Below are 288,358 nucleotides of genomic sequence, written 5' to 3'. Positions count from 1 at the left end.
GCAAAGGTGTACTGGCGTCATTTTTGTGACGGATATGGCGCAGTGGAATATTGGTGTATTCCGGCATAAAACACTTTCGTGTTAAAATTTAAAACCCGAAAACCAACAACCCTAAGTATAACCAGAGTCCTTCAATGCTATGAAGGACTTTGGTATAACGTACTTTTTAGTACTAAAGGTTGCTTCCCTGCAACAATTCCCTGTGTGCAGGGGTGCACCCATTACAGGCTGCTTGCTTTGTCGTACTGCCATCACTTCTGTGACGGATATGACGTCATTGAAATCTTTGTGTACCCCGGAATAAAGCACTTTCGTGTTCAAATGTTTTTGTGGCGTCCGGGCCACCGCTTCTTTCGTACGTTTAGATGCTTGGGAATACTTATGTGAACTCATCAAAGAAACCTGTGTGTTCGTTTGTAACGCTTGATGGGGCACATTTTTTTCGCATTAAAAAAGCCCTACAAGGCCTTGATATTTTCATATACGACCGCTTATTTTCATATACGACCGCGGAAAGAAATGCCTTCTGAGCAATGCATATCTACCAAGTAGTGAAGCCGCCCTAAAGGGGAGCGCTGTTGAGGGCTTTGAACGAATACATAAGGTCTTACGGAGACATTTAATAAAAGGTGCTAGAAACGCCCTACTTAGAAATAAAACAGCTTTTACTTAGCCTGAAAATATTTATTTCTAGCAATGCATTTGTGTTTGATGGCGAAGCCGAGTTTAGGGAGGATTTTTGCGTAGTGCTAATATCTATTACAAAAATCTGGTTACAGATAAGGGCCAGCTCAAGCCCCAGATAGAATTCTGGGTTTCGCAGTTCGCTGCAGTTGGCTACACATCTTAGGAAGTAGCAATAGAGAAATATAAGTAGAAACAATCTTACGTTGATTGCAGTGAATAGAAAAAGGGGAGAAGGATTAAAGAAAAGAATATAAAAATACGAGAAAAAAAAATACATTTCAAAGCGTACATGTCAACCGCGTCGTTCGAATGCATAGGCTCTAATTTGTGCCCGGCCACTAACTGAAGGTAGTTCAGAGGGTAAATAGAGAATAGAAGGGACATAAGAAAAGTGCAACCCCTCACAGTATTTAGTTCGAGCCCTCGGTATCACACAACGACCTCGCAAACGAAGGTCGTGTTGAGGTGTGTAAAGTTAGTCATGTTTATGATACTACATGCATTTTTACTGTTTAAACAATATAGAAAAATCGGGCGTACACATGAATTGAAAAACATGCAGAGTAGGGATACATGGCACCTTTTGGTGTGTTTAATAAAATGGTGTAGGGCCTTCACACTTCGACATCAGACCCCATACTATAATACCTCGTATAATGCCTTCCAAGCAAAGCAGTTGTGTACCACGGGGAAGCCGACTTTCACGAGAGTTGAGAGGTCAGTGTGCGTATGAGCTTCCTGGAGACACGTCGGGCACCATTCCGGTAATGCAGACCCTAGGACCTTCATACTTTCACATCAGACTGCTTACATTCTCCCTGAAGCACTGCATTCCAACAGTTTTGGAACCGCCTTTGGAGGAGTTAGGTTGATAGCGCAGCGGTTTGCGCATTTATCCGACAATTGCCTCTTAAGTACTTCCGGAATTTTCTTCACCAAAAATATAGTCGCCCACTTCCCACAGCTAGCCACTTGCCGCTCAGGTCATTTCTTTTTGTAACCAGTACGTCAGGCCAGGGGCGTAGCCAGTGGGGGTGTTCCTGTCCAGACCCCCCTCCCCCCCCCCCCCCCCCCCCCCAAATTTCTTGAGCGCCGCATTCCCCCTCCCCCTTCCTTTCGCGATGTTTTTCGCCTATGCTATAATGTAAAAATAGAAATAAGAAAGGTGTCGGTTTGTTAAGGCCGAAAAATGAGTAAAGGTTTTTTGAGGGCGAAGGATCTATTTCTTTTTATTATTAACTTTTACCAGCGGCCTATAGCAACCCCCTTTAAATATTTCTGGCTATGCCACTGCGTAAGGTAGTAGGACGTTCCGTTTATTTATGCATAACTGACTCTTAGGCGTCCCGTTGCGATGTGTTCAGTTGCCCCAGGACCTTTTCCGCAACATGCACATGTCTCGAGCTGCTACAAGTAATCCTGTAGGTTCTTTTTGTTACGTAGCCAATCATGGTTTCAAAAAGAAAAACACCGGGGGATGTGTTATCGCAAAAGTTGCCTTTCCTGATTTTTCGCTGGCTGGCTGTGTATGCCTCCGTTGAGCTATTCGTGTGCGTCCTTTGAGCCCACTTATAACGGTCCTTGTTGCTCTCAGTTTTTTCTTGATGTCTCCTTCATTTTAACCTTCAGTTCTGTAGGTAGTTCATTGCCCGTTTTTTAGCCCGTTGAGTGTTCGAGTTTTAAAACACATACATGACCCCTCCCGCCATCAATTTCTTCTCATTCTTGATTCTATAGGCTCTCATCTCAACGTATTTTAGTAAAACATTGCGCTTCCCTGACTCCAAAAGCGGAGAAACACACGTACAGACTGATTCGTTCAGCCTCACTCGTAGGCTTACCATGAACGCCACATTCTAACCGCCTTCAAGTTAATTTAAGGGTTTGACGGGATCCGTAATAATAACCATAATAATCACGGCGCGGTATTAAAAAATATGAGCGCCAGTACCGTTGCCGTTTCTGAATACCCCGTATTTCCCCGACTTTTTTTTAGTGGAGGCACTCTTTGCCGAGCACCTGAGCCACGAAAAATATAATTCCGTCAATAAACACAAAATTTCCTAAGATCTGATCGTTATAGTCGTGTATATGTAGGTTATTTGTTACAAGAAAAGGAAACAACAAATTCAGAACTAAGAACAAAACATGAACTAACGAAATCACAAATGTCTATCTAATATTCTACCGCCCTCACGCTATTAAGAAATAATATAAATAACAGTAAAAACAAAGAGAAACCCACAAAAATACGTAGAAAGCACACGCCGTCTAAGTATCTGTCCAAAAATGCCGATTTGACAAAGCTAACACCCTTAATTGTTATTTTAGTGGGACCCTTCATTATTAGTCGAAGGAAAAGAGAAAAACATACAAGAACTAAATAATGAATTAACGAAACCGCAAAAGTATCTAATTCATTTTCCTCTCATAATTAAGACAAAAATAAAAGCCCAGGAACAAACAACCCCGAACAAACTTGCAAAAAACGCCCCAGCCCTGTAACGCCTCGCATCTTCACAGAAGTTCTCAATTGGCGAAGTAAGCTTATTTTCGCACTGTACATTGCGATTAAGTTAGCACACCTAATCGTTATACTAGTGTAAATTTAGATAATTTGTAAAAACAAAGACGACAAAACAAGAAATATAACCGAAGGAAATGAAAAGTCACTCCCATTCAGCTATTCATAGCGAGATCTAGCTATAAAGAATAAAAAAAAAACGACCAAAAGTAACCCAATTTGACTATTCATAGCTAAATCCGGTTATAAAAAACGGAAAATTAAGTAAGAAATCATACATATCTAACTAATCAAGCTCTTATCACGCGATGTACTTGAAAACAAAAAGAATAAAAATTAACAACCAAGATGCCCCGAGAAAACCAGAGGTTTGTGAAATTGAAAAGCGGAATAAGAATATACACGCGTAAGTAGACAATTTTTAAAATTCCTTCAAAATTCGTTTCGCATTTTTGTGTGTATTTCCAGTGCTGTAACTTTCGTTATAGCCTCATCCCGCTTTCCTTTCACTCCAAGGCAGTGGTTTTCAAATGGAGGTCGGCAAGGGCATTCCAGGTCTCCGCGAAGCCCTCCCCGAAACAAGTGAAACCATCTAACCTCGGGTTTTAACTTCCTTTAATTTAAAAAAAAAAAAGAGTTTCCACTCATGTGCTTCACCAATACAAATCGACCAACCACCATTCGTGAATCATGCAATGATTTAACCTTAGCAAAGAATAGCTCTTTGAAGTAATAAGGGTGTGGTTAAGTACATTTAACTTGCCTCTGGTTTAATGTTTTCTAGAGCCACTTGTGTGAATTAAAGTGACGTCGCAGTGGTATTCATTTTGGGTGTCATTTACAGCGCTTTCCAACCAACTTCACAGGGTGGATTGGCGTGCTTTTTTTTTTCTTTAATTCAACTATGATACCTTCACTCTAGTTTGTTTTCTGATTTAGGTGGCTGGTTTCCTGTCCCTAAGTGTTACTCCTAACATTATTCGTTCCATGGCCCGTTCAGCCGAAGATACAATTCAAAAATTGGGATTACAGTGAAATAATAATGATAAAACTCATTACACAACTAATAGCACAATTCAAAGTGGCATGACAGTGCGAAATATAAAAAAAACAACTGTTACATAACTAATACACCGACATGACGACGGATATGGTTTTCAAATGTGTTTCGAGTAATGTTTTTAAATTTAGAGGATTGCACTCATTTTATATTGCATTTGGAAGACGATTCCAATCCTCAATCGTTAAAGGAAGTAATGATTTGTTGACAGCTTTAGTTGAATCTTGTAAATTTTGAACACTGAAGAAATTGAAAAAAATTCCCCGCATTTCCCCGAGGGGAAGAATGTGAAAGTGCGAATGCACGAGTTGAATTTGCGCGGTTCGGTAATGTTCGCGAAAGAGAGATCACACACACACACACAACTACAAAGAAAGAAAGATGCATTTATTCACAGACACCTATTTGTGTTGTCGTTGTACTTGATTGCTAGAGCGGATCTCAGCTTTGAAATTTCGTGTCAGTACTCCTTTAAGCGGGTGCATTAGCCCTTCTCACGCCCGATTCCTGGCCAATCCCCCACGTGGGTATGTGCCATGTCAGCGGCCAGGCAGTGCGCGCCCATCTCCCCCCGTTGCCAAGGAAGACGAGGAGATTCCTGGCCAATCCCCCACGTGGGTATGTGATGCGGACATCGCCGGTGGACGCAGGTTCAGGGTCGCTTAAGAAGTGCATTGCACTTAAAACGGCGCGAAGTTCGAACTGGGGTAAGAAGAAGGGAGCCATGTAAGTAAGCAAAATTAAAATACAATTTGTGAAACAAGCTGAGGCATACTGTTTTTGGTTTGAGATCTATGGAGTTGAGGAACAGTGATAATTTTATAGTGGTAGTAACAATTGTGCAGAAATTGTACTTGGAAGTTAGGAAGGAAGCCGCGCGATACTGAACGGCTTCATGGGCGTCGATTAAGTATCATTGGTGTGGATTCCAAATTGGAGCAGCATATTAGAGTTTACTACGGACGTAATTTTCGAAGGTAAGTTTACGAACTGAGGCCGCGGAGCAGCAGAGAGACCTTCTGATAAAACCTAATGTTTTGGAGGCATCGGCCGTAAGCCGAGTGATATGACTAGTCCATGTAAGCTTGCTATTGATGAGGACACCCAGGTATCGGTACGATTTGGCTAGGGTGAGATCTGTAGGCTACCGGGAATAAGTATAATTTATGCTGGAACGCTACGGGAAAATTGCATTAATTTACATTTAGAAATATTGAGTTGAATCATGCATGTAGAACACCAATTTTAGATTACGTTTAAATCATTTTGGAGGGCAAGTTGATCAGACCTTGCACGTATACCGTTGTAAACGACACCATCGTCTGCAAAAAGACGCAGAAAAGATGTAACACCCAAGGGAAGGTCGTTAATAAAAATTAAAAAAGGGAGAGGGCCAAGGACAGAACTTTGAGGTACGCCAGAAATTACATTTGTAGTCGAGGAACGGCGACCTCCGATGACTGTGTTTTAGGATCGATTGGTCAGAAAGACTAGTATCCATGACAGTACGAACGGGTGGAGGATAAGAGAGGGAAGTTTAAACAGAAGTCGTTGATGAGGAACGCGATCAAACACCTTAGAAAAATCGAGGAGGGTGACATCGGTTTTAAATGAAGAGTCGAGGTTTAAGCGAAGGTACCCAGCAAACTCGAAAAGTTGTGATTGACAGGAGAAACCTGGGCGAAAGCCATGCTGAAAAAAAAAGGAGTGGTTTTCAAGATGGGCTGCCACGCTCGAATATATTTTACAAGGAATAGAAGTTAAAGAAACAATTTGTTATTTTTCTTCCACTCTAGCAACTCAAAAATGCTTCTCCCTTTTCGCAAAGGTATTACTGACCACTACTTCCAGGCAAAACAATGTTCTCGACAGTATGTTATCGTCGCAATTCCGTATGCCAGTCAGAATTTCGTTTGTGCGACCAAAGAACTGTCAGGGACAAGTATAGTACGACTAAAGCACCGTTTTGCTACGGGGTTTTGTTTGGGACCTTTCACAGGGCAAATAAGACATACCATTAGATAAATTGTACAAATTTCGATATTATTGGCTCACCCCCACCGATCAGTTGCGCATGCGCGCGACAAAATGGTCTCCCTCTGAAACGCCTATTTTTTCCAGTGCACTGATCACCAATAGATTTCTAATTGCAAAAAAATTGTAACGTTCCATCAGCTCTCATTCGCGCACGTATGAAATTTCAAAGCTACAGAGGCTTTGATACGTTCGTGCGACGCTTTCAATGGGAATCTATGGGGCTAGATAATCTACGTCAATCAATCAATCAATCAATCAATCAATCAATCAATCAATCAATCAATCAATCAATCAATCAATCAATCAATCAATCAATCAATCAATCAATCAATCAATCAATCAATCAATCGAATAACTATTAATTAATAGTTGAATTGTTTATATATAATTATTCGCAATTAATTTATCAATTAATCAATTTGCTCTTGAATAGGGTACGCGGCTCCTGAGAGCAATATCTTTGCATTGCACTTTTCAGTAATAAACAACGCACACTTTCAACGGTGGTGTGGGGCTAATTGCCGTTATTAAAATACTTGGCCTCACGGTCGCCAGTAGTAATTTCCTTAAGGCGTAAACCGTGCATGAGGTATGGGGTGAGGCGTGGAAGACCGAAACTACGCTCTCTGAAGAATCAATTCGAGCAATACAGCAATAAGCATCCACAATTGAATTATTCAGAGCCTGCATATCAGGTCTAAAGGGGAACCACACGCCCCCCCGCCCCCTCCTCCTCCATCTCACTCCCTGTGAGTATTAGACAGAACGGGGCAGGGGGAGAGCCCATTCCGCGTTTGAATTTCCCAGAACCTCTGTGGCGCGCTATGAGGCTGTTGCACTACTGCCATCTGCCCACGGCGAGCGAAATCACCCTACCCGTCATCGATCGTGGTCCGATCTGGAAGATCAGCTTCGTTTCTTTCCCTACTTAGTCTCTCCTTTTTGGGTTGTACATGCACATAGAACGAACCATGCTCAATGATGGGCCAGCAATGCAGTTCAGTGGATTTATTCTTTTTTATCATCATTCAGGTACAGAGTTTTCTAATTGGAGGTATGAATTACAGCTAAAATGTCCGGAGCATATACAACACCCAATCTTTAAATGTGGCTGTATATTCCTCATATACTCAAAACACCATATGTATCTCCGAGGGCACGTAAACTTCTATAGGAGCGACGATAAAAAAATAAAATGGAGTCGGAAGGGCATTTTAAGCGGGAGCTACAATCCTACAGTTTAACTGACCGCCGACAGATGGCGACAGATCCGCTGTCCTCATTCAGCGGGGAAACTAAAAGGAGGGGCGGGGCATTTTCACTGCTAGTTTCTTTTGCTCCCAGAGGATTTGCTCGGCGTCTGCGTCTCTCTCTCCCTGAACTTTGGCAGCGTTGTTTTGTCAACTAGGGGATATTCTTGCAACCTTTCGCCGATGTTCCTGCCCGTTCACGACTTTGCTTTATTGCTCAAAAAAAAAAAAAAACGGGAAAAGGAAAAACGCCCAATTTACTTAATTTAGCACTATTTACTGAAGTAGTAGTTGTAATAATAATAATAATAATAAATTTTATTCCGAGGATATTGACACTAAAAAACTGAGCACGCATCTGGATCCTTAGCCCACTACCACGAGCAGGAAATACTTTGATTTAGTCTGTGCCGCTCAAAGTCATCAAAGCGGCATATAAAGGCATTTGATAGCGAATATGATAACATTGTGAAGAATTTAGTGATCCTAGATGCTGATACATAGCATAAATATAAATTGATATAAACCCTTTGGGACGGAGCCCTGAAAATCAAAGGTATTAGTATGGTGAGAGGTACACGGTTTTGAACGAATGTGTTTATTTTTTATTCCTCAAGCACTGAGCTGATGAAGCACTGAAATATCTGCGCTCTGATGCATGCGCGCGCACTCTAAATCTAAAGCCTAGCCGATTGTTACATACCAACAGAACAGGGCATACGTGCACAGGTGTCCCAGCCGAAAAAAACCACTGGAGGAGGGAAGGGATGCCTTTAATCATAAAGAAAACAACCACCGAAGTCTGTTAGACGAATTAGAAGTGAAACGAAATATTGGAAGCGCAGTTGCACCAATTAGAATCTAGCAGCGCCAGTCAGACCTGCAATACGACCCAATGGCTAATGATCAACTTGGAAAGTCTAATTGTTTCGTTGTTTCTAGTGCGTCAAATTTAAAATTAAGTTGCCCCATATGGACCTGTAATACGACCCATCAGGTCGTATGCGCTGACCCAAATGCAAAGTCCAATTGGTTGTTTTCAATTTATCGAAACAAATTGTTGATGCTGCAGTGTCATTATTTAATTAAGCATATCACCAAGTAGGGAAGACAGGAGAGAGGTCCCTGTAGAAATGTACGTTATTGGAGTGAACTTGTGCTCCGAAAAAAAAACACCCCAAGGAAACATAAATGGCGAGGAAGCAGTCAACGAAGTGACATGCTAAGACGAACATCGGTGAATCGAGCGTCGCGGCGTTTCCTCTGGATGCATTTATCTACAGTGCTGTCGTTATTAGAAACATAGATTTACATCGAGAACATTTTAAAATTAAAGAAAAACAGTCTAGAAAAGCTCCCACAACGCAACACCGGAAGCCAATGGGTGCCTAATACACTACTGGACAATTCAAATAGGAATTGTAATTGGAGCCTAATAGTTTTTTTTTTTTTTGCTGGAGTATTAACGAACGCTTCGTAAAACTGTCAACCAAATCAATCATTTCAATGGGTGAACAAGTTCAGTAAATTAATCACGCAATCAAGAAATCAGTCGTTTACTCAATGAATTAGTACGTAACAACTCGGCGGGTCCAACATAGGAAATGTGTGGGAGTACTCCGAAGCCTGCTCTGAAGCATAGCACAGTGCTACATACCCCCCATGGAGCAGCCCATGCACGAAGGGATTTACTGAACAACGCTTTGTAAGCAGGAATTGACGCCGAGTCCAATGCACACACTTGAAAGGGAGCAACCAAGGTCCATTTCTGTAGCTGCTTAATGGCGCAAATGCACCACAGGCCTCCTTGCGCTCTTGCATGAGACCGGTTTGTCGTGATTTTCTTCGGGGTAGCCCGAATCTTTGCGAAGCACTTGTTATCAGGAGGTACGGTATGGGCTCTCAAAGAAAATGAAGGCTACGCGTGATTACGTCTGACAGGCCACCGACCGAGCCCCTTCGAACCGACGAGGGCCGCATAAGGGCTGCCACAAACTTCAGCTTCGACGGCGCCACGTGGGCTCGGGAGCAAAGAATGTAGCCAATCGGTCTCCGTTCTTGCTACAAGCTACCAACTGACCTCTCGCAGTTCCCCATTGCCTTTTTATACTTACAGTCGCAAGGAGATTTGCCTGTACAGCTTGGCTATATATATGCACCGGTGCAGCTGCTTCATCGGTGCATAGCAAACTTAGTTCGGCTCAACGGACCATGGGATGAATAATGATCGGAGCAACACTTGGAGATAGGAAACGAGCTGCCTGGAAGATATCATAGTTCAAGTAAAGAAAAAGAAATGGGCTTGGACTGGCCACGTAATTTGGCAAAGTGACAATCGGTGGACTACCAGGGTGACAGATCTGTGGGCACCGAGAGACGGCTCTAGAAAAAAAAAAGGAAGGACAATTACTCGACGGAGGGACGAAATAAAACATTTCGGAGGCAAAGAAGGGACTTGAGCAGCGGCGCGGGACGGGAGCGGTTGGAGGTCGATGGGAGGGCCTTCGTCCTACAGTGGACCTGGTGGGCTGCTGCTGCTGCTGATGATGATGATGATGATGCAACAGCCGGGTCTCCGACCAAGGGAGAGGGGCCGCCAGCTCTGCTGTTTCTCAAGCCTTGCATCATTAGTGCAAGCTGCGTCAAATTTTAGGGCGCAGCCCTTTGTGGCCCGTCTCTGGGCTGAATCGCGTCGCCGTCGTCATGACCGAGCGAACGATGGGAAGACCGATGAGTGAGAGAAAGCTAAGAAGGAAAGTGTCGCGAAATTGGGAGGGGAGGGCGGTTCGCCGGGGCGGCGTGAGCCAGCGCTCTCAGGAAGTGTGCGGTGGAGGAGGAGAGGGGGCAGTATGCTGTGCCCGCACGAGGTGCTCGACGGCGCGACGCTTGGCGAAAACGTGAGGGGGGCGTGCGCCTGTCTATGATGTGCGTTCGCTTAAGATGCAGTTCGCGCTCCCTTCCTGAGGCGCACTTTGCGCCGCCGACTGCCGTCGAGAGAACCCACGAGTGAGTGCTGCTTCAGTGCACTGCTGCTGCACCCCAATATTTCATTAGGGAGTATCGTAATCGCCAGCCATTTTTTTTTATTTTCTCTTTGCAACCGTCTAACTGCGTAAAAGCTACGGACATATTTAAAATAAAATTGACAGACAGTCATCAGCAGTTCGATTACAAGTGTCTTGTAGATATGTATTTGTAAACCGAGTTCATTTTACTCCCCTTCTCCCATCTCCATTTCCCTCCACACACTCGGTCATCCTGTTAGAGGCTTCATACAGCTAAAAGAAACAATGACGCCTCTTTCTTTTTCCCCCAAACGACACCTCAACGGTATCGCATTAAAACACAGTGAGTGGTTTTACGAGCAACGCGTAGTACGGACACGGGTGAGTGAATGGGCTCGCTTCGAATGTGCCATCTTGCTTTTATTTTAATTTACAATACAGGTAACCCCAATGGAAGAGGTTGTGTAGGAGTGTTTTTTACAGTGCAAACAGGCGATGTGTAGAAATTCCAAATAGTAAATATCAGATAATACAATTTCTAAGTGGAGATTTAACAGTAGTTTTTACACAACACGAGCAACATGAATTGAAACACACGATTTCAGTTGTTCATAAATGCAGATAGGCACGGACATCAATAAACAAAAACAAAAAGAAGACAACCCCGATACGCGTTAACAAAAGCAATGACAAATTTACCAATTTCGTGTTCCGCAACCTTGTGGGCTTTTAGATCATTCCAATATATTATGGTGTGAAGAATATACGAGTATTTAAATACGTTGTTTTGGTTCTTAAACTACTGTAAGCTTGTCGTTGCACTGTTCCGTACCCCGAGTCACGACTCTTCATACAACTCTTGAGCCACGACTTTACCATTCAGGTGGAAACACGTCTGCTGTTCAACCAATTTTCATGTTATGCGGGATGAAAAGACGCGACGACCTCACTTCTACTCCTCCCTTGCAGTGCACATATAATGCAGCATTCGTGCCCCGATTTTACATGTATCAGAAGACACTCCCTTACTGCTACGTACCCGCGCAGACGACCGCCCGACTCCTAATGCCACCGCTTGCCTACGTATACAGACCGTGCAATCTGCGGGGCCTACAAGCAGGTTTCCAATGAATACCACCAAGGACATACTTGCAGAGCTATAGGTGTTCCAAACATTACGGTGGAGCTCGTCGAATCCCACCTCACGAACCAAGTTCCGTCGACTCCCGCCCACACAGCCGGCAAACAACCCTCTCTGAACTCGTCTACAACGTACCAACGGACAGTGTCAGCGCCATGGTCTAACTTCCCACGGTCACCCCAAAATACGTGCATGTTGCCCCGTCCAACGAGACACGGACCTCAATTTCACGATACCAGACGCGTGGCGCGAGCGTAGTACTTAGAAAGATCCACAACTCGGAGACAGTCTGAACGGACGCCGCTGATTATGACAGTATAGACAGCAAGGCACTTCGTTAGCACAACTCTCACGAACATCACCAACTCCCCAAGAGGAGAGGAGGGCCCTGTCGCCCTGGTTGTCGCACGCGCATCTGCAGGCACAGTGCTGACGGACTCCCAGGATGCCGTCGAAACCATCGCAACAGAAGGTTCTCTATCACTCATCATCACCACCACTACCACCACCACTACCACCACCACCACCATCATCATCGTCGTCGTCATCATCGTCATCATCATCATCATCATCATCATCCTACTTAGGTCCAATGCACGACGAAGGCCTCTCCCATTGACCTCTCACCGCTCCTTTCCTGCGCTGCTCAAGTCCACAGTTTACACCCCAATTTCTTTGTTTCACCCTTCCATCGTAATAATGGTCTTCCCCTTCTTATAGACTCATCTCTTGATTGATTGATTGATTGTAGGGCTAACGCGCCGACGCAACGCAGGCGATGAGGCGCGCCGTAGTGGAGGGCTCCGGATTAATTTTGACCACCTGGGGATCTTTAACGTGCGCCGAAATCTCGTACACACGGGCGTTTTTGCTTTTCGCCTCCATCAGAAAAGCGGCCGCCGCGGCCGGGAATCGAACCCGCGAACTCGTGCTCAGCAGCGCAACGCCTTAGCCACTGAGCCACCGCGGCGGGTGGACTCATCTCTTGGTATCCACTCTGTTACCCTAACTGTCCGCCGGTTCTCGGTTCGTCTCACTACATGGCCAGCCCAAGTCCATTTCTTTTTCTTTATTTGAACTACGATATCTTCTACTCTAGTTTCTTCGCGGATCAGGTAGCTCGTTTTCTGTACCTGAGTGTTACTCCTAACATTACTCGTTTCATGGCCCGTTGAGCCGACCTAAGTTTGCTTTCTTGCTTATTAAGGCGCCAAGTTTCACCTCCATATGTCATAACCGGCAGTATACACTGGTTGTGGATTTCTCTTTTGAGTGACACAGGTAGCTTACTTTTCATTATTTGGGAGTGCTTGCCGAGTGCTCCCCAGCCCATACCTATTCTGCGTAGAATTTCTATTTTGTGGTGGGGGTCAGAACTAACCACCTGTACAAAATAGTTACTATATTCTTTTACTTCTTCCAGCGTTTTGTTTCCTAAGCTGTAGAGACGTTTTTGCATGATTATTCCTCATTACTTCAGATTTCAGGATCGTTCTGCTACCTGTATTGCCTCTTCCAAGTTGTGCGTAATGTTACCCTGCTTGTCTCTGAGTGCGTACATCGTGTCATTGCCGATGGCTAGCTTACTCTTTCCCCCTATTTGCAGCCTTTCCTCGAACACTGCCATGTTGTATGCGCGAATGTCGTTTGTTTTACTTCTGTTAATTAGTTTTGAGAGCTCTGATAATCCAATCTATCTCCCGTACTTGACACTTTCCTATTCTCACGTTTGGCAATTATTTCATTCGTTTCCTTAGTTAGTTGTTTCAGTTTGTTACCTACATGTTGCTTCTCCCGCACCGACCGCATATTCACTCATTGGTGATATTAGGCTGTCATTTAGCTTGTCTACACTGACCTCGTACTGCTTGTCTAGAAGCGCGATTTTTTTAAAACTGCGATCTGGCCCTGAATGACTCCATGCAGGATTTCTTTATGTGCACGAGTTTCCTCCTTTCACTTTGGGATTCAGTCTTAGCTTGCATCTAACCATCCTATGATCGCTTCTCCAAAGCATATTTAGCACCTCTAAGTCGTGCACAATGCCTGGGTTGTCACTTACGATAAAGTCAATTTCGTTTTTTTTTTTTTTTATGTCGTGTCCAGCAAGGCCATTCGACCGTGTAGGAATCGACCTTTATGGACCTCTTCCTTGCGCTGCAGATGGCAACCGATGGGTAGTTGTTGCTGTCGACTACTTGACCCGGTACGCCGAGACTGCCACCCTGCCTGCTGCTACCGCACGCGAAGTAGCCTCCTTCCTACTTCGGCACTTCATTTTACAGCATGGGGCGCCCCGTGAACTCCTCAGCGATCGAGGAGGGGTTTTTTTTGTCTGAAGTTATAGAGGCCCTTCTTAAATCCTGTCGCACGATCCATCGCACCACCACGGCGTATCACCCTCAGACCAATGGACTCACCGAACGTTTCAACCACACTCTGAGTGACATGCTTGCTATGTACGTCGCGGCGGACCATTCCGACTGGGACGCAGTACTACCATTCGTGACCTACGCATACAACACCGCCACGCAGGCGACGACCGGCTTCTTTCCGTTTTTTCTTCTGTATGGCCGTGAGCCTTCATGCACACTGGACACCATACTTCACTATCGGCCCGATGAGTCGGAGTGCACGCCCATCTCCGACGTTGCCAAGCACGCCGAAGAGTGTCGTCAGTTGGCCCGATTGTTAACTACGGAAGATCAGCAGCGTCAGAAGTCGCACCACGACGAAACGACTCCCCCTCCTACCTACTCACCAGGGTCGCTTGTCTGGCTGTGGGTTCCAGTGTCTTCGCCAGGCTTGAGCAGTCAACTGCTTTCGCGCTACCAGGGTCCCTACCGCATCGTCAAGCGGACGTCTCCAGTAAATTATGTGGTTGAGCCTCTCACTCCTTCACCCGATCAGCGTTGCCGCGGTAAAGATATAGTCCATGTTCAGCGCCTCAAGCCTTACATTGACCCCGTCGTAGTTTCATCTCCCTGAGTCGCCAGGATGGCTCTTTCGTTCCCGGGGGCAATTGTAAGGAAGACCGTCGCCATACTCGTTTAAATAATGTAGGAGCGTGGACAGCACTGGTCATTCGCAACGAGTGGGTATGTGACACAGAAGCCACACAGGGAAGAGGCACCAACTCGGGGATGTCGCATCGCCATCGCTGGGACGAAGAAGAAGTCTCGTCTCGTTGGCTCTCCGTCTCGACTTGCAGACAGCGCGACTTGGTGCTTCGGTGCTACTGCTGCTGCTGGTACGGCTGAAGAATAAAGCCTGAAAACCCTCTTATAGTACCATCGGGACTTTCCATGTCCATTTTCCATTATTTCGTTTGTAAAAGAAGGTGTTCATCAACCTCAGGTTATTTCTCTCTGCAAATCCCACCAGCGTATCTCCTCTACTGGTGCTGTTGTCTATACCGAAGTTTCCCACTGTCATTTCTCCCGTTTGCTTCTTACCAACGTTTGCGTTAAAGTCTCCCATCACAATCGTGAGCTGTGCTGTTGCCTTCTTCATTGCTGATTCTACGTCCTCGTAGAAGCTGTCTACGGATTCATCATCATAGCAGGTTGTTGGCGCATATGCCTGTACTATCTTTAACCTGTATCGCTTGTTTAGCTTAATCACAACAGCCACAACTCTCTCGCTAATGGTGAAAGACTCCACATTTCCTTCTATTTCTTTGTGGATTAAAAATACCACCCCCGTGTTCTTTCTTTTCTTGGGGTCCACTGTAGCACAGAATATTCCCGCTAATGAGTTCCATGAATCCTTCTTCTGACCTTCTAACTTCGCTTAACCCTATAATATCCCACTTATTGCCCGTTAGCTCCTCTAGTAGTACAGCTAAGCTTCCCTCGTTAGACAGGGTGCGTGCGTGATTCTCGTGGCACTTGACCCTCGTTATACAGGGTGCGTACCACAAGGCGGCTAACCCTTAGTAATGTACCCATCCAACCAGGCGGCACCCCAGCTTACCCGTCACTCACGAAGGACCAGGAACACCAACTCTGGTTACTTCCGACAAACCTAACTCAACGCAGCCTCAGGCACCCTGCACGACCTGGTTTATTTGCATCCGGGAGAGGCCGGTGCACCCTTTACCACATGGCATGGGCCTGCAGAGGTGTGGGTCATTTACGTCGCGTTCGTTAAGGTGGCGGGCCCGGGATCCTCTGCAGCTCTTGCTGCACGTAGGAAGCATGTGATTGGGAATCGGAGAAAGTCTAAAGCAACTGTGGATGCTATGGGTGAGGAGCATTGCGCTGGCTGGGAGGCGGTCGGCCGACGCGGGCGATGTGCATCTCACCGATGGCATGGTTGGTCGCGGCGTTGGGCGCCAGTTGTGTGGGCTTCTTCGCGAACCCGACGCCTCGTGAGACCTTCCTGCCTCCTAGGGTGAGGGGAAGCGTCGGAGGTGAGAGGTGCATCTTTCTTCGGTGTGTTCACACAGAGAGAGGGTGATGAAGTACTAGTCTTTCGTTGGCGCTATGCGCGGGTAGGAAAAGGGCTGCCTTGTACAGTCGTCCACAGTCTTAGCTGGAGCAACGCTCAGCGCACTTACCGTCTTCTCCTTTCGTAGCGTACGGTAATTTAGTAACTCAAGTCCTCTGGCTTGAACCGTTTTACTTCATGATGTTTCAGCTATGCCACGTCATGATGTTCCAGCTAAGCCTGTGGTCGACTGTGTAATCTGTGCACATGGGTGGGTGCCTCAAGCCTTGCATGTTCGCTTCGCTTGAGAGCAACAGAGAGGCTTTCGTATACGTTATTGTGCTGGGCACTCAGCACGGCGTGGACAAGTTTTCCCGTGTCGTATTTGAAGCCGTGCTTCGAAGGCACAATAATTGAGTGGAGTATATTATTAGAAGTCAAAACATTTCCTATGGGCACGAACCATGCACGATCGACCCTACCCTGTTCGGTACCTGGGTTATCACTATTCTCTTCAATAGCTATTATATTACCATTTTATGCTTATTTATGTTTTATTACTCTTCCGACAATAAATGTCACAAGTGTCAGTATGATGCACTTTCATTCAATTTCTACAGTAGGGAAACTGGGCGTATCAGGGTAGGCACGCATGACACGAAAATTAGGCCAGGCTTTCAAAACCTCACCAGCGTTTTCTGGAACCATACCTGGCGGGGCGGTAGGACTATGTCCATAGGCTGCAGTTGTAGTATTTACAATGCGTCAGTTCTGTATTTCAAACCGTTCTGCGCCGCAAATCTCCACACTCGCATGTGACGGGGCGCGAGATTTTCAGGATGATATCTACCAGAGCGAGAATTCATGTCTAATACTTTGTTCCTGACGCCGCCACGTCCAACATTTTAAAAAATTCCGTCAAGGACATTCCACGCCCAAATTCAGATAAGGGTTTAATAAGAGCGCGCAACGCAGAATGATTGATTGATTGTTTGCAGGGTTTAACGCGCCGACGCAACGCAGGCGATGAGGCGCGCCGTAGTGGAGGGCTTCGGATTAATTTTGGACACCTGGGGATCTTTAACGTGCGCCGAAATCTCGTACACACGGGCGTTTTTGCTTTTCGCCTCCATCAGAACAGCGGCCGCCTCGGCCTGGAATCGAACCCGCGACGTCATGCTCAGCAGCACAACGCCTTAGCCACTGAGCCGCCGCGCCGGGTGCAACGCAGAATGACAAGGGGTCGAAGCTGTTGCGTAATGAACAGCAGCATTATTCGCCGTGGTGTCAAGGAGTAGACCTTACACGCTTACCTTCGGACTGCTACTTCCCACTGGGGCAAGCGAGGGTGCGGGGGAGGCAACGATAAACAAAACGGACGGATATAGGCTTGAAGACGACAATGAGAGCAAGTGAGGATGCATATACGCTCAAGGCACGTCCGTACACGTGTAACCGGGCACAAAAACCGACTGCCACAGTTCAGTTCTCACCCAGAGGGTGGCATTTATACTCAACAAATGAAATATGGGAAATATTCCAGGATACATGTAGGCCTGCGATCCAGAGCCTGCAATCAAGACAGTTTCCGCTAACAGGGACTAGTAGGGCTTCTACGGCACAGTTTTGTTTGCCAGTCCTCAACCGACGTGCCAGAAATCTAGTGTACAAACGTGGAGTGTAACAAGTTTATCTTTCCTGTAAAGGTCCCAAACGCACAGGGAATATATTCTTACTGAAGTATGACGAAAGTCGTCCATCATTTATTTCTGGCAAGTAATTCTGCCAAGTAGTGCGTAAGCTTTCTTACCTAGACGGTGTTGACCAGGTCTTCTTGAGCGCGACCACATTATCAGTGAGTGTTGTTGGATCGGAGCTTAGATGTGAGGCGTCTCGCAAAGCCCCGAGTCTTCATACTCCAGCTACGCAAGCAGCGGCTGAAGCTGCCGGTTTGCCTCCCCTTTTGGCACGGGTGTACTGCGGTGAAGTCGGTCGCAGGTTGCCGGCGTCTTTGGCGAGGTTGTAATAGCTCGATGTTCGATATAGCTGCCGCTTGCTCCGTTGCAAAGGAGACATTTTGTACCTGCATTGAGCGGAGAAGCTTTGTTAGTTAACATCGGTGGTAAATACGTATATTTCAATTCGGTAAACCAAGGCTTCTCGGAGGGTCATCGAGTGTTTATTTGTATTTTCAAACTTGGGAATACTTCGAAAAGCAACATTAAAGGTTTTCGAATACTGCTATTCGATTCGATCTCGAATCAAATATAGTGTTATTCGCTGTGAAATACCAAAGTTTTATAATTACAGTCCCTGCACCTTCCACCGCCCCCTAGTTTGTTACATTTGGTACCTCATAATTCGCGAATGCAATCGCTTCCTTTCTGTAACGCCTACATACCGCTAATACACCGCTACACGAGGAAGAAAAAGATTTAGGGATATACACTTAAGACTGCTATCATGTGGCCATGCGAGTGGGATTTAATTACAAGCACTGGGATCCTCTGTGTCTGTCTAATGGTAGGTCTGCGATGAAACAGACATCATCTGCTCCGCCAAATGATACAAACCATTCCTTTCTTGAACAGTTAACCGAATACGCCCTAGCTCGTGTCTATACAAACTAGTGTAATGATCCAAACCGACTTGCCTCATGATTGCTGGTGTTATTCTGAGGTATTTCACCTTCCCCTACACCCCTCACTCTCCCCTCCCCCAGCCCCACCCAGGAAGCCTGTGGCCCTTTTAGATTAATAAAGTTATTATGTTGCACCAATGTCTTCGACAGCAGAGCGCCATATGTGCGGTGCGTCCTGGCGTCACAGTGGTTCCGGTAGTGCTGTCAGTGGTGGTTTTAGCTGCAGCGAGCGCCTGCTTCCTTTTTGTTTTTTGTGTTCCCTTGCATATTTTTCTGAGGCGTACTTCCGCTGTCGCCCACGTTTGACAGCTACCGCTGAGGTAGACGCTTCAGAGTCCATCACAGTCACGACACCTCCAGTGGTGCGATATGTCCTCCGACTACCGTAGAGTTTCTCACGAGCTAATATTGAGAAACTCTATGCCGACTACCACCTTCATGATTAATTTCCCTTTGAGCCATTTTCTTATCTCATGATCTTTTTTTTTAGCTCTTGCACACGTTGTTAACGTAGTCGCGCTTTGCTACTTCTGCAATAATCATGCTCAAAACTACTCCGCGGTAGGCCCCAGTACATGTTTCTTACACATTTCTGTAGGCCGAAACGCATATAATATGACCAACTCTAGTAAACTATAGAGCAAAGTATCCGTCGTGGTGGTGTAGGGGACGCGTGATCAACCCGCATTATGTAGGCACCGGGTTCCATTCTCGGACCCAAAGCGACCTAATTTTCTTTTCCGCTAGTGTTAAATTTTTGCTTTCACGTTGAAAATAGCGTCGGCAATCGGCTCGCCATTTGGAGAGAATGGTTTCAAGATCGCCAGAAAGAAAATGCTTAATTGAACCGAAGGACTGGAATGCTTCAACGGGACATTGGCTTTAGGCGAAAGGAAATCACGTTTCACGAAACGTCAAAAGTGACCTCCGTTGTCAGCACGAGTGCTACCAAAGCGGCACACCGCAGGCGCAAGGCGTTCTGATTCTAAGGAAGAGCCCGCACCGGGAAAACGAAACATGCAACGGGGCCGTAGGAGGTTATACAGTTGAACCTCGTTATAACGAACACTGATATAGCGAACTATCGGCTACAGCGAACTAAATACGAACTTTGGTTGGTCACGCTTTGTTTCAATGACGTTTATTCTTTTATAACGAAACTGTAACCGTGAGAGCCGCGAGCGATATCGAATATAACGAGGAAACATTTGACCAGGAGTCCAAGAAGATTACTAAAAAAAAAAAGAAGAAAAACGTCGTCCGAAACTGCAGAAGTAGGAAAGGCCCATTCGTTCGTATACACTGTGGAAAACTCCATCCTGCTCAGTGCTGTGAGTAACCACCAGACGAAGATTACATCCTTCTTTAAATAAATAAGGACACGGGCCTGTTTTGTCAAGTGAACTTTGTTCTGTTGTAATTTCACGTACTCATGTTCCGCTTCATTGAGGTTGAAATGCAACAAGGAGAAAGGTAAGGGGTACCTTGTTTATAGTGGATCCGAAGCCCCCCAAAAAAATTCCCTCGCACTTCCCCGAGGGGGAGAGTGTGTAAGTGCGAATGCCCTCCCGCTCTCCCGCCCGAAGTGGAGAGGAGGCGCCCAACACCCGCAGTCACTGAACGGAGAGAGGAGGAGGAGAGTAGCGCCCGCCGTTACGGCGAGGGCTACACGAGCGCCCTCACGCGTCGGAATGCGGAGCGCCCGCTACGCGAGCGAGAGCTCTCCCGCCCGAAGTGGAGAGGAGGCGCCCAACACCCGCAGTCACTGAGCGGAGAGAGGAGGAGGAGAGTAGCGCGCGCCCATCTCCCCCCGTTGCTAGGGAAGACGAGGAGCACGCGCACCCGCAGCTGTTGCTATGCGGACGACGGCGGCGGACGATTCAGGCTCGCTTAAGAAGTGCATTCGCACTTCATACATTTTGGGGTCAAGTATTTTTGCGCGAGCTAGATTTTCGATTTGTTAGAGCCAATTTTTACCTGTACTGTTACGATGAATATCGGACACAACGAACTAATTTTCTGTCCCGATACTACTTCACTATAACAAGGCTCAACTGTAGGACGATGACGCGATACGAGATGCCTTGAGAGGTGAACGCACCGGCGGGGGCGAACAGGAGGCTCCTGGCGATGGCGAGCGAGAGGAACAAGCTTCGGAGAGTGCTTTCCAGGGTGTGGTCGAGTTATGACTGCCACGGCCTCAAAGTTTAACGGGCTTAACTTGAACGCAGCAGCCTTCAAGACCGAAAGTACAACACTTTCATCATCATCAGCAGCAGCCTGTCTGCGCCCACTGCAGGGACAAGGCCTCTCCCATAGATCTGAAATTTTCCCGGTCCTGTGCTAACTGCGACCAATTTATCCCGCAAACTTCTTGATCTCATCTGCCCACCTAGCTTTATGCCGCCCCCTGCCACGGTTGCCTTCTGTAGAGATCCACTCTGTTGCCCTTAATGATCAATGGTTATCTTGCCTTCGCATTACATGCCGGGCCCACGTACATTTCTTCTTAATTTCTATTCATGTGTCCTTAACACGTGTTTCTTTCCTGACCCACTCCGCTCTCTTCTTGTCCCTTAGCGTTGCACCTATCATCTTCCGTTCCATTGCTTGCTGAATCGTCCTCAATTTAGGTTGAACCCTCTTAGTGAGCCTCCAAGTTTCTGCCCCGTAGGTGAGTACCGGTAAGATGCAGCTGTCATACACTTTCCTCTTCAGGGACAATGGTAAGCCGCCATTCATTATCTGATAATGCCTGCCGAATGCACTCCACCCCATTCTTATCCTTCTAATTATCTCTGCCTCACGGTTGGGATCCGGGGTCACTACTTGGCCTAAGTAGAAATACTCGCTTACCACTTCCACTGCCTCGCCACCTATCTCAAACCGCTGTGCTCTCACGAGGCTACTGAGCATTACTTTAGTTTTACGCATATTAATTAACATATTAACAGCACCGTGCTGCTAGCTAATTTAAGAGGTAAGGTGTTACGGCTTTCTTTTTTCTCAAGATCTTAGCAAGCAGTAACTTAGTGATTCGTCTGGTGAAGTACTCATAGTCACGCTGCACAGATCGCTCTGCACTCACCAGAATCTTACCACTCGCCTGCAGGACTGATCACCTGGGCCCGTTTGCCCGTATGCATAAGTTCCCGATTAAGTTCCCGCTTATACGGATAAGACGCCAATAAGTCGAAGTCTGCCACAGCAAATAAGCCGATTGCCAGAAAACCCGACGGAAACGCTACCTTAACCGAGCGTTTGTATCAGCTTCGGGCAAACGACTTATTACCTAGACAGCGTTAAAGTCGTAGTTGAGAACTTAATCCCGCATTTATCGCGTTCGGGCAAACGGGCCCTGGTTCTCAAAAACGGGAGCGGTGCCATCATCGCTACGACTCCGAGGATGTATATATGCATAAGTGATCAGTCTGATGCGGCTTTGGTTTCCTTAGCGATGCTTCGGTTCTACGTGCACGCCGGGACCGGAAGCCATGCCAATTTCTAGATGTTGCGCAATACCATGCCTCAAAATTGCATAGGTTGTTGTTCCACAGGCATATGTTTCCATATGAAGCTTGCTAGAGCAATTTTTCTCGCGGAATATACAGTTTGCCTACTACGAAAACTCCGTTGTTTCCATATCGACAGTCAAGCCGTCGCAAGCATGTGCCAAGGTATGAATGCGCCAAGGTATGAATGCGGATGACCCGCCTGTAGGGCGAGCCACGCGCCTATAAGTTGGGTGCGGCCTGCGCTTCGGGAAATGTTACAACTTAACGCCGCTGGAAGAGCCGCGGCAAAAGCGGTGCTCTATGCAGACCAACTTAAGTCAGAGGGGAATCCAGAGCAGAGGAGCGGAAAGCTCTTGGAAATCTTGGCCCTAAAAAGCTAACGGTGTAGAATAAGAACTTTCCCAACTAGACCACGACTTAAGGGCTGGGGTAGAGGTCCCAAAATTTTGACCTCACTCACTTGGCGGGTTACAGCCATTGGTCTCACCTCAACCACACCTCACGTGGGGAGGCTGGGGTCTGTTTGAGGTTGAGTTGGACTTGATGAGGTGAAAGCCCGAGAAGGCAGCCCATCTCTAATCCAGAACGGCCTCTTGAGGCGAAAGGCTTAAGTACCCTATTTTGCAAAAAAAAGCGCCGTTGTTTTTGTTGTTGTCCGGTCAAAAAAAAAAAAAAAAAAACGACAGCCGCTGTAAGGAATAAATTAAAAAAAAAAAAAGCCCGATAGAATTCGACCAGGGTCTGCGCAGTAGCATCCCAGTAGTCTACCAACTCCCCTATCTCCGTACGCTGCCAGCGCAGAACAAAAATTGTTGTTTCTTTTTTCGTGGCACATACACACTTTGGGTATTGGTGAGGAATTGGAAGGAGGAGGGGAGGAGGAAACTTTATTTAACAGTGAGATCGAGCTGGCAAGTGTGCGGTGTCCTCAGTCCGGAACTCCGTTGGTGAGGCCTGCCGTTTACGCCCGTTCAGCGAGCAAAAGGAGCTTGCTTAGGTCCGAGCGGGCAAGTTCACTCTCCCACTGCTCGTATGTGGGACTGGGAATTGGTGCAAGGTCCGGGTGTGAAGGGCATGCCCAAACCACATGTAAGAGCGGTGCTGGGCTGTCGCAGTGCCTGCACAGGGGGTAGTATAATGTGGGGTGAATGGCGTGTAGCTGTGTGGGATATGGAAATGTGTTTGTTTGAAGTTGTCGGAGGGTGACTTGTTGTTCTTTTGTTAACTTTTCTGCCGGTGGCGGGAAGGTGCGTCGTGTGAGCATGTAGTGGCTTTGAAAGGTAATGTGCCCGATTCACAAAAATCCCAGAACTATGTATTTGAAATGTAAAATTTGTAGAATAATGCGTGCCGCGTGACACATGAACGTGATGGCACGTGAGTACAACAAGTGAACACGGTCCTCGCAGAAACCTGGTTGCAGGGAAGCTGTGGCGTGTGCTGACGTAATTCGTGCCGTAAGACGGAGATGCGAAAGCAGTGAAAGAGACGCATACATGGTGCCGCAGAAAAGAAACCGGTTGAATTCATTCGCCCCCAAAATGCGAAGAAACGCAAGCGAAGAAACAGACGCAAATACAAAGTAGCAATAAACAACTTGTTAATGAGTATCGCCAGGCTTTCGGCTTCAAAGCACGTAAGCAGACTTAAGAGGACGAGGAATTTTTTTACTTGGAAACTGCTAGTGATGGCGAAGCGAACACTTCATTTTGCCGCGCGTCTGCATTTCTTAGTGACCTGTCTGGATAGACCCAAATAACCCTCGACGCCCGCGCAGCGTGTACGCGCGCCGTCTTAAAACCGGCTGCGTCACACGCTTCACTCGCATCATTTCGTCCCCCTGTCGGAGTAGTTTCAAAATTTGGCCACTCACGTCGACGAGTGGATATCCATATCAATACAACGAAACACTCATGTCGTCTTTGTGACGGCCTAACGCGCTCATCTCGTACATGTTCCTGCGCCCCCACTTATCTGAGTTATATGTTGTACATCGCATTACGCCATGCGCATTGCGAAAGGATGACGAGCCTATAATTTTGGAGGCCACCCAGCGGCATGCAATCCAATTGGCCGAATAGTCAAGTTTCCCTGGCAAGGTCCCTCGGACGCTCTCCATGGCGAACGTGCCGGCAGGCACGCACTCGGCGACGGCGAACTTGGCGAGACATGCTAGCGCGCCAAGCCGTAGCTAAGCGGACAGGCTCGATACGTGGAGGGAAGAAGAAACAAAAATACTAGCGCTTTTGAACGCCAAGGTCTCCTCAGGTGTATAAGTATGCACGCAACAGGCTGCGCAGGATACCCTCGGCTCTTTTTTTCTTCTTAACCCAGTCCTCCCTTCTTGCTGCTGAGACGATTTTTGGGTGAGCAATCTACCTGGTCGCGGGAAGACTGGTTGTGAACACTAAGTGAGAAAAAAAAGGGCAGTGGGAAGCCTGTCGTGGTCATGGCTCGCAGTAACGTCGGGAACACCGGTGTTCGCCCAGGTGAGCGGAGGGAGAGAGGTGAAGGTATTAAAATTCAGGCGATGCTGATTAACGAAAAGCCAGCCGAATTGCACGAGCCTCGAGTGCGCAATATCGGTGGCGTTTCCTCGACCCTCAGGAAGGTGAGATGGCCTGATTGGCCAGCCACAGCCGGAGGGGGCGGTGCCCCCAATGACGGCTAGGAGTTGGGAGGGGCAGTTGGGAGAGGAGGAGGAGAGGTTGTTTGCAAAGATATGGGAGCCTCCAGGAGAGGACGGAGCATTTTCTGCCAGGACACATTTGGAACATCGCCCGCCAACGAAGGACGCAGCTGATGAGCGCGTTGATCGAACGAACCACCAGGCGTGGTGGCGCGGAGGTAATCGCTCCGGAAATAAGCCGTCACGCCGGGCCAGACGGAGCGCGAACAAGGGCAACGGCAACGCGCCCGCTCCCCGTATCAATCAGGCGGGACGGTGCTTACTTGTAAGGGGGCCCCGACGAGACGAGCGGTCGCCAGGACTTTCACGCGGGGCCTTACGTGTGAGACCCTCAGACTGCTGAAACAAAAACTAGCTATTACTTCCTGAGAGAACAGGTGGCCACAGATATGACCAGGCTGTGAGACAGTGAACGATCTCCTCCAGACGGGACTGAGATCGGTGAACCTGTACCGCCCCCTCCGTGTGACTGCGCCTCGAGTGCATGGCTTAAAGTATCGGATTCGCACATGAGTGATCACTACCGAGTAAAACGAACAAAAAAAAAAACGAGTAAAACGAACGGTCATGTATGATCCAGTCAACGTGTCGTGTTTCGTAGAACCACTGAATCAGTTCGCGATAAGAACAAGGTAACTCGAGAGACAGGCGAGTGCACAAACGCGGGCCCGACGTGTTTACTAGAGTAGACCTATTTTATTGTACCCCCAATATTTGGAAGGGAAGATGAGCTACGGCTGTGTGTGGCACGCTGTCTTTATTTGAATTACTTCGAGAAGGTTGAAACGGTGTTTGTGAGTAAAATGCCTGAACACTCCCAATTGCAGGATCAAGCAAAAATATGGGAGATCATTGACAAATAAGTCAGTTTACCGGCCTGGTAGACCCGGACGTGAAATGAGATGGGACAGAGCAACTTCTGTGTCCAGGATGGCGTCAAGGGACCCGAGAGATGGCGTCCCCTCTTCACCCCACCTCTTCTCAGGAGGCGGCCCGAAGTCGTGGAACTTTGACGGCGTGTTCGGCCATCCGGACCACTCGAACTTGGACGTCCGGGCCTGTGACGAGCAGTGCGAGTTCCAAATGCTCCGAATTAGGGATGTCTAGCGAAGAAGAATGACCATGGACGCTCTTTTCAAATAGGGGGTTCTGATTACCCTTGTGGGGACACGACCATATCATGTGCTGAAGGCCTGCCCAGTTTACGCAAGCATTACAATATATCCGGGGCATACACGGGGTAACAGCGACCGTACGCCACCGGATTGGGAAACCTGCTGGTCTGTTGTAACAGTCGCCAAACTATCCAATCGCCACTTGTCCAAAGTCTTGTGAGCCGCGGGGTATTTCGCCCTCCCCAGCCAGTAGCGGTCCCTGAACGACACCATGCGACCCCGACTCAATAAGTTGCTCCGATGTTTCTTCGTCCGCTCGGTCTTGGTTAGCCAGCCTTGGAGTCTTTTTCCTGAGCGTTCTCGTTGCCCATGCATACAATGTGCATACACGTATTCGGATGGGGATAAAAGTGTCTTTGCGCTGGTTTTATTTTTTGTTTATCAAGGCGAGAAAATTTGCGGTGCGAGGAAGGGAAATAGACGTACAGTCTTTGCCAAGATTTCATGCAGGCCACGCCAAAATTATCCCGGTCACAACGACTTCAATGCAAGAGCTTAATGTTCAGGTGTGGCAGACTCATTTTATGGCAGTGAGAAACAGCAATGCTTTCTCTTGCTTTCAGGCATAAAACATTTTATTCTCACTAAATAAGTAAAACTTGTATTTTGAATTTTTCGCGCCCAATTAACATTACGAATGGCCTAGTAACTTCTGTGATTGATTTGATTGATTGTGAGATTTAACTCGTCGACGCTACACAGGCGATGAGGCGCGCCGTAGGGGAGGGCTTCTATGGATTCATTTTGACCACCTGGGGATCTTTAACGTGCGCCGAAATTTCGGATGCACGGGCGTCTTCGATTTTCGCCACCACGAGAAAAGCGGCCGCCGCGGCCGGGCGCCGAACCCGCGACCTTGGGCTCAGAAACCCCACTCCTTAGCCACTGAGCCACCGCGGTGGGTTAGTAACTTTAGTCGAAGATTATACATCATCTGCATAGGCAGTCAGATGCCAAACGGCCCTCGCCATTCTATAGATCTAAGCATTTACACTATGCAGAAACTTCGACAGAAGACAAAAAATAAGGAAAATTGCGTGCATGAAAGTTTGGTATAGCTGATCTCCTTGCTTCTTTCAATACAGGCTGGTTTTAATCTGAGGCAGGGATATTTTAAGTCGCCGATGCTACGGAAGCTGGTTATATATCTTGGTCAATTTAGTTTGGTGAAGTTGCCGGATCGACAAGGGATATACTTAGTAAAATGGTCAACGTAATTTTTAACATTTGCTGTGAAGAGCTTTGTAATGAAATACAAAGAGAATCTGATAGATGACCAGTTTTGACATTGCGCGTTTTAGTGCCACATAGATTTACGGCATTTACATGGATTTACATAGATGTACGCGAAGCCTTCATCCTGCAGTGGAGAGCGACAAGCAAGCTGATTTGAATACTAACTGTATCTTTTAACTAAGACTTGAGGCTTTTGCGATAGGCACCGTAAACCGAGATAGTGGACAGGTTTAGCTTACCGTGTGTACCGGGATCCGACTGCGCCTGCGCGCGCGGGCACGGCGAACCGGGGGCCGCCATCAGCTGAACTAAGCCACCATGCATACAGGTACGAATGCGGAAATGCCCAGTCGGGTTCCAGTACGCATGGCACACGCGGTACGCACAGTACACATGGTGAGCTAAAACTAGAGAGTTATAAGAGAGTGGAGAACCGGTCTCGGCACAGTACCCCGTAGGCAACTGGCGCCGTTACCAGCTGGGTGAATGCGCAGGTGCACCGACCGTGTACCGGGCGCTGTACCGGGGCCGGTTCTCCACTCTGCTATCCCTCTACTATATCATCTCTAGTACGGTGACGCTCACAGAGGCGCGAAAGATTGGGCGAGAGGAAGGAGCAGCTCACATGTCTCGCTGCCGTCACGCGGTTGGTGGCGCTCGCTACTCCTAGCCGCCGCCAAGTCCGATAGACGACATATAGCGGTCATATAGAAGATGCTCTGCGTAGCATGTGTTTGCTTAGCCTAGTGAGATGGGCTGGCCCAGCCTTACGCCGGAGCCAGTGGCCGCTTTGTCGCGATCGCGTAATTATAACCGTCTCTTCGCTGTCTTTTCACATCCCGCCGCATGGTCGTCTTTGGTTTATTTTTGAGTGTCATCACTAACTACGCCGATAGAGAGCCTCGCATCAACAGAGCCGTCCGTGTATATGTGCAAGCTGTCGACGTTTCTCGGGAAGTTCTCAGGATGTTCATGTTGGCTTACTGTGCGGTCTCCTGTGCGAACATTTAAAATGAAGCCCGGGCTTGAAGGATCGACGTTGCGGACTATGCAATTGTGTAATTAAATTCGCAGAACCGGAAACTGATCAAGTAAGAAAATCGCAAGGCGTCTGACGCGTACTTGAGCATGGGTCCGGCCGTTATTAGAGCGCAAGCAACCACTCAACGTTCAACGGCCCCTGCCCTCTTTCCCCGCTGAAGGGTTCATTGCGCACGACGCAACGAGGCAATATAGATTACCCTATTCTCCATGGGTAATTATACGCCGCACATGATTCATGGTCACCACGGCAGGCGCGGATATAATGACACAGCTTAGGTAGGTGTTGATCTTCTCGGGTCCGATCGGCGCACATCTGCTGCGTGACATCTGGTCTGCCTCGCGGCGCTGGGCTTTCAGTGGACACGGGGGCAAAGTGGACAGCCGTCGCTCCGAGACGGTCCGACAGTAACACGGAGGAACATCCTCGCACCAGAATGAGGGGAAGTGGGGGCATTGCTTATTTTCGAATACCCACACTCATTCATGTAGCTTACGTCTCTTCGGGCGCATCTCAACGCCATCAAATTACACGACATTTCACTGATCGCATGTGGACAAACCGATAGACCACTGACGACCCTGTCAATGAATGCACGGATGCTCGAAGGTGTCTTCATTCGGCATTGAACCCAATGCTTACGATATTTTCGCTTCAGAACTCTGATAAAGAACCATCGTGACTATACTGCGTAAGGCTATAGGCGGAATGCCGGATACCACGAAAAAGGGGGCATTGAATGATATGAAGTGGTAACGAGTGGTCCCTGGTTGGGCCAGCCCATTGCCTTCTTCTAGAGCACGCCGAAGTCGTCAGCACGAGGTATACATTTTGTCCAGAACGTCGATAGAGTGGCGGGGAGATTGAACTTCTTGTCCACCTTATAACCTATGTGCAAGAGATCATCCACCACTTTGTGTGTGTGTGCGCGTGTGTGAGCATGTGATATATATATATATATATATATATATATATATATATATATATATATGTGTGTGTGTGTGTGTGTGTGTGTGTGTGTGTGTGTGTGTGTGTGTGTGTGTGTGTGTGTGTGTGTGTGTGTGTGTATGACAGAGAGAGAGGGGGAGAGAGAGGGAGAGAGGCGGGTTGGGTAGGGGGAAGGGGATAGCTCTATGACCTCCGGTGACGCTGCACCGTCTCTTGAAGGGCTCTGCAACATCGTGATAGCTTTTAAAAAAAACTTCCCCCACACCTCCCCGAGGGGGATTGTGAGGATGCAGAAATGCGAACGTCGAACGCAACGTCCTCGGGTACCATGCGAGGAAGGCACCGCACAACCTTCGATACGTCGATGGGCACGTTCACCGCCTGTCCCTTTGCCTGTCGAGGCAACTGCCCGTTGCCTCGAGTCAGCCGCCTGATGCTCATGAAGGGGAGTCGAGGCGCGATGAGCCGCTCTTCGACCGGGTTCAGATCGGGAAGATGCGCCGGCCGAGGAGGATAACGGTAGCCGAAACTCACGCAGCCCTCCTCTTCGCAGCTTTGTCTTCTTCTCCTTCTTCTTCTTCAGCGGTTCCCCTACGGGAAGATGACGATGGTGGTTGAACGCGAAGCTATCTCGTGATGGATTGTTTGGTTGGCCAATCCCTAGGGGCATCATGCCACAATCATCATCAGACGCGCTGCGGACGCCGGCCAAGGGACGCACGACAACCCCCGACTATAATGCATTTCTGCATAATTAAAAAAAATCTCGCCAAGCGTTGCCAACCTTGCGGACTCCCCGAACACGCAAAGGTGATGGGGTCAGCGGTGTCGTCCCCAATCTTGATTATGGCTTTCCGGCTGGGCAGGAGGCCCACGATATTGTCACGCGCTGAAAAAGGAAGCAAGGTTCTAAAAATGAACGTTCAGGAACTTGTAGTCCAAAATAAACTTAAAGAAAACACAAGCGACGAAGAAGCCGTCAACAAAGATGAACTTCGCCCAAATGAATGTCACGGCGTTTCCTCTGAATGCATTTACCTACAGTGCTCGTTACTAGAAAGATCGATTTAGATCGCGAACATTTTTAGCTGAACAAGAACAGTCTAAGACACTGATCGCACAACAACTCTTTTCTTGTCAAAACAAAATTGCTGGAGTGGCATACAAAAGAAGTAAATACGCCCTTCACTTAGAACCCAAGAAAAGACAACCGGGCGCGGCCAGGCGTAACAAAACATAAATAAACTAGTCAAAAGGAACGATTCCCGGAAATATAGTCGTATGTGCTATTCCCACGTTTCATATTGTCCCAGTCCGCGAGGATTGCTAGTGGCCTACGCGGTCAAAGGCACCCTTCAGACCAAGTGCGAGAATGACTGTCGAACAGAGTCCTGGGCAAGAAACGGATTGACGCCACCTTCCATGTGCGGCCTGTAATCTCTCCGTCATTCACAAATTTTCTGAAGTTTGGTGGGAAAGGTTCTAGAGCTAGCTCTTCTAAGTTGGCAAGAAGTTTGTGGGTAATCTGCTGTGATCCTGGTATGATGACCCTTCTTCTTTCGGCGATGACTGCCTTAAATTCATGGAGCTGTATCTGCATTTCGAGTTCGGCGTTGGTTGTTCACTGAACGCCACCTATCCCCTGCACAGGCGAAATGTTACGTTCTGTCTGCAGCTACTTGTGTTCCAAATCTTGCGTGAGGTGGTCTGCAGTGTCCTGGTATGCCTTGATTGTACGGGTCAGGACAAGGTCTGAGCGATCGCCGTGCTCGGCTAAGAGGCGCGGCAGGTCGTATTCGTGAATAGAGGGACCTGCAATCCGCCACAGATCTTCGGCCATCTTTCATTGAATAAGGTGGTTGCGTATTCCGCCGCCTGTTTCGTTACCAAGACTATTTTCTTGCGGTGCTTTCAGTTGTATCTGTTTTTTCGCCTATTGGTAAGATTCAGACGGGACACCGAGAGGAAGTTACAAGACTTCTGCGCAGACGGGAGTCTTGCATGACGTGGCGTATACCGAAGTCACCGATGACTTGGGTACGCGTCTTCACGTCTGAGAGGATCTCCCGTGTCAAGTCCCCATTCAAAAAATGAGGCACCCCGGCGTCAGACGACGACCACGATTGAACGCGAAGCTTTCTCGTGACGGATCATCGTTGTCTTTACACGCAGGATTTGTCGGTCTAATTTTTCTCGTCCAGCACCCCTCTCCAAATCCAAACCGTTTCGACCATGTCGAAATGGAGCAGTCGGATAGACGGCGGCTTCACAATGCGAGGGAGGTTCGATTCTGGCTATGGGAAGCGTTTTTTTTTATTCCATTCCCCGTCTCTGCGTTACAGACGCCATTAGCGAGAACACTAAAGCTTCGCTTTGAAAGTTCTGAGTTCCCTCCGGAGACATTCAGGCCTTGCGTGATCGGTCTTAGTTTCTGCCTTTAACTAGAACGTTTGTATACGTTCGAGCCAAGGTTTATGAAGATTCGTCCACGAAATGCCGAGCAATCTTAAGACCGACCACGGGTGTAGACTCGGGTCTTTCGACGTACCGGTGCCAAGTCTGGTTTTCTCTGGCTCTTTAGGAGAAGGAGGTCGTTTTGGTTTAGGACATTGATTAACATTTGTCCCTTTTTGGTGTTCTTCTTGCACGCCACATCTGGCGTGGCGCATTAAAGCCGGCCAGTATAAGCGTGGGGTTGTTCCGTGCTAACGATAGAGTTTCCCGAATGGTTCCCTGCACTCCTGATTGGCTGTTCCATCTGCGGATGTTTCATCTCGCATTCCTTTTGCGGCGTAAGTTGCACTATTGCGTGGATGTTGCTTCTCTGATGGACCCACGTATGTCATGTATCCGGCAATGTAGTGTTTTCATTTGCATCTTGGTGGGCCATTATCTCTTGTTGGGGGCCTAAAGACAACGCGTATTACTGAGGTGTGCCAATCTTGTCAGTGATACGAGTAACTGGATAATATTTGAGTTACTCGAGATTTGATAATGGCATCGTCTTGTAAAGGGAGTCCGGGGAAGACATGCAAAGACAGCTTTAGGAACTTAACTTACAAGAAAACTTAGTCCCAGCGTCAAAGATATGTTTTTACGTGGAGTCTGAAAAGGACACGGAGAGCTCACTGTTTATCGGTTTTTAACGACGTGGATGAAACTCAAAGTTGAGTGCCTGTGCAAGAGGAAGACGAAGCTTGGTGCGGCGTGAGCTCTGCTGAATGCTAGCAGTGGCTTAATTTCTTCGTTGTGAACACGGCTAATAAGTTTTTCTACCGCATCTCCGCTTTTTTACAATGTAAAATCAAAAGCAATGTTAAGCAGATATGCAGAGAGCCTTCACCCATGAATAAAACAGTCTCACCCGTTCAGTCCTGATCGAGACCATGCGCAAAATAATCAGGCGTATGATTAGAGTGGGCGAGGGTAATCGGCAAAGGTTTTCGAATTAACAGTGTATATATAGGTTCCCTATATCGCAAAAGGAGTGGCATGCAGCATATGTGTACATCCGGTGATGGTCTAGGAATGCACAAACTTGGGGACTTACTAAACATCTTGAAAGAAAACCTCAGGTCGACCAAATGAGCCATGAAAAGAAGGGAAGGATGATAGTAGCAGCGTTCACCAATGCGAAACTATAGAAGCCATGAATTAGGGAAGAACTCGTGTGGAAGACACAGATAAAGTCAAGAGGAACAAGTGAAGTCGGGACGCGAATGTAATACAGAGGAGTGACAGCAGGCGAACCTTTTGCAGGGCAGGGTTGCTACCAAGTGACGAGATAACTGAAAGGCGGATAACTGGATGGAGGGATGCGATAAGAAATTGGGGGGGGGGGGGGGGGGGGGGGGGCAGAGATTGGATGCGGAGAACGCAGGATAGGATAGGTTGGAAGAATACAGGAGAGACCTCCATCCTGCACTGTATATAAATAGGCTGATTATGATGATGATAATTACGATGATGCACCTGTGATCACGCAAAGGCCGGTCAAAGTCTCTCTTCTGCGCGCGTGGAAAAAATGAAGGCGCGTGACATCAGCAACGACTGCCCGTTGGTTAATTAAACCAGGCACGGATCGCCACGCCAGAAACTTTGGCGCTTTTTTTTCGCAGTCTGTAACGAGAATCACGCGACGCAGCCTCACTCCTTTCCTGCAGCCCTTGCGCGTGAGAAGTGCACCGAAGATCGGCCACCCGTCCATGAGAGGCTCCCAGCTGGCGGGAGATTGGAAGGGCTGACCAACCCAGTGTAGCGAGAGGAGTTCGCAGCACGCGGGAGTCGGACGTGCTGCCTCGCTTGCGTGATTTTGCTCGACGTCTGTGGGATCGGTTGCACGTGTTCTGTGAAGACTCGAGGTGGGACGAGTTGTGCTGCAGCACACAAGTTAAATCAGAGCAAATGGTGCGTTTTCCACCGTCAGTAACGTGGTGAGGTTTGAGACGACTGTTAGTGTACGCAAAGTTCGTAAACTCATCAAATGTAGTTTGACACAGCAGCGAATACATCATCGTTATGTCTGATACACAAACGCTGCACTTCTTAACGACACTTCAACGACGTCACTATATCCCCACCAGCTTCGCAGTGGGTGACCAGTGCATATGTGTCTCTGTAGGAGTATGTGCGACCGGCTATGGTGATGTCGCAGCCAATGGGTATTGATGAATCGACCGTCAGCCTCTGACGGCAGCTGTAATCGCCAGCAACAGCAAACAGAGCAAATGGGTCCTAGCGGAGCATTAATTACGCCGCCACCATTAAGTGATGGGTTGCTGTCACATGCTTTTAAATATGCCTCCACTAATCTTGTGTTTGACTGCTTAGACTTTTTTTAACCGTAAAGATCCTCGGGAAGGTATCAATTCATAGCCGTCCTCTAACGTACATTACAGCCACGGTGTTGCTTCGGCGCGTAAAATCCCAGTCTAGTAAAAGCGTTTTTTATATATATATATATATATATATATATATATATATATATATATATATATATATATATATATATATATATATATATATATATATATATATATATATATATATATATATATATATATATACCCAGTAGAAGTTCAGGGGAAGACACGTGATGGCCTACAGAAGATGGCGAGGTCCTGGATAAAGCGGTCTTATACGGCAGGAGTCGCACACGTGGTAGACTAAAATGGCGGTTAAGGTGTTCACGGCAACTTCACACGTGGTTTCATATTCCGGAAACGAGGCCTAAGATGTTGGGCAGCGCCACATGCATACGGTCGTTCGACATGCGTTCCCAGCGGGTCGGCTGCCGTCTCGCCCACGGAGCGCGCGTGCTTGCGTGCTATACGGCCCCTCTGGTTACGGCGGCGGAGCCATTCGTGGCCTTTATCAGTGCGCCGCGGGACGGTTGCTGCCCCCAGCGGATGCCAGGAAAGGAAACTTGGTTCGCCACTCAGACGATGAAAAAAGAAGACCACTGGTTGCAGTCCTCTGTTCAAACGGGCCAATGCAAATGCTCCGAGCTCGTGACGTAACACTCAAGGGTCGGGTTTGCTTGCGGACGAGCCCGCCGCGCGGCCGCCGAGGAAAGTGAGATCGAGGAACAGGGTCGAGCTGCGTTGTCTGCCCAGAATTTTGCTTTTTTTTCCCCCGACGATGATCGGACAGCCTTTCTGGCGCTGTTGTTCTCTCTCCTCCGTTTTCTTTCTTCTTTTCTGCCTTCCGGGTTGTTCCGATAATTTCTTTCTCTCTTTAATTTGGTTCCCGCCTCCATTTTCTGTCTCTCCTCGGAGCTTGTCTGGCCGCGAGTCCTCGCTTCTTTTTTCCTCGCCGTCTCCGGTGGCGCAGTCGTATGCTACTACGGAGAGCGCAACATGGAGAGAGGGCTCTCGCGCGACCCGTGGAGGGCATTCCGCGCCTGCTGAGTCAGACATGGGTAGACGGGGCCTAGACGATCCTTCCCCACCATGTTTTTCCTCCGCGCGCAGCATCATCGCGGCCAGTAAGTGAGAGAGCGACGGCGGAGACGGCGACGGCGCGAGGATATGGAGATTAAGGAGCGCCCGGTCGCGGGCTTCTTTCGATTTTTCTGCGCGCAAGAGGCCGTTCGCGGCCGTACACTCGCACACCAATAGCCGGCGCGATATGCAGGAGAACACGTTGCCTCAACTCTTACGTGTCTGCTTTGTCCCGAGCTTTGTGAATTCGGTGTAGAGCACACTCAAAGCGTTCTTCCTCAGTTACAATTGAAAAATCCCGAGATTTCAAGGCTGCCAGGCTTCCATGATTCTGACTTAAGCTTTACTAAGAAATCACAGAAAATAATTCTTTGTTCTTATTAGAGGGGCATAGATTTGGACTCCAGGATGCAACTGCAGTCGTGAAATATTTTTATTCGTTCAGTTCGGCTGAGTGAGATGAATCATAGAAATTTGGACTGCATATTCACCAGCATGTGGCTGATTTCAGATGAGATCGAACAAAGTGTGGCTGGTCAACTTTGTCATTTCGCTTGAAAATTTTTGTATCATTCCCTGATTATTCCAATGTCGAGATTCAGCAATATTTTCCCCGGGAAAAATTTTGCCTGACTGTAAACAATTCTGGGACGCGACAAAGTGTACTCCCACCGCTACATGCCCGTGCGTCTCGGCTAACTTTACCGACGTCTAGCGACAAAAACGTTTAGGAGGGGCAATCCGCAAATTTTATGATCAATTTAGGCAGGTTTACATTTCTTTAAAAAGGTTTTGCTGCTGTCAAGATCACAAATTTTTCGCAACGAAATGCCAAATTTGGCTCAGAGCGCAATTTTGTTTGAACTATTACAAAAAGTACTTAAGTTACAACATTCAAATTTTACTCTCGTGTGCTCCTTGCACTTCTAAACAAACACACGGAATAATATAATTATACACTGCGTGGTTAAGAAGCAACGGGTACACAAGTTTGAAGAAAAAAACGTAAAACACAAATTTCAGGAGCTAGTATAAAGCAACACATCTTCGATATTTATCAAATTCTCCCCAGATGTAGGCCTTTATATGTGCTTGCATTAACACCAAAAACAATATTGCATCATTTTGTTCCTGGAGCGCGTACAGCGCGAGAGAGGAGCCCTATCTACCCGGCTCTCCATGACGTATTGAAGGGATAGCGACTTTCCTCAGATTTGTATAAATTATGTATCTTTTGTATAAAAGGCAAGTGATCCCTTTCCAGATACAATAAGTGAGAATGTGACAGCAAAAACAGCATTTTAGTGCCCACGTTGGCACCATACCAACGAAGCTGCGCCCAATTTCAAGTCTATGGGTTGGGGGGAAAAACGGCAAAACTGTTAGGTTCAGCCCCATATTTTGAAACAGCGCTCTCTCAATTTTTGTGAAACTCTGCCAACATGTTGACCGCTAAATTTACTTGTGTTAGAAGTAGAAACACTTTGCATCATATCGATAATGCGGTGTGTACAGTGACCCATTGCTATTAAGGCAGCACCGCTGAAAGCACTCTGGAAATGCACGCAGTTGTTAACAAAAGGGGAACATTTTCTTCAGGTTAAGTTTTTAGAGATTCCTCTGGATTTTTAAGGCGCTGAAACTCTTCCTTTTGATACACTATTTTTCCTTACCGAGCTAATTCATATCGTCAACACTCTGGATCCGTGTACAGCGCAATTCTATATGCGCTGTATTCGCTCTATAAAATAGAATACTTCACCATAGAAGTTGCACATATTCTTGTTTTTTAGTTTGCCCTGAATAACGTGTGTTTGCCTTAACGCAGCGACACCTATTTTGCTTGGTCGCACGCAGGCGCACTCGTGAGGCACTAAGAGTAATTGGGGACTGCAAGTCGGGCAAATACTTCACAATTGATGAGCTGGAGTTCTCATCGCAAAGTCAGACAAAACGTCTTCTGGGTTGTGCGCGGTGACGAAGAAACTTGTGCAGAAACGCTTGAAGACAAAGTCAATTCGGTGGGGATTCCGCATGTACAAGCAAAGCTATCTTTACTACAGCACTGGGCTAACCAAGTTTCATGTCTTACTCCTTGCAGCCTGGATGGGTCAAATGTAATCGACAGCAAGAAATGTGCTCCTGCGTGTACTGTGCCAGCTAGCACGTTTATATTACATGCGCGGAAAATAACAGAAATCTAACTGTAGATGCCAGTGAATTGAACTGTGCATTCATTTTCAGCGCGCCATTAAATCAATGCTATTCGAAAGTGTGGTGGTGGGGGGAGGAGGGGGGGGGGTTGAGAAATACACAAAAGGCGAGTCTCTCACGCTCAAAAGACTGAATGTTACTGTTTTAGGTAAGGTAGGATGGAGGGGGGATTCTGGTTGTCATGGGGAAGCCTGGCGACTTTTTATAGAAGACGCTTGAACCTTGGAAGAATCCGAATTGCATTTACAAAGACTGTATGCGGCGTCTTTCAGCACCAGGCTACAATTTGCGACATGAGGAAGATTTTAAGAATTGGAATTTATACTTCCAGAAACGTCGAAACTGTTATCTAAGAAAGTCAAGTGCGCACACTTCCCGTACGAGGGGCGAAATGACGTTTGCAACTACAGTGGCTGAAAAAAAAGGAGTAGTGTTGACCAATGCATGCGTTCCCCGGCATTCAGTCCTGACGCATATGACGTAAAGTTTAAGTTATAAGCAGCAGGTACATGTGATATACATGCAGTATGGCCTGTGTGTACCCTTTAAGGAAACTCTCAATACCTATATGGCTACCAACTTTAGCTAGACCGGTGCTATAAGCAGTGTATAATTCGATAGGGTGACGATTGCTTATGGCGTCAGGCACTAACTTTGAAACTGCCATTTTTCTATTGTATTCTATATCATACCAGCTGTGACATTTTGTCTTTTGTACAAAAGAATGAGATATATGCTTTATGGACGTAGCCATAGCTCTATTTACTGTCTGAGCCCCCCGCGAGAAGCATGGCTGGCAGGGCTCCATTCTTGTGCTGTGCACACTCCAGTTTCGACATGATGCAAAGTGTTTCTACCTCTAACCAAAGTAAATTTAGCGGTCAAAATGTCGGGAGAGTTTCACAAAAAATTGAAATTACATTTGGAACTTTCGCGAAATCTGCATTATTGTGGAAATGCAGGGTGTTACACGGTTCGCCATTTTCCGTAATATCTTTATATTTCCTTACTTTTTTAGTGTTTCAAAATTTCTTTCGACAAATTATCTCATTTACGCTAATATAACGATTAAGTGTGGAACTTCCGAAAAATCTGCATTATTGTGAAAATTCAGGGCGTTATACGGTTTGCCATTTTCATATTTTTTTTTTATTTTTGTTATTTTATTATTTTTTCAAACTTTCGTTCGAACCATTATCTTCGTTTACGCTATTTTAACGATTGCAGGTGGAACTTTCCCAAAATCTGCCTTATTGTGGAAATGCTTGGCGTTACACGGTTCGCCGTTTTCTGTCATTTTTTAATATTTGTCTTATTTTTTCATTTTCAATATTTCATTCAACAAATGAACTCAATTTACTATTATAACGATTACAGGTGAAACTTCCGTGATATATGCGTTCTTGTGGAAATTCAGGTCGCTACACGGTCCTGGCTGGGGGGGGGGGGGGGGGGTACTCTGCAGGAAACGCTACGCATTAAAACTGAGAGTGCTTTTTTTTAATATGGGTCCAAACCTAAGGGATTGATTGATTGCAGGGTTTAACGAGTCGACGCAACGCAGGCGATGAGGTGCTCCGTAGTGAAGGGCTCCGGATTCATTTTGACCACCTGGGGATCTTTAACATGCGCCGAAATCTCGTGCACACGGGCGTTTTTGCTTTTCGCCTTCATCGGAAAAGTGGCCGCCGCGGTCTGGAATCGAACCCGCGACCTCGTGCTCAGCAGCGCAACGCCTTAGCCACTGAGCCACCGCGGCAGGTGGCTGAACCGAAGTGTTTTGTCGTTCTATCCGCCAATGCCCAGACTTCAAATTGGGCACAGCTTGGTTGTTATGGTGCCAACGTGGACACTAAAATGCCGTTTTTGCTGTCACATTCTCACTTATTGTATCCGAAAAGGGATCATTTGCCTTTTATCCAAGCGATGCATCATTTATACAAATCTAAGGGAAGCCGCTGTCACTACAGTACGTGGTGGAGAGCCGGGCGGATAGGCCTCCTCTCTCGCGCTGTACGGACTCGAGGAGCAAAATGACGCAACATGTTTTTGGTAATACTGCAGGTACATGTAAAGGCCTACATCAGACGAGAATTTGAAGCACATCGAAGGTGTATTTATTTTATGTTAGCGTCTGAGAATTGCGTTTTAACCGTGCAGTATACTAATATAATATTTGATGCGTTTGTTTAGAACTGTAAAGGGCACACGTGAGTAAAATTCGAATATTGTAACGTAAGTACTTCTTGTGATATTTAGGCTCCAAGTTAGAAGAAAATTTCGCTTTGAGCAGAATTCAACATTTTATTTCGAAAAATTTATGTTCTTGACAGCAGCGAAACTTTTTAAGAGAAAGGTACACCAGGCGCAAATTGAGCATAAAATTTACGAATTGCCTCTCGTAAATATTTTCGTAGCTAGACATCGGCAAATTTGGCCTATACGCATGGGCTTGAACTGGCGGGGGTGCACCATGTCGCGTTCTAAATTTTTAACAGGCAGGCAAATTTTTTTCCCGGGAAAATATTGCTTAATCTCGACATGTACGCATGTATTTATTGAACTATAGAAGAAAAGGAAAGTCCACCAGCAGACGTAAATTGTCTCGTCTCGGAGCGGACACCGGAACGCCTGCTGGTGTAGGTGAGGTGGGATAGGGAGGAAAGGGTACATAGGAATAGGTGGATAGGGTAGAGGGCTTACATGAATCATACATGAATCATGAATCATATAAACATTTTCAAGCAAATTGAAGAGGTCGACCAGCCACCCTTCGTTCGATTATATTTGAAATCACCGATGTACGATTTTCTTTCAAGTCAACAAATATGATTTGAATTGATTTGTTTGGATTTCATTAAGTAACGCCTAAATTTGGTAATCATGGGAATCAACACGTAGCGCTCATATGTTATGAATACAAGAAATACAAGCAACGCATATCATTTGAAATGCTTGTTAAAGCGAACCTTTCTGTGTCTCACTGGTGCCGTCCATCGTTGCGCTAGAACGCGCTGCAAGAAAGTCAACTCACACAATGAGCGCCTCAAATAATAAAAAAAGGGTTCCCGTGCACGGTCGGAGTCGATATATACCGCGCTCAACTGAAAGGGCATCTGTCGCTAGGAGCATAGGTAACACGAAGTAATCATAATTAAAGGCATCTATGATTGTGCGCGGTTGTGCAAATTTTAGACATTTGTAACACTGGGCGCTGCTACACCATATTGAGCTTTTTGCGGTCTCATTCACGCCCGCGATATTTCCAACCGAAAGGAACATCGTCACTTGCAGGGTACATTATAAATTGCACGTGCCCGGCAGCGTATACGCTGCAGTTTGTATTCTGCATCCACTGAAATCGATGCGGAGAAAAGCCCACTGACAGTCCAAGACGCCACGCCTATTTACCAAGCGGACAACAGCCGCGCACAATGAGACGGCGCAGGCAAGGTGTCATTTCCTGCCTTGATATTCAATTGCGCGCAAGCTGAAGCCATCTGCTGTGGCTTCGGAACGGCTGGAAAGCCTTACTCGCACCGGCGCTTTAAAAAAAAATGCTCCGCATCCAAACAAACTACCGGCCCATGCACGCGAATGCGGTTCATCTTCAACCCATCCATCAAATTAGCGCACCCTTACATCTCGGGGGCTTCTCACGGGTTTTCTTTTATCCCCTGTGCTGTTCCTGGGAACGAAGCTTCCCCACGATGGCGGTGCTATAGGTCAGTGCCACTTGAGGAAGGAAGAGCAACGCTCAATACCGATGTCAAAACAAAGGGGTTTCGGAACAGGGCAGGGTGAAAGACGGCGTTATTTTGTCCCGTCTCTGTTTATGTCGCGGTTCTTCTTAATAGCGGCAAATACTTTACCATGCTATAAAGTTCAACACACACCTAACGAAGATGCGTACGCAGAGTGCAGGGTAAGCTGTCGGCGATTAGCCTGAAAGCAACTAAGTTCTGCTTTCCCATAATCCTTGCTGAGGTGCGCTCTAAAATCACAAATGAGAGCCCACGATGTAAACCACTTAATTTCCGAGACAACCTGATTTTCACGCATTTCGCGAATGGTCTTCACTTCGCGAATTACGTCACCAAATTATGTTCTCTTTTGTAACGTTAATATTGGTAGACTTTTCACTCCTTCAGCACGTGAAAATGAAGAATTTGCGTTACGAGCTTACAACGTGATTTCTATGCATGTTTGGAAACAATGCCGAAATACAGAAGAAAAAAAAAAACACGCACAGATGCCGATAATCGCCCTTCTATACCGCTGACAATTGATCCTTACTGTCAGAGTATTCTTCCACCTGCGTATTGCATCTTTAGATATAATGAGGCGTCTGTATACAGTTCAGTACCGGCACGGTGGCTCGTTTTCTTGTGCACATGCAGGCAAAACAAAACACTATACACACGTCGGATTCCCTGTTTTCTTTCCTGCACTTGCCTTCAGTTTAGCCTGTTATTTTTCGTTGCTTGCTCATCCTTCCTTTAAAGCGGTGCATTTCGGCTCCTGAGTCTACTGCCTGGCCGGGAATGCTTCCAAAGGAAACGCTCGTCGACGGCCGAAATTCTGCGGCTGAGTAGCGTTCGCTTTCCAGGAAACTGGGGTTTTTCCCGCATTCAGGGACAACTCCAATATCGGGTTTTCCAGTTTTGCACTGATGCCTAGAAAACCTCCCAGGTGGTTACTTTTAGGTGTTTATCGGAACGTACAGGAAACGAAATCCCAGCAATAAAGTATCTTGTATAGACTCTTCTGACCTGCAAAGAAAGACACAATGAAATATCCCTAGCGTGGTCGAAGCTCTACAGATGTCTATGGAAGCAACTCTACTCTAGAAAACGTCTCGTTTTTTAAGCATTCTGTGTAGGAAATATAAGTAACTTTACATTTGGTTGGATTTGCGAAATACTAGTGAGCTCGCAAATAAACAGTTTTTTACGGAACACCTCGATGGTATGGAAGCGAACAGCTACAACGGTGTGGCAAGCAAAGCGCGACGTTATATCTGCACAACTTCGCGCACAGGCAAAAAGGCAACAGCCATCATTCCACGCGTCCTATCACGCACCGCTACAAAAGTAGCGAGTGTATGCGCGCACGTGCGTGCGCCTGCATGAACGCGTGCGTCAAACGAACACCAGTACCAACTTAATTGCGACCCACAGGACCAGTGACCCGCTTGAGACCCGGTTTTCTCGGGTAGAGAAGTGGTTCACCTGTCAGCTAGCCATGACCCACAAAATACTAGTAACCGACCCATACATGGGTGGATACCCATATGTTACCCTTGGGTCACCTGACTCCGCGTGGATCATCCATTGGTACCGACATGTTACTAGTGACCCACCGCAGGGCCACTGATGAAGGCCGCATCGAGGTAAGAGAGTCGGCCACAACGGATTTTCATGGGGGCGTTGTAGCGCTGCCACACGGGTGGCCGCTGGGAATTCTCTTATAGTCACCGATATACGAAACCCAAAACCAGATGAAGGAACGGGGGCGTTACTTGGAAGGGACGGCCGAAACGCTATCGTCTTCCGACGTCATTTGCTATAAGCGTGCAAATACACGGCCAATTTCTTTCGCCCTTTTTTACCGGTGAACCAGTTCCATCCCATTTTTTTATAGTATAGTCGCGTCAGCTTCCCACCCCCCTATGATAGTCGCTCGCTTCAAGGAACGGTCTGTCTGTCTGTCTGTCTGTCTGTCTGTCTGTCTGTCTGTCTGTCTGTCTGTCTGTCTGTCTGTCTGTCTGTCTGTCTGTCTGTCCGGCGCGTTCTGCAGGAGCCAAAGGGAGAAGACACCACGTGGCCAGCCGCAGCAGGACCCAGGTGTGCGCGCAGTGAGCTCTTCGTCGGCCGCCGCGCACCCACCTGGCCTCGCCCCGAGGCGATGTGGGAACGGGCCGGAGGATCGCCCTGGCCGCGCACTTTGGCTGCGCAGATGCGTGTCCCGCCACGTGCGTAAGAAAGCGGCTCTTGAACTCCGGCTGCCGTGTGAGAACGGGTTCGACGACAGCTCGCTTCACGGCGCCCATTTCCGTTGGCTAGAGGTTGGCGACGCTGCCGATGGGCTGCGAACGCCGGCTGCCTAAATTGGTGGGCGCGCACAATCGCCATTAATATAAATGAACTCGCGGTGTATATCATTGGGAGAATTTGTTATACCGATGGGGGTGGGCCACTATAATAGAATCTCAGGGCAACATTGAAGTAAAGAATTGACCACAAAAGGGAGTTAAACAGCGACGGTGCCACGAATATTACTAAGGTAAATAAGGAATCCTGAAGTGACCCCGCCCGAGCGCTTTTCCAAAGACGCGAAGGCTGCATGAGCTGGGAGAGAGAGAAAGAGAGAGAAACTTTGATCAGAGCTGAAGTGAGCATATTTGTGGTCAAGGTCTTCAGTCCAAGACTCCGCTGGTACGGCCGGCTGTCTTCGCCCTCTCTGCTAGCAAAAGCTGCGTTTCAGGACAGGAGCTGACCAGCATACTCTCCCACTGCTCGCGTGAGGGGAAGATCTGGGTTCAGTTGACATTCCCAGACATTATGGTATAGTGTGTGCATGATGCTTGGCAATGAATACATAGGGGATCGTAAAGAGCAAGATCGAAGGCGTGTAGTCGTGTTGGATGTAAGTAGGTATTTATCTCAGGATGACCTCCTGTTCTTTCGTGGCCTGATCGGTGACTGGTGGATACAGTTACCTCGCTAGTCAGTAATGGTGAGTTATGTCGGCGTATGTGAGAAGTGGTTGCCAGGTCCGCATTTTTCTTGCCGTGCCCGGTAGGCGACTTCAATCGCGCAATTATTTACCGTGGGGACAATAAATTTAATATGTGCCGGTAATGCTAAATTTTTAGCGACCATTCCTACTAAGTCTGCCTCCATCGTGTGCTCCCTATCTTCTGCCGAATGCAACTTCTGTTTATAGCCTGGCACTCTTCCTCATATCATATTAGACTGCAAGCACAACCCCAACCTCCCCCCTCCTCCATCCCCCCTTCCCACTCCTGAGCTGTGGGAGAACCTGGTGACCAGCAGCGAACTGGATGTCCAGACACTTTTGGCCTCCATAGCGAAGGCTGCCCGCTCATCTCATGGCTTCCTGGATTAGGAAACCAGTGCTTCTTCAAGGGCGCAATAAAACGTTTTTACTACTACTACTAAATATCCGCGGCACTCACTGGTGCCACTGCTCTCTATGAACATGTGCACGCGAATGTCGCTGAGAACCATATGCGCAGGTTCCATCCCAACGTCGGCGGCCGTTTTTCTCGTGGAGGCGAAAGCCCTGAACGCCCTTATGTCGATATTTCGGCGCATGTGCAAGGTCCCTGGCTGGCTTAAATTAATCCGTGCCGCTCCGCTGCGGGATGCCTCATCAGGAGCTTGGACTCGTGCAGCTTCCCAAATTTGAGCTTTGAAAACGCACACAGAACATCCGTGAAGAGGAGAGAATTCTGTAATGAGGAAGGAGAAGCGTCCCTGCAGAATGATGGCTCGCTACTTCAGGTGGCTGGTGAATATGTAGTGGAAATAAATGCATAAAAAACCCAAAAAAAACGTACAAACACATGCACGCACACGCATGCAGACGAAGCAAGTAGAGTGAGAGAATACGCATACTGGTCTCTAACCAGGAGGCTTTCCGGAAGCCCACGAGAGCTCTGAGAACCCGCACTGCAGTGCTGTCACTGTGATTTCCAGCACCTTAAACGGTCTATTATGAATGGATTTCTCACCCGCAGTAAGAGAACGTCGGTGTTCGCTAAAAATAGGTAACGTCGTGTTCAAACTTCGACGTAGCGCATTAACATCACAGTAGGGCTAATAAACGCTTGCATGCCTTGCCATGTGTTCCCATACCTTAGCACCGGAAAAAGGGATTTTTGTGTTCGATTCGTCGGTTTTCGATCGAAAAAGGTGTATGCCGTTTACTAACGCGAAGCTTTCTATGCCTCACTGATGGCGCCATTCGTCCGAGTAAATCGCACTGCAGGAAAGCCGAACTTTGCGCAACGTGTTTCACAAAACCATGATGATGATAAGCAAAGGTACATCAAGCGCCTCAAGTAAAAAAAAAATAAATCCCGGGCCATCTCCAGTAACGTGAAACCTGCGGAGGGGTGAAGAGCTCAGTGTATAAGTGTATTCTAAGCGCCTTGGCGTTTTTGCCCACGGAGATGAAACCGTAACGTGAAACCTGAGGAGGTGCAAATCATGAACTGTATACGTGCATTCTTGGCACCTTGGCGTTTTTTTCCCGCCGAGATAAAACCGTTGGGGGGTAGAGGTACACATCTACCCCCCCCCCCTCCCCCATTGGCAAAACCCGAAACTTACAGTAAATCTGTAAGTTTCGTGCCTTTGAAGCACGAAGCGTTCGAGCGCGAGTAAAACGAGTGTCCTGGTGTGTTCTTTTAGTTCGCGTTGCGTTATAGAGCGAGGCATTGGAAAACGAGTGTCCCGGTGTTTTAGTACCGTGACAACATGAGACAACGACTACAGGAGACGCCGACAGCCCTAGCCCCTAAGGGCCTTCGCCCCCGAAACGCTTCTCGTGGTCGGAATCGAAACCTGGGTCTCTCGCGCTGTGAAGACGACCTCTATCGAAGTGCACCATTCCGACATGGTCGGAGCAGTTTGGATTTTGGACTTTGACACAGGTTGCATTAAAGCAAGCCTCGCGTTTTAACCATCTTTCTCTTAAAAAAGGGCTTTGATTTTCTACGTGAGAGTGCTTGTTAAATTCACCCCCAGCCGATACCAATTCTTCATCACATTTCTTTCTCGTGGTTTAAGTCACCATTTACAACAAGATAGGTATTTTAACCTACTTTTCCTGGTATTTTAGTATTTCTTTGCATAGGCTCAGAGGTATACGCTCTCTGCCTGCCTACTAACATCAGATTTGGTTTTTTCGCATTGATTTTTAGCCCGACGATTCGAACTCACTGAGCGAACGAGTTGATCCTGAAATTTTGGATGGCTCCATTATTCTCAATTTATTCGTATCACCGACCTCTCCCAACAGAGCCTTGACAATACTCTCTCTACACAACTTGTCAACAGTTTTGTTGAAATGGTGTCTCCTTGTCTCCACGTCATCACCTCGATACCTCTGAATCCGCCTGATGACATTTGTCATTTCCCTCTTAGATTCTAATGTTTCGTTGTCTTTTACTACTTTTAATTTTAGCTCTGCTATTAGTGGCAGGCTCTGATGGTTAATTCGTCCTGCAGCAGGTGGCAGCTTTTTTGCGCTACAATATCCTCTCTGCTTTCCCTCCACAAGCATTCCAATCTTACTTTAGTCATCATTGCAGCCTTCTTTGGTTTACTTTCTCTGTGCTACATTTAAGCCATGGTGCTCCGGAAAGGCGGACGCTTCCATGACGTGAATTTTAATGGATACATGCACATCCCAACAAAATCTGTCGAATCGTTTGTTTCCTTTCCGCCTACCACACGTATATTTCCCAGCAGAGAACTTTGTTCTCACGCAGTCTGCTATAGCCTCATAAAGCAAAGCACGGCCTTTAAAATCATCGTAGAAATTTTCCTTTCTCACATCCAATTCCTCTGCCCTGAATATCTTCAACGACGTTGCCGACTTCATTTCTTACGTCCATTTATTCATTCGTGTCTGCGTTGCCTCGTTTTTGGCTGTCTTGGCTTTTTTTTTTTTTTTTTTGCTCGAGTAGAATGCAAGGGTACAGCCTCAGCTCGGTGCCAACGTTTCGACAAGGAACTTGTCTTCGTCGGGCCAGTGATTCGGAGCCTTTAGAAATCCAGTGTTGTAACTTTGAAGCACTGGCCACAGCCTGGGGTCCTCGCCTCGCTCCTCCAGGTGCGTGTGTTCAAGCGCAATCTCTCCGAGACATCGAGCTCATTCGAGAGTCTCGTGGAGGGGCTGCAGTGGACAGACGGCGAGTTCCGGGGTCGGCGGCGTAAGCCTGTCGACTCGGCTTGGCTGGATCCGACAGGACGGAACCTTGCTCAGCGCCACAGGCTTATCGCGCTCTCCCGGCGGGGTTTTGCTCTTGCTTCCGCTCGGCGCGTGTCTGGACAGGCAGCGGCGTCTCGCGAAGGCGGGGCCTCGCCTGCCTGCCGAGACGGCCTCCGCAGACGGTGGACGACCTTGGCGGATGACCTTCGGGCCTTTTATTTCTTGTCCGCTAATAACGGCCGCGCATCCTGCGACTCCCTCCGGATCGACCGGATGGCCCAAGTGTTGCCCCCTTGCATGATCATTACGTGGATTAGGCAGTTGAGCACCTAAATACGGGGAGCATGCAGTTTTGAAATTGATATCTGGCAGAACAGCAGCACCGCTTACAACTCTTGCGAAGCAAAGTATTCAGCGCAAGAGTAGATGGTGCGGTGTGGCGGGCTGTGGCATAAGTAAATAACAAACAAGAAAGCAATTGTCAGTACAGCGGGCATTAGTGTGACGAGTTCATTACACCGTACAAATGAGGCAACATATTGCTGCGCAACAGTTCACGTTTTAGGGCGAAAAACAAGCTGCTTTGTCATCATTCATCTCGCCCCGTCGGTGGGCTCTTTTTCGATTTTAAAATCGTGTGCCAACCGACCTGTTTCCTCCCTGTTTCCTGTTGAACAGACGATATAAATAACGTAGTCTTAAAAATTAGGTTGGGGGAAACAGCCACTACAAAATCAAATGAGGAATTGAAATAAATCTCGCGCTACATTGTGAGACGAGGAGCAGAGGGAAAGAAAAGAAAATGAAATTGTGTTGCGAAATCTTCCAACTCCGCAAAGTGTAGGCTGTATTTTCCTTTGCCCCGCAACGATTTGTGGTTTGTCTGTTCCCCCTGCAGCGATTCCGTCTACTTTGGAATAAGCAGAAGCAGTAATCAAAAATTAATCAGTCGTCTTGCCTCAACTATATATCTGCTAACCCCTCTCCAACGTGAAGGAGACCTATTCAGTATTTAGGCATAACGATCCGCTGACTGGAGAGGCCGTCACATCGGGATGTCACCTTCAACTCCACATTGCATGACGCACGGTTCCTGTTTTGATCATCCACATGATGCTAGAATTCTTCGTCAAGTACATGCTGAAAATACGCTGCAGGAAGCCTGTACTGGCCATTTTGCAGCCAGCGGAGCTGTATTAGGATACCATAACATCGATTTTCCATGTCCTTGCCCCAAAACTCGCAGCGCCCAAAATAGAAATAAAAAAGAAAAACAGACGTTTGGGTTCGTGTGGCAACGCAACCGAGGTCCCTAGATCAGGCGCCGGATGTTTTGCCAAGGCGTTGTCCCGGCACTTTTTTTTTCTTTATTACATGGTAATCGTATACGAATTTTATGCACTTAAAAGATGCAGTCTACAAGCAGTCTAAATATTCACAGTTTAAGAAGGGGAGCAAGTCAAAAGTTCTAACTGAAATTCCAGAAGGCACATACACGAATCAAGACGGTAGAGTCATTATGGGGGCTCACCTTGGGCAGCATATACGCTTCGTACCCACGAAAATTGCTCCCGGAAGAGCTATTTGGTCAAACGAGGAGGGTCCGCATGACGATCGATCATGCGGAACTTCCACAAACTGAGCAGCCCCATAAGTAGGAAGAGAGTATATGGAACTGCACTTTCTCTGTCCATCGGAAAATATCGGATAACACGCGAGGTGATGCCCATGTCCTTCTTCAGTGTCCGTTGCAGGATGTCCCTAAAGAACACTGCGCCCCTGCTCACCGCAAAACAATGGTCCACAGCTTCATGTTGATTACACAACAGACAGATTGCAGACCATGGTGCGAAAAAACCCTTAGGATTTAGCCACGTTTTAAACGAAAGGGTTGACGTATGCAATTTATAGAATAATATTTTCCCAACCTGAATATTTTCCCAACGCGTGATGAAATAGTGTCATCCCTAACATTCAAGTGTGGCAGGCGTATACATAGGCACAGGGAACAAGTTTTATTAGTAATACACGCGCTATCTGCTCCCTGGAGAGCTCAAACAGTATTCCAGCGAGAAACGTAATTACAAGAAAATTGAAGCAGTTCCACTCAACGTGAAAGCTGTCGAAGTGCGGAGCAGTGATTCGCCAGAGAGGCGGTGGCGCCATCATCCGCTCATTGCTACCACCGCCCACGCTCTTCCCCTCTCCGTATTACTCCTGTGTTGATGGCATAAACAGGCGTTTGTCCAACGCAATTCAAATTTCGCGCTTTCGAAGTGCTAGGGCAGCACGAGCGGGAGGGCTGTTCTTTTTGTTCTTGCTTTCATCTCCCACGTGCCGCAGCCTTAGTGCGCAGTTTTGAACGCGAGCCTTCCGCGGCCAGTTTTTTCGCTTGCTAAACCAACCCAACGAGCGTTCTTAACCAAATGAACGCGGGTACAGGCGGTCAGTTACGTATATTTTGCCTCAAATGTTACCTGCAGCTTTCTTTGCGCTAAATAACGGGCAGATGTATGACAAGTACCAGTGGTTCAGGGATTTCGAACGGTTATGACTATATAAACCGCTTGTTTTTCAAAGCTTCCGGGTTACGCCGTTACGCCATGGGGCCGTTATGTGTTTGGATTCGTTATTTCGCTACTTCGCCTGATTTCGGCGGTGGCTAGGCATCGTGACAGCGAACGAGCTTCGACGCCAAGGCAGGACACTATAGTGTTCTGCAGTTAAAAATTTAATGGCTTCCCTACTTCTCTCCCGCAACGTTGCCAGTGGTGGAACGAGATTTACCCTAGTGCGTGCAGCGTGGCAAGGGAACGTGACGGCGCGCGAGTAGAACAAACTCAGGTCAGTCACAGGGAGGTCTGATTTTGGGAGAAAATGTCACTTGAAGTGTGGCCGGTCGACCTGTCGAAGTTGATTCGCACCAAAAGACGAACAAACGAAAGTGAAAACAGACGCGCAACACGATGCAGCAGGGAAGAAGTCTTTCTCGCTAGGCTTTTGCCTCCAAAATCACATGAGTCTTAAGTGCCCGAGGAGTTTTTGTGTCCGTTTTTAAAATTCCCAGCGCCCTCTCCGACGAGGCAAAGCAAACCTGCTTTGCGAAGAGGATATAGACGCTTGGTGGTGGTCTTTGCTCTCAGCGTGCGCGCTTGCAGCAGACGATTTTAACCTGATGAACTACCGGATTGTTGTTACGGTGGCCGGGCCGTACGTATCGGGGAATGAAACGTTTATTTTGCACTGCCTCTCACAAGTCTTCTCTGTGTATTTGTACAACTCCGCTGGTGTCCCACCTTCAGGAAGTGGAATGGCCGAAATTCTTTTTGATGTGTTTCAGCCTGCTTGACTACTAAACACGCATATTTTATGGCTAAGCATGTTAATTGTTAAGCCTGCATATTTGGTTTAAACGTGCTATTTATAGTGAACTGCTCAGGGTACCGAGCCACAGTCAGGCATTGCATCCATTCAGCTCCTGGCCGCATAGAGCTTCATACTAATACCTACTAGAGAGAAATCTGGCGCTGCGATAGCGGGCCGCCGTGGGCGCCGCCATTGCAGCTAGCGACGCTCCTTGCCTACTTAGCTTGGCTGTCCACACGGCTTCTTTTTCGTCTCGAAGCCAAAATCAACAAAAAAAGTATGACATCTTTTTCTTGTTCTTCCTGCTTGAAGCTTCCAAATAATCCCTGACAAACAAATCTTTTTCCAGCTTAAATTTTATAATAATTCAAAATAGATTAATCTTCTACAGTAATATTTTGCTTTTTTGCAGCCAGAGGTTTCTTTCCAGCCTGTTCATGAGCCATGCCAAGGACAAGTGGAAGGGGCCTGCCCGGTAGTGGTACACGACGGAACGCTCGCTGAAGCGCGACTCGCCTAGAAAGTGGAGCCGGATTTCCCTCTAGTATATATTAGAATAAAACTCTATGCCTGGCCGTACACAGCAGGCATTGTAGCAATAATCGTCATCGTCAATAGCAACGACACCAGGTCCACGCATGACAAAGGCCTTTCCCATCTTCCTCCAACCGCTTCTGTCCCGCGCCGCTCGAGTGTATTCTTTGCCTCCGAAATTCCTTATTTCGTCCCTACATCGAGTAACTGACCTTCCCCGTCTTAGACCCGTCTCCCGGTATCCACTCTCTGGTAGTCCATCAGTTGTCATGTCGCCTAATTAAGTGGCCAGCCCTAGTCAATTTCTTTTTCTTGATGTGAACATATGATATCTCCTTCTCCAGTTTGTTCTTTGATCCAGGAACCTCGTTTCCTCTCCATTAAAGGGACACTGAAGCGATATGTAAACATTGCGGGATTACTAGCGCAAATTGTAGTCCGGAGTCCCCAGGCCATGTTTCGACCACTCTCGGCGCGTTTACGCGATTTTATTTAGTAGAAAAACTAATTCGAAAATGCTGTCCTCCTCTCTTTACGCTCGCCCATTTTCTGTGGCGTTTTCGTGTGACGTCAGGAGGGGATGAGGTGGCAATTGGCTGGCTGCGCTACTGCACGGCTCCCCGGCCTTCAGACAGAGTCAGTCGGCCGAGCGTTTCATCCGCCGGCCGCCGGCAGGTCGTCGCAATCAAGGAGGTTAAAAAAAATTGCTTGGTCGCAATTCGTTCGCTTAGTTGAAACGAAGCCAGGACACGTTTGTGAATGGAAGAATGTGCCTTTCTTTACTTGGTTTGTTTGTACACTGTATCTAGCTCCAAGTCAAGGTCGCTTCACACAGGCGCTGCACAAGCGCACATGCGACGCTTCGCTGACTGGTACGCCAGTAGGAAAATATAAGGCCTCTTGAAGGCGGGAGAAGAGTCAGCGAAGTTAATATAGGTACTAAATAAATAAAATCAACTGATATTTTTACCGTACAGCGTAAAACTAGGGCGCGGGAAGCACTTTTTTGCGCTGGGCGAACAAGAACAGCGGTCAGCAGCACGACAACGCATCTGCGAACGCTTTTCCGTCTACGAAATGCAATTGCTAGACGTGAGCTACTGTGGAAACTCGGGCGACGCTTACTGCACGAGCGCAGTAGAACAAATAGTCACCTGAGCTGCTTGAAATGCCAAAACTAAATAAAAGTGTAAACCGGTTGTGCAATATATACCTTATATTAAGACGGCCTGCGGATCCGGCTTCGTGGCCGAGTGGGCTGGGGCGTTAGGTAGTTCACCGCAAATGTTTGGCAAGTCACGAGTTCGAATCCCCGCGGGTACGTGCTTTTTTTTTTGTAAGTTAACTTTTAAGTTTTCCGCCGATGTTTTCTATATTGAGCTCACCTTTTTTTGGGCCGCAACGTTCATGTCTACACGAACTAGTTCACAAAACACGCGCAGGCTGGCACTGGCGCGCTAGCGACTTCTCGTTGGCGTGCTCTTGCCATAAGCACCGACTGCTTGCAGGCAGTGGGCACAGGCCAGAATGAACAGACCCTTGGCCTGGTGCGAACACGCTTTTTACGATACAGGCATGAGGGAGGCAAGCTCCAAATATGGGGGAAAAGCGCATGACATTTGGGCGTCTGCGGGTACGCGGAGGGCGTTCATGCACTGCGTAGGTCTCGGCTAGTGAATGCTACGACTACAAGCCGTCCTGGGAGGCTTATCTTGTGCATTTTACAGCCGCCAACATGGCAGAAGCGCGGTACGATGATTACTGAGATATTGAGAATGCCCATCCAACAACGCCATTGGTTATGTTTTACAGAACCGAAACCGAAACTTGTTTGACTGCTAACCTTGGGCATCGTCCAATCACGGCGCCCCTCCTCTCAACGTCACAGCCTTAGTTGGTGCGGCCGCCGCAAACCGCGCATGGTAGTTTTTCTTCTTTCGCGCTTTGTAAAAAAATTACCGATTTGTCAACCGGATAAACGATGAAAAGTGTGCTAATTTGAGCCAGTCTACGCAGTGCAAGCAAAAATGGAAGCTTGACAAATTCACTTCAGTGTCCCTTTAACGTTACTCCTATTATCCTTCTTTCCACGGCCCGCTGAGCCGACAGAAGTTTGCTTTCTAGTGGCTTAGTAAGGCATAAAGTTTCTGCTGCATGTGTTATCACCCACAGGACGCATTGGTACTACGTTATCCTTTTCAGTGATAGAGGTACACCTTACTTTTCATGATGTTTGCCGAGTACACCCCAGCCCTTACCTATTCTGCGCCGGATTTCTTTCTCGTGGTTGCGGGATCAGCACAGACGACCTGGCCGAGGTGGTTATAATCTTCTCATTGTTCTAGCGCTTTGTTACATAAGCTGAACGGGGCGCTTTCAGCATGTTTATTCGTCATTACTTTAGATTTATTCGTGTTTTTTTTATCCCCTCGGCCTTGGTTTCTGAATTTCGTTCCTAAAGCATTTTTTCAGGTATTCTGCAGACTCGCTTAGCAAGACCATGTCTTCTGCAATCCTCAAATAGCTCGAGCATTCTCCATTTATTGGTAATTCTGTGTTTTGCTAGTAAAGCTTCCAGAATACCCCCTACAGACAAGCTTTGAACAGTTTTGGCGAGATCGTATCACCCTTTCGTGCGAACTGACGGATAGGGAATTTTTCGCTTGGCTTGTGAAGGATAATCCTGCCCGTACATCCTTTATTTGTGTCGTCTAAAAGTTTTATGTAGGTCTCCTCTACCCCCTGGTCTTTCAATGCTTCCAGCACTGTTGCGGGGCTCACTGAATTAAACGCTTTTTCGTAGTGTATAAATGACATGTAAAGCGGTATATTATACTCCGCGAATTTTTTTATCACTTGATTGACGACGTGGATGTGATCCATGGTTGAGTACCTTTTCCTAAACCCAAACTGCTCTCTGGTTTAATGGTATCTAGGCCGTTATTCGGTGAACTATTACTTTGGCAAACAGCTCGTATGCAACCGAGACTAGGCTGATCGGTCTGTAAGTCTTATGGTCTATGGTGTCCCCCCTCTTATGAATCAGAATTATGTGAGAATTTTTCCGGGCTATGGACACTTTTACAGTTTTAAAGCATTCTGAAAATAGTGCTTCAAGCTTTTCCAGTACAATACCTCCTCCCTCGTTTAAAAGATTCACGGTTATGCCATCGTCACCTGCAGCTTTTCCTCTTTCCATGCCCGAGAGCCTTTTCGACTTGGTCTTTGGTTATTAGTGGGGTTGCTCGGTAATCCTGTACGCTTAGTAGTTCACCTGCATGGTCTGACGTCACAGGCGTATAGCCTGGTGCGCACTCGTTTCGCTACTTGGATTCTCGTCCATGTGGTTTGTTATGATGCCCTGCTCGTCTCTGACAGCTCCTCTCTGAATTAGCCGAGCTGCCGAAATTGAGTCACAGAAGTAAAATGAATCTCATTCGTACGTACAACACGGAAATGATCGAAGAAACACTGGAAATAGGAGGAAGCGTATGAGCAACTAAAAGAACTAGGTATAGGAAAATACAGTCTGAAGGTTTACTTACTGACAGTAAGTAGAGTACATTACTGGCACTAAGTAAACAACTCTCAATTTAGTCTACTTACTGACAGTAAGTAAATAACCTTCCAACACGCTTGGAAGCAATCGTTGAACCCAGAGATTATCTCTCACCGGAATCGTGCGCATCTGTGCTCATAACGATTACTACTGGAAAAAAGTTCACAGTGAAACGGGAGAAGGAGTTAAAGCTTATTTATGGCCACTTTTTGACCGCTGTTGACCCCGCCGAGGGTGTTCTGGGCGACAACGAAGGGGGGATCGGCAGCCGCGGCGCCAAGGACGTGTAGTGCCGCCGTGCACTGGCCGTCTCGCCTGGTGCCGCCCTTCGAGACGCCAACTGTGCTGCCATGCGCAGCCGCCTGTGTCGGTCACTCGGCGGACACCGTGCAGGGATATGTATATGTATATGTATATACACACACACCACGTGCTGTCGTTAGCAGCGAGGCATTAAAATGAGGCGGAGACCTGAGTTATTATCCTTACAATTATATATGAGCCGCCTCCTCCACTATCCGTCTTTTTCAACGCTTCCTCTAACGAGTTTATACCACGAGCAACTCCTACATCCTACAGGTTCGCGTGTGAAGTACGCAATTTACGGCCTCCACGCAAGGCGTCGTTTATTGTTCACATCTGCGATTTCGGTTGCGTGCTCCCGCATGTTGACTCTTGTCGTCGAAAGTGGGCCGTAATAAAGTGACCGTTTCTCCACGCATGGCTACCCTTCGTGACTGTTGCATTATTTTCCTCGGCCCACCTCCTGAGGACTTGTCCCGGGCGCTTGTAGCGGGGTTGGACACGGCTGCGTGGAAAGTACGAGGGCTGCTGTAACGACGTACGTACGTTGATTACGACGGCCATGGTGGTGACAACGCCGTGACGTAGGTTCGGAGAAATTGGGCTTTGACCCTATAACCACGTCCTATTTCCTGATAACACGGCAAAAATAGCAGCGATCTCAAAAAATTGGTTCTTGCGGTATACCAACATGTAAAAGCCAGTCTCCTATAGGGCATGCTTCACAAATACCCGCCCACTGTTCTCTAGCTTTGCAGTGCTCCGAGTGTACGGCTCACTTCATAGACCTCAATCTCGCAGAAAGTCAACATTCAGTGCATTTGAGCGTCACAGGAGCCAAAATTTCCAATATTCCTCAGATTTGATATAATGTTGTTCCCAGAGGGCATCAAATCTACCCGCGAGATTCCCGTAATCGGCAAAAAAAAAAAAAAGAAACATATGTCGTTTGCAGTCTTCTGTCGTGTCAATACAGGTATAGAAATAAAATTCCTCAGGGGACCCAAAGGGACAGACAGCCTATTTTTTTCGAGTATATTTTGTCTAGCACAAATGAAAGGCCATCACTAAAAATCCCTTAACCCGAAAAAGATTTGCTGATAGCGCCCTATAACTTCTGAAATCGGAATTTTTAGATCTACTAGCCACACGTGGCCCGCGAAAAGAAATGCTGCCACCCATGACAGTGAGCTGTGCTGCAACGTACCTTTAAATGCGCGTGAGATGAAAAGAGGCTTTTAAAATTTTCTGCTGAAATTCAGAGAATTATCTGCTGCTGCGTAGCATTTTTATGCCGCTTGTCTTCATTGTGAGTTTTTTTTCAGCCAAATTTTTTGGTTTTTTTTTTAAATCCTGTCCGACCAATTATCGCCATTTACGCTATCATAACGATTAGAAGTGGAACTTTCGCGAAATCTGCAATTGTGAAATTGCAGGGCTTTACACCGTTCGCCATCTTCCGTAATTTCTTTTATATTTTTCTAAATTTTTTTTTTTTTTTCAAAATTTTGTGCCACCAGTTATCTCCATTTTTGCCATCATAGCGATCACAGGGAGAACTTCCGCGATATCTGCAATTTTGTGGAAATGCAGGGCGTTACACGGTCCTGGCTAGCGTGGGGATACTCGGCAAAGGATGCTATGCATTAAAACTTTTCCCCGGCTAAAACAACAATAATGTGCAACGTTTCGTATTCCTTTATGCGGTTTTCGAACCGCGCGTTGAAACCGGCGGAGTTGTTTGGGCACGTACGGTAGTGCCGCGTTTAGACACTTCATGGAGCCACCTTTCCGACTTAAGGAATATTAGTACAGGCTTAAGATTATTTCCGCCCGTTTATCGAGAAATTCCTTGCAGCTACCCTAGTATATGAAACTCTTGCTTTCATATACGCACGAGGACATGCACTCCACAACAATCGGTTGTCAGTCCCTAGAGTAGGCTTACGCAGTTTCAGGGTGAAAGCCTGGCGATACTTTAAAACGACTTCTGAACTGCTACATTGCAGTTGCGCCTCTGCTTATTCGCTTTTGTTTCTTCGTCTTTTGGCGCCGTGAAGTTAATTCTACGGACTATTTTACTGCAGCATCGTGTTTGCGTTTCTTTCTTCGCATTCGTTTCTTTTTCTTTTTGCGCGAGTCACTTCACCAAGCAGGCTGGCACACGCCACAGCGTCCCCAATGATCAGAGTTCTGCGTAGACTGTGCGCACCTGTTCTACTCACGGGCCATCCAGTTCATGTGTCACGCCGCACACAGTATTTTCTGACTTTTACGATTTCAGTTCAGAGTTCCGTGAAGCTTCAATCATCAAAGCTCCCCATTTCTTGTCCGTCCCACAAATGGCTGTGTGCCAAGAAAGGAACAACAGAGCGAGAGAGAGAGAATGACTGTATTGAGGTAAGGAGTGCCAGATGCCCTGGGGGCAGAGAGGTAAAAAGGTAGGGAGTAGAAAGGTAGGGGAAAAAGCAGTTCAGCAGATGTTCACTTTTAGCATAAGTTACGGTTCTCTACATGTTCATGCAAAGGCTCGCTGTTCATATGGGGCTCACTGTTCACTCATTGTTTTTTTTTTTTTTTTCACACAAAGTTAAAAGTGGGAGATGGAGCGTGCGTGGCGCACTCTAGGGGAGTCGGACAAACGGCTACGCCAGTTTGAAGAGACCGCTTGCGCGTCCGGTAATCATTTCGAGGGTTGGTGGATCTTCCTGCGCACGACGCATGCGTTCGGATTCGAACGTAGGTGCCGCGCCAGTGGCTAAAAGCTGCGCACGGGGGCAGAGCCATATTAGATGAAATAAATTTGGTGTGGCATCGCAACTATAGTGTGGGCACCGGTGGAACTCGGACCCTGCGGGGGCTGTCCATTTTGTATATATCGCGAGGGGTGTAGGCCGCACTAGCGTAGACTTTGTTCGCGAATATTTCCCCCGACCGCGAAATAAGCCTTAGAAGATCGGGGACTCCGTCCGGGGTCGCATCTTGCATACGTTATCTGCTTAGTCTCTTCAGATGCCGAAGCCGAAGTTGCCAATCCGACTGGTGAGAGGGGGTAAGGCATTTGGGAATCTCGGGAGGTTCCTGAAGTCGCTCCCTATAGCAGCAGCGTGTGCCAGATGGTGCAACCATGGTGTGCCCCGAATACAGGCGATGCGAATCCTGAAGCCTTTTGCTTGTAGGTCGCGTACCGAAGTCAGAGTGCGGGTCGCCGTGCTATTGCCGTGCTATTGCCGTGCGGTCGCCGTGCGGGCCGCTCCCACGTAGGAATGGGCGGCGGAAAGTTCGTTTGGCTAAAATCACTTTTTAGTTGATCCCATTCGGTGAGCACTCGTCCCTGAGGAGAATGATCCACGTGATGCTGGAATCGCAGCTTGGTTTCCTCTATAAGGGTATGAAGGGGCGGAAGGGGGACCTCTTGATGCAGAATATCAACTCGCGTGAAGTTAGGGAGGCCACTAATTGCACGGAGAAGGTGGCGATTCACCTTGTGAAGGGCATTAGCATGGGACGGACGTAGATCATACACCAAGAATGCCGTAGCTTAGGCACCCATGTACCACTGCACGAGCGAGCATGGTACAAGCGTGTTAATGTGCTCTGCCATACCGGGTGACCAGGTGTAAAGTAGGAAGCCAGGTCTTCCTAAAGTGGGCTAACCATTGTTTCGGGCTATTGCAACTGCTGACGGGAAGACACAGCAGACGAATAGTGCCATTATGAGATCGTAATACAGTGTCTTCTACTTGAAGAGAGATGATTTGGTCCTTATTCGTAGCACGTATACCATCGACGCTGAGAAGTTCCGTTTCGGCAGGGGATAACTGGAGTTGATAGCGGGACAAGCTGCTCTCCAGGCTGAAGACCGCAGCTTGCAGTTTAGACTGCGTGGGCTCTTTGGAAGGGAAATCGCTGGCCTCGGTCCATACCACAACACCGTCCGCGTAGAAAGCAAACCGGGTGGCAGTGTCTTGTTCCAGAGTACGAGCTACGCGATTCAATGTCAGATTGAAAAGTAAGGGTCCCAAGATTGGTCGTTGAGGGACACCCCTATCAAGATATAAGTGGTAGGCTAATGTGTTTGGGGATTTGGACGAATCTGGCGGTGCTGCAGGAAGTTCCGAATCCAGACTTGAGCCTTCTCACTCGGAAAGGCGAGAGCGAGTTTTTGTAGAATACCTGGCTGATTAACGTTGTCAAAGGCTTTACGGATATCTAGAGCGAGGACATAGTCAGGCAATCCCTATGAGATGGCTATTAATAACACGTCTAAGCAGCCACAAGTAATCATGAGCACCGATGTCAGGACGAATATCTGGGAGTTCAGGATGAAACCAGCCTGTACGTTCGAGATGATAAACGAGCCTATTATAAGTAGTTCAATCAGCTTACAGATGACGCGAGTGAGTGCAATAGGGCGAATGTGCTGGGGATTGCGGGAATCCTTGCCGGGTTTGGGAATAGGGTGGATGATTGTGACCTGGAAAGAGCGAGGGACCTCTCCTGAGTACCATAGCTGGTGTTGAAAAAGATGACACCTCGCCTCCCTCGTGCCCATCATCATTATCAGTACCATGTTCCATTAAAAGCACTCTTCAGAAGGGGTCACGGCGGCTCGTCCCTTTCTCCACAGCTGGCTCACCCATTGCAGTATACATCCAGGCCCTGCGGGGGAGATTGCATAGGTCATGCCCCGGCGCCGACTTCGGTCTTCTCTGCGAAATGGCGATCTTTAATTCTCCCATGGTAAAAGGGGAGTCAAGTTCCTCAATTGAGTGGTCGATATCAATTACAGGCAGAACCATGAGAGTAGAATGATCATCCACAGCGTGCGGGAAAATGTGTGCATAAAGGTGTTGTCCACTTGGTGGTAGTCCATTTGAAGACACACCTTATTCAATATAGGGAGGCGGGTCTTCGCGCGACTATTCATGCCGCCAAAAATGTGCCATAGTCGAGAAAGTCCGGTCTCATGGCCAAGTTCCTGGCAGAAATTATGCTAATTCTCACTTTGAAGCGTAAGCTGATATCCCAAAATAACACGGGACAGACCTATTCGGTACTGGAGAGACCGACTGACGACGTGTTGAGACGTTCCGAAGGGCTGCTATCTCGGAGCGTATAGCTTGAAGAGGGTGCGGCGGAGTTCAACATTTTCTATCGCCAACGGGTGATTGTCGGGTAGAGCACTAATTGGAGACGGCAACTTCGGGGTGGTTCCGGCTACAGTAGAAGCCCAGGTTGCGCCCTGCGGTGTACAGCGTGGGCCAGTCGACAAAGCTGCGTCAGGGAGTTCTTTCTTAGCCACAACAACTTTTGTTCCACCTCTGTGGTACTCACTCGACTACTCTTCCAGAGACCAGCATTCAAATCCCACGCAAACTCAAGTGTGTTTTTTTTTTACTCTTGACAGCGGCGGCCACTTTCTGTACCAGATGACTACAACGGTGGTTTTTCGCAAAATGGGGCACTTGGGGCTTTCGCCTTAAAGACTGGGCTGTTCGTATTTCGATACAGGAAGTTCACGCATTATGCGCAATCCCGTCCGAACGAAGCTGTGAAATTAACCGACGGCGTGGAGCTCGTGGGACGGACCGAGGTCGGGCTCGTAGACGGAGCTCTTCCGTCTGGGTCGGCAGAACCGGCAGAATCCACAAGAAGCTCAGCTGAAACGTCGAGAGCGGCAAAACTAGGAACATCGCGAAATAGAGAACACGGCCAGGCGACTGGGATAAGAAGAGATAAATACGTTCAGTGGTGACAATGCAAAATTTAAGAACTGTATTAAATGAAGAATGTGGATGCAGCTGTTCGGTGTGTGGTCGAGTGCAGTTCGAGAAAGAGACCCGCCGCGGGGCTCAGTGGCTAAGGCGTTGCGCTGCTGAGCACGAGGTCGCGGGTTCGATTCCCGGCCGCGGCGGCCGCTTTTTGAACCGCGGCGGCCGCGTCTTTTTGAACCACGTATTCCCTTCATGTCAATCGGCAGCACTCAAGCATCTTTCACGCGTAGGTGGCCGGTTGGGAATCAAAGGGCAAATCATCCACGTCACAAGTGATGTGCGCAAATCCGTATACGAAGCTTACCACGAAGCATTGAGGACGAAATCGTGATCAATGTGCACTCGAATCGTCAACATCTTGCAAAACCATGCATGTACGCTGCTTCTTGTTGTTGTAAACCGTTTATTGACCAAGAGAAGGCACTAGGCCTATGAAGAGTAGTGGGAGGGCATACGAAGGGTATTGAATTTTGGAGCTTTTCAGTAGTGAGCATCGTCAAGCGAGTCTCGATCGAGTTCTTTTGAAGAGGGTATCGCTTCGTAGTACCCGAAAGAGTAAAATCGAATGAAAGCGAGGCTTGATGTTATCCTCCTGAGACCGCCCTGCAATTTTAGCAACATTGGCTTCAACCCACGCATACCTTTGAAGTAATCGCGCACTTATCTAACTCGCGTCGAAACCTACACATGTCGATGCGCCTCGAGGAGCTGGCCGCTCTTTTCCGCTGCTCGCACATGTACGGCCGCCGCCACGCTCGGGTGGCTGCGCCCAACGTCTCATTCCTCCTGCTCGTCCATCGCTCACACTTTGCCAGGCGCGATTATGATGACAGGCTTGGCGGGCGGATGAGGCGGCCACCTTGCGGACGAACTGAGGAGGGCCACCCTGGAGCGTGGGCCCTTGGGAGTTGTTCGGGCCTGTCTGCCGGCATGTCCTTGACAATGGGCTCGCGTGCGACGCACCTGAAGCGGCAGAAAGCGAAGCTGCTTCCGCGTGCAGCCGGCTACACGAGGGTGGCCGGCGACGAGGTGACCAGCAGAGCACGGCCGGCAATTAGACTGAAATGGCGGCAGCGAACATGAAAGTGCGCGGGGCGAAGGGCGCTTCCCCCCCTCGTCCGCCGTGGAGCGTCTCGTATACGTTACGTCGTTCCGGAAGTAATCGCTCAGTGCAGCCGCCGGATACAGTTCCGTAACGGTCCGAGCAGTAACAACGCCTGCACGACGTGTGTTTCGTAGCCCCGCACATTCGCTCCTGAACCCTCGCTTACTTGCAGGATTTTTTTTTTATAGCGAAGCTTTATATGCAAATTTCGGCGCACGTTAAAGATCCCCAGGTGGTCAAAATTAATCCGGAGCCTTCATCGCCAGTGTAGCTTCGGTGCATTAAACTCCGTAATCAATCAATAAATTAATCAATCAATCAAGCAATCAGGCTTCATATGCCTCACTGAGGGTGCTCGATGTCGAGCCAGAACCAACTGCGGGGAAGCCAACTTAACACAATAAATTTTACAAAACGATGGTGATGATAAGTAAAGCAACATCAAGCGCCTCAAGAAAAAAACGCTTTCCGTGATCGGAATCGAACCTTGCTCCCTGGCGTTATGAGACCGCTGTCTGTCCGAATGCGCCATTTCGACACGGTAGAAGCAGTTTGTATTTTGGACTTTGACTTTGACTCAGGTTGCACGGGAGGAAGCTTCCCGGCTTAACCATCTTTCTCTTAATAAGGCCACTTTGATATTTTTTCTAGTGGCGCCTAATCGGACTTGTTTAAACATCATAACCTACGCATCGGATCTGTCGTATTTATTTCCGTTTCATTTCTTTTTTTTACTCGAGCGAAACTTATTGAATTAAAGCCGTTCAGCCAGGTGAAAAAACTGGCGTACTCTCCATGATACTGTAGCACTGACAGGCACATACCTATGTTAAATTTAGTATAGTATCAAGGTCCGCGGAGGATCGGTTTGAAGGGTTTTTCGCGCAGTGAAATGCACTGACAGCATTATATTTTAGTAGGTATTGCTATTATATAGCATATCTGGCTATTATACAACATTTTGGCTATTATATAGCCATTTTGGCAGAAAGGCTATTGTATAGCCTTTTTGACGTTCCATTTTTTTTTTTTTTTCGAATTTCGGGTTGCGTGCCGTAGCTACACGCCCGGGCTATCAAACACGCCGTAGTGGAGCGCTAATGGTTAATGTTTGCCTTCTGGAGATCTTTAACGTGCGCCGCAATAGTGACGCGTGGGAGCTCTCGCTTTCGCCCCCGTCAGGGCAGCGGCCGTCGCGGTAGAATTTGAATCCGCGCCACCGGGATCATCAACCCTCCACCTCAGCAACTGAGCCACCGTTGTGGTATCTAGCCCTCGGGAACCAAACTCCAACATCATTTCTGAAGCGAGAAGCGGACATGGAAAAAAAAATCCCGGCCCATCTTCACTAACGTGTAACTTGGGGAGGGGCGAAGCCTGCAAGTGTACAAGGGTATTCTTGCCTTGGCGTTTTAAAGACGATAGTATTTCTTGGGATACTTAAACCCAGAAATTTTGGTGTCACAGGTAATTGATGACCCTGTACAAGTCTAAAGGTAGGCATGGAGTCCGGTCTCATGTAAAAAGTTCAGCAGCGACCTGCAGTAGCGGTCTTCGTTCACCCACCGGTCTGCGATTTACAATAACGATAAGGAGCTACAACCGTGACTGGTCGGTCAGAAATTACAATGTTAAACATTGGCCGCCTCGCTCCCCAGTTTTAGTGGCGCCTTTCGAGCTCGGGAGGCTCCAGTCGCGGCCGAACGAGGGCCCCACTGATACCTTGTATACAGCAGAAATGTACATGCGTATAGATTCTGGTCCAAAACGGACTCACCGCACAGCGTAAATGAATGTGAGACGGTAAAGTGACAGTTGTTGTACCGACGCCCAAACGCAAACGCTGAAATTTCCACAAATCGCAATGAAGAAAAGGGAAACTTGATTGCATCCTTTTGGGGAGAGGGGTTATGGTGCCAAGGCATATACACAGTGCGGCACATCGAAACACCGCTTCTTTACAAGCCCAGAAGGTCTACTTCAGTGCAGACGTGCCGCCTTCGTGCACCACTGGAAATGGCGCAATTCCGTGGAAGCGCAAACGCAGTGACCTAATAAATCGGTGCTCTCGCGACTCAGCGTAATTATCCACGAATGTATCCTTGGTGTGTCACAATTTAAAGAAAGTGTGGCCGGAGAAAACATCGAAGAAGAAATCACTGGATACACCTGTAGCTGGAACATATGGTTAATCATAGCATCGATTAATTACCGAAGTAATTTGGGCAATGCTTTTGTTATTTCTGCGCTTTGCTTCTTCTCCTTTCGTACAAGAAGAAAGGAGAGCGAGCTGGGCCCGGGCTACTTGCCAGCACTTGTGATAATCTAACTTGTCATAGCGAAACAAGTAGACCGCCTAAGAATAGCGAAACCTTGGCTCCGTAACGTGAGAAAGGCTCCTGGAGAGAAAGGAACCCTGGTCCGGGGGAGACGTGCCGCGTCAGACGGCGCGCCATTGTCCAGTGCGGGAAGAATGCTTGGCGATTGCTTGAGGCCCGTCTGCAGAAGGGGGCTGATTTACAGCCCCCTCTGTGCGCGCGCGTGGGTGGTGGACAAACGCGCGTAACTCATCGGTCGGCACCAGAGACAATGCGCGGCCCGCGAGAGTTCCGCTTCCACCGGCTGCCTGTGCAGGTGCGGGCTCCGAGGTCTCCGCGCGGTTCCCTCGGGCGTACGAACACGAGCCATTATGCAGTCATCGGCAGATGTACTGTCGGCTGCGCCTACAATTGTCGGCTCTCCTTGCAGACAGAAGACAAGTATGGGCTTCTGAATGGGGGATGGCACTTCGCAGTGCGCCGAAATGGCTTGCGCGGGAATGAGACTGCGGTACTATCACCCTGCCCTTCTGTTGTTCGTCAGCATCATGATGGGGATAAATAAACGTTATAAGCCGGAAAAGTAGCGCCTGAGCCTAACCAGAAAGAGCATGTTTTCGTTCGAGCTCGCGTTATACATTACTATGCAGTGCCGTGCGCCATACATCACAAGGCAAGACGTGCCCGTTCAGCGTCTCTGTTTTGCTCGCCGCTCAGCTGGGCGAACACTGCTAATAAAGAACGACGCATGCCTCTTGTACATGCATCGAAACAAGGATAAACACTTAGTTTACGCTTCGCACACTTTTTTCCGGAAAAAGCGAGAGTACTGCAGGTGCCTGCCTATGGCACACGCTGACTGGTTCGCACGGGGCAAGGTTCCACCGTATGTGGCTCGACTGCGTAATTCAGTTGAGAGTTCGCCAGCATGCAAATGGAATGTTTGCCTTGGTCCCCGATTTCTAAGCATTGTCTGCCAATCAAAATGTGACAGAAGGAGAAGAATCGGTCCTGGAACGGGCTATGGCGACCTCAGTCTCAACGAGCCGGCTTCAGGAGGGGTGATCTTCCGAGTTGTCTTCAAACAGTGAGAATGGCTCATCCACCCTCATCCAACTCGACTAACCTTTATGTCCCCAAGCCAAAAATCAGCCGGATGCAAACTCTGTTTGTTTGTGTCTGTTTCTGTACCCCAACAGGGCCTGTTTAGAGCTGTGCGTGATACAATAGAGGCGTCGGGTGAAGTTGGGTTCCAGAACAATGCAGGCATTATCACAGAGCAGTTTTTAGAGATTTTAGAAGTGTACCTCAAGTCCACCATCATGTGTTTCAACGATTCATTCTATGTTCAAAAAGACGGCATTTGCATTGGTTCCTCTGTAGCCCCGGTGTTGTGTGACATTTACCTATAGCATACATTGACAAGCACATTGACGCCAAAATCGTCAATTTTAATGTGGTTAGAATTTTTAGATATGTGGACGACTACCTTGTACTTTTAAACTTGACTGATTTTAACCTTGACGTTGCAGTGGCAGATTTGACTAATACTTTTTTGTCTGAATCTGGTGGACTAGACTTCACCTATGAAGTACCTCCGAGGAATTCGATTCAATTTTTGGTCGGACCTCAAACTCACCTTCGCAAAGGACCACACGTGTTGGACGTACAACCCAGGAACGAAAAAAGCATTCTTCCATACGACATCGCGCATTCCAAGCTGATTAAGAGGGCTGATTAAAACATGCCTTAATTCGGCGTTATCGAATCCTACGAGCACAGTCGGATGCGTTTTAGCAATCAGATCAGCCGCTTGGAAGCTGCCCGATTTCCTCCCACCGTTATCACAAATGTGTGTGAACGCATCCTGCTGAAGATGAAACACAATAAAAAAGTGCAGGAGCAGAACGAAAAAATGAAAACAGACGTAATACCGTACATCCACAGGCTTTCGCACAACGTCAAGAAGGTCGCAGCCAGGTATAATGTGTTGTGAGTTCCGTCCCGTGCAAGCTGGCTAAAGTCGCCCAATGATGGCCAATAAGCCACCGGAGTCACGCTCAAGGAAGCACGCTACGCTCTACACTGAGTGATAAAAACGTCGTTTACAGTGTCCCCTTAAAGTGCGGAAGGGAGGATATTGGTCAGACGTCTTCAACGAACGTGCGAAAGAACACCGGTTGGCAGTCAGCAGCAACTCGGGCGGGCACCTTGCAGACCACTGCAAGCGCTGCGGTTGTGAACCGCTCCTGGATCAGACGACCTTTCTGAGGAGAGCGAGAAACAGAATGGAAAGGGAGGTGATTGAGGCGGTTTTTATCAAAAGAGCAGGCGACAAGTGCGTCAGCACGCCGTCATTAGCGTTAAGTAACAAAAAAATGTCTTTCTTAAACCACAGCGTCTAGTTTAGCGCGTGCAGTTGCCCTTCCCTCTTTTCGGTTTGGTCTGCGCCTCGAAGGCACGCACAAGCATTTGGCCCTTTCTGATTGGCTTTCTATCCCCCTCCTAGACTCAGTCTTGATTGAGGTGCCCTCAACCCGAGAGGCAGTTATCGGCTGAGTCAACTTTCGCTTCTCTTCTAATAAAGCAACTCTCTCTCTCTCTCTTTCTGATTGCTCTTGAGGCTGGAGTAGATCTGTTATCATACTTTCAGCGTGCATATGTTGTACTAATTCATTCTCGCCATTGTCACCACCTTCCACACTTGTAAGCATGATTATACCTTGGTTGTTATTTTGTTGTTGTTGTTGTTTCTGTTTAGATAAGTCATGTATAAATTCGTGTGGTTTCCGCTGATTAAACAGTTAGAAGTTGGCGCCTGTATCTGTCTCACCCTGTCTTCTTTGTCCACATCTAGTTTGAGCCTCGATTTATCCTTTCTTTAAACGTACAAGGGAGGCTTTTGTGCGTCCTTAGTGAGGCTTTTGTGCGCAGGGGGATATAGTGTTCGTTCCAGTCGGTATAATGCAGCGTTTGGTGGAACGACAACCGGGGACAGACCTGTCTCTCTGCTCGCCGATTTCCTTCCTGCCTTGTCCGGTGGGTTACCTCTCGGGCACTCTGGTGGGCAGCTTCGTCGCCACAAGGGGGAATGGGCCGGAGCCCAGATTATCCTTTCGGGATGTCAGGGAGGATGCTGGAGAATAACTGCTCTGGCACGTCGTGATATGAAATCGCTGAACAAGGGAGAGCCACTTCCCCGTGATCAAGGCTCCTAGTAAAGTTTCTCTCTCTCTCTCTCTCTCTCTCTCTCTCTCTCTCTCTCTCTCTCTCTCTCTCTCTCTCTCTCTCTCTCTCTCTCTCTCTCTCTCTCTCTCTCTCTCTCTCTCTCTCTCTCTCTCTCTCTCTCTCTCTCTCTCTCTCTCTCTCTCTCTCTCTCTCTCTCTCTCTCTCTCTCTCTCTCTCACGTCTATCGGCTTTCGCGTTCCGCTCTGAAAAGCAAAGCTGAAACGTCCTCTTTTTTTTTTTTGGTACTGCGAGGGTAGCAGGCATTGGCCGAGCGGGTGACTCGCGCTGCAAACATGCCGCTCTCGCACTGCAGGGTCCGTTCGCTGATGCGGCATAGGTAACTGCCGCTGATCACCGCAAGGCAGAGATGATAAAAAACTTCTAACGCGTAGCATTCCTTGCCGAGTACCCACGAAGCCAGGGCCGTGTAACGCCCTGCATTTCCACAAAAATGCAGATTTGGCGGAAGTTCCGTTGTTAATCGTTATAATGGCGTACATGGAGATACTTGGTCGAACATAATTTTGAAAAACCGAAAAACAAGAAAGAGAAAATACCAAAAAATGACGAAACGTGTAACGTTTGCATTTCCACAAAAATGCAGATTTGGCGGAAGTCCTACCGGTAATCGTTGCAATAGCGTAAAAGGAGATGATTGTCGAACAGAATTTTGAAAAACCAAGAAATAAGAATAGAAAAAAATGGCGAAAATGGCGACCGGCAACGCCCTGCATTTCCCCAAAAATGCAAATTTGGAATGCAAGTTCCACCTATAATCGTTGTAATAGCGTAAATGGCGGTAATTGATCGAAAAAGAATTTAGAAAAATAAAAAAATGGATATAAAGAACTCACGCTCGGGGCAAACGGCATAAGAAGGCTACGCATTAATAGACAATTCTCTGAATTTCTTCAGATTTTTATTTTGTATCAATCATTGGTTTTTTTTGTTAACCCTTGCTAGGGGTCGGCCGTATCCCTTGGAACCTGGCGGCTCTCTGAGCTTGATTGACAGTCGTACGCTGAGCTTCTAGGTCTGAGCTGAGCATCACAGCCTCCAAGTATCTATCGTGTGTGTGCCGTCTGTTACCTGTGGGCGCGTCCATATCATGTGCAACATGCTTTCCAGGCGTTTGCAATGTTTGCATTTACGTTCAAATTAACTTGGTAGAGTTTACGAAGCTAACCAGTAATTTCCGCCAGGTTGTCTCTTCCTCTTTGCTGCGTTAGCGATCCTCGTCTGGGTATTTCCTTCTTGTTGATCTATAGTATTGTGTTATTTCTCGGTAGGTGAGCATCCTGTCTTTTTCAGGCGATATGTGTTCTGTGGAAGGGTTGTCTGAGCCTGCCAAGTAAGTGAGTCCTCGGGCGAACTTCTTTTCTCCTTCACTGCCCCTGAGAGCCTAGTGAGCCAGGGTCCCGATTAGTTAAACCTGGTGGTTCGTTGGTGTTTTTTTTTTTTTGCCAAGATTCTGATCGCTTCAGCTATATTTATCTTCTGTTATAACATTTATGGTGTTTTTGTAGTCGCGAATAATTACTTTGGTATTTTCAGACGTAGCTGCTAGCGCTATCACCCCTCCTTCCGCCGTTGTGACCGACATGATCGCGTAGCATGTGTGCATGGCGCACATTAAAGATCCCCAGATGGTCAAAATTAATCCGGAGCCCTCCACTTCGGCACGCCTCATCGCCTGCGTTGCATCGGCGCGTTAAACCCTATAATCAATCAATAAATCAATCAATGTGCGCATGGCCATGTTCTCATCGGACGCAACTGCTGCGCAGGGAAAAAGCGCTCCAATAAATTACCTACGCATATGCTTGCTTCCCTGCAGACGAAGCCGAAAGACGACAGCGTTTCGGCAGCCCCTTCGGAAGGCTCCCGTTTGAACCTAAGGCTCAGTTTCAAGCCACTCCCATTTCGACGTTCCCGCTTGTTCTGACCATCTTCAACCCGGCGCAGCAAAATGACCTTCCCGTTTCGCCCGTTCCCATTTGAACCCATTCTCATTTCAACCTTTTCGTTTGTCTTCTCCCGTTTCAACCCGGTACGAAATGACCCTTCTGTTCTGTCTTTTCTTTCCCATTTAAGCGCTTCCCGGAATAACCTACCCAGTTCGACTCGGGTGACTCGGACGAGACGTGCAAATCAGCTCGCTTTTCCAAGCTTTCTAAGTTCTTACTCGCGACTTGTCTTCATTGTGTGTTTCTTACAGCCGGATTCGGCAATGAGTAACCAAATACGCTGGGTCTATTGTATCGTTTGATAGTTTTTCTCTGATTACTTTCACCAAATTTGCGCTTTAATAGCGATTAATTGCCTCAACTTTACCATTTACATATTTTTGTGAGGATGCAAAGCGTAGCGCACGGTGTGTGCATTTTCACCATTTCTTTTATTTTTTTTCCGGCGTTCCTTCCGGCGCTTTTTTTTATCATCTGTCATCATTGGGGGAGGGGGGGGTTGACAGTCTTGATTTTTGTTAGCGTATTTGCAAAATGTATTTTTGTATCTTTCTAGTTTCATTTTTCTTTGTAAATTGTTTTTACCCCCTTGAAAGGATCCCCGTTCGACCAACTATCTCAATTTATGCTATTATAACAATTGCTTCTGTTGAATCCGTCAATTATAATTTTTTTGTGCGAATGCAGGGCATCACATGGTTTGGAAAGAGGGGAAAGGCGGGGTACTCGGTAAAGAATGCTACGTGGGTTCGATGGGCGGGGGCGGGTTGCTCTGTGGCTAATTCTCGGCTGCGTTGTTTTACTGCTCATTGGTTTCTTTCCTTGTTTATTTGAATGATGATGATGATGCTTTGAGATTATGTTTTTGAGTCCGGAGCACACTTTTGTTTCACTGCGCTTGTTTCGTTTCTGAGGGGAGCCATAAAGGACAGCTAGCTTTATTGATTTCGTAGAGAAGTCGGGTGAATGAGGAATGCGATAGCGTTTTCTAAAAAAAAAAGCTTTAGCTGCATCAGGTGAAACAAAACCGCCCCGAGATGCTGTCACTTTAGACAAGCAGGCGCTGTCAGAAAAAAAAAATTGGGGCAACTTCGCACTATAGTGGAACGAAGACTGGGCAAACAGCGAGGCTGGCGGCCCAACCTAGCTTATGCTTGGTTAGGCTAAGTTTATGCGTGGTTATGCTTAGAGACTCAGCCAAGTTTTCTGCGTGGTGTCGTCATTAGCCCCCAAGAGAAATGAAACTAGGTCATTAAAGTGTGTACAATGTGTTGGTTTATTTTCATTTTCAGTACGAGTCATTTCTTTCGTCGTCGTCGTCGTCCGATGGCGCAAGTATACACACAGGGCAAATCTTCCACCGGAGCGTCTTTACCTCTCACCACTTGTCGCGAAGTGTACGCGTTTCCAAAGCCGTGCTTGTACCAGTTGTATCGCGCCTCCGACAGGTGGCGACACGATTCCCGTCATAACGCGGCGAGGCAAAGTAACGGTAAAGCGGTGCCGGCGCGCGCGATGACGTCATCGCTCGGCGAGGTTTTCCTGCGCACGTTCACCGGCCCATCCACCAGCGTAGTAGTAGTAGTAGTAGTAAACTTTATTGGAGCCCCAAAAGACGGCGGCAAACAGCACCGCTGTTAAACGGCCAGCAGGAAACAAAAGCTGACCGTTTCAGGACTTTTCTTTGCAGCGGTTCGGAATGGCACCCAAAATGCCATTTGCTTTCGTCCGGCAGGTGTTTTTGACCAGGCTAAGGGGAGATGAGAAAGAGAGGGCGTTGCGCTTAGAAAGGAACACCTGGTGAAACAGGAACACTCGGAAATATTTCGAGATCATGCCATGCCCACCCATTCATGTCGTTAGCTACAGCCGGGACTATTGACCCCTTGCCCTTTGACAGGAAGTTTTCAGTTGCTGCCTCAGTGGTGACTTCACTGCCCTCCCTGTAAAGGAATATCCCAGTACAGGGAAGTAGCGCTTACTTTTTAATGCGCAACCATTTCTTGCCAGGTACCCTTGCAACCCCAACCTTGCAACGCCCTGCATTTGCACAAAATTCATAAAATCGGCGAGTTCACCCGTGAAGTCGTTATTATAGCGTACATGGAGGTAATTGGTCAAGCAAAATTGCAAAAAAGATGAGAAATACAAAAATGTGAAAACATAGAAGCGAACTAACGAAATCAAGAATAGGCATTGTGTGTTACTCCGCTACCCAAAACGAGACAAAAATATGTCCAGAAAGGGACGACAGAAACGAATGAAAAATCGGGAAAACGAACCCACCGTGCAACGCCCTGCAAATCCACAAAACGGCATAATAGGCGGCGTTATCACGTTTAATCGTTATAATAGGGCCAATGTACATCATTGGAAAACAGAAACAAAGGAAAGCTACATAACAATAAAATAACCCGACGTATTTGGGCCCTCATAGCCAAATCTGGTTACGCAAAATAACGGAGAAGACAAGTGGCGTCACTATCGTAGATCTCTCGAAGACGAACACAAAGTCGCCCTCTAAACAGTGAACGCACCTGTGGCTGTTCGTTTCAGCCACACCTACGGACACCCACTGCAGAAAAACCCAAGGCACTCAAACCCAACAAACTCAAAACCCAAAAAAACCCGAACCCAACCCAAAAACACCCAAAAACTCAAGGTCCTGCACTACGCTTAGTCCGACGAAAATTCTGCTTCAAGAGCACAATATCGGCCTCAGGCATTCGCAAAGTTTTATCGGCCGAAAATATGTGCTGTCTGAAGAATGCGAGACAAACTGCTGCCTAGAAGCCAATCAGTTTCAGTGCAGTACGTGGCCCGTTCCGTGGGTGCACATTTTGGGGACCACTTTCAACAACAGTAACATACATTTTCAGGCATTCGAATGGGGTGATACGCGTTTAAATGGGAAGGGTGTCTCAGGAGTGGGTTGAAACAGGACGCGCTCAAACGGGAAGGTCGTTTCGGGGACGGGCGCACACGGGATGGGGTAAACGGGAAGAGCGTTCGCGAATGGGTTCAAACGGGAATGGGTTGTCTCGGGCTGCACCCGCCTCCATTCGTTATTCCTCAATACGATACAGTGCCCTTCTGACCTGTGGCTTCGCCAATGTATCACCACTATGCCATAATATATTAATAGGTACCAAATATTGGGAATAAAGAAAAGCGTGACCTTACCCAACCCATAAACACTGCACGTAAATTATGCAGAGCGCGAATAATTTCAAGAACCGCAAAAGATACGTGACGATTGTCATCATCGAATCACCACCATTCTTGTCACTGAGAAACCAAAGCACCCCTTCGTCGCTTACCCTAAATCGTTTATACATGTGGTACACTATAATTTCAAAGGCAATTTGGAAGGCTTTCTAACAAATTGTCTATCGAGTGCCCCATTGGAAACACACGGGGCGCACTTCTCAATTAGCGTTCAACTGTGAATTAAAAGTTGCTGCGTAGCACCGAAGTTATTTCTACACTGCACGAATTGCCGGAGGTGTACGCCATCCATGTGTTTGGCTTTTAGTGTATAACACAATAAATGACCTCTTAGGTACCTATACGCCACTTAGGCAGACGGCTGACTCAATAGAGACGAGCAAGCGAAATGTTATCCTCCAAGATTTCATTACACTCGTGCCGGACAGCTCCCCAGGATACTGCGCTGCAGGCCTCGACTTAAAATAACTGCCCTGAACGGTAACGATCAACACAGCCAAGGGGTTTTGTTTACGCGCCTCGTCATTGCGTCCTGATACGCATTTTCCTTCCCTTCGAAAATGCCACTCACATCCCGGCTATATTTCTCTTACTTAGTTTTTTTGTTTAGATTTTTTGCACCACCGGCTTGGGTGCCCAGCTTTCAACAGCTGCAGGGAACGGAAGCTTTTCTCATCTCTGAGTTCTCGCTCCCGGAGAATCGGAAAAGCGCTCCAGGCCTTCTTTCATCGAGCCTTTGAGGCAGCCCCTTTAAAGTGGGTTCGCCTCTTTCGAGCAGTGCGGTGCGCAGATTTTCTTCAACCTTTGGAAACGGACATCGCACCAGCTCAGCGAAGGGCTGCTCGCACGCTGAGTTCTTACAGGCCTTATACAGGAAACACGCGTACCCATCAGCTTAAGTGCATCGTGTTCGCACGGGAAAGAAGCTCCACCGTACTAGCGTTCCTTTCCCTACGAGCTGTATGCACGTGTAAAACGTCACACATGACGAATGAACAGCTACAGCTGAAGGGTAATGTTTAGAGGACCACGCTGGCGAGGGGGTTAAACTCGGAATCGAGAGCCCTCCTGTATATGGAAGCGACGTGGCAAGGCACAGAGTACCGTGACACAAAAATGGAAATGTAACGACGGGTCGCAATTCATTTCAGACGTTTTGCGCACCTGTTGAAATGGCCCCAGTAAGGGCTGCATGCAGTCGCCGGTGCCACTGAACGGCCGACTGTTCGATAAAGTAGCATTTGAATGGTCAAGGCGCAGAACCGACGAAGGCTAGCGCTTTACATAGACGTATACGCACACAGGGACACTACAGGGATGCCGTATTTACTGCTATATCAACCGCATAACCGCCCACTTCACCGCCGGAAGTCCATCAAGTTGATTGTAGACAGGCGCGAATATATATGAGCAGTTGCGCGTGGTCCATAGCGTGTGGAGCAAAAGTTTTGCTGCGAATTTTGTGCTTCAGATCAGCGATGCTCGGCAACCTTTTTGAGGTGGAGGGCCGAGTTGTATGATTGACGTCACAACTGGCGTGCCGGCCTCCAGATATAGAAAGTGACAGGGTGAGGGGTGAGGGTTCTAACGACGTGCTGGGGGCAGCATAATACTGCACCGGGGGCCGCAGGTTGCCGACCCTTGCTATGGAGTATGTTTCACAAGCTTCGCACAAGAGAGACGCAGGTATACGCGTCCCCGAGGCGTTCCACCATCATGAAGTTACATGTTTCCCAGTCGTCGGCATATAAATGTGTTTTGACCTGTGTCCCAGTGCCATTAGAATATACAATAAATAAAAAAGCAGCCCGTGCGCGAAGCATTGCGGTACGCGCGACGTAGTTTAAGCAGGCTGATCTACGGGTGGAACTTGGAAGCAACGAACTTCTCGCTCAACCCCCTGCACGCTTTTTGGTCCGCCCGCTTTCTGGCTCGCCTTCACGGAGCGCCCACCTGATAGCATGCCGCCTTGACGGTGCGCGGGTGAACAGGGGCCTTGTAAGTTGTAACCGTTCAACGAGTTCACAATGGCTCCCTCCCAAGGAATGCAGAAGCTTCGATTGGGTTGCAAAGGGTGGCATGGCAGCTGCCGCCTTGCTGGGGATATACCGCAACACGCTGCTCAATTTCTGCATGCATTGTTACGGCTATCGCAGTAGAAAAACATCCAGCTGTACTCCCCCCTTATTTCTATTGCTTGAAACACGAAGTTTTCCTGAATTTCTATGAAGTTCTATCATGAACCTGAAGTTTATGGCATGAAGTTTTTCTATGTCATGAAATGAACACAGCCATAAACGAATAATTAGTCGTTTTTCTTTTAGTTCAGCTGACCGTCGTCTGGATGCGAATCCTCTCTGCAAACGGAGAAGGTAGGGGTATTAAGTCCGATATATCCATTCTCACAGTTTATGATTACCACACTTACCTCATGCAGCAAAAAGAGCACAAGTGTCAGCGTCATAATTGTTATCTTTTTTTTCTATGAGGAAAACCGAGTAAATGTATGTAACCCTGCAAAACACTAAGCCTTGAGCCTGGCATTTAAAATATCACAAGTGCGGCCTGATATGGTAGCCCTGTTGTGTGGCTCACCCTTTGGAACCTTCTGCTTACAGGGTCTTGTTTTATCATGTTTAGTTAATTAATTTTATTACTAGCATCTGCGTCTCAAATGTCTACGCACTCATGCTACCGCAAAACAATTTAGGGTGGTCTTTAAATGGGATGGTACTTACCAATGGTACTGTTCACCCAGTTGAAAATGACAAGAAAATTCCTGTAGTGTGTCGTATTCTTGCGTGTCGTACTGTTGTCTTGTCGCATTGTTGTGTCGGACTCGGGCAGCCGGCCATGCCACCACAGCATGATGGCTGTCGTAGCGGCAGGCTGTTGTGACTACAGGAATTTTTGTAGTTGAGAAACTTGACTTTGCCGTTACGACATAAATGTGCGTCGTAACAACAGATGGCTTTGTCGTAACAGGGCTTCTGTTGTCACAGCAAAGTTTTTTTTGTCGTACGACAGGAATTCTCGTACGTTTCTGCAGTATTGTCATTTTAGACTGGGGATACTTCCCCTGTAACTTTTCTTGGCTACAAATGTCTGCATTCGTGTTCTGTCAAAGGCCACGTATGAATAAATTTGATGATTGGTTTCCCTATGAATTCGTGAGCATGTCGTGAAATTGGGGCCCGGCCCTATCCCCACGCATTGCTCGCCTCAGGAGCGCTTGTTGGTGTCCTTTCTTTCCGTCCCCGTTCTTTGTGCGCATTGAATTTTCCCGATGTGCACCAACAAGCCCAACTTGCAGTATTGCTTCAGAAGTCTGCAATCCAGTTGTTCTCGCACGTGCTCCGGACACCGCACCATCCGTGCTTAGCGCTCTGACCGTCTCTGCGGTCACGTTTTCTCGCTTTACCAGCGGCAATGGCTGCTCATTTGGTTGCCCACCAGCACCGGCATTTCGTCGCCGTCATTCCCAACCTCTCCGCTTTTGGAGCCTGCACTGTGGCGCAGACTGTATTCTGAAACGTGTACAAGCGCTGGCGCGAGTCGCGGACCCTGTCGAGGCACAGGCAGCTGCAGCGTGCCGCGCTTCCACTTGTCGTCTCCCTGGCGACGGCCCTAGCGTTGTGAACGCGCTCTCCCCACTCTACCCTTACATGCCTTCTTCGTTCGGTTACAAAGTGACGCGAATCGACGCAGATATTTCGCTGACATGCCCCGTTTATTGTTCATGCAGTAAAAATGTCGGCCCCCTCTGCCGCGGACTCGTCGCCTTCGTGTAGAGAAAGAATCTCTTCTCATGGCGCCATAACATTGCGAATTATTATTATCTGATTATTCTCTATTTCCTGAAAACAAAATATTTCAACTATCTTCACGGTCCCACCTGCTCTCTATTCCATGGTCCAACAAACGGCGCACATGGTCAAGAAGGAGGTAATAAGCAGTGTGTCACGAGCGTTGCCAATCATTTAGTGCAAAGAGGTCGGAGAAGGACGAGGCAGGGCTCTTCAAGGAACAAATTCTATTGGAGTGAACTTGCGCCCCGCTAAGAACTCGACAAGCGGCGAAGGAGCAGTCAAGAAAGGGACGTGCACAGAATGGTGTCGGCGAATCGGAAGCCGCGGCGTTTGCACTGCGGGCATTTATCTTTCAGCTCAGACCTAGAGGTGCAAACTTCCATGGTCACCAGAGCTACCGATGTCGCCTCCCGGCACAAGCCAGCGGCCACAACCGCCCCCTTAAGCCACACAAAGCTCAATAAATTTTGTTTATTTCTCTCTCTCTCTCTCTCTCTCTCTCTCTCTCTCTCTCTCTCTCTCTCTCTCTCTCTCTCTCTCTCTCTCTCTCTCTCTCTCTCTCTCTCTCTCTCTCTCTCTCTCTCTCTCTCCTCCGTTAATCTTTCTAGAATAATCTAATCAGTCCGAGAACACTGGTGATCAAACATTCTACTCTAAGTGACGACAGGGCGATACACTATCCCTATCAAACAAGATAGCCTGCGCAGAGAAAGGCAAAGAAACGTGCTTCGCTTCGAACACAGATAACACACCCGGGCGCGGCAGACGTTGAAAACAAAGCACATATGTAAACAAAACAGAATGCATGGTTCGCTGCAATATGCTTCCTTGTCCAAGATGTTGGCCATGTCCGCTTATAGGAGACCACACTGCTTGTGCGTGCTGAACTGGCGCAAATCCCAATAATGCAGCCGCACCAAAGGCTCCATCCGTTCATGCATAAGCACCGAGAGAAGCATACTGACAGCACAGGTGAATAGCGGGGAAGCCTGCCACCAAAGGGGGCCGGTGCGTTCTGGCAGAGATCGTAAACGCAGTACAAATGCGATGTATCCGATGCCTGTTGGTTATAGAGGATGCACTCTCTACATGTTCCAAGTGGATAATTTCGAGTGGCTAATATAAGCGGCAGTTTCCTGTAGCATCAGATCGACGAAGCAAGGTTCCTTTATTGTTTCTTCAAACTTTGAACAACATCGATAATTTTCTGAGTCTCGAATACTGCCCAGTCTATTTGAACTCGAATGATATAGCTTCGATATTCAAAAGTTTTGAGTGTTCCCACGACCCTATCAACCGATACAGTACTTTAGACGGTCCGGAGAGTGGCATGATGCTCGATACAGTAATTACTTCTCGGTAAAAAGGAACAAACTTGCATTCAAGTGGCAGCTTTCAGAATCATCGCAGTTCTTTCAGGACCAATTACCCTGTACTTGTTGAATATTGTGCTAAGCCTTTTTGAACACCTACTATTGAAGAAGATTACGGTACTGTGCCTTCTGCAAAGCTTCTGGATTGTTCCCTCATGTTCCAGATACACGAAAGATATATGAGCCGTAACTTAACGGGCTGTTTGTTACTTTTGACAACGAGTGACGCAAAAACTTATATAACGGATTCCAAAGGATGTTTACAGCGTTCATATCCAAGATGACTCCTTGCTCTGTGCGAAATATCACTTCTGCGGGTTGCTGAAGGTGCAGGTTCACAGCTCTTGAAATGAACTTGCGGGCGAGAAAACATTTTAAACATTGTTCTCCGAAGCTTTCTCATTGCCCCCCCCCCCCCCCCCCCTCAAGCTCTAATAAAAAATTTTATACGTAATTCTCTTTGTCCTCTTGGGCCAAACTGATGCCAAGATTGCCTTGAAACCCCTGCACTGAGCCTCGCTGTCGTCGCGCCGCTGTCCCGCGGAGCCCGAGGGGGGGAGGCTGAAGTGGCCGTAGCCCAGCAGCTCGCCTGGCCTCAACAACAAAGTCCGTGGGCGGACACGCTTTGGAGACGCGACGTGCGGGGCGAGGCGGCTCCGCCGTGCTGGGGCCTCCTAATGGTCAAACGGACGCCGGGCCGTCGAGGGGGCACCGTGCGCGGGAGGCGAGGCCCGTATCGCCAGCCATGCAGTCCAAATGGTCGGAAGACCGTTCGGTACACGCGGGGGCTGTCGAGGCTGCGTTTTCGGGGCGGCCCAGGCTGGCCAATCTGGCCCGGCTCAGACGCTGCCTTCCGGGCCACTTCCGCTGGATACACGGCATCCTTCAGCGGCGACAGTCGGGGGGCCACTCTCAGGGGGAGGGGTCGTTCCGCGCACAGCCGAGTACTCGTCCGTTTGAGCGATGCAAAGTAGCCAAATTAGTCTTCGGCATTCGGCGCGCCAAAGATGCCCCTGGGTTTGGAGGCGCGCTGTAGTGGGCGTCTTTCTGCCAATTTAGCCTACCACCTGAAGATCTTAAAGTACGCTAAAATGTCGACTCACGGGCGTTTTTGTCGTTTGCCTCCAAAAAAAAAAAAAAAATCCTCCGCCTCGGCCGGGTTAAAACCCCCGTTCTCGTGCTAGCACCCATGTACTAGCCAGCGAGCCACTAGTCTTATGTACCCCCCGTGCACCTTAGGTGCCTATTCTAGATACAAAAATAGGAAAATAAGTCTCCCATCAACCCATACACACACAGCGGGGTTCAACAAATGTACTTCTCGGATCAACGTACTCATTTCCACAATTGTAGTATCTAGAGAAAAAGAAATTGGCCACAGGAACAACCTGGAAGTATTGAGGGTATACTGGCTGTGGTCTAGAATGGGTTTGCAACCACGCCATTTGTCACGCGCGGCAGTGCAGCAAGCGGCGGCCGGTGCCCTGTTAGACGTTGTTCATCCCGCTTCATCCGTAGGCGTTTTACAGGAGGTAAAGGGAAGGACTGCCTTAGGAGCATTTATGGCGGCCCCTCCAACACAGTGACCGCCTCTTCACCCTAGGCACAACCCGCTGCTGACCTCCATCAGCACCTGGCTGTTTAGGCGTTGTATACCGCCAGCCAACTTGGGCCAGGTTTCCAGCACCGTTTGACAGAACTATGCGGCGGACAGAGGCAGGGCTGTTGTAGACTTTATAACGTCATACATTGTACATTACGTTGTCTGCAAGAAAAAAAAGCCATCTCAGCAGCTCAGGTTCGGTTGAGGGGAAAGTTACTGAGCTCCACAAGCAGTGTGGCCAGCAGCGGGAGGGTGTACTAGAAGTTACTCCAGCAGTTGGAAACTGCGTGGCTCTGAGGGCGTGATGCGGAATACACTGAGAAAGGCGGTTGACGCAACACGGTGTTTTGTACCCGCGCGTCCTTTTGCTGCGTTTGCCGGCAGATGTGCTCCACGTATGTAGGTCCGAGGTCACGTTCTTTTTCTTTTGCATCGGCGCCGGCACGCGCGGAATAAGCGTCAGAGAGCGGAAGCAGCATACTTTCCATTTCCGCCAGACCCCGGCTCTTTGTCGCTCGAGGGCAGCGGGGAAAGCCATTGTGTCCGCGCCGAAAGGGAAACCGAGAGCCTCGCGACCTCAGTCCCGTTACGGCATCGCCCGAGCTCGAACGCCAAGAATATGGCGCCCTGGTCGAGCCCGCGCTCTACAGCAGTCATGGCACTTTTGCACTTACCTATTTTCGTTCCTTTCAATGAATGTCTACGGCGCGTAACCAGCACTCAAGTTAGCCTCGTAACTTTGAAAGCCAGTAGAAGGAAGATGAAGCACTCGCGGACTAGCTATAAAACCAAAGCGCATGATGATGCCCGATTTCCGGTTTGTAACGCATGTGTATAGTTCCCTCCCTGAGCAAGTAAAATGGTTGGAAGTGTTGGTTCGAGACCTGCTGACGGATGAGGACGACGCTAGATTCAAGAGATATGCTAAGGCCGCTTCGACAACCCGAATATTTCAGCGGGAAAAGCAGAATTGTATTGCGTTCCTTTAAATGACTGGAAAACATGGACTGCACAATAAAACTCGACTTATACTTTTGCCGCGAGACATGCATGCGGTGAGAAAAGAAAATTTTACTCCCGGCACTTTTTCTGCCGTTCTGAGGGTTTAAAAAATTCCCCATGTAACAAGAATAATGCGCTTTACTTCAGGACAGCGCGTAAGTTTATTCTGCTTGCGGCTATCAGCGTTTCGTGAACATTCGTGAACACTGCACATACCCTATGTGCACCTTTTTAGATGTCATTGGTTATGTATAAAGCACACACAAGGTCGCCGCGGCGTTTGTACGTATACATAAGGAAATTCATATTCAAGCCTGCAGGCTGCCATAAGTGGCATTTGTCTCCAGTAAATTGAATGAGTGGTGCCCGTCGCCTGCTCCTTTGCCCTCTTGGACGTTTAGTATCTAAGATATGCGGCACATGGACCACTAAAGTTAAGTCTGTTTAACGACGCATGAAGACATGTTGAGCGAAACGCAGTTTATTGAAAACCTAAATGCCCGCTTGAAAAGTGCCGCTGAGCTCCAGTCCCAGAGTCGTCAAAGACCGGCCGCCACCGTCCCGTCCCACGTATCCATCGACGTTCATCTGTAAGGGACAAACAAATACACTAAAGGACCAGGGCTTGACGCAGAACAACGTGCTTCAGTGCGAGGCTTGCAAGACGTTGGCGGCTAAGGGTCCAACGAAACCTCCACGAATGCGAAGGGACCAGCATTGGGAACATTATCTGACTCGTAAGAGGGCGCTATCTAACGCAAAATGTGTTTACATGCGTGTCAAAATGCGAAGTCGACGAACCAGTTCGCCATGTTCGAGTGACACGTGGCGGCAGTACCATCCCAGAAGCACTGCATCCATGGGACCCTCTACGGAAACTTTCCGAGCGATTAGCATCGACGGTACGGCTCAAGTGTGTCAACTTTACTTCGGGAGAGGAAACCTCGGGCGCATTCAAGGCAACACACAACAACGCACCCGAAGGTAATTGTTCTCCTAATTGTAAATATGCATTGGAGGCGCATATTAGCCGTCGGAAAGAGGCGAGATAACTGGAAACATATGAAGTAGAAATAGTTGGCTCCGGGCGAAGGAAAAGGAAATGAAGTACACTGGGGATATTATTGAGCTCGGCAGGGAGCTCACCTGCATACAACCCAGTGCAGAGGAGGGGGAGAAGAGGAGAAATTAAAGGATAGATCAGAGTGTCAAACCGACATAGACAAAGAGGAGATTTAAAAGGTCAGGCTAAGTCAGGCTAGAACATCAGTCAGTTCGGGCACGTCAGTCACTAGCAATCAAATAGATATGGCCGGATGGCATGCGGAGACAGCAGGAGCGGCGCCAGAAAGTGAGCAACGTGACTCTAAAAAGAAAAAAAAAAGAATAAAGCTGCCGCGTTGCAAGCAGGAACAGCGCAATGGGCGTCCCAGGTGAGTGGGGGTACGACACGGCAGTCTACAGCTGAGCACTGGCCGCTCTGCTTGCCATTTCTCAACACAGCTTGTGCTGCCCAGTCTTTCTCAGTAGCTAGATTGGGCTGATTAAAATTTTCGAACATCAGGGTGTTTCTTCACCGCGTGATGCGGAGGAAGGACGGGTGACGCTTTATTACCCTTTGAAAGCAGTACATGCCATGTAAACGTTGCGTAATGGTGAAAAAATTGTAGTAGAGCCTATGGCGCACACGTAGGTAAATATTTCTTTTGCACTCGACATAAATAGGCTCTGAGCTTATCCCCAATAGTGAACAGTCTACACTACAGCTACACTATCCCCAGTCTACAGCTTTACTTATCCCCAAATTGTTCTTCTTTTACTCTGGTGGCGCTATTTCACCCACCTATATCCTATATTCACCGTCTCAGCAAAATACAATAGGTAAGTATATTGCCGCGAACTATGCCCTCTGGTTTCTGCATGTGCGTTTTATTTCCCGTGTCCGGCCTCGCCCAGCTGTCTTATCTAAGTTAGAAGTGATGCGCGCGTTTCCTGTGTCTTTTGTATGCCGCGCAGGCTATCTGATTTCATGGGAAAACTGTATTGCCTGTCGTCACAATGCTGTAATGTTGGTCTTTTATCGCCGACGTTCCAGACTTGATTCGACTGTTCTGGAAGGATTAACGCCGATGGATAAATGTTCGCAAGACAAACACCACGTCATTTGATTCCCCGACACTCTCCCGCGCACGTCACTGTGTGAACTGCTATTTTGCCGCTTCTGTAATTCCTTGAGTTCTCAGGGGAGCACAAATTCGCTCCAATAAACTTTTGTTCCTTGTAGAAACCTGCGTCGTCCTTGGCGACGTGCAAATGTGCTGTAAGCGGGATTTGTTCGTTGTTATTGTTATCCAAGCTGTTCCTACTCTCGTCCCAGGACGAACACCACACGCTCAAGTTGCAGGAAATGGGTCCGTTTCCCCTTCAGCGTTATTCCACCAGAATTATTGGTTGGATCATGTGGTGCGACATCAGATGTGTCGTTTTGCACAGCATTCCCTCTTTATGCTCTCTGTTGCATTTTTGAGCACCAGGTAACCACAATCGTGCGAGCTCAGGGCATGAGGACGAATGGCGCATAGCTTAGCCGCAGTGCACCCTTACGGTGTGGCAAAAGCACGCTTACCTAGTAACATGCAGAAACCCTTCTTTAGTTCTTAACGCAGTTTAAGCAAAACGCCAATAATGAAGAAATGGCAGAATAGGTGGCAGTTGATATCCTAAAATGTGAGACTTGCGCATCGACCAAATACAAAACACACCATCCGAGAACCTTACCAACAAGCTTCCATTTAAAAAAATGGAAGCATTTACGTTTTTAATATTATTAATTTTTAATATATTTACTAATTTGATCTTCAAGCCAAGAAAGCAAGATGGGGATGCGAATTCAGTTTGCCAACACAAATTCGTCACACGGCCGGAAGAACGGTAACCGCATCACACCGACAGTCATCAGTGGCAGCCATCCTGCACATTGGTGTACAAACAAGGCACACATATACATCGACTCCCTTTCCCATTTCGCAAACACATGACTTGAGTGGGACAACTTCCTCATTTACCAGAGGACCCACAGAAATAGCTCAAACTCGCTCTCCGCAAGCTCTCGAAGAACATCAGCCGTGGCCCATCCTAATGAAGACACTGGCCACCTCACTAACACATTAAGACAGTGCTTGGGGATGACTGGTAGCAGGAGTGACACCCCAGCGATGCAAAAGCCTTTAAAGAAAGGAAAATAGAGATACTCTCTCTCTCTGCTCACTCTGGCTGTTTGTTTGAGAAAGACATTTATGCACTAGCAAAGATCATGACACACGTAGGCAAGACCTTTCCCAAGAATGCTAGCATTGGTGCCATGGTGTACTTACATGTCAAGATAGCTCACCGCAGAGTGATTATTTGGCATATAAGGCAAAGCACAAGTGCATAACTGAGCCAAGCAGTATTAATTTAATTAAAAAAAAAGCGCTGAATTGTCGCGATAACGAAAGAAAAAGGTTTAGAGCTGAAAAGAATAAAGTTAAACAAAAAAAAATTGTCTGCGTACTTACTAGCTTTTCTGCATAGTCCCCGAACGAAGATGCTCTTCTGCCGAAGCTGCCACTTAACACAATCTCCTATCTCCTACGCCTTCCCTTCGCCCTCTTTATCTCCCCTCTCGCTCCTCCCGTGATCAATGCAGCCGTGTTCTGCTCCCTTCAATTCGATTATGCCGCGTTCCCACTGCTCGCTCACCTGTTTGAACAAACTTTGTATCTGTTGTGCTAGAAAGAGCCCGAGGCGACATCCTTTGTCTTAGTGATTGCTTTTAACTCTGGTCTCTTCGGCATGGTTTTTAACGCGCTGTCATTTTTTTTTTTGGCTGTCGTAAACACAGATCCCATAAGTACTTCAATCAAAAGAACGCTGCTGTTTGTCTTTCGCCTTTACTTCTCCCTATAATGTCTTTGTGCTCAGCATTGTTGCCATGTATGAGTAATGCCACCAGATTTAGTAGTTTAGCATGTTCGTGCTTATACACTTCGTGTTAAATCATTCTTTCAACTGTTTTGTGGACGGGCGGTTGAATTTAATAACAGACAGACAGACAGACAGACAGACAGACAGACAGACAGACAGACAGACGGACGGACGGACGGACGGACGGACGGACGGACGGACGGACGGACAGACAGACAGACAGACAGACAGACAGACAGACAGACAGACAGACAGACAGACAGACAGACAGACAGACAGACAGACAGACAGACAGACAGACAGACAGACAGACAGACAGACAGACAGACAGACAGACAGACAGACAGACAGACAGACAGACAGACAGACAGACAGACAGACAGACAGACAGACAGACAGACAGACAGACAGACAGACAGACAGACGGACGGACGGACGGACGGACGGACGGACGGACGGACGGACGGACGGGCCCGCTTCTCTTTCAGAGTTCTCTTGAAAGATAACTCTACAGATACAGCACCTACCGGTAAATAGGTACAAGCGACTCCCCGTTCTGGCGCTCGGCCCTTGTACGGGACTACAACGCTGCTGGCACTGGAAATCGCCCCCATAGAATGGGGCGGCTGCAAAAATGCAACTTTTTTTTTCGTGTTTAGGTATATAGCCCATGGAAGGCTATCGACTTTAAAAAAGAAAAACAATGCTTTAGCGCCGCCACGCGAGAAGTGGCCCCGCTGGTGTGGCCGATGCGGTCACGTGTTCGATGGGACACCAGCGCGATGGCTGCGTTGGGCTGTTGTGGTGGCGTGGATGTGCGCAAAGCTCTGATCAGGTCCGCCAGCTTAGCCGTTTTCTTTTTTTCCCAGGAATGCGTGACGGTGAGTTGAGGCTCGTCAACATTAACGCATACTAATCATATCATACGGACTCGTTTTATCAAACGATTCAAACAATCCCTCAGGGGAAAAGCTTTACGTGATTGAGTAGGTACAGGGTGTTGCAACGATAAATAAGCGTCTTAAAAGAATTTTTCAGCAGAACACTTCCCCATTCGCGCTCCAACTTTGCACGAAGGTTGCATTTCGAGGCCTATTTAGGGCAAAATTAAGAACGCTACCTTCACTTACCTGTTCATTTCAAAACCGTACAAAAACAATTTTCTCCTACAGCCGGTGGCCATAGCAGACATGACGGCCTCCTTTGTATTGTGGCACCACCTGGGATATCCAGAACAAAACACTCTGTACCCCGCGAGCCGGGCCGTGGCCCGCATCACGTGTTTCGTTCTGGATACCCCAGGTTGCGCCACAGTATAAAGGCGGCCGTCATGTCTGATATGGCCACCGGCTCTATCGTAGGAGAAAATCGTTTTTGTTCGTTTTTTAAATAAACAGGCAAACGCCACGAAACAAAATAGGCAACAAAATGCAGCCTTCGTGTAAGGTTTCAGCGAGAATGATTTAGTGGTTTGAACAAAAATTTCTTTATGACGTCCAGTTATGGTTGTAACACCTATAAGCTTCGAATCCCCTGAGCAACCTTTGGAGCCCCGTCCTTGTTGCGGTTGTCCGGTCAAAAAAATGGCCGCCAGGGCAAGGAGTAAGGAAATAAAAAAAAATTCGGCCCATCTCCCCGCGAGGGGGACTCGAGTAAATGCGTCGCATAGGGGGTGGGTGTATTGCGTTAACGTTTAGTGTTTGGGGAGTTGGTGGTAGTAAATGCGTTGTATCAGCAGCTTCTTGACGTAGTTTGAATGAGTCAATATATAAGGCGCGTTCGTAGCCTTTCATTCTGTGTCGGTTTTGTGGCGCAGTGGGAAGAGCACCATGTACCTCGCGTTCCGCCCACGGGTAGTGAATGCGTTGTATCAGCAGCTTCTTGACTTAGTTTGAATGAGTCAAGGATATAAGGCGCGTTCGTAGCCTTTCATTCTGTGTCGGCTTGGTGGCGCAGTGGGTAGAGCACCATGTACCTTGCGTTCCGCCCGCAGGGTCGTGGGATCGAAACCAGGCACCGGTAAGTATTATTTTTTTATATAGTGTAGGGGGAGGGGTGCGGACCTGTTGTTGAGAGTGAGGAGGGTAGCGTGATGCGGGAGAGGAGGAGTGGGGGAAAGGGCGCGCCTGCGCGCTGAGCTGTTGCGGACGGACGGCGGACGCTACATGTGAGTTAAAGAAATGCTCTGCATTTAAAATGTGTCATATGATGGCCTAAACACGGGTATGCACAGTAGCAGCCGGTGCCCCATAAACTGTGCTATCGCTGCACGTAGCCAACGTAGAACAAAAGTTGTCGCTGTTGTTCCTTTCTTCGTGGCACGTTCACACTTGGGGATTGGCCAGGAATCGGGAGCTCTAAGGCGTAATGTACCCGCTTCACAAAACTCACAAAACTATATTTTGGAAACGTAACAGTTGTGCACTAATGCGTACGACGTCACGCCTGAACGTAATGGCACGTGAATAAAACAGGGACACAGGAGCCGCACAGAACCATGATATTTAAGGACGCTGTGATGGGTGCCAGTTTGCTTGCTGACGTAATTCACGCCATGATAAAAAAAAACGAGAGCGATGAAAGAGACGCATACAAGATGTAGCTGAAAAGGAGGAGGAGGTTGAAATAATCCGCTCGAAAAGATAAAGAAACGAAATCAAAGAAAGCGATGCCAATGCGATGTTGCGTGAAAGAAGTTCTCAATAAATATCGCCAGGGTTTTGCCTTCGAAGCACGCAGGCAGTGCAGAACTCAGTGCAGAACTAGGATCGTGCAGAACTCAGTGAGAGGAATGCCGGACGCACACACAGGACGAAGTGTATTTACAACATATACAAGACGTTGGACGACCACTAAAAAAAAAAAACTGTAAATCACACAAAAAATGTATGTTTACACGGAAGGTTCAGGCAGATTTAAGTGCCCCAAGGAATCTTTTAAGGGATACTGAAGGCAACCAGCAAGTTAGTTTGAAACAAAATTCTGGCCTTCCTGAAGCCATTTTCGCGTTGATTCAGCGCCAAAAGATGCCTTAATTGTTGAGACATCGCTAATCAAGAGCTATGAAACGGGACGCAAACCACGGCTGCAGCCGCTGTTTGCGTCACAATAAACCGGAAGCAAGCGAGGCAGTTGTGATGTATAGCGGTATAGAAGCAACCGAATACAACGCTACCACGTACCGAGCGGTTTGGTCAGTTTTGGTCAAATCAGTCGTGCTTTCCCTAACTCTAACGTCCTTTGCAGCTCTGTACCTCCAAGCATAATGTTCCTTCATTGGACCCAGTATCAGTATCGACGCTTTGTCGAAGAAAAGCATATTGTCCTGTTGAGGCCCCGCGAATGTCGGCGTCGAGCCAACTGTTCGTGCGTAGCTTTCACGCATCCTCAAAAAGCGGTGCCGGCGCCCCAAATATTAGGGTGCCTGGATGTCCCTCCTCGCCGCCCCTCCGTGACGGGTGGAGACAACTGCGTCGTCTGCTACGGAAGCCGCCATGTTGAATCCCGCCGCTGGTGCAGCGCGCTGCAAGCACGGGGATGTGCTATCGGATTCTTATATGCACACGCATTCCGTGGCCACAAACCGCTTCCAGAGTGAAGGAGAACTTATTTGTGGGCTTGTTTGTACGTCTTAACAGTGAAGACACTGCGCTAGCTAAGTCGACAAGACGAAATAGCGGGAGAAACACGGCACACCGAGGCGCATCCGTGCGCTACCGCGTATACGTGCGTTTCCTACTTTTTTGTTTTGTAAACTTAAGTCAGCGCAAAGGGTCTACACTTTTAAATGTAACACGCATAATAATGCATCAATCAGGCTCGCTTCTTGATCGTTAGTTTTGGTGTGAAATCTCATCTGCGAAAAAGTTGCGTTTATAAGTGCGTTCGACTGGCAATGTATTGTGCAAAGACTTCGCGGGAGACGTATGTTACATGAATCGCTCTGTTCTTCCACTAAGTCTGTCTGATTTCGCAGTTAACTGATATTAATCATGAGCCTTTTTTGCCGAAAATTATAGCCGCAAAAAGCATACCTTGTATATGCAAGATAATGCGCAAATGGCGAAGCGAGGACATTCAGTTGTAGTAGTGTATGTAGTTGTTTCTCCAAGGGGAAAACAAAAGCTAAAAGTTAATGAACGAAATAGCAGAGTCTTATCTAAAGCACCGCGGTTAACACATAAAGAAAAAAAAGAAAAATACGCCAAGAAGCCCCAAATGTATAACGCTTTGTAACTGAACAAAAATGCCTAATCGGCGAAGCCATTTAATAGGTACAGTAAATAGTGGCGCAGCATGCAGAAGTTAATTTTGGTGAGGGGGTGGACCTACCTCCAAAAATGGAGGAGGGGAACTTAAAGAAAACTATCAGAAAAAAAGGAAAATCGATTCACAATCGATTCATAATTAAAAGTAAAAGAATTGGGGATCATTTGGTAAAAAGTTACAAACAAACAAACAAAACCAAACAAAGCGAGAAGTCATGAAATATAATTTAAAGGGAACTTATTACGACAGGAAGTCTCCCAGTTTGTTACACACAGCCACATCTCATTATAATACTCAAAATGATGCAATGAAATCCCAAAAGTACGTGTCTGGTTCAGCACCTTCACTTGATTAATTAAAAACATTGCACAAGATACCACCACAGAAACATGGGGTTTGTTAAACAATGAAGCGGCAAGTATACAGTGCCCAGTTGTGGGCAGTGCAGGTGCGATACAAAACCAAAACAACCATTCCGACGAAGCAAAACGAGCTTGTGAACACGTTTATTACCAGCGCGTGGGCTCTGTGTCGCATCCTGACAGCAGAACCATGGTTTGTAACGTGATTTGTGGAATGCAGTCAATGCAACAAATAAGACACGAACACGATAATTAAAAGGAAATCAAAGAGACCGTGAAATACTTAAACGGTACATATATATACGCAAAACTGTACAACACACAACTTTACCGTTTTCTATTTACAATATCAAGCTAGAAGTCTAGAAAGTTCAGGGCAAGTTAACTCCTGCGCACGTCTTGCTTGCATTGTCATCCACTACTCTTTCACGTTTACGGTCCACTGCAGTCTCCTTTTCGGCTCTGTTGGAAACTTAAACATTCGCAAACCATTCCTGCAGTGGCCTGTGCACAGAGGCACGCAGCAACCAGGCATTTTGAGCCGCTAATCGCGGTCAGACAGCTACAGCACGTCGGTTCCGCCGCAGGAGCGGGAATCGTAATGGCGGTCGGTGGCTCCGAAAACCGGTCGAGGCGGCGAGGGACCTTGCAAAGGATGTCTCCACCCTTCACGGAGGGGCGGTCGAGGAGGAACATCCAGGCACCCTACCCAAATATAGACAGGTAGCGCCATCCAGCGGCAGCCAGGGCACTGCAGCCAAGGCACTGCACACTCCAGACGATTTAAGCACTTCCGGTGCAAGCTACGCAGTATAGCCAGTGCCAGTGGCGGCAGCACCTGTCTTCACGTTTTCGCCATTTTCTACCTTATTTTACCAAAAAGCTACGCGTAAGAGTGGTATCTTCGTGCTCTCGGTGAACTAATCTATGGATCTTGAGCAACTTGCATTTTGACTTCAGTGTTCCTTTAAGGCCATCATGGTATGTTTTCTCTTATAACGCAGGTGGCCGTCGTTAATAATGTGAATGAGAGCACAAAATGGCAACACTGCGTAAAATCGCACAATATGAGCACCGCGATTGCAGGCCTCAGAGAGTGAGAATGGAGTGAACGCTGCGGATGCAACCAAAGTCAACAAATCTGCCCGGTCATGCTCCGGCAGCTATTGGCTTCTCCCACCTCCACATTGGTTAGGTGGTCGGTCCTACCAATTTTATCCCTTATTTTTATTACCAAAATTTTGAAGCTCCGAATCGCCGTGTTTCTCAGTCGAATGGTCTGAGCCTGGTGTTTTTGATTCCTTGTCGTCACTTTTGTAGCGAAAGCTACGGTACGCTACCTCAGACAGTCTTCACGGGGTGACCAGTTTTGACCTTGAGAGCTAGAGGTCAAACCACACCCTTTTGCTCAAGTGCCCGGATTGGAGCAGCGCCCGATGGCGGAGAGAGATAGCCAAAAAGGGAACGGAGAAGCGCGCCGGACCCGTGCCGCCACCTGGCGGAGGAAGGCGAGGACGCCGCCGCCGCAGCGATAAGTGCGCGCGACGAAGGAAGGTGACGTGCGCGCAGAGCCGTGTGCGATGGAATAGGACGAACATCTAGCTGTGGTCGCTCATACAGCGGCGACGCTTAAACAATAGAGAGTTTTAGCAGTCCGCCTGTTCCGTCGCGTAAGTAGCTAGCGTGTTTACCGGGACCCGTCTGGGCACTTGGGCATTCGTCACGGTAGGGGGATTAGTTCCGCGCGCCTGCCTTCGCCATGTCCGCGCCTCCTCGCCCTTCCTCCTCGCCCTTCCGCGCGCGCAGGCGCAGACCGGTCCCGTTCAACCCGGTAACAACGTAACGAACGGAACGGACGGACTGCTAAAACTCTCTAATGCCGTGAGGTGAAAAAGTGGAAACACGCTAATGTTGCGTCCAGCTTCGCTACCTTCAAGTCTTACCCGTTAGTGTCAGCTTCCTTCATTTTTTTTTACTCTTGTGCTCACTGGCTTTTCCAGCTTGAGTTCATACGAGTGCATATTGGACTAACGTTCGTCTAACACCGCTAAACTAACACAAGTTTGAATCACAACTGAAGTAATGCATTCTGAAGACCTCTGACAGTGGCAGACCCATGAAGAGAAGTGGCCAGAGCGTATACCATTCGCTGACATGCCTTATCAAACATGGATGGCAAGTCGCTCCTAAAGAGTTCTCAGCTATGTGCTTTAAAGTAGGAAAATTCAGTGCACTCTGCGCAGCCGGATGACCGGCGGATCTGTTTGTGAGTTATTGGTTAGCCGCAAACTCCCGCTAAAACTGCGCTGTCGCGATGAGGGAAGCCTTCAACGAGATTGGAGCCACGCTGACGTCTTGCGTTGTCCGCCTCGCGGTATTCGGGTTCCTGACGAGCCCGCTCAGTCGCTCGCTATTGGCGTCCGGGGACCGATCGTCGCCAGTGGGCCCCTTCCGCCTCTGCTTTACGAGTAGGCTTCACTGTGCAACTTAGGAGGGGGAAAGACAGCTTACAGAGACCAACTTCACAGAATTCCTTAAAAGCCGCCTTCACTTCTGCACGCAAGGGCAATATACGCCATCTTATACTAAAGTGTTGATTGATTGATTGATTAATTGACGGATTGATTCATTGTACGGTTTAACGCGCCGATGCAATGTAGGAGATGAGGCGCCGTAGTGGAGGGCTCCGGATTAATGTTGACCACCTATAGGGGATCTTTAACGTGCGCCCAAGTCTCGTATCACACGGGCGTTTTCGCTTTTCGCCTCCATCAGAAAAGCGGCCGCCGCGGCCGGGAAACGAACCCGCGTCCTATACTAAAGTGTGGAGCGCCGGGAGCGAACAGGTGACCAAACGGAGAGGGTGTGTCAAAGAGAGGAGGAGTAGAGCGGCTTTTCTGCGTCTACACACGAAAAAAAAAAAAGGCACCGGGGAGTTATTCTCAAACAGCCACGCTGTAAAAACAAAAAAAAGAAAGTGTTCTCTGGGTTGAATACGGCGTCGAAGAGAGGAGAGACAATAGCAGAACAAGATAAGTCTATCAACACTATTTATTGAATGATAATTCGTCATTTATTTTTCTGTCATTTGTTGTTTAATATTTCCTTCTGTTCCTCCTTTTGCATGTGTATATTTGTAACGTCTCAAGAAGCAAATTATAGATACTGCGAGCATTCGCACATATACGCATGCACATGCCCCCACACACCTCCACAGCAACTGACACGTCTCCGACAGCAAACTCGTCAAAGGGCAGCCCGGAGATGCAGAAATAAAGACGGCGGGGGGAGGTACCTTCAGATTCTTGACTGGGTACCTCAGCTTCTTGCTTTCATGAAAATACAACTGGCGTTGCAAAGAATCGAACGCACGAGATAAGCAGATGGGAGAACTCGACCGACGACGGTTCGAATTTCCGCCCGCAGAGCGAGAAGGCGCCCCCGTCTCGACGGCCACGACGGCCACGAGCAAAGCGCGCGATCGGGTGGCAGGGCAGCCAGACGAACAATGGCAAAACAAATCGCGTCTGGCTTCCTCGGCGCTGCCACGCTTCGCCTTTATTCCGTTCGCCGGAGAGGAGGAGCGGCAGACAGCGGCTGACCTTGCCGCCGGCTGCAGCCTGGCGAGGCCGGGATGGAAGCGCGACAACCCGAGCCCTCTCTCCCGCCAAACGGCACACGAACAATGAGTGAAGAGTGCCCTTAACACGCAAGTCAACACGAAATCATCATCATCATCAACAGAAACCCACTGGGACTACTGCAGGCCGGAAGCCTCTCCCATTAAAGGAGCCATAAAGACAAAATACAAGTTGTGTTTATTAGAAAGACTGCTTAGTCCCGATAACAATGATACCAATATCATCGCAATCTTCGAACAAATAACGCAGATATTAAAGAAAGCGTGTGAAGCAGTCGCGACCCCCTAGCCAATTTCCCGCAACTTTTCTATGACGTCACGGAACCTTGTTTGTGCGATTGGTGGCCGCCTAACTGACCTGTCGCGACGACTGGACGTCTGTAATGGGGCCTCTAGTTCCATTTGACCGCATCACTTGAATGCTAACGTGTAGTTAACGCACTGAAAATTATTATTTATTGTTGGCCCGTATGACGTCATTCTTGCTCATAACACGTCGCTGTGGCGCAGAATTTGAAAGTTTTTAAATACTTCTTGCTTTTGTTTCGTTAAAAACATCTTTTGGGCCTGTAATGGAGCAGAGTGAGATACTGAATCCTAGTTCTTTCAAGTTACACGAAACTTTCAAATACTTCTTGCTTTTGTTTCATTAAAAACATCTTTTGGGCCTGTAATGGAGCAGAGTGAGATACTGAATCCTAGTTCTTTCAAGTTACACGAAGTTGTATTTTCTCTCTTCATGGCTCCTTTAACATGGCTCCTGTCCTGCGCTGCTCGAGTCCATTACTCGCCTCCGAAATTCTTTATTTCGTCTCTCCAGCGAGTCATTGGCCTTCCCCTTCTTCCAGACCCGTCTCCCGGTAACCACATTGTTACCCTGGTGGTGCACCGTTTGTCATTTCTCCTAACCACGTGGCCGCCCAAGTCCATGTCTTTTTAACAGCGAAGCTGTTGAGCCAATCGTTTGTGTACGGTGTCCGCAGTTTAATGTACCAAGAAGATTCCGCGCGCTCGTGCACGTGTGCCTCTAGCGTACGTTCGTCAAGATAAGCACACCCTCTTAGGGAGATTGGACAACACTGGCCACAAAAAACTCCAGCGTACGCAACACTTGCTCAGAACGAGAAAGACACGTCATAGCGTACGCCCCTCGTTCGTTCGCCCTCGTATCGCCGTGCGCATGCGCTCTGTATCGTAGAAGAGCCACGAATTGAATGTCGAAGCTGCTGTAGGTGATCATTGACTCCGCATGGCCCGGCCGCAGATAGTTCGCACGGCCGAGGAAAAGGCCGCGCTTCGAAAGGCGCGGCGTGCGAAGCATCCGATAGAGACGAGAAGTCGCGCTTGCGGAGTGGCCTGCTAAAGCGTCGACCAAAATGACGAGCTCACTCTGGCCTTGCCCAACATAGGTAATTGAAATGCTATGCCGCCGACGTCAACCAGGACACCACAACGATACCAAAACTCAACTTTGTGTCCGTCAGTCAATGATCCCCTACAACAGCTTCGCCATTCAAGCCTTGCGCATGAGTGCACGTTTTCCTGATTTTTGAATGCAGAGCATTTCTTTAACTCACAATGTCACCCGTCCGTTGGCGATCGGCGTCCGCAGCCAGCCAGCACGTGCGCCCCTCCCCCGCTCCTCCTCGCTCTCAACAACAGGTGCGGGCGCGCTTGCGCGTGCTCCGGCGCTGAAAGAGGCGTTGCAGCAGCAGGTACTACCTCCTCTCCCTCTTCTGCGCGCGCTACGAATATACTCGTTGCCCGAGCGAAGGATCCGCGGCCCGACGTTGATGTTTGGCCGCGGCTTCTCGTGCACGAAGTTCGGCGTCGGCAGCGCTCCGTCTCGCCGCCTTGTCTTCTGCCGCCGTCGATGCAGAGGATGGCACAATGTCTTGAACTGGTACTGCAACGCTGACGTTGGCTCGCGTCGCGCTACTGGTTGAAGGTGTTGCTTCCACCGCTTATGAACTTCGACGATGGCGCACTGCCCTCCCGAGAGGGATAATAAGAAAGAAAAGAAAATAAAGAAAAGAATAATAATAAAGATCCAACCGATTGCCCCGCAGAGAGGGTGGGGTGCAAACGATGGCAATAAATAACACGTTACGTACTTACGTCTCTCGTCTCTCTCTCTCTCTCTCTCTCTCTCTCTCTCTCTCTCTCTCTCTCTCTCTCTCTCTCTCTCGTCTCGCAACCTAACTACCCAACCCCTACGACAACAACAACTACAACTACCACCGCCAACTACCACAACCTACGCCACGTGACCACCCCCAATGCTCTGCATTTACTCGTGTCCCTCGCGCGAGGGCATGCGACGGAGTTTTTTTTCTTTACTTGAACTACGATATCATCTACTCTTGTTTGTTCTCTGATCCAGGAAGCTCGTTTCCTCTCCCTCAAAGTTACTTTTATTATCCTTCTTTCCATGGGCCGCTGAACCGACCTAAGTTTGCTTTCAAGTTGTTTAGTGAGGCGCCATGTTTCCGCTCCATATGCCACCACTGGCAGGACGCATTGGTTGCATAGTCACCTTTTCCATCATAGAGGTGGCTGACTTTTCATTATTTCGAAGTGTTTGCTGAGTGCACTCCAATACATACCTATTCTGCAGCTAATTTCCTTCTCGTGGTTGGGATCAGGAGAGACAACCTGATCGAGGTAGTTATAATTTTCTACTTGTTCTAGGATATGTTTACATATGCTGAGCAGGGAACTTTGGGAATGTTTATTCATCACAACTTTAGCTTTATTCATATTTATTTTTAGCCCTACGGTCCTGCTTTCTGGCTGTAGTTCTTCAATCATTTTTAGATGGAAAGCATCTCTTAGTCGAACCTCCGTCGTCCGGCGTCCGCACCTCTCCTCCGTTCCACACCACTATCTCCCCTCCTCTTCTTCACACCACCTGTGCGCTAGCGCACGCTGCTCCTCCTCTCCACACCACCTGTGCGCTACGCGCGCTGCTCCTCCTCTCCCCTCTGCACACCAGCTGTCCAATCACGCGCATGCGCGCTACTCCTCCCCTCCACTCCCTCTGCTCTGCAAATAAACCCGGTCCGCGCTCCGCTCAGTTGCTTCTTCAGTACTGCGCCGTCCGATGACTGGAAATGGACGCCAACGATTCCGTCAGGAACTGGCTGGTACACCTTCAACTAGCGCCAGCCAGCACACTGTCAGAACCGCGAGCACCTCCGAAGATACGGCTGCACAGAGAAGAGCTCGCGACGCCGAACGTAAACGGCAGCGTGGAGCAGCGGATTCCTCGCTTCGAGAATGAGAAGCCGCTTTGAAACGTCAGCGGCGAGTAGCTGATACAGATTGCACGGCTTTGCATCCCCTTAGGGTTCCCGCGTGGGAAGATGGTGTAATTTTTGCAGTTCTGCAGATTCACTGAGCAAGACTATGTCGTCTGCGGAGTTCAAATGGCTCAAGTATTCTCTGTTTACTCGTAATCCCGTATTTTCACAGTCAAGATTCCTGAATACCCCCTCCAGCCAGGCGCTGAACAGTTTTGGCGAGATGGTATCACCCTGTAGTATGCACTTTGAAACCGGGAATTTGTCGTTTCGTTTGGGAAGGATTATCCTGCCCGTACACCCTTTATGTCGTCTATGTGTCTTATGTAGGTATCCTCTATTCCCTGATTTTCAGTGCTTCCAGCAATGGTGCGGTGCTTTCTGAATCGAACGCTTATTCGTAATCTTTAAATACCATGTAAAGAGGTTTATTATACTCCTCGGATTTTTCTATCACTTGATTGACGACATGGATGGGATTCATTGTTGAGCATTATTTCCTAAACCCAGTCTGTTCTCTGAGTTGTTGGAAATCTAGTCGGTTAATTATTACATTGATAAACAGCTGCTGAAGCTACGAAGGTGGGTCGTTCTGCCGCATGAGAGCGGCGCCGCAGCTGCAAATTCGCAGGTAAATTCGCACCATGTAGAAAGGGCTTAACACAGCTGAATTTGGGGTGGAGGCTTACCTGCGCGTCTGCGTCGTCGAGGTAATCAATCAAAATCAATCAATCAATCAATCAGTTTATTTGACATCCACAGACATACGGATGTCGTGATCGATCATGGACAAAAATCCTACAAAAGCGGCTTGGAGGGGCCAGTTCCCCTAATGTAACAAGTCGTGTAAAATTATAAATACAAAAAGTATAGTGCAAACTGCGCATGCATGAATTTCGCATTTGTACTGTAAATATGAAACAGCAATTCAGCAGCACCACCTTATCTAGGGGCATATAAAAAAATACATCCCCTCAAGAATACACGTCTACTGACAGCCTGTAGAGGAAAAAATATAAAATAAAATACCAAACATGCTTAAGAAAACGAAAAATACTGACATCACGCAGTGCGAATACAGCAAATCACGTATTATGAGCAAGACGGAAGAAAATGTTACAAACCACTGGTTATGCGAATTAAGAAGCGTAGGCAAAATGTAACAAAGCAGCTGTTTGCCATAATTAGTTATCGGGCAGGGAACTAAGCAGGTTTCTGCATGACGCGTATAATGGCTGTGATAGTTTGGTGTCAAGTTAGCCATCCGTAGAAAAGAACTGTTTTTTTTTATTTCTTCGTGATATCGTTTAATTTGCATTTCATTATATAAATTTGGAACGAGACTCATAGGAATACCTTCAAAGACTGGTCCTGTATGAGCATCATACGTCGAGCTAGTTATTGCACGCATAGCCTTTTTCTGTGGTAAATACAGTTGGTAATGTTAGCATTAGTTGTTTGGCCCCATACAAGTAAGCAGTAATTAAGGTGGGAATAAACAAGAGAGTAGTAAATCAACAGCTTCATCTTTTGTAGTAAGCAAAACTCACATCTTCGTAAGAACCCCAACAGAACGGAAAAGTCTAACTGCTACATTTTCAATCGTATTGCTCCAGGCCATGTGCTCTTCAAAATAGACGCCTAGGCTTTTGATGTCTGAAACAATATCTCACAGAGAGGTTCCAATGTACGGGCTACCATCAATGCTGGCTGTCACTTTTTTTGCCTAAAAGCACAGATTTGGTTTTAGTGGTGTTGGTTTCTAATTCGGTGATTGTGATCCAGGCATTTAGCCCAGTTAGCACATCGTTTGCATCGAGTAATAATTGAGCAGGCTTCTTATCCGTAAAGAGTAGAGTCGTCAGCATAAATAACGAATTTTGAAGAGTCGGCATTGTTTACGATGCCATTTATATAAATTATAAACAGTAATGAGCCGAGGATGTTTCCTTGGGGTGCTCCAGGATTTAAGAGGTTTGCTAGCAGATATTTTGTTATCCATAACAACCTGGCTCCGAAATTGCACATAGCTTCGTAACAAATCTAAGAACACAAGTTTTTCGAGCAAAGTTTTATGGTTAATCCGGTCAACAGCTTTTGAAAAATGGACAAACACTGATTGTGTTAGCATAATTACACCAAATAATTGCACAGAAAAAAAAGGGGGGGGGGGGGGGGGTGGGCATGGACGAAGTGAAGACGGACGCACACAGCGCAATTTTTTTTTTCACCTACATTTTATTGTGCCGCTGTGTGAACTTTAAAAACATCACAATGATCGACTGCATATGCGTAAGCATAAAGGGAGATTAAACGGCCGGTGATGCGGCAGCCAAGACGGCCAATTCCTTCTCGGTGAGCGCAAGCGAGGGCGAGCTGATACATTTATCTCGGAGTATTGCTATCACCTCAGCTTCCGCAATTTCTCGCATAACCTGCGTCCTGCCACGGTATAAGATCGTGCACTTGTCAAATATAGGCTTACAGTCGCATTTTTCTGATTTCTGCGATCGTGTGTCACTATTTGCCTGCGATTTTGTGCCACTGTTTTTCTGATTTCTGCGATCGTGTGCAGAGCATACGGACACTCTCCTTCGGTCTACATGTGCAGCTCATTCCACCGGACTTGGCTGCAGTGTTCAGAGGCTTTGTTCCTTCGGCAGGTCACCTTGCCAGGATGTGTAGGATTCTGAGTTCAGGAGGAAATCGCCAGGCACGGCTCTACCGGAAGTACCTTGCGCACAGCTTCACAACTGCGCAAGTTCTCCGGCGGCCATGCCTACTGGGAGTACCTTCGGTTGACGGACCGCACAACTGAGCGCGTGTGGCACCTACAACTACGTACCCTACGAGGAATGCAGCCGCTGAAGCGTTTGTCACCGCGGAGTCCCGTCCATGTTCCGCAATCGATGGCCTTGCCTGAGAATATTCGAGACGTTCTGTCACTCAAGCCGAAGTTCGCCGTCGAGACGGCGAACTGCTGTCCCAGGTCCAACGTCGAGACGTCGAGAACTGCTGTCCCCCGTCCGAGACGGCTCTACTGGCCCCTGCGACGACGAGGCAGCCGTGTCGTTTAAAAGGGCGTGGATGTAGGGCTTAGATGGAAGCAACCCAGGCGAAAGATTTCTGTCGAACTAGTGTTGGCCTCTGTTCTCGTGGACAATTCACTTTCTGCACTTTTCCTGTGGATAAGGAGGGGGTTTTGCTGCGTTCCCAACAGGAGATTTTAACGCCAAAGCTATCGAAGCAAGCAGTGCGGTTTTAAAGCGAAGCTTTGGACCTCTACCAGTCAAGGATTCTGTAGCGACCTTCGGCGTCAACAGAATACTCCCGCGAACAAACAAATTACTGGCACCGCCAGGAATCGAACCTGGACTGAATAGAGAAACGGAGCGAAAGCCCGTCGTCTTACCAATTGAGCTACGAGCGTACGCGGAAACAGAGGAAGCAGACGGTATACTCACCGAGCACAGCTGCGGGTTTACCCCCTGTGTTCTCGCTTAATTTCACGTGATAGCGCTGCGCGCGCCCTCTCGCGGCGCTGTGCGATCCGCCCACGGCACATGTAGTGGCCGTGTGCCCACCAGTGGTTCCTTCATTTCGTCTTTGAAGAGTTTGGACTCGTGTGCAACACCGATACCAAACCAGCGAATATATCATCCGTGCAACGGGCATTGACTTAACGTTCCCGAAGAATATACCCGCGGTGAAAACGCAAAGTCTGAGTGTGTATCACACCGATCATAAGGCCGTTCTCAATGCCGTGTTGATGTGAAATTATAAAGAACGTGTTAAAGGTACAGTGTTACGTGCGATTAACGCAAGCGGGAGGTAGTCACCTGTGGTAAGTGGTGTATATAACTTCGCTTCCCAACCACCTCCACAGGGTGAATTGGCCCGAAGGTTTTAGCTGCCGTAAAGATGTGTCCCTGTATAAAGTACAAGCCCAAGCGAAGCAATTGTGCAATAGGCTTAACCTCGGAAAACGGGCCAAGGAAATTGGAAAGAGTAGGTTGAATGACCTTCAGGCACAAGCACAAGCCCGATATACCGTTTCGGGTGACTGTCTCACAAAATGATGCTTGGCAGATGCCTTTGGCCTTGTTATTACAGGCCAAGCTCGGCCTTTTGTCAGTTAGAGACCCCTTCCTGGTTAGAAACTTGGACTCTGTGATTGACTTTTTGAAATGGGATCCTGACCGGCACGAGCGTTTTTAATCGACGTTAGGGGCCTGTATTATTCCCTACCACATGAAAGCATACTTTCCTGTATCGAGCTAAATATTGTCGAGTTCGGAATTGTTCCTTAACAGAATGAGGTCGGCATGTCTAGCAGTCGCTTTTTCGAGCTTTTACAGTTTTACCTCAAGCCCACTTTTATTACATGGGACAGTGAATGCTATTTGCTAAACAGTGGTGTCTATATCGGCTCCTGCATCGCTCCCATTTTTATAGTGACATGTTTTCAGCTTCAATAAAGCTTAGTGTTGGGCTAGTTGGTATCTATACATAATGTAACAATAGCGCTGAACTTAACAGCGCTTCTACCGTTTCGTGTGTCCTTTTTTCTTGATCCTGTCGTCGTCGTGTTAAGTTCAGCGCTATTGTTACATTATGTTTTCAGCCTCTTTACACTATAAATTTTAAGCCAGGTGCAGGGTAGCACTTTTAATAGAGTTTTTAGGTATGTAGAGGATTTTTGAATATTTATTGACCGCCCTTATGACCTGTTTGCTTTGGACGCGAACAAAACCTTATATATACGTTTAAACACTGTTAAATTCATCTTCAAGTGATCCATGAATTGCTGATGGAAGGGTCGATCCGGTTTCTTGACCTTCGCCTCAACTTCAGTAAGAGTCACATGTGTTGGTCCTATGAGCCGCGAGCCAATAAGCCACGTTTTTCATATACATCAGCCCATTCAAAACTTTTCAAGCGGGCCGTCGTGAGTTTGTGCTTTAAGAATGCCCTGAGATAGTCTTCTGCCACTTAATGGGCGCAAGCTTTTGAGCAACAAAGTGAACGTCAATCTACGGTAGGATATCCTATAAGACTTTGCTGGTGTCAGTAGCGGAACGAATTTTAGAAAGGCGAGACCCAGCGCACCAAAGCAGCTGAAGATGTCGCATCCGGCAATCTCCCTAAAGTTAGTGTAGTCCCCTACATGCCCAGAATAGCCCACAACCCGAAGAAGATTTGAAAGAAAGGTTTTCTCGGTGCTCAACAAGCTTGGGAAGCTGAGTGGACTGAAGAACCCCAATCGTTTCATCTCTGAGAAGTGCAAGACGCCCCGGAGGAGGTTTGTTGCTTGTGCGGGCCAGGTTCAAACGATTTTCGTTTATCCATCCTAAAAACACATCAATGAATAATAGGAAAGTAGACGTGCTCCCACCTAGTGGCCGGTAAAAAACAAAAAGAAAACGTTTTCCGCTGATTATAGTTAGTATCTCAAAATTACCTGTAATCGCACTGAATTCTTCAATTACGTCGCAACTAAGATATTTTTTTTTTGCTATGAGTAATACGCCTCCTCCCTTTTTAGTCATGCGGTTTAAAATGTAAGTATTGTATCCTGTCACTTTATTATGTTTTTGGTGATACCACGTTTTGCTCAACATGACAACATCAAATAAAAAGTTAGAGCTCAAAAACAGAGCCCGCAGGATATCAGAGTTATTGCAAGCTGGCTGTGTATAAACGTGAAAGAAGGATAAGCCATGTTTTTTGGGTAAATATAAATTGGTTAGATCATTTGTGGTTAGCACAGAATAAGCCATGTAGGCCTGCTTAATACTTCGACACACGCAGCTTGCACATAGCAACTACTGAATTTTATCTAGATCCTGCTCGCAGGTTATGCGCTGTGTGCGAGATGTCTCTGTCTTGGGGGCAAATACTGTGCCGTCCTTTGTCCAGGCGTACTTCCAATCTCGCTCTTTTTTTTTCGCAACAAGAGCTTAAAACAACTAGCTCCTCAAGAGTAGGACACAAATGGTTGTTGACGAACACCGGTGATGGCTGAGGAAATCCGAAATCGGACGTGCAGACCCGTTTCGTACACGCCTTCTCAATCACGGCGTCTCGCTTTCCACGTGAATTAAACTGCAAAAACACATTTGGGCAACCCCGATCACTCCTCGGTACATGATGGTACACATCAGATACAGAGATTGGTTCATTGACAGCATCGCCGAGCATCCTGAGCATATCTAAAATATGTTGGTTGTCAACGGCCGGGAGTCCATTAATTGATTTCAATGTTCCTACTTCGCGAATATTGCTCAAAACTAGTCGAACGTATACAAGAAAATCACAATTTTATTAAGTCTTTTGCATTCTGCCCCAAGATGCGAGTTCTATTTTTTTAGCGCTGTGTTTTAGGTGCGGAGTACCTTAGGACCGCACAATGTCCGTCCGCGTCTGTGCGCATAGCATTTACAATTGCAAAAAAATGACACAGGCACCAGCAGGATTCCAGCCTGTGTCTGGTGGACCAGACAGAGTTAGTGTCAGTCGTCTTACCCATTGGGCTACGACCGTGAGTCAAACGGCTTACCCCCTCGCCTGTAACGGTGCGGAGTACCTTAGGACCTCCCAATGTCTGTCCGCGTTCATCCGTGCGCACACCACCATCAAGCGAAAATAAAGCGAAATTCGATTTGAGCCGTGAGTTGCAGTTTAATTTAGGGACTAATCGTTTTTTTTTTTTTATTGTAGGGCTTAACGCGCCGACGCAACGCAGGCGATGAGGCGCGCCGTAGTGGAGGGCTCCGGATTAATTTTGACCACCTGGGGATCTTTATCGTGCGCCGAAATCTCGTACACACGGGCGTTTTTGCTTTTCGCCTCCATCAGAAAAGCGGCCGCCACGGCCGGGAATCGAGCCCGCGACCTTGTGCTCAGCAGCGCAACGCCTTAGCCACTGAGCCACCGCGGCGGGTTTAGGGACTAATCAACGTGCAACTCACGGCTCAAATCGAATGATGGTCGGGGCGCAAATCGGATGTCACTCGGGGCGCAACTTGGATGCCATTTCGAGTCCCCGTACTCCGCACCCTCGCCGTCACCCACCGAGTGGAGATGCTGCCATTTTTTTTCTCAATATTCTCGCGGCGCGTGGCCACGGCGTAAAACTGAGTGCTGCAGAAGTCAATAAAAAGCTTAGTTCTTTTATATCCCCCCTTAATTTTTTTTTCTCCTTGTCTTTTCGCATAGCCCGAATTTCCTGAAGTCCTTCAAGAACTTCACCATTTCAGGGGGCATATCGTTTTTGCGACATAAGTCAACCGCAGTTCGGCAGCAGCGGTACAAATGCAATACGCCAGCCAAAAAAACAAGACCCAAACCCGTGTTTTAAAAGTGTGGCGATTAGTGCAGTGCTCTGCGGCGGCCGCTGCTGTTAAATGATCCGGGCATAAGTCTGATATCATTAGGTGCCGTGTTAATGCAAACTTCTTGGTGCCGCCAGAACACCACTTATGTGTTCATATTAGCTCATTCGAGCAGAATATCACTCGTCACGAATCATTTTGAGCGAATTACTTCTAACAATCAATATCTGTAGGCGTACGTTGGACGACAGTAATCATATAAATATCCACTTTATATTATGATACACGAAGTATAGCTTTTATCGGTCGTAAGTGGCTTTAAGTAAGCGCGGCTAGCTCAGCACCTGAGAAACAAAAACACGCACACGCTTCAAGTCTGCTCTCAAGACGGAACATTGCAGCGGAGTCAGAACTCTGTGCAGGACATTGCAGCTAAGGCAGTCCCTACACAAAATCTGGACAACACCCCCGCGTTGCACTACACTGAACTCCCCATCACTTCCGCCAGGTTTGCGCAAAGCACCAATGCGAGCGCGCACACACATTGCACAACGTATTCGCTTTCCCCAAACTCAACCGATTTGATTGATTGATTGTGGGGTTTAACGCGCCGACGCAACGCAGGCGATGAGGCGCGCCGTAGTGGAGGGCTCCGGATTAATTTTGACCACCTGGGGATCTTTAACGTGCGCCGAAATCTCGTACACACGGGCGTTTTTGCTTTTCGCCTCCATCAGAAAAGCGGCCGCCGCGGCCGGGAATCGAACCCGCGACCTCGTGCTCAGCAGCGCAACGCCTTAGCCACTGAGCCACCGCGGCGGGTCAAACTCAACCGAGGTGTCTCGAGAACTGCGCCACCTTCGAAGTGGCGATCGAAAATGGTCGCAGTACGCGGAGTACACGGGTTAAACTGGAAATAGTATGGCGCGATGACGAAACGTTATCGCTGAACGGAGCCCTGGGTATACTCGCACGATAAGACTTCACGTTGTAGCGCATCATTGTTATCAACGATTGTTGTCGGTGCCCGGAGACAGTTTTCTGGTTCACTGGGAAGCGCAGCCTTTCCGGTCGGGCAGGAGGCCAACCTCGGCCAGGCCGAGGCGTCCGGACGTTGACCCCGGCAGATATCCTTCTCCGATTATAGGAGCAGCAGCGATAACCCAGGGCAACAAGGTGTTGGGTTCGGTAACCGCCCCCGTTCGCTCGCCAAGGGTTTCCTGGATGCCCCGATTCGCTGGCTTTATTGCCGCACACTCAAAGTGCGCGTGCTAAAATTATCGTCTGCAAAACTGTATTCTGCCGGCGAAGGCCTGGAAGATGTAAAAAAAGGAGCCGGTAGTGAAATATGAGGTTGGAAGTGGGAAAGATATCACGGAACGGCTGAAAGCATAAACGTCGTGTGCATACGGCGACTCCATGGTAGTGTATGCGGAATGAAAGTAACCTTAACTGACACTTGGGCACGTATTTAATGGTGATACCGATGTCCGAAAGAAAAACAATGCGGAAGCACCGAAGTAGATATTGCCGAATAAATGCTCAAGCTGCTCTACTATACAACTGATCTCCTTTAAAGTCCGCTTCACGACAACAGGTGCATGCATATTGCTGGGAATACGTTTTCCATGCGCCATATCAGCTGTTTGATAGCAAAGTAAGAAGGATTTTAGAATTTTTTATTAAGTACCTTCTCATGAGTCATGACCCCATGTTTGGAGCGAGCCCATTTACCGTAAAGTTCCGAGAGAACGCCCTCCCCTGAAATATCGCCTACCCCCTTTAGGGGTGAACTATTCAATTTATAAAAGACCCCAAAGACCGCCAACCCCCAAAAATCAGTGGCTTTAGCGCCGATGAATAAACAAAATAAACGCGAATCATCTATTCATTTGTTGATGCGGACACTAATTTGTCCTATCCGCACTTGACCCGAACGTTCACCAATCTCGTATTTTTTCTTGGTATCTCCGCAGTTTTGGTAGGCGGTGCATCCACTTTTTTGTACATTTTTTGCAGTTGACCTGAAAGTTCGCCCATCCAGTTTTTTTCACTTTATATCCCTCTATTTTGGGTGGACGTTCTTTCGGTAAAGTCTGCTTTACTGCTGTGTACAAATGCTTTCCTGGTAATACATTTTTTCAGGCGCCATGTAAACAGTCAGGCACTATAGTCAGGAGTGCCTTAAGGCTCTTACTTTGAGAATAAATACCACCATGAAGTTTCATGTGTCCCCATAAAGCGCTATACGAGGACCACATTAAAAGTTGGCTTTACTGCTATACACGAACGCATTGCTGAAAGAATACTTTTTGAGTGACGGTGTCAAATTTTGAAGGCCCTAGCGCGTTAGTTTCGTATGCAGCCAAAAGTGTCGCCCATCAAGCGTCACAGAGGGACAGACAGTCTTTCTTGGTGAGTCCAGATAGAAATACTCACTGAAAAAGAAAAAAAGAAATAGGTACTAGGGAAATCGGCTTTTTCAACCCAGTGCGTAGTTCTTCCTTCTTTTTTGTCACACGAAATGGGTGCCCTTCGCTTCGTGCGTATAAATACAGGCTCCGCAGTGCTACGGAGAAAGGTTGCCCTCGTACGGGGGCACGTGATGCAGGCACGAGCCTTTGAAGGCTTTATTTTTGCAGCGAAGCTGCGAATGCAACTATATGCACTAAAGAAGGTTTAAGAAACATGTTCTGGTGGCCTGCTATAACGAAATTATTCACCGAGTATACATTTGGAGCAAGTAGTGGGTATTTCGAGGGCGATGTGCGGTAAAAGGTACAGACATGCATGGCTCGGAGGCCACCTGCAGGCAAAAATCCCAGGTCCACCTTGGGTGGCCTATAATGGCAGCGCTCCCAAAGAATGTAGACAGAAACATAAACCAGCCGCAACATTTCTCATGTGCTGGGATAAATCTCAGATGCCCTTCAAGTTCAGTCGGTCCATCAGCATATCTCAAAGACCATCACACAGTTGAATCCACGGCAGGGATTTTTCCAAAGCTATTCGCAGTCATCATATCCAGTGGCCAATCCCAGCACGTGGGTATGTTAATGTCGCAGCCAAATTGGAATGGTCGAACCGTCTGTGAGCTGCTGACGGCCGCAGTCATCGTCATTGGCCAATCCCCTTGGGTGGATATGTGAGAATGCCGTTAAGGCCTACATTCCTAGGGAAGTTTTAACGTTGACACTAACGCCGTGCCAAGCAACGCCAAACTAATTGTGCATCAAGCTGTGGGTACCGGTTGACGACGTTAGTCCCCAAAGCGTAACGTTAATGCGAACATCGGGCTGTGGCTTACCCAAATGGGACGTGAGCCACTGCAGACTTACTGCTACATCGTGTGTGTGTCTTTCTTCGCTTTCCTTTTTCGCCCTCATTGATTAACCCACCGCAGAGCATTCAGAGTTCCGTATTGAAAAGCCAAGAATTGGTACTCAGGTGGCCTAACGTCTGCACCTGCATTTTTCTGCATTTTTCGCTCACTGCATTTTTCGCCCAGTAGCTTCGTGAAACTAGCATTACACACGCGTTTTAGCTGTAAAGGGGTACCCACATGGAGCGATTTCTGTGAGCTATGTGCAAAGCGTAACTCAACTGTTTACAATGGACTATTAATGTGGGCGACAGCGACCAACCGCCCCCCCTAACTTCACAAATTTTCACGCACGTTTCCCTTTAGATCAGTTATAACACAATCAATGCTCCCTTCGTCGTCACAACATGAGAAAAAGTATGCGCACCAATACTGCTGGTGACGCGAGCAGAGTGCAAGGCTGAGTAAACGAAATGTCACACTCTCGCGAGCCTGCAGGCGGTAAGAAGCATCGACTTTGCCCTTCTCTCACTGTGACTGTGTAATGACGATCAGGCCGCAAGACTGCTGCACTGCGCAACGGCGAAGACCAACACTTGAAATGTGCATACGTGTTCCATTTGATACTTTTCTTCGAAAATGTCACGCACCTGGAAGGTGTAAATACTTGAGACTTTCAAAAGCTAGTCGGTGGGTGAGCCGCTGGCTGCGGGTTGGATCACCGCAAGAGCAAGCTGTTGGCGGATGGCACGCACTTCTCCTTTTGCAAGAACTTTATCCCCGACCTTGTATGCGCTACGCATTTCGTTTTAGGTAAAAGCGGCACTAAAGAAGTAGACGACACAGGCAGAAAAGCAGACCGGTGCGGTATTATTTAATTTGCCCAGCGCTAATACTTTGCGCCTTTTCTCCTTTTTTGTCTTTTCAGGAATGCTTTATTTTCGGATATGCGCTTCACTGACTAGACTAAGTACTGTTCTGCTACTGCTGCCACTGGATCCGGGGAGTAGGGTGATGATGTCGGCAAATTAAAGAGCGCCTCCTCGAGGTTCCATCTCGTGCTTTACGAGTCCCTCTTCCTAGTTACCCTCCTCCGCCCTGGATTGTATGCTGGTGAGATCCCTGCTGCACTCAGTAGTATCTCCAGTGCACTTACTTTCCTTTTCCTTTCCCTCAAACCATAACATTAACGACAGTCTAATCACCCTTGAGTTTGTAATCGCAGAATCTGTTCTAAGATACCGCAGCTCGGTGGACGGATCGAGGGCGGTGGCCAGGCGTAACGGAGACGTATTCACAGTGACGCACACTGGGTAATAGCTATCTCAAAAAGCATCCCAGTGATTAGAGTAATAATGAGCATTCGAGCGTTAACTAAAACTCACTTTTAACGAAGTTTTGGCTCACACCCTCGAGTAGAAGACTGCTAACAAATTATTCTGGGTTGCTTCTTATAGACCAGTAGCTATGAACACAGGATGTATCGAGGACCATGAGGATTTCGTGGCTAAATTTATAATGGACCTAACGTGTCGGGGGGATATTGATTTGGAGTATAGCCGCCGTTAGGGCAATGTTACCTTGCGGCTGAGCGTCACTCTTCGTGCACGTTGTATGAGGGAGAGAGAGAGAGCACAAACTTTGTTGTCCAAGGGACCTACAGGTCCAGGTCCTAGTTGTGGCATTCAGTCCTTGCGCGGATCCGCTGCACGTGTTAACACAGAGCTTCCTGAGCAGCCTAGTCGCTCTCTGTTGGCGTGGGAGACAGCCGGAACTCCCCAAGATGTGAACGAGACGATGGATTACACGAGAGTGGGTGGAGTGCATTCCCAGTAACAATAAGGGATGGGTGGGTGGGGCGACCAAGCGGGGCAGGAGAGGTGGCCAGGTCGCCTTTTCGGGCTCTTGAGCACAGCGTCAGTGCAATGCAAGAACGTTGACTTTAGAGAGGGCGTTGTGCGAAGAGACTGAAGTAATCTGTGGGTTTTGCGGTGGAGTCACGATTTCTGCACACGAGAATGTAACATAAACGACGGCAGGGAACAATGGGGAGCGAATAATACAGGCTGTAGTGCCTAGTTGCCTCTTTGTTGCCGTATTTAGTCAGCTTTGCTACTTCTCATAATGCCACTTATTTGCCGATGTAGTGTGTCACATTTTCTCAAGTTCATTGTTTTACTGAGAGAAAAAGGTGCGAGGGATGTGGAGTCTGCATTATTGAAAGAGCCTCGCAGGGCAGTAAAAATTACTGGCGTATTTCCGATTTGAGAACCACAGCTTGAGATACGCAAGCGGCATATTTCTCGCGTTAGCTATGAAAAAGAAAAAGAAAGACAGCCTTGTATTTATCAGCAAGACATGACGAAGAATTTCCCTATAAAATTTATACCTATAGACTACTATACAATGCTATAGAATGCTATGATTCATAGTTGTATGAAGTATGCCTGCGGACTGAAGCAGATATGAAAACCTTGCCCAGTGAAATGTACGACAAGGGTAGTTTTACATGCAATTTGATTTGAAATTGTGTTGACAACTTGTCAAAGTATCTGCCGTCTTAATTTCTAATGTTCTACTAACGTTCGATATTCCATATACCAAGTCAGACATAAACAGTTGAATGTGACAAGAAGCATGGCTAATCTATGAATTAAGTGTCGTAATTTAGTTTTTATGCATCGAAACTACGCTTGGGCAGTGAGGCATGCGCTTATGAATGAATAATATGCATTTATTTGTGTCATTCGGAAATGAATACGTTTTGTTTTTGTTTTCTACGTCAGTACACACAAAAAGACGCAGTGGCAAGGAATTGAGCCAGCAACTCTGCGCTGCTCAGCAGTGCAAAGCCACTGAACAACACTGGGGGATTTTGGAACCTTAACTTAATACAACGGTAGAAAAAAGTTCTAAGACCTTCAACGGAAGAAACTGACGACATGGTGGGGAGCCAGATATCTGTTACATCAAACTTAAAAAAGAAAGATACTTACACGGGCACAGTCAGGACTGCAAGGTGAGGACGTTAAATTATTCAATAGACAACTCAACAGGCTGTCAATAGACAGTCAATGTAAAAGCAGTAATTAACTCAGCTCTTCTATCCGGCATCGTGGCATCGTGGCTTAAAGTCCGGCATCGTGGCCTAAAATCCGGCATCGTGGCCTAAAGATAGCCCACAAAAAAGCCAACGGAAGGCACACAAAGTGTCTGGTGGTTAAAAAAATAAAAACAAGTTGAGAAATGCACGGGGAGAAGCTAAATTTTTCAGAGAAGCTCCTATAAACGAAGTCAATCATTAGGGTCACAACCCCTTAGGGGCTAGGGCTGTTGGCGTCGCATGTCGTCGTCGTAACCATCGTCTCATGTAGTCCCGGTACTAAAATACCGTAACACTCGCTTACGCCTCGCGCTAGAACGCAACGCGTGCTAAAAAAACACCGGGATACTCGTTTACGTTTCACGCTTGAGAGCTTTGCGCTTCAAAGACAAGAGACTTAAAGCAAAGCTGTATACCTCTACCCCCCCCCCCCCCCCCCCAACGGTTTAAACTCCGTCGGCAAAAATGCTAAGGCGCCAAGGATACGCTTGTACACTACATGCTTCGCCCCTCCCCAGGTTTCACGTTAGTGGAGATGGCCCGGTATTTTTTTAGTTAAAATAATTGCGCAAATCTGGGTGTCGAAATCGAACCACGGGACTCCGAAATACGGGACGAGCACGTATCCCGAGCACCGCCTCAGCACTACGACTATGACTATCTAAAGGTAAGCTTAATGAATGCGTTGTGACCTGCTCAGAAACGTGCGTCTATACAGGAGCGTATGCATGAGCAATTATTACACATGTTAATTACAACAGCAGCAATTAGGAAAGTAGAAAACCACGATCCCGCTCAACGTCCTCTTCGCATGACCATGCGAACGTGCGTGTGACAAGCTATATAGTAACGAAGAGAAAAAGAAAAAAAACGCAAAAGGAAAAGGATGATAATAAAGAAAGGATACATTTGGCTATCGCACACTAATGCTTTTGTAATCACTGAATCGTATGGAGTGCTTAAGTGTGCACGGTAATTTTTTCTTTGACTTTCGGTTCATAAAGTATAGCCTAGCTTAATGGATTTGACAAAACGTGCTGCGGACCAGGCGTGGCTAATGCTTTGCAGAACTGTAACGGTAACATAAAATACAAGGGCCTTTTAAATTTCCTTTTTTGGGCCTGAAGTAGTTGTGATATAGTGTTCAATACAGGCTTGTGTATCATGTACCATGCAGGAAAATAAAAACAAAAGAAAAAAGCGCTTCTAATTGAAGCAGTCACCTGAACACAAGATTACATCAGTGTGATATGAAAGCAAACTTTAAACACGCTGCAGGAAAGCGATGATGATGCTAAACATACATTCTCTAAGCGCAGTTTTACTTTGGCTTTGGACTTGACAGTCTGGGATTTGGACTTTGGGCGAGTAAATTTTAGACTTTGGCTCAGGTTGCATGGGAGAAAAGTTTGCGAATTTATCCAGCTTCTTCTAAGCAAGGATCTTTTATCTTATTTATTTATTTGCAATGCCTCACAGGCTCCGATGAGCATTGCATGAGGAACGAAACGATAAAAATACAAAACGAAGATCAAGAATAAACTACCGTTGGGAAAGAAATGTTAAATTGATGTTCAAAGCAACGAACGATGACCATACAGTAAAGGCACATTAATATCAACAGATTGTGGTACAAAATGTAAATGCATCATCAATGTATAATTTTTGGCAAGTACTAACACAGTGCAAATGCACGCACCAGTAACAAAATAAAAATAGTTGCCAACTGTGAGACCAGTTTTAAATAGTAGTGAGCTGTTAGTTGAACGTGTCATGGTTCGAGAAACAGGCGATTATGCTGGGGAGATCAGTCCGTAATGAATTGGAACGTCACACACCACATTGAATGAATGAACGTGTTTTCCAAAATATTCCGAACGGCTTAATAAGTCAAAAGATTCAACTTTGCAGCTCAGGATATGCCGAAAAGGAGGGTAGTTGTGTCAACACAATAGTTACTACGAAAAAGACATAAGGAAACGCTCAGCTCCCTTATCTGAGGTTGAACTTATAAACGCGGAAGTCATGCTCTTAGCCGCACTTCCAGAAAAGCCATGACCTGAGATTCAGGCCATAAACGACACCATATCATGGAACTTGTTCTTATTTTGATTAAGGTTATCCCTAAGCTTGTATTAATTTTCTTCCTAGTTCCTCTTTCAGTGTTATTAGACTTGAATGATTTATCGAGTATTGCTTTACAACTAATATAAGTGTCATCACACATCATTTAGTAAAACAAATGTGTGTGCCGTTACCAAACTGTTCTCCTGCTATCTCCTTTTCCCCTAAGGGCTTCTGGCTCGTCAGCTTTTGTTCGCTGAGAGACTTTGTGGGTACCTGTATACGCGTTTATATCAGGAGACTACACAGCATCATTCACACAAAAAGCAGAAAAAGGTACGGCGCTAAACAGACGAGTACGAGGGGATACAGAAACCGACAACTGCGAGCTCAAGACGATTCGTGGATTTGTGTATCGCTTCGCCCACGCCTTTTTACAGCGTACATTTCATCCTTCAGTCGCAAACGAACCAGCTCAGCCCCAAGTTTCGCTTTAAAAAGTAAGCCTACTTTAACAACGTTTTTCTCTTCCAAGACATTATCATGTGTCACCTAGCATATTCAGAAGCGCCAAGCAGGAACAACATTGACTCGGAACAGATGACCGCGTTGTCCCCAAATATCAGGGCACGATTACGCACGCAAAGGGCCTTCTGGCTATTCAAATAAGCTTGATAAGCATCTTTGTTCACCGCGCATAAAATAAGAAAGGCACATAACATAAACTGAGTGAAACAATCGTATAAACTGTCAGGATTAACAAAAACATTTTTTAAATTAAGATGTGCAGAAAGTTCTACAACTTTTCTTTCAACCTCAATTTTATGTTCTCGTATATTACAGCAATACAAATAATGAAGGTATGAGGTTTGTAAATAGTAGTAATAAACATAAACTGACATCAGGTGTATAAGTGTTGATTTTCTTGCCCTGAAAATCGGCATTTAAGCACATGTGCACGTCTGCATTTATGCTTTTATACGGAATCAAATCCTAGTCTGAGACAGACTTCAACGCTGCAGTTACACTGCTTCAGCTGTCTGGCAGTTATATTTGGTAGACGAGAGAAGCTGAGAGTCTGTAGGCATGTGAAATGTTTTAAACAGTTATCTGTACATCATCATCATCATCATCATAATACGTCCTGCAGTGGACTGTATACGTCCACTGCAGGGGAAAGGTCTCTCCCATTGATCTCCAATTGTCGCGGTCCTGTGCTAACTCCGACCAATTTATCCCCGCAAACTTCTTGATCTCATCTGCCCATCTAACTTTCTGCCGCCCCCTGCCACGCTTGCCTTCTCTAGGGATCGACTCTGTTACCCTTAATGACCAACGGTTATCTTGCCTTCGCATTACATGTCCTGCCCACGTCCATTTCTTCTTATTAATTTCTACTAATATGTCCTTAACACGCGTTTGTTCCCTGACCCACTCCGCTCTCTTCTTGTCCCTTAATGTTACACCTGTCATCTTCTGCTTCATTGCTCTTTGGCACAGTGGTTGTAGTATTCATTGCACCCTGGTGTAGTATTGGCCACATCCTTCCATGAAATTGAATACGCTGGCAATATGTGTACATAAACACATATAAGCATGCAACATTTTAGAGCGATCACTTTCTAATCATGCTAACACTGTAAGCACCTTTCATCACTCTTAACCATTATAAGTCGTTGTATTTGCCTGTCCATTTCTCGTTCTCAATATGGTGTAACGGTTCGTTTTGAGCAAGGGAACCTCACCGTAAGACGAACAGCTGCAATAGGGAGTTTTAGTATAGCGTTTTAGCTGTAGCGTTAACGTTTTGCGGGCCGCAATCGCGAACGGATAGCGCCTCGTTATGCTACGGTTAGCGTGCCCGCTAACGCTATGGGCGCGCTAAAGTGGTGCTTTCCGCTATACTAAAACTCTCTAATGTGGCTTAAACTATTGGGCTCTTAACGCCAGTTCCTTCGACATGAGGAGGTTTACTTCATCCTCAAAGGGTTAATGCCAATGCACCTAAACAATGAACATTTTAGGACCGAAGTCTTTACGTATAACACTGATTATTTTGAACGACTCATGATAGAGCTGGTTGAGGATAATACAGTTGGCTGAGCAATGTAGAAAAATACTAACCAAATTGGCTGCGTAACGCCGTTAGCCATGCTTAATAAAAAACGGAACTGAGCATCATATTTGACCTACACCAAAGCTTCGGCAGAACAAAAGCATCCAACCAGATGTAGATTGTGAGCAACTGTATGAATTTCTGGTTCTTTTAAACAAGTTCAGTATGCGCGATTTGTTGTGGCTTACTACATTTAAAAACTTAAGTTGTACACTCGTGCTGCAAAACAAGTTATCTGCTTCTATTTTTCTAGCGTATACTCACACTAGCTTTTCTCACGCCAGCTTACCGAGCTCTGTGATGAGAATTTACTCACAGCACTACCATAATAGAATTAACAGCAAAATATTTCCGGCTTGCCTGCAATTTATGGTGTTGTTCCGTGAGAAAAACATGGTGCAGAAAACCAGCACTCTTGACAACACTCTGTCACAGACCCAGGCCCCACTCACTTTACATATAATCATCATCATCATCACCACCACAATCACCATCATCAACAGCCTATCTACGCCCACTGCAGGGCTAAGGCCTCTCCCATTAATCTCCAATTACCCCGGTCCTGTGCTAACTGCGACCAATTTATCCCGGCAAACTATCTGCCCATCTAACTTTCTGTCGCCCCCTGCAACGCTTGCCTTCTCTAGGGATCCACTCTGTTACCCTTAATGACCAACGAATATCTTGTCTTCGCATTACATGCCCTACCCACGTCCATTTCTTCTTCGTAATTTCTACTAATATGTCCTTAACACGCGTTTGTTTCCTGACCCACTGCGCTCTCTTCTTGTCCCTTAATGTGACACCTATTCCGGCTTTACATATAGTGAACACTAATGCCGTTGAAATAGTTTAACACCTACAACTGAGCTGATTCTCAAAGTATTTCATCATACGAGGTACTACTGAAAGAATGCACCCTTAAGATGAGAGGGGGGGGGGGGGCTTCTTACGTCCCCAGTATGCTAAAATAGCTTCTGTTATTTGTTTATAATGTGGCTTCATCGTGACCCATACGTGACCCATGACATATCCTAAAAATAGTGCTCTAGGATAAACTTGTGTAGACACTTACATCAAAATTGGCGAGTCATAAGGTTACCAATGTTGCTTTGTGTGTGCCAAAGAATCAAAATTAAGCCTGTGCTCAAGTAACCTGTGAAGAAGACACAAAGCATGAAACATGTGGTCTCCAGCAAGTAAAAATTTTTATGTCGTAGCACCGTTTGATGTAGTCAAACATTCATATTTCAGTGCAATATAGAACTTGTCAACAAAATGAACGAATGCGGACGAAACTGAAAAATAGCACCGCTTTTCCCCGTGCCGCCTGGGGAAATGAATTTTCTTAGTGGGAGTGCACCTGATATGATGCGTCACAAATTAAGAAGCCTTTGTTGACACGTTGTTTTCACGCAAGTGAAAGGCTGTTACCGCTCCCTGGCACACGAACCATGAACAGCAGTAGTAAGGGCAGATGGACCATAGTTGGTGGGGCAGCATCATGTACACTGGCGCGAAAAAACACGGGACGCTGCAGGGCAAGCTCAGCTCTTCTTCTGTCGTCCCACGTTTCTTGGCGCTCGTTTTCACTATGCACCGTAAAACATGAACATTCAAGCAATGGAACTGAATTCCTGTGCCGCACGGTCAAATGGGTCTTTTTTTTGTATCTGAGGCTTTTCAGATTGCGTGTTCACACATTTGCCTGGCTGCATGCATCCATCTTCCTGGAGGTGCTTTTACAGCGTTGCCGCTTACCCTGCGTATTTGGTACGACACAGTGTAGCTCTTTAGATCAGCCGGTGTACTTGCAGTTTTCATAAATGAAGGAGATCGGACAAGAACCTCAATGACAAGAGAGAGAAAGAGCTGTTTAATGTTAATTGGAAAGGTCAGCCCTGCACGCCCAAGTGCTTGCAGCGCTGACCACTTCATTGTAATCATTGCCAGCTGGCGTGCCAGATGGGGATGATCACAATGAGGTGGAGAAGGGGGGCGGTGAATGTAGGAGATAGTGGACTGGAGACAAAAATGAGAGAACAAAAATTACATATAAAAACGACCCGCGATAAAATGCAAGTAACAAAACTCTAAAGAGAAAGTTGAATAAAAAAGAGCAGACGGTGCCCAGAAAACACATACCGCCAAACCAACAAAACGAAAAGAATATGCGCAGGACGACGCAAACGCGTATAGATAGTTTGAATGAACATAGTAGTCATCGCCTTCGATGACACAAGATATTGACCAAGAAACTAATTTCGAACCATTTTATTTGCTGACATCTTCGTTGATACCAACAAGAGGAAGGGGAAGTTTGGAGGAACAGCAGCCAACCGCTGACAGTTGCCTAAAGGCGGGCACGATCCGGCCACACTCCTCTTCTGTTACCAGCTCCCCATTTACTTGGCCTCAAGTTGAGAAAAACCGAGAGATTTCCAGCAAATCATGAGAATGAACCGCCATTCCTTACAGTTTCTATATGTGATTCAGTCCCCTTCAATGCCACGAGGCTTGCAGCCTACTTGAATGCACACCGGGACTTTGCAAAAGCCAGGTTTGATTCCATGTCAAGCTCTTGTCGACGAGCTTGTCCGACTAAGTCGAGAAGCTCAAGCAGTCAGAGTTTACGGCAGAGCGTATTTTTCTTTCCAAAAATGCAGGCGTCCTCATTTTCTGAAGCATTTTGCGAGCATAGGCCAACTGAAATGTTTTGTGTTCTATTTAAAGCAGTCTTCTGTTATAGTGAACTTATGCGTCGTTTTAAACAAGCTTTCCACGATAATAAAGCCTCTTTCAGTTAAAGAACAAAGAACATTCATTAAATGCCAGAAAAGCTTGTAGAGTCCATAAAAAAAAGAAAAAAAAGAGAAGGCTTGCCAATGCTTATTACAGTTAAAACGCGGAAGTCTAACTGGTTATCCCGAATAGCACCTTTGAATGAGACGTAGCAACTCAAGTGATGTAAATTTATAGAATTTATGGAGTAAACAGACATTACTTAACGTGAACAACTCAGTCCTTATGATGCGTTTTCATCAGTTCATAGCGTTCATAGCAGATTATACTCCCAAAAGCCTCAAGACTTGTTTTATTTGCCTCAATGAACAATGAGACTTTACCAAGGATTCCGACACAACTGACCAGTATAGATGTTCAAGACATCGTACTTCATAAATTGTGTTTAAATCAAGGGAAAAGTGGAATGAAGCCGAATTATTTAAACACTTTGATTTGAAGGTTTTTTTTGCAACACCAGTCCAATACTCTCCAAGCCATAGAGAGCATTCAAAGGAGGCGCATCTAACAAAAGCGAGAACGAAACAAGCCATAAGCTCTGAAAACCGATGTTGCCTTTTGGTACTCTAAAAATAGTGAAAAAGTAACTGCCATTAGCATTAGCCCAAATCGGAATGGTGACAGAGAGACAGATTTCTTCAACAAAATCACATGAAAGGTTCTGTAACCTTTGTCTTTCTACAAGTTTAATAAACTGTTTTTATGGTCGCCGGGAGGCAAAGACAAGGTCTGAAAACCACTCGCAACTGTCTGGTGTCGCGCAGTTCGTCACTTAAATAAGGAAAAGTAGCTGGAAAGAAAGAGTATATATATATTTGTGCCTAGCTAACCGACTATATGCAAGACGAGGGAGTAATAGGAAAAATCCGTCTCCTGTCATCAAGTTTCGTTCATTTTAATTATATTGGGATGGAAAAGCATGCAGGCCTTAGTGAAAGCCGGTTGAAGCAGAAAGTTCTTTTTTCCTGGCAAAAGGCATGCGCAGACTTCTATACAAATTTCATAAGCCTAGAAGCTTGTCACTAGAAGAGTCAAGCTGGTCATTTTTGTAAGCTTTATTAACCATCAGCGAATAAAGATGTATTAAGGTCAGCATTAATACTGTAATTTTAGTTTGGAGGCAAACGAGAAGGGATTGGGCTTTTGTAGTATTATATCCCGGCAGACAAGTCCAAAAGCGTTGCCGGGAGCGATTACAGTGTAATAGCGAAAAGATTTCTACACAATCAGACAAGGCTCACTACACTACAGCATGCAGTGTAGTGTGTACCCCAATAACACGTATTCAGTTTATGTGCATTTTTTTTTGGTTAGAGGATTGGCTTGTTTCAAGCCATGCGGACATAGCTGGCAGGGTACTGACAAGTCACTCTACACCATGGTAATGGTGATCCAAACCAAGGAGGGCGCCAGCGGATATACTAGAAAGGCTGCCGACAAGCTGCAGGTCGAGTAAAAGTGAAGTTCAGCTAACATTGTGCCTTGAGCAAACTCGGCTGCCGGATGGCTATTCGCACAGCGTCCGGCAAGAATCGGCGCGGGTATACCGGCTAGGGGCTTCCGCGGTAAGATGAGATGTGGCGTTCCTGTCTGCACTGAGAGTAATCAGGTCTTTCGCTTAACTCCGTTTTCTAGAGTAATGTAAAACTCCGAGGACACCTGAACACTTTGGATGAGTTCCGAACAGGGAATTCGTAATGCCCGATTGAACGCTGTCAAGTGTCCCTTGAGTTACGTAGTGAGAGAGAGAGAGAATAACTTTAATGAAAACCAGCGATGTTAGCCGAGCCGTCGGGCTGGCTTGCTACGCTAGATGAGAGAAGAAAAACAAAACGAAAAAAACAGAGAGAAAAAAAATGTGAAAACGAAATGATGTCATTTGATGCGGCCAAAATTTTCAATCACAAAACTCTATAGCTACCTGGGAGAATGCCGGACGGCGCTGGGAGTAGGCCAATGCACCTCTTAGGGTATGTGCTCCACTCCGTAGCCTATGGGAGTTTTAGGAGCCGCTTCGCCACTACAGAATCTTTGTTAGCATGGTGTATTGATGGCTCAGAGTGGGCCTGTAGGAGCAGCATTTTTGTACATTAAGGTAGCCCATGGAAATGTGAATGAATGTGCTGTGGACTATAATGAAGCCCGGGAGGCTTTGATGACGAGCTACTGCAGCTATATACCTTAGCTAACACATGAAGGCCATGAGTGCACCTGAGATGGTAATGACCGAAATGCTGGCCTGAGCGGGTGAACGTTCACACAAGGTACAATCTGGGACGCTCCTCCAGGCCACTACGCTTTATGATTAACATGACAGGGCTATGAAGCGCGAAGAAAATCAGCAAGGGTTCAACTTAACGCTCAGCCGTCCAGGCAGAGTGGTACAATGCCCTATTCAGTGTTACACGCCGACAACAATGTGTTTTGTTTGGCTGATCGCCAACCTGAGATATACGCAGCTGCCCACAAATATTTGTGACAAAGAATACACAGACGTGCCGTTACATTTTAGCACGCAAAAACTGGGAATGGTTTCTTGCAGCAGTACAATTGGTGCAGCGCCATGCATCCAACCTGGAGAAACACCGAGAGCAGATGGATACGAGCATTCGGGAATGTGGGTAACCGATTGGATGTAGATAACCAAGTTCCATCAAGTCTAATGACTTCAAAGAACGCTTTGAACTAAAGCAAAACAAAACGCGGCAATAACGAAACATTCAATGTTGTGGCCGGTACAATTACAAAGTATGTAGTACAAGAGATTAAGAATGAAATTTAGAAATTTCCAATTTCAGTCTCCGGAACTGACATCTGGGAACTGAGTTAACTGGTTGAGACCAGACACCATTTAGCACTACAAGCAAACTAAAGAACGGTATGACGTTTGGCATCAGGCACTTGTGGTAAAGAACAAACAAAGTAGTCTGGCCGATGTGGGCTGGGCGTCGTTGGAAGTCCCAGGTAAATACATGGGTAACAAAAGCGACTATCAACACAAAAAGCGCAGACACTACGGGGTGAAAAAATACTGGAAAAATACGCCAATACTGAAGAAGTAAAGACCGCTTAGATGACCAAAAAAGAGGCAAAAGAAGCAGAAACGATTGTTTGCATAAAACGTTCGTGCAGAAAAAGTCGTTAGAGATGAGCAGGGAAGAGGAGTTGGACACGAAAAAGGGAAATTATTATGTTCTGCGTGTAGTATACTTCGCTTTCTGAAGCTAACGCCGCGTTTTGAAAACGAAGAGCTTTAGCAAACAGCACATTTTGGTAGAATGAGATAAAATGCGAATGAGAATGGACAAAAAAGTAAACTATAAAAGCCGTACACGTGAGCAAATGCATGGTAGAATCAGCTGGTTGAGAAAAAGGCGGAGAGGAGGTTATAACGCAGAGCTACGATGCTACATGCGACAGAGTTTAATTTCTTGCTATTGCCGTTAAAATTGAGGGGTTAGTCTTTAATGTAGACGTATGAGCATTTGGCGAGGCGTCACGTTAGCCGCCCGATACGAAAATCAATGGAGCGGCATGTGCGCAGTGTTTGGTGCTATCCATCGGTGACGCGCTGTTTGACATCGCGAAGAAATATTGGGGAACGGGAAAAAGTAATGCGGGCCTTAAATGTTCATGAACAAACAAGGCACAGTTTGTTTTAGAGTAAAAGCTTGAAGCGCAACAGAAGCTGCGATTTATCAGTTCAAACAAAAAGTTATTGAGCCTTCAGTGTTCCTTGTTACAAGGTTACGTGGATTCTAGCCACGTTTTCATAAATCCTTTAATCATCCCAAAATTGTCTGTTTGATGTTTGCCTTGAAAGATTGCCGGTACGAACAACCAACTGATCAAAGACAAAAAAGCTGCTCGCTTTCGCACTAAGAATCTTTATAATCATCAGTACCAGCAGCAGCATGGGTTGAGCTGGGATGCTCACCTAAGACATGGCGGCCCACGATGCCTCGACTTTAGCAGTGACCAAGCGACCAACGTGCGTCCATGATTACATGTGTGGTCCCTTGGCGTACTCTCGTCGACCACAAGCTAATTAAATCGCACGTACGTTCTGTTTACGCGTCTTGATTAAGAAAATGCACTGAAGCTGGATAAAGGTGCTTTTTATTGTATTGTTTTGGAAACACTGAGCGAATTGAATGGCTTTCCCGTATGTCTTTAACGCATATTACAGCATCCTATGTATGCAGTCTTGAACATTGCCACGGGAAGGACACTGCCACGTAACATTGCCATTATGGTGGAGCAGCAACAATAGGTTAGCAGTTGAGCGTCTGAAGGTTAGCATATATCGACAGGACACCGGTGTATAGCTGGTAGAAATAAAAAGCCTCAGCTGCATAACATAGGTGTATTTCTACCATTAATGCAGCAGCAGACAAACAAAAACAAGTGATCGTGATTTTGTTGAAACTGACGGAACACAAAACTTGGTAGGAAACTCTCAGACAGCTGCTGATATAAACCGAAAATCAAATTGATACGTCGTTACAATGGCGTCTTGTCATACTTTTTCAGTTTTGGCACGTTCTAACAGGACAAGTTTAATTTAACAACGGAACAACTACCAAACACGTTAAGCACAAAATGAACGTTGAAGGGTGCCCTGTTTAAAAGTTGAGGGCGTGTATTTTCTTTTTCAGAGCATACTGTACGATCAGCCCAGCTAAGCTTGAGCAATTTACACGCCATTGTGCTTAGCGGTAGTCGTCGAAAAATACTAATTGCTACTTCTTTACTCAATGTGGAAGATGAATTTTATGGTAGCGAAGCCGTGACCGAGATCAATCAATCAATAAACTTTATTTTCTTTGGAAAGGAGGAGATGCAGGGTATTTCAACGAAAAATGTGCCACTGTAGAAAACTTCGAGGTTCTTTGAAATGAAATTACGCACGGAGGTCAAACTTTATGGCCTACTTTGCAAAAAGCCCCCGGGGGACAGCAATATCTTTGCTCTGTTGCAATGATCTAGAAACAAGTTTCGGCCCACTAACTTTACCCTCTCACGAACAGCTCAAAAACTAAAATGACATCACCATAGGCAAAAAACATTTTTTTTAATCTGCAACAAATAAACAAGGGTTCTCTGTCGCCCGTGTTTTTCTCGCAAACGAATCAATTATACAAACGACCCTCGTGCAAACTTTGAGTGCTGCCATGAAGCCAGCGTTTCAGCAGCAAACATTTTTTTTTACAGTTGCTCATTTATCAACGCTCTGTAATGGCAAATGTACCAATATATGGCATTTCTGTATAGCGTGCTGTATTCAATATAAAGCAGTTCAACTGGAAAGAAATTAACAAAAAGCCATGAATAAGAGCAAGTATGAAACAGCCTATTGATAAATGCACTGAATGATAATCGGCGCACCAGATCTTGTATTTCCAGCTTCGAATGGAATCAAAACTTTCTACCACTGATAGGCGAAATGCCGCAGTTAAAAAGTCATTTGACTAGCAAGTTAAAAATGCTCGAGGCAATCAGTTTACCTGGCTTGTTAAGAAAACGATGCATATTTCCCACATCTCACAGGGATTTACATCCTCGTACAGCATAAAATGAAAGGGAAATGAGATTTGCCAAGCTGCCTTGGTCTTATTTAGAATCAGCTGTTTCGCTCAGATAGGTCATTGCCTGGATCACACGTTGAGTCCGGGCCCTGATCGTGGCCCAATAAATACGCACCATGCCGCACTGCTAGTCCCGAGAGGTCACTGGCGACTGTAAGTTTTCAGGGAATAGCGCTCTGGCAAAGCAGTTGACGAGGCGTCGAGCAAAGCACACAGGGTTTACTTGACAGTGCACGTTTCTTGCGGTTGTGCCGTCTAGCGTCCAGCTGCGTTGCTTTCGCGGCGCACACAATGGCAGGGAGCGATGCGCGGAGATCGAGCGTTTCGCCGGCACTGTTGCACGCGCGGGAGGCATTGTTGAGAGATCGCAATGACTTTCTCCGCAGGCGATAGACATTTCAGTTTCGTCAAACATGGCTGCTCTATCGTCCTCGCGGAGAGGCACATTCAGGCGGCACGTATACGTACCTAGGTTCCGAGCGACTCCGAGCCATTTAACTAGGCGCACAAGTGGCTTCGGTTTAACAACGCCGGAGTGCCGTCGTCGGAAAAAAACACGGACACCCGGCACAGCGCCCGCACGAGCAATGCGCGTTCCTGTCTGCCAGCTAAAATGCAGACACGTCTGCCGTCGACACAAGGGCGGCGAGGGTTACGACAAAGAGGGGGGGAAGCGCCCAAAAATGTGCGCGCAAAAGAAAAAGCCCGGGTAGCACCGGAACCGGAAACTGCATTTTCGTGTGCGCTCGTTTATGTAGTCGCCGCGTCGAGGCTAGCTTCTCTCTCTCAAATTTGCCTCCCTCGGCGTTCTCCTTGCTGAGTTTTGCATCTTTTTTTGTGTGCCTGCGCTGTCATTCAATGCCCCCAAGCGACTTCCCATTGGCCCGTTTGAACAGACGCATAAAAAACGGCGGTGCCGCGCTGCGTTCATTGGCGAAAAAGCCTGTTTGGGTTCCCCCCTCGCTTCCTCGCCACAACACCGCCATGAGAGGGAAAGCGGCGAGGGCGAGGGCGCTGACTAGCCTGATGGGTTAGGCCTAGCAGACGGCCGCGGAGGTTCGGCCGCGGCGCGGCGGGACCTGGCGTGCGGCGCGGAATCGCGAGGCCAGACGGCGGCGGCGCAACCCTTTCGCTCCGCCGGGAAGCCGTCCGGACGCCCCGGAGGGCGCGCCACGCGGCCCGCTTTCGAGCGCTGTGTGCAGTGCTGTGGCCGGCGGCGTGTGCCGGCGCTGTGCAGTGCGGTGCGCGGTGCTGTGAGGGATGCGCGCATCGTCGGTGCCACCAGCGTCGGCAACGAGGCCCGTCGTCGTGACCGCTTTGCAGGTGAGCCCTCGGACTTATCGCCGGCGACACTGTTTGCCTAACCCGACGGCACGCTCGAGAGCGCGCCTTTCGTTTTTCCTCCTTCTCATTTATTTGTTTCTCTTTTGTTCCGGGCGACCTAAATTGGTGTCCTCGCGCGTTCCTCCGAGTACGTTCCACGTGTGCAAAAGCAGCGCTGGCGCACAGCGTTCTCCGGGGCTCCGGCGTGCTCGGACACTTGGCCGGCGGTTCACGCTCGCGAATAGACTCACGCGCGGGGAAATTTCGGCGGCGCCCGCTCGCGATCGGGCTATTGCGGGCATGCCATTCTGCGCGACCTTCGCCGCTTGGGCAGGTTGCCCTTCGGCCGGCTTCGGCTGGCCTCCTCGGCAGATGCACTGATCTCGGCGAACTCGTGGCCGCCCTATCTGTGCGATAGGCATTGGCGAACACGTTGGCGGTTTTTCTTAGCGCGCATGGAAGGGGAAGGGGAGGGGGTGCCGCCCAGTTAGCAGGTTTTAATCGCGAGCACGTAGATAAGCGCGATTGTTTCACGGCAGTCTGTGGGAACTTGTCATACCATTGCGGGCGCTGGTTACGTGCCTTCACAGCAAGATCTTCGCTCCTCCGCCGTCTTCTACAGAACTTCGGCGGTCTTAGAGATGGTCACGGTATTCTCAACCGCTACAGCGTTGCATACTTGCGCGTCAGTCGTTGCATTCCGCTGCTTGGCGTCTGTATGATGTATCTTAGTCGGCATGCATTCCTTGCTGCAATTTGGGTGAAAATATTCTCCGCTATGTAACTTTTACTGGCGCCGGTTTAATGTGTACCGTTGCACTAAACAGAATGTGCTACACCGGTTTTGTATGACTTTGATAGGTGTTTAAAACCGTTTAACTCTGGAATTTACATTTCTGGTGTTCTCTACTGTCTCTCCGATGTTATACAATGTGTATTGGTTTAAATAATAAATTCAGACGTTACTGGGCCTTGTCGCTTTTGTGTACTGCGCTGTTATAACCCACGAAGAAAAGCGGTTGAGTACTTACAATTCTCAGTGCAGAAGCATACCACAAACAATTACGGACCAGTTCTTTGTAGAATGTTGGGTAGAACACAGTATGTGCTGGCCAAGACAAAATTCACATCACCGAATGTGTGTGCACTAGCGACGAAGGCGGGAGATATGAGAAGCTTGTGCAGCATGGAAATGCATCTACGCGCTGTCTGCTATCCTATGATGCGGAACACGGAATGACGTTGAAGGTGCTTCGTGACGTCATGCACCTGGAGACAGGCATATATCATCACATTTTGGGGTTAAAAAACAACACGGCGTTTAGCAGGTTTACATGAAACACGAGCTTTTTTACATGAAACACGAAACCCTTAGCAGCATGAAACACGAGCTTTTTTTTTTCAAGTTCAGTAGGCAAACAAACATCTATTTCAAATTATTTGCATCATCGCTTATCTTGGAAGCTGAAATAGGGGCACGTTAGGGTATAGGAGTTGGTATTTTAGCAACGGTATATTTTCTGATAAGCGCCTCGCAGCGAAACGGGTAATGATACAACCTGAGGGTAGGCACTTCTACAGACGGGGTTATAGTGCAACTTGAGGGTAGACGCTTCTACAGATGGGATAATGATACAACCTGAGGGTAGACACTTCTACACGCGGGGTAATGATACAACCTGAGGGTAGACACTTCTACAGACGGGGTAATGATGCAACCTGAGGTAGACACTTCTACAGACGAATAGCCCAGTGCAAGGATGAGATACGGAAATTTGGGGGCAAGGAATGATTTTGGACAGCGCAGGATAAGAGGAGTTGGAAGCCTCAGGGAGGGGCCTAGTGTGGTGGTAGGCTGATGATTATGATCAGCGGTAGGAATCAAGACACCAAAAGCAATGCTAGGCTGCTAATGATGATTATGATGAGCTTCTGCTGTGGCTTTTTTTGCCAGGAGGGACAAGAAACCATGTTGCAAGCCAGGTCGACTAAGAATACTACAGGCTGTTATGGCGTCGTGGCACTTGGGCGACAGTTTCCCCCATATTTTATATTACAACGAAACTGTGGAACTACTAGCAAGGGAAGCAGTGGGAATTGACTGGATTTGGCTCAGCATTTGTTGGCCTGCTTGGCTAGGTGACCACTACGCTTTACTCTATTCAAGCTCTCGTCATAACTAGATTTGCCACCAGCAACTTTCCTTTGGTGCCACCCATTTGAAATAGTTTTGAACTTTATCAAGTACAGCAACGGATCATAACTTCCCTATAACCTAATAATTATTGGCGTGTATTTTCCCCGTCGAAACGTTTCGTCTTTAACCTTTTTTACCCTTTATTACTCTGATCCCGTTGGTCTCACCTGACCTCCTTTGCACCGGCACATTTCTTTCAGATTACCTTATTCAAATGCGTGGCGTCACTGGATTATAACTAGTACTATAATCAGTCATTCGTTGTTTTTAGCTAGGTTAAACGCCGGTTTTTGATGAGATATTTGCATATGAACGACCATAGTTAGGCTTAATGCTGAGCCCGCCCAGTACACGTTTTGTGGCCACCGACAACCGACCGCCGGGAATCATATACAGGCGAGATTCCTCAGAAATGCTCCGCAGTTAATACCGAATTGACTGTTGCTGCAAACCATCTGTATTTCATAAGCGGTGTTGGTTCGGCGGGTGATAGATTTGGTCCCTACTCGATATTGCCTGTTGGTCGTGTTGTGGTGTTTTGCTCGGATTACGAATCTGCAGAGGCAAATTATTCTTCTCATAACAATAAAGGCTCTGTATAAAACAGTTTCGAATACAGGCGAACTTCGATGGCCACCGGCAGCGGTGGCGAAGTTCGGAGTTCAAGCGCCTGGCTCCATCCCCGGCCGCGGCAGGTTTCTTTTCACGGACTCGAGTAACAAAAACGACGCTCAATAGCCCTTGATTCCCACCAAAATCAGAACGCTGTTCGACTCTGGTGGAAGTTGCGCTAAACTATGTATACGCTCGCTAATCAGAGCGCACCTTGGTTCTTGTATAGGACACTTTTGGCTGGACAAAACGCCCGAGCTTCCTCTGTATACGGCTTGCCTCCTCCTCTTTGTTTAAAAGGCCGGTCGAAATGAACTCCACCCACTCAACGACAATTTCAAACGGCAGCGTATACTCAAGTATGCATTTATCGTTTCTTTTGTCGCGAACACACGTTAATAAAACGTTGGCATTGCGGGTGTTTTGCTTTGAGATGGTTTGATTACCTAATGGGATATTCCTTGATAATACGTCTGAGATTACAATCAATCGCAATTGTTGTTGCGATGAACACTGAAAACTTTAATGATAGTCATAATTGAGTTGTCTCGTTTTGGCTAGGGGAATGCAAGAATAGTTGGGTTAACAAGCGTCCGAAAGCTTTGAGGATTCTAACGTATATGAAGAAAGGGCTGGTCGCCTTAGATCGAAAGTCTGATCACTTGCGCCGGGTGTTGCTGAGCGCTGGCTTCAGCTTTCCCGTTCTCCTAAGGTGTCTTCGACAACGAACGTATACGTACACGTATGCACAATAATACAGCATCTCTGGCGAATTATTAAAATTAAAGTGGGAAGGGGAGATCAGCTTGGCTTTACTATCACTACTCGTTTCACAGAGTCTTCACCTGCAAATTATTACTTCGAAACTCCAGGCTTCAGAGTGTGGCTGCTATATTATTGATACTTCAGGGTGTGTGGCATTTGTAGGCTTTATTTCGATGTGTCTGCATAACCCTTGGTAGGTAATTTTACTTTCGGTAGAGCGGATACGTGCGAAACAGTGGAATATTTTTCTGATATTGTTTTTCCCGAGTTGGGAGTGCACAGGGAAACTAGGAGACACTATTCAGCTTCGCTCATTTAGAAAGACTGCCTGGCTGGAGTAACACTAATTCCAATTTTTACGCTATCTTCAATCGGACGAGCTGAAGTCTTCCAGTCTCTAAAAGTGGATGACCAGCGAAGCCGGAGCCCATCACACAAGGTTATACAAAGGTACATGTATTTATTTTCGTCATTTCGCAATGGTTGTGACGGTAGCTTTGTGGTTGCGGTGGTACACATTGGTTGTTTCGGTTATAATTTTTGACGGATTCTTGGCCAAAGTTAAATATATACACGTCTGATGTTGAGTATTTGACTGACTGGGGTTCGTGTGACACCTCAAACCAAACACTTTCAGCACCAACTAAGTGAACCATTTCTTACCAGATAGAAGTCTCCAACGATGATCGCGGGGGCAGTGTCATCGCGGCTAACCCAGGCAATGGGCGTGTTCACCAAACTTGGGTGTGCGTGGGGATACATACACAGGGAACATCACAATCCTGCCTATCGTTAGTACGCACAGACATTTTCACAGTCTGTGTGCCATTGTCCTCTTTCGAGCGAAGTGTGTAACGCTCTTTTGGGGGGAAACTTAAGTGCACACATCACATGTAATCTTCAGCCATAAACTTTATGAACCTCTTCTACCGTTGTTTGGAGACAACCATGTTCAACTCTACAGAGGTACAAGTTCTGCAAACGCTATATATATACGTGACCAATGTGGCGTCGTTGGTTGATGTGAATCCTTACACTGTAGCTCAACCTTTTCAAGTATCAATTGTATGATCTACTTCTCGTGTGGCTTGCAGAAATCCACAGCGCCGTCGTCAACGACTATCTCGCAAAGTGTTACAGCTGACGCTCGATTCTCTGGTCGCTTTTCACGTAGTATGCCGTCGACCACATTGTCTTATTCGTTCCATTCGTCGCTCTTCAGAGGTACGCGGCTTTTCGGGAGTCGCATAGCGTCACTACGGTACAAATGGGACGCTTCATGCACATACGTGTTTTTGTTCGCGTACACAGAATATCCCGCCACCCTAGTCATATGCAGATTCCCTGCAAAACTGTTTCGCACTCAAATTCTGACGCTGAAAATCTAACATGGGTGATTGGCTGATGCTGGCAAAATCAACCACACGCCGAAATATATTTGTGGGCTCGCAGCTGGAACTCTTCGTGTTCCGAATTCGTGTCACGTCACTTTGCGGCGATAAGGTGAATAGCGAACGGCTATATGCAATGCAAGGCCATTGAGCAAATCAACGTCAGTTGGCAGCGAGTGGCAAGGACGATGTGTGGCTCTCGTATACAAGTGCCATAGCTTTTGGTGCCGAACGAATCGCGAGAAAATCGCACCCGCCGTTTTCTCAGTCAGAGCAGACGGTTCCGGATAGCTCCGGCTTAGTTCTACCCAGTTTCATCGCCCGAATCAGGAACGAAGCTTGAGACAACAAGCTGCATGGTGTGTAGGGTTTTTACATGGCGAAACACCCGGCGCGCTGTTAACATATACTTAATGAGCTATTCTGAACTTCCGCCAGCCTCAGGGTACTTGCTGCCCTTTTTTGGCTGCTCCCCAGAGTATACGTCACAGAGCCCGTGCCACGTCGGGGCAGTAAGCGCCCATTTAAACACGAATTCCTCCAAGGTGGCGCCATCAATCCCCGCGGAACAGTGTTGTATGTATACTGTAACTGAGGTCTTAGCTGCACAGTCGTTCGGCTAAAGCAAAACTGCGTGCTGTGTTCATGGTCCCTGCAAAGATTCCTCTGTGCAAACAAAATGTAAGAAGAGCACTTTTGTGTGTCGTTAACATCGAATTTATTCACAGGGTTTGCTGGAAGCCGTAAGGAATTCAATTTCTACCACTCGAAGGTGCAGTACAGAACGAGGGAATGGCGATCAATCAAGGCGCACGTCTTGCTTCTGAGAAAAGAGAATCCTAAATGTCTTGTAGACTGTAGACGCCACGAAATCCATACAGAGGACGCGCATATCTGTCATCAAGACAGCAGTAGTGGTAACACTTTATTTTTTGCCCAAAAGTTGTGGTGACGGCACTCCTGGGTTATTCACTCAGTCACCTGGACAGCGAGGCCGACGATGTTTCGGGAGATCAGTGTCTTCAGCCAACTGGGCGAAGGCCTCTTTGTTGCCCGAAGGAAGCCGGGCCAGAGATGGCAGTCTCCCACTCTGATAACGTATGTTAGATTTTGAAGGATGGTATGAGTTCTTTTACGTGATGCCGGTACGTCTGGACACGACCGCATGATCTGGTGAAGGTTGGCCCATATCTACTGAACAGAAGGGGAAACCGCAGGGTTTAGTATTACTGAACTGAGACGTGGAGTGAGGACTGAGATCGTTTCACGCTGCCTCAGAAGGACTGCTTGCCTGCGACTGAGCGATGGATGCGGTGGTGGAAAACAGACACGATCTTGGCGGAAATGGTCGAAGATATCGCCAGAAGTGTGGACATGGTCCTTATAGCAAAGATGTAGTGGACTATCTTCAGGATCTATGGGGCTCTCGTCGAACCATATCTTGAGCTGTCTCGTGAGTCCTCTTGTTTCCCATTAGGCCAGAGTGCGTCGGTGGCCAGATGATTCAGCAGGTCCGGATACGGGGTTAGGGCCCTTGCAGCAGGGTTGCCAATTTTCTAGGCGGCATTCTGCCGTTTAGAAAATTTAGCAAGGTCAATTTGAAATTTGTGTTGATGTTTAGATGGGGAGGCGTGGCTGTGGGCTATGGCCAGGCCGATTGCCACTTTCTCTGCCTCTGACGGAGGCTGTAGCGATGCGGCTCCTGTTAGAGTCGACCACCGCTATAGTGCCGATGCGTCACTGTCGTGATATGGGGCGGCATCGGTGTATATATACCATGGGGACCTCAGCGTAATCTTCTCGAAAATTTGCTTATAAAACGCCAAGAAATATTGTTCGACTTCACTATAGTGGTGAAGAGATTTCGATTCAGCTTTCGTAAAAGCAACAATCCTTGCTGTGTGTTGGAATGAGGCAGGTTCATTTGGAAAGGGTTAAAATGTGACGTGTATTTTAGATGCGACGGCATCTCATTCACTCACCTTGTCCCTCCATACGGCGTTGTCGTTGTCCGTCCACACCCCTCCCCCATTCTCCTCGCCGCGCGAGCTGCGCTCTCCGCCGCTCACCCCTCTCCTCTCCGATAGCGAACACACTCTCGCGAGGGGCATTGGATTCGATTGGATTGGCTTGGATTAAAGTGGATTGTGTTGCGTCATAGCCGCGCCACGTTGCGTCATAGCCGCGCCAGAAGGTTCACGGCACGTTTCACGCGATGGGAGAATCAACCTAACGGAAACAACAACGGAACCCCCTATGCGTCGCATCTACACAGGGGTTCCCGCGAGGGGAGGTGGGAGTAATTTTGCATGCTGGGGCCTTGTGACCATAAGTGAGCTATGGTACCTGCCAAGTACTAGTTCAAACACGATTAAAATGTGTATCAGCGTTTGATTTGCACTCGTATTATGATTTTATGTGAAATTTATGGAGAATGATTTCGTAACACCGGGAAAATTGCTGACGTCCGAGTATCCTGCGACACAATTCCGCGGCTGCTTGTTTAGTACTAGTCATGTTGTACTCGCCTCGATCAGCATTTATTGTACTATTAAGCTGCCTCTGTCATTCGAAAGGAGTATATACAACTAATGCGTTCTGCCAGTGGTGAGATATGGAGCGGGAACTTGGCGCCTTACTAAACAACTTTAAAGCAAACTTAGGTTGGCCCAACGGGACAGGAAAAGAAAAATGATAGGGGTAGGGGCAAGTTAAGGGTCAGGAAACGAGCTTCCTGGGTCAGAGAACAAACTCGAGTTGAGGATATCATAGTTCAGACAAAGAAAAAAAGAAGTGGACTTGGGCTGGTCACGTAGTTAGACGAAACGACAACCAGTGGCCCGCCAGGGTAACAGGGTGGATATCGAGAGACGGGTCTAGAAAAGGGGGAAAACCAATAACTCGATGGAGAGACGAGATAAGGAATTTGGGAGGCAAATAATGGACTCGAGCAGCGCGGGTCAGAATTTGTCGGAGGTCGATGGAGGGGGCCCCCTTCGTCCTGCAGTGGACCTAGCGGGCTGTTGCTGCTGCTGCTGATGATATTTTTTTGACCTCGTATTGTTTTAAGTCAAAGCGCATCTGCCCTTTATACGTGCGCAATTTCGCCTTGGCATAAACATCCTCAATAACGTGAACCGTTCATGTGCACATTGAACGAGATCCATGGGTACGAGTTCAGACATAACCTTTTCTGAGCTGCGTACAGCTACTTTGCCACGATTGTGTCGCTGGAAGGCTCAACGGCGTACGGCCAACGACAGGTGCATAGATTCTGTCTTAGCAGTTAAATTGTTCTTCTCGCCTTGCCGTGCATTGTGCGATGACACGAACAAGTGAGCTTCGTGGATTGCAGAAAGATCTTTGGTTGCTGGCTTCCGTTATTCTGTGTGCTGCACTGCCGTGTCATTGGTGAATGTAATTTGGACCCATTCTCGGATACAAACCCTGTGGAACTGTGTAACGTATCTGTATCGTTGCACATCACAGATCTGCAATCTGTATAGCGGATGTATATCAGGTTTCTTCTGGAACTTGTCATTGGAACTCCTGGTGTATGCTGTGTTCCAGACCATCGAATGAACCGAGAAATAAATAATATTTAGCTTTCAAAAATAAAACGCTTCATACTGAAAGTGCAAGACGAACAAGGTAGAGGTTTGTGTTCTAGGGGTACGTGCAAAAAATTGTGGCAAATGTGGTGCAAATTACATTAGCACGAAGTCAGGGGTAGCGACAGGGCTGTGGAGTCGTACTCGAAGCAGATTTGGCGCATTTCGCGGATGCTTGTGAAACGCGATGTGCACGAAGGTCTTCATCTGGTTTACACTGATTTCGACTGTGATAATGTCTGAGCACGCAGGTGCAATACCTCCTCCGCGGCTGCTGCGGGCGACAAGGATTATGTCCTTCACGTGTCCTCCCATGGCCGAGGCGACGAATGCGGAACCAAGAGTTGGTTGGTCAATTAGTTGTTCGTGTCCATGTCCATGGAAGCAGTTTATATATTCATTCATATGTGAATATGCAACCCCTGGAGATTAAAATGTTATCTCCAATTATCACATTTTTTTACTTTCAAGATTGGCGTTAAATGAAGAAGAATTTTGAGGAAAAAAAAAACCGAAGATCTTGTGGACGGATAGATGCTGCTTATTATTGCATTTTGCCGTTTATACTAAATCTAGATGTATTCAATTCTACCCATACCGATTACGTGTAAAGTGTAGTCGTATGTAAGTTCGTGGTTTATGTTTGTGAGAACATTGCCTATCCTCCTTGACTTAATGAAGCGCGGTTGCAGTATTTGGAACAATATGATGGAAGAGAAGTTCTTGTGAATGTGTTGAACAGAGTTTCGGAAGCACAAATAGCTTCCAATGAATAGGGAATGGAGATTCGGTAGGTATTCTTAGAACTGTTTCGAGGTCCCTCGCCTACACACCATCGGGCTAAGTGAGAATAGAGTTGTACCGAGCATTACCAAAACTTTCCCTTCTTCGAACTGTTTTGTTTGTGGCGCGGCTGCGAGTGTTGTTAGATTTCTTTTGTCGGTCCTACGCATGCCCCTCGACTTTTATCCCGCTGTTTGTGATGCACAGCGAATGGTGTTAGTAGTGTTGGCCGCTTCGCGAGATGTCACTTTTTGGCATGCTGGCTCCTGCATGCTTGCGCGACAAAGGGGACATTACGCGACGACTGAACAATCATTTCCTCCCGGAAGACTGTTTCTCCAAGGGGGTGAATGTAAATCTGGACATTATTTCGCGCCCTGCAATCTTCCTGATCGTAAAAGTGCAAGCTTCCGAGGTCTAAAATATGCGACGATGAATGACTGTTTCTCATCATCGTCGTCATTAGCCCCCTTCTGTCCACTGCAGGACGAAGGCCGTCCCTATAGATTTTTAGCCTGGGTTTGCCGAGTGCATCCTTTGTCCAGTAGTTTATCCCTCCTCCGAGTCTTTAGTCTTTCCCTGTCTTTGCTTAATTTGTAGTAATTGCGTGAACTGGATGGAGCACGTGTCGTCTGCAATCTTCATTACACATCCGGTGCGACCCAGGCCCTTCTTTTGCTCGATAACGCCTCCTACCAAAGTTTGTTTCTTAAACCACACTGCTGTTTTCTCATCTGTAAGTGTTGCCACAAGCTACCTTCCTTCCTTGTTCCTTTGAGACAGAGAGAAAGAAAAAAGGCTTTTATTTAATGCCAGAGATGGGTTCTGCAAGGTATAGACTTCTTGGACGACCTCCCTTTCCTTAGCCGTAAGCCAGGATTACTTAAATCCTAGCTGCGGATTCGGTTATCCGGACTGCTTTGAGTTGTGGCTCCGGTGTGGTGCTGAGCCGAACACTCCCCTAATATTCCATTGACCTAATATTGTACACACTGAACGTTTTTACGCCCCTTTTTGGCCGAAGAGGGTGCAAAAATCTTGTCCCATGGCGCACACCTGTAAAAGGTGTTTCGGGTAAAACAGGGTGTAAGAATGGAAAAAGGGTGTTCTTAAGAACTAAAGTAAGGGTATAAGGTTGCTTAACACCCTAAAAGAGGGTGTGGGCAGCGCACCTACGCGTGACAGTGTGAATCGGCCGAGCGTGCAGCGTGACACATTCAACACGCACAAGTAAGACTTGGACCACAAATAAAAGGCATACTGTCGCAATTAAAAAAAAAACAAATGAATTGAGCAAGAAAACCAACGGGATGCATGGGGAGAGCGAGTACACACTTAGAAGTACACCTGCTGTTCTTGCTGTTATAGCCAGCTGAGGAAGGTCCTCTGATAGATTCGGTGGGCTGGTCACAAAAATCAAACATTGTAGCGCTTATTTTGGAATTATGCATTTTAATGTGAGCATATACAAGTCAGCATGCGGATTTGCAAAAAAAAAAATTAATCGTGAGGTGGTTATTAGGTTCAAGAAGTCATAGAACTTTATTAAATACCAAACAGATATTCCGCCCTATTTCAACACCCACCAAGAAGGGTGTTCACTATTTCGACACCCATTTTCCCACAGGGTGTAAAGATACAAATTGGGGTGTTGGAAACTAAGAAAAAAAGGTGTAAAAGACCGCCAACTTTGGAGGTATATCCCTGTTTATCCTGGTGGACTGGACATTTTGTACAAGTGTTTTGTACCTCACGATGTTTAAAACAATATAAATTGGCAGAATTTATTACCAGCGAAGCTGTTCAAGCTTGAGTATAGGTCCGGTGGCGTTAGCAAAAAATACCAAGAAAAAGAACTGCGCCTCCTGGATAGGGTGCACCACCGCAGATAGGGTATTACAACAGTGAAGCAGGTTATCGAGCCTCTTCAAGTGTGAGCACAACGGGTGCATGCGTACATGCGCACCTTTTACTATACCATTTTTAAGGTACTAGTCCTCTTGGGATGCTGAAATGCCAAAATAAAAAAAATGGCGCAGTATGCACTAAAGATGCAAGGCTGGAGAAACAGCGGAGCTGGGGGTCGACCCAGCTTGTATATCCCCGTTGGGTCCGCTGCCAGCGTGGGGGGACACACTGGAACTGCATTGTAAAATCCGGCTAAACTTGGCCTCAGCACTTAGCCTAGTCTAGAAAGAACATCGCCAAACCTAACAAAAGTTAGCAAAGCCTAGCAAAACCTAGCAACTGTACACCTATTTCACACCCTTTCATCACCCTACTGAAAACCAAGGGTGCACATTGCAGTCGGTCAACACCCTCTTCGCCACACAAAAAGAGTGTAAAGCGACAAATTAGGGTGTTGGAACCTAGAAAAATGGCGTAGTGACTTCCTAATATACTCATTACACTTATACTACACCTTTTTAGGCAATATGGGTGTGAACAAGTTAGTGTGTGTATATATAGTATCTTTAATTTTAAAAGTTCAACTTGACGTTTCATGTGGCACAGCTATACACTTGGGCATGCATGAGAAACACCGTATATGGAAACGAGCGATCATTGCAGATGAACAATTTTTTTTTTGCTTTTGAACATTTGTTGCGAGGTGGAGAGGAGGGCGTGAGGGGATGTCTTGTACTTTGCAGTGCAATTATACGTGCATGCATGGCCTTAATAAATCAGCAGCTGAACGCCTTTTCCACACCCTTTCAACACCGTACCAAAAACCAAGGGTGGTGAAGTTCGTCAGCCCCCCTTTTTTTTCACACAAGTGTGTAGAGCTATAAATCAGAAGGTTTAAATCCAAGAAAAAAGGTGTAATGGCCTCCCAACACCCTTTACCCACTTATACTACGCCCTTTTTGGCCATAAAGGGTGTAAAATGGTTGCAAATGGAATGCAACTTTTAATGTCTTTGATACCAATTAGCTTCGCAATACATTCTCGGACATTGTGAGAAATCACCTGCGATCTTTTTTAGCGCAATGTCTCTACCATATAACATAATAGATCGGCTGCGATTCCGTCAATCACCTACACAGCCATCACCTACAGCCATCACCTACAGCCATCACCTATGGAAGGGCCATCATCTATACGGATTTGCCCTTTTTAAGCTTTTTCAGCGCCATTTAAACTTCATGTGTATACAGTTAACTTGGAAGCTGTGATGCCAGTAACTTAATTTTTTTTGCGTCAGGGTCACGAGAGTAAGAATTTAAAATCATTTTCTTTAATATTTTGAAAGCATCTGTGTAGCTTGTTATATTGCTTTTCCGGCCCAAATACAGCATTGAGCTTAAGTTTACGGACCATGAAAGCCGGGCCATAATGAACTAACCGCTGCGCCTTCTGGGTGCGCAGCGTCTGCTGTCGAGACCCGCACACTGCGCACGCACGACCAATCAGTATCGCGTGCATGTCTGTGTCCCTTGCTTCTTGGCGACGGCCTCTTGCTTCGACAAATCAGCGCCAGAGTAGTTACTGGTTACGCTGGACAGGAGGACACTGCCGTGTACCGCCATATCACTAAAACGGATTTCTTCTGCTTCAATATATGACACTGAGGATTTGAAAAAAAAAAAAAAAAAAGCTACAAGCACGAGATTAGCACTAACGTGCCCACTCTGCCTGTAGAGCAGCGTTACCGCTGATTACGCGAACATGCCGTTTCCACAGAATGTTTGTTGACCAGCAGCCTGCAAATGGCCAGCGAGTATATTTTGTGCATATATATCCTTATTAGGCCTGTATATATGTATGTATGTATCCTCCCCTTCTCTCTGTCCTCCCTTTCCTGTATACTTGTGTTCCCCATTACCAACACCCCCACACCAGCAGGCGTTCCGGTGTCCATCCTTAGGTGAGACAAACTACGCTTGCTGATGGTCTTTCCTTTCCATTTTGACAATGAATTCGTTCATTCATTCCCCTGGCGCCAGTGTATGGGAGCGTGAGGCAATCGCGGAAAAGCCATGGTGATAGTGGTGTGGGTGCCACACCGAGAGGCCGCGCCTGCGCTGTGCGTGGTCTCCACGGCAGGCGCCGCGCAACCAGACGGCGCAGCGGTTAGCTTTGGCCAGCGCTCCCATGGTCCGTAAACTTAATTAAGCTCATAATTCACATACGTTATATTTCTGCCGATGTCTAGTTTCTTTCTGGCTGCTTCTAAACTTCCCCCATTGTTAGTGTTCTCAGTCTTGCTTTTGTTAATCAACTTGAACAACTATGTCCATGCTATTCGTTCGTTCACACTTGATACCGACATGCCGGTGAGATTTTCAGTAAGCACCTTACTTTTTGGTGATGGTTTACTATAGTAGTTTTTGGGCTGTCTTCCTGGCGCGAATCCGGGTGTCTATATCGTAGTCCTCATTGATCAACACTCCAAGCCTGTTCTCAAGCCGCACTCTGAATACCTCCGCGTTCTTTCTTGAGGAGTTCATCTCAGTATTCTTGGGACTTAGCAGCTTCATTCTTTCCCTTTTCACCATCTTGGGATCACTTGTTTTGACCAGCCAAGCCAACAGTGCGTCCGTGGGGAGTGGCTAGATTGTACCCGGATAATTCCAAATCGGGTTCAGGCACCGCCGCCCACAATTTGCAATCCCTGGTCTTGAAAGGCTTCCTGGTCCGGCACCACCGGGTACTGCAGGGAAACTACACTCGCCGAGCTGCTACCGTACTTGGCAAGGCTCCCTGCATCATTAACAGTCTTCCCTCACCAGAACGGTATTAGGCCTACACCTGTTGAGTATGTTGGCCAAGAACGTCCCATATGATTACACAACCATGGCCTTCAGGCCCCAGCTGGTGTAGGGCGCCTACCCAATGCAAACGGGAAGGGACAGAAATGTAGCAGAAGGTGCGAACAATCCCTGTCCCCGACCAAGGCGCCACTGGAAATGACACAATGCTACGTTCAATTGCCCGACAAATTTCGAGCAAAGGCACAAATTTCGAGCAAAATTAGGGTTTAGTTATGTACGAACAGTTAAGGGGCTCACTACATTCCCGTTGGCATTCTGAGCGAAATCAGTTAGGGGTCGGATGAGTGGTTCGCAGTGGCAACGCAAGGAAACTGGAAGAATTTTACAGCATTAACGAGTACGGTGCGTCTGTTGTCATTAGGCCAATGAAAAAAACAGTTATACAGGTCAGTGCTCCTACGTCCACCTAGGAAGATGGAATTGTAGACGTCTCTAAAGCGGAGCTTTCTTGGCCTCACTGGTAGCGGTATCGTAACCAAAATGCAGTACAGGAACGCCAGCTTTACATAACTGGTGATGATGAAACAAGAAAAAATGGCCGCGTCTCTGCTTCTTTCGTTGCAAATGTCGACGAAAAGACGGTAGTTGAGTGGCGCCCCTGCCAAGTGAAGGCCTCCCTTCTCTTTCCCGCTCACCTCTTATGCTGTCCCTCTCCCGTCTCGTTCCTCTCTAGATAACACGATAGAGGTTTGCTCAACACTATTTAAGTTTACCGAGTTTCACTGCTCCAAGTCAGTTGCCTCGATGTCATCGCTGCCGCACATCGGAAATGCGCGTGATTCGAGGCACCCTACAGAACCAAGTTTACAGAACCAAGTTGCCCTACTCCACGAGCGTTCCAAGCGGAACGTGGAACCAATTTAGTGAATCCTTTCGTTGCTGATGTCGTTTGATTTTCTTAAATGCCGCGAGGCAGCGCAGGCAACAGCAGGCGACGGTTTTATGCAGTTGATGTAGCATTTTATTTGCTATCGCAAAAACCAAGCATCCGTGAATATTTTTATAAAGGAACACTGGAAATATCACTCATGTGTTGATTTTCTGCCTTGTATTTGCGTAATGTCTGGTTCTTGTTCAACAATGTTGATAAGTATGAACATTAACACCGGATTTAGACGTTTAGATTTGGCTGCGGGTATATATTGCGTAGTGTCTGTTTCACTTTGACCCGGTGGCTGAATCGTCAGACAGACAAACGCAGAAATTTTGGTCTGTCTGTCTGTCTAAGTAGCCCAAGAAAGACTATCGTTTTTTAAAAAAACCCTCCCGTGGTCAGTACCGAAGCTGTGTCCCTCGCGTTATGAAGCCGACGTCTATCCGACCGCGCCGTTCCGACGCGGTCAAAGCAGTTGGGATTTCGGACTTTCACTCACGTTGCGTTAGGGGAAGCTTGGCGTTTGAACCATCTGTCTCTTGAGAGAGGGGCTTTGATTTTTTGCTGCAGCTGGATTTTTTGCACACGCTGAGTGATATCGTCATGGCAGTGTCGCTGTCTCTGTTCAGACGCCGGTCGCAAGCCAAGCTGGATGCCTCGAAAGATAACGGGTGCCATGCGCATATCCGCGTGACTTGAACGAGGGCATGGTGGCCTTTAACGTCACGGCAGCTGTGTGCAAGGAATTGGCGGTGTGAATTCTATAAACCGCGACTATATATGGTGAGGGTTCGTAGGTGCGTTGCTTAGGCGTGGGTGACCTGCAGGGGCAGCTGTCGACGTATACAGCTATGCGATTCCCGCCATTCTCCAAGGACGGCATTTCGGTACGTCCTCGAGTTGCAGCTTCCACGAGACGCCGTTCCCTCCTCCCGCCCCATCCTTTGGCCCCCTTCTCCCGACAGGCATGGAGCCCGCATTCCCTCCAATAATGGCTCGTCTCTCTCCCTCTCTCTAAAACGAGCAGAAAAATGAACTAGAACATGCGCCGTGTGTGTACAATACGCGGCGAATGAAACGCGTACACGAAAATATGAATCAGACTACGCAAATAGCGCGATTTATTTCCATACAAGTCAAAATGACGTGTGGCTTGGTTACAAACACAAAGTCCGGAAATGTGGCTTTCCGAGTATGCCAATAGCGCGCCATTATTTGACCTCAACGAAGAGTATTTTTTTCAATTTCGCGTATTCTGATTCATATTTTCGTGCTCGCGTTTCATTTGCCGCGTGTTGTACGTGTCTATATGTGATTGATATGGGGTAGAAGCCTCTTCAGACATACTACGGTCAGGTCATTCCGTGCCAAACGTCCCAGCCGTATTGTCGACCATCACAGATTCCTTCAATAAATATTGTGGCTCATCCTTGCATGACCCACAACGCTCCCTCAAAGTAGTTTTGTCCGCTTTTTTTTTTTTTTTTTGCAGCCGCCCTTTTCATCCCTAGGGTTAAGCAAAGTCCGGTCTATCGAAAAATTCATAAAACATCACTTCTTTTTCAATCTACGCCATTTTTTTGGCGACGTCATGTAGATCGAGACCCTGGACTGCCCCATTCCGCAATTTTTTAAGGTTATTGCTTTTTATTTCCTTGCTTTCCTTATGCCATTGAGAAAATACATGATATTGCGCATTTTTAAACTATTTTTGCAAATACAAGCACACTCTCAGCCAATAAAGCATTTGTTCTGAATTTCAACCTTGTTGACAATTTGTAAAAACATGTATTGACACTAAAAAAAGGAGGACTGTGCGAGAAAACATTTGCCAAATTTGGAAAAATCTCTTTTCCGGCCATATTCACTCCTAAATTGCGTTGTTGTGCTCGTAGTAAAAAATCAAATACAAGGCGTTCACTAGTACAGATCATCGCAGTTTGTTTCAGAAAATTTAATCGGAACAGCTTTTGTTTTAGCAGAGAAAGAAAATTTTGTATATGTACACCGACACTTCACACCACGTTGTTCCACAGAGCGTCTTCTCTGCACGGGGTGCGCCTGCCTTCATGGAAGACGCGCGAGCAAGCTGCTTCGCGCTGCAACAATACATTTCTTTGCCGTGGTGTTTCGTACCGTCAATACGGGAAAAAAGGGATAGTTCGCGTGTTGGTGGGAAAAGTACAGCATGGAGCTACCGGTGGGGCGCCCATTCTATGAGTACGTGTAGACTCAACGGCCGGCTGGATATCAAGCGTGCATTTAAAGCACCGGTGTACGTGATTCTGCTAACGCATGCAAATAAGTCCGTTCAACTCAATGACTCGGCCGCTGTTTGCTTCCTAATGTTCGGCATACATAAGGGATACCACGCATAACATACATACAAAACCTTTTAAAAATGTGGCATAGGGCAGTCCAGGGCCTCAATATGATGTCCACGAAAAAATGGTGGCGATTTAAAAATAAGTGATTTCTTTTATGAATTTTGTGACAGACCTAACTTGGCTTTAAACCATGGAGATAAACGGGCGGCTACAAAAATACAAAAAAAAAAAGGACAAAAACGCTTTCAGGGAGCATTGTGGGCCAAGGATGAGCCACAATTTTTACTGGAGAAATCCGTGATGGTCGACTTTACAGCTGGGATGTTTGGCATGGAATGACCTACTAGTAAGGCTTTGCCATTTTGGGACCATTCCCCGCGTGGATACGTGTGCGCCGACATGGGGCTGGAGATGCAACAGCATTTCTGGTGTGCATCTATTTCTAATTTCTCCAAAATCTGCCGGCCAGGGTAAAGCTTTTCTTCTTCCTCCTGGGCCACAAATCTCGAGTACCAAAACACGTAAGCGGAACTTCTGGTCGCCGTGGTGCCCATTTTAGTTGCATGTAACGAAGAATAAAAACGAGGGAGGGACTCGTGGCCGTGTGGTTATGCATGTCACGCGCGTGGAGCTTCCCGTGTTGTCAACTTCCTGCGCGACAAGAGCGCTTTGTTTTTTGGGGGCGCTATTCTGACCATTGTCCATTTCATGACCGTTTCAAGGTGTCCACTTCGAACGGGCCCTGATTGGCTGAGAGTAGTCGACGCGCATGTGGCGCTGCACAAACAAGGCTTTGGTTTCTGTGCAGTCGTGCAGATTATAGGCATCGCGAGTGCAAGTGCTCCGTGCCTTGAAACGGACGCAAAATGGACATTTTTTTAAACGTGCACAAGGCGGACTTCTTCCGCCATCTGTGCTTGACAGCGCCTGCGCCCTGATACCGGTTTCGGACGCACGACATGAAGCCCACGCGGTGATGGTAATTACTCGGCCACGCACATGCGGCGACAGGCACCCACCGATGGGAAAAACTTCGGGAGATGCTTAAAACAATTAAAGATTGTGAAGGCGTGAGCTTAGTTTGTGTCAATTGCTGTTGAACTTTGTGTTGAACTTTGCGGCCGTGGCCGTCACCACGTGACCAGCGCCCCCTGGACACCACGTCCGAAACTCGTTCCGCTCTCGCCTTCGCCAGGAGCGCCCTGTTCACCCGCGTCGGTGCGTCCACCTCAGAAGGCGGATCTTATTGCACGTGCGGCAGCGGCTTATATACTCCTCTGGCGCTACTGCTTCCTTTTCCCGGCGAGCTCCTATTTTCTGTACCTCACAACGCGTTCCATGAAACATAGAGATTTAAGGACGCGCTGTATAAAGGCGCTTCTTACAATAAATTATTGATATACTGACAGCTGTCACTGTGCGCATTGAGTCACCATGGGCGTCCGCAGTCCATCGAAATGGCTCGGGAGCAACCACTGAAGATTCAAAGATACACGATAGGCGGTTTATAAGTCCCGAATATGGCAGAAAAATGTTCCTAAATACTGAAGGGGTGCAGTTGCCCCGCCTCCAGACGCCCATGAGAAACCTGAGTGGCAGTGGTTCTCAGCCATGACTGCCCCGGGGCTTGCGAAAGTGATGGGGGACCCCACGATGGAGCATATGTTGATGGGTGTCATAATGTAAGACAATTTGTATTTGAATCTATAAGTCTTCATGCTGCATTTTGTGGGTCGGTTTTTTTTTCTTATAGCTGGCGTGTTATGCAAAAAGCAGATGTTAAAAAAATATGTGCTACGCGGAGAAACTAAACGTACAGTCCTGGACAATTCAAATGCGATCCGCGGAGCGCTTGGCCGAAGATACCGGTGCCGTCACCTGGCAGCGGCCGTGAAAAACGCACGGACATGCGCAGTTGAGATCTAGGGAACTAGGCTGCGTGTCCCACTAAGATGTGTTGCCCCCTGCTCGCTCGCATGCTTGCCTTCTTGCCATGTCGCAAGAGCGCTGGAAGAATTGTTAGCGGTGCGGCGCAAGATCGTTTCTGCTGTCACTGTATGCTCGGCTCACATGAGCGCCTGCTCGCCATGTGTGCCGGCGTCACATTGCTGACATAGCTTTGCATGCGGGGTTCAGTAACTGGAGCAAATGTGGATGGACACCTGGGTCACTCCCAAACCAAGCTCAGTGCTGCCCACTAAAGTACTGAAGGGCCTTCCAAAAAAAAAAAAAAAAGAGAGAGAAAAGCAGGCCGCCAAAATTGTTTCAAGGGCAACTTGCCTATAGAATGGTTGGACCTGCCTCTCTTCCAAATTTTTACTAATATTAGAATTCTGCCAGCAATTTTTCCAGACCACACAATGCTTGCAGTTGTTTACATCATTGGAGATGAATTCTGGTGGTGTATCTATTGTTTGCTACTAGCACCAACTCCGCGAAATGACTCAGCCATGACTCCGTTAAAGAAAGACGCATTCTTAGCGGCCAGTTCATTGTTCGATTCCCGAGCCACTGCACCACAAACGCAAAACAATGCAGCGCCATCCGAAGTTAGGCGGCATGCATTTATTTTGGCTCCATATCTGTGCGATTGTTTTCTTCAAGAAAGCATGATGGGCTCAACAGCATGCCTTACGAGAGCGTGCACGCGTTTCCCACGCAAGCACTGGCCACTCTCAGTCAATATTTCGAGATATCCGCAGTTTGGCCCAAAAATACTTCGAAATGAAGGGTAACAAATACATGGGACGTATAGGAAATGGTTCGGTGCCGCGGAAAATTTCGACTTAGGCCATTTTTCGAGATTGCGAGTTCGACTTGACGAGGTATTACTGTATTTAATGTTGATTCGTCAATATAAATGTATTGCCGGTAAAAGACGTGGCCGTCGGGAATGTTTTAAAAGTTTCAAGCAACACGAACACAGAAGAAAACGTTGCCCCTATTGTTGCATTTTTCGTCACGAGGCACGAGAAGCCATGTTGCAAGCCAGGCCAAGCGAAAATGGAACACTGTCGGCTGCTCCCATGACGGTACGCAGATGAGCGACAGATTTGCTCGTAGTATGTGTCAGGATAAAGCTCTATGGCATAAATGGCCTGTCCATTTACTACCAGAGCTATTCTGACTTAAGTCACCGCCGATGCTAGCGCCACCGCGTGTTACTTCGAGCTGCGAAATAGGCCTTGAGTTCACCTCTTCGCCTTTTTGCACAGGTATGCTCTATGGACATGCAGTTATGAGAGCACAATAGGCCCGCTGGAACCTTTTTCCGTGCACCGATCAGCCCGCTGCTTTCATATTTAGTGACAGGCAACGTCACAGTGACTGTTGTTTAATATAGTGTGCTAGCCCTCCATTAGTTGCCCGCTAATTGTGCATCTGATTTTATTTTAATTTTATTTTTTTTTAATTCGGAAGTTCGCCCTGCGGCATAATAGATGGATGCATTTGCAGAAACATGAACAAGTTAGTTTTGTGTATAAAGTTCAGGAGTTGTCGGTGAAACGGTCCATGCACCCAGCGTTGTACGTCCGGAGGGCGGCCAGGGTGGAGACCGGTTGCACGAAGGTGCCGCAGGCGAGCTTGATGCAATCCCGGGCAGGTCCCCAGCAGGGGCTGCACATTCGCGTCCCGAATGGCAGTGGCGCAGAATGGGCAGGTGGATCCGTACATGGGCCGTGGTATTGCGATGGCCAGGAGGCAGTCACGGACGGCGCAAGGGCCACCCCAACGCGTAGTCTCCGCAGCGCAACCTCCTCTCCGTGAGTTAAGTCACCAGGGAGGTTTGAACCCCACGGGGGTGTAAGTGCTCGTGGGGTGCGCCGGAGATTCTCTTCTTCTCGTCCCAGGTGCCCGCAAGCGTCATCGGGGAAAGGTGTACTCGGTGACAACTTAAGGACGGCACCGATGATGATGGTTTCTATTGGCTTCCCCTTTGTGATGACATACATGTCATCTTACCAAAAAGGACTAATGTAACTAAGTTTTACACTCTTGGTTTAATACTAGCGCTGCTTAGGGCAGGCACAAAAAGCTTATTAGGCACAAAATACTTTTTTTTTTCCCGTTACAGGTGGTAACTGTCCTAGGCAATATTCTCCTCTCTGCTTTTCGTCCACCAGCATTCTAAACTTCTTTTCGTCCCCTCGACAGCCTTGAAGTTAACTTCCTCTGTGATACCCTTAAATCATAGCGCTTCTGGAAGCCGAATATTTCCTTCATGTAGATTTGGATGGATACCCTCACATTCTAACACTATGTGCCGCATAGTTTCTGTTTCTTTTCCGCAGACCACTCATACCCCATCATTCTGTGAATACTTCCCCACAAAACTCTTAGTTCCCAGGCAACCTGGTCTAGCCTGAAAAAGCAAAGCGCTGCCCTGTGAATTATCATAGAAATTTTCCTTTCTGGTGTTCAACTTCTCCGCCCTGTACATCTCTAACGACGTTTTAACTTCCATTTTTTCCCTCCATTTATTTGTTTCTATCTGCCTTGCCTCTTTTTTCGCTACCTTGGCTGTTTTGAATTCTCCACTGTTCTTCCCGTATTTCATCGTTAGCCTTCTAGTCTTCCTTAACCACTGCGTGTCCACGCTTTTCAAGTATAGGTACCTAAAAACCTTAGGTGCCCACCGTCGTTGATCCATTGCTATCAACCTCATTTCAAAGCATACTTTACTCTGTGCTTTCTCTAACTTCAAACGACGCCCAGCCCATATCTCCCTGAACTGCTTCGTTAGTTGTTTTTCCATGCGCGCCTAAGGCCAAACGTCGTACCGTTCTCTGGTTCACTTGAAGGCCTGATAGAACGTCTGATTTTAAGCAGAGTACAGCATTCGCAAACGTGAGACCCGGAACCATTACTCCTTTCCACATCCCTCTTACTACTTCATACTTGTTATACCCCCACAGCGCTCTATGCTTCATTATAGCTGCATTTCGCTTCCCCTTAACCTTAAGTTGCTCCTCCTGAGTTCTTAAGTAGTTATCCCCTTCGTTTATCCACACTCCTAAATATTTATATTCCTTCACTCTGGGTAATTCGCCTTGATGGATAGGCACTACGTCAGTGGTAGCATCATTGAAAACCATTATTCGTGATTTTTCTGCACTAAAATTTAATCCGAGGGGTCGGTGGCTTCCTGGCCGCTAATATTTATTAGCCGTTGCATATCGGTTTGGTTATCAGCTAAAAGAACAATGTCGTCTGCGTATAACATTCCTGGAATATGCTGTTGTACCGCTTCACCTTGTAGCATATGGGTTAGGCTAAACCCTACTTGACTTTCTTCCAGTTTCTTTTGTAACCCTGCCATGTAAAGCATAAACAGTATTGGGCTCAAAGGGTATCCCTGTTTCAGTCCCCGAAGGATGTTGACCTGCTGGGCGCATTTCTGTCCTCCCCATGTAAGGTGCACTCTATTGTCTTTATAGATTGCTATAAGGAACCGGAAGTTGCCGCTGTGCCTTATCACTGTAGCCGGATGTTTCTCCGCGTGGCGCAAGTAGACCGTTACTGGGAATATTTTGAACATGGCGTGAGCCGTTCCCGTGATTTTTTGGACTTAATATGCTTATAAACGACTCCAGTGACGACAAACAAACTGCGTGAGACAAGGCAGACGATATCACGCATGCATAGCAAACCCCCTTTCAAAACGCGCGCGCACTGACGTCACGGGTCCGGCGCTTTGGCGGAGTGATACACTACATGAGGTGGTGCCGTTCTTTAGTTGTAACCGAGTATAGTGATTTGATTGATTGTGGGGTTTAACGCGCCGACGCAACGCAGGCGATGAGGCGCGCCGTAGTGGAGGGCTCCGGATTAATTTTGACCACCTGGGGATCTTTATCGTGCGCCGAAATCTCGTACACACGGGCGTTTTTGCTTTTCGCCTCCATCAGAAAAGCGGCCGCCGCGGCCGCGAATCGAACCCGCGACCTTGTGCTCAGCTGCGCAACGCCTTAGCCACTGAGCCACCGCGGCGGGTAACCGAGTATAGTAGTGGTCGCATGACGGCACTCGGGCGCAGATGAACGGGGCACCCATTCGATGCGTATCCGCAGCACCGCGTTTCTTGCCAAGCGATGAATGGCATCTGAGAAGGATGTCGATTGTGCCACGTGACGAATGTCATGTATGGCTTGCGTTGAGTCAGTCCGGATGATTAGTCGGGAGTATGGCCCCGCCCTGACAAAAGGTAGTAATGAGACCAGTCCATCATGTATTGCAGCCAATTCAGTAATATATGCGGGTGGCAGTGGATTGGCCGCATATGAACAGGTTTGGCCAACCTCCGCGGTAGCGGGGGCAAACCAGTTCGGTGTGTACCATGCCGTTTCTAGCGCTGGCATCTACATACGCAATGTCTTCGTCGGTGTCTGTACAATGAAGACCCGAGACCCGTGGAGCAATGAACGTTACGGCGCAGAAATTTTGAATACAGTATAAAAAAACATCGGCTAAAAACAAACACATCAACTTACCAAAAAAACAAAAACAAAAAAAAAACCTGCACTCTCCTGGATTCGAACTTGCGACTTGCAAAACATCCTTAGCGCTCAAGACCACTCGGCCATGAGCCAGCGTTGCCAGTGTCAAAATTATAAAGTATATAATGTATAGCCAGTTTACATTTTTAATTAGATTTAGCATTTCAAGCAGCTTAGATGACTATTTTTTGTATAGCGCTCGTGCAGGAAGTGTAGATCCCAAAATTCCCACAATATGTCATGTCTCAGAGCTCTTCGATGTAGGCAGTTGCGAAACTCCGCCTCGAGAAACGGCCCGCACCTGGACCCCCCCCCCCCCCCCCCCCCCCCTGCTTTGGATCGTGCGTACGGTGGCGCCACTGCGGCCACCACACGCACTATCCAAAAAACAAACTAATTATTCAGACTGACAATTTAACGTTTATTTTGTTTCAAAGGTGCATAATTTCTTATTTTTGTACTTTTAGAAATTATTGATTGATTTTTCGTTGGGATTGTTTCTGCGTCTGCGCAACTGCCTGGACCGATTGGCGCTTTGCGAACACTCCGGCACAACTTAGGTCCTACCTGAAGTACTAAATTTGGAGTTAGCGCTTGGTGTACATCACACTGTATGCCAAAACTACTCCAGTATCTGATCAAGTGGCTCTAATTAATCCTTTCAAGCTTGCGTCAAGCCTTCGAAGCGAATTTTTAGCTCTTTTTCTTGGGGCCGAAGACCGCAGATGACTCGCAGCAGACGACACTGCGCAGGCGGCAACGCATCCTGTTGAACACGCGGACGCAATTTTTTGCTACTCTTGGTTCCAATTCATATAAAACCGTTGCGTGGCTGAACACCTCGGGCTTCCTCGGCAAAAAAAAAACGTAAGCGCCCAAATACCATTTTTCTCCCGGCTTGTCGAGCGGCGTACCACGTTGTATAGTTTATTTTGTCACCAATAGATGGCGCCACTGTACGGGAAAATCCAAAACAGTGGAACAATCGTGGGGTCACTTTTTTATGCATGGGGCCTATGAGAAGTTTCGCAGCTCCTATATCAAGGAACTCTGGTCATGTCTAGCGACTGCATTTTTTAGACGCAAAAGCGTTCGCAGATGTGTGGTCGTGATGCTGACCGCTGTGCTTGTTCACCCAGCGCAAAAAAAGTGGCTTCTGCACCCTGGCTTTACTGTGTACGGCAGAAATTTCGGTTGATTTTATTTTCTTAGTACCTATATTAACTTCGATGACTCCTCTCCCGCCTTCAATTGGCCTTAGATTTTTCTACTAGCGTACCAGTTAGCGAAGTGTGTCATGTGCACTCGTGTGGAGCTACTTAGACTTAAAGCTTGATGCAGTCTACAAACTAACAAACTAAAAATTCCCCGCATTTCCCCGAGGGGAAGAATGTGAAAGTGCGAATGCACGAGTTGAATTTGCGCGGTTCGGTAATGGTCGCGAAAGAGAGATCACACACACATACACACAACTACAAAGAAAGATAGATGCATTTATTCACAGACACCTATTTGTGTTGTCGTTGTACTTGATTGCTAGAGCGGATCTCAGCTTTGAAATTTCGTGTCAGTACTCCTTTAAGCAGGTGCATTAGCCCTTCTCACGCCCGATTCTTGGCCAATCCCCCATTGGGTTTGTGCCATGTCAGCGGCCAGGCAGCGCGCGCCCATCTCCCCCCGTTGCCAAGGAAGACGAGGAGATTCCTGGCCAATCCCCCACGTGGGTATGTGCCATGTGCATTCGTACGAGCGCGGACATCGCCGGTGGACGCAGGTTCAGGGTCGCTTAAGAAGTGCATTCGCACTTAAAAGCACATTCCTCCAGGCGGAAATCGTGTCGTGGTTTAGTCGCTTAGCTTCAACTGAGCGAACGGATTGCGACGACCCGCCGGCGGCCGGCCTACCGACTAGACGCTGGGCTGTAGCTGGACCGGCTGATTCTGTTGGAGGGTCGGCGAGCCGGGCAGTAGCACAGTCAAGTCAAGCCATCTTTTTCCGACGTCATGCGAAACGTCATAGAAATCGGCAAGGAGGATGCAGAGAGGACGGCATTTTTCAATTGATGTAGCTACTGAATAAAGTCGCGCACACGCAGCGAGAGTGGTCAAAACATGGCGTGGAGACTCCAGACTCCAATTTTCGCTAGTAAGCCCGCAATGTTTACAAATCCCGTCAGTGTCCCTTTAAGCGCCGTTCGCAAAGATGGCGTGCTGATAAATTCGCTTGCGTCTAGACAGCACCCGCCAAATCGTAAAGATTGCGGCAGTCGACATCATCCGGCGACATCATCCAACGGGTGCAAGAAATGCCCCCTAGTATCGCACCCCGATCTAAGTTTTGTTTATTGCCTAGCTTGATTAAGGGCACTTTTTGTTCAACTAAGTACGTATGTTATTCCGCTAATGGCATCTTTTTTATTGATGAAAAGGTGCATGTTGTTCGCATGGCGCTTTGTGCCTACGACTGATTTTTGCCTGTGCTTGGCCTGAATCATTCTTTGCAGGCCTTGGCATGTTTCAGTGAAGGTGCATATATAGTCGGACAAGCAGTTGCGTGCGGAAAGATTTGCCGCAAGTGAGTGGTTTAGAACCTCGCCCACCGAGAATCGCCTTTTGCGCTAATGCAAAATATAACGCTTGCGCATGATAGGGTGAACCGGCGTCTTTGGCGTTCGTCTCTTCCCACCGAGTGTATGCGGCCGATCGAATGCGAGCTCGTCCTGCCCTGCCTGCACTGCCTGCCTTTGCCCGGGCGCGGTCCAAGTCTGCCTCCCCGTGACGGGCGCCTAATCATTAGCGTCGGCGAGGGGCTCTCGCGCTGACATTGAAAATCGGAGGGGCGTGTTTTAGGCGCGAGGTGGCGAAGCAGGCAGGCAGCCTCACCGCCGTCGTCCATCGTGTTTTGACGGTGCTGCGCACTCTGTGCGCGCCTTCCGGGCTTCAGACGGGCAGATGACGCACACGTGTCCGCCGCACAGTGCGCTGCATGCACGCAGTACGACGCGGGCACGTCACCGATGAATCCTCCGAAGCCAGACTGCGGGGGAAAAACATGGCTGGCTGCTGCAGAGCCGCCGATCGCTGCGAGAGTGCGGGCGGACGATCCTCCGCCGTCGCCGCGCTGGGAAACAGGTGTTCGTGCGCGTCTGGCGAGTGTCTAGTGCGGCATGCGCGCGCGCCCCATATAGGTCAGGTGTCTGCCGCCGGAACAACGCCCTCGCCAGCGCCGCCTTCACTCTCACCCGCGAACCGCGGCTCCGGCATTTTACTCTTCTTTTTCAACATTCGCTCGTGTCAAGTCGGCTCTGGGCGACCGTGCCTTTGTGGCTAGGGACTACAATCGCCGACATTGTAATGGCCCCAGGAAATTGTCTATGAAAGTGTTCCTACGTGTCAACCTCTTTCCATGGCGGAAAAAAACCTTATTGAGGCAAATGAGAGTGCGGCGTACGGGCGAAGATTTGCCACTTCGAAACAGGCGTTGCTCATTCTTTTTGACGGAAGCGGCGTCACTGTCGAAAGGCAGCTCGCATAAAGGAGTCTGCTCATAGAGGCGACGCTGCCATTGTAGGTGGCCATCTGGCCGTAAATAATGGAAATAGTGTGCTGCACATGGCTGCGAAAATTGTCGTACAACTTCGGTTCAGAAGTAGCCGCTGTAAACATTTCGCAAGAAGGAAAAATTCCGCTCAGCTTACTGCGAGGCATGCAGAGACGCAGTGTGAATTCGACGCATATTAAAGCGAGCACCCAAGGCGAGACCTTTACAGCTTCTGGAGCGACTATCGTGGGCGTCCTCGCAAATCGTATACGGGCAAAGTCTAACTGCGCTACAGCGTTTTATTTTTCTTTTACCTGAGAACTTTGTTCGTTTTTTTTTACCTGTGAGCCTCGAAATATAAAACAAGCTGCAGTAAACTTGCTACTCAACAAAAAAGGACACACGGAGAATGAAATTTACAAATAACTCGCAGGGATTCTGAAGACTTCGTTGCAACTTGCTAAAAACTGCAGCAATTATTTGTAGTTTTATCAATAATTCGCTAAAAGCTATAACATGATCGCAAGTAACTTCGGTGCGTGTTGCGGGGTATACGTAAAAATCGGGTTTCAACAGTCTGTAATAGTTGCGAATACTCCAACTACCGCATCCAGGCGCGCAAGAACGCTGCACACATTTTGCTCAAACGCTGGCGCTTCTGTTTGCTCTACAAGGATAAGGCCGCAGAAAGGCCATAAGAATTTCAGAGCGCTGTGTCTGTTGAAGTTTTGAACCAGCATACAAAGAAAGTGCGTGGTGTGTAGTTTTAAGAACTGTTTTTAATATACCCTGCGGAATAAGGAACACTCGCCTCGAACGGTCCTGGCCACTCAAAAAAAAAAAAAAAAGAAAATGAATTGTCGCTGTCTTCTGAAAAGGATCATAATGAAGAAATAAATTAGAAAAGCAGGCGCTGGATTGTGGCAGAGTTAGTATGACATTTTTAATTGGCCCATACGGATTTTCAAGCTATAGTTCTTAAGTTGCTTTGTTGAAAGAAATATTCGTTGGAAGGTTTTTCTCGAGATGCAAATCCTGTTTCGCGTGCTGAGTCAACAGGCAGTTCTTACTAAAGCACTGACTTGAACTCCTAGGGGCTTTTGCACGGACCTTAACTGCTAGGAGGCTTGAAGAAAAAAAAAAAACCTTTTGTATGCCGACTCCCTTTTGTTCTATCTTTGTAAATATTGGAACGAGATCTAACGGGCGTTGTAGTGGCTTTAAATTAGTGATTTGTCGTTGTCTTGAGTCGATTAGAATACTCACATTAAGTGGACTTAGTGGACTTCTAGTTTAGCCCAGCGAATCCTGTAATTTGGTTTTAGTAAGTCCGCTTTAAAGCGCGTTTTAAGACGTTTTACCGACAGCCGCGACCGAGTCTTCGATTGCTAGTTGTGTCGGACAGCGAATGACATGAATGTCGGCACAGTTGTAGGAATAAGCCTTTTAGTGGTGAAATGAGTAATAATTTGTTTGAAGGTACCTTTACTAGCATTTTCCGAAGCCGCACTCTACTCTAATCGCCAATTCGGCTGCCCCTGTGGTCCAATGGCGCCTGTTTCCCCTTATAATGCCCTTCCAGGTGCCCCTCGACACATTTAGCCATCGTGCCGGGGTTGCCCGCATTTCCATGATTTTTCGGGCAAAATACTAACTTAAGGCTGTGTTCCAATTCGTGGACAGCTTGGTAGACGGTTGCAAGGCAGTCAAATTAGACGACTAAAGGAAACAGAATTGGAACGGCGCAGCGGTCACCAACGCAGACGACAACTTTGTAGCATACATTTTGATTAACGCAAGCCGCAAATTTCGTAAATACTATTACCGTTATTATTACAAACATTATGTAATTTAAAAACTAAACAAAAGCATCTTCACCACTAGTAAACTATACTAAATATTTCAATAAAATAACAAGTTGATTTGTCACAACATTAGTACACACACAAAGGTGGCGCTGGCGTCGCTTAGTAGTTTAGACAGGAAGGTAGTCTGCATCGTGGCTGACTACTTCCATGCTGTCTCTTTGAAGTATAGTCTTCTTTGACTGCTTCGTTCGAATTGGAACGGGGCTTATCATGGCGCGCTGTCCGCGAAGACGGCAACGAAGCCGCCTAAAGAGCACATTGTAACGCACCCTAAGTTGGAATGAAATCACGTTTTAAAGCGAAGCTTTCTATGGGTCACTGTCGTCCGTGAGCGCCGAATACGCAGTGCAGGAAAGAAAGCCAACTTTCTCTGGTGGTGATGATGAGCGGGGAAGCGGATCAATAGAGAATCGCTTCCCTTTGGTTGGAATCGAACGTGGGCCCCTCGCGCTATGAAGCCGACGTGTATCCGATGGCGTCATTCCGACACGGTCGAAGCAGTTTGGATCTGGAGAGGGGTGCGTGGACGTGCAGAATTAGAAAAAAAAAATCGTGCACCCCTCCGTCTAACGACGATGATAGTTGAACGCGAGGCTTTCTTCGTGCGAAACCAAATGGCGAAGAGTCGAAGTCAAAGCCGCGGCTGCCATCAAAAGTTCAAGGCCGTCTGCGAGTCCGAGTCCAAACTATGACGAGGACCAAAGAATCCCACACGAGAAAGCTTCGCATTCCACCATCGTCGTCGTTATAACGGAGGGGTGCTTGATTGTTATTTATTTTTCCCAAACTGTTTAAGGTTGACAACGGGTGAAAAAAGGGGACCCGAATGAGAATTCAGAGAAGCACCTAAGACCGCTAACGTCTGGGAATGGAAAAGCATTGCATTCTATTTCGAGCAATGCGATCCTCTGTGCCTCAGGGTGTAGGTCTGTCGTGGTATGTTATGTAATCTTCTGCTGGGGTAATTGCCTGTTTGCTCGCCGCGTGGAATTGTGGTGTTCCCTTGCATCTTCTTCTAAGGCGTACGTACTTCCGTGGCCGACCACGTTTCACAGCTGCCTCCTCCGAGCTGGGCGCTTCTGATTCCATCATAGTATAAACGGCGGACAACATGCGGAAACGTGTCTGGTGGTGCGATTATGGCCTCATATTATCGTCGGCAGGATCTTTTCTTCCATTGCGTCGCTTCCCCTTCTGTTGCAATGACTTTCGGTCATTTAAATAGGGTTTGATAGGGTTTCATCATAGGGTTTCAGTGGTGCGACTGTGTCTTCTCATTGCTGTCGCCGTTGTTTTCCCCCCTGTGTCGTTTTCTTCGTATCCCTTGTTTTCGTCTTCCTTGCCCTCGTTAGCCCCACGTGTGCGCTGTTAACGTAATGAGGCTTTACTACCTCTGTAATGCGCATGCCCAAACTACTACTTTGTCTCTAAACGCGCATTTATAAAATAATTACCTTTCGTTAGCTTTGTAGCCTAGTATCGGCTGTGATGTAAGAAATCCGTGCTCGACTCGCATTCGGTAAGTCAGGGGTTCGAATACTAGACCGAAATTCACCCAATTTCAGTTTGTTTACTTTTATAACCTTCGCGCTGTTGGCGATTTTTGGAACCACCGTTCGGTCACGCCGACGTCGGATTTTCGGGCAATAGAGCGTTTAATGCTGTCGCATTAAAATTAAGTTTAGTGCTAACTACACGAGGCGTTGCACTGACAGGACACAGACGCTGGAATAAGCATCCCTCAATGCAGGACTTGCGAAAGAACAGAATTGAACAATGAACAATATAATCATAAACCACGATCGTGAGAGGAGAGCGTATATGAATATACATTCATCGCCTGTCATCACGCGATGTCTTATGTTCTCACCAGTTCTTTTGAGACTAACCTGGGATATCAACTGTAACAGAGTGGTGAGCTGGGCAATTGGTATGCGTTATTCTGGACAACAGCGCGAAAAAAGACGTGGACGAAGGGAACGGCCAGGACGAGCGCCGTCCGTTCCCTTCGCAGCGCTCGTCCTGTCCGTTCCCTTCGTCCACGTCTTTTTTCGCGCTGTTATCCAGAATGACTAGGATATCAATTTTTCCGCTCCGAATTTTTTTTTCGTCACCCCGTGATCATTTTGCGACCGCGTGTGTAGATTACTCGTGGTCTGCTTTCTTGTGCCGATTCGGCGTTAGCAGCAGCCTGTAAATTGAACTGCAGAACGAGACCCCCGGTAGAGCAAATTGATCTTCCCACTATAGCGCGTCTCGTCTTCAGCGCGTTGAGGGGGAATGAAAGGTTGACAGCTTGGAACGCTCTACCACCACTGCGGCTGACGTGGAAAGCTTTTGATCCCCGACTCCTGCTCCGGCTGCTGCTCCTGCTCCGCGACTTGAGGCCGCTGCTCCCCGCGGGCTCCTGATCCTGATCCCCGACTTGAGGCCGCTCACCCGCCAGCACTGAGCCTCTCGAGCCTGGCCGCAGCTCTGACGCCCTTCCACGGCTGAGCGGCTAGGCGTTATCTGGAATCGGAGCTTCCTCTCTGCCCCCCTCCAGACCAAGTTCTCTTCGAGACCGGACTAAGTGAACACCCCTGTGTTACCCAGCGAAAAACCTGCAACCGCAGTGGCATGGCGTGCGTGGTGTGAGTGTGTGCGTGTTTGTGTGTGTATTAAAGAAAAAAAAAAAACATTGGTTCCGGCATCCCCGACCCTGGCTGGCAAGGCTATAGCAGGCGCACCTGCGTACGGGCTTTCAGCCTTTCTGTCAGCCGTGCGGGTCATCCAGGGCAATTCCTTTCCGCAAAATAAAGATTATTATATTTTTTTAGCCCGCTGACTTTAGCTTAGAACGAGGCCCCTGAAGATTAGACACCGGGAGCGAACTATTCCCATGTCTATTCCGCATCACTACACAGGTCCTGAACCTGTTTTCAGGTGTGAAAAAAATTAAAAAATAAATAAAAAAACCTCTTAATGGCCCAAAGCTGTTTTCACTTAATTGTGATGAATGACGTTTTATATCCAAGCACAGGGCTGCTTTTAGTTGTAAATTTAACACAGCACAGCACCAGGTTATGAGCCTTATGACAAACGTTGCCATATGCGGGATCGTTTGTACGTGAAGGGGCGCCATACGGCACGGAGCTGTGTGCAGTGCTAACGTCACAGGATTGATTGTTCTAACAATTTGCAGTCTAGTCGCAGTAACAACAAACAGCTCGGCCATTTGGAAGGGTTGCGGATCGTGTGGCCATTCCGTTTACCTTACGCGCGACTTAAAGGAAGGAGTTCTGTCACTTTGGTGCAGGCTCGTTTCCTGTCGTTCTTCAGTACAGAGCCCTCTCGAATGGGTCTTTCTTCGGAAGAATCTGACGAAAGCACCTGCCTGCGAGGGAGGACTGTTCTGCTGCCGTTCCCCGAACTTGGCCGGACCGATAGCAACAACTGTTGTTTAATACCAATTCAAGGGCTTGTGTAACCGGTGATAGCAATGACAGCATTCCAAGGTCGTCTCGGTTCACCGGAACTTCAAATCTGCGGGGGCCCACGCAGCGCAGGGCCGCGCGCCGATGCTTGCGTCGGGCACCTTCAGTGAGCAGTGGAACAACCCCTTCAGCAGCGGCTTTCTTCACGCTTCTTGACTCTCGCGCGCTGCTGGGTCGTTCGAGGGTTTTGCGCGAAACGGCCGGCAGCAGCAGCAGGCGACTATTTTCAACCGCACTGGCCATCTTCCAAGTTTTCTCCGAACACATCTTCCCTTGCGTTTCGCTTCCCCGCTTTTCTTTCGGCGGGTCGACCACCGCGAAGCCGTCGGCATTGGTCGGAGCCCTTGTCGCCGCGAACCAATGCGCTCGTCCGTCTCACATTGTGCAAGACACCTCCGCCGGCATCTCGGCATTGTGACCGCGAAGGGGGCGGGCCAGCCACCGTCGCCACCCCGTACAAGGACACAGCACTGCAGTACACGTGACGTGCACGCACGCCAACTGCTGAATCATGCGCTTTCGGCGACACTCGTTTTGGGTACGAGCATAGTTTGCAAGCCACCGGGGTGCGCTAATTGCACGTCCGCATCTTAAACCGCACCGCCAACCGAAAGCTCTCGTCGGAGGAACCATAGAATTTCATACTGATATACACTAGGGGAAAATCTGGCGCCACTGTCTAGGGGAGCCGCGCGTCGGCGAGCGTTCCGTCATGTGCCGGGCAGGCACGTTCCACTTGTCCTTGGCATGGCTCATGAACAGGCTGGAAAGTTGGCTCTGGCTGCAAAAAAGCTACAATATTACGGTAGAAGGCTCATCAAATTTGTTTTGTTATTGTAATGAACCTCCAAAAAGATTTAATTGTCAGTGATTATGTAGAAGCTTCATGCGTGATGAACAAGGAAAAAATGCTACTCTTTTTGTTGATTTTGGCTTCACGACAAAAAAGAAGCCATATGGCTAGCTAAGCCAAGTAGGCGAGGAACGTCAATGGCGCCGCCCACGGCGGCAAGCGACTGCAGCGACAGATTTCCCTCTTTAGTATGAAACTCTATGGGAGGAACAGACCAAGATGTGCAGTAAATATGCTGACCCCATGCCAACGGATGCAGTCCGGCTGGGCTGTCGCCGCTAGGCATGCAGAGGGAAACCTGCATGGCATAGATTGTTTCACTTGTTTCGTGGCTATACAATGACTTTGGTGCTTTCTCCAGATGACGAAGGAAAAAGGTTTTTATTAGGCTAGATTCGGCCACCTTGGGTCCTAGCGCTCCAGCGACAAAACAGGCGGCGTAAGTTTTGGGTATATTTTTCGATTTTTGTTTATTTGGGATGATACAAGTTCTCCGCGGGCCGAGGAGGCCAAGTCTTGCGGACAGCGTGACCCCCTTGGATGCTGCAGCCTTCCATGCCGTCAGTCCTATGGCGTCTTGGTAATTAAAGTCATCATCATCATCAGCAGCAGCAGCAGCAATAACTACTTGTTGATGTCCACTTCAGCGCGAAAGCCCGCCAAAGCTAGGCTTCCAGCCGCATACATTTTATTTGCTACGAATTTTGTGGTCCTCCACTGAGCTTGGTCTACTTGTCATTCCATACTTTTGTAAGCCGTTCTGTTTCCTGGGCATTACACTTGATGACCTCCGTCCTTGGCATGACATGGAGAATCAACACCACATTTTTTTTCATTTTATAGATTTGGCGAGGAAGGATGTTTTCTACAATGTTTGTTCTATAATCCACGACGCTCGTTTCCCATGCCACCAATCCCCACCTTTCGGGCTATATTAACATGATGTACGTTTTTCGTCCAGGTACTTATACTATGACCACAAGTTGGCGCCCGAAAATGTAGTTTCGAAAGTAAGCAGTGGTTGTTTGTTTCAGTTTCAGCGCATTTTTCCAGAATATGCGCGCACAGAGCAGCATGAATCATATGACTGCCGCAAGTCCCAAAACGTGGCGCTGTTGTGACGGAGCTCTTCTTATTGACCCTGCTGGCCACTGCTTGAATGCCTCCATGACAATTGTATCCATCCACCTCTTCTAATATTTAACTGTCTCGGCTGAAGGGCTGCTTCATTGCTCGCCTGTTTGATGCCACTCTCGGCTTCTTCATAATCATTTTTTACCTTACTACCGAGCTTTGAGTGAAGCCCCTAAACAATTCTTTGTATTACTCCCCCCCATTCACTTATCAAGACAATGTCGTCAGCCAACGGATGGCGGCTCACATATTCCCCATACCTTCCTATCCCTGACTTCTCCCAGTTAATCCCTATAAACGCCACATATAAACAGGCTGTAGGTATTTGTCTGACGTCATTACTAAGCAGGAGCCTGCATATCGCTCGACTGGTGAACGCGTGTCGAGTGTTCGTACAGTTCGTCGAGCGGGTTTCTAAAGTATACACCCAGCGTAGAAAAAGCTTCTTAAACTGCTCGGGAATCCTTTCAATCTGGTTGGGAATACTCATCTGAATAGAGTGTGTGCCATAACAGACGACGCGAAACGTGGCCTTACTGTATAGAAGGGGCTGCTGCTGAGCTATCCCGTAATATTAATGCTATTGGCCTAAAAAGGTCACAACTGAGAGGTGTTTTTTTTCTTGCTGCCGTTCGAGTCTTCGCACTCAGACGAAAGCAGAGTTCCGTTTATTGTTCGGTATATGACCAATTGTGTTTTCCGTCGTTCACTGGGAAGTATATAGAAAACACATACGTCCCTGAATCAGCCATGTAACGTGCTTCCTCCCATGCCTATATATATATAGGTACAACCTAAAGCTTTTGTGGCACGTCTAAAGAACACAATGGATTTATTGATTGTGAGGTTTAACGCGCCGACGCTACACAGGCGTTGTGTGTGTTCTCTTCCCTTGGTCCAGTTTTTTGTGCGCAGTTCCAGTCATGAACAGGCGATGAGGCGCGCCGTATTGGAGGGCTCCTGATTAATTTTGACCACCTGGGGATCTTTAACGTGCGCCGAAATCTCGAACACACGGGAGTTTTCGCTTTTCGCCTCCATCAGAATAGCGCCTCCTTGGGCTCAGTAGCACAACGCCTTAGCCAAAAGAACGCAATGGAAGAAAACTTTGCACCCCTGTGCACAAATGTGCTGTCTGCACGAAGTGCAAATCAATGCGACGTATAGTGGTGCTTTTTTTAACCTTTGATAAATATTCTCAACTATGCATACGAGGGAATTTCACCTTCGATCTAGTGGAACTGAGTTCAAAACTCGCCGAAGTATACACCCGCTGGGCTATGAGGCGCCCGTAGTGAATGACTCCGACTTGCTTTTGACCGCCTGGGGATCTATACCGTGCGCCGAAATGTCGACACGTGTGTTCTTTGTTTTTTCTCCTTTGCGGGTTCGATCCCGACCGACGTTGTCGCGGGATCGAATTCGCGGCCGTGGGCTCAACAGCACAACGCTTAGCCACTGACGCGGCGGGTTTTTACAAAGGCGAAATCCAGTTTGTTAGGACGTCAAAGTACGCACACGGACGGGGCGGCGAAAAAAGAAGACACAGGACGAGCGCTGCGCGCACTTTGGCGTTTAAAATGCAAAACCAACTATCCCAACAACATTCGTTAGTGAACCAGTTTTCTAGACTATTGCTCTCGCAGCAAAAGATCGAAGTTGGCGAGACTATAGTGAATGGGCATGCAGAGCCAGAAGCGCAGCTATAGTGAAAGAATAATATTGGGAAACGAGAGTTGGGGTGACCTTTTTATTCGGACACTCGGGCCGTGGAACAACACCAGAGGATGATGATGATTATGATTATGTGGGGATGATGGTGATTGGGAATATTGTGATGGTAGGGGCGAGCACTGATGTGTACCGCTGATGGCTCCGCTAAAGATAGTGTACAGACGAAGCAACAGCAAGAGCGCTGTCCGCGTAACCAAAAGGGCTGCCATTATATATTCTGTTTAGTGCAGTAAAGAAGTGTACCCAACGTACATGTGCCATCCGATGCTGATTGTAGAAAACCCAGGCGCACGGCATCGCTAACAGCGATGCACCCCTTAGTTTCAATCCATTGCATCTTCGTGGAGGAATGCATGGCCATATAGCTTCCGCTGTTTGCATCGGCACGCTTCATTACATCCGCACCTTCTGTCTCAGATTTATCCGTGGCGGCCTACAAAGGACCGTTCGTGTTCAGTTTTTAAAAGTACCAACTCGCCCATTCATTTGCGCATTCGGGGATATGCGCTTGTAAGTACGTAAGCTCGCGCAGCAGTTCCTTTCTCAACAGCCGTGTCACTGGAGATCAGCGGGCGCTGCTTGGGAAAAATGTGTCTCCCCCTTGCATTGCTAAAAAGGGAGAAAAAAGGAAAAGAAGTCGCCTTCAGTGAACGTCGCGATCCGACGCACGGCAGTGAGCCGTTTATCGGGATCCCGGGCGGCAAGTGTCGCCTCCTTCCCTGGACGACCGTTGTGGCCGCCTTTGTGAGCCGAGTCGGGCGCGCACCCCCGCCAGGAGCCCGCTCGGCTGCGCACAAAGGGAGCCCGAGGGGCCGTTACCTCCCCACTGTTATGACGCCGCCGCGGTCGATTGTCACCCGTTGCTCTCAAGGCCGCCCCCGGGTGCGACCTGGGCCTTCATAAAATCTCGGCGGGAGACAAAAATGGCCCGCATGCCCGACATCGGTCGAGGCCACGCATCGGTCGCAGCTCGATGGGCGCAGCGCGGAGTTACCTTGCCTGGGCGCTTCTTTCTTTTCCCCCTCCATCTAATTGAACAGCGTCTCGCGGACGTGTGACCTACATAGTTCACACACACCCAAAAAGGGGCCGCCCTATCCATATAGCAGGGGCATTTATAGCAAATGTGTGCATTACGCGTGTAAACAAAGTGTGTGTGTGTGTGTGAGGGGGGGGGGGGGCTGTTTCAGTGGTGTCGTACTCGCTACTGACGTCATCGCCGGAGTGCCTGCATTCCTGTAACCACCGCTATTTTCACAGAAGACGCTACACACCCCAGCGCATCTCTCTGACGTCATGCTTTGGAGTCTATACCCCCCTGACACAACGCGTTTCACAACGACGTTTGTCGCCACCGACACTCGCGGTAACTGAGAATTCCTTTGGCGCACAGATCCCTTCCGGAAGGGGGGAAATCGCGCATCCCCTTTCGAGCGTCAGTGGACTTAGTATCGCACGCTAGCGTTGCATGCAATGTCGCTAACAGATTGCAATAGGGTAATAAAATGTGAAAGGATTGTTGCCAGTTGAGATAGATGCCTCGGCTTTGTAGAAACGAGTTGTGCCAAACAAACTGCGGCTAAAAACACTGCGGTGCCGAGTTAGAACCAAAGCATTCGCCCATATGACGGAGAAAGAGAAATAACTTATTTGCACCCGTCTAAAATGGCGAGGGAGAGGGCATTAGCCCAAACCTCCGTTCATCCCCCTAACCGTCGGCCGGAATCCCTTGGGATTCGGTGGTGGTCAGGGCGAGACCGATGACCTTGCCTTGCTCTTCTGCTTTGTGGATAAGTATTAAGGTCTCCTAAGATTTTACATTTCTGTTCGTGTCGTTATAGGGAGGGCATGTCCAGACATGTGGACTAGGTCTGCAATGCCATTGCAGTGAGTTCGTCTATAGGATTAAAGACGTCCGGATGCCGTTACTGTATACAGTTGAGGGTTTGCAGTTTCCTCCACATAAGTTCCTCTTTTTTGCTGAGCTGTTTATCCGACGCTGGATAGATCTTGCGACCGAGCTTATAATGAGGAATTATTTCCTGAAATGACCTGAGTTCGTCACCCGCCGAAAGGGGTTCCGCGCGTGGAGGCGGTGAGTCAGCCTGCGATCGACCGGCAAGTGAAAGTAATTTTGCGGCGTCCTTTTAAAACGTTGACTGCAATCACCGAGCACACATGTTTTCGCCTTATGGGTGCGCTTGCTGAAGACGTGTTCAGGACGCTGCAAAGTCCGCACGGGGAAGAGAAAAGCATTGTTACCTGTAGCGTATGTCCAACCTACTGCCATGCTTACTAAAATTTCTGAAGATTCAATTTCCTGCCAGTGTACCAAATACAAACGTCGAAAAAATTCGGAGCCCCTTCGTCTAACGAAACGCGAAGCTTTCTTACGCAGCAGACCAAGTCGAATCAAAGTCCAATATCGTTCGTTGTCGTTTGAGTTTGGGCTGAGTTGATGATGATGCTGCCCTTGAAGTGTTTTGCACGCACCCACTCGGGGGGTGGGGGGATTGGTCAGGGTAAAGTGTTGACTCCTCACCTACGCTTGGTGTGCCTTTGTGGAACCCATTGTGCAAGTTGGCTTTCTGGCAGTGCGTTTTGGGCGCAACGATTTGGATTTTGAACTCTGAAGACATTGGCTTTCGACCAGAGAAAGCTTCGCGCTACAACCACCTTTCACTTCACCTACGATCATCATCATCAGTGCGTTTTAGCGCCACATCGGACGCCATCAGCGAGGCAAGGAAAGCTACGCTTTAAAAGTTTAGCAGTTAATAGTTTCAGCTTGCTCTCTTTCTACACGAATTCTGCTGGGCTTCAAGGTTTTTTGGCCAGGTGATTGGAGGAAACATGTCAGCGGGATCAGAGTTGCGGTGTGTCTCGTGCGTACCGCTTTCCACTAGAGTACTGAGACATAGCAAAAGGCGTTCAAATGGGGTACTACACACTTTATGGTTTGGCCGTTCAGCGGAGCAGCTACGTTCCTGTTCGTGTGCACACGCGTGTATTCCTGAATGCGAGGCAGCCGTGTTACCTAGCTATGCACAGTGAAACCCCGTGTTGAGGCCTTGCTTGTGTGAAATCGTAATTGTTACGTTTGCCCTCTCAAGATCAGTCTCGCCCAGTGTTTCGTCTTCTTCTTTTTTTTTTTTTTTTTGCCAGTGCAGTTGACTTCGCGATCCGCTGACGGGGTCCCCTCCCAGCGCACTTTTTCGCGTCGCGTCCACACAGCAGTTCGTCGTCGAAGTGCGAGCCTATTGGCGGCGCCGACGGTCCGGTCGGAGCGGGGCTCTTCGGCCCCCCGGCGTGGGAAAGCGGCCCGGAAGCGGCCGTTCCTCCGGGCAGCAGCAGCGGGGGCGATAAGGTCGCGAAGGAGGCAACCTGTCCACCCCTCGGAACGGTTACCCTCTCCAACGTAAACCTCTCGCCCACCGCAACCAGCCCACAACTAGCCACGTTAGGAGAGCCAATCGTGGTGCCCGCGCCCGAGTGGCCGCCGCCCCCGCCGCGTGCTCATGTCGCGCGAGCACACCACCCGCCCCCCCAGTATACTGCCCTCCGTTCCACACAGGCCTCGCTTTCTTCGGCCACGCTCGCGCATTTGCCCATTTCGACGAATAACGCCTCGTGACGGGGGCATTTCGCGATGCGTGCAATTCAAGGTCATGGCCAGGGAGTGTGGCGCGATTGGAAGCGGTTCGGAAGAAGTGATCGGAAGCAGTGTCTGTGCGCGACATGACGTACACGCTACAGAAAAGTACAGGTCATCCACGGGACTTCTGGCGAAACCAGCTGATAACCATACGAATAATGTGTATCGTCGGCTGGATGCATTTCGAGCCTCTCAGACTTGTCAGCATGAGCAACATTGGCATATATTCGAATGCTTAGCTAGCGTGTACGTGTTGCACTGGCCCAGCCAAGAGTGCAGTGAACTAGCACGAGACCTTTACCTCTGATAGCATAGCTGAGCGTGTTGCTACTATGGACACAGCTCACCGATTGCACGCACTCGCGCAGGCGGACATTGGCCTCAATGCTAACTAAGCAGGCTGGGAAAGACTGTGCGCTCGAGCGCACAAAGACAATCGTGGTTTCGAATTTGGCGTCCCTTGGAGGTATATGGGAGACACTATAGATTTCCCGATGACAGAGCTGTCTCGATGCCTCTCCGTTCACAGCTGTTAAACTTTATTGTCAAGGCGAGCGCTCTTATTGGAGCACTTTGACCGACAGATATGTCCATCGCAGTTACCACTGGCCAACCCACGCCATGTACAGTCGGCCAAATCTTTAACTAGCGTTCGGGAGCGGCGACTGTTCATGCGTCAGCGACGTATGATGTAAGCCAAGTTGCAAACAGGTCGATTTCCAAAAAGGTTGGGAGTCAAGTTGCAAACAGGCCCATCGTCTGCTAGGCTGTTCCTTCCTATGAGCGTCATATGACTAAAAAAATCGCAGCTCGCGCACGCTAGTTAGACATTTGGCCGACTGTACCTCGATAAAGGAGTGCCATCACCAAGAGCCGCTTCGAAAGGCGTACGAGTGCTTGGATGACATCCTAAAGTGCCGTAATGTGATGATCAGACAGAAGGAATGCTTGGCCATCTTGCGCGCGGGAATGGTTGGTTCCCTTGCCACAGCATCAGTGAGGCAATTTGGTGTATACGTAATTTTGGCCGTAAGGATCAGGGATGGGCAAAATGATCGCATGTATACAGATACACGACATTATGCATACAATGTGTTTAAAATGCCTATACAGGTTGGAAAATGCTATCCGGTACAGATACTGCGGAGTTGTCTTTGAAGCTTGGGTGTATTGCCTTGAATCCACTGTCCCTTCATTGAATTAACAGATGAATTGTCTACTTAGATGTCTACAAATCTTATTGACGTATATTGTTGTGCTAACTCGGTATCTGTTCACTTTCTAGGAATACGAGAGCTGAGTTGCGGACCTATCTATGCAAACCGCACTATCGCATATATAGCTCACCGGCAGGCGTTGTAATTCCTGCTATCTCTTCGCGCAATTTTGTTCGGCGTGTTTTTGCGTACGCGCTTTTTTTTTTTTTGGGGGGGGGGGGGGGGGACTTAGGGTGGACTTACATTTACGGGTGGCCGTATTAAAAAAAAATGCTGGCTAATGAGACTGCCCAATCTTGTGCATTTTGTTTCGGCGGAGACTTTTTTTTTTTTTGGTGCCAAAAAAAGAGAATAAAAATAAAAGAGAACACAATAACAGAGAATTTTAACACTTGACGATCGTCACAGAACAGAAATGTCACTAAATAAATCGTATTTCTGAGCTCCTCAACCACGAGAAAGCTGGGAAGATGGCCAAAGAAAGAAGAGGTAACGACCTAAATACGGTGGGAACTACGTTATGAAGTGCTTGCTGTATATACGGTAGAACTTCCTACAGCTTACAAAGAAAGATCCGGAAACCGCTTCCGAAAGGAAGCTTGGCAATGGGGACTCATTTGTGACAAAAGGCCGAATAAAACAACACAAATGATATTTTTCTCTGTTCCTTTAACACTGAACTTGGCAATATAAATTGGATGGACTCTTAATGCTTTGTTTTTGCATATAATTAAAACGATGAACCCTATGCATAACTTTAGCTCGAATGTTTGCATTGATTCCACATACAGTAACGTTATTTAAGCGCATGCTTATATTTGTATGATGCAGTTGTGTGTAATGAACTGTGTTTGGGGAATTACCGTTTACTCATTTTTTGAGACCCAGACTTTTTTCTGTACCATCTATATTTGACTCCTATAATGTAGTGCTAAGAACGCCGTTGAATCAATTCGAAACGGAGCTTTGTTTCGTTCTTGCTTATGGTTTCCGGGAGGCCATAGCCGAAGCAATGAAAAAAGCATTGGCTTACGCAATTTTGGGTTACGCCATAGAAGAAAAATAACTTGCACATATTTATGTCGTTTGCAGCTGTTGTGTTCTTTACAACTGTTCATTGTAAGGAGGCTACACAAAGGCCGTCGTTCCTCAGCGTGTGGTTAATCGCTGTTTCTGACCATCTGCTATCACTGAGGCTACCAATCTCGGGAAACTTGTTAACGACTGAGTTTCTAATGGCCGCTCCCCTTTCCAATACCTTCGGTCTCTGAGAGCATGAAAATGAGTCAAATTTCAAGCACACGTCGATTCGTTTTAGCGCTTGTCTGGAAATGTTACCCGTCTTTGAAGCAGTCTCCTGTTACGCGTCAATTCTTTTACGTTGTCATTATCGCCTCGTAATTGATGGTTAGGTGCCTTTTTGGAAGCGGGCGGAGTGTGCTGTATACGACAGCCGCCACAAAGCGTGCTCAGGACGACTGTTGATATGGAGTCCAAAGCACATGCTCCATGTATGTCGCGAATGTTTTGCTGCCTTTAAGGTTATTGGTGTTGTTTTCTGGGCAAGTTCCTCCCTTGCTGTGGGTGGTTAAGGAACACTGTATAGTCGACCCAACTGTTGCCCACGTGGGTCCGTGACGATTCCGAGTCAAGCGATCCAAAGAGTCGAAAGGTCCAATATTGGATCACGTGGTGGATCTTTTGACCCATTGGATCTTTTGACTCGTGGGATCTTCTGACTCGTTTTGGACCTTTTGACGCGGTAAGGCGAGTCAAAAGGTCCAATGAGTCAAGAGGTCCAATATTAGACATTCTGACTTGTATCTTTTGACGCGGCTAAGGCCAGTCAAGTGATCTAGTCTCGGTATGGGCCTCACCTTGGCGCGCTTTTGGTCGCTAACGGTCAAGACTATAGTACCGTTACCACTTCGTTTTCCCTACAAGGAGCGTGTTCATTATTCGTTCTAAGCACAAATTTCCGAACCATATGCTAGTTTTTTTTTTTTTTTTTCAGGTATATGCATGTTGCTCTCACACAAAACTACGTTTGCGCCACGGGCATGGGAAATTACCTCAGTGGTTAAGAGCACATTAACAACGCTGTTTACCGGCTCCGGCATTTTCAGTATCGAGCATTTCGGTTTCGGGGCCTTTCGGTACACGGAGCTTTCGTTACAAAAACCAATTCAAGCGCTCATTTTAGGCAGCAAGATATGTGAGTCGTGGCAGTTGCAGGCACAAAAATCGTACTTATTGAATACACGCGTTCTTGCTCGTAATTCTGCATTATTTTAACGTATTAACGTAGTAATAAGGTGATGCGGCCTTACCAAATGAAGCACTCTTTATCTGCGGAATAGTTGCAGGAATAACTGTAGCTTTGAGATAATATTATTGTTGCATACATCGTTTTCTTTCTGGCGACTTATTATCACCATATCTTTGTTTAAAAATCAGTGACGCTAACAATTTTTTTCCAATTTCGAGTACCTGTGATAACAGTTGCGTAATTGATAGCCTTCGCTAGGGGATAGGAGCCAGTCGCTTTCTAACTCAATCACAAAGAACTCGTAATTTTTTGGCATTTTGCATCCATGTGCTCTTCTATTTGCTGATAACGCAACGCACATAATGCCTTATTACCAATGCGTTACCAAGTGCACCTTCTACCTCGCTGGACGTTTCCGTCCCGGCGCCACCCCCATTTCCAGGAAATCGGTGTGTTTGGTGTGTTTGTGATTTGAAATACCCAAAAGCATTTTTAATGCTTTCTGGAACATACATAGATTTAATTTGCTGAAATGAGAGCTCATTTGTCATTTTCGGCGTTTTTCCTCAAAGCATACTGGTCATAATTTGGTCGTGGCTTTGTTCTTATCCGAGACCAATGTCATCATCACCTCCCCACCGCCTGTACCTATTTATTTGCACAAAAGGGAAAAATCCCTTATTGAAGCGAAGCCACGCAAGCAGGGGTTAGCGCTACATTATCGAGAGTGTAAAAAAAAAAAGAAAAAAAGACACGCGGACTGCAACTAGCGGCTTCAGGTTATCATGGCGTGCTTCAACTCGGATCTCCTGGAAACCTGGTAACGAGCTTCCCATAATGTAGCAATGTAGCACTGATATTCGAATTCTTGATTTTTTGTAGGTGTAATCATGAGCCATGTAATGGTCATTTATTTGATAGATGTTGACTTTGATTAACGAGATGCAAGAACATTTGTCCGGAATATTTTCAGCAGCAATCATACAAATCAGCGCAGCGTATCCGAATATGAGCGACATGGGGTCGTTGCTCGTTGACATCACTGAAGCTCACATTCTGCATAAGCAATAACTACCAAATTATTGTAATGTAATGGTATCCAATCACAGAGTAACGAGAAAAGAGAACAACCTGAGAAAATAATCAGAAATAAAAACAAGCTTGATGAATGGTGTTGTTCATAGCGTTCAAATTAGCCACGGCTTAATTCAAAGCGCCAAGTGCATAGCTTCTACATTAGGTGTGAACGTTCGGGTATGGGAGCCAAAACAGCACTAAAAATACAATAAAATGACGTAGTCTATAAATTGCATACCTATCCATTGCTCCGAAGGTTCTCATTATTCATTGGACCTTCTGACGCGGTTTACAATTATTGGACCTTTTGACCCGTTGGATCTCCTGACTCGTTGGATCTTTTGACTCGCTTTGGACCTTTTGACTCGTTGAATCTTCTGACTCTTTCGACCTTTTGATCCACATCGGACCTTTGACCTGTTGGATCTTTTGACTCGGGTGTCACGTGATTATTGGATCTTTTGATTCTTTGGACCTTTTGACTCTTTGGATCCTTTGACCATAAGCGGTCCGTGACGTACCCTCCTAAAGGCGATGAAAAAAGTACCTCCAAACACTCGCCTGCAGGCAGCGCCGCAAACGAGCAGCCGTTTGGGACCCGCGGGCGCTCACCGCCGTCTCGGTAATTCCAACGAGTTAGCGACCCGGAAGCTGTTGGAACAAAGCGAGTTTTTGACGTTTGGAAGTAATTTTAAACGCATGCACGTAACTACGCGAGCCCGAAGTGAGCGAGTTACCGGGATTTTGTTTTTATATGCTGACGAAGCTTTTCTGGTGACCGGGCGCGCAGAGAAGACGGCCACGTCTATACGCGAGAAGACCCCCGCCGGGTGCCAGTGGCGGGTCGATGTCATCATACCAGGAGGTCCTGAGCGCGTGTTCCTCCGGACGGAGGAGGCGGGCTTCTGCGTCGTCGACGGCTTTCCCCGGAGCTGTGGCGGGGGCGCGGCTTCTATCTGCAAGTTCTGAGCCTTGCCGGGGAGGGAGAATTCACCTCCTTCCGACATCATCCGCACACCTCCGACCACACCAATGCGTGGCTCAGCCCCTGTAGATAAGCGAAGGCCGGGCGCGCATCGGGTGCCCTTGAGGGTGCGGACAGACTCGCTGGAATGGAGCCAGGCTCTCTCGCACCCTCCGTGGGGTATAGAAGAAGTTGTTGCCGAAACGGTATACATGTTAACCAGCTTTGTTTATACGGAGGCGACTGTTCACTGTGCGTGGTTCGCTAGATACCATTTTTTCCGTTGGCAGTTTTCAGCAGTTAATCCGAATCGAAGTATCGCACGATTCCGTGTTCAGTAGCGAAACAAGCTGTTTATTTTCACCATGTACGCGACGATCAAGTGGAGAGGCCGTAGAAATTTTAATTCCAATATAGCGAAGGGCGGCGCCATACTTAAGTGTTTGCCATTAAAGCCACCAGGGCTTCATCGACAACGATATTTTTGTAATCTCTGCCCTGTAAGGTCTTTCCCATGATTCGCTGCGGTTTTAGCGAAGCTTGAAGGCTTCGATCTCCGGGATGTGTAGGGCTCCTGCGCCTGAGTCGTGCTGTACATGACAGTGCAAGTCTGTTGCTAAGCGCCACGCGCGACCTAAACTGCCGAGGTGGCCGGGAGGCCAACCCTGCAAGCGACCGGCATGATGCATTGTCGCAGATGGGCTCAACCGCAGCACTCAAGCCATATGGTTCGCGGATATTGTCTTGGGCTGTCCAAATAGGGCGAAATTTCTTCCACCGATTATTCACGGATCGGGCGTGGTTCCAAGCTGTCTTTGAGAAGCCACCGACGGGACACTGGCCCAGATGATGGCGTCTCGCGGGGAATAGACTTGCGCCAGAGACGTTAACGTGCTGCGGTGACGTGTACCCGCAGTATACGCGCTGCGTGCGGCAACTCGACTGTATACCTATCATTGCCATAGCACCAAGTAGACGCATCGGGGCCGTATACATGGGGGTCCGGTGGGTTCGATTGAAAGAAACAGGCTTTTCTTACTCATACCACCCATGTATTAGCGCACGGGTTGAGTTGGAAAGCCGTCAGGGCGAGTCCTGTCTGAGTATACGAACTCAGAAGAATTGGTCCTGGAAGGGCGTTTGCGGTACCATCACCGTACGCCTGATAGCGTTGGCTTTGTCGCACACAAATCACATTGCATGCACTCGACTACCGGAGGCGCGAAATTTGAACGCATTGTCCTGTGTGCACGCTTCTAAAAAGATAAAACCAAATTGCGTATAGCGTTTTTGGAAACCTATCGAAAAGGGTGCGTCCACTCACACATCCGAGTCAGACTCCTTTTGCGGAAGGGCACCTTACAGAAAAGCAAATCGCTGTTGTCTTTCGGTGCGGTAAATGAGTTCTCGGTGGCGCACTGTTGAAATGCACTAGCACACGGTGGCGGATACATTATTGTACAGTTGCTTGACGGGTACGTGATGCACCACTATTCGCAACATGAATTTTCTATCATGCTATCTAAAATGGCTTGAAGTGAAATTGACTGGATGTATGTACTAAATAGAAACGCAAAAAAATGGAAATGAAGTTTGTATTTCTGCTAATGATATTTGGCCGCAAGCTATTTTTTACACAAAATCCAGCTCTTCATGTCTGTGCCCGGGGCTGGTGGAAAACACTTCGAGGGGATCAGGTGTTGCGCCGTGTGGCACGCGTGCATGCTATTTCCTCAGGCTTACTTTCATTTTATACCGCGGGATGCAAAGGTACCTGGGGCTGCTCCGTGGCCTTTCAACGTTGAACGTACCTTTTTAACATGCTCCTCCTTGTTCGAGGCAGGGCGTATCGCGAAGTGGTGCATGATACGGAGGGGGACTTTGCATAAGCTCGTCTCCGTTCTCTTTATCGCGGCAATGTGGGCTCGAAAGAGTGCCCGCTTGTGCATTCTTCGCTTGTGTCGAATGAAATTACAGTTGACCGGCACGCGCGCCTTTGGAACGCCGTTCGGTCGTTCGGGTCTGGCCGCGAGTGGAGAGATGTGTGGTAAAAGGGGGAGCCGGGACCAACTTGGCCACGTTACCGACATCGCGTTACCGTCGCCAACGCCCCGCGTTGGTTGTGCTAAGCTTAAACTGCCTTTGTGCTTCTTGGAAGGCGGCAGCGCATGTAGCAACTCTTTCCACCTCGCAGCCGACGGGGCGTCGAGCGGGGCAGGCTTTCCTCGGTGGCAGCCCGCCCTCCCCGCGCTCAGTGGGACTGTCCTGTCTGGCGAGCCCGCGCGCAAACAGGACTGCTGCTGCTGCTGCTGCTGCAGCACCGCACGCCTGTCTGGCCGCCGGCGGCGGCATTGCAGCGCCGCGTGCTTCCTCGCGCCGTGAGCTCGCCGTCTGGCCCCCCCCGTTCGGACACGTGAGTCTCGCCTTTCATTCCACATTGAGTCCGCTTCGCCGCCCAACGGGCAGCGTTCGCGCGCCGCGGCCGAGCCTTGCAGAGCGGAGTGGCACGCCCGGAGACACGCGGACTTTCCCGCCATTTTTCGTGATGACCTAGGAGTCTCGGTTCGTCTCGATGCGGCCTCGAGAGCGGCTGTCGCTCTTGGAGAGATATGTGGCTATCGCTATCAGCGTCGAATTGCCCTGTCAAGCTGTTCGGTCTTACCTGCACCGCACACGCTGACGTGGCGTGCCCGGGGGTGATATGGCCGCCGATGATGCATCCCTTTCCCCGGTCGCCCAAATGTCCCGCCATTGTCTGCAGCTCTTGCAGTTACCGTAGCCAACACTGGGGTCGGGTCTCTCTTCGTTTAGCTAGGCGTGCCTTTGGTTAATCATGCTGCTACCGCCTCTCGCTAACGGAAGAGTTCTGAATCAATTTTATTTCGTGGTTTAGCGCAGTGCATCTCATTTGATTATAGAAATGGGTGGGCGAGATAAGGAACTCAGGGATAGCAAGAATGCCGGGAGGGTGTGGGTCGCCCGCCAAAGTCTCCCGTCTTTTCCTCGCAAGGTCCTGGCCGCTTAGGGAATGCGCAGACGCATACCGTGTACTACATCAGCGCCGAATGAATCAAGGAGGGCAGAGTTTAGTCTTCCGGGAATAGCGGCAGTCACGAATGCGCAGATAAGGCTTGGCCGTGGTGGGGCCCGCTATCGCGACCACGTGGCAGTATGCACTTATGTCGGATACATTTTATGTAGGCGGCTGATAGCCAGCGGCGCCCTGGCGAGGCGGGACGAAGCTGCAGGATGTCAGGGGGCCTCTCGTTTCCGCCGCGGATCGATGCTGCCTAACTATACGTACTTCATTCGAGTGTGGGCTGACCGAACCGAGAAACAAAGCGCTTGGCAGCCTTCCATGCTCGTGCTCGGAGAGTCGAAAGAGAAAAAAGTCTTCGCGGGAGAAACGTGTTCGTCGACGTGCTGTTTACTCGGTATGAGAAAGTGGACGCAATGTTTCCATAGGCAGCAGGGTGGAAGGGAAATGCGTGTAGTTGTAGGGGTCCACGTCAAAAAGCCTGAACGGCAGCTCTAAGATAACACTCTGCCCAAAATCATCCCAGCGACGCTCATATCTTGGCGATAACCAAATGTAACGGTCGGAGCTTTGTGCTGGGACGAAGAAAGAGAGGGTCTAAGAATAACACTTAAATTTTAGTGGTTCGGAGTCGAGACACTCAATCGTATGCAAGCACCTCGGTTCTGAGCGCCGGAGCACTCCAGGCGCACGTGCTCGGCGGTTTCTGGTGCTCCAGTCGTCGCAGTTGAGGGTTGGGCGGGAAGGGTCGTGAGCGCTCCGTTAAGACGCAAACGATGGTATACAACGTATCTGGGGCTTCCTGCAGGTCCGCCCGCTTTCTTCGGAGGAAAGGAATATGGCGGCGCTGTCAGCACCCGGGAGGTGGAGCAGCTTGAGTGGGGGTGGGCCAAGAAATGCGATAAGAATGGCTTTTCTCGGGTGGGGAGGAGTTGACGTTCGAGCGTTTCTCCCGCTTTCTTCTAGAAATGAATAGCTGACAAAAACGTACGTAGCCGAACATGATGCACCACTGAATCGTGTGTTTGGTATTCCTTGAAATAACAAAAATACATGGCGGAGGATTTGAAGGAAGGCATGGTAGCGCAACAAAACATATTTACAGAACAAAGAACTGTACCTGAACTCATGAAACGCCAGTTATATTGGCCAACATATTTAATTGGATTGCTGTTTCCTGCTAGTAGCGCAATTTGGGTTTGTCGCGTTCAACAAGTGACCCACCGCGGTGGCTCAGTGGCTTGTGCTGCTGAGCATGAGGTCGCGGGTTCGATTCCTGGTCGCGGTGGCTGCTTTTCTAATGGAGGCGAAAAACAAAAACGCTTGTATGTACGATGTTTCGGTGCATGATAAAGATCCCCAGGTGGTCAAAATTAATCCGGAGCCCTCCGCTGCGACGTGCCTTACAGCCCAGGTGTGTACCTTCGGCTCGTTAAACCCGTAAAATCTGATTTTTTTCTTCTTCGGCAAGTGCGTACGGACCAACATGTATTTTTCTCAGCACAGGTGTGAGTCAGGGCGGAGGGCGTGTGGTGTAAGCACACATTCTGGACAGCCTCCCGAAATAGTTTAAGAATAGTGGGTGCCAGTATTTGGCGTACATCCTATCTCTCTCCTTTGGTGGCGAGGGCCCAAACATTTGTCAATGCGTTACAACGATCACTTCGTAATAACACAAGACCTAGGAAACTATACGTCCGATGCATAAGCTAGCCGCGGGAGGTCAGTTACAAAAGAGGGTACAAAATGTAATCGCAAAATGTAAGCTTTTGAGAAAAAGGCCTCCGGCGGGAGAGCTGACAGAAGCAAAGTCCGCATGAAGGCAACTCTAGAGCGTAGCGGCAATCAAGCACCCAGCAGCGTCAAATTAAACCAATTTCACAGGGTATACTGGGCAAAAGAGATCACTCGCTTTTTCTTTATAACAAAAAGTATGAGAAAGTAGAACACGTGCTCATGTGTAGATTTATGGCAGAAGGGCAGCTGAGGGACAAACATGCGAATTCATTGATTCATTGGGATGGTCTGACACATGCCGCCGTATTATGAGCGACGATGATTCCCCCCCCCCCCCCCTCCGCTAGTTCCAGCGATAATTTTAATAGCTTGAGTACAGTCGCCGCAAACAACTGAATCTAAAGATTTTTACAATATTGTTAAACCATATAACGCGAACTGCCATTAGGCCAATGGTAAGTCGCCTACTGTTATCCTGGCTGCAATATAAAGAGTGCACTAGTGCAGGCTGTTCGTTCGAATAACATAATAGAGGTGGTAAAAATGTAATAGTGATTGGAATAGCTTTACAACGCGAATACAGGTAATTTTCAGCATAGAATCTCAGACCCTAGCAGTAACAAAATTCAAAAATGCGATAGCCGAAAAAGTGTAATAATACCGGCTAATCGCCACACGGAACATAATAAAATTGCTATAATACTCACAATTGGGATAGTGGTAACATTTAGCATAAAAAATTTAAGTTTTTATAGCAACAGCGAAAAATTACAAGATTACCGGCACAGTAGGTATACCAAATGTTAGAGAGTACACAACCAAAAACCACGGATGCCCCTAGATAAGTGCGCACAAAATGGACTTTTAAAAATGAAGATTTGCGGAGTTACTTTATATTGTTGATGCTCCGATAGCATTTTTTGTTGCGGTGGTGAATTTCAAGTAATGAACTGTTTTATATTTTTGCACTGATAACATAAGCTGTTCTCCCCCGTATGCGTTGTTACTGCGGGTCAGATGGAAATGACCGGACGCTACGTTTCTATGGGACAAGTATTGCACAAGGATACGTGGAGCAGGTTACTAACTTACTATGTCTTGTATCATTTACGCAGCACGCCGTCTTTACGTGTTGAAATTCACCGACGGGTAATATTTCTATATCGTGAAATAGCGACTGACTGGGGTGGTTATGCTTCGGAGCAAGCTATTGGTTTTAGGGGTCGCTTCAGCAGTTATCGAATCTCAAGCAATGCGAGCATATTTTGTTGAAAATAATATTAAAAATAAAATTTCACCTTTAAGCTTTTCGCTCACGCGTAGATGTTTTATTCTGAGCGTTTTAAGCTTCCACATAATGTCAACCCGTGATCTGAGGAAAGGGTAAAGCGTTCTCTTTGTTCCTTGGAGAAGCTGATGTTCATGAACGTCTGCGTCATTGACGGCTGTGCGTTTTGTAGTTGTGGTCAATGCACTCAGCCTTTGGCGGCTTAATGCTATTAAAGCTGCAGTATACGGGGGAAGTGACTTAGACCACACTATGCCTTTCAATTTCTCACGTTTATTTTTTTTCTTGTGTTTTGTTTTGTTGTGCATTTTGGTCTGCAGCCCGCGTATACACCTTCGTCGATATAGTATACTGCGGCTAGCCCCCCTTTTTTGCGTTCTGGTAGAAACATCTTAGCGGCCCATTATCAAAATTTTTACAGCTTCGATAAAGCTTAGAGTAAGAGCCGTGTTTTGGAGGGCATTCGCGATTAAGTTGGTTTTGTCGCAAGGAGTTTTTGCCTTCGGTATACCGACGCAAGGCTCCCAGGATACCTCCACCCCCTTTTTCCCCTAAAAATGCATGCGGCTATGCATATAAAAGATAGACGCCCCCATCCTCCCTGCAAAAAAAAAAGGAAAAAAAAGGAAAAAAAAAAGGAAAGAAGAAGGCTGTTGCGATCAAACAAGTCGTCCCGAAGAAAAGACCATCCCCTGTTTCTAAGCCCTCTCGACTGGAGTGCTTCGTTGCATGTGAACTCTGAAAAAAGAAGGGGGGGGGGGGGTCTTTTTAAGTGGAGGCACAGAAATGTGCCATACATTTATCCCCTACCAGATAAAATTTTCTCCTTCAGCTAACGTTGAAACGCGTCACGTCCCCTGGTAATCAACATGGCTGTCTGTATACAAGCGAACGAAACGGATGCTGAAGTTTGCGTCTGGAAACTCGCCACGTAGTTCTACCAGTAGACGTACTGCTCGTTTGTGCGGAATACCTCAGTGCAGTTAAATAACTCGAACGTCTTTTTTTGGAACACTGGCACAGAGCTTATAACCACGGTTACCGCGCCTGCAGTCTGCCTGCCGGTTCATCGACTGCAATCTAGACGCATTCGTCCTGATCAAGCGGCAGCAGTTCGCCTCAGTTCGCCTAAAAAAAATTAAAAAAAATCAACTGTGCGTCGGCATCCAGCGCGCTGTATTTATTGCTCGTAACCTTCGCCCGCTGTACGCAAATGACCAGTTTTGGCGGCACCATCTATTGATATCCACCGTGCGGGGCAGCCAGCCGTCTTACAGCAACCGGTTTCTTTCGCCTGTTCATCGTTCTATGCTCAGCCCCTGTAGTCACGGCTGCACCTGCCGTGGTCGTGCCTGTATAGCTGCAGTGCACGGGTATACCGCAACTTTGGTGTAGCTGTATTGTAGCCGCGTCCCTCGCTCTAGCTGTTTCCTTACGCGCTGTCGCTCACGCTTCTGAACCTACTCGGGTAGCTTGCGCCTCCTGGGGGCTTCTAAAGTTATTGCAGTCTCTAAATGTTTCCAATGAGTGGCAATACGTGGCAGTCAATACGAAAATATATAGAAATGCACAATGGATAGGTGGCATGCGCAGGTATAAGGAGTTGTGTACGTACCCCGAGCGTACAAACACCACACCAACCCTGTATACATATGCGTATAGAATATACTGCGTATACACAGGTCGATGCTTTATACTAATACACAGCTTTATACACAGCTTTATACTAATACATGCTATAGGGAAGTCTGGCGGTAGTGTCCAGGTGAGCTGCGCTCTAGCTATAGTGACATCGTGGGCCGCTGGGCAGTGTTCCATTCTTCCTTGGCGTGTCGCTCGGAACGAGCTCGGAAGGTATAGCTGCGAAAACCGCAATATGGTTGTTCCAACAGCATTTAAGGTTGTTGTTGAATACATGAGTGTAGGACACGAAAGATTTTCCGCCAATAATTTTTTACAAGGTTCAGGCAAGATGACGTAGAAGGCGAAGGTTTCCCTGTTGCCTTTTTCACGAGCCGAAGAAAGCAGCGTTGCAGGCGAGGCCAATTAAGTGGAGCACTTTCAGCTGTTATGGCGGCTCCCATGACGGCATGCGGCTGCAGCGACAGATTTTCCTCTAGTATGTGTTAGTATGAGAATCATTGGCAGATACAACGTATGCCACCAGGATAAATCGGCACACACCACTACTTATTAAGGAGCACTTGCGAACTGTGTATTATATGCATATAGGAAAGTGATCTCGCCCTTCCAACTAGGACAATCGCTGACCATGTTGACATTCGTGAGCATCGCTCCTCATTATAGGTGAACTGCGTAAAACCAGCTAAATGACGAAGGCAGGTATGCATGAAAAAAAAAAAAAATACACCATCTTCCCGTGGGGAACCCTGATGAGGATGCGAAGCATCGTGGCGGTTCCGTGTGGTTCCATTGTGTTGCCGTTATGTTGAGTGATCTGGTTTTTACTAGCGCCAGAGGGAATTCCGCGTCCGGGTCCACACCGGTGGCAAAGGCACGCAAGTGCTGTTGTGTTACGGTGAGTAGGCGGTGGTTTTTGAGGCGCCGAAACTCGTCCATCATGTTCTTGTCGATGTTGTCTCTGTGGTAGAATCGGTAGTCTCCGTCAGCTTTGGTGAGGTAAAGGTTGTTGACATTGGTGCACCGGATGAGAGCAATGTACACGCCCTCCTCTTCGCAGCTTTGTCTTCTCGTTGTTCTTCTTCGGCGGTTCCCCTGCGGGAAGATGACGACGGAGGTTGAACGCGAACCTATCTCGTGATGGATTCTTTGGTTGGCCAATCCCTAGGGGCATCCTGCCACAATCAGCATCAGAGGCGCTGCGGACGGGGCTGGTTGAGCTGCAAGGCGCGTGGCGCTTCCCGCCACAGCTTTCCCACGGGAAATTCAGCATCCCCCTCTGAAGTTTTCAGTTCGTCGTTTCCGGTGACGTTCAGCTTCGCGTGCCTTCGTTGTATCAGTAGCTTCTTGACGTAGTTTGAATGAGTCAAGGACATAAGGCGCGTTCGTAGCACTTGCTCCTGTCCCGGATTTGTAGTGTAGTGGGAAGAGCACCGCGTACCTCCCGCTGCGGCCAGAGAGTCGTGGGATCGAAACCGGGTGCCGCTAACTATTTCTTTTTTATATAGTGTAGTATCGTGGAGCTGTGGGTGTAAGGAGGAGAGTTGCGCATGCGCAGTGAGCGTGTGGACGGCGCCGCCATCAACGACGCAGGACAAGGCGAGCCTAAGAAATGCTCCGCATTTTAAAAAAAAGTCAGACGTCAGGGGACACCTAAGCACTTATCATGAGTGGTGAATGCGAAAGTAATAATAATATCCATTCAAACGATGCTGTATGCTCCTTCGACGAACTATGTTGACGTCTTACCCGGTGAGAATTAGTTGGATCTGCTGTGGGCTTCTCATGGCAGCTGCCATCGCCACAGGGCAATCCCCACCGCCTCAATGTGGTATTTGAGCAGAGCGGGTGGATAGGTTGACGTCGCTGGCAAGTAGGAGTTAGTGATCCGGCCGTGAGCTTGTGACTGCAACTGTCGTCGTCACGTGCTAATCCGCCTGAGTATAGCGATGCTGTGCTGCCTGCATTAAGCCTTACTGTGGTTACCTTATAACGTTGAGCCCAACTGCGTGACAAGCAACGTCAACCTCATCGTGCGTCGAACTCCGCGTGCCGGTTGTCGACGTTTTTGGTGTGGAAGATTGCTAGGCATTCCGGCGGTCCACCTTTTGCTAGATATATGGAGCCGCAGTGGCTCAGGGGATGCGTACTGGGCTTGCATTTCTGAGTTCCCTGTGTGCACTCCGAGGTTCTCGTAATTTCCCATTTAACTCAATTACTTCACTTTCATTCTCCTTGAGTAGTCGATCATCTTCGGAGCCGTTTTACTGCTACAGACACTGAACGGCAGCTTTTCTTGCCCAATGGCTCACTTAATGCTGTGGCATTCAGAAATAAATAAAGGCGCGGTTACGTGCAGTGCTGGAAAGCATTACCTTCCCGGTGGCGTGTCATGGTGAACGAATTTTACTTGTGGCGTTGCCATTCCACAGCACCAAAAGTCTTTGCACGCCAGTAATAATTAGAGCGTTTAAAGGCAACTGTGGCGTTTAAAGCCTGTGCTCTTGATGGGAATTCATTGTCAGCGTATCAGAAGGTTCAGGAGCAGCAATACGGCCCCTGCATGGACGGAAAAAAATATTCTTCCCTACGTTTCCGCCGACGTCAGGTGGCGCGACATGCGAAACGAGCGTAGGGAAGTGTTGTCTACATTTTCCCGCATTTTTTTTTTTTTTGTCCGAGAGGTTCTAAGATCCGGCTGCGGTGTTGTGCTCTGAAAAGTAGTCATGAGAACTCGCCATTTGACGCTCCCGTCGCGCTCCTGCCTAGGTAAACACGCTAGAGGTTTGCTCAAATCAATTCAAATTTACCGCGTTCCAGTGCTCCAGGCCGGGTGCCTCGTGCCAGCGCTGCCGTATGGCGGAGACGCCCGGGAATCGAGGTACCCTACTTCCACGTTTATAAAACCACGTTGCCCTTCTCCAATGCGTTCCAAGCGGAATGTGGAACCTATCTAGTAGAACGTTTTATTACTGTTGCCGTTTGATTTCTTAAAATGCCGTCAGAATCTATAGTGGCGCGGGCGACAGCAGACGACGCAGTGAACTTTTTTAGCAGTGGACTTCATTTGCTGCCGCAAAATTCAAGCATCCATGATTTTTTTTTATGAAGGAACACTGCAAATATCACTTATGTATTGCTTTTCTGCCTCAGATTTGTGTAATGTTTTGTTATTTGTCATCAATTTTGACAAGTATGAACATTGCCACCGGACTTTCACGTTTAGATTTGGCTGTGGGTGTTTAAATCTATTGTGCAATTTCTGTTTCACATTGGCCGGGTGGCTTAATCGAGTTACAGATAGACAGACAGACGGACGGATGGGCAGAAATACAGACAAATCAAAATTTTCGCGTTTAAGTAGCCCACAGAAGACTATCGTCTTTAAAAAGCAAGAGTGTCTTGTCGGCAGTAGGTGTTCGGTCTGCGGGAAGCACGGGTGTCGGATCGGGAATCGTAACCCCTCGGTGACAGGAGCTTAATGAATTTTTTGGAGTCTTACATTTGTCTTGTGGCGTTGTGAAGCCCAAGGGGGCAGCCGAATGCGTCACGGTTCGTAAATTTCCAGCTGTAACCAGACAAGTGCCTGTTTCTACATAAAGCTCGATTTCCATCCTGGGTTAAGAAAGCAAAGCCCCTTTCTTCAAAGAAAAGTGGTCAAAAGGCGAAGCTTTCTCCCATGCAACCTGAGTCAAAGTCAGCCCGAAATCCAAACTGCTTCTGCCCGTGTCGGAATGTCGAAATCGGGTAGACGTCGGCTTCGTGACGCGAGTGACCCACGTTCGATTCCGACTGCGGGAATCGTTTTTTTTTTTTTTTTGAGACTCTTGATGAGCCATTGTGGAAACATCATCATCATCATCATCATCGTGTGCCCTTCCATTGTGTAAAGGTGGCTTTCCTGCAGTGTGTTTTCTCGCATGGCCGCCATCAGTGAGGCAACAGATGCTTCGCTTTAAAAACAAAACATCTTCTGACCCGCATCATCATCATCGTCACCAGCCTATCACGCCCACTGCAGGGCAAAGGCCTCTCCCATGAATCTCCACCCCGGTCCTGTGCTAACTGCGACCAATTTATCCCCGCAAACTTCTTGATCTCATCTGCCCTTCTAACTTTCTGCCGCCCCCTGCCACGCTTGCCTTCTCTAGGGATCCACTCCGTTACCCTTAACGACCAACGGTTATCTTGCCTTCGCATTGCATGCCCTGCCCATGCACATGTCTTCTTCTTAATTCCTACTAATATGTCCTTAACCCGCGTTTGTTCCCTGACCCACTCCGCTCTCTTCTTCACCATCAGTTCGCGCTATACTGCTTTCTTCCTTAACCGGACTCGTCAGTGAGTGTATTTTTTTTTAATCGAAGCTTTTAGCCTCTCACTGATGTCGTCTGTAGCCCATACAACACGCCCTGCAGGAAAGCCAACTTTCTCTGACGATGATGGTAATCGTGGGTGAAGTGATGAAAAATTGAGACGCTTCCCGTAGTCGGAATCGAACCTAGGTCACTCGCGTTATGAAGCCGACGTGTATCCGATTGCACCGTTACGGCACTTCTTTTCTTAATTGCCTGGGTTTGGTCGATACAGACAAAGCATCAACAAAATTGCACCACATGAAAATGCACTAGCACATGGGCCATTGCATGCCAAACGTCCGAGTCGTAAAATCGACCATCGCGAATTTGTTCAGTAAGAATTGTGGGCTATCCTCACAATGCTCCCTCGAAGTGTTTTTCTCAAAAAAGATTTTGTTCTTTTTCTAGTCTCCCTTTTATCTCCAGGGTTTAAAGCAAAGTTAGGTCTGTCAAAAAAAAATCATTAAAAAAATCACTTCTTTTTCAATCACCACCATTTTTTTGTGGACGCCATATTGATCCCCTGGGCTGCTGTATGCCGCATTTTAAAAATATTTTTGCTATTTTTGCTGTCATTACGCCATTCAAAAAATACACGATGTTGAGCATTTTTAAACATATTTACCAAATACAAGCACATTCCCTCAGCCAATGAAGCAATTGTTTCTGTATTTCACCATTGTGGAAAATTGGTAAAAAATATATTGACACTGAAAAAAAAAAGTGAAATGTAAGAGAAAACATTTGTCAAATTTGGAAAAATCTCCTTTCCGGCCCATATCCACCCGAAAATTGCGCATTGTTGTGCTCGCAGTGAAAATATCAAATACAAGGCATTCGCTAGAACAAACGATCTCAGTTTATTTCAGAAAGTTTAATCAGAACAGTTTTCGTCTTAGCAGAGAAATTCTTTTTTTTTTTTATTTGTGCACCGACACTACTTCACCACGTTGTTCCACAGAGCGTCTTCTCTGCACGGAATGCGCCTGCCTGCACGAAAGACGCGTGATCCAGCGTGTTCGCGCTGCAAGATTACATTTTCCTGCTATGGTATTTGGTAGCGTCAAACCGGGAAAAAGGAATCATTCGCGTGTTGGTGGGAATAGTACAACGTGGAGCTAGCGGTGGTGCGCCCATTCTAGGAGCACGTGTTGACTCCACGGCTGGCAGGTCGTAGACGTGCATTGAAATCATCAGGGATTTTTTTTTTCGTTGTATCTTTTATTTATGCCGAACATTACGAAATAAACAGTGGTGGAGTCATCGAGTTGCACGGATTTATTTGTATGCGTTAGCGGGAATCACATACGCGGATGCTTTAAATGCCCACCTGATGATGTCTTGCCAGCCATTGAGCTAACCCAGCGTTCTTCACTGTTATGGTGAAAGGGCAGTTGAAAACGACGAAAATTTTGTTATCGCGTACGCGTTTGATTCGCCTTCACAGTGGCGGCGCTCCGAAGGGGTCGACGACATGCCCAGGACTTCTTGCGTCTCCGCTTTTGTCATTCGGTTGCAACATTTGCTTCTGGGCTAATCTTGTGTACAGCGAGCACCCACCTAATTACGACCGCCAAACACGACTGTTTGTCGCAAGGATAGCGCCCCGCCTCTGCTGGGTTGTCCTTTCTTTGTGCCTTAATGGCAGTGCCGAGCACGGCACTTCGTTTTTCCTCAGAGGAAAATAAGAAAAATGCAATGCTAAAGCTAAAAAGCCTAAAACAACCAACAGTAAGGCCTCCTGGCAAGTCTTAAATAGCATCAACATGCACGACAATGTCTAGTTTTGTGATGAAATCGATTAAAAAAAAACGTGCAGTAAGGGCACTATACGATGCTGTGCAGGGACACAGCCGCTGCTGTATACTCTTCGTAGCGTTCACCGTGCCTCGCAACCAGCAAATAAGGCGGGGTTTTCTAAGGCTGCCGCCTGGTAGACGAATGGTCGTCTACGTCGTTCAGTCCGAATTTAAATTTTCTCCCGTGAAGGGTGGGGGTACGTGTTGTATTACTAATTGCACAGGAGCGTGTACATTAGCTTGCCGGGTCCGTCTTCGGAGGCCTCGGTCGTCGGGACTTATCGGAATGTATAACAACCGGAGATAAGCGCCGGCCGCCCCGTGGCGCGCATCTGCCTGCGTGACGCGCCGCTGGCTCAGCGGCCGCCGGCGCCGCCGCGCTCGTCTCGGATCGGAAACGCGCCACTGCGGGCTTGTATCCGCCCTTAGCAACGCGTCGAAAGGGCGGACTCCCACCGAGTCCTGTTAGCTTCTCTTTTGCATATCGTCTCGCAGAGGCAAGGGGAGGCGGCTCGGAGGGGAGACCAACTGCCTTTCTTCTAGTGGCTGGAAGCATGCGGTGGACACGGCCACCCGATAGAAGTCAGCGGGTCGTGCAATCGACGACGCCTTTATTGAAGGGTCCTTTGAAGACAAAATGCAAGTTTGCTTCATTAAAAGGGCTGCTTTGCCCGATAACAGTGGCACCAATTTTATCGGAAACTTCGAAAAATAAATGGAGACATTCAGGAAAACCGACGCAGCAGTGGCGACTCCCCGGCCGCTTTCCGGTGATTTCTGTGACGTCATAGAATCTTGCTTGTGCCATAGGCGGCCGCGTACCTAAGCCACCCCCAAGAAACATAAACGGGTGCTTGTAGAGGGGCCCTAGTCCCTTTCAGTCGTATGACTTGAATGCTGGCGGGAAGTTAGCTTTATGTTCTTAATGCTGGCCCACACTGCGTCACTCCTGCCCATAATACGTCACTGTAGGTTTTGCAATACTTCTGGCGTTTTCTTTTTCCTGTTAAAACGTATTCGGTGGCTTTAATGTGGCTTAAATGATTTACCTATAAGGCTAGTTCTTTTAAGGTGAACAAAGTTGTATTTTATCTTCGTGGCGCTTTTAAGCAACGTGAGAATCGAAACATTGTGCTCGGGTGGACTGCCTTATTACACACTAATCGGTTCGCTTCACCCGTACGCGCGTGGGAAGTGGCTGCGTCTTTCTTGTTATTTTTTTCAGCTTGTGGTGCGCGCAGGTCCCTGCGAAGCGCTACTTGCGTTAAGATGTGCGGCAGGAGTCCGCACTTTCATAGGCGCTTTCGTTGAGGAATTGTACGCGGTTAAGATGCGAGGTCTGCGCATTCCATGATGAAGTGAAACATGGGCTTGCAAGCAGTGCTAAAAAAAAAAAGAAAATATGTCCATCGTAATTTTTTTTGTTTTGTTTCTGTAGCGCACGTTCTGGGTTTATTTCAGATGCTTTAAGTGAGTTCTTGCTGCCTAAAACAAACACAATTGTACGCAGCGTAACTCTTCCCCAAGGCAATGATGGCAGGAAGGAATATTCAGCAGCCATAACTCTTTAAACCTGTACGATCGGGATACATTTTTAAATGATTTCACTACAGTAATACGCCACGTCTAGAAGTTCAGATCACCAAGTTATTTTTTATTGGTACTACTCTATGGAACTCCGTGCAAAGAGTGGCGGCCCGTTCACTTTCCTTCTAGAGTATGGGCCAATTAGCAACCGCCTAGCAACCGCTGGACGCACGTTCGCATGGGAGTTTAGGGAAAACAGGGTTCGGGCTGGCGGCAGGGTTGCAGCTTGGGGGCTGTTCCGGCTTTCGGCTCGCAGTGGCTATAGAGTTCCTCTGGAGGGGCTCTAGCAGTGGCTCTGTTTGTGGGAACCCTAGACTGGCGGCTGCTCCCCAATGCGCGCTGCTGGTTTCTTGGGGTTCTCGCCAGGCGCGGGACGTTCGGCTGTGGGGCGGGTCTGGTCTCAGGATGCGTCCTCACGTACACTTAGGGGAGTTTGGCCACTTTGGACGTTAATGTAATAGGGCGAATGCACAGAGAAGACATACGTTCATTATCGTTCATTCAGCATAAATTGTTTCATCAACTCCGCGAAGGTTTCATCCATCCGCCGATGAAGCGCGCGTGTCAAAGTTTTGAACGCACCGACCTGCCGTGGCATGTCTTTCCGCAAAACGGAGTGGACGGGAAGGGAATCGCTCAAGCGCGGGAGAGGAGCCCCGTGGCTATTTAGCGGGTAATGATGGCCTGCGTGTCGGATGTCATTTTTCTTAACGTCTCCTTCGTGCGCTCCCTGCGCGCTCTTTTTCTTCTTCAACGGAAGCCGCTATCTTCAGCTGCCATCGCGTTTGTCGTGTTGTGGGCGTAACGGGGGGCGTGTTTGATGTGCTTCTCCCAGGGTTCCGGCGGCCAGCTCCACTTAAGCCGTCGAGACCGCGCGGCGTCGGCGAAATTGCAGGACCCTGTCCCGGAAGCTGCACGCCGGAGTCACTCGTTGGTGCGGTAGCATTGCAGTCCAACGCTCCCCCAATTTGTCGTACTTTCTTTGCGGTGTGTGCGCGTGATCAGTCGTGTTACCTGCGACTCTTTCACACTGCTGGACGTTCGTGTGCGTGTGTAATGGGGCGGACGCCTTGGGGGACGTTTGCGCATGCGTTCGCACACACCCGCCCACAGACGCGTTACGTCTTTTTAAGCGCCCGTTCTACACTATATCGGTATGCTGATACGCTCGTGCAGGCACACCGCTGGAGACAGAATCAAGCGTCCTTCGCAAATTTCTTGTAAATGAGTGCAGAACCTGTTCATGCAGACTTCCCATGCATGCCCGTTGCCCTAAATCGAGCAAGTACTGAGGTAATGGATATTTGTTTATTAAGGACGCGTAATCATAGTTATTCAATATATGGAGCCGCGAAACCACCATAGGGACATGTACCGAAAAGTGATTCCTGACTCTCTCCTCTTTTTTGGTGTCGGAGAGGAGGATGTCATAACGTGTTGGCATATACTTTGTGTCGACAAGTTGTAACAGCAGGCAGTGCCCAGCGGCGTTTAGCACGTTAATAGAATCGTCTGAAATTGTTGGAAGAATCGGAAGGGCCAGCTTCGTATTTCAAGAACTTGTCAGACGTTTAGCGAACTATGTGGGATATTTTTTTAGCTGTTGTACGTTTTTATGTTTACCGACAGAAATCGTGCTGTTTTACGAATGGCATACCGAAACAGTCATCATCATCGTCGTCGTCATTAGCCAAAAGGCGGCAGGGAAAGAGGGAGAGGAGGTGAATGCAGGCAATTTGTTCGACGCTGTGTTGCAGGTTCCTGCCATCCAATTCCTATTCTTTGTGCTGCGTATTCTTGTCCACGTTTCGAGTTCAAGTGGCTCAGAATGTCGAGCGGCCTCGTTCACTGCTTTCGAGAATGCGGCGCCACCATTCCTTACTTCACGTCGGTGTTGCTTTAGATCTTGTGGTCTGTTGTGGTTTCGTCCGCTTGCAATGGTGACGGGCGTTGAGGGTGCCTTAGTTCTCGGGGACAGGGGATGTGCCCAGCATGAACCGTGCGAGCTGCTTTAAAGAATAGCTCGGGCTTTCATTGTTAAACAGTTCCAAAGTGTTCTTGCGCTAAAAGTGCTTCACGTCTTTCTGAATTTTGCCTGCGGGAGGTTAAGCAACATAAATAACAACTGATGCAGGGCTACCATGTTTTCCTGCGCGTTCGGTCTGCCAGTAGAAGCGTGTCGTCAGACATGTGTGCGCAATTCGCGTCCTTCCTCAGTGTCGTCGTCGTGTCGGCCGCTCCCGACAACGCGTTCTCCGCGCTCTCCTTATGGCCCACTTTCCGACGGGGAATCCTTCCTCGTGGATGAGGGAAGCCACTTTCGTCTGACCTTGTTTCGGGAGCGCCCCTCGCCCAGCCTTCCGGTGTCTATTGTGATCGATACGCCGGCAGAGATTTCCGTCCGCGCGCCCCCGTACGGGTATGCCGTGTTTTTCGTTTTACACCCAGAGCCTGGGGACCTCTTGTTCGGTCTCAACGTCCCCACCATGAATGTGTACGAGCTGCAGGTTACAGCGCCGTCTATGCGGTCTTTAAAAAAAAAAAAAAAAAAAAAAAAACACCCTTGGAAGTAAGGACTTACCTTTGCTATTAAAACTTTCGGTATGCGCAGCAGCTCTGCACTAAACCAGTGAAATTTTAGTCGTCACCTTGTCGGAGCCGATTTCTCTGTGCAAATTCAAACACGCTGTAACAGAGTACGTGGTGGTCGTTGGTTTTGATATATCTGAAACCAAGCAAAGCCTCAGTTAGCTGAGTTAGAGCTGCCTTTAATCGTTGTTTTTTTAGAAGCACGTACTGCTTCTAAGAATGCGTTCACTACACTTGCGAGAAAACTCTTGTCCCGCGCAAATTTTTTGTACGCATGCGAAGTTTTCACAATATGTATACAAACTCGGTACGTCATAAAGGCCTTTAAAGCCATGTTTTAAATGGGCTTTTTTTGACAGTTGGACGCTCGTGTTCTCTGCTGTAATGTACGCAGAAATTATCTAATTCTTTGCCAGTTGGACTCACCGTATTTTCAAAGGTAATAGTAAGCCATTAGTCACGGCAAGATAGCCTTATGCGGTTTAGTCGATACAGGTTCCGCATGGATGAGTTCCGGAGAAGCGCCAGATCGTGATGACAATGGCGTGCGAGAACATTTTCCTCGTCTATAACAGTCGCTCGGCTTTTGTCGTCTTGATCGTATGTTTTTTTTTTCTGCTTTTTTTCGTTTTATCGCCGCGTTTGTATAACGATTTGCAGTTGTGGTCACAACTTGTGGTCACACTGCGAAGTGATTCGAAGGGGACATCACAAGGACAGCTCGCAAGCGGGTTTCGGTATTTTTTTGTACCAGGGGCGTAGCCAGGAGGGGGGGGGGGCACACCGAGCCCGTGTCTCCCCCGCCCCCTCTTCCCCCAAAATGTTTCGTTCCAGGCTGGGGTGCGGTTCAAGTAGCCTGAAGAACCGCCTGATGTCGCCTGCAGGTGCGGAACCTGCGGTTTTGAGGACATTCTTGTTTATATAAAGCTTAAAAAAAAAAAAAAAGCTACGTCAACGTCTGATCCCTGTGCCCGCTCCGGATGCTGTGCATGTCAACATATACAGCCCGGCTGCATTTCGCGCCGGATACACCGAGCTGCGCCGGGGTCCTGCCGCGAGCCGATCGAGGCAGTCCCGCTGTTACGCTAGCAGAACAGCACGGCCGGGAAATGGCGGAACAGCAGGAAAAGCCTCATATAGGCATAGGTCTGGACTTTAGCGTGTCATTCCTTGTCTTTACACTGGTACAAAGTGTAATAACATGACAAAGCATGTAACTGCATTTTGTTCAGTCAACTATCAATCCTCGATATGTTTATTTTTCTACCGACATCGCACTTCATTGACTATTGCAGTTCCATAATTTCTGCTGCATGAAAAGCATTGCTCTGCCCATCTTTTATTTCCTCCACGTTAACAAAATTGTACAATTCTCTTTATTGCGGAGGTTTGGCACTATTTCAGTGTTTCCTTGACCTCCCTCTTGGTTAGAATCAGCATTCTGTACTTGCTTAACCGGAACTCTACTGACGCCATATCTGTTCTATTTAACGGCTAGAAATACAATGAAATTTAAGAAACGTGCAATCAGTGCAGTTAGGTGTTCCGCTTAGCGATTTTTTTCAATTGTATTTTTATGTCCGGACTCTGCTGGCAGATTTCTCTTGTTTTTACTTTCCTTTTTTTTTCAACGCTTCTTGTTTGTCTTCTTCCTGCTGTAACCCTAATGTCTAATATTCACCACTCATCAACGTAGTCACCCACCATCTGGTGTAGCAAGCCTTGTCCCTAGCAGGGCTGACCTCACCAGTTTACATTAAAGAGCCTCTCTCTCTCTCTCTCTCTCTCTCTCTCTCTCTCTCTCTCTCTCTCTCTCTCTCTCTCTCTCTCTCTCTCTCTCTCTCTCTCTCTCTCTCTCTCTCTCTCTCTCTCTCTCTCTCTCTCTCTCTCTCTCTAGCGTAAGTTTACTATTCACGTTACTATCACAAAAATAACAAAAAGGCGATTACTTAAGGACGAATACGCACTTTTGCTAGCTTCACCGCCATAATATACGAATGTGCCGCACGTACAGTCCAGTGCGATTCGAAGGTTGTCGCGGGAAAGCTACTCTTTTAAATGAAGCAGACAGAACACCAGCTTTAGCAAATCTTCCATGCCAGTTTCGTTATCGTCGTAGTTAAAAGGCAACCATTGGTTGTCTGTGCTTGTTAACAACGAATTTAAAGCTTGAAACCCAAAGGGTGGCAAGTCGGTCGTGCGGGTCATTGTTGTAGCATGGAACAGCCAACAAGGGAGAGAAGAGTGCGAAATCTTGATTTTCATGGTTCCGAAACGTAACCGTAGGCCGCCTACGGTTTCGTTTCGGAACCATGAAAATCAAGATTTCGCACTCTTGCCACTCTTGCCAAAGCGTGCCACCGGCCTACGAGACCGGTGACACGCTTGTCCGCTCGATGCTGGCGCGATAACCTTCAAATCGTGCTCGACTGTACTGCATGGCTGATAAGAAAACTTATTAGTCCCTTTCCTAAAGGAAAATCTAAAACATGCGAATATTGATAGTAAACACCCAGTGTTGGCCTCCACTTCCGCCTGACGAACTTCGGGGACAGCGCGCCACTCACGAGCACACTCATGATCACGCTCACGAGTGCGTTCCCGCATAACTACCTGCTCTACGGACGAACGAATCACCCTTGGCCTAACCATAGACCGGCGAACGGGAATTTAGGTCGTCATCATCATCATCATCTAAGCTCCTTAATGTGGGCTTTGCTGTTAACGTTCAGCATACACAAATCACATGTTGAAGTCAGTTATTTCAAGCTTCGTTTGAAAAACATCGCGCAAGAAGCCTTGCCTACATATTTCCCCCTCCCATCTTTTGGTCGACCCCCCCCCCCCCCCCCCCCCCCCCCCGAAAAAAATTCCTGGCTACGACCCTGCTTTGTACTTATGGCTGGCACACGTGCACGTACAGACCATACTTCATGTACCACCCCGCACACATCACGCCACACATTGGTCATTCGGATGTACAATACCCAGCACAATAAACAGCCGGCATAAGCCCCGTGGCTTGGTAGGGTGGGGAAACGCGACAAAAAAAAAAAAAAAAAAACAATGTAAGACGTAATATTAGGGGTGACAAATGCCAGAAAAACGGTAGAGGAAAGGGCAGAAAACACAACAACCTGGTGTGTACCCTGTAGTCAAAGATGCAAGTGATTACGACAGCCTGGAATGAAAAATTTATGATCTTGGCAGTGCGGAAAAAACATTACCCGTTATAGTTAAATCAAAAACTACATTCTTCAGCAGAGGAGATCCATGGTAGATGCAATTTGCGCTGAACGGCCCACAATAGAAGTCACTGCAGGAACGAAACTTCCGTCTCTATTTTGCAGCGAAACTGGCAATGTCTCCTTTTGCAGTGTCGCTGTTCTGCTTATTTACCAACGCTATTTTTAAAGACAATAGCCTTTCTTGGGCTACTTAAACTCGAAAATTTTGGTCCGTCTGTCTCTCCCTCTGTCCGTCCGTTCGTCAGTCGATTCAGATTTCCGGCCAATAGTTAAAGAAAGTGTTTGAACGAGAGGTTTATATAGGCCAAACTTTTCCGAACCACTAGATCTATAAACCAGCTTCATCCTTGTCAACATTCTGCAGTAAAAAAAAAAAAAAAAAAAAAAAAAAAACATTATGCATATTTGAGGCAAAGCATCAATGTTCAACTGGTACTCGCGGTGTTGCTTTATTTAAATATACATGGCTGCTCGACATTTGCGATAGAGAATAAAAAATACGCGTTGAAAAAAATATTCTGACAAAAAATTTAGAAAAAAACTCGCGCAATGCTGAACCTCGTGGCACTGCTCCGACAGTGCTGCCAGCCTGTGAAGCCACTTTTCCCCTAGCTCGGATAAAGAAATTCCCTAGATTTCCCTAGATTTTGGCTGAATGTGGTTATTAGATGCTTTGTGTGTTGTGTTATGCGAAACAACTGCAGAGTTTACTTTAAAGATATAATTATGTAGTCGATTGAAAGCATTTGTTGAAAGTAACTGTGATAAAGCTGAAAAAAAAAAGTGTTCCAGTACAATTTGTAATGCTTTAAACATTTTATTTCATCCAGCCATCCAGGCCAAAGAGGTCATCACATGGAGGGATATGGCATATTAGAAAACACATACAAATTACGAAGAAAGGAAAAGCAGACATACTGCGCACACACAACAACACAACATTTCAAGAAACAGTACATATTACAGCGCGTTGCATATAGGCCCAAGGCGTGTTAAATTAAATAACAATCAAGAAAACACCCCAGTTCACTGCAAAACACAAATCTTGCACCACGAAACAGTGCACTGGTAGTAGCACGCCAGTATATCAAAATAATACGAGCACAGAAGATGCGCTGTGCATGATATATTCGAGCGACCAAGTTTATAAAATTAATCTATTATGTTCTTTTGCAATTTACACCAACAATGACAAATGTAGGAGCGGTAGTTTTAGTTGTTCCACATTTATGTTAGATCACTGCGCGTCATTGAGAAACTGAAATGGATCGGTATACAAAAAATCATGACTGCGAAAATTTATGAAGGGCACCTTTACACGACTGAAAGCATCAGACCACTTGGACGCAAAACATTCCTTAGATGTTGGCGAATTTCCCCTTTTCCCTAAATACGACTCAAATCCCCCATGTCTAGGGAATTTTCCTCTAGAGTTGGCAGCACTGTGCAGCTCCGAATTCAACAGTAAGAGAGGGTTCCAATAGATAGCGCGAGCAATTGAACGCGGGAAAATTGAATAGGTTTTAGCAAACCTCCTCTGTGGTTATCATGGGGAGAGCAAAAGAGAGGGGAAGAGCACGAGAGGAGGGCGAAGGAGAGGAGAGAGGCGGCAGAGGAGTATCGTCTCTCGACGACATTTGCGAGAAGTGAGCAGATACGCGGTCAATTTTACTGTTTTCTTCGCATTTGCTTTGCATGCAGGCTTTCTGAATTTATTCTATTAATTTAATAATTTTTTAATAATTGAAACAAATTGAGAGATGAAGAAAGCTGCCTTTTAATAGCCGGTTCCGTTAATCTCCCAGCATCGGTGAGGACTGAACTGTAGCCCCCCATTACGCGTTCCACTTCAATCATGTTCAGCAGCGGCGAGGTATGCTGAATGGCGGCGGGTAGTGTGCGGGAAAACGCGGCACCACTTTCGGCTTCGTCTCCGAGGGGGCAACGAACGGGGGCACGCAAGCGCCGCTGTTTCCGCCCGGCCGCACAATGGGAACTGGGGAGCGGGGGCAATGGGCTTTTCCTTTCACTCCGCCAAGGTGGCTTCCTCTTCCGCGTACCTCGGGAACAAGGGGAAGAAAGGCGCTTCCTGGGAAACCTCCTTCCGTCCCCTTCAGGTCGGGACAGCCGGCATCCTTTGTGGCCCGCTGTGTGTGCGGGACACACATTCGCCGCCACAGGCGGCTGCTTTCTAGCTCACCGTGCAACGGCTGCCGATGACGCAAGACCCATGCTACGTGTATGGAGAACGGAAGTAACTTCCCGTTTCTCCGCCGCGTCCTAGCACCTTGAGGTCAGCGGAACGCCGAAAACCTGCGGAAGTGAGAGTTTGAGACTGCCTCCCTATTTTATACGACCGACAGGCGAAGCTGTTATTCTGTGCTGGGCGCTGACATTGTCCGCGCAATTTTGTGGCCGTCGCCTTTTGGCAATCAGCGACGCCTAGTTGCCATGCTGTAAGCATTAATGGGCTTTTTATTGGGACAATGGTTGTCGGCGTCTCCGTCCCTGCGCATTTTAAGTGGCTTTTGTGCTTTTGAGGTGAGCGGGGATCTTAACTGAGCACCGGCGCGCGATTGAGATATTTATGCGGTAAAGGCCATCTTCATGTACGCACTGGTACGTGGGATGGACAGATAATCGCAAATCTATCGCACACTATCTGTCGCAACGAGCAGGAATCGCAGTGACACCTGCGGGGGGGATGGGCGGGTGGCGGTGAATTAGAGCGCTGGGTACCATGGAGCACGGCGAGTATAGGCCCTGGGGAACGGAGCGCACTGTACGGACTTGTAGTGTTATTTTCGGGGCGCCCCCTGGTTCCGCCTGTGCTGACGCGGTGGTTTTGTATGTCGTCATTTAGTTGCCCGAAGGGCAGAAATAGCTGTTGAATAAATAAATTGCGAAAGCGCTGACTGGCGCCTATTTGCGATGAACTTAGGCGTTGCTAAAGGTTCTATTCGTGGTCCTTTTCACTTTTCACGTGTTTAATAGCATCCAGCTCTGTGTGACGCACTGTTAGCTTTGCCACTACGCCGACCGCATGGATCTCTATCGCATAGTTTGATGCCTGTAGGGTCGATTCAGGGTGAAAAAAAAAAAAAAAAGTAGACGCGATTTTGACCTGTTGTGGCAGTTAAACTTTACCTTTTTAAACACTCGTTCTGACATATATACCTGCAAGACTAACCCGCTTCTTTTTGCCGACTCTCTTCATTCTCTAGGTGGGAAGAGCACTGCCGTACGTAACGCGCGATGTAGGTGTTGTGCTAGCTGGATTTAAAACTAAAAATATCTTAAAATCTCGTGGGAATAGCTGACTAGTTCACGTCTTCGCCCGCTTGATGAGGTTTCCTTGGGCACGAGGGATTTCACAGGTCGGTCGTGTTTTGTTGCACTCTACCGTGCCATAATTTTACTAAGCTTGACTTCGCGTGCACTCTTCGAAAATCCGAAACCCTTCGTCGCCTCTCCAGCTGGAAGCAATTTAGTAGGATGTCACACGTATTACATTTCATTATTGCACGTCATTCGCCGACACGTTCATATGCTGAAAGCTTCTGCATCTGCGTGGATGAGTGGTCTACCGTATTACACAGTTCCACTCGGTCGTTCTTCGGAAGACATTCACAAGAATACGCTCACACTGGTGACGCGCCACCTGATATGCGAAGCCACCCCGAGCGGGCTGCTCAGTGAGTAGGGGAATATACACGCGGTAAGGTTGGTTGGCTGGGCATGTCCTAAAGGACATGGGGTCCACTGGGATAGCCCGTGCGATCTATGGACAGAGGTGGGGGGTTGGAGTATCAGAATGTAGGAGATAAGCCCGTTTGAAAAGCGTTTTTAGAAGTTGAGCGGTGTGCTTGGAGAGTGTGTTGTGAAGAAGTGTAAAATCGCAGCTAATGACCAAGTCAAAACTAACCTGCTTGACGTTTCGGAACACACGGGTTCCTTGTTCACAATGTATGGCAAAACGTCAAACATTTTATTTCGGACTTTGTCAGTAACTGCGATTTTACACTTCAAAAAACGACCCTTGACCAGTCGAAGTTGCGTTGAACACTTGACTGTTATGAATGATTCGACGCGAAAGTTTTTGTGTGGGTGCGTAAGAACCTTGCACCGGCTGATGCGCCCTGATCGCGCGCTTTGAGCTAGTTGGGCTGCTGAACTGCGCGTGGACTACCCTTATGTTCAACATGGGCTACAGTATATATTTGTGCGAGCGCTGGTGTGATGGCGATGCGCGCCAGTTGGTGATGCGGGGGTGGTGGTGGCCGGTGATTCCGCCGGCGAGGCCGGGTACCGACTGTTTGCGCGCTACACGTGTCTAACGGCTCGTGACTCGAGCCGGAGTGATGCTGGGCCCAGCTGCTGCGCCGCGCCAGTTCGCTGCGTATGCACAATGCAGCTACCATACGCAAGATGTTTCACGCTACTTCAACGAAGGGTTTGAAATAAAAGCACTTAAATTTGTGGCCGCAAAGTAATCCAGGGTGACTTGGGCCGTGTAACCCTATTCCCTTCTTTTGATTACACCCTGAACCTTGAGTTAACGAAGCCCCATTTTCGTTGCAATATCTTGCGGACTAACGAAATTGTTGCGATAACTGCCAAGTTCAACGGCTGCTGTGATGCTTTACTGCTTTGAGGTGTGTGATGTTTCACTGGATTCACGCGTTAAATCGTTAACCATGCTAGCAGAACGACTTTTCATTATTAAAAGTGTAAAAATATTGTGATGTGTTCGCTTCACACAGATGATTCTGAAGTGTATTGCTAAAAAACCAGCATTTAAGTTCTCAGTTGGTATAGGGTACATGGAATTCCCTATGTAACATTGCAATCTGTTTTAAAAATTCGTTACATTGTTCAGCGCAATCACCGTGATCTCATTTGTTGCTTATTACAACTGTTCTACGCTCGTTTTGTTCTCGGCCAATTTTTTTCCAGTTTCGCTGGGGTAGAAGTGCAGAAAGGTAATCTCGGTGTTTTGCTGTGCAGGCGGCAGTATTCGACTTCCTCAAAAGCCTGAAAGCCTGGGACACCGGATGTTTCTATTGTCGTAAATTACTTGGTCCTCCGCGCGAAATTGTTAGGGTATACCAAAGGCAGCACATCCGGCGATTAAGACACGTAGAGAAATCGAAAATTCTTGTCTTGTTTTTCAGATACCTTTTTTAGTATAACAAATTTGTCCGCAGAATACGTCGTCCTTTTCGATTTATTCACATGTGCCATCAAAATATGAGCGTTAGTTAGCATGGTTTGTATATCTCTGCCTAGTCGCAGAAAAAGAAAAGAAGAAAGAAGTAAGAAAAGCGAAACGCCTACCCGAAAACTTAAAATGCGCCATTTCGAACGCAAGACAACAGCAACACATCAAGTTTCCATATATTTGTTTCGGCTGTTTGAGTCTTATCACCTGCTCATTATGGACCTGTAAAACAATCGCCGGCTGTTTGGTATAAAATCAGAAAGGTGAAAATTTTTATCCGTCACCATGTGGTGTAGTCGTAAAAGTATAGCCCGGTTACAACGCGCCCGACGTACCAAAAAGCGACTGGCGAAATCGCTGCTGTCTTCTGTTTTCGTACACGGCCCGATTCAATGTTGGCATATACCTATAAGCGGCTACGCGTATGCGAATGAGCCATCAAACCAAAAGATTTGCGTCGCTTGCCAAGATAGGCAGGCACACTAATTGACCACATATTATTCAAGTTCATATCACCTACGAACACGTGGCATGCTCGGTCGCGGCAACGCTGATCATTATCCCGTTTCCCTCGGTTTTCCGTGTCATCGACCCAGCTCTGATCGATCCGTTCGAAACGCTGGTGATTCGCAGGGAACAGTCTATTGACCGTTCGGCAAATATAGACTGGTGTCGCGCTCTGCAGCGTTGACTGACGTTGATTGCTCATTAAAAGGTACTTAGACGAGGCGACATCATTTACGACAGCGGGTAATGGAAGGGGTTTTCTGCATGCCCACAATAATCCATGAACGGTAACGACGTGTTCACTTACGAAGACGTGACAAGTAGTGTGAACGTTTTCGCTGTGACAGGTGTCCTTACAAGCTCTTCAATGAAGCGAGGATTCATAACTGAAAAATGGTTCAGTCTGCAGATGTGAACCTCACGGGATATTTCAAAGGCATGCTGAATTGACTTGCAAACACTGTCCAATTACGCTAACAGATTAAAGGTGAGGTGGTCCAGGTTCTCAAACTTTTCCGGACGATTGCATTCCACAACGAGAGCAGCGCGTTCTCCGAAAGTGCCACTTCCGTCGCGTCTGTATCTCCGCCACTTGGTGGATGTCGGCTGTGAATACACGTTGGAAATTCCGGAGGGGCCCGCAGAGGCAAATTTAGCGGATTGCAGCCATTCCGAAATGGTGAAGCCTTGGCGTGGCAGAACTGTGTTTTAGCCGAGGAACGGGTAGCAACAGTAGCACTTTTAATGTGGAACAAGAAAGGTAAAAAAAAAAAAATGAGAGCTGAGATACAGAAAACACACTGCAAATTATAATTAAAGGTCTTATCTCTTCTGCCGGTCCTCATTGCAGATACACGCTTATCTTTCTGCATTACCGCTTATAAGTCCCAGAAAGGGTTACATCGGTTAAACTGCACACTCCAGCCACAAACACATTCCTCAGGGCACTCAGGTCTGCTCACGTGTCTTGAATGCAACAGTATTTTGACTTTTGCTGGCATTGCGCGCACCGTCGCTTGAGCCTTGTCGCCTTGTATATCTGCGGGGTCGACCGCTCTCAGCTTACGCATAAACTGGCGGCACACTCAACGCTGAAAGACGCGGCAGGAGTGACTCCGACACCTTCGACGAACGCGCACTGACGGCTTTTTTCCTGTCCCGCTACGAGGGGCTCGCGCGCGTTTGCGTGCGTGCGTGCGTGTGTGTGTGTTTATGTATGTATGTATGTATGTATGTATGTATGTATGTATGTATGTATGTATGTATGTATGTATGTATGTATGTATGTATGTAAATACGTCATCGCTGCCACCCGGAAGCTACGACTGAGGCAGGCTGACGCCTGAAATGCGCGCAGCACCTGCGAAATTTGGAAAGAAGGACAATGGTAGTAAGCCGAGACAAAAGAAAAGGTACGCGAATTCAGCAGGCGCCGCGCCTGCGCAGTGCAAATATTAAGCTTGGTCGGTGGTGGAATGCTCGGTAGACCGTCGCCAGCTGTGGCCGCAACTGACGCCATCACGCCAAAGCAGCTCTCCTAGTGTAACTAATGCCGGCTCCAACATTGTGTCGCATAACTGAGAAGGCGACAGAAGTTTATCGGCAGTCTCTCAAAAACCAAGGAAGGTCTAGATTACGAGCAGAAATGAACCAAATTGTCTCCTAGTAAGAAATAAAACCCTGTGCATAACGCTTAATTACACTAATTTTAATTTACTTGTCAAATTTTCCATCGCTGCAAGGTGTGTGGGGCAAAGGAACGATGGCACCACGCGACGAAGACAAAAAAATAAAGCACTCAAAATTATTTAAGAATGTCTTCCCAGAGAGCGCAAAAGCGAGAATCCGTGGCATGACTCTGCAGTGAAGCGTCAGAGCCGGTCTCACAATCGGCAGAATACAAAAAGCTTCACCTCTTTAACGGATTAGGCCACATTGTAAAACGCATAACCAGGGGAACATCAAGAGTGAAAGAGGAAACGATAAGACTTATGCAGGCACTGATTAAAAGCCAGATATCGTACACCCTGCCTTACCACAAATTTATCCTCACCAGAGAAAACCAAACGAACGCCTTCATTGGACAGCATGTACGTCAGCCCTCAATATCCCAATTTTCACGGTCACCTAAAAGGTCCTGAAATCGGGTCTTTATAACATCTTTGGAGACATTAGGGAAGCAACGCTCCTAGCGTAAAAAAAGCAGCTGTGAAAAAAAAAAAAAAAAAAGACGGGACGAGCTGTTGAATGCAAGACCCCCCCCCCCCGGACGCCATGACGGACATGTCAGCGATCACGCGTGTTCTCATAAAAAGCTTCCCAACCGAAATCATTTTTTTTTTCCAAATCTAAAAAAACAAGGGCAGGTGAGACGCCAGGATAAAATTTCTGCCGTTAAAATCCCATAACCATGCAAACACATTATACACCGACCCCGAACGTACTAGAGTCCTGAGGAAACAATCATCGCAGTGGACTGCCCTGGCAATCTTTGACTGCATGTCGCTCCCCCATACACCCGAACGGAAGAAGCGGAGATTGCAGCCATCTTGTTTGCAATCCAACTAGCTAAATGATCAAATAGAAACGCAAATATCATTAGAGACTCATTACTGCATTTCAAACATCGTTACAGACATACTAACGAAACGTTCCCGAAATATTCGCCCATCTCCAGTGACAGATTCTCAAATTACGTGGCCACCCAGACGCGAGTGTCTTGAAGGGACCCATTTGCTGACCAAGAAGCATGCGAACTCGCATACCACGTTTCTTGCGACCACGTCAGTCACACTCTCTTGTCCCCGAAATACGGAGAAAGTCTTCGCGTGCCACCAAGGGCTCCAAGGCTGAAGAATCGCAAAGCTTGCTCCGGATACAAACCAATCGATACATTCGCAGATCCATTTGGGTGAAGATGCTTGGCAGGAACATCTGATGGATGTTCCTGCCAAGCATCTGCCAAGCATCTGCCAATGACAACTGTGCTAAGTGCGGCAAAGATGCACCGCCTTCCACGCAACCCAGTCATTTCCAAGGGCAGGCTCAGGGGAGAACAAATCGGACATGCACATTGCATTTCTGCGAAGAAATCGGGGGCAGCGAGACCTGCAGCTCGTCACCTCGAGATCAACCTGAGGGTGCAGGGAACCAGCTGCTGCATCCGGGTCTCGGGACATCGGGTCCCACTCTGCGCACACTCCCACAATTTCTCACTGAACAGAAGTACTCTTGCGATCTTTCTCTAAGCAAACAGACCGGCCACGACACGACGGAATGAGCCATTTGAACTACTGACAGTGCCGCCTTTTCGCTGGAATTGACCAACACCAAGCAGTTGCAACCTTTCATGCTCACATCTTAAGCCACACAAGCGTAGGTGGCGTCTGTCTGTCCTGAGCCACGGCGATTAAAAGTCGTTGAGGCAATTCTTGCACTCGTGGCTGTCCTATAGCGCTTGGAAAGCACAACGCGTAAGCGCAGCAACTCCGTTCCAAAAACGCTTCTTCGGCGTCGAAGTAACGCCATCGCGTCGTTAACCTAAACGTAGATGTCACTACAACTTTATTTCTCCTCTTGTAATCCTTTCGTTCGAAAGCTGTGTTCCGCGCGCGCACGTGGAATTGTGGGGTCATCCGCTGCCCACGGCGTTGGCGGTGGCCCGGCCTGCGCGTTGCGTTGGCGCGAAGAAATTTTCGTCTCCAGTTCCTCGCCAGTATTCTGTAGCTCTCAATCTAATGGATGTATCTCGGGAAAAAAAAATCACACTGAAAATAGCCGCTCAGACAACTCTTACATTACCCCAAGTTTCATATACTCTTCAAAACAGTGAAGTTGTAAATACTGTGAAATTTCCGTCTGCTGTCCTTACATGGACTTCTATAGTCGAGAGCACGGGCAGCCCCGAGTTACTCTCCCCTATAATAAAGCTCTAGTACTTCCAAGTTTCATTCAGTTAATTAAAGGGACACTGAAGTGAATTTGTCAAGCTCCCGTTTTTGCTTGCACTGCGTAGACTGGCTCAAATTAGCACACTTTTCATCGTTTATCCGGTTGACAAATCGGTAATTATTTTACAAAGCGCGAAAGAAGAAAAACTACCATGCGCGGTTTGCGGCGGCCGCACAAACTAAGGCTGTGACGTTGGGAGGAGGGGCGCCGTGATTGGACGATGCCCAAGGTTAGCAATCACACAAGTTTCGGTTTCGGTTTCGGTTCTGTAAAACATAACCAATGGCTTTGTTGGATGGGCATTCTCAATATCTCAGTAATCATCGTACCGCGCTTCTGCCATGCTGTCGGCTGTAAAATGCGTAAGATAAGCCTCCCAGGACGGCTTGGAATCGTAGCATTCACTACCCGAGGCCTACACACAGAACACAAATAAGCCGGAATGGGAGTAAATGGCTTGTGTCATAACTCAGTACCAATTCGGAGTTTTCAAAACTCCTTCCAATGGGAGTTTCGCCTTACTCCCATTATTTCGGCAGTTTTTTCAGTAGCATATGGGAGTTTCATTTTACTGCCACTACAATGGGAGTTTCCAGGGGTACCATTGGGAGTGTATTGTTTCCTCCAACTGGGAGTTTTCAGGGGGCGCGTCGGGAGCAGTGTTTACCTGCATTCGAGGTTTTTTTTGTGTGTGTTTTTATGCGCTTCATATATATGCGCTGCAGTGGAATTTATTACTGTATTTGGGAGTTCTTAATAAGGGCACAGGCCGCATTTTTATTTTGCGTTGGGGATCACGTTATTTCTAGTCTTTTTCCGCTTCAAAAGTTGAATGGCGAAACGTGAAAAGTTTGCTTTCTGCACAGTCAATTTATTGCATAAAAATTACATGAATGCGATATACGTGTGAACACGTTAATAAGACAATAAAAACACTGAATCAACAAAACACCTACATCGAGAACACAAGGTATCTTGGTAAGAACTTTATCTACTACGACACTCCTCAACGAAAAAAATTTCAGCCATTTGCAAACAATGAGGTCAGCATGTCGTCGGTGCGCTGTTTGCTTGCACCTGCCTCCCAAACGCTGACGTTGCCGCACCCCCTGGCACGTTCCCCTGGAAGCCACAGCAGCACATTCATTAGAGGGATAGCAAAACGCTTTAAATCTGCGGTAACAAATACAGAAGCATATTGGGCATCTGACCTGAAAAAAAAAAGAAAAAGAAACGGCACTGTAAAGACGCTGAACTTGTCACTCTTGTGTCCAACTTTCCGTAATGTCTGAATGTTTATTTAAAGCTACGCAAAATTGCACTTCTGTCCGAGACACCTGCGCACACCAGTTCGTCAAAACGAAGTGCTCTCTGTTCAAAAGGGTGCGCGGCCCCTGTGACGACCAACTTGTCAAAATGCTTCCTTTCCCTCTTTTCCTTGCCTGTAGTGTTCTGGGAACGAGCTTCAGGTTTTACCCCCCGCACTGCCCCTCTCTCCCCTCACCGAAAGTTAAGGAAAAATTTCAGTCGGTGTGACACCTGCGCCTGCCCCCTTCAAAAAAAAAAATAAAATAAGCAGTCGTCGGTCGACTCTACAGAATGCTCCCTCGAATGGCGTGTACTGGTTATAGTTACACGCGCCTAGTGTACGGAGAGCTCCCACGGGGCCCCGACCTTCTCCCTTTACAGTGAAAGCAATTAATCGCCGGCGGCACGCGGCAGTCACCCTCCTCGTAGCAGGCGCGGCTGGCACCACACCTACTTCTCAAGAAGGCTGCCCTGCGACGTTTGACCGGCCAACTTCACCCTCGCTTGCCAGTAATCCACAGACACAGCCTAACAAAAACACCTAACAGCCGTTCAGAGTTCGGACAGTTTTCATTCTGCTCGCGAGTGTGAATGAGTGAGTGTTCTGCCCGAGACCCGCGCAAATACGCATTGATTTCACACCGTTCGGCCTCCCCAACGACGTTCCGGGCATGGCGCCGTCTTTCACGCACAACGCTCACCTCCAGTGGCGGAGAATCGCCCGTGCAGTGGCGCGGGAAACATGTTGAGTTAATTTGACGCTAGAAGGGGCACAAGTCTCCCAAAATGTTGCGTACAATAAAGAACGTGAAAATCTTACCTTCAACCACCTCGCAGAGGCACAACCGCGTTGTTTTTAACGAGCCACTCTCAGCGATCACTGCATTTAGGCCTCGCGTCGGCTCGCTGGCGTATTCCGTCGGCTCGAAGGTCGGTGACACGGAGGCGACGTTACAGTCCGTCGCACGTCAATCCAGGCTGGTTCCACAATGTTCCCAACGAGATTCGGTTGTTGGGAAGCACTTCACATCCGTTCGTGCGGCCGCAAGTTCACACCGGCAATAAATTTTCGGGGACGCTGGAGCTCACACGACACACGACACCAACTGGCAGCCATTTTGTAAGGACGCGTAGAGGAGGAAGGGGTGAAGGAGGAGGAGAAGGAAATGAAGGTGGCATGGGTGTTTTTAATACTCCCATTGGGACAAACGCAGTAATCACAGCCAGATACTGCGTTTTGTGAAGAGGTACAACCGTGGTAAATGCGCTTATTTACGACGGCTTGTGGCCCCCGGTGTAAACTGGCAGTTTTTCCACCATCATACTACCACACGTGGTAGCAGGCCGCCTGCCGTGAGGAATTTAAAAGACGTATTCCAGCCAAGAAACTCCCATTCAGGCTAACTTGTGTTTTGTGTGTACGCAGTGCATGAACGCCCTCCGCGTCCCCGCAGACGCTCAAATGCCATGCGCTTTTCCCCCATATTTGGAGCTTGCCGCACTCATGCCTGTATCGTAAAAAGCGTGCTCGCACCAGGCCAAGGGTCTGTTGATTCTGGCCTGTGCCCACTGCCTGCAAGCAGTCGGTGCTTATGGCAACAGCACGCCAACGAGAACTCGCTAGCGCGCCAGTGCCAGCCTGCGCGCGTTTTGGGAACTAGTTCGTGTAGCCATGAACGTTGCGGCCCCAAAAAAGGTGAACTCAATATAGAAAACATCGGCGGAAAACAAAAAAGTTAACTTACAAAAAAAAAAAAAAAAAGCACGTACCCGCGGGGATTCGAACTCGTGACTCGCAAAACATTTGGATTGAATTCCCAGCGCCCCAGACTGCTAGGCCACGGAGCGGTACGCGAATGCTTTGCTAATATAGGGTATATATTGTACAACCGGTTTACACTTTTATTTAGTTTTGGCATTTGAAGCCGCTTAGGTGACTATTTGTTGTACTGCGATCGTGCAGTAAGCGTCGCCCGAGTTTCCACAGTAGCTCACGTCTAGCAATTGCATTTCGTAGACGGAAAAGCGTTCGCAGATGCGTAGTCGTGCTGCGGACCGCTGTGCTTGTTCGCCCAGCGCAAAAAAAGTGCTTCCCGCGCCCTAGTTTTACGCTGTACGGTAAAAATATCAGTTGATTTTATTTGCTTAGTACCTATATTGACTTCGCTGACTCTTCTCCCGCCTTCAAGAGGCCTTATATTTTCCTACTGGCGTACCAGTCAGCGAAGCGTCGCATGTGCAGCGCTTGTGTGAAGCGACCTTGACTTGGAGCTAGATACAGTGTACAAACAAACCAAGTAAAGAAAGGCACATTCTTCCATTCACAAACGTGTCCTGGCTTCGTTTCAACTAAGCGAACGAATTGCGACCAAGCAATTTTTTTTAACCTCCTTGATTGCGACGACCCGCCGGCGGCCGGCGGACGAAACGCTGGGCCGACTGACTCTGTCGGCCGGGGAGCCGTGCAGTAGCGCAGCCGTGGCGCAGCCAATTGCCAGCTCATCCCCTCCTGACGTCACACGAAAACGCCACAGAAAATGGGCGAGCGTAAAGAGAGGAGGACAGCGTTTTCGAATTAGTTTTTCTACTAAATAAAATCGCGTAAACGCGCCTAGAGTGGTCGAAACATGGCCTGGGGACTCCGGACTACAATTTGCGCTAGTAATCCCGCAATGTTTACATATCACTTCAGTGTCCCTTTAACTAGGAAGTGTGCTCCATCGCTAATTACGAACATTCTTTTTCGTGGACAGATCCATCGATTGAGGTAACACAATACGGCTTCGCTGCTGGTCTTTGTTTACAGAGTGTAAGGGATTTGGAATTCTTATAAGGTATACGTCACGCTTTCGCCTTAAAAACGTAGGTTAGAACGCGGCGCCCGAAGGCCTTTAACACCTTCTCTAAAAGGCCACCAGACGACGTCGGCCGTCGGCCTGGACGGATCGGTAGATGCTGTTGTAAACAGAGGCAAGGGCGTCGCGCCATGTGCATGTGACTGTTGTAACAGAGCGAGGCGAAAGTAATCGCCGCTCGCTCTTCTCTGGCCGTCCACGCTGTATAAGTGGTAAAAAGTATCAGAAAATTGCGTCGCCAATTTTACTGCAAAGAATTATTTGGCTCACTTGGAAAAAAACTGGCCATCGCGGAAACCCGTGGCAGGCAAACGGTGCGTCATTTCCCCTTAGCCACGGGGCGTTTCATAGCGGTGCTTTAGAAATAAAACGCCAAGACAAGGATCCCGAGGCTCACTATAGATGGTACAAGCTTTCTATAGGTGGGCCGAGGAGAAGAGGCTTGAGATGTTGCGCGACGTAGATTGATTGTGCCGATTTCTTTTGCCTCGATGTCACAGTCGCTTCATATTTTTATGTCAAATAGAAGGGCTTTACTAACTAACCTGGTGACATTTTCTTTGAGCGGCTCTTATAAGTGTTCCCGGGACGACGGATACTTGCGCGCCGGCGTTTAGCTTGGCGCGGCTATCGAAGTGACGTTGAATTCAACACCCACAAGACTGGTGTGGTTTTCAGCGTCTACTGGTCGAGATATTGTGGCGGGAAGTAGCGCCGGGGTTCCTTGTTTGAGCGTCGAGACAGGCGCTGCTGATGCCGAGACGGGCGCTGCTGACTTCCTGTATATGTACTCTTCGAGTGAGTGCCCTTTGGACTCGCACTGTGATCATTTCTGGGCTTCCGTTCCACGTGAAGGTCGAGGACGAGCCGCTCGGTACGCAGTGTTCACATCTCGTTCTATGTACGTGCTTTTTTGCATTGTGGGACTGTGTACGACGTTTATTTGCGTGGCCTCCGTTGCAAGGGCTGGTATCGAGCTTTGCGTTTTCTTTTTTAATGGCCTGCGTTCTCTAGGCAGCTTCGAGCAGCTGTTGCTGTGGTCGCAGCGACTCCTTTCGGCGAGCCGGTGGTGATGCGAGGGCGAGCATCTAGCTGCAACTCGCCTTGTGAATGCATAGCTAGGCAGGCCAATAAGAGTGAGGCAATAACGAATGGGCAGTCTTGCAGGTAAGGGCAGTTGCACCTGTGTTCCAAGTCGCAGGGAACAGCGATATACAGGTTGTCGATTCCTGTGGCTCTCATTGGTGGCTGGTGCGCGGCCAAGCGGGAGCCATTCGCACGCAGTGAGTGAAGTCTTCAGTCGAGAGTGAGAGCGTACTGTCCCTGTCTGGTTATCCCATCTGATCGCGTCGTAGGGAAACAACATCGCGCCCGTGTTCCTGGCCATGTTGAAGACCGCGAGCACTGAGTGGTAGGTGTGTGTAACTCGAAGATGCATGCTGGCCACTCCGTCCCGATCGAACGTGACGAGTCCGGGCTGCTCAGTGGAAATACTGTCGCTGTCGCTGTCTCCGTTATCCCAGTTGCCCGCGGCCGCTCACGATGAGTATTCGAGTAGCCGGTTGAGGGATTGCAGTATCCTTGTTCCGACACCGTGTCGTGTGGTCGGGAGCGGGGCGGAAACGCGGCTTTTCTGCCGGCTGGCTGTGACCGAAGTACATTTATTCCCGAACCCCGCACGGATGTTTACGTTACAACTCCTGACGGCGCTTGAGAGGCCCGCTGTCTCCCGTTCACATTATATGACGCGTGTACTACCTGCGACTATACGCGACGCCATGACACAGATGTGACAGCCTTCTCCTACTTTTTTATTTTTATTTTGTCGAGGGGCCCCAGCGCACTTAACAGAGCTGTGTAAAAACCTACAATTGCCAGTATTTGTCACGTACTTTTTGATGGTAATGCATTAACTCGGTAGCCGAAAAATGATGGCAAACAAATTTACCGGTGGTGGCACATGACATGGCTGATGGCTCCGAGAATTAAAAAAAAAAAAACGGCTAAAGAGTGCTCGAATCGACCCCCAATTTATCAGGGGTCAATTTACTCGTGAACAAATTTTACTCGTGAACAAATTTAGGTAATCGAGTTAAAAGGAAAATTGGGTAAATTTGGGTGTGGGTGGGATTCGAAGCACGAGCCTGCATCCCAACAACACAACTTGGTGAACGAGTGCAACGGTCGGCTGAGGGCTAACAGGTGGGCTTATATAGTGAATGCTTTGCGGTCCCCTCCGGCTGAGAAAAGTGTGTTGAAGACATGTACTGAGGTAGTTTGAGCATGATAATTACAGAAGTAGCAATTAAGCAAGCATCGTAAAGTGTGTACCCGCTAAATGGGCTTTTTGCTTGGCGATGATAACATGGGTTTACCGAGTCATAGGAACCGTGAGAAAACGCAGATGGGGCAAAAAAGATTGTGACAATTATGAGAAGACGCGTTCGGCAATTGGACACTTCACCAAGCTCAGCTGTGCTCGTAATTTTTATTTGATTGTTAGAATGAAATGAAATTCGCAGTAAAAAAAGAAAGAACACAAGACCGGAAAATGCATCGCCAAGCTTTTTGTTTATTTTGAATGTTCCCTTTCTTTTTTCGCCTTGTGTCCTTCCTGTTTTCATTTAAATTGTTGAGCTCTACCGCAACAAAGCGAGTGCTTTGGGGGCACGGTAAGGGCGGGAAATATATCCCCCTGCCTTGTTCGACCATGCTTTTGGCCTCAAGGGCCACTTCGCGCTACCGATAACTCCTCCGGGTGTGAAAGCGTTTGTTTCGGTACGCCATCCTATTGTCCGCGCTGGCCTAGAAATGTACGCGTGCACCCGCTTGTGTGCGTATGTTTCTGGGCGGCTCGTTCTGCGAGCAGCGGCGTCCCCGGCGAACAACCCTTCCCGTTCCGAGGGGGAAGGGGGTCGGCGAACTGCTGTGCCCCGTCTCGGTCGCCGCAACCCTCTCGTATCGTGGGCGATTTTCACCGCTTGCCCGCGGGTAGTGGTCCCAAACGAGTTTCGAGAGCACTCGCCGCTGGTTCTGTCCGACGGCCCTCATTCGGCGAGTCACCTTCAATCTGACGCGGGTTTTGCCAAGCCCTAAGAACAGGGTCGCACGACTACGCACCATGTCTGGCCATGTGATCGGGAAGCTTTTTAAGAGCTGCCTCTGTGGGGCGAAAAAACAAACAAACAAACATACAAAAAAAAAAACGTGTGATCTCAAACCTGGGCCTGCTTGTACCTTGGGGGAAGATGCGGGCCTGCACCCAGGAGCTTGGAAAAGTTCCTTTGCCTGGCTGCCCTCTTTGAGGGCGATTTGTTCTACCCTGCGTTGGTCGTCGCCTCTGTGAACCGCGCCGGCAGCGTCTGGTCATTTTCTCCGCGATACCGTTGTGCGAACAATTTGGGCGCCCTTTTGACTGCGAGATATCGCGCGTGTGTGGACGGTGGAGTTTCAACGAAGTGACGCCAATTTGGAGTATATTTGGGATCGCTTAGGGAGTACAATGTCAGATTTCACAAACATTACCCCCTAATGAAGCTTTTCTCTGCGACAGCGTTGGTAGATTCCCACGGCAGAGTGGACGGTGACGAATGCGAGTGGATTTCGGCAGTTTTGGTCACCATGTAGTTACAGCGCAGCACCGTAAATAACTTGCATGTGAACACCGCTTTCGAAACTCTTTAAGTTGCACAGGGCTGTGTTTGATTTGGGAGACTCCGCTGTTCCTGAAATAGTGTAGGATAACTTGCCGACACATTAACCGACAGTTGAAACCCCGACATGAGGCCTTGCCCGAGCACTGGAGCTCAAAGTAAGCCCATGCACGGTTTTCGCAAGTGGTGTCGAGTTATCCGCCCCCGCAACGAGCCTTATAGCAGCGTCCCCACACCTTGAAGGCGTTTTCACCAGGTTTTCACGGTCCACAATAGCGTACTCGTACGTAGCATGAGTGGCTGTTCGGCGCCAGTATTCGACACAATGGCACGCTCTCCAGGACCGTTGTCCATCAGCGAGTTTCGTGTCCTCGGCGCATTGCCTTCCAGCGCTGCTCAGCGGGACATCTGCCAAGCGATTGCAGAAAACTGTGTCGACAGCCGAAGCTGTACAGCCCTTGCCCCTGGAACATACGCCGCCAAGTTGCGCGAATTACAAATTCTTAAGCATTTTTATGCGGAGCTGTTCATCGGTCCGTACCGTTAGATTTGTTGTACTTTCACCGTGTACGAGAATGCTAGTAACAAAAGTCCGCCAGGGCCTTCGTACCTCGACATCCGGCTCCTGGAAGGACGTCTTCTGAGCATGCGCTTGTGTATAGTAGTGAAGCAGATGTTGAAGGGCTCGATGTTTCGCGCAGGCGCATGTGGTTTCATGGAGCTATTTGTTATAAGGTCCTAAGGCTTTTACACTTTCATATGAAACCTCTGTATTGTCCATGAAAAAAAAAAAAAATGTCTTCAAAGCAAAGCCTTTGCGTACACTAGTAGTGAAGCCAACATTGAAGTTGTATATTGGCTTCGGAATTTACTCGACAATCCCCTCGTTGGAGTTTTCGCATTCCTTTTTCTTTTCCCGCCAAAAGTTCAGGCTTGTCAAGCTCGAGCCGCCTTTTTTTCCCCCTTCGATTGTGGCTTGCTAGTGGAACGGGACCCTTTGGGTGCCTGTTCGTTGGGAGCCGCGACAACGCTGCTTGGAGCGGCTCCGGGTGCAGCGGTGGCACGGCGGCCTGTTTCAGGCCAGCAGCGCAGCAGCATTTGGCCGGCCGGCCTCGGGCCAAGCGGACTGACGAGTCCGTTGAACGCGCGGCGGCGGCGGCGAGCGCTCTCGGCGTTGTCGGGCCCTGCCGAGTGCGAGGGCCGGGGAGCAACAACCCTTTGAGAAGCCCGCCGGGGGCTCTGTACAGCTACACTGCGGAAGGCGCCCCAAGGTCGCTCTGCCCCGCTGTCGCGTGGCGCGGCTGGCTCGCTGGCTGGGCGCGTGCCCGGCTGGTGCTGCGTGCGCCTTTCCCGGCACGCCACGACCAGAACGACCCGCTGCTCGTAAACTGTTCTGGTCGGTGCGTCGTTAACCAGCCGGTGTGCGTGGCAAGTTAATTCGCTTCATCCCACTGACCGTGGCGTTACGTACGAACGCTGCTTTGGAGGAACAACGTCGCGATGGCCAGGTTGGCTGAAAGTGCACTTTCGTTGGCCGTCTCATAGCCTGCCTACGGCGAGGAAAAAAGAGCTTCGCCTGAACGCGGGTGACATCCGAAGGCGCGACGGAGAAGTTCGCCTTCCCGAGCTTAGTAAATGGATTCGCGGCTCCTTCGTTTATGACGGTTGTTTCATAAGTTCCGTGAATTTCTATGAGATGGCGCCGCAATCTCTGTGGGGAAGTCACGGGTGGAAACATCACTTTTATCCGTCAGGTGAAACATGATCATAAATTATGGCTTTGTTTTCGTCCGACATACGTTTGAAGTGAGCCTACCAGCACTTGTCATGAAAATAGGAGACCAGTTCCGTAAGGCTGGGAAACATTTTCTCGCAGTGGAACCGTTATAGGCCAACTCCCTCGATCTTTTGCTTGCGCGGACAGAGGAAAGTCGCTCCCTCCTCCTGACTCCGACGCACCCTCTCCCTTCTGAGACCTGTTCTCCTCCGGCGCTTCCTATTTTATGACGGCGTAAATTGTCCCTGAATGAGTGTTTTCCCATCAATGCGCCAATGCATGTAATTTAGATGTGAAGCCGACTTTAAGAAGATCCGTGTGAGCTTGGTCTTTGCAAGCTGGCTTTCCCACGTCGTGGGTCGCACACTGAAACCTACTCACAATCCCGTTGGAGATTTCGCCGTCGTGACGGTGCGATTTGAGCGGGAGTTTTCGACTAACCCACAAACAGCTTCTCAAACAGAGTTGAATGGCACTGAATTATTTAAGGAAATGGACTCCTAAGCAGATCAAATGCTGGTTGCGTGAACCGTGAACTTGGCTGGATGTCAACTCAAAATAAAGAGCATGCTAGCGCGCAGCGTCAGCGGCGGGAGGGAGGAAAAAACCCGCCCCTGCGAGACAACTGCGCCCTCTATCTGTGGGTATGGAAAGCCGCCGGCGGGTTTGGAAAGCTGCTCCTACCCCTGCGTAACGCACGACCTTCAGCAGACGGATGAAAAGGCTGGAAAGCGAGAAAAGTGTCCCCCCCCCCCTCAATCGACCGTCACCGTGCCAAAATTCCTTTCAACTAGTACTTCCATTTTTTTTTTTTTTTTACTTACAGCTAGTTTAAACACCGCCAATGCGCATTTCGTATTGCTTGCCAATTCAGACTTCTGCGGCGAGATTAAAAAATTGCAAGATGAGATGACCAAGTGTGGAATCTTCAACGGAGGATATATGTTGAGAGGTGGGGTGGATTCTTTTCATGAAAATGTGTTTCACAACCCTCGTATGGAGCGGAACTTCCTGTTGCGAGTTCCCGGACACAGGCTTGAACCGATCGTTAAGCGATGTGTCATCTGCTCCGAGCAAGATGCGGGTGTCCATACACTTTCGCGCATCGTGACCGCTCAAAATATCGTTTATTGCGCCACGCGCTTACGCACTGCAAGTTTACTTGAGCAATGTCTTGTAAGTACGTGTCCTTGCAGCAGAGCCTAGATGCCGTAGTGCTCTAGAAGACCCAGGAGCGGCGATAAGGCGTAGTTTGCCGGTCCGAAGTTCTCATGTTGGCTTTGAAAGTGCTCGCGTTGACCGGTGTGCTCATGTTTCCTTTGAGAGACGCCTCTATTGACTTGTCGTTCTAAGCACGCGCTTGTCACTTTTGAAATAGGTAAGGCTGTTCAATAGCTATTATCTGTGGCTAGTGGGTCATTGAAAGGCATTTCTCCCATTTGAAAGAAAAAAAAAAAAAAAAAGGCCTGACGCATTTGCGTATAGAGCGCAATATTTTACTTCAGCGGAAACCCGCCGCGGTGGCTTAGTGGCTACAGCGTCGTGCTGTTGGGAACGAGGACGCGGGTTCGATTCCGGCCGTGAAGGCTGTCTTCTCGTGAAAGCGAGAAGCGAACGCGTGCACGGTAATTCGGTGCGCGTGAAATGATACGGCCCACTTAATCGCCACCGGTCCACTACGGCGGGCGCAGCGGGGTCGAAGCTTCGGGCCGTAAAACCAACCGGAGAACTCAGCCCTGCGGAGCCAGTTGCAAATTGAGCGCGTCAGCAGCCGGCGCGATGCGACGCTCAGCCAGCAGCGCAAATAAAAGGCCGATAAGCGGGTGAATGCGTAAGACCTGCCAACAAAAGAAACCTCTCTCGTACGGGCGGCAATCTTTTCGCTGACCTGGGCAACAAAGTAAACACGTAGCGAAACTGCCGCCGACATGACTCACAGCCCTACATGGCAACGTTGCATACGAGGTCGCACAGCGGGAACGCAGTGTAAAGTGCTTCCCGCCAAGCTCACTCAGCCAGCGCTGGTCGCCGCCAAGAGAAGCCCCAGGCTGTGGCGCTCTCGAACGGGCTTCGCTTACCCCGACAACCCTTCACCCATTAAACGGGTCGCGCATGCAGCGGCTCCAAAGGGCGCGTCGCCACGACGCCATGTTGGCGTTTATCTCGTGCGTCGGTAGCCGCCGCTTGCGTCCTGTGGTTGTGCTCAGGGGACGAGACATCGAAAAGCAAGCGTTGAAATGTGTAAGGAGCTCGCTGGAAACAAGAGGTTGAGAGACCAGAGTGCTTTCGCGAGAATCCTATTGTCCTTAACGCGGCTGCTTTGTCCCTCGTTCGCTGGTCTCATTGACACCATGCGCGGGTTTAATTTCCCCTTATTGCTTGTGGAACCGTGCTGGCGGCGGGCGTAAAGCTTCTTAGAAAAAAATATACAATAGTATACTATACCTGCTATCGAGAAGTATGAAGTAATGAGCTTGGCTTAAAACGGTTTAGTGGCTCCTAAAGTACCTCAAAGTGCAGTAAGAACGACACAAATTCTGGGAATGACTAAAGGGCAAGCGTTATTTCCAGCCGCTCCGATATACACGGAGCTCCTTTAAAGTCAGCTTCGCCACTATACCCAAATGCATTTCTGGAAAGACGTTTTACCAGGTGCAATGTAAGCAGTCTTATATCAATGTATAAGGGCCCCTTGTGTTCCAACAAGTTTCTGTCGAGTCGGCTCCACTGCTGTGCACAAATGCATTGCTACTGCATCGGGCCATGTCTTTTTTTTTTTTTGCATTCTTGGTTTCAAGTCTTCACATTAATTTTGATGTACAAATCACCTACATTTGCACTATTTTAGCGAGAACGCGTGTTAAACTGACCAATCATGGTGACATTTTGGAGCGCGAGGCGTCACCCCAAGGCAGGACCCTATGTGCACCTATGATAAGGCGCCCATGTTCCCAGACGCCTTCTCATCCGTAATGCGGTTTCGATGCTTGTTTTGTGGTTTCTTTAAACGAATGCTGAGCTCTATGCTGTATGCCCGATTAGCCTAACGCATGCGCTCGGCGTCTTATGCGAGAACTGCTGGGCCCTTCCTGGGTTGTTGTTTACGACACGAAATTTTCCGACCAACTGAAGGCTAACAGCTTCGCTATAAAACCTTCTTTGCAAGTTCAGTCTAGAGCTATATCAAAGGGATGGAGGCCCCCCTGCGTCCCTATGGAGCCAGCCCCTCTAAAGCTAGCTTCACGTGTATACACAAGTGCAGTGCTAGCAAATCGCCTAACGCGTTTCTAATTCTGAAAAAAATATATAGTACTTTTAATTCTTTTTTATTGATTTTGAAAGCAACAATCATCTACACTTGCACTACTTGATCGATTACATGCGTTAACCTTCCCAGTTGCGGATTCATTGTGCCGATATGGGGCGTCACGCTAAAATCTTCACCGTTTTTTCGTGGGCTTCTCGCCGAAGAATTATTATATGCATTAAAATGTGTATTTCGTTAGCTTTAACTTTCGTATTTAATATTAGACTACGAATCAAATGTTTTTATGTATATCTGATAGCTTCGTGGTGATTTTTGTAAACTAATCGTCAGAATACACAACGCCTTGACAAAAATTTTATGCGCGTACGTCGAGGATCGCTTTCCCAAAACAAATGGTGAATTCCACGAAAAATTCGGGAAGTCCAGAATAGGGCACCAGGGCATATTTTCTCTTGTTTCCGCCAAGTTCACTCTGGCTACTACCTCATTCCGCAGCCACGGGTATTCGGCAACGCGTGGTTGCGGCTTCGAATCCGCATCCGTTCAATCATTGTCCAAGTGGCAGCGATTCACTGCGCCTCGTTCCGGTCACACTGGTACCGTTTCGCAATGAATTATATTCGGGAAGAGTTTCGCCACGCGCCGCTAACTCGGCAGCAACACGGGCGGAGGAGAGCTGGCGGCGATAACAGGTATTATTAAAATGTCCCCTCCTCTGCCGTTCTCCGGGTTACGCGAGTAGCGGCGGCCTCGTCCAGATGGCTCGTGTGTGCGTGCGTGTGCGGGCACGCGGCTCAGGCTTGCAGCTGCCGTGCCCCTCGTGAGCGGCCCGGCGGTGATGCGTGAGCGCGGCGCTTGATGCCGGCCGAACCGCTCTCCTTCTTCACGGGGGCAAGCTTGTTCTCTCTCTGTTCATTTGGGTTCCTTTCGCGCGCGCTTTCGCAAATTTCCGGGGCTCCGTTTTACACAACCCGCGCGAATCCCGCCGCCCCTGTTGGCGGCCCACACGCCCTTCTCTCGCGTCTCCTGCAGGAAACGGCCCCCGTGCTCGCTCACGTGCCATTGCGAGGCGTTTGCTGTTTGCGATGCGTTTCCACGCTTGTCCGCGGCGCCGTCGAAGTTTGGCCGTGCGAGCATTGTGGCCTTCAATGTTCTAAATCTCAGAATGGCTATCGAGGCTAATGGCCCAACCTTTCATGGCTCTGTGCAAAGGAAATTAAAAAAAAAGCAAAAAAGAAACGCTGAATCTTTGTGGACAGCAGCCTTCGTAGATACAACAGATTAGGATCTTACTAATTAGTTGGGAAGGGCGTGGATTAATATTCAACAGAAGGTAGGATCTAATGGCTGGCTCAAGAGACACTTTGCTAAGAAGATAGCCGTGGCGTTAATCTTTAGGGGTCCTTAAGTACCTTAAGTAACTAATAAGCTGCAGTTGTTCCCTCTGCCAACGCGGTAATTTCTACCCCGACGTCATTGAAAAGCTGCACACCAATCCGCTGACACTCCGGATACAGTGCTAATAATGATCCGGCTTTTCAATGCCGATAGAATAGGACGCGGTATACTGCGTACGTGCTCTTTTTTCGGCCAACGGGAGTCCCGTACGAATGATGTTTTCGAACGTTTAACATACCCTCGTGTTTTGGGCTGAAAGTGAGCACCTTCGCTGCTGCCTCGCCACTGAAGCCCTTCCCTACGTTCGACGCGTCCGCAGAACGGATTTGTGATGAATGAAAACGACACTTCCAAAGAGCGACCAGAGGGATATGTAACGTATACATGTGACTTCGTCAAAGTCTGCCTGTTCGCGGAATATTTCTGGTTACAAGCCGTGGTGCACTGCGGTGCAGAGTGGTCTCATTAAAATGACAGTTCCGACTATCCTGGGCAAGCCCATTCTTGCTAAGGCCGCTGACTGACCCAGCGTCATTTATTACTGCGACTATTTCACGGATACACTTCCCGGTTTGGAAACATTTACGGCTTTCTGGACGTTGCTTTCGGCTTTCTTTGCCTTGCATTCAGAAAGTCGCTGGACCAAAGTATAGGCGGCTGTTTAAGTCATAAATGTGGAGCCAGGAAACTCTCCCCAGCGCCTCGTGATGAACCCGTGACCACCGTCGTAAAACATCTCACGCGGGTGCTTTGGTCGGTGAGCTAGAATAAGCAGTTGGCAGTAAGTGACTTATGTGAACTAAACGTGGTCCTTCTGTATTTTATGCTGTACGTTTACCAGGGTGAACCTCTTGATATGCGTTTACGTTTACCCCAAAATTTCCGACGGTTTTCTTTGCGCTTTGTTTATACGTGTGAACCATATCAGCGATGCTGTAACAGCTCGGGAATTCGGTAGCGTATATGTATAGTGCACACCTCTGTACAGATGCTGTTGGGTAGCTACAGTCGCCGTTAACCGAAATCGGCGTCAAGAAAACTGCGCCAGTAAGTCGACTTCAGAAACCGTGCCGGGATTCGTGAAGGTATGACTCGCATATAAGAGACGTAAAAATTTGCGTATAGAAATACTTCAATCCTGAATACACTCCTACCCCCCCCCCCCCCCCCCCCCACCTTCTTCTATTTTCCGTTTTTTTGTTGTTGTTTTAAAGCCTACTACTTACCTGAGGCCTGTCTGGCGTGCAGGAAAGCGGTCCCACGAACTTCACCTGAACGCCAGCGCGCGTTGTAGTAGCACTCGTGCAAAAATCTGCGCCGTCAGTCGCTGCAGACACGAATCGGCCATCCGGAGGCATGAAAGGGGGACGGCGCGTGACACGAAAATCGACTTTGCTCTCTCTCGGACGACGGCAGCTGCATCGTCGTCGTCGTCGTTGGCTCCGCTCGGCGCTTGTACCCGACGGCGAACACATCGGGGCGCTCCTCTCCAATGAACCTGTGCGCTAAGTATGGGCAGACATGCGTCTCCCGCAGAACGCGTGCATGTCAGCCCGGGCGGACGAATGAAGGATGCCATCTGGCGCATGCTCACACGGAGCCGTGGACGCGGAGGCGAAAACAAAACAGAAAGAATGGGGAAGCAACGAAGTAAGATTCACATCAAACTCTGGGAGCAGGAACTCGCTCAAAGTTGCGCATCTATTTGAGCGCGAGTGTTTGTTTTTTCTTTCATTACTTTTTCGCTGTTGCTTCGTAAATGTAGAAGCGGGTCGATTCTCAACGCTTGCTTCTTACTTCTCTGGCAGTCCCCCTTTCCGTGGGAAATGTGTTCGCGTGCCGTAAGCGCATGTCATTCGTGCCGTGCTGACTGAGTTCTCAGCCTCGAGGCAAACCAAAAGACCCCACGTTAGACTACCTGAGCACCGCATAACCGCTTGCACTGATGTGTTCAAAGGGATGGCGCTACTTTCCTCAAATTTAAATATCCATTCGCGCGGTAGCGCGCTTGCCGTGAGAGTTACGGTGCTGTCCATAATCAAGACCAACTATAGAGGTTTCAAGAAGGACTTAACGCGACAACTTCCTTTCTTTCCGAAGGGAAGGCAGGAAATAAGTACTACAGCCCAGTGACCTTTATTCCACGTGGAGCTTGAAGATGAGTTGTGATCATGAGACGCACGCTTAATTCTAACAGCCTTCATGCGCTTCGGTCAACGCGAACGTGCAGCCATCACATTTCAAGCACTGCAAGTGGCTTCTTTACATTGAAAATGAAATTGCTCTTGTTCGATGCAGTGATGTTGCTGTATTGTACAAAGAGTTATGCTCGCTATATGTGTGTGTGTGTGTGTGTGTGTGTGTGTGTGTGTGTGTGTGTGTGTGTGTGTGTGTGTGTGTGTGCGTGCGTGCGTGCGTGCGTGTGTGCGTGTGTGCGTGTGTGTGTGTGTGTGTGTGTGTGTGTGTGTGTGTGTGTGTGTGTGTGTGTGTGTGTGTGTGTGTGTTTATCTGGGGGGGGGGGTGCGAAATTCTTTGTTACAGGAGGTACTGCTTACTGCTAAGTTCCTTTCTGGCATGTAAACTTACGTGCATGCCATGCCCCCTGCATACGAAGTACTGTTTAGGTGGCTAACTTTTGCAGTCGCTGCCTTTGCTGTTGGCAGTGCACTTTTGATTGCAATGTTGTAGCCCGGGTGTGGCTTTGGCGCGTTAAACTGGCACTCAATCATTAGTCGGAAACGTCCACCTGATTCGTCCCGAATTTTGCGCAGGTGCAGCGCTGGCCCCCGGTGGTGATGACGCTTGGCCTGTTTCCGTTGGTTCCGGCCAACCGGATGCCACTCCTGGAGCACCTTACGATGGGGCCACAGAAGACCGCGATCGGTATGTCTATATTACTGCACGTGTCTCGCTTGCGTGTGACTCGATGGCGTCGTAATTGGCCTGTGTCACTGTGGCGACGGAAAGCAGTCGCCGGCTTATTGTTCCTCAAGCATGTTTGTAAACCTGCTCCGCCGGTAGTCTCCACTGTGCACTTGCCTCTTGGCGGCAACGGTAGGACATCCCGCAATAAAGTTTGTCGGGTTACTTAGTGGCTCCGATTGATATTGGTGAGAAACCTGGGTACACACACATACAAAGCATTATCAGCATCCGCGTCCCTTTGTGTAGTTTCATTCTGCCCGTTTACATTCGTAAGAGGCTTGGTCAATCACCCTGTTTGGCCAATGTTTAGGCCTATAGTGTTTTGCTGCGCTAACGTTAAAGCTTAATGGCCTGCCGAGCAACGTCAAACACAGAGTACTTCGATTTCGGGGGCCGTTTGACGACGTTAGACGGCACTGCGTAACGTTAGGCCTAACGCCAGGCTGGCATATACCCACGTCCCCCTCACGGTGCACCGCCGGCAGTTCGGTTGGCCCCTTAACAGTGGTGTCACCACTTTTTGGGATTTATCTCACACCCGCTAAATCAGAGGAGGGAGGGGGGGGGCAGAAGTGCTTTTGTAGCCCAAGCCTTGGCAAACACAATCACGTATACGGGGTCCATGCCTGTGAGCTTAATTAATCACGCTCACTGGCACACACTTCGCACCGTACACCGAGCCACTCTGCGCGCCATACTTCCCTAAACATGCCTGCCTAACTGCTGCTAGTTTGTGTTGCTGAGTCTCGCTGGGTCCTGTATAAGCATCCTTGAAAAGGGTGGATCCGCGGAGCCGAGCACTTGAATCTCGGTTGTGTTCAAAATGCGTCACGACTACTATTTGTATTTTTATTTCTCATCCGAGAACCGGCGAGCGAAATCCGGAAATAAGCATGTATAACAATTCGGGAAGCGCAGCAGCATGCCAGAGAAATCGTTCACGCGGGTAACTCGCCGCCTTTAGTTTCTTCTTCAGCTTCTTCGAGTGTTGCTTGGAAATGGTAGGTTGAGTGAATGAGATGTGGTTCGTAACGGATGAAGGCTTTATGAAGACCCAATTTTAAACTGTGTAGTATGTTAATGACAACGAACCGACAGTAGGTGCCACACATGCACGTTCATCCGGTATCTTACGGGGGCTGTTGCGGAAATACGGGGGTTTATTGTTTTATCGGGTGTGTGGCCGCTTCACGGAGTGCAGCCGCTATACTATATGGCATGCCGAGCTTTTAACGGTTCTCCGTGAAGTATTGAGAACGTTCGAATGAGTTCCTGAAGGCGCTGCAACAGCTGCCGCCGTGTTTGAATAATGGTTACACGGTGCTGAAATTGTGTGCACAGACATGCTGTATACGGACGACAACTTTGGCTGCGCCAAAGGTGCGAGGCAGGCAGTTCAGGCCCGCGTGCGCTCATGGGTATGGCGCGTCGAGTTTTTGCGGCACATCGCTTCACAGTTTTTACAGCGAAGTTGTCTATTTTTAGGACTCAGCATATCGTCTCCTGCGATAGAGAGAGCCTAGAGCAACAGTTTTCAGCGTGTTAAAAAAAAGATCATATAAATAAAAACTGTGGTTGATATCTCTGCCATAGGAATCAGTAAAACGCGAAAGTGAAATGTGCAGCGAAATCTGCAGCTGAGCATGATTTGCGGGTCGGTGGCTGTCTTGCAGGTGTGCTTGGAGAGCGACGTCCTGCTGGCGGGTCGCTTCGTCAAACGTGTACTGGCGGCATTTCCGTGACGTATATGACGTCAGTGAAATCTCGGGGTATCGCAGCATGAAACACTTTCGTGTTAAAATATAAAACCCGAAAACGAACAACCCAAAGTATAACGTACTCTTTAGTACTAAAGGTTGCTTCCCTGCAAGAAGACCCTGTGTGCAGGGGTGCACCCCTTACAGGCCGCTTGCTTCGATGTACTGGCGTCACTTCCGTGACGGATGTCACGTCAGCGAAATCTTCGTGTATCGGGGAATAAAACACTTTCGTGTTAAACGCAGGTTCTAGGGCCTCCACATTTTAACGCAAGATGACTTACATTGCCCCAGAAGAATGTCTTCTCAGCAAAGTATTTGTGCTCAGAGGTGAGGTCTTGAGGATCGGCGTAAGCTTGGTTTCTGTAAGCGGGATTCCCCACATTAAGTGTTACACAGGGAAGCATGGCCATCTACCGAGGGAGCATGGTTACAACCCCCCTTTATACTCCTTTCCACCGCCGCCGCCTCTTTCTCGACTCGTGTATAGACCATTCCAACGAGGGCGCCGCCATCTTGCGTGCTCAGCGCCCTCTCGTAGCTGGCCGATTCGCTGGCTTGGGCGTTTGCTCCGCGGCGCATGGGTGCCAGCGGCGGCTCGGTGAATTTTTCGTTGTAGCGCGTTGTACGTTCTTTTCCGTAATATACTTTAAATTGGAAAGTTGTTGAATAGGATCAGTTTAAGCGATCTGCCTTAAATTGGCAGTTTTTTGGGCTGCGGTGGAGCTGAAATTCGCCTCAAGGTAGCGTGGTTCGCGGTGGGTAAACGATGCCGTGTCGAACATATGTTTGTAATACTTCGTCACAATTTTTTTGTTTGCGTGTCTGTGTCCGGAATCGCGTAAAGCGGGTATTTGTATTACTTTACTGCAAAAACGGATGCTTATTAAAACGATCTAACCGTGATACGCCCGGCGCCCATGGGCAACAAGCAGAAGCGCGTGTCGACGTCAGTGTAGCATACTTCTGGCTTCATATCCCTGCAGGGTTTAATACAGGTAGTTTTGGGTGTACTTACGAAGTATTTGGCACATTACATAGTTTGTATTCAATATTATCGATCTATCAACACCTCACCCTCAGCCACCACTGTCGCCAACTATAAACAAAACTTCCTCTCTCTAGAATTTCAAGCTGCTCTGCAGTACTAAAGTACAACATAAATAAAATGAACACAGCTCCTGGAGAGCGTACGCCGTGGGGCAACTTATTATTAAGCGTCTTATTAAGCGTCCGCCGTTGGGCAACCGGACAAGCTTTCGCTTTTGCGTTGCTTTTATCTAGGTTTGATGTTGCCGACAAAGAGACATCATATTTGGGTAATAGATTGAACTCTTGGCTGAAGTGAGCGAGTGAACAACTTTATTTTGCCCGCGTCGGGGAAGGGGGAAGAATGGAGGTGGAATCCCCTTCAGTAGTCCCACCCCTCTTTCGCTCAGATTGGTTGGGGAAAGGGACAACCTAGGGAAGGGAGGTACTAGTCACTATGAAAATAGCCAACGCCAGCCCACGTAATACTTGGAGCCGGGTATGCCGCAGTGTGACCGCAGCAGCAGTGGAGATGGGACTAATACCATCTACAGCACAGGCAAGTTTCAGTTACCCATTTTAGTTTGGAAAGAAGGTAGAATTTTCTGCCACTACTCCAAGGTAGGAGTACAGAAAGAACTCAGAAGAACAAATAACTAATACCATCTGCAGCACAGGCAAGTTTCAGTTACCCATTTTAGTTTGGAAAGAAGGTAGAATTTTCTGCCACTACTCCAAGGTAGGAGTACAGAAAGAACTCAGAAGAACAAAATTGCCAAACATCTTGTCTGCTATTAAACCCGCCGCGGTGGCTCAGTGGTTAAGGCGTTGCGCTGCTGAGCACGAGGTCGCGGGTTCGATTCCCGGCCGCGGCGGCCGCTTTTCTGATGGAGGCGAAAAGCAAAAACGCCCGTGTGTACGAGATTTCGGCGCACGTTAAAGATCCCCAGGTGATCTAAATTAATCCGGAGCCCTCCACTACGGCGCGCCTCATCGCCTGCGTTGCGTCGGCGCGTTAAACCCCACAATCAATCAATCAATCAATCAATCAATCAATCAATCAATCAATCAATCAATCAATCAATCAATCAATCAATCAATCAATCAATTGTCTGCTATTAAGGGCGCAACTCACAAACTGCTAGTATGGCTCATTTATTAGCAACATTTTATTAAAATAATGCGTAAATTAGTGGTAAACCCGCACGCGCGATGCCTACAAAGCGTAGTCAAGGCAAAGGAAGCAGCCGCGCCAGGCCCGCCGTGATCGGCGCGCACACTCCAGAGAGGGGAAAAGGCGGTCCGCGCGCCGCGGCCGCTGAGTCCGAGAGTACGTTTGCCCCTCGCCCGATGAAACGGTCTATACCCTCGACGCTCGCCGACTTCGACTAACATGCCGGCTTCGCAAAGCATGCCGGCCTCGGCTAACCTTTGTCTGCTGTGAACTAACATGCGTGTTAAATATAGTTGCTGAGCAGGAGAAAAACTAGGACCGTCGCGGTCACACCAATCATTTCTTGCAAGCGCCGTTGCAGCCAGATGTTCAGTCGCGGAATCCAACTGTTGCCCGGTCAAAGCACTATTCGCCCTGCTTCGCGTGCCCTTCACGCTTCACGGCTGCCTGTCTTGGAGTGTGTTTGTGCGTCCTTAGCTCGAACCGTTCACCAGCTTTGTTTTACCTGCCTGGTTGTACACCGCGTGGGTTCTGACCGATGGTATCGTTTTTTAAGCAGTTGTAAGTCTCATTCGCTGCACCATGAAGTAAATACCACGGTGAATAAAAGCTTGAATTCAAAGAAGAAAAAATTGGGGAAGGGGGGAGGGAGGGGGGAGGTGTTTTTGAAGGACGCGGTCCTTGCATGCGAGAAGGGGTGAAATGTCGATTTCGCTCTTATTGTTATGTCTCTTCTATTAGATTCCGCTGCGCCTGTTTACGGTGATCTCAGCCGTTACTTAGGCGCGCACGTTAGGGATCAGGGGCTCATGATGATGCGTCCTGAGATACGTACTGGAAGGTTGTTGCGTTGGGGCCCTATGGCCATCTAATGAATGATAGATAAGAATCGCCACGTATGTCTTACGTTTGAAAGCCGTGACACATAGATATTTGTTTGTTTGTCCCTAGCGGAATTTTTAGCAGCGCAGGCACTGTCAAGAATCACACAATATTTTTGTACAATATTAAGCGCAAATATGTAGCAAAAATTGCCTCCAAGAGCAAAGTTTTTGACCAAGGAAGGAATAATACAATGAAAACTGTAGACTGAGCAGAAGAGTATAGCTTTTATTCAAAGGAATAACCCAGTCGCACACTCACTCACAACGTAACAGTGTAACAATAGTAACCCTATTGTTATCCATAAAAGTACAGCTATTTCAGCCAGTGAATGAATTGTTTGTGCTTTGTTTAGTGACGACACGATCCGAGGAATCGTAAGCTGGGGTGGCGGCACCGATATGATTATCAAGTGCTGACAACTTATAAATTTTAGTTTTAGCATGTGCACTGGAACTATCATCGCACGAAAAAAAAATTGAACGAGAACTGGATTTCCCTCACGCTATTTACCTCACGGAGTCCTTCTATAGCCTGCGAAACAGGCGTGCATGTGAAGCTCCTTGCATTTCAGTGGCTGGTTTTTTCGACCTCACGGCGCTTCTTCCTAGGACGCGCGGCGCGCAAGCCAGAACCACTCGCCGGCGCCCAGGACTTGTGACTGCTCGCTCCAACCCGTAGATCCGAACTTGTGTGTTGCCCCCATGTGAAGCACAAGTTCATTTCTACGGGTCCGAGTTGGCCGGCGGCCTCTTCGGGATGACGGCCGCAGCATGGAAGACGGCTTCACTTCAAGTCCCCTGTGTAGTGCATGGCTGCGCTTGCGCAGGTGCAGAGCGTCAAGATGGGCCCTGCGAAGGCGTGAAGGTCATAGCGATGATGAATTCACATGTGGCGCACACGCTATATAACTGGAATACGCGTCACTAGAATGCCTCGGTAAGGTACAGCGAGAGGCGTGTTTCGCGTACCACTTGTGTGCAGTTATTTTTCAGCTCCTATGAACTTGCTCTCTGCGATTATAGGCCGTGATGTACTCTCAACAGTCGAATTCTACAGGCGTCACTGCCAATGTCAGATTTCTTTAAAAGTGTGCATGCATGTAGCATTGTACTGCTATTTCATAGATGATTCTCTTAAGTCCTCTACGCCCTGCATGTGTGTACCTTGCAGAGCTTTATTGCTGCTTTTGTTGAGGTAAACGAACTGGCCTGCAAAACAGCTTTGCGTATGAATGGACTACATTTTATGTTGCGGTTGGACGTAATTAGATACTGCGGTACGCTTAAGTAAAAATCACCTAAAATAGGAATCATGGTTCAGTGTAGGGTGCAGCTAAGATAGTACAGTTGCGCATATTATGTGCACCACCTCTGTTTTCATACATTTCGGGCGCACCGTGAAGTCTGTGTTTTAAGGGGTAACCGCATGCAGAGACTTCGGTGAGCGACGTGAAAAACGTAACTCGATGGGTAAAGTAAACAGGTAGTGTGGGCGACAGCGACGAGCGAAAACTTTGCCACCCCTTCCTAAAGAGAGTTGAGAGATGCGCGAAAGCTTAAAAGCAAAACTGTGTCAAAACCTTCGCTGAAAGCGCGTTTAATCTGTCGTCAAATCTTCAAAGACACCAAATCGCAAACGAGGAACGAACCCCTGCGACGATTTTTCGCGCACTAAGTAAACGCATGTACGAACGATCTGAATGTATACCGGTACGTGGTTTATGAGAAAATGTATATTATTGTGCTCCTTCTTTATTATCGATGCGTGTATTGTCTTATCTAGAACCGTGCCTTCGCGATTTTCAAGTAACTTTTCTGACACAATGGAGGCCCGGTTTCACGCATGCGCCGTGTGTCCAGAGATCTTTTTCGAGTTTTTCGGTCGACCAACTGGTCTACGGGGCAATGCATTAGTTTTATTGACTTGACACCAACGGCCCCGCTAATTGATTCACTGCCGCCGCGAGCGAGCGACATGCCGTCGCCGTCGCTCGCGTCTGGCCGGCCGTAAGGAACTCACGAGCGAGCGTGTGTCGTCTCCTTGGTGTTTGGTTTATTTCGCACTACTTATCATGTTCTTAGAGCGACAGCGACGAGCGAGACGTTACCATGCGTGAGTGAAACTTAAGCGCAAACAGACACAGGGACGAGAAAGGGAAACGACACCAGCGCTTCTCGTCCCTGTGTCTGTTTGCGCTTAAGTTTCACTCATGGATGTTCACCAACCAGCTCGTTTTTCCATTTTAAATGCAGAGAATTTCTTTAACTCACGATGTCACCCGGCGTTGGCGTGCCTCGGCGTCCGCAACAGCCGTTCCAGGTGCGCCCTCTCCTCCACTCCTCGTCTCCCGCATCACGCTACCCTCCTCGCTCTCAACAACAGGTCCGCACCCGTCCCCCTACACTATATAAAAAAATAATTCTTACCGGCGCCTGGTTTCGATCCCATGACCCTGCGGGCGGAACGCAAGGTACATGGTGCTCTACCCACTGCGCCACAAAGCCGACACAGAATGGAAGGCTACGAACGCGCCTTATATCCTTGACTCATTCAAACTACACCAAGAAACTGCTGATACAACGCATTCACTACCTGTGGGCGGAACGCGAGGTACATGGTGCTCTTCCCGCTGCGCCACAAAACCGACACAGAATGAAAGGCTACGAACGCGCCTTATATCCTTGACTCATCCAAACTACGTCAAGAAGCTGCTGATACAACGCATTCACTACCACCAACTCCCCAAACACTAAACGTTAACGCAATACACCCACCCCCTATGCGACGCATTTACTCGAGTCCCCCTCGCGGGGAGATGGGCCCTTTTGCTTTAGTTACCGTGCGCCCAACGTTCAGGCGTTGCTCCGCTCCTGTCCGCGCCGCAGGTTTCAGCTCGGGCTATCGTTCTCTGCCGCTGCCGGAGTTCGTCGTTCCGTTGCGCCATCTGCCGAACGAAACGAGAAACCGAGAAACGAAGCGCCAGTCAAACGTGAGCAACGCACTCGCAACAGCAGGCGACCCGAGCATGCTTGCTCATTTTCAACTCATTGCTTCGGTCTGTTACTGGTGTAGAAGTACAGGATGCTGATGCAAGCAACGGAGAATTTTACTTTGGGGGTCTTCCCCTTCCCCTCCTCTTCCTCGTCACGTGAACGACGTCACGCATGCCCGGCCCACATAGGGTGTTACTTCATGGCTGTTGCTCACCAGTACCTTTCGAAAATTTTAAGGAATCTTTGTCGTCGCCTCTGTCGTCAGGCGTTCTTATCGCCTCTACAATTTCCTCACTGGAATAGAACCTTGGGTCTATTTCATCTTGGATCGTCGCACAATGTCTACGACGGTACGTTGGGTCTATCTTTGAAACCCACGCATTTTGTTTGTTCTGCCTAGACTACAAAAGGCGCTTTAGCGGGAATCTTACGACATCTTTTGCAAGCATGGGAGGGAAATAGATTTGCCGACAGGAAAAGAAAGGGACATAAAGGCCTTTCAAAGAAGAAGAAAGCTGGAGAAATTCTGAGAATTGTTTATTAACGCGTGAGCATTCTTGCTGTGCTTCACCGTTTCAACTTGTTTTTGTTACGCGTCGCGTAGTCGATGGCACCGGACTGGACACACCGTCGGAATTCGTTAGTTATTCGCTATTTTTATTTTTATATATTTTTTTGTTGACCGCCTGTTCGATATATTGTTTTTGCTTGTCCTAATTATGTTTTAGGATGTTCTAAAACCTGCTCAACTGCTTGCTGCGTTTTGTTCTATTAAAATTACGTTATGTAACGAGGTCCCCCGACAGTTCTCAACTTCGGGACCTGTTTTGTCATTGTACTCGTTTATGTTATGCAAAAAAGTGAAATAAGCTTGAACTTGAACTTGAGGGCGCTTGATTAGGCAGAGCTTTCATTTGCACCAATTTAGATGTCTATATTTTTGTTAATTTTGGTTTTGTGTGATTGAAGCTGATTGCCAGACCTGCCTTGAAAGCTGAATTAGGCCACTTCTTTCGGTTGTGTTTCTCCTTTGCGATTTTTTTTTTCGGACCGTAATCTACATTTACCTTACTATAACAATCAAATGTCGCAACTTCGCAAGTTGGACTTATTTGTGGAACCATAAGGCATGAAACTTTTTGCGTTGTGGTATTTGAGAGAGACTGCTAACGCAAAGAGAAAGAAAGAACACTTGCGGACGTGAAAGCAACCCGTGTTTGCGTGCTGCTTAGTTCGAACGCACCCACTAGTTCACGAGACGAGAAGAGATGGTTGGCGGTCACCCTTGTTCGCATGATGGGAAGTTATTAATATCCCAATAAAAATGGCATAAAATAAATTACAAAGGCGCTTTGAATTTCAATTTGACAATGTTTTATTTAGGAGCGTATTTGCCCTGTGCGCAGACCCAACGAGTGCAAGAAACAAAACACGACTGTTTTTACTTGCGATTTCGCATAATTCTAAATTAGCTAATCCAACTTTTAAAGTCTACCATTTTGTCCTAGCCAACAAATATGGGGCTGTCCTTTCAACGGCAGATTTATGATGCGGCTGAAATGGGTTAGCATCGGCGGCTTCATGTTATTTCTATTAAAACTACGACTGATAGCTATCCGTGATGCCGACTGAGAAAATCCCCCAAGTCCATGTATAGTCGTGTAATCAGCCCAGCTTGATATAATGCTTCGAGATAATTTTGGTACAACGTCTGTTACAACCGTTTTCTGCAACTCAGCTCCTCCCGTTGAAACTCGTGTTCACAGGGCAGGTCACACTACCGATTGCTCAGCGAATATTTCCTGGATACCTAAACTGGACTGAAAGGTGCTGAGCATTCACGAGAAAGTTGGTTTTGCCGCAGACTGTACGAAATTTTTACGAGTGAGCCATGTATACAGCTTCGCTGTAAGACATAGTGTTATCGCCAAAAGTTCAATTGGCTTTGGCATGTGAGGCGGGCAATTGTTTATTGATTGTGAGGTTTACGTGCCGAAGCTATAACACCTGGGCTGTGAGGCGCGCCGTATAGTGGACGGCTCCGGATTAATTTCGATCACGGGGGTCTTTAACGTGCGCCGAAATCTCGACACACGGGTGTTTTCGCTTTTCACCTCTATTAAGCAGGCAATTTTGGAAGGCTACAAATTTATTTAAGCAGACTTGGGCGTGCTGCCATCCTTGTTGTTGAAAAGCAGCGTAAAGGCACTTGTAGACAGGTCATACCAGCTACGTCAGAGCAGGTGGTATGATCGAGCGATGAAATATGCGGGGTAAAATTGAGGTCGTTCATTCCTACACTTGGTCAAGTAAGAAATTGATAATATATTTTACATATAATAGATAGCATGATTGGTGCTCGGGAAATTCGGTACCCTTATTACTTCCACCATGTTTTACTAGGAGACGCAGACGTGCAGCCCGAATCGTAAAACTGGTGGCACGCTGTGGTGGCAGTCTTAGTTTCCACGTGGAAACAAAGTTAGTTTCCACGTGAAGTGCATTATGACACATTTTGGCATGTTGTTCTGAACACGAAGACGTGGGTTCGATTATAGACCCCGGCGGCCGTTTGTTTGTTTTTTGTTTTTGATGGAGGCGGAGAACGAAAACAGCCTGGCGTCGAGATTTCGATGCGCGCTCAAGATCCCCAGGTGGACCAAATTAATCCCGTAGCCCTCTTCCACTACTGCCCAGGTGCTGCTTCGGCGGGTAAAAACCTCCCAAATTTTTCTCAGAATAGGCGCTGACAAGTGAAAGTGGTGTTTTCAGATACAAATAACAAAAAAACCCCAAAAAAACAAGCTAGACAACGCGTGGCGGCGGTCAAATCGCGCCATAGGGCGACGGGGGCTCCGCGAAACCGTGCCGCGCGCCAGATGCCACATCGGCCTGGCGGCGTGGTCAACCATCGGAGACTTAGCTATGTCGCCATCTGTAGGGTTGTGGTGAAACGGCCGTTAGCTGTGGTGCGCTCTTATCAGCTGAGTCGCCTCTCTCGTAGCGTTTCACTCTGTGCTTGCACATCTGTCACGGGTGCTGAGATTCATGGCCAGGTTCAGAGCAAGGCCAAGCTGCAGGCAGCGCGATGACCCGTTCGTTTCGCGAACTTAAGCGTTGCTTGCCTCTGCCCTACACGAAACGACAAATACGCGTACGGGTAACGTCCTAACCGAGCACCTTTAAACGCGACACTTGCTGGAAAATCCTTCGTGTTGACCTGCACGAAGCCGGCGTAGCCGCCAATTAATGCCTGTCTGTGTAGCGGGGGGAAGCGACGTACAGGCGTCGTCGTCGCAGCAGCACGCGACGTTTGCCTTCCTTCCTGTCTCGTCGGCATCCGCCGCGCAGTGATGTCACTCACCGCGCGGAATGAGTCGCGCCGCCGAGATGCGCACAGTCGAGCCGGTCGACGCACTGCAAAGACACGCCTGACAGGTGTCATCCTCGGGACACCGTACGTGACTCGGGCACGCACCCGCGCACTTGACACTTCTCCCGCGCTGACCCCGCGGCCGAACAGACGCGAACGGCGCCCTTGGTTATGCCCCGAACTTCCCGCTTGACCAAAACGCGTCGTTCGCCAAAACAGAGGAATGCCACCACTCGGCACAGCGCACCTGTGAACGAAGAGGAGCAATGCCCCCGCTCGTCTAAGCTCCAGCAGCAGCACGTGCGGGGACGATTTGACTTCTTGGAACTGGTTGGCTCTCGGTATTAAAATAACGTGCTCGCACATAAGGACGGTTCTGATTCGCGTTTCAGCAGATACAGGATATTTTTTCAAGGGTGGGTGAGCGGGGGGAGGGGGGGGGGGGTTATTTTAATCGTGTACGTGCAGCAGGGGTGTAACCAGGGGGAGGGGGGGGTGTTGTGTCGGAACACCCCCCGATATTTATACATGCACAAAAACGGACATATATTGTTTGGGCGTCTGGCGCAGGCTCTCTTTCTTATTGTTTTTTTTTTATTTTCCTAGTTGCGTATAACACCTCCAGAAATATATTTCTGACCCGCCGCTGAGCACGATGTCGCGGGTTCGATTCCCGGCCGCGGCGGCCGCTTTTCTGATGGAGGCGAAAAGCAAAAACGTCCGTGTGCACGAGATTTCGGCGCACGTTAAAGATCCCCAGGTGGTCAAAATTAATACGGAGCCCTCCACTGCGGCGCGCCTCATCGCCTGCGTTGCGTCGGCGCGCTAAAACCCACGCCACTGGTGGGCGGTGCTGGGTATCGATTTCCTTCCGATGCACGCTTTTTTTTTGTGTGTGTGTGTGTGTGTGTGTGTGTGTGTGTGTGTGTGTGTGCGTGTGTGCGTGTGTGTGTGTGTGTGTGTGTGTGAGAGAGAGAGAGAGAGAGAGAGAGAGAGAGAGAGAGAGAGAGAGAGAGAGAGAGAGAGAGAGAGAGAAAATCACTGTTTTCGACGTGAAACGGTCCCTCATAGAGTTCTTGTTATTAAACAGAACACCGTGTCTCAAACTGGCGGCGGTCTAATTTACAGCGCCCACGCTTGAGTTATTAGGACCGTGAGCTAGGGATTGAAGATAGCTTTGCCGCATTTACGGATTTACCTTGGCTCCTCTCGCTTCCGAGAAAAACACAGTGCCGAAAACACAAAGGTGGGAAGCTGGTATGCGTCAATTTCGAGTGGCATGGGAAATGAGATAGAGCGAACTGTTCGCGTGGCCTCCAGATATTTATCATCATCTCCGGATTTTCCGGTTGGGATTATAGGGACATTGCTTTCAACCGCGTGGCATGTTCACCACGATGTCGCTTGCTGTGTCGTAAAGTCTCGTCTCTAACTTTCCGTGTCGTCTGATTGGCCCGAAGGTCGCATCTGTATACCGGAGCGTAAGCTCCATGTTTGCTCTGCTTGCGCAGACAATTCGGTTGAAGGACGCGCTCAAGTGGCATTTTTACACCGATTCGCCCCGCGATTTCGTCGTGTGCTTCGCCGCCTCGTAGGGACAGGGCAGAGGAACGCGAATCCGCCCGCGCAGCGAGCAGTAGTAATTACTTCCTCTGCCTCTCTCTCTCGACAGGTGGTCTCCCACGACCTTATGCACAGGTGGTCCCTCCCTCGTCATTACGGCCTACTCGTCACAATTTACGGCCCCGTCTAATTTATATTTACACCTCGAGGCGCGCCGGTTCGCGGAAAACAATAAATACCGCTGCGGGTCGACGACTGCCGAGGCGCTCGCGTATATCGCGAGGACAGCCGCTTCGACTTGCGCTTCGAGGCCGCAGCAGTAAGCGAGCAGGCGAGGTTTGACGATGGGTTTGTGCGTGTGAACCACCCAGAAAAAAAAATCCTGTCCTCGTTAAAAAACAAAAACAAATGTGGTGGTGGACGAAATAATGACAATAAAATCTGTGCTTTTATATCGAGGCGACAGACTCCAGTACATTCAATTATAAACGTTTGCGTCAGTAACAGTTATAAGGAGAAACGGCTTACCTTTAGGTATTGAATGAAATGTAATGATGAATCGCGGATTTTTAGAATGAAAGCCTTTTATGTCTCATGAGCCGAAAAAAAAAAAATATGCTTTACCTTCTCCACTGTTTTTCTCGGCGCGCCGTGCCATCTAGACATTGCAAATCATGCTGGTGGAGGCCAAGCTTTTTTTTTAAATGGCAGCTCTTTTGGGGCACCATGCTTGTTTTGGGGTAATTTGGGAGCACTGCACCGTTGCAGATGGAATTGCAAGAGCCGAGGTGTATGCGACCTTTTCAACACAAAGAGGTCATCTAAGGTAAACTTCAGTACTGTCTCTACAAAATATCTTCAGTAAATATGGCTGAAATTGATGCAGTCGCCAACGGTAACCGATACGAATACCAGTCTGCAAGGGCGTGGGAGGTGGGATTAAAGCTGGCCTAGCGATGTATATTGCGGTAAATCATGGTAGTCTTAATTACGCTTCTCCAACGTGCAGCACAAAAGCGAGGAGGCTCGTGTGTCGAGATTGTGCGTCCATATTAATCCGAAGCCCTCCAATACGGCGCTGCCTCATAGCGCAAGTGTATAGCCTCGGCAGGGGAAGCACCGCAATCGATCAATCAATCAACGTCACCGCTGAGCACAGCAAAGCTCGGACAAAAGATTCTGTTTCAAATACCTGCGTATCTTTCAGTCTACATCGTTCTTTTTTATCACCGACAGGCATAGCGTATGACTGACTGACTGAGCGTTTACTCGTCCTAATGTCCCCAGCAGGGCTCCGCTGACTCGCCTTTAGGCGCCCGGTGTCATCACCCGTAGGCCCCAGACATTGCGGTTATTCAGCATGCTGTGGAGCATGGAAACGCGACTGCCTCTTTTGTTGCACTCTACCTTGCTCTTTCTCCCCATTTCCTGCCAGTTGGCGAGTGTGAAACGTGTGGCTGACCGCAGTCTCGTCCAACCGGACGGGAACCCGCCCGGTGTTGCCACAAAACGATGGCGCGAGCAGGGCGCGTCGCTTGCCCTGCCCTACCGTGCCCTTAAAGAAATAGTAAAAACCGCGCACTCGGCAAGTGCTCCAACTTGCGGCAGACTCAACCGACTTTGGCGTTTTCAGCAACATCCTGTCTACTCTTCAGCCCAGTCGGCGATGAGCGAGTGTTCCTAGAGTAAGCTAGAATGCCAACCCACAATTAAATGACCCGGCCAAACAGAATTTACTTATGTGTAAAAGGTACCAGAGCTTCAACTGAAGTCATGTGCCTGGAATACGGGAGATCTTGTGCCTTCGGGGGCTTTCGCAAAGCCCCCTCCCCCCCTCAAAAAAAAAAAAAACCCACCTCGTCCCCCTCCTACGCCTACGAGGCTTATCCTGGACAGCCCCAACCTCGGGGACGAGCTCGTGTTGGGCGGCAGAGCCGAGGCCGCGTGCACGGCACTCGGTCAGATTCCCCCTGAGCCCCGTTCCCCTTACCCCTTCTAAAGGCCGATAAGTTTCGTTTTAACACCAAAAGACAACCTGGGCGAGATATAACGATAAGAGGTAAGGCTACCAAAGCAACGTATTCATTTCTGCGTGCTGGCTTCCCCCACAAATGAACACGCATGCCAAATGGTTGAACAAATTACCGGCTTGGAGGTTCGTCATGGCACCTTTTTACTGTAAATTGGTTTTATCATCTTAGATGTCAGGTAATTAGCCTTCATTGCTACATTGGCACTTACATCTCTACCTGCTGGAAACGCAGCGTATTATGATAGATTACTGGCTGTAAGCCACTGTACGAAAAGCCATTTTCAGGGGATTTCCCTTCACCTTTCCAGTGCATAAATTGTTGTGGGAGTGCGAGTGGTCGTCCAACTCCTAACTTACCCAAAAAACATGCAGATTAGCTGTTGGGCTGGTAAAAGTTTTTGATGTGGAGAATACATTTTCTGAAACTGCCGCTGCAGTGTTGGTCTGGAAATTGCTGTGTTTACGAGAGGTGTTTATAAAGTTATTTACCCAGGTAAGAAAGCTAACAGTTCCGAAAATAACCAAAGCCTCTTCCTTAAATTAAACAACGTATGGTTAAAACGCGAACATTTCTCTCATACAATCCAAGTCAAAGTCGATGTCCGAAATCCAAACTCCTTCGACCGTGTCGGAATGACGCAGTCAGATAGACGTCGGCTTCGTAACGCGACGGGGACAGGTTAGATTCCATTCACGGGAAGCGTTTTTTTTTTCTTTTCTTGAGGCGCTTTATGTGCCTTTGTAGCAACCCATTGTGTAAGCTGGCTTTCCTGCAGTGCGTTTTGGGCGTAACGATTTGGATTTTGGACTTGGACTTTGTACTTTGAAAACATTGGCTTTCGACCAGAGGAAGCTTCGCGTTTCAACCATCTTTTGCTTAACCTACGATCAACATCATCGCCAGAAAAAGTTAACTTTCCTGCAGTGCGTTTTGGGGCAACGTTGCCATCAGTGAGACATAGAAAGTTTCGCTTTTATGTTTCTGAGTGTAGCCGCCACACAGCTTCATCCGGTCTTCCTCCGGTGAGATTACATGGCTGCGAGAGAAGCTCAGCGAACCCAGTTTCTGGAACGCGGACGTCATGCACACAGAAGGATCCGCTCGGAAACGCAGCGAAGTCACTGCGCCAGCACCGACAAACTTGAAGGCGCTCCCTTGCGCTGCCCTATGGGGCGGGTTCGACGCGCTTCTGTCGCAGCCATGTAACCGCGGATTTTGGCGCCTTCATCACTAGAAAACCGCTGCCCACGCGGATAGTTCTTCAGAACTCAGGACAGTTAATGACCCGTCAGCTGGTGTGCTGACCTGTTCTGACTGCCTGTTAAAGTGACAGTACGGTGGATGATAGAACTGTTCGTACTCACTTTCTCGGCTGCCAAAGGGTTAGTGACGCGGCATGTGGACCCGTACATTGTCGTGAACGGCCTGCTGTGAGCTTTCCTTGGCTCTTTACATTGATTGACTCACGCGGGGCGATCAAGATGGTGGAATATCTCTCTCTAGTTGACATTGTCTTGTGTGGGATCGCCTAAAGTAGCAGGAGCCCCTTAGCATCACAGAAGACAGTATACCATGACATTACGTGTAGCCTCTTCATTCTTGAACGTTGGGGGAGTTGGCGATGACTCGCGCTTCGACAGCATAGAGCACATTTCGGATATTTGTGACAGTCCCAAGTTTTGTCTGCGGTGACCAAATGATGTACAAAATTAATTCGCTTTGTCTTTACGAAGTAACTTTCGGAAGAGGTACCTCGTAACTGGCTGTAATGGCCTTCTGACCTGGCGTCAGCACACGGTTGGGGGATGGGGGAAGGGGGGGGGGGGGGACGGTTTTAGGTGAGTGTGGTCTTTCCATTCCACCATGAAAGAAGTTCGGTCAGCCTGCATGAAATATGCGCTGGCCTTAGGTGTAAGTATGGCAAAAGTCGCAGTACAAAATTCTAAATAAAAGAAAATACTTACATTAGTATGTCCTGATGCCCCTTTCTGAGACTTTGTCGCTACACCAAGGAATTCTCAAACACGCTTAACTTTGGTTTTGTACAACTTAAATAAGTTCGGTGCGACGTTTTTAATACGGCCTGGTACAAAACACAAAGACCCTCTTGTCATCGCTGTTCACCCTTCCACTCCGCGACTTCCGCGCAGATGGCCGGTCTGATTCTTCCCCTGCGGACGCTTCCCCCAACTCACTCTACTACCACCTGTCCAGTCGTCCGTTAATTCTGTCTCGCTTACACAAAAGGCTCGCTTACCGGTTAGCTCAGTGGGTGGTAGTTGCGAGCCCCGGACAAGAAAGCTTCAATCGCCAAGTTCGCAGAGGAAGCTGTGTATCGTGCTCATGGGTGCATTGTAGGAGAATGCTAATTCTTCCTCCGCACCAGGTTAATCCACCTCGGGGGAGGGGTGGGCTCAATTACTTCTCTACGTGGTGCGTTTGAGAGCCGGCCTCTCGCCATACTTTCGCTACGGCACACGTGTCCTATAGTCACGGCTTGTTCTGTGATTCGGGACGTTTCCCTTTCCCCATTATCGTCGGGCTTCTCGCCAAGCGCAGAACCTGTTATTAGTGCGAGTGGCGTGCATGGAGGGGGGCCCTCGCCTCGGTTACACGCGTTTTTAAATGTCCCGCGTGAAGATTCAAGCGCCAGGGAGGGGGGCGACGTCCGACGCGCAGCTTCGTTCGTTAGGAGGGGGCCGCGCGCGTGCAAGCTGCGCGTCGGATGGAAGTCGATGAAGCGGCGTTTCCGCCGTTCGTTTCGAGTCTCGTTAGTGGAGATGGAATTGTGCGCCGATTATCTGCTACTCGCGCGCGGAGGAGGAGCGGGGGCTATAAATTCGCGGCTCATTTGGTCTGCGATGCCCGCCGGCCAGTGAGCAGCTGGGTGGTTTGGCGGGAGGCCTCAACCGCCCGACGCTGCCCGGCTTGTGCGGGCGCGGAGTAAGCGCGCTGCGCGACGACGATTTCCTCTTGGGATGCGATCGTCGTACACGCTGTTTAGAGCACGTGTTGTCCCGGGCCCTCGTGACTGTCTCGCTCGCTTCTTCTGTCTGGCGTGTGGTCCGTTTCGTTGCTACACAGCTACATAGGTCACGTCAGTGAGCTCTGACGCTTTTAACTTCGTTTCACACTTGATGAAGGAGCGGCGGCACATTAAAGTTCCTCAAACCATCTTTTGTTGTATTAATAGCAAAAAGAAGGAAGGAAGCCCACACTAACGCGTAAGACAAAGGTAGCGAAGCTGTACGAAACCTCCACGATCATCACGAAGGTCTTGCAGCCGATTTGCTTTTTTTCGCTGCCGCTACGAACTTAGCTTCATGATTGTTGCTATTTTTGTGAGCTTCTTTCAATTTTGTGGAAGTTATAATCATTGGATATCACCTGGGAGGGTCGTACGCCATGACGTGTCTTTCTCGTTCAAAGCAACTGTTGCCACAATTACGGCGAACGCTGGAGTCTTTCTCGTTCCGAGGAAGTCCTAGCAAGCGTTGCCGCGATTACGGCGAACGCTGGAGTCTTTTTTTTTTTTGCCACTCTTGGACAGTTTCCCTAAGTGGGTATGCTTGGGTTGTAAAACGTGCGCAGGGGACGCTGGGCGGTCATCGCGAGGCACGCACTCACGAGCGCTAGGCATTCTCTTAGTTTTGTTTACTGCCGGGCGGTCGACGCGAGGCCGGCGCTGACGTGCGCGTGCTCGGCAATTTCTTGGTATTTTTAACCGCGGGCACGAACGATTACGATTTGCTAAAGAGCTTCGCTGTTAAAACTGCGACCTCTGGAAGGGGTCACGTGCCATCACGAACATTTACCCACGTCTAGAAAACAGCTTGCCTAACGAGTAAATTACCGAGTCGTGCAATGAAATCGAAGCCGCCTTTGTGCATGTATGTGTTGGAGCTATGTGTAATGTCAGTAGGATAGTAGCTCGTTCGTGGTGCCAGCGACCGGACAATAGACTTGCGCTGGAGAGTTTCGTTCATCGGCCTACTCCAGTGTTTGAGTAACCGCAATATCCTGATCTCCACAGTTGGCGATCAAGCCGCAGATGTTTATCCGGTGTACGTATAGCAGTGGGCAGGGCTTAATTGGGGATCTTCCCCGCACGGGTTGAGACGAACGAAGCTCCAGTGCGGGGAGGGCCAATTGGTTGGGATTCAGCAAGCATTCAACTGCGCATGTAATCGCGAAATGAAGTTGCACGCGTGTTAAGCGAGTTATTTGGGTTCGGTCACTAGGTCTGCTGGTTTACTGTCCACTAAACTAAACGTCGCCTTCGAAAGGCGGAATTTAGCGCAAATTACGAGGGAAGAAGAATCACACAGAGAATGGTTGGGTCAGAACTAAATCGATTTCCAAATGAAGAACAGCGCATTTCTAATCTGTAGGCAGTGGCTTGCGCAGGATTTCATTTCGGGAGGGGGGGGGGGGGGGGGGGGGCGTGAAAAAAGAAAAAACAGAAAAAAGAAATAAACAGCCAAAACAAAAAATTTACACAAATTTAAAATGCAAACTTCAAGATAAGGTCGTACTCCACATTATTTTCCGATTGTTTTGTTCATTTATGCCCCACTAACATTGCAAATGGATAATTTGCGTCATGAGAACCGCTGGGAAGGGCTTCATTCTTACTTAGTGCGCATCGCAAAAGAGCTCATAAGTTGCGTGTGGCTGGAAAGACGGTAATATTATTAATAAAATACTCATCATAGTTGTTTTCATCAATATCAAAGTATAACCCGTAAGAGGCTTCTCCGGCAAAAATATTGTAAAAGCTTCATGCAAAACGACAAAAAAAATTGCCCCGGCTGTTGCTTATGTCGTATTGCTACTTGATCTGCTTGCTGTCTCAGTGTGTCTTGCCAAAGCGGCGGCTTGCTCCGGCGTGGTCGCAAGGTTATCGCGATGCGCCGTCAGTGGCCCTACCCGTTTTTTCTCGATTAAATATGATTTTCAAGCAGCATCATATCTCCCCTCCAGCAAGTAAATAGTCCTTTCTCACCGAAGCAGCGCATTGGGAACGACCACGCACTCGCAGGGCGCACGATAGAAGGAGAATATGAGCCGACGAATCACAAGATGCTGTGTCGCATCCAGGCCAATTGAGAATGCAGCATTTCTCAGCAGTCCCACGATTGCGCGCGGTTGCAGCGACAGATTTACCTCCACAATATTGTTGCATAAAACTCTGTGGAGCGATGTCCTTGTCAGGCTTCTGCCCGTGCTCTTTCCCTTTCGCCTTGGTCGTTGTCTGTCCCGTGACGGTGGCATCAGTGTTCCGTCCAGGATAGGGTGGCGCAGCGCCTTATTTGTTGTTTGCTACTTACTTTCTGTCGGATGACTGAGTGGGGTAGGGAGGAGAGCTTGCAAGAGTAGCCTTTTTGTCGGAGCAGGCTCTAGAAACATGTGGGAAGCTCTTGTCGGCCCAGCGTAGCTCCGCGATTAGTACAGGTAACGTCGTTTGTTAAACTAGATTATTATTATTACTATTTTATTTTTTTAATTTTTTTTGCGGGAGCGGCATTCTGGACGACCTGCTGTTCCATGTTACGTGACCTGGTGTGTGGTGTGTCCCCACGTCGGGCCCACGCAATACGGGATTTTTGTGCCATCAGCCCAACTTTGTCGATCGCAACGTATAGCCGCTTTGACAGTGCCTCGTGGCCATACGTGGTGTCCGTTGTCACGGCCCAGCTTCGAGGGCCGTTGCACCGTCCCTTGTGCAAGCGGCTCGAAAGAGCTGACTTTCGCTTGGGTTGCAAGCAGAGGTGAGCGGCCGCTTCTGTTGTCCCTCCAGACACCTGGGGCGGCCGAAATGTTTTGAGCTATCGCCTGTCCGTCCAGCTCATGGTCTGGGCGTGCGCGCAGTGTTCCGGAAAGCCACTGACGCGACGCCGGGCGCGGCGTTTTTACGCGGACGTCGGCACTTCGTGCGCGTGTCTTCAGTTTCAGCCGTGTTTACCCAGTCGCTCTTCCCTCCTCTTCCTCCTCCTCCCGGCGTTGCAGTGCACCGGCGGCAAGCTGCATCCAGGCGGGAGGGCCAGTCTCGGCGGGCGTCCCCCAGTGCTCGGCTGTGTGCACCTGAAGTGAGGTAGTAGGTTGTATAGTTGAGAACTACATCTGCCAAGGAGAGCTAACTGTACAACTTGCTAACTTTCTTCGGGTCACACTATGCTCGTCGCGGCCCCGACACGCCCCTCCCGCTGCGCTCTCCCGGACCCTCTGTTCATTGTTGGGGGTAAGTACAGCGTCCGAGGTGAGTGGCCCTCCTTGCTCCCTTTTTTCTGAGCGCTGTCGACCTGGTTGTCTTTCAATTGGTCAACATTTCCCAAGCCCACAGACCTGACTACCGGCGAAGTGGGGGATGCGTATGCGCTGCTGTGTTTCGTTGGATGAAAGTGTCGACTAAAAAACGACGCTGATTATTTAGTGTAACGCCTAATCGAGGGCTCTCTTTCATGCACCTGAGCCTGCACTACCGCAAAGTTTCTGTTCTCCCATGTGGGAGGACGAGAGGGAAAGAAAGCGAGAGGGAAAATTTTCGTTTGTTCCGCTTCTCTGTCATTTTAGGGTGTGTGAGTGCCCCTGAGTATGCGAATGCGAGGCTTGGGGGAGGGATCTCTGCAGGACTTTGCGCGGCCTATCCGGAAATCCTAATGGTATCGTAACGCACTGAATTTGGATATGGACAGCTAGGTACGTCAATGCCCCCATTAGCTACCTCGCTTCTTTCCTATAGTAATTACACATCACTTGTGGCTATCGTCTCAGTATTAGAACATTAATCGCATAGCTGTCATACTCGCGCCGCCGTTGTGCGCGCACAATAAGCCGGTGGTCCTAGTCTTACATCGAAATTGCATCGAAACGCTTTTCTGCGGGAACCATTCGTGGTTAATTTCTCTCCGTACGAAATGGGTGAGCGCCGAGTGTATGTTACCATTTTGAAAATCCATATCGCCTACAAACAAGGACGTCGGGAGGGGGGGGGGGGGGGACACCACGCTGTGGTACCTGCAGACAGGTGTACGTTTGTTGCATGCAAGCACGAGAAATCGACCATGTGAGCCCACACTTACACGTGGGCACAAGCTCTTAAATCGGCTGTATTGAGGCCCCTTCCAGGCGTTTAAGCTAGGAGCAGCTATACTATTGCAGCGAAGTCCGCCGGCCTCTCGACATCATCCATCTCTAAACATAAAGTTGAAGGGTGATGAAGGGACATTTGACGATGTGGAGAGGCCGTGGCGTACGAACGCGAGGACACATTTTAGCACCCGGGGCCCGGCAGGCAGCATGTTGTTCGATTTGAAGACGAAACAACAACAACAACAACAAAAATGTCTTAACGCCCGTGCGCCGATATTTCGCTGCACGTTAATGATGTTTGGTGGTCTTAATTAATCCGGAGGACCCCGGAGAGAAGTTGGTTGCGTAAAACACCAAAAATTTGATTTTTTTTTTCAACACTCATTTCTATCTATTCAGGGACAGCGACGCATAGCCTTTCATGCAATAATTGTATGAAACTCTGTGCTCTGAGGGAGAACGCTAGATAAGTCCTTGTGTGTTTGCTTCATGGGTGAAGCCGGGTATCACTGCCTTGACGGCTTGGGAGTCTTGTGATTACTCAATCACCAATTCCACATATCAGTGCGGGTTTTACGGGGCTTTGTTTGACTACCCCGAGGCGATAAATAGGGAGGCTTCGGGAAATTGGTGAACATTTGAGAAGGGAGTACTGTAACTGTAGCTCCAGGAGTACACGGCCTGATTCCAGCAAAGCTTTTGCTATAGACCACAGTACGATAAAAAAGGTGTCCCTAAACGAACCGACAAAACGATAGCAGAGTTAGTTTTTTTCTCTTCCAACAAGAATGGGCGTGTCACTGTCACCAGTTTATACGATACACTGTCACCAGATGAGCGTAGGTATCGCCCTTGGAGGAAAGGCCGCCTAACATCATTATAAAATTCGTGTCCGGAGAAGCCAGAAGCAGGCTGCTTGATGCTGCAACAAGTACGACTGACTATTTATTGCCTTGAAATTGCCAGATTGACATCCGTGCATCTTGACGCGCATCCAGGTCCCGCGTATAAATCATTTCTGGGGCGGAATTCTGCGTTGTGTCAGTTTCCAACGCATCCGCTTCGTCCGGGCACTTATTGGTTGAAGGCGCATGACACGGTTCTGGCGCAAAACACGCAATGCGGAGCGTGGGCTTCACCGCACACGTCAGAGGCCGTGCAACCGGACTATGTCGTGGCTTGAAACGGACGCTGAACGGAAGCTTTCGAAACAGGCAGAACTCAGATCACCGCCCCTGATGAAGTCATTGCTCAGAAAAAAAGAAGAGGCAGAAAGAGAGAGAGGGGTGGGAGGGAGGGGGGAGGGAAAGAGGGAATGTGTTCTAGCTGGCGGTGAGCTCGGGTGACGAATTCGCGTATACTGTTAGGAAAAGCTGATCGTACAGTTTTTCGTCCGCTGTGAGAGAACGGGAAGAAATTACACGCGCGTCTGACGATCGTGGAAGCTTTCCGCGCTTATCTCTGTGTTCTATTTTTTGCGCGCTTATCGCCATAAATACGCGTACGTGACACGCTTTGCGCACATTCGCACAACGTTGCGGAGGAATCGCGTTCAGTCATGCCCGCGTGATTGTCATTGTTGCGTCGCCATTTCGTCTACAGATCCTAAAGTGAGGCGCGAGGAGAAGACGCTAGCGGTTTCATGAAAAGGCGATTGAGGGCAACAGCGAAGCCCGATGTTGCAGTGTTGGCACAGGTCGTTTTGTAGGCTCTCTTCTTTTGTCTCCTCGATAACGGCTGAGACTCAAACGAGGCACGCTGTGCGCTGACTGGGATATTGGAAGCTCATGGAACAAAGCGCTCTTTGCACTTTTTCGCCCAGCAGGGTTCTGTGTACGATGCTACACATGGCTTGCACATGCCGACATTACGTCTCTTTCTGGTGCATCGCTCTCAAATTTCTCACTGCTGCTGGAGATCAGAGCGGCAGAGGAGGTAGGCTTCCACCGTGTACGCAGCGCACCAACAGCAGGGCAGCTGCAGTGACGTCAGTGCAAGATGGCCGCAACCCAGTTGATGCTGGAAGCGAGCTGTAGTGTTCCCAATTACAAGTTTGCATCCCGATGAGCCTGTGACAGAGGTGGCGGAACAAGGCGATGAACATTAGCTAGCCTAGCACTAGCCATGTTTACATGTCTCCTCAAACGTGAAATGCAACAACCAACACTACAACCTTGCAATATTAGACAGTAGCATAGAAGTGTTAACAGTACATTTAATAGGTGTGCTACATGGAAACTTTTAATTGACAGTTGGCCACTTACAAGTGCGCCTAATAGGTAGACAATGTTCTGTTTGGAAATGTTCGGTTTGACACTGTCTGGAAAGGTTCTGTTCGGCTTCGGCGCTCTTTGCCCCAGCTGGCCTGGTGCCATAAAAATTCAACCATCATCAACAGACAGACAACGCTTTCAAAGGCTTTGGAAGGCCTCCAGAATGGCCTTCCATATTGCCCATAAACTTTGTTAGCAGTTAATTGTCCTGAAACCTAGAGATTTGTGTTAGACATTCGTATTAGTAAACATTAGCACGAAAACGTGTAACGCGATGGCTTTACGTGCCTAAGGAATATTGAAAGGCCGGGGAAAATGCGTCCCCCCCATTGTGACCGTAGGAAGGAAACGTAATCTCAAAACTACGTTTATCCCTCTTCGGACGCTGGTGAGTCGGTCAGCGGTTCGTAATTGCCAACTTGTATTTGTTAGTATAGATTCACTATTCCGAGAGGCGGGTGATTATTTTGGTCAAATTTAACTTGCAGCAATAATGAAAGATGGGATATATGCATTCATTGGCAAAATGGTAGCACTTTGAGAGTGATTGTACTGAATGACACTCGTTGCACGATTATAATGTTGTGTACAAGCACGTATAATGAGGAAGTTTTGGCCTGGTTAACACCATAGAGAAGTCGTACCAAACCCAGTGCTGGAGCCTTATGGTCCGACCCTTATCTAGTTTATCTAGTTATTGTGTTATTGTTCATCTAGCTGTTTGTCTGATTTCTGTCTAATTATTATTCCTATTTTTTAGCCCACTTCAAGACAGCACAATTGCGTGCAATATCACGCGGTGGCAGCTGCCCCGCCGACCTCATCCCTGGTGCTGCGTGGGCCCATGTTTGTTGCCCAGCTTCATACACCCGCGACGCGCACTTTTAAAGTTAAAGCATGTACGCTCACGCGTGAACTTCGCAGTCGATTCGCTAAGGTGAATGCTCGTGGAAGAGGCTCGAGCGGGGCCAGCGCCGCTTTGTTATGCCGGGTAGCAGACGACGTGTTTCGAACGCTCTCGCCTGCAGCGCTGTACACACACCGACTATCTGTGGGTGTTCGTGGCAACGCGTTTTATTTCTCGCGCGGTAATAATACTTTCCATGTTCTTTATTGGGGGGCTTCACACGTTGACAGAATGACGCTGCCCAGCAGCGCTCTTTCTTCGCTGCCGCCGATGGCTTGAAGCGCCGGCATATTAATTTTATGATTGCAGGGGCCCTTGAAATTTATGGAGGGATTGATTGATTGATGACAGTTTTTGGCTAACTGTAATGGTTAAGTTGATTGGCCGTTTTGTAACGCTTTGGCCAAAGCAGCTCTGCCGGTATGTGTCAATCTGCTGATGTGTCACACATTGCTGTAGGCTTGAAACACCGGGATATTCTTTTGCTGAAGGCGCAGCGCCCTTGATTGACAGACTTCACACACCGCGACGCGAATCCTCGAATATTCGGTATACGGTCATGCGTAAAATTAAGTCACGTGAGCGGAAACAGCTCGAGCGGGGCAGCTGGGTGATAAAGAGATTAAGGGCCGTATTCTGAGTCCCTCCTCCACTCGATTCGCTCCCTCCACTCGGCTAAGGGGATGATTCCGCAATGCTTATGCATGGGGAAATCGATTTCAAGGATCTCCTCCACTAGAGGCTCACGTGGAGGAAGGATTCAGAATACCAGGGTAAGAATGCGCGCGAAAATGACGGAGCCCCGCTTGGCCCTTTGCTCCGTGCCCCGTTGACGGCGTCCTGCACGTGGGCAGAGAAGTGACGCAGCAGCAGAGCGCTCGATCATCCTTTGGGCACCGCGTGGCCGAGTGGCGGGACGGGACGAGACGCCTGGGCAGTGGGCCGTTGCACGCACGGCAGCCTCGTTCTTCCGTCGGCCTGTCCGTCTGCTCGACCCTTTCTCGGCGGTTTTGTCCCTGTTTGTTTTTGTTGCCCTGCCAGTTTTCGAGAAGAGCGCGCGCGAGAGGGCGCGGACTCCTGGGGAAAAAAAAAAAAAAAAAAGGTTCTGTTCGCGACTCCCATCTGCTGAGGCCAGACCGTTCTCGCGCTGCCGCGTGTAGGTGAGAAGGGGCGTCGGATGCTGTGCTTCCAACGTTGGTGCTTCCGGACGGACCAACACGACCGGACGTGTAAAGGCCCGTTCACTAGGCGCTGTTTACGAGCGTTCTCCCACCTCAGCCTGCTTGGCTGGCCTATTCGTTGCTGGTGGTGCGGTGGATGCTGCGGCCGGATGCTGGGTTATAGAGAGAGAGACTAGAATTTTCCGAGAATATTCATTGGGTGCCGCATTCATCTGTTCGGCAGCTAATTGAATCAAATGTCATTAGGTGAGAGCTTTGGTCAAAGCTGGAAAGGCCACGGACGAATAATTGACAGTTGACCTTATCAGGAGAGAAATGTCGAAAACATAAAATGAGAAAATTGCCCGCTTCACTTAGTGAGCCGGTACGCAAGCCAGCCAGTGGAGGAAGGAAGCCGGCATATTCCACGAATCGCGGAGCGTTTATTTATTCTAGGGAAATCTCGCACGTGACCATGTCTGGTGTGCTGGTGCGGAGCAGTTTTCTGTGACACCAGATGACTGGGGCCATTCTCGAACACCCGATAACCCTACGGATCGTCTTGCAGCCGATGATCCTATACCATATGTGGCCAAGTGGGCATGTTTCCTGCAGTTTTCGGTGCCAGATAAAACTACAGACTTCTGTACGAAATTCGTTTTTTTTTTTCTGTGTTTCTGCTTCCAGCTGAGGGCGTTGCAGAAATCATGATGAGATATTATTTCGCCACCTGGATTTAACGAAAACAGAAAACTTGCATGGGGAATCTAGGGACCCTCTTTTATTGAGAGGTTGGTTGTGACCGCATGATTATGAACCTTTCAAGCCTCGTTATAACGAACACTGCTATAGCGAATTATCGGCTATACCGAACTAAATACGAACTTTGGTTGGTCACTCTCCATTCCTGTGACACTTATTCTTTGTATAGCGAAGCCAACACTGCAAGAGCCGCGCGCGATATCGGTTGTAACAAAGGAATATTTGGTTCGCGCAAGGCTCGCATCGATAGAACAAAATGAAAGGTGGGAACATTACACAACCATTTTTTAATAGCATGAAAAACTGCAGACGTAGAGAATGCCCTCTCGTGCGCGGACACTGCGGGAAACGTCATCCTGCTCAGTGCTATGAGAGGCCACCAGACCATCAAAGATCACATCCTTCTCCAAATAAATAAGAACGCAGGCCTGTTTTGACAGACTAAATTTGTTCCGTTGTAATTTCACGTTCACATGTTCCGATTCATTTAGTTTGAAATGCCACAAGGACGTTGCCGCTGCAGGCACGGCCAGGAAAATGCACCCCGTCGGTGTACGCACGAGGCTGCGTAGAACGGAAAAGGGAAAATTGGGTAACACCAATCTAAATCCCGCATGGCGGACGTTTTGGAGGACGCATTCTTTGCGACTTACGTCGATGAGGACGCGAGTACAGTGGTGGGTGTGGTGCGCTGACAGGTGGGAGCATCATGATCGTAGCTCAGGTCAGGAGTGCAGAGCGTGTCGCTGCCAATGACAGCAAGGAGGATAGGGACGAAGCACAGTGCGGCCGTCCGCTCAGAAGTCATGGCCGGATGCAATTCCGCCCGTATCTTCTTCAGTTTGGGAAAAGGTGAAGATGAGGCTTTCCGATACATTCACGTGTTAGAGCAAAAGGTGCCGACCCCATTTAAAGACAAAAGCAGACCGCAATCTCGGGCTGTTGCGAGCATCAAATTGTTGACATGGTCTACTGTTTCCCAATTGCAGCGTGCTGTTGTTATTGTCCACTTTCACTTGTTCGAACTTTGATTAATTCGAACTGATATGGCGTACCCTTGCGGTGCAAATTAACGACCTTGTACTACTAGCTGTCACGGTCGACCACGAGATAGCACCGTGCCGACGGGGCCTGTTCGCGCAGCCGAATATTTTGGAACGCATACAGAAAACATTGCTACGACGTAAATTTTCAAGCTGTCCTAATGCAGCATATCCTCCATCCTTGAGAAAGTACGCATCTATTTTCTCTCCGGCAGCGTCTTCATCTCCCCGCGCCCTCTTTCCACCCCGGCTATAGCTCCGGCTAGAAATTAGGCGGCCAAATTGCCCCCCCCCCCCCCCCCCCCCCCCCTGACTCATTATCGGTAGCACTGCGTTAGAGTACAAGTAATCGTCCAGAGTATTTATCCTGCCCAACTATTTAGTTTAAGGGTGCCGTTGCGCTACATAGAAGCCTACTCCGCGGTCATGCCTCAGGTGTCCCTCCTGCCATACTTTGACACCATTGTGGTATGCCGCAAGAACAACACTTACAGCAAAGCTATCGAATAGGAAACTCAGGTGAATATGCCTGTAGCACCTGTAGCTCCCTTCTCTTGCTTGTGCTTTTTTCGTGCTTGACGAATGTTAATCGCCTCACCTCCTTAACCCGTTAATTTTCTACACCAGGGTGCGAATTCCTGTATATAGCTCCCCTGAGGGGCACTACGCGGTGTACAGGAACTCTAGTACACGCTTATCACGGTCATGTTAGCGCAGCCGATATGGCAGCGAATGGGCAGACACATCAATGGTACCAGCATGGTCCACAGCGTACATGTAGGTTCAGCAAATCGGGAGTGATGGTCGGTCGACCAGCCCGTATGGCGTTTTCGAGGACTGTAATCTCGGCGGGCGTGGTCCGTTTTATCCGGCGAACACCGTGGAGGGAGTGCAAGCGGCGTTTGTGCCTGACACGCACCGCAGAAATGCAGTCAAGTGTGGCGCGGTGAGCCAGGCGAGTGCGAGGAGCAAATCGCAACGGTGTTACAACGCATGGTTTTTCTCCTGCGAAGGCCAAACCTGCAGCAAAAGAGGTACTGCGCAAGGGCTGCCGTAAAGCGTTGCGACATAGTAAGCCAAGTACACCGAACGATATCTATGCTCAGTATCGCGCCTGTTGTGCTGACCGACAGCGCAAACGACGCCGAGCTGAACGTGTGACCGAAGTTGACGAGGCCGTTGCCACATGGCAAAAGTATTTACGATCCAGGAACATTCCGGTCTTTCGTCTAGCTTTCCTCTAGCTTGTTTTCCTTTATCTTGTGGTGACGAGCTGCAACATAGTTATTTCAGCTGAATGAAATTCTACTTTAACAAACTTTTTCCTGAGGCCCCTTGAAGTTCGTTGAAGTGAAGTTTCGCTGCACAAGGTGGCTCTGTCACGTACTCCCTCCGTAGATGGTTATGCTTCACTGTGCAGCAGACTGTGTAGGAAAGCCAGCTTACAAAGACCAAGCTTAGGCAGGTCCCCTTAAAGTCGGCTTCACTTGTGTACATAAATGCATTACTGGAAAGGCATTTTCAGGGGGGACTAGAACCCGCCTTGTATTGAAATATGGAGACCCCATGGCCTTTTTTTATCTTTTCAGGAATTTTCAATGCGCTTAAACTTGTTGGTCTACGCTCGGTCTGTCGACGGAGACGATCTGCTAGATCCTAGCCGTAGACACATTCGCCGTAAAATCTTGTTCCATCTGATAACTAGCCCACTACCGTTTTTAACTTGGCCTATCGGAAAAACGTGGTTTGCTTAAATATGTGCGCCAGAACCGTAGTTGAAAGCGGATATGCAACATCCGCTCGTAAATTGAGGTACAGGAAACGTTCCAGGAATGCACTGCGGGCGTTCACTAATGTCCGGTTCGCATGTAACAAAATGCAATGTGGTGGGTAAGTGTGCGCGGTATGGCTGCTGCGCTGGTTTAAAAGGTAAGCATACATCCTAGCTCTCCAGTGCGAAGTATTTAGAATTACTCTACAACGGCCCTGGTCCCCGCGCTCCACCTGCTCACTCCCCGAGCTTGTGGAGCACCGAATGACTGCCTTGCCTATGGGAGTGGGCGCAGTATTCTTCCACTGTGATTTATTACAAAGCGATTGTCACAGCTTCCAAAGAGGTAACTGAGCATTTAAGCGAGATTTGACTCCGCCCACAGCTCTGTGGACTCGAAGTCCGTAAGTGGAAGCATCGGAGGACGTACACTTTGAGTCGTCGCCACAGAGGTACGTACGTTCAGAATTCTCAAGCGACGCCCAACTGCAAACGCGCCCTCGTCGAAGTCGCCGATGGACTGTCACAGCAGCGGCCCTGTTCCCCACTCCCTGAGACCCTTACTTGTGATGCGTTCTGCGCCGTCTTCCCAGGTTAGGTTCTCAGGCCCTGGGTAACAGTTTGGAGAACGCGGCGACAGTGCCCCCTTCGCGGGCGAAGACGGAAGCCTTTCGACTCGCCCTTTTACGCGCTCATTTTTTTACCTTGAACGTAACGTGCTTCTTTATTTTTTTTTTTTTTTGGAAAGGAGACAAATAAAACACTCTGGTGGTACCCTTACAGCTGGCTGATGCGTCACTTCATTGAAAGCTGCCCTACGCAGCATAGCTTCATTGACTCCATATGACTTACTGCTGAACGTGCGTGTGGTGAATTTCATGCTGTGACTAGGCAAGAAGGGGCACGCTTAAGGACATCCCAGCGTCTTTTGTGTGCAATCGGCTGGGCCGGAAATTTACGAGCCGGAACAGGTTAGTATTCGTGACTAGCGGGGCTCAACACTCATTTGTGTTCTGCTGGGGGTCCGACACCGTGTTATACCGTGAGGCAGGTCAGAAATTCGCATCAATTGCTGGTACCCACTGCCGTACGATCGAAAACAATGCAGGTGCACAATTTGTAAACTAAGTCCCTTATAAATTATTGTGTGCCGTTTGAGACCATTTGAGTCCGATAACATATTTTAGTATCTCTTGCTAGAGTATACTGCCGAGGCTATAAATTATGAATTCGCGTCAGCTAAATGACGGAGAACAGTGACAGAAAACAGCTGTAACTCTAGTTTTATCGAAACTATCCCGAAACAAATTACGTTGAAATGGGCCGCTAAGACTACTCTGCCATTACACCGAGCTTCAGTTAGTTTACATAATTACAGAATCCACAGTGAAGCTGTAAACGTCGTAGAATTCCCGTCTGCTGTCAATACATGGGCTTGTACGGTACGGAAACGGACCGCCCCATGTTTGTCCGCTGTAATAAAACTCTTGTCCTTTTCAGTCTCATTCAGCTAATTAACTGGTAAGTAGGCTCCATCGCTAATTACAAACGTGTATTGTTTCGTTCACTCCTTGCACTGCGCCCACTTCGCTGGTCATCCTTCTTCGCCAAGTGGAAGGGCACTGAATTGTTTAATTTCCAGGATACCTGTATTTAAAAAAGGCCTCTGCTGAAAAACATTACGCCTCGTCTTCCTCGTCCAATCATCATCATAAGCATGCTTCATTGAGGAGTCATAGGTATGAGGAGTCATCTCTTGACGGCTCGTCTCTCTTTCCACAGTCTCCTTAGCTTGATTCTGTACATTATTTTTTTGTAAATAAGGGTAGCTTACTATCGTTCAGGTTAGGTAGATTCAGAGAGTAGCCTACCACCACGTTTAAAGCTCTGCATCGCACCGGAAGTGCCCGTTCTGTACTGAAGGACTACGGAATGTCGCATTGCCGCTGCCCACCAGATGACGCGGACGACGGTGTAGACTATCTATTGTATCGTCCTCGAGGCAGCGGCTCAACCCTACCTACCCTCCCTCTACCTCCACCTTCCACCCCCTACACTCCTCCCCCTCCCGCCCACCTAACCAAAACCCAGTTAAGGTGTCCTCTCTGAGAGACAGTTACCGGGTTTTTAAATGCAGAGCATTTTAGTAACTCACGATGTCACCCGCGTTGGCGTCCGTAGTCCGCGTCCGCATCGCTCCCCCTACACTATATATATACTTGCCGGCGCCAGGTTTCGATCCTACGACTCTGCGGGCGGAACGCAAGGTGCACGGTACTCTACCAACTGAGCCACAAAGCCGACACAGAACGGAAGGTTACGAACGTGCCTTATATCCTTGACTCATTCAACCGTCGGCCAGAGGTGCGCCCTCTCCCCCGCGTCCTCCTTGCCTTCTCTCCGCTCGCAACGCCCTCTCTCGCCGCGTTCGGTTCGGGTGCACAACAGGTGGGGACGTGCGCAACACCCTCTCTCGCCGCGTTAGGTTCGCGCGCAAGAACAGGTGGGGCGCTCGCATCGCGCTCTCTCGCCGCGGTCGGTTCGCGCTTAAACCACATCTGTCGTTCGCGCGCGCTGCGGTCGCTAACATCTGTGGCGTGATCGTGACGTCAGCATCACGCGTTCGCGTGGTGGCGATTTCGGCGCCTCTCGCGAGGGGCATTGGATTGGATTCGATTGGATTGGCTTGGATTTGGATTGGATTGGATTAAAGTGGATTGTGTTGGATTGTGTTGCGTCATAGCCGCGCCACGTTGCGTCATAGCCGCTCCACGTTGCGTCATAGCCGCGGCAGGGGGTTCACGGCACGTTTCACCATCGACTTCATCGACAATGTCTACGCTGGAAGACAACAATTACAACAACAACAACCAATACGTAATCCATACGACTTGCAGGCGCGCCCCCCCGCAGAAATGCTCTGCATTTGATCGTGCCCCTCGCGAGGGGGATGTTTTTTTCCTAATCCTAATCCTGAAAGGAGCACACTGGGTTTTTTTCCTCACTCCCTTTCCTCTCCAATAACTTCAAACAACAACAAGCGCGTGCAGAGCCCCATCTGGTGGATCGCCCGCGAGGCAGAGCTTTTCCCACAGGTTCGGCCACGCACAGGGGCCATGAAGACGAAATACAACTTTGTTTACTCTTAAAGAATTAGGCTTCACTACCTCACTCACCTCCATTCCAGTCAAGACAGACAGAAGTTTTAGCCCCCCCCCCCCCAAAAAAAAAAAGAAAAAGAAAACGCAAGTATTGAAAAACTCAAATTTCGCGCTACAGTGACGTGTTGCAGGCAGGAGCGACGTCATATGGGCGAGTTCTAAGAATTTTTGGTTTGTTAACTGCACGTTCTCATTCAAGTGATGCGATCAAACGTAACTAGAGGCCCCACTTCAGTCGCCCAGTCATGTGGATTAGCGATGAGTTAGTTCGGCGACAAGATTCCGTGACGTCGTAGGAACGTTTCCGGAAAGTGGTTAGGAAGTCGCCACTGCTTCAAATATTTTCTATAATATCTCCATTACTTGTTCGAAGTTTGCTATAAAGTTGGTATCGTAGTTATCCGGACAAAGCTGTGTTTCTAATTAACCAAACTTGTATTTTGTCGTCATGACCACTTTAAGAGGATCTCGGGACGCCGCGCGTTTAGCCAACTGGGCCAAGTAGCGGGTGCGGTGTGCTTACGCAACAAAAGAGCAGAGCAGCGTTTGCAGACGTGGGTGCGTCGACCTCTGTGAAAATTTGGGGAGTCCCGACAGACGGACGGACAGAGAAACCAAGATCTCACGCTCTCCCCCACCCTTTTTATTCTCCCACGATAAACACGGTGGAGGTTTGCTAAATTCGAAATTTCCCGCGTTCCACAGCTCGCGCCAGCTACTGGAGCCCGTTGTTGCTGTTGAACTTGGAACATCGCCACAAGGTCAAGGCTCGCTCGAGCTCTATTTGTATTTTTTGGGTCAATATTAATTTTTCAACGCGTATTTGTTATCTGCTATCGCAAATATCGAGAACACATCTATTCAAACTTTGCACATTTAATCGCAGATATGAAGCACAAGTAAAACACTGCGAGTACAAGTTGTGCATCGATGTTTTGCCTCAAATATACCTAATGTTTTCTCTTTGGTCGACAATGTTGACAAGTATGAAGTGTGTTTCCAGATTTTGTGTGTTGGAAAAGTACGGCCAGTTAGACCTCTCGTTCCAAGTATTCTTTTAACTTTTGGCCAAAAGGGTGAATTGAGGGACAGACAGAGAGACCAAACTTTTCGTGCTTAAGTAACCCGAGAAAGACCATCGTCTTAAAAAAAATTAACAGTGGCCTAGCTCGGCTATGCCAGGATATATACAGCGTGAGCTAAGGTTGAGCTGGTTGTTCTTAGCTTTCCTGGTTGTCTAGGATTCACTTGATTATCATGCTTACTGCTGATTCAATGACACACACACGGTATAGGCATTATTTGACACATGTATATTTATCAAGCGGCTCCGGCGCAGCGTCACCAATCGCCCCAGAGCTAAGCTGGTTCCACAGGCGCACGCCGGTGTTGCTGCGACGCACGAGCCATCGGTTGCACACTCGGCCTTCCCTCGCATGATAAAGTGGACCCGGCCGCCATGTGCGGAACGCTGGGCGCTGGGCGCGTGGTGTGTGTCAGAGACGCCGGGCAGCGAGCAACGTTCTGAGCGCCGTGTGACGTAACTGCTCCTCGCACATGCGCAGCACGGCTCTCCAGGAGCCACGCGAAACTTCTCAACCTCGGCCAGTGTACCTCGCGCTACAAAATAATAAAGCAAGCACTTCCGGCACAAAGCTTCAGTGGAACAAGCTAGCAGCCGTACGGGGGGTGGCTTTCCCGTAAGACCTCAGAAACATCAGGTGGAGACATACCAAGGAATACGTATCGAGCCTAGGAATAGTCGCGGAGTGATTGTGGACGCAATGAATGCCAGGTAAAAATAGCGACTGATGGGGCTCGTCTGGAAGGAAAGAGAAGCCTAAGGAAAAATACAAAGCAGTTACCGGGTGATGACCCCAATGTGATACGATGTACAGCCGGGAGCTGTTTACGGCCGGCTAGGTATTAATTATAGCGACGATCGTCGAGCGCGTTCATCATAAAAACGGCGCAAAGAACGATAGGGCACGAGAATTTACACAATTTTGGCGCTAGTGTCGTTTTTTGCACTGTTTTTACGATGAATAATTATGAACTAGCCAAGATGTCGATTCCTCTTTAAGAGCGATACTCCATACAGCACACAACAAAATTGTCGCGTTAAATGAATGAATGAATGAAGTTTATAGAGCAAAAGGGAGGTACGCGGCATAAGTGAGAAGAATTGATGAAAGAGCATAGCTACGCGTTAAGGACAACACTGGTAGTCCGGGAGAAGTCCCACGCGCTGAAGTGATCGGCACGGGACAAATATGTGGCAGGTTGCTACTAAACCTCATGCACGCTTAGTTCACAAGGTAGAAAAACGCCTGCCCAAGTGCTCCATGGTCGTCCCAGCGGTTAAACATCCGGACCCGCTCGAGCTGCTCCCACCATTCTTCAGGATTCTGCAAAGGCAATCTTTGAATTTACGGTAGCTCACAGGGTTGCTGAAGGACTACGGGGGAAGGACATGCAGCGTTGGTGATGGTTGAGCGCTGATCATGCCGGTCGCGGCATCCACTTTCGTCAAGTTGTCCTGCCAGAAGTCCAAACTGCGATGGAAGACGTTGAGGTCGGCGGCTGGCTCGAGTTCTACTGGTTTGGTGGCTTCCAGGTGGCGTAGGGGCGTAATAGCGTGGACCTCTCTAGGAGCTGTGAAAGTATTCATGAACGACGCAAGGTTCCTGTAGAAATTTATGATCGTTGGAGCGAACTGTGCTTCCCAATAAACTAAAAAAGAAATAACGCTGAGAAAGCAGTCAGCGAAGTGACGTGCATATTCCAACTTCGGCGAATCGGATTCCGTGGTTTTGGGTCTTTTCAGAAATATTGTCGATCAAATAAGAGCAGCCTAGGTGTCCGAGGAACGGATTACGCTCCTGCCTATCACACGAATTTCCTGGGCGCAGGGTAACGTCAAGAAGAACAAACAGATGCCTCGATCTCAGCACGGGTAAAGCCCCTTCATCGGCTTATGCCGATGAAGGGACTTTAAGCACGGGATAAGACAAGCTGTCGGGGCTAGGCGTTGTATACAACACAGACAAAACGATTCACGAAACACGCTTCGCACCATTATAAAAGCCCTTGGCAGAACCTTCATGAACACTTTACGACTGTGGTTTCGAGGCAATACATTGCGCCAAGGGTAAGGGCACTACAGCCTTTGGCAATACCATACATGGTCACTTTTTTAAGGCCGAAATTAAATAAAGCCAAGAAATCTAGGAAGCTCTCAAGGTTATGGAGCACGCAGAGCACATCAGTGAGCACGCCCTCTATTGCACTGAGGCAGGCTACCTTTATCTGGAATAAAGCAATGTGGTGCATGCGTAGAATGGTTGGCAAGAAGCTGGTGCACTTAGTCAAATCCATCATTTATAGGATTAAAATTTAATTTTTTAGTTGTGCTTCAAGTCTAGTCTGGGTCGGTTTACGTGATCGTCATTCATAACTTTTGAGCGCATTTTTTTAACAGGTCAGGCTACGTTTCGCGTGCCTAAGATACATGCGGATTAGAAGTTGTGCTGCAGAAGGGGACTTCAGTGTAACAACAACAACAACAAAAAAACTAACGGGCGATCCTTAATAAGGACATTAAAATTTCGTACAAACGGGCGTTTCTATTCTTCAATAGGTAACAAAATTACGAGTCAGCGGATTTTTGCCATATATGACCGCCTTTCACCCCTCAAGTTAAGTTGGTAGTGAAGCTTAGTTCATATTTGGTATACACCCCTTCTAAGGAGTGTTGAACTTGGTGGTTGAACACAAATACTACACTCCAACTTTTCTGGGAGGCCAGCCACGAGTCGAGGAGCGCCGCACGTGCGAGAAAGTGATTCTTTTCTTCTCCGGCGCCTCCTTCACAAAGCCCTTCCTCTAGGAGCCTACGATCGATGGACTCCCTTTCTTTCCGTCTCGAGTCAAGGGCGAGGAGGGTGAGCGCTTCCAACACGCAGGCGCGGTCTAATTAATATGCCGAATTAGTCGCTGCTCGGCACAGCGCCGCCGCTGCTGCGGCCGGCAGCGACGCGCTGCTTCTTCCGAGCAAGGGACGCTGATCACGCCGGCAAGACACACGCTCTGAACAGACTCGGGATGCTGTGGAGGATTTTGTCAAACATGGCCGGCACCGCTCCCAGGCTGGCGCCGATGCTGACACCTTCGCAGAATCCGTGAGTATGCCTCGGCTGATGCGAGCTCTGTAGGGCGGAAACTGGGGACGCCGCCGTCATGTTGGGCCTCCATGTTTCATCCTCCCGCTCGTGTACGCATTAGTACCCGCACAGCACCTGTTAACGTTTCTCACACGCGCTGTTTTCGTACCTAAGTTATTACTTCCGATAACCCTTGCCGTGAGTAAAACCTAAAATGCGTCTCTGAAGGTCACGCTACCTGTTCCCTCGCGTATATTTATTGTTTACATCCGAAGCTGGGGCGTTTATAGCAACATATTTAGTAACACCCTTTAGCAACACACAACCGATGGTTAAAGTTAGACTGCATACATGCTTGCTGTGCTAAGGAAGACATTGCCAATTCGTTACTCTGGCCACATTACCATGCTGGCAAGGCTTTGAGACTTCCCCTATCGATGCCATTTATGATCGATTCAGAATCGAATCCTTGATAGCCTGCTATCATCTGTTATCGACTACCATTATACAACTGGTGTGGGGCTAGTGTAACCGGACATTGCAAAACAATCGATATGGAACTAGCAGTTGCCGACAATCGTAAAACTATCGACGTAGGTCTCTCGATCGTCAGCAATATAAGAATACTAAAGCTACGAATCTAAGTTTAACATTTAAAAATAAAAGAACGTCAGAGGGAGTCCGCCCAGTAATTGTATAACATAAGATAATAGTCACTGATAACGGAAAGATCACCATAGGAAGGAGGAGCGAAAATGGTGGTAATTTCATGTTGTTTTACAGGTGGACGTGATAGAGGCATCCACACCGCCAACCTCCCACGTTTTAATTTAAAAAAACAAATATGAGGTCATCTCTATCGCCCTAGCTTTTACACAAAGCAATACTCTCGTGTCCAACGTCCCCAAGTCAGCAGGGTTAGACTCCCCAGGAAATCAAGCCAACCGAGGCATACTCCAAAGACCGACGAAATATGGCTAAGTATGGTTTCAGAAGTAGAACAGAGCTACGGACTCTTCAGCTCCCAGAGTGCACCCGAGTGCCGAAGGGCTCACTGTGGGACATATAACTCATGCATCGGCACCTGAAAACGACCAGTACGCGACACGGAGCCATGACACTGAACAGCGCCACCTTCGGCAGACATGAACAGCACTGAGACGGTCGCCGCACGCCAGCTCGTTAGGGTCTAGGGCGCTCTCTTTTCGAAGCCATGCATGTCTACAGAGTTTTGCTCACGTTGAATATCCCAAAATGGTCTGAATGTGTAGCCCTCCACGACGTCGTGCTCATAAACTAGGTATAACTTCGGGAAGTAAAGCACCTCAAGCACCGAAAATTCGAAAGTTCACAGGGCACGCACATATAGGGCTACTTTTATGAGCATCAGCTATAGCCGATTGGGCAACCAGACACCGCAAATGATGTCACACGTCGACACACTTTTTAACAGTATGGAAAGAAGTTGAAGTTTGATACGAAGCGTATGCGTGCAATGAGTGGTCAATTGGCTTAAGTCTTTAGAACGCATCGCATGGGCTACAAGAGGGACAAAAACAGTCGGTCTTGAAGTTTTGCCTATTCTCGTGGTCCGTGCGTGGTCCTTGGTTTCGACAGACCGACCAGACGTCTGCAGTTCGTTTCCCTCAGCACGACCCACGGGATATCAATTGATCTCCTGATCGTTTGGCAGCAGCGGAGCAGATTTTCGCTCTTGGTCGGTTCTTACGCTCCTGCGCAGGAGCTTCATTGCGCCCCAGAGAAGCTGCTTTTTGGTGTGTGCGAACGTTCTTTGGTGAGCCACCTCTTTGAATGTCCGTGGCAAGGCGGCAAGGTTGCTCTTATCGATTCTACACACACCACGGCAAGACTACATATCATACAACTGTAATTGTACTAGATATTCACAAGATACACTACGAACCAAAGAAAAATATGACACTAAAAAAAATGCACATAAAAGTAGTTTCTGGCAAAATTTAACCAGACTTGTAATGCTGTTTAGTGGTCATTTTAAAATTTCCCGCTCTTCTCACCTCTATCAGTAGTTCGTTCCATGTTTCGACTCCACTGAACTCGATCAGGCGTTCACCATATACATTGTTACATTTGGGAAGGCAAAAATTGCAATTGAAGGCTTGCTTTGTATTACGCGAGGGTTAGAAGAAGAGGATTAACAAAAGGGGAAAATTGGTGTTTATTACATTGTTGATCACGAGCGAAATTTTGTAGCTGCGCAAGGACCGACAGTAAATGATTATCATGAAAAATGTTGCTCCTACAATGACCTTAATCAGTACCACGGCCAGGCTAGAGCGGCGGCGCTCGCTCGCACGCCGACCCTCCAGCCCAGCCGTGTCAGTACTTATCGGGGTCAATGCTCATTTTTGCACACGAAGTAAAGGCGATAGGTAGGTTTTATGTGTTATAACTGATATGTGAATGACAGAAAGCTTAGTAGAGGGAGCGTCTTACATCGTACGGAAAATAATATATCGCCTTAAAGAGCGCGTGGCATCCAAAAGCTAGTTTTTTGCGTACGTTATTAATTTGTTCTCTCCAATGTAAATGACAACGATAAATAACTCCTTGGTATTTGAAATACGAGACTTGCTGTATCAACGAGCTACTTAGAGTGATGTAAATAAATTGTTTGTGGTCTTGTACCTGAAGTAAAGAATGACGTACTTAGTTTTGTCTATATTAAGTGTAAAGCGGTTTTCAAAAAATCAAGAAGACAAGTTTTTCACCTCACTCATTATTCTGGTTTGAATTATCGGAAGGGATGCTCCAGTAACAATAAGAGCGGCCTCATCTGCATACATTATTGATTGGGAAGACTTTAGATCCTTTGGGAGATCGTTCCTATAAAATGAAAACAATATGGGACCAATAACGGAGCCCTGTGGTACACCGGAAGTTATCTCTCTAACGTCCGAAATGAAACCATTAATAAGTAGACTTTGCTTTCGGGATTGGATTGGATTGGAAAAACATTTATTGTGCCTGCGGTTGAAGTCCAAGTTAAGACTTCAGACTTGGCCAGTGTCGTCCTCGCTGTCGCCACCAGGGTTAGAGGCCCCCCGCCCGTTACCGGGCTGCGAAGTCTCCTGCCTGGCCAACGCCACGATGACCCGCTGGGCGGCCTCGAATTGGAGGTCTTGGTTGCCAGATCGCTTAGCCTCTTCAAAGGCGGGCGGAAGTCTTCCTGATGTAGAATCTTCTGGGAAGTTCAGACAGTCCCAGACGATGTGCTCAAGGGTCGCGGAGGCGTTGCGACACACCCTGCACGTACCGTCGGGGTGTGCCTCCGGGAAAATCTTGTGCATGAAAGCCGGGCTCATGACCGTTCGTGTTTGGAGCTGCCTATATATGACTGCCTGCTCCCTGCTTCAGCCCTTTACAGGGCGGCGGGAGCGCGCGTCTGGCGAGCCGATAGGCCTTGGTTATCTCGTTGAAGCTGGTCATTCGGTCTCTTGTACTGAACCACAAGTGATCACCGCTTGACCCGGCGCGGTCCGTTAGTTCACGCGCGCGGGCGTGTGCGGTTTCGTTATGGTTGGCGTTGGTGTCCGACACTTCCCCTGCGTGTGCCGGAAACCACTTTATTCTTGCCCTTTCCCGGTGTCCCGGCATCTCGTTTAAAATCTTCGTCGCAGCAGCAGAGACCCTGCCTCGGGCAAAGTTCCTGATTGCCTGCTGCGAATCGCTGACGACAGTGCGGCAGCCCGGGTCTTTGATGGCCAGTGCGATGGCCACCTCTTCGGCCTCTTCGGATGTACTGCTCGCCGTGCTGGCCGCCGCTCTGATGCTGCCCTCAGCATCGATGACAACCACGGCGAATCCTCTTCTGCTCGCATATTCGGCAGCATCCACGTAACGGGCGCCCGCGTCGCCGGCGTGCAGGTCCGCCAGCGCCTTGGCCCTCGCCTTGCGTCTGCCTTCATTGTATTCGGGGTGCACGTTGCGCGGGATAGTGTCCACGCGAATTTTGCTCCTGATCTCGTCCGGGACGGGCGTCTTGGCTCCTTGTTGTTCGTGATATCGTATTCCAAGCTTCTCCAGGATTCTCCTACCGGGCTTGGTCATGGAAAGCCTCTCCAGCTGGACAATCCTCTGAGCCTCGGCGATTTCGTCGAGGGTGGATTCGGGAACTCCGATGGCCGTCTTGTATGCCCTTCGGATGACTACGTCGAGCTTGTTCGTTTCGTCCCTCTTCCATTTGTGGAAGGCGGCCACGTATGTGATGTGGCTGAGGACGAAAGAGTGCACGAGCCTCATGAGGTTCTCCTCGCGAAGTCCCCTCCGTCTGTTCGACACTCTTCTCATTAGTCTGATGGCGTTGGCCACCTTGCCGACGACCCGTGTCACTGTTTTCCCGTTGCTTCCGTGCTAGTTTATAAGCATTCCCAGAATACGGATATCTGTGACTCTGGGTATGACGGTACCGTCTTTGGTGTAGACGGAGATTTCCTCGCGGCCGCTTCTCTTTTCAGTGCGGGGACCTTCCCTGGGCCTGTATAGCAGCACTTCGGACTTACTCGGTGAGCATCTGAGGCCAGTGCCCTCGAGGCTTTCCTCGACCGTCCGTACCGCCCGCTGAAGCGCCTCTTCTACTCGAGCGTCGCTGCCGCCCTCGACCCACAGCGTGATGTCGTCGGCATATATGGTGTGCCCGACGTGCTCCACCTCTGCGAGTCTACTGGCGACCTCGATCATGACTAGGTTGAATAGGAGCGGCGAGATCACCGACCATTGAGGGGTGCCTCGGCTGCCGTTCTCTTTGGCGTCCGTTGCGAGGTCCCCCGCAACGATTTCTGCCGTTCGGCCCGTGAGAAAGCTCCTTATGTACTCGTGGGTCCGCTTGCCCATGTTCAACTTAGAGACTTGGCTCAGGATCGCCGAGTGGTTGACATTGTCGAAGGCCCCCTGTAGATCCAGGCCAATGACGGCCCTTGAGTCTCGGGTGTCCCTGTCGACAATGAGGTGCTTCAGTTGTATCATGGCGTCTTGCGTGCACAAGTGCTGCCGGAATTCGATCATACTGTCGGGGTAAAGGTCGTTGTTTTCGAGATATTCTTGCCAGCGCGCTAGTAGGACGCGCTCCAGTACCTTGCCCACGCAGGATGTGAGCGATATTGGACGGAGGTTGTCCGTGTTCGGCGGCTTTCCAAGCTTGGGTATCAGGATCATCTTAGAATGTTTCCACTCCTTCGGTACGACTCCCGACCTCCAGCACTCGTTGAAGTATTTCGTGAGGGCTACAATCGAGCGGTCATCGAGGTTCTTGAGTGCTCCGTTCGGCACGCGGTCGGGACCCGGAGCCGATCTGCTGTTCAGCTCTTGCAGAGCCGTCCGTACTTCCTCGACGTCGATGTCTCTGTCCAACCTGTCGTTTGGGCTTCCAAGGTAATCTCTGTAAGTGACTTTCTGCGTGGAGGGGATGTATTTCTCCATAAGTTTCTTCTTCACCGCATCCTCGCCTCTTTCCTTGATTTCCGCATGTAGGATCTTTGCAAGCCTATCCCTCTGATGAGACTTGGTCTTCGTCTCATCCAGTAGATGTCGGAACAGGTTCCAGGTCCTGCCGTTGTGGAGTTGGCCGTCAGCAGCGTTGCAGAGCTCGTTCCATTTCTGATTGTTGAGCGCGTGGCAGTGCTCCTCAGTGTTGCGATTCAGACCGGCGATCTTTTTCCGCAGTCCTCTGTTGAGCCTTTGCTTCTTCTATCGCTCTTGTAGAGATCGCTTCGCCTGGATTAGATGGACTAGCCTGCTGTCCATGCTGTCGACTTGAACATCCGTCTCGATTTCTCTCGTGGCCATCTTCACGTCCCTGGTAACGCTTTTCATCCAGGCGGCGATGTCTTGGATGTGTTCGTTTTCGTCTGCGGCCTCGTTTCTTTGCCTTCTGAAGGCTTCCCAGTCGACCCATTTGTGCTTTCGCGCATGAGGTGCGCTGGCTCCACTCAGTCGCACTGTAGTTTCCACAATCATGTGATCACTTCCAAGGTCCAGTCCGGTGTTCTTCCACTCTACGTCCTCCGCCACGATGTTCTTGACAAAGGTGAGGTCGGGGGTGGTGTCTCCGGACACCGAGTTGCCCGTTCTCGTCGGGTTGGCAGGATCCGTGACGAGGACGTACCCATTGTCGAGCGCATCCTGCGCCAGGTTTCTGCCTTTGGCGTTGCTCTTGACGTAACCCCAGGACTGGTCCATGGCGTTGAAATCGCCGCATACCAGTAGCTTGGAGCAGCCTGCCTCTGCACTGGCCTTGGGTAGAATCGCCCTGAAGCGCTGCCTACGTTTACTGGGGTTGCTGTTAACGTTGAGGATATAAATACTTTCCTTTCTTTTCTTGCTTACCACCACTTCCACAAATTCCGATCAATTGTAACGTTCGTGAGATTAAGTTCCAGCATTGTGTGATCCTTCCTGGCCATGACGCATAGTCCCCGGTTGTTGTCGTCGGTAGACCATAGCGCTCTGTAGCCATGTAGGGGGCGACGCACTGTTCTGCTTTCGGGAGGATAAATAGCTATGAAAGAATTTAAGTGAGCTCTCTCCAAAGCCACAACTTTATCATTTCTGCTGCAAGATGGAATGATAAACCGTGTCAAAGGCCTTTTAATATCCTGGAAAACAACGACAGCTCTGTTATTTTGATGCATCGCGGAATCAAGAACCTGTGATAAAGTAAGCACAGCTGTTGAATTAGATCTGCTTTGTACAACACCGTGCTGCTAATGGATAATAACATTACTTTTTTAATGAAATTTTTTAACCTTTCGCGCAATTACCTTTTCGAATAGACTGTTGAGCGCATTCAGTGTGGTTTTCCATCCTTATATATGGGGACCACTTTTGCAACTTTGAGCATATTCCGGTAACAGCTATTTTCAAGTGGGTGATTGAACAGGTGGTAAGGACCAATGACGTCAATGTTTTATTTTATAGCCCGCATCTGGATGCCATCACAACCCGCTGCTTTATTTACTGCCATTCTGCTGACAGCAGATCTTATACCTATACTCGGTTACAACTCAAGAACGGCACCACCTCATGTAGTGTATCACTCCGCCAAAGCGCCGGACCCGTGACGTCAGTGCACGCGTGTTTTGAAAGGGGTTTGCTATGAATGCGTGATATCGTCTACCTTGTCTCACGCAGTTTGTTTGTCGTCACTGGAGTCGTTTATAAGCATATTAAGTCCAACAAATCACGGGAACGGCTCACGCCATGTTCAAAATATTCCCAGTAACGCCCTACTTGCGCCGCGCGGAGAAACATCCGGCTACGGTGATAAGGCACAGCGGCAGCTTCCGGTGCCGTTCTTAAGTTGTCACCGAGTATACCATAGAAATTTTTTCGAAAACAGAAACTATTGCATACAGTTTTGGGAGCAGGTGAAGTAGACAATTGCAATGGAAATCGCCTGATAAGTCTAGAACCAACATTAATGAAGTAATCGTTAAAATAATTAGCAACGTGCGGGGAGATATTTACGCATGTACGACCGTTCGTGCATGCATTTACCTAGTGCGCGAATAATCGTCTCATGGGTTCGTTCTTCGTTTGCGATTGGGGTCATTAAACGTTTGGTGATGGATTGGACGCACTTTCAGCTTTCGTGGTTCGCTAAACTTCCTTTAGGAAAGGATGCTAATTTCTCTTTCTCTTTCTTTAGAGAACAAGCAGTAATTACCATGTATGAAAAGAAACAATAAGGCCAGTCTGTGAAAATGAGTGCGAAAGCTCTTTCATCGCCCTCGTCACAATGTGTGAAGGGACAATGCTTATCCTATTGCGCTCTAGCAGACGATGGCTTAATTCGACCCTTATTATTGGAAGTCACCATAACCACCACCATTACCACCACCACCATCATCATCGTTATCATCATCATATTCCTGTCCAGTGCAGGACAAAGGTTTTCTTCCATGATCCTACAGCCATTCGTGCTGCACAATGCCCTCGCTTACTTTTTCCTCCAAACTTTCTTGATTACGTTAATAAACAAAAAAGTGCAGTTTAAGAACACATTACCAACACATTACCTCGCCGCAGGCCCAAAGTGCTTGAGGGCTTGTGTGGCCGGCGCCACCTTTAATGTAGGTGTCCAAGTTGCAGACAGAACGTTGAGGAACACAGTACCGATCTCCGAATTTCCTGCACATTGGGATAACCACCTAAGCCGTAGGTCCATGGTTTTATTGCATCATTCGGAAAGTCCTTCCTGCGGAAATTGAGTGCGCCTCGTAGTATTCGCTCTGTACGCATGCCCCTTGTGCGCAGAAAGGAAAAGGAAAAAAAGGAGAAGATGCGAAGATCTTTGCTCTTACCAAGTCGTGGAAGAAAGTTTAATTTTATCCTTTTCCATATAAACCTGTTGTCTCCAAGCTACCACAACGTACAGGCGTGAAAAAAAAAAAAAAACGTGTTTCATTTGTTTTTCTTCCCCGACAGTTTTCGATTGCAGCAAGCATGGATAGAAAAGTGGGAGAAAACCGGAAATGGACGCAACCACGCAATTCTCCGGCACCGAAAACTCGGGCGTTCCAAACACGTGGCTTATATACGAGCTTTCCCTTACAAACGCTATGTCGGTCGCAAAAAGAGCGCAACATGGGGGAGAGATTGTTTCAGATAGTTTTTCCGCAGGGGGGATGTATTGCAATAGAAGCGCCTTCATGCATAAGTGTGGGACGCCTTATCCTGCCGCTCCGTTCTTGGGAATTCGCGAATGCCGCGTTCCTTTCAGTTCTTCTGTGACAAAATGAAAGACCCCGCAGCCGTTCAACCTCAGTCACAATTCAAGCGCGCTGGTTTGAAAAGGCTTTGAATGCGCTGAATTGGCGCGAAATTCAACCAGGCAGTTGCTTCGTAGCACTGGCAAAAGACGACACCAAAGTGATTGATTGATTGATTTTAGGGTTTAACGCGCCGACGCAACGCAGGCGATGAGGCGCGCCGTAGTGGAGGGCTCCGGATTAATTTTGACCACCTGGGGATCTTCAACGTGCGCCGAAATCTCGTACACACGGGCGTTTTTGCTTTTCGCCTCCATCAGAAAAGTGGCCGCCGCGGCCGGGAATCGAACCCGTGACCTCGTGCTCAGCAGCGCAACGCCTTAGCCACTGAGCCACCGCGGCGGGTGACACCAAAGTGGACACCGCTAAGGTACCTTCGCTCTATATAGTACCAGTCCTAGTACACTGGATTGTCCCCGTGCTCGAGATATTTCTCGACTGATTTTATTTCCTAATAACTCTTTCATTACTCAGCTTCGCCCGTTTTTAATACAATTAAGCATGATAGACGCATATGCACACGCTACTCAATTAGTGTATTGTTGTAAAAATATAGCAGCACAAAAGTCCAATACGGAAATACGTGTAGGAAACGGATGCAGAGCAATAAAATTTGAGATGGCGGGCCTCGAGAAACCATGAAATACAACTTTAAATGATCATAAGTGGTGTTATCGTGCCAGGATGACAATTATACGAATTTTAGCGCAAACTTCAAGCAATATTAAGCAAGACATTATGAAAAATAGATGAGAACGGGGCTACTCACCAGACATTTTATCGCCCTTCCATTTCCTGCGCTTGGACTTCGATTAAGGCTGCCGCCAATAAACATGATTGAGCAGTGGTAGCGGTTCCTCTGCTTCCACGTGATCGCACCGTTTAAATGTTAGCATGGAGTTTAGAGGGCGATTCGCGTGTTCTTATACCTCACCGAGGACGACCATCCTGACGTTGTGCAGCTGCAAATTACAAAGCTAGTCACGATCTGTCATTTTTTTGGCTGAGGGAAAACTACATTCGGGACCGGCATAAAGTTGCGCGGGGTATAAAAAGCGAGCAGGGATGCATGCTGTGCTGACGAACAACAACAACAACAAAAAAAAAACGATATTAACGAATTTTTGACAACATGCTCAGTTAAAACAGATGGTTATTGGACCGGTACGAGTTACTGAAACAACTAACTACGGTTACAATTTCTTGGAAAAACTGCGACAAATTACGTTACCATGATTTTTACCGAGCTGTACCTAACCTTTACGTTAATAGAAAACAGCGCATACTTTTGAGGCGTTAATTAAAACTAATTGTCCTTGGTATCCAAGGAGAACGCAGCATTGCATTCGAAATGTTATTATTGGTCAAGCTTAATGATCAATAACCACGGGACAGCACAGCAGTTTGGGATAGGGGGCGAGGTAGTGGAAGAGGTAAAGAATATACTTAGGCCAAGTTGTGACCCCGGATCCCAACCATGAGGCAGAGATAATTAGAAGGATCAGAATGGGGTGGAGTGCATACGGCAGACATTCTCAGATAATGAATGGCAGCCTATCATTGTCTCTCAAGAAGAAAGTGTATGACAGCTGCATCTTACCGGTACTCACCTACGGGGCAGAAACTTGGGGGATCACGAAGAGGGTTCAACTTAAATTGAGGACGACTCAGAGGGCAATGGAGCGGAAAATGATAGGTGTAAAATAAGGGACAAGAAGAGAGCGGAGTGGGTCAGGGAACAAACACGTGTTAAGGACATACTAGTAGAAATTAAGAAGAAGAAATGGACGTGAGCACGGCATGTAATGCGCAGGCATGATAACCGTTGGTCATTAAGGGTAACAGAGTGGATCTCTATAGAGAAGGCAAGCGTAGCAGGGGGCGGCAGAAAGTTAGATGGGCAGATGAGATCAAGAAGTTTGCAGGGAAAAATTGGTCACAGTTGGCACAGGACCGGCGTAATTAGAGAATAATGAGAGAGGCCTTTGCTCTGCAGTGGGCGTAGATAGGCTGGTGATGATGATGATGATGATGATGATGATGATGACACCTTGTTAAGGATCAGTAGCTTCAGAAAATCATCATCAGCCTACTCAGGTCCACCGTAGGACGAACGCCTCCCCCATTGACCTCCACCCGCTTGTGTCCTGCGTTGCCCGAGTCCATTCTTTCCCTCCGAAATTTTTTCTTTCTTCTCCCAATCGAGTTAATGGTCTTCCCCTTCTTCTAGTACCGCCTCTCGGTACCCATCCTGTTGCCCTCGTGGTCCGCCTGTTGTCAGTTCGTCGTTCCTGCTCAGCCCAAGTCCATTTCTTTTTCTTAATTTGAACTATATATCTTCTACTCGAGTTTTCTTCCTAATCCAGGTTGCTCGTTTCTTGTCCCGAAGCGCCACTCCTATCATTATTCGCTCCGAGGCATTTTGGGCGGATCTAAGTTTGCTTTGTTTAGTACGGCGCCAAGTTACCGCTCCGTATGTCAGCACCGCCAGATGCACTGATTCAATACCTTCCTATCTAGGGATATAGGTACTTACTTTTCATTAGTTTCGAGTGCTTTCCGAGTGCACCCCAACACATTCCAGTGCTACGCCGGGTTTATTTCTCGTGGGTGGGATCAGCACTGACCACCCACCTAAACAACCCACTATTTCTGAACTGAGAAGAGGCCACCCACCTTTCTTTTATTTATTTATTTTTGTCGGCCTAAATAAAAACGTTTTTCCACCACCACCACCACCCAAGGTAGTTATTGGAGGATAAACATCTTTGTTGTGGACCAAATTTGCATGGCGTTACGTTCCAGTGTTTCGTCACCTGTGCTGAAAAGGACGTGTTCAGCATGTTTATTTATCATTACTCCATATTTACTCATATTTATCTTTAGCAGCACGGTGAAGCTTTCTGATTGTATCTCCAATCATTTTTTGGAGTTGTTCTGCAGATGCACTGAGCAAGACTGTGTCGTCTGCAAACCTCAAATAGCTCAAGTATACCCCGCTTATCCGTAAACCTACGTTTTCCCAGTCAAGCTTTCTCAATACCCTCCCCAGACACGTTGTGAACCATTCTGGCGAGATAGTATCACCTTGCCGCACCCCCTTCCGTACCGGGAATTTTTTGTTTTGCTTGTGGAGGATTATCCTGCCTGTGCATCGTTCATATATGTCGTCTTGGGGTCTTACATAGGTCTCCTCTATTCCTTGGTCCTTTAAGGCGCCCATCACTGCGGCGGCGTTCACTGAATCAAACGCTTTTTTATTGTCTTTAGATGTCATGTAAAACGTCTTATTATACTCTCCGCATTTTTCTAAATGTCGGTATATATGCCGACATTTCATCAGTTACAGTCGACCGCATGTATTGGCATCGTATTCTTTTTAAATCAGCGCTGTTTCATTTTCGTTCGGCTGGTGCACCACTAGAGCCACTCGCGGCTCCCGTAAAATTTGCCTTTCGGTTCATCGGCCGTGCAGACGAGTGCAGGACGGGGTCTGGAGTCACGACGCGTACAACTAAATAGAAGTGCCCGGGTTCCACTCGATTCCGGCACCGGCTTTGAAGTGCAGTGAACAGGTCGAGGAAGGGGCGAATCGAGCGGACCCAAGGCTCGCGTACGGTCGAACTCTCGCGGAGAACGCTGCCGACCGGCAGGGAGACATCGACTCTCCTCCGCGCCTTCCACCAGACGAGGCTGCCCGCGTGAGGGTCCGATATTGCGGGTGCATAAACCTCTTCTTGGTGGTGGTCGGCCTGACGGCACTGCGTTATTTCCCGGCTGGCAGGCCGCTCTCCCCCTTCACTAGTTGCGTGAGTGTGGCGGCGCAAATAAATCTCCCCTGCGGTCTTCTTCTTGTGCCCGCCGTTTCCCTTTCTTGGGGAACCAGTTTGTCTGGTCGGAAAGGTCAGTTTGAGCGGCGCGGGCCCTGGACTAAAGAAGAGAAGACGAGACGGCTGCTGCGTTAGCAAGCAAAACGACCACAGTGAAAAGTAGGCGCGCTAGACGGCGCGTCTGGAACCCCATCTACCTTCTGGCCGGCCAACGGGTTTGACGGAACCGTCTTCATTCAACCCTCTCTCGTGCTTAGCCGTCGCGGTCCCCTCCGACATGCAAATCATCCCTCCTCTATTCAAATTCAAAGTCTGCCCTCACCGTTCATTTTAGCTGCCGCCATTTTTAACATTTCATTTGGGCCAAGTATATCGTTGCCAACCCTGCCAGGTTTCCTGGCGTCGATTTTTTTGGCGTCCCTTTGTGGCCAGTTTTTCGCCATTTTTGTTCCGACGTTTTTTTTTAGGTGATTTCCGCTCACACGGACTGTACCGCTGCAAGAAGCGCTTCTGCTACAGCAGTTTGCACGTACGAGAAACTTAGATGCATGCTTCGAACCCTCCAAACTACTAGTCTCCGTGGCGACGCTAACATGTGTCGTCATTATTAAACACAATGCAAACCTTGGTAACATTTGATGCAAAGAGAAGAGCGTAACTGAGGCCAGCCGTATCTTGTAAATAAGAATAGGCGTTGCAATTGAAAGACCTCACGGAATTCCCGAAAGCCAATGCTTTCTGATTTCAAACTTCCCGCTTCAGATGCAACGCTCAAGGCGCACGCCTCTCCAGGTGGCCAGACGGTCGTTGTATGGCGCTACGGAGAGTTCGTTGGCGCCACTTTTAAATCTCTGACAGCCGACTCCTGCGAGAGGAGCCGGAAGCGCATACTGCACACTAGGTGGTTCTACCGCTATATTATAATTAAAACATTGGGGCAGACAGTTTGCGGGAATTAGTGGGACTCTGATGCAACTTCGTTGGTGCATGATTTAAAACGATTTCCAACAGTGCAAAAACACACAAAAAAAGGGACGGGACGAAAGATTAGACACGGAGAAAAACACAGCGCACATATGTGTGTCTGCGTGTCTAGTCTTTCGCTCCGTTTTCTCGCGCTGTTCGAAAATGTTGCGTGCAACAGTGGTAACTATCGTTGTAATGACCACACACACCCGAAGAAGTATGTTTCCCACAAAAAATATTGCAATGGGGTTTGCGCCAGGAATACTGAAAAAGCATAGAACATTTACTTACGTATACTATATATATCAGCGGTTGGAAAACAAGGTTTCGTTTCTTATATGAAGATATAATGCACCAAATAACAAAACTTATTGATCTAGTTGGTTCATTCCTGCAGTTCGTCATCATCATCATCATATTTACGCGCACTGCAGGGCAAAGGCCTCTCCCATTAATCTCCAATTATCCCGGTCCTGTGCTAACTGCGACCAATTTATCCCCGCAAAATTCTTGATCTCATCTGCCCATCTAACTTTCTGCCGCCCCCTGCCATGCTTGCCTTCTCTAGGGATCCACTCTGTTGCCCTTAATGACCAACGGTTCCAAATGACCAACGGTTCCTTATTACAGCCTTACAATAAATACCTGAATATGAACCCCATGTATCGAGTTCTGTACACCGACCACCTTTAAAGTCGGCTCCACTGCCGCACGCAAGCACTGCTGGAAAGACATTCTTTGGGTTGCAATATAGGCTCTGCCATGCGAAAATATGAAGGCCCTGGGGATTTCATAGCACGTTCGTATGCGGCGGAAGGGTGGCACATCACGAGCTGCAGTCGGGCAGGCGGGTCTCCTCGTTTATTCCATGTGCAAATGGTTAGGAATATAAAATATCTGCATTAAAGAAACCTTTAGCGCAGAAACAGTCGCACAAAACTTCATTTTTCGACGCAGTTGTCGGCGATGGAGCGATCTTTTGAGTGGTCACAAAGGTGTTTGGCCTGCCGTGTAAACCACGTGATCACCCATTGTCGTCACTTCGCTGTTACTTAAGCAGGTGCTCAGCAAGGTGCCTTTTCAGGTAAAAAGGCCAGTGATAACCACAGGGCGTCTCACCTGCGCTATTAGCTGTGGACACAAAACTTGAAAGCAAGAAAGAACGAGTTGGTTTATTCCGAGGCTGAGGGAGAGGGCAAACAGACGAAATGTTCACAAAACATACTGGGTGACAAAGTCACACATTGCATGTGTCGTGATAAGGTTTAAGTAGCCCCATTTCATTTTTCGGAGGTTTCCATGCGGGAAGAGGGATTAATAATTGGGCCTGGGGGCACAAAGTCGTCCAGCATAATGACATGTCTGTCCCCCTCCCCAAGGAAAAAAAAAAAAGAAAGTGTCCATCAGTCTGCCGACTGAAGTGCGGATCACCCTCCAGTAACGCGTGCGCGACAAATTACCGGTGACCAGTGGCCGAATAGTGGCCCACTCGTAAGTCACTTGTGCGCAACATGACCCACAGGATGGTCACTCACCAATAAACTATGGCCCGCAAATAACTGCGCCACCTGCCACTTATATAGTGACACAAACGTAAATCACCGTGCTTCATCACTGGGGAGTCACCCACAGGTCATCCACCGTTGGGTCACCACTCGCTGGTCATTAGTGTTCTCGAAGGAGGGTGACTGGTGGGTCATTTGTTGGTTATCAGCAGAGCCAATGGTGAATGTCGTTCACAAGTAAATGAATTGCCCACCCAGCCTGTGCTGCCCATGCCTTGCTGGATTCGCGGCAGGCTTTACAGTGCTGTCTCGCTGGTATCAACTGTGGCAGTAACTTGAAATTACCGTATTCACTTGATTCTAAGCACTACCTTTTTTTTCCACAATCGTGATGCCCAAAGTGGAGGGGGTGCTTAATTCGGAAACCTAAACTAACCCCCCCCCCCTCCCCCCGCCACTTTTTTTTCGCGGCCGTATCTCGACAAGGCTGGCGCAACAAATGATGTTTCATCTGAAGGACATTAAAAAAATGGGTACACACAGCCAACTCACCGCTTTCGTTTGATCCGAACTCAGTCACCCTCACTATCATTCGAGTCCGTTGCGCCGCTTGGGTCTCCACTTTCAGTATTCCCCTGTTAACAGATCGTCTTCTCTTCCGTTAAGTGGTTTGTAATTGAAAACCTCATAAATGACTTGGCCACAACGTCAACTCGGAGCCGTTCTTACGCATCTGAAATCCACCTTGCGATTGTTGCTTCGAAAAGGGGGTGCTTACATTCGCATTCAATTTTTTTTCCAAATTTTTCCCCGAACGTATAGGGGAGGGTGCTTAGAATCGGGGGTGTTCAGAATCGTAAAAATACTGTAAATCTGAAGAGAACGGTGACCTCACTAAATCAGCGACACGGAGGTGTCAGAGGCGAGATTAAGCCTCTAAGAGACAATCACGAGGTGACTTATTTCTCTCTCTTTGTCCTGCTCCCGCGTCGTCTGCTGGAGTTTATGCTGCAGATGTACTCGGTGTGCCAAGCCTTCAATATGGATACGAGCGATCATTGCAAACGATTTTTTTTTTTGCTTTTGAACATTTTTTACGAGGTTGGAAGCAGGGTATGGGGGGATCTCAGTGCAATTATACATGCATCCATGGCCTTAATCAATAAACAGTCGAACACCTTTTCCACACTTTTCCAACGCCCTACGAAAATCCAAGATTGTTGAACTTGGTCAACAACTTTTTTTCTCCGCAAAAAGGCTGTAGAGCTACAAATAATGGTGTTGATATTAAAAAAAGGGTGTAATGGCCTCCCAGCACCCTTTATCCACTTATGCTACTTCCTTTTTGGACAAAGAGGGTGTAAAAATGTTTATTGTCTAGGCCGGAGAGCTGTTGATCACATACCTGGCTTTCGCATGCTGGGCTAATAACCGGCTTGAGAATTTTTTGAACACTCACTCTCAATAGCCAGTAGAAGTATCTAGTGAGAAGGTGCTCGGCACCTAAATATTGTCGTAATAGGGTATTTTTAGCAAATGGGCTGTGAAAACCACGCTATTTGATTTAATGCTCGAGACAAGGGATGAGGATAAGTTGCCGATGTATAATCAGGTAGCACATAGACACTCCTTGCCCATTTTGTGCAGTTGGGGAAATCGGTGGATCTCCGCCGATATGCCGCTTTCCAACAGTACGAATAACGGGCGTGCGAAAGTCTTGGGTGTATTTTTATTCGACAAACGTATACAGGACGTAGCTGATGGTCAGCGCCGGTGACTACAGCCACTGTACAGGAACAATAAACGCCCGGCACAAGTCACTGATGTAACCTAGCAGAACACTACGCCATAGCATCGAGATTTACGCAAAAATTGACGGCGAATAAATGACTGCTGACTTAAAAAGAAAAGAAGTATGGATAATTCGTTGCAAAACACTTGTGTTGACATCGATGTATGTACACGGCGTCTCGGTGTTAACGTTGACAGAAAATAGGCACATGAACAAAATGCAACGAAGAGGCAAGACACTGTCAGAACCGTCAAGTAAATTTGCACGGGTAAATTTACGTTTACACGAAGGAAAACATTTCACGTAGCTACTAATGGCTTGCAGTGTTGAAAATTTTGATCGCGAAATCAACGCTTAGAGGGTCGGGCCACCGTGGTAATACTATCATATTACAAATGTAGATAATCCGTAATTTTTTTCTTGAGAAAAGAAAGTGTACTAGTGAAAACACACGCATGTTTGATCGGCATATTTAACAACTGCTGCAATCAGGACAGTTTCTTGCGATTCCGTCACCCCCATGTCCTTGAACACTGCCATCGTCAATCATGATTGATGACACGACACCTACTTCGAAGTGCCCCGAAATTACGTCCGGTACTTCGATATCACGCAATTTTCATCGCGAATTATTTGCATAGTCAGACGCACTGAGGTCGCCATATTTGACGGTTTCGTTCGTAACGGACAAACCTGTAGCTTTGGTCGTGTTGCCTTTACGGCATGCGTCTGCTGATTGGCTGTCGCAGAATTCCGTCTTGCGTATGGGTGTTTCCGCTCTTGTGGATGCCTTTTTGCGCTGTTTTCATTTATTTCCAGGAGGTATTTCCGATGCATACATGTACACCGGCGCTGCGCTAGAACACGCTTTTGAGGCGGCGAGGCGAGCCGAATCGGCTCATTTTCCGATGCCTGTGTGGGTAGCGATTTTTTTTTTGTCTTCAGCTTATTTCTTTGTCGTAAGACGGTTCTGTTAATCATGCCCGATATCTGTATTCACCTCTATCGCCGCTAATGTTATAATTGAAATGCACCCGATCTGTCCTTCGCGTTGAAAAATATCACCATATAAGAACTTCGAACTTTTTCGCCGATGCAAGTACAACGGTTTGGTTGGTGGTTATCTGCCTGCCACTGTATTTGTTATGGTGTTTTTCTCGAGCAATCAGCTTTACAGTTATGCCGAAAAAAATGACCAAGAAAACAAACAAACAACGGTACCGTAAATTATATCGCAAGGGACACGCGGCGGGGTTCACCCCCCAAAAAAAATGTTTGCTTGCATAAAACGTTCATGTATTTGGCCATAACGAAAAATACGTAGAGCTACATTACCACTGATACATTGATGTGGCGGCCTTTGCGACCTCTTAGGGACAACATTTTCTCAAATCGGAGTCTGTCCGTATCAAACATTTCTAGAAGACGTTCCAGAGTTTTTGTAAAATATCGCTTGTTAACCTATTACAATCTATAAGCACGTGGTTTAGCTGTCGCAACTACTAAATTATTAACCGAATATTGCAACCAAATGCACATAATAATGCCACCTAAAACGACTGTCAATGCTCTTTTATTTAGGAAAATTGCAGCCAACGCTATTGCGTTTAATGTAAGTAACGGTGGCGAATAAACTGAAGCAAAGTGGGGCGACAGAGGCTCTTCACCACAGACCCTTCTGTTTGAGTAAAGCGACTTTTCTTTTCTTTTTCCTTTTTTTTTTGCTGCAGAGTAAATTTCCCTACCCCCTTCAAGAAAAACATCAGTTCAGTAACACGGTTTCAGGAATCGATGTGACGCAAGTAGTTTCTTTTTTTTTTTTTTGTAACGGTGAACATCATTTTCGCTTTGTTTTATCCTATCCATGTGATATACTCGTACACGGGTTCGATTCCCGGCCGCGGCGGCCGCTTTTCTGATGGAGGCGAAAAGCAAAAACGCCCGTGTGCACGAGATTTCGGCGCACGTTAGAGATCCCAAGGTAATCAAAATGAATCCTGAGCCGTCCACTACGGCGTGCCTCATCGCTCGCGTTGCGTCGGCGCATTAAACCCTACAATCAATCATATACTCATACAATTAGAATTTGCATGTAAATGAAGGACACATTTATTGGTCGACAATACTCTTACTTCTTTTTATTGTAGTAGTGAAACAGCGCGCAAAAAACAAGGACAGAAAAAAGAGGACAACAACACGAGCTCGTGTTGTTCTCTTCCTCCTGTCCTTGTTTTTTGCGCGCTGTTTCACTTCTATGAATCTGTACCAACTGGCCCAGTTCGCGACACTTCTGTTCTTTTTATTATAATTCGGGTTCGTTTTCTTGGTTTAGCGTACTTTGGAGTGTTCAAGGTACTAAGTAAAGCTGTAGACTGGGCTAGTTGGTAGTTCATAGTGATCAAATGAAGCGCAGCAGAAACACACGGGACGGAAAGAATACACACGGACGAGCGCTCACTTCCAACTGATTCTTTATTCACATGACGGCGATTATATATGCTTGGCCTTAGCAGGAACAATAAAAAGAGTAAAAACAAAAAACAACAAAAACGTATTATTTGTTCAAGCTACTTTTGGTTTGCTTTCTGCGCCTGCCATCGTTCTCTCTGATGTCTGGACACGTCGTGCTTATCCCCGCCGTCAGAGACAAAGACGCCTCCTTTTGTCACGACTCGTGGGCAGTCTGCGCTTTGCATTCGCGCATGAACCATAAACCTCTACGTCTTCTCGATTCAGGTATTGCTTGCATCGGAAACACGCGCGTCGCAACTGTTTCGTGGAATGTATAACGGCAAACATTGTCATTTTCTCGCTCGAGTAGTGCGCTACAAGAAAATATATTACCTCGGGTCCAAAACCCCTTTTAACCGTACGGCCATATCACATGCAAACGAGACAAACGAGTCTTTAGATGGACGCACGCTGTTCAAATCTGGCGCAGTGTCGCTCACCAGCGAGCTTAGCAACAGGATCACGCCTGACCCAAAACAATGAGCGGATGCTTGTGTTACGGTGCACGCCAGAAACGAAGTCTTCGTACAAGGCAACGGTGTTTTTTTAAAGACAAAGCATACCGCACGTCGAAAAACGGGCTTTGATTATTTGCACAGCGTGTTACACACGCTGTGCAAAAAAAAAATAAGAATAATAAAAAAATAAAAACTGTATACCCGGAGGCAAACGCACACGTGAAGCATTTGTTGACGACCTTGAATACACATGTAGGCTGAACGCGTCCCCCTAGACAGAAACAAAAAAAAAAAATCCAGAATTGTCGAATAAAAGCGTAAGCCGTGCTGCTGTACACCGAGCCTCTAAACATAGCTTCAGTACTATTCACACTTGCATTGCTGGGTAAACATTTTTCAGTCACCATATAAGCAGACTGGCGTTAAAATGCCCTGGGGTATTGTATTATATGCATCCTGAAGGCCCCACGCATCCCTATAGAGCGCTATGTACGGAGTTCAAACACGGACCCATCAGCTGTTCCTAAGCATGACATTCGCCAATATTTATTGCGTTATTTGTAAAACTTCACCTCTAGTTAGTGCGGAAACGTACAGCGTGTGAGCTGAACGGGGATTGCTTGCTGCCCTCTCGCACAGGAGAATCTCCCATCTTTTCAAAAAAATTAGAAAAACGACATGGAGAACATCGGTTGTCCTCTCGCCCAGATTTCCCGATGTTGAAGGCAAAGAAATGGGAACTGCATTGAATTACGTTATATCACCCAGCCAAACTACATGTCACCAAAATCCGTTCTTGGGCATGCAGCAATGCACAAGAAGTCAACTATAGTCAAATTCGACGCCGCGGTGCAGTGGAGCCCACAGTTCGCTAAGTCGGGACCCAATGCCCGCCTCGGTCTGGCGCCCTCTTGCGTGAGGAGGCCTGACGCAGCAGCCGTTTCCGAATGTCTTCGATCGCCGCGGAGCGCGTGCAGTGGAAATGGCGCGAATTGGCCGAGAGGACGACGCCTGTCACTCACCACCACGCTCGGCGGGCGTCGGCCAGCCAGGGTTCGCTGGCCCCGGCCAGACTACTGCGACGGTGCGGTTCTTCTCTGCGGCTGCTGCTGCTGCTGCTGCGCCCATGCGGGGTCTGGGGCGACCTTGACCCTGGAGCGAGCGACCTCTGCTGCCGCGCCCTCGTTGGCGGCGCCCCCTTCTTTCCACCCGATCAGGTGCCGCCGCCGCCCATCGGTTCTCGAGGGCCACCGAACCAGACGGGCCCAGACGATGCCGACTGCACCCTCCTCCTCGCGCGCTGTTACTGTGTGCAAATCTGCACACGCTGCAGAGCGAGCCCTTACGGTACACCGGGCCGCCGGGAGGCCACCACACCTGCGCGCCTCGTGTGTCTCGTGGACTCTGAACAAGTGGATGAACTTGAGTTCTTGAGCGCACTGTCCAGCTTGCACTTCGCACCGCAAGTGAGCAGTCCTGCAGGAACGCAGGTTTAACTGCCATCCGCTCCACGGCCCCTGTCCGAAGGCCTTCCGAAGGCCTTTATGTTAGCACGGCATGCCACGAAGGGTCCATTTCATGCATCTTGCATCTTGCATCAGGACTACCAATCATCCGATCATGCATCTTACTTCACAACTACCAGTCATCTTTCTCTCAAGCCACCTTAAACATAACAGCTGCCTATAAACGTACACGACGCTGTTAATGAGCCGCCCTTAAGAAGGAACTGGGCAGAAATACAATCGGGTTGCTCGTTAGTACCTTTCGGTTGGAGTTCCCGATAATTTATCGGTTGGGCTGCTACCTTCACATTTACATGCCATCTTTGATGCGGATGCCAGTAAGGCTCATCCGTGGTCATGCATGGACTTAATTTGGTCATGCATGGTCTTAATTTTCTCGCCCGTAGCTATAGTTACTGAGCGCAACAAAAGCTTAGGCTTGAACCGTTAACACTTAGAAGAATTTGTAAGGTTTTGAGTCCATCACTAAGTTGCTGCCTAAATTGTGTACGAGGCTACCATTGAAAAAGACGGCACCACATGAGCCGCTTTACGAGGGTACAACGGCTTTTAAATTCATTAAGGGAGCAATAAACAGCTCCGCTGCAAAGAACAAAAGGTCGCCACAGGCTGAACGAGACATCCCGAACAATTTAGAAACTTGAAGGGCGGAAGTAGCATTACCTTAAATGCAGGCTGCTTTCGTCGTGAAAAAAAGAAAAGTCCTTTTTTCGTTACCGCTACATTGCTTCTGATGCTTTCTTTATGTTGCACCAGGGATCCACCCTTTTTTTACATTTTACCTTAACTCCTTTCGGGTCCACATGGCTCAGAGACGGGAGACCCGGTTGGATTGGATTGGGCGGTTTTGCGAGGTAATCCATTCACGCGTCGTTATTAGAGTTAGGAGACTGTGCGTCGAGATTGTCGATGAAAGAGAGAAATTCTTCAACAACTTTTCTCACGGACCGTTCAAACGCAATTAGAGCGCATTGTTTTGTGTAGCGCGACATGAAGTTTTGCTTTCTTTATCGCAAGAGAGATAGTTGTACGAGTTAGTGCACGTTGTTCAGCGCCTATGCTGCGGGTTAGTTGTTTCGTACTGTCTTTCTCCTCTGATTATTTTGATTAAGAGGTTTTATTATAGTGTTGCAAGAAATTTCGCGGCAATGCTGGTCGCCGTGCTGTCGACATTTGTGGACTAAAGGAAATAGCAGCTCCCACCAGAATAAAGCTGGCAGCTGCCATGAAAAAGACCCCGATTAAAACATTAGGCCTTACTTGGAACGGAAGATAATAAAGTGTTTTTCAAAGCCTTCTGGATAGGTCTTGAGCTTGCCTATCGTTAAAACAGCTCCGCGATGTTCAGCGTCCACAAATCGACAAAAGAGGCTAGTTCATGTGATATGCACCGAATAATTAACAGCAGTATGTTCCACAAGGCAGGCAAAATACTTACGGAGTAGGGCGAACAGGATAAACTATAGTCCGTCCGTCGTTCATTAATGGGCTCATTTTTCATAGTGTCGCTGCGTCAGGAACAGAAAAAGAGATCAGGATTGACCCTCGCTAGAATTTCATGGTGGTTGACACTGAAAAGTCAAGACTTCTGACATATATTCGGAAATTATCCAAGCTACCAACAAAAATTTGGGGCTTCACCTCTCTGTCATCCACGAAATGCGCTAGGGGGACTCGCCTCTTCCCAGCACCTTTTCTGCCGGCTGAGTAGGAGCTATCTCAGGAGTGTACAACTGGCGCAAGTGGCGATATTTTAAGAAGCTTCAAGAGCTACGTATTCCCATTACACATCCAAGTCCCGCCATGTTTCACAGGCCCGTTGGTCTCAAAGCCAATTAGGTCTGACAAAATTCTAAGATTTGTGGAAGTGACCATTGTTTCCGAGTACGAAACCGGCTGCTGAAACTTAATTCAATAAGACTAAATTTTGTGAGCAGCAATATGTTCGTAGATCATCTTACACTTCATCTGCTTTTCAAGACCATTATCATCATCGTGTCGCACCTCATCTGCTTCTGTTCACCATCCACACCATCATTCTCAGGGCTTGTGTTCTGATCTGCCGCTCCAAATAAACACCCTGTGTCTACCATCTCCCAGGCGTCCCTCCAGTTTGCCGTCTGCTCTGACGCGCCTCTCAATTTGTTTAATACAAAACTTCAAAAACTTCAAAAAAAAAATTCCATAACTAAGAAACGGAGAGCTGCTCAAGAGCTACAAAACCTCCCTCACACACGCGCAAGCTGAGGGCGCCGTGCCAAAACAATACAGAACAGTATAGCTCGTTCCCCCACCGTACGCATATTTGAACCGCAAGATAGAAGAATGAGTAATGCCCCGTGAAAACTCGCCATTCCACGTATAGTTTCGTGTGGGAAAAAATCAAGGGACTTCACAAGTGTATGGAGAGGGAACAACACGTTACGCTTTCCCAAGCACCACTTGTCCTGGCGTCCCCTATTGCTAACGGGGTGTGCGAAAGAGCTCCACGGAAAGACGTGGTGTACGCCTGCAGGAGAGCCGCCATTGTTTCCGCTGGAACATTATGCAAAACAGACTCTAAACGAACCAGTCGAACAAAAATAAAGAACGCGGGGTTCGTCTAGCTGCCCCAGCCTCGTGTGCTCTATATGTAGAATAGAGGGCTCTCTTGTTCCCCACTCATTTACAGTTCGATGCACGCTGTATCTATGGCACCGCGAGAACACTGAGGTTTGGCGCCTGTATAGAACGTGGAAAGAAAACAAATAAGCGCAAGAGGCACAGGAAAAATCAGGCCCCGTAGTTGAGAGTTTCGTACGGCTTGTTATGTACGCCTGCTTCGACAGAAGAGCATACATGTGGGAGTGGACTCCAAGCATACAGCGCGTCTTTTGGTAACATCAGCATAGGATGTCTCCGGTACGCAAGAAATAGAAAAAGGGAAACACGCGTTGTTAGTTTCCCAGTACGACAATTAGCACGACAAAAGAAAAGCCGGTGCGGTTCCTCACTTTGAAAGACGGTGAACAATGGGTCTTAGTTCGGACTACATTAAACTCCGACACACGCTCGCAAGCACGCACACACGGTAGCTAATACCTGTTTTTTTTTCTTATTTTATTTTTTACAACATATTGTATCATTCATCCTGTTGAGAAGGGAAGTGATCAGAAATGCATTACAAAATCAAATCCCGTTTCTTTTGAGAAAAATTGTTGAAGCGCGAAGCTTTTTCCCATGCAACCTCAGTTAAAGTTGAAGTCCAAAATCCAAACTGCTTCGACCGTGCCGGACAGATAGACGTCGGCTGAAAACACGAGGGACCCAGGTTCAACTCCGACAACTAAAAGCGTTTTCTTCTTGAGGCGCTTGATGTGCCTTCGTTTATCATCGTCATCATCGTTCTGGGAAACCCATTGTGTAAGGTTGGCTTTTCTACAGTGCGTTTCGCGCGACGAAAGACTCCTTCACCGAGGCATAGAAATTTTCACTTTGAAAAGTGGTTGTAACTGATTAGAGCTACGTGTGCCGATAAGACAAGTGGGGATGCCTTGCACGTGCACCATCTTCAATCGCGAAATCGAGGAAACGATGAAGCTTGGAAGATTGCACGTTAACAGAAGGGAAAGCTTCGGGAAAGGTTGCGGTTAGCTCTGTCAGTTTGAGATAGATCCGAAGGCAGTGTGCTACGCCTAACGAGCGCTAGCCCCAAATTTGCTCGCACTTTCGCTATTTCAGCCACTGGTCACGTGAACACTGGCCATCGGATCGCCCTTCACTGACTTGGTTGTTAGGGAGGGTTTTACTTGAAGGGAATGTTGTGACAACTAGCTCCGCAGTAAGGCAGTCACAGCCCCCTTGAACCGCGGAACAACGTCCGCAAGGACGTGTTTCCTCAAGGTACTCGCCTTTGTCAAGTCAACTATGGTCGTCCTTGGGACCCTTTATTTAGGGGACCAGTCGCCTCGGACAAAGGAGGTCGGTGGTAGAGAGGCCAAGTGAGAGAGAAAGTTCTTTGCAGTTCATGCAGGAAGGAGGGGAAAAATTTGCTTGAGGGTGATGTCGGATGACCTCCAGCAAGTCTTTAGAGAACAGTAAAGTACATTATACGGGAGGTCTCACGCCCTTATCACGAACTTGCCTTGAACCGCGCCAAAGGGGTAACACACGAAACGAACGAACACATCAAAACACACATGAAAGAAACACACGGCACAGTCGAAACAAAGGCTCCGGACTGATGGTGTTCCCTTCTGCTTGGTGGTAGGCAATGCGCCTTCATTAATTGGGGACAGCTATAGGCGACTAATTTAACGAAAATGCCAGCTGTGGTAACTTTCGCACCAGGTGGCGAATGCACTCTATGAAATGAGAGGTGGAGACTTGCTGTTTGTGCGCTGTGATTGAGGAGCAATGTCAAACAAACAGTATTATAATATCGGAGGTGCATCTTAACCCCAGTACAGGTCATTTCAGCCGATCATTCGCATAGTATTTAGTGATTTTTCTTTTTAAGATTGCTCTCTCTTTCACTTTCTTTCCTCTCTCCCTTTTGGTTTTAATGTAGCTCTTGCTGTGTTTTTTTTTTCTTTTTTCAGTGAACACAACTTTTCTACCTGGAATACGCCCTAAAGACCTAGGAACGAGGACGGACACGTCGCCGACTGAATAATCGGGTGGGACGAAAAAACTGTGTCCACTAGCAGCCATACAGGTGGATCACAAAGAGGACTGCAGCTCTCCTGACAGCGTTCATGCGGATTCCCAAAAACACGAGGCAAGACATGGCCTAAATACCACAAGATCCCGGCCCGCTGTTGGACGTCTCTTCGTCACAGAGCGTTACTCGTAGATGGATACCTTCCCGTGTGTCTATGTAGTTCGTCTGCATTGACTGTACAAATGAGTGTGTAACGAATCCTTAAGAAATTAAATTGAATGGAATGCTTTTCGGCCTAGGGTGAGACAAGTTGGAGGTGAGAGTAACGCAGTGGCGTTCTTTGAGCAGCGATCTCTGACCAGTTGGCCAGCAGAGAAGTCTACTACAATCTGCGCTGGATCGCCGAGCCACCGATCGTTCTTTGACCCTGTTTGGGCTCTGCCTTTCTGAGATGCTTCAAAAGAAGCAAAGAGCGTACTATTAGTCTTACCCTCCATTGGTTTGTTAAATTCTGTCTCGAAATTGTTTTCAAACGCTAGGTTTTCTTCTGTAAAAGCATATTGTGGCATTGTGGCATGCTTCGGCGTGGGACACGAAGACAACTTGCGGGCAGTCTGTCTCTCATTTAATTGCTTAAATCCGGGTAAACGCAAGAGAGGGCGCCACTGCCTTAGGAAGCGCAAGATTAATTCTTCCACAGGCGTATCTCCGGCGCTCAATCAGCCGCGCTGTGTCAAGAGAGAGACTTATGGCCGTATTCTGAGTCCCTCGTCCACTCCATTTGCTCCCTCCACTCGGATGAGGAGGATTCCCCAATGCTTATGCATGGGGAAATCGATTTCAAGGATCTTTTCCACTGGAGGCTCGAGTGGAGGAAGGACTCAGAATACCAGGGTTACAATCTTTGAGCACACTTACATACGCATGATTCGCTCCTCCCCAAGTTTCATGTTAGTGGAGGTGGCCTGGGATTTTTTTCTCGAACATTTTCATCTACTGATCACAATTATAGGCGCCAGCGTAGTTAAGCACGCTGACTCACATTCCGTGCACGATGAGTGAGGTTTTTCACTATTTGTAATACCCCCATGATGTGTTTTTGTACAAGTGTTTGTATTTGTAACGAAGCCTTCGAATACCGATCAAAATGATATTCCCACCATTTCGCTATGCGAGTTCGGTGTCTGTGCGTGAATTACGGATATCAAGCTATATAGAACATTGTGCACGTACTGTTTCGCTATACAGACTTGTTCTATGTGGTTGTTTGTTATCAGGTTTAAAAATAGCAATACACCCAGCAGCGAAGAGGTGTTACAAAAAACATCATGTTCCCATTTTCAACCGTAAACACGTGGCGCATTTGGTTCAGACATCTCTAGCTTTTATGCCAGAATTTCTTGCGAATGGGTGTATCCTAAACAACTCGCCGGTAGTTCCACGTGCATGCGCAAAGTTCACCAGGACATAATGTTGATTACCCTTCTCTAGCGACATTGGACATTGTAGCTGTTCATGACCTTTACTGATACTCGTCAAGCAACAGAGTAACCTCGCCATTTTTCTTGTCGTCCTCCCAAATATTTTAAATATTGTGGCTGGTCGTCTATACTCCCTGCTGAAAAAATAACTCTTCTTCTAGGCCTTTTAATCCCACACTTTCATATACAACGCATTTGTGGCCGAATCCTGCAGGTTTTGCGGGATATCTTTCTAGAGTCGGTTTTTGAGTTCGTTGGTTTCAACTAGAATATTTGTAGGTGTTTGAGGGAAAAAAAAGCTCTCGGCGTAAAGCAACACACTAATGGTGAATTGCACTTATGGCCTCAGAGCAGGTTTGTTCTCCCGAAAAAAAAAAAAAAAAAACGCACAGCATCTTTTTCCGCACTAAGGAAAGCTGCTCCAAGGCGACGAGTAAAATTCGCCATAACAATATCGCATTACACTCATGTGTGGTGGGCAAGGGTGCGGTATAGATACATCTTAGAAGGTGGCTACAAAAAGGAGAGAGAGGAGCAGACATGATAGGTGGTGCTACCCTGAAACTGACGAAGGGCGGGGGGGAGGAGTGGAGGATCCCCCTAAATGGTCACGCAAAGTTCGCTTAAGCTAGTCACGGGCATCTTTACCAACTGCGGGTACATGTCCATAAACGTAGAGCCTTTTGGCAATTTGTAATTTTTTAAAGGGCGTAGGCTGCCCTGATAGCTTTAATCTAATATGCAGGAACCTTTACGAATTCTATTTATTTCATGTCCTTAGTTATCAGCAAAATATGACCGCACAGTGACTTTCTTTCTCACCCCTCGTACAGCTCTCTTATTGCAGCATTGGTCTACATATTCGTGTAAACCGACAAGGTTGATAGCGCTACAAGTATCATATGTCCTGTACTATTTATTTATTTATTTATTTATTTATTTATTTATTTATTTATTTATTTATTTATTACTTTCCGCATGAAGGTATCAGAGGAAAGAGTACTACAGCACTAAGATGAAGTGACGAGCGGTCCAGTCGTTTTTTCCAAGAGTGAGGAAGCAGACTCTCAGAAAAACCGCACGAGCTATTCTTAGAAAAGACAGCAACCTCAGCTTGTATGAAGTTTGGAAGTCACGCCACAGCCCACAGGTCCGGAGCGCAGGTTTGGTGCCACCACCAACTTTAAACACCTAGCGCCATCTCTAGAGCTTTTGCGCACTTTTTGTTTGACGAAGGGTCCCACGTGCGCGCAGAATTGTGGCTGCGATAGGTGGGCTCTGGGTGGTGCAGCTTTTCTACGCCTTCAAAAGAATGGGGAGTTTTGGTACATAATCACTAAAATATGGTAGTGGGTCGCGTTGAAGTTAGCTGTGCAATCACAAGCGCGTTTTTGTCGTCAGGAAACAGATAAGCCTGACCGGGAACTCTGGTGTCTTCAGAAAGTACGTAGCACAAATGGAGCGCTTCTATTAATTCAGGGCTTTGCGAGTTCGATAACATTCACACTGATATCATAACATTCATATTAACTTAAACAACACAGCGTAAACATCTCAGTGCTGTTGGTTTTGGGAATACAATATGCTGTTATATAAGAAGTGGTAGCCATTTTTGCTCCATCCGAGGAATTTGTTCATTGGTTTAAGTTTGGAAACTCAATACTAAACAATTTACTGTTCTATAGGAATTGGCAGCAGTTCATGTTTCCTGCAAAGAAATTTTTCACCGCTTCAGTTTGGAAACAAACAATTCCATTGCGAGGAATAGAGCAGTGCGTGCATCTGGAAAACAGGGTGGAAGGACCTCAGTTGCTATGCTGCACATTGTCGCCGGCGGACGAGCGCCCGTTAACAATACTTCCTATAGCTCATAAAACAAATACAGCAGTAAAACTTACATTTCTAAGCAATGGTGCCAACATACCAATGGGGGCACAGAGCCGCTTCAGCCAGTTGCAGGGACCCATTCACGCATTCCTAGCGCTGGGCCAGCATGAAGGTGCTGTAAGCGAAACTGGTTTCCACACGAATATACTATTGGTGCAGGCATAGTGCAAATGGCAGGGAAAGAGGCTGAAGGGAAAATAGAGAAATGTGGGTATATTTGCTTCTAGGAAACAAGGAATGAAGCAGGCATTGATGCCAACACAGCACTCATCGGTTCTTCTCGCACCATGTTCCCGACTGAAACTGGTTTCACGACAGCGGTGACGTGTTGTCAGAGGTAGGCAAACCATGTCACTAGGTCATACCTTCCTTCGAACGCTTAATCAGTTCGCTCAGCCAAACCTCCATCTCTCTAATTTCGTTGAGAACCGTTCGGACAGGCTCACGCAGCATCGGCCGAACTTATCTGCACTTTTACATCACATCACACACTTTATTACCTTAAAGAGCCCCTAGAGGGGGTATTACATAAGGGGTAACCCTCAGCTTACCCTCAACCAGAGCTGAAAATAGAACCCAAAATTTTGAATTTTGGACGTCAAACCTGCACCTGACCTGGGCTAGTGTGTGAGCCGTAGTGATGTGGCCGCCTGGTGCGGACCGGTCGCCGGGGTTTGGTTCAGGAGAACGCGTCTGTATTAGGTCGCCATCAAAAATGCAGTTTCCGGCAGTGAACGAATGAAATCCTTCGCCGTTCGTGCGTACAGCACAGAGCCACATCGCCGAGGCCACCAAGGCTGGTAGTAGGAGCAAGACTGAGTTGGTGGGGAGTGATTTGCGTACGTGCTAAGTATGAAGAAAACTGAGCTTGAACAGTTCATCAAGTACCGCACGGTGTGTGATATGAGTGATTGCTGAAACTCGCGCTTGCGGGGGTCAGTTTTCTTTGCATCCAGTTAATTCCACGCACCTTAATTGTGTCTCCCTCGCGCTGCTGTGATGTGTCTCTGTGTAGTAGCACCGTCCAAGTCTCTTGCCTGTAAGTGTGCTGTACACGTCATGTGTGAACCGAACACAAGTTAAGCGCATCTCAGGAAATTGTAGCTGCCAGCGGGGTGAACTGCGTGTTGGCGCACAACACCCTCCTACCCTTCGCACAGCTTTTTCATCTCAACTCTTCTTTTGATTACCTTGGCACTGTCAGTGTCGTCTTAAAGGGGCCCTGCAACACTTTTAAACTTTTTTTGAAATCCTAAATGCTTCCAGATCGTAGTCACCCAACACACCCCGTACTCAGATTAGGGGGTCGCAAAGTACATCTGCCAAAAAATTACTGCTCGATTCCCATCGGGTAACTTGGAAACTCGCTCGAAAGATCTTTCGCATTCCCGGTCTTGGCGTTCTTCGACTGCTCGAATTACGTAATTAAGGCCATGTAGCGGCTGTTGGCCGGTTTTACTCCAGTTGCAGCAATGAACGCTTTTCGATAGCAACTTTAAAAATGAAGCCACGAAAACAAAGCAGAAACGGAAGGCGTATCTGGTGCGACAAGCAAATCACGCAGTGCCGCTCCGTGCTGGCGACAACTCTACCTTTCGCAGTGCTTCCAGACGCGAAGGAAAGTGTGAAAGCCTTCATCGAAAGTGTTGCAGGGTCCCTTTAAAGGGGCCATGAAGACGAAATAGAAATCTGTTTACTTTGAAAGAACGAGGCTTCAGTACCTCACTCAACCTCATTCCAACTACGAAAGACGTTTCTTAACCGAAAAAAAAACGCAGGAAGTTCTGGAAATTTTAAAACTTCGTGCTTTAGTGACGTGTTGTGGGCAGGAGTGACGTCATACGGGCCAGCACTAAAAACGAAGTTATCAGTGTGTTAACTCCACGTTAGCTTTCAAGTGACACGAACAAGCGGTACTAGAGGCCGCAATACAACCGTCCAGTCACATGTCTTCCCGATGGGTTAAATCGCGGCGGCCGCCAAACGCACGAACGAGATTCTCTGACGTCATATAAAAGTTGGCGGAAAGAGGCTAGGGAGTCACCATTGCTTCAGACGTTTTCTTTAATGTTTCCATTATTTGTTCGAAGTTTGCGATTAAATCGGTATTATTGTTATCGGCCCAAACCAGTATTTCTAATGAACGAAACTCTATTTTGTCTTCGTGGCCTCGTTAAAGTGAGTAGAAATAACAAGGATCCTCCGTGGCTCGAGTACCGTAGTGAGCAATGCTTTGGTGCGAGTGGTGATCGACGAGTGTGATCTGTGTGAATCCCAGGGCTCACTTCTACAGCCCAAAAATGCAGACCACGTCCATGTTTCACGGCTAAGTGAACATGATACTTATTGTTCAGTCCATCTTAGTTCACCGCCTTTCAAAATGTGATGGACGTCATGCCAAGTTGTTTTTTTTTGTAAGCCTTGCTGTAACTGTGGACATCCCGCATCAAAAGCAAGCGAACTTAAAGTACGTGTTTTTGCGTGCAGTACTGCTATTGCAGCTGTGTGCTTATGCGTGTACCTGTGTGTCTTCCCTTCTAAATATTGTTCTGCGTGTACACGGTGAAGTTTCTGCGTCTCCTTGCATGCGTACAAATGCGACAGTTACTTGAACATTCCTAATGTGTATGTCTCAGCAAAATGGTATTTTTCGTACTTCGTTCTGTTCTGGTGTGTATTGCACAACTAGGGAAACCTGGTTTCTGAGCGGCAATGTAAGCCTTTCTTTGGATTTATTCAAACACCAAGGCGGCGGAAATTGTCACTTTAATTATGGTGCTTTACCTACACTCTTGCGTTCCGCAGACCCTGTCTCGTGCTGTGTGATCTATATGGTTTCTTTGAGCATCCGTATGTGGCATCGAAAGCGTATTGCGACGCCCCGCAGAAGCTCTGCGCACGTGATGTACCAGAAGGTCAACTCCGATTGTGCTCGTGCAAGAGATACTCGCACTGCACTATTGCGTGTTCCCGGCGCCGCGAAGCTGCTGTCGCGATGAATGATGTCGCGCGCTTTTGTGTTCAAGCTCAAAGAAATGAACATGTAGTAAGATGTGCGGTTTTTCCAAATTAGTGTGTATTGGTGCTTCTGTATCACTGTATGTCTTGGTGCCTATGTCCATCTCCGTACTTTTAAGATACTAAATCCTGTTACTGTTTTCCACATTTCCAGTGAACTCCTGAAGGGGTGCTATTTTGTCCCATCGCCTAAGGTATCTGCGAACTGGTAACTCTCATGTTTCTTGCGTAATAAAAATGTTCTTTACAAATTCTGATATTTGAATTTTATCCAGTAAGCCTCAAGTTAAAATTTTGTAATACGCACTTTGGAAATACCGCGTCCCTGCCCAAGAGTATCCTAACAGAATTGCTTCCGTCACCATCCCCGTGCAGTGGCGCAGGGTTGCTGGTTTGATGGCCATTTATCTGGGAGGTAAATTCAGACAAAACGTTTTGGTGTGCAATAAGCAAGCCTTGGTTCACCTAAATGAGCCCGGTGACCTTCCCGTCCTTCCACAAGACGTGTAGTCATTGTTTATAATTGCATTACTAGTTCCTATGTCGCTCACTTGTGAATCCTGCGAACACGTGTACGATCGTGCAACCTGATAAGTATCGTCGCCCTCCTCTCTTCGAGGGAACGCAGTGATGCTAGAAATGAAACTCCCGCTTTTCTTCATAGGCATAACAGCGCTGCGTTGTGTAGCCGTACCTCGCGAAACTTTCCTTGCATGTACACTTACTGTGTGCGAATAAATTTTATTTGATTTATCACATTCTAGTTATAGATGATAAAGTGCTGACCAACGCTAATTATAGTAGACTAGGAGCGCTCCTGCACGCAATATTGTAACCGGAATGATCGGTCTGCTAGAGGGCTCAAAATCAATTCACCTGTATACAGCTTATCATCGGTTCATGTATACAGCTCAAGCGTTCCTCTGTCAGCTCAACAGACGCGGCCTACCGGCCTATGGGTGAAGAAACAAGAAAGGGAAGTTAAAAGGCAACACAGCTGACAGAAGCGGGGACCCTGAGTGAATGGACATCAATTAGGTTCCGGAAACAAATAATTTTCACAGCGCCTGAAATAGAAGATGTGCACCATGAAAACAAAGGTTCCCCGATTATCTGTTCACACGAGCTCGTCGAATGCCGAGACAGGGAGGAGTCAAGTGCAAA

The 288,358-nt window shown here is 48.1% G+C and overlaps 1 protein-coding gene across 2 annotated transcripts; it reads left to right on the top strand.

Moving 5' to 3' along the window:
• The first annotated feature begins 123,727 nt into the window (after positions 1 to 123,727).
• Positions 123,728 to 239,765, top strand: LOC144178276 (uncharacterized). Of its 2 annotated transcripts, none has more exons than XM_077706012.1 (4): positions 123,728 to 123,866; positions 171,680 to 171,898; positions 217,479 to 217,590; positions 238,449 to 239,765. In XM_077706012.1, exons 1-4 carry the CDS (start codon positions 123,804 to 123,806, stop codon positions 238,535 to 238,537), a joined length of 483 nt encoding a protein of 160 aa, XP_077562138.1. In that variant the 5' UTR covers positions 123,728 to 123,803; the 3' UTR covers positions 238,538 to 239,765. The 2 variants fall into 2 exon arrangements, with proteins under 2 accessions (XP_077562138.1, XP_077562137.1); XM_077706011.1 differs by lacking the exon at positions 238,449 to 239,765 and adding an exon at positions 219,306 to 229,222.
• The last annotated feature ends 48,593 nt before the right edge of the window (positions 239,766 to 288,358 follow it).

This window comes from Haemaphysalis longicornis, unplaced genomic scaffold (genome assembly GCF_048455015.1).
Source record: "Haemaphysalis longicornis isolate Haplotype H1 unplaced genomic scaffold, Haemaphysalis longicornis Haplotype H1 scaffold_4, whole genome shotgun sequence".
Taxonomy (NCBI): domain Eukaryota; kingdom Metazoa; phylum Arthropoda; class Arachnida; order Ixodida; family Ixodidae; genus Haemaphysalis; species Haemaphysalis longicornis.
The sequence above is the reverse complement of the archived record's forward strand: the minus strand, read 5'-3'. Positions and strand labels throughout refer to the sequence as shown.

Bases quoted from the DNA above. Each gene is read 5' to 3' on its own strand.
- LOC144178276 (XM_077706011.1), top strand. From the start codon at position 123,804: ATGCGCGCATCGTCGGTGCCACCAGCGTCGGCAACGAGGCCCGTCGTC. The intron at 123,867-171,679 runs GTGAGCCCTCGG...TCCACCTCGCAG, and splicing joins TCGTCGTGACCGCTTTGCAG to CCGACGGGGCGTCGAGCGGG. The intron at 217,591-219,305 runs GTATGTCTATAT...GCTGTCTTGCAG, and splicing joins GCCACAGAAGACCGCGATCG to GTGTGCTTGGAGAGCGACGT.